Consider the following 234742-nt stretch of genomic DNA (forward strand, 5'->3'; position numbering starts at 1 on the left):
TAGGGGAAACAAACCCCCACCCCAAACCCTCGCACAGGGAAGGCTCTTTGGAACGCAGCTGGGGCTAATTTTAACCACTCACAAAAGGTAGATGTTTGTTTGTTTTTTTTCCCGCCCCTCCTGTGCAATGAGGGAGAGTGTATTTAAACGTGGACCTGGCCGCTGGTACGCTGCAAACTTGCATTGGTGTGTGTCTGATTGGGGTTATTAGTGCTGTTTTTCCACCCCCACGCGGGGCATGCGGTGTCCAGCTATCTCGCAGGCTGAGTCGGCAGGGCTGGATTTGAACAATAACCTGAAGGGCTGTGTGGCCTCATGGTTTTAAGAGGCATGTTTTGTCATCGAGTAATTTGGGCCATGTACAGCTCCGGAAAAGAACCAGTAAAAGGGACCCGCTTCTTTGCAGGTGGGAAGGCAATAAAGGCATGTGTAAAGCCCCACACCTGATGTGTATGTTACATGATGCAGGCTAAGTGCTCCTGGATCCACAACCCAGAAATTCTGTTGCTCTGCTGGACAGAATTTTTTGTACAGCTGTTTTTGTTTTAATTTTGTTTTTAGGAAAGTATAATCTACTTGCCATGAAATCATATAAGGCATCTAAAGATCTGTGCTTCTGTATACCCTGAATGTATTAGCATGACTGGGCAATTTCCTTTTGTTGTCACAAAACTCATTCACCAAAATTCTTTACAGGGTTGATGTAAATAATACAATTGCAGGATTACATCACAGATGACAGTCAGAGAGACTCAAAGGCTTGGGCAAGGGGGGAAATGGTTTGCATCGGAGTTTGGAAAAGAAACAGAGAACATGAGATGGAGAGAGGCTGTTCCAATCAGAGTGGGTTGCAGAGGAGAAGGCTCTTGCACCAACAGTGGAAGTGGTGTGCAAAGGCAGAGAGGAAGTTGGTGTAGCAGGAGTGGGGATGGGAGGGGACAGAGAGAAATCTTGAAAAGTCCATGTGTGGGTTTGGGGGCCGGATCCAAAGTCCACTGAAATTAGTGGGGGGTCTTTCCATTAACTCCAGTGTGCCTTGGATAAGGACAATCGTGAACAGGATCCTGAAATGAAGGAGGGGGGGCAGAGGGGCTGCCTGACAATGGGGCGATGTGGGATAGATTTCTTAGCATTCAGAAGGGTTCCAGTGGGTGGCAGTTAATGTATCTCTTGCATTGCAATAGCTTCAAGCCACCAAGATAGGGGCAAGATTCTTCTCTCCCATCTGCATGACAGATCCTGATCCCAGTGATTCGCTCTCTCTACACGTGGCCACCTCTCACTGAAGTTCTGCAAATGCACTAAGCGCAGAATAGCAAATACAGACCATAGGACCTGGGGGAAGAATCTAGCCCACGGCTCAAACCCAGAATTACTGACTGCTGAGCCCCCACCTTTGGTTGGGAGGGGACCTTTTTCTCCCTTCAGATACTGTCTGAACCTATAGTCGGTGTCCTGTCCTCCCAGGGCGCTGCAGCCTCCCTCTGGGCTTGTTCAAGCCCTGTTGTTCTGTGGGCCCAAAACTGTGACCACTCACCTGAGTAGTCTTTGCTACAGGCTATAGGACTGCTTCCCTGGCAACCGGTTTGCACAACTGGGCCCTGTAGGCTCTGAGCTCCCTGGGGCCTGATTCTTCCTTGCCCACCGCTCGTGTCCTCATTGACACCGGGGCAGATCATTGTCATTTGGATCCAACAGCTGAAGGGCCCCCTGCCCGGCAAGAATCCAAAAGTTTGGGCTGGTCCCAGGGGTTTCCTCCCCATCCAGATCCAGACAATTTCCTTCTGCCCCCATCTCCCTGCCGAGCCAGGATTGGACACAGAGTTAGCACCTCCATTTCCAAGCCTGGAGGACTGAGGCCCAGCAGGTCCCAAGAAATGACTGTTCATGATCCCCTCTTCCCAGTCTTGGTGCACTGGCCAAAATGCAGGTGACCACTGCATGGTTGTAATGTGACTGGTGGGGCAGAGGGTGCTTGGGGGCGGGTGGTTCTCAGGGCATGGGGAATCTATTCTGATTTCACCCCCTTTGCCTGAGAAATGCAACAGGAGAAGCTGGGCCAGACCCAGAGACCCAGGTGCGGCAGGGACAAGCCAGAGGCCTTTTCATATCCGACCTTTATTGTTGGCAACTCCCTGGGCCATTTCATCGCAAGGGATTTCCCCAGGGTTTAGTTCAAAGCGAATTTGAAGCTAGTGTGGGTTTTGCTGCATTGGATGCAACCTGTGGAACTTCCGGGCTACCTGGCAGACCTTTCACTAACCTTTGTGGGCCCAGTCCAGCGCCCACTGCTGTAAACTGGCAGCCTTGGGCAATGGGCACGGCTCAGTCTCCGGTTCCTTCCCACCTTAGGTACATTGGCTCCAACAACACGGGCCTGCTTCTTATTTGATACAACCCCCCTCCCACCCCCAAACTGGGTTAGATGCTTTATGGCCACCTGCGAGGACAGCTCCCTGCCCCGCAGAATTTACAGTCTGGACGGCAGACCCAGAGCTGCCCACCCAGCAGCCTTTGCCAAATGGGACTTGTGCCTGAGTGAGGACTGCAGGAGTCGGACAGGCACAAACCAGTTTCACATCGGATGTATTGTGGCAAAGGATCCCTCGGTGGCGCGCGGTTCTGGCTCTAAAACCGATCTGATCTCTGCCATCTGCCAGCCCAGGAGCCCGGCGAGGGTGCCGGGGGACTGCGGGCTTGTTACCCCCGGTTCGAGCAGGAGAAACCCAGGGGAGAAGTGCTGCTCCTGCTCGACCTCGTTGTCTTGTTATTAGTGACCCGGTTCAGCACGTTTCTGTCCCAGCTTCTCCCTACACGTTCCCTGACGGGGGCTCAATACAGTCCTGAAGCCAGGGCGAGTCCCCCTCCGCCGCCAAATGACTTTTTCTGTTGTCTTCTGCTGGGGGGAGGATTAGCCAGGAGCAGATTCGATTCAGTTAAACACCGCAGCGCAGAACGAACGGGCAGAGAAATGGAGCGATTTCCAAAGCGAGCGGCGCCGGCTCCGCTCTCTCTCATTCACCGCCAGCGTCTCCCTTTGGCCGACACTTGTTTGCAAACTTTCCTTAGGACCGGCGGAGACTGACGAGCCCCGAGCGCTCCGAATCTCTGCCGGCCGCTCCTCGTTGCCTTTAGCCCAACCTGTGACATCCCCGCTGAAAGAAAAGTCCCTTTCGGTTCTCCTCGGGGGTCCCCTCCAACGTGGAAATCGAAGCGTAGAAAGTATAAATCTAAGGACTGGCCAGAGGAAAGCGATAGGTGAGCGGATACCTGGCCCCTTTCCCCGGAGTTTAGGCAACAGCTTGGGGGGGGGTAGCTTTAATCGCCCCACAATCAGGAGCCGTATAAACGGCCGTTTACCTTTTACACTCTTTTTGCCTTCTCGCGCTCCGAATTAAAATGTAAAACCCAGCCACAGCGCAAAGCCTCTTCTGCGGTTCTTAATAAGATTTAACGAATTTTCTCGTAGCTTCAAAAGGCTTTTGGGGGGCTGCCTGCAAACAAATCGCTGGAGGTGGGTTTTTTCTCACTGGCTCGAGTCATAGAAGCTTCGGGGGGATTTAGTCGTTTTCCAACGCAAAAAGCTCGTTTCTCGAAGGCGTCGGTGTTTTTAAAGCCCCGAATCCGAACTACTGCGAGTCAAAAATCTCTGCGCCTTCGATCTACACAGAAACGCGGCGTTTAGCAACAAAGCTTTGCAGGGGCTTGCAGCCTTTCCCCCGAAAAGAGGGGAATCGGAAGGGGAACATTTCCCTTGTCCCCTGATATGATCTAAACCCCCCACCCCACCCTTCCAACCAGCCGTTTAAAATCGTCTTTGCAAGGTAATGTTGAAACCACGAGCCTGGATTTAAGCATTCGAGCCCGAGCCGAGGAGACCCTGGCTGAGAAAAGATGCGTTCACCCCCCACCCCCACCCCCGGGTCGTTTTAAAATGCCAGATTCGGGTTTCTTAGGGCGAAATTGCGACTCGAGGGCGAAGCCGGTTTGAACGCACCAGGGGAAGGAGCCGGGGGTCGGTGCGGGGGACCCAGAGCCGCCCAGCCCTGTGGGCGAGCTCAGGTTGTTTTAACGGCGGTCGAGCCCCGGCCAGTCTTGGGGGAACAACCCCCCCAGAGATCGGCAGAGCCCGACCAGCTCCTGCTCAATCGGATCCGTTTCTCCCGCTGACTTCTCCGCCCGGCCCCGAGTGATCCGAGGGCCCCCTGATTGTACCCGGCCAGGCGCGGGAGAGACGGGAGGAGATTTGATTTTTCCAAACCCTCCGGACGGTTTCACCCCGAATAAGTTTCCGCGGCGAGGCTCTGTCCTGCCTGCGGAGCCGCGGGTGCTGGCCAGGCAAGGGGAGGGGGGGTCTCTCACTGCTCGGCCGAGGCAGGGGGGAGAAGTGCTCTGTGGGGTGTGTTGGTGCAAACGCGAACCGGAGTGAAACCCGTTGGCCCGCTCTCCCCCCGGCCAGGGCGCAAAGCGCCCGTCTTTTAATCCAGACGAATTCACTTGAAAGCCAGGAGCCCAATGCACCTTTGCCCCCCCCCCGATTAGCTGAATGCCCCTATTTCTGCAGCACCGCCGCTGCCCCTCTGCCAGCCCGCAATAAGGGGGTTATTAATTATTATTATTTTATTTAGTTCGTTTCCTTCTCCCCTTCCCTCCCCCCGGCCGGCTGGGAAGGGCTGGATGTTGCTAGAGCAGGTGTCCAGAAGAGACGCTTTCTCGCTCTCTCTCCACTGATGGGCTATTGGTGGGATGTGCGAGGCTGCCTCTCTCTGTCTGTCTCTCCCTCTGTCTCCCCCCCTTTCCCCCCCAGGGGGAAGGAGGGGGGGTCTCTGAAGGTTTGGCTCAGTCTGGTGGAACAAGTCTATCTTACAACGTCGGGGGGTCATTAATAACCAATTAGGAGGGTCACTGCCGCTCATATATAGCCGGCTGGGAGCGTTTGCCAAGAGGAATCTGTCAAGAGCCCCTCGCCCCAGGCTGAGCAGCGCTCTGCGCCTGGCTCCCCCGGCCGCCCTCTGCGCCCGGCTGCCCGGTGACCCCCCGGCCCGTCTCCCTCGCTCGCTCTCCCCGCCGCCGGGTTTCTATGATGGGCTCCGTGCTCCCCGCGGAAGCGCTGGTTCTCAAGACGGGGCTGAAGCAGCAGGGGCTGTCCCTGGCCGAGGTGATCACGTCGGACATCCTCCACAGCTTCCTCTACGGCCGCTGGAGGAACGTGCTGGGCGAGCAGCTCTTCGAGGAGAAGAGCGGCCACAGTAACCCCAAAACGGCCTTCACGGCGGAGGTGCTGGCGCAGTCCTTCTCGGGGGGTGAGTAGCTCCGTCTCCTGGCTGCTTCGGGGGCCAGGCCCTAAAAACTGCCCCCCCCCCAGCTGGTCCTGGGGGAAGGAAGAAGGCGCTGGCCCGGGACTGGCACCGCATCCAGTCTGGGTAGAGCCGCCCTCCAGGGCGCGGGGTACCCCGCCAGCCGGCTTGTCGGCTGCCTCTCGGCCTCGCTCCCCTCGGCTGAAACCCCCCTGTGCCCGGGGGCTCGGGAGAACAACCCTCCCCTGGCCTGCAAAGGAGAAGGCCAGGCCATGGCTCCGTGGAGCCCGGGGGCTGCCACCTCCGAGGGGCTTCGCATGTTCAATTCTCTTTCCCAAGCCCCCCCCCCCCCCGTGTTGACTTTCCCACTCCTGCCTCCCATCATTTCCCCACTTGGCTCAGCGTTTCTCCTCAGCCCATTGAAGCTTTAAGCCCCTGGCATTTAAGGTCTTATTAGGCGTGTAATAGCAGTTGACTGCGAAAGAAGAGGGGGTTTAATTCATTTAGTTAACTTGGGCTTGACCTGAGAAAGTTCCCACTTAAACCAAGACCTTAAAAAGGGAGCCGGGGCGGGGCAGGGGGGGACGTTTCTTTTCTTTCCGATGTCTCAAGTTCTTATTCCTCATTCATCAACCCGGGGACAATCTACTTTCTCTCGCTTTGGCATCTATGGGGCGCCCCGGCTCCCTTTTTCCCCCTCTAGGGTTTCTGTTCCTCTCTTAATTTACCGTGAAGCCTAATTCCCTTTTCATTCACGTTATTTCAAGCAGCGAATCGCCCCGTTTTGTCCGAGGAATTCCTGGGCCCTTTTAAACAAGCCCCCGCGCCATTCAGGCGCGATGGATCGCTACAGCATTCTTAAAGGGCTAATGAATTTAGAATTAGCAATTGCTTTCTAGTTGGGTTTCATGAATGCGGCTCACTTTAACCGCGTGACAAATTGCTGGATGGGCTGGAAGGGACACCATTTAACCCCCTTTCTCAGCCCCGGCGCGCTCCCAGCGCTGGGGTTTTTTCCCAGGTACCTTCTCAGTGCCGTAGAGGGGAAGCTCGTGGGACCTTGTAGGGTGCGAATGGGGCATTTCTTAGCGCGGGTTTGCTGGGGGGGGGGGGGCGGGTGAGGCTGCGGAGTTTGGTTAGAATTTGCAAAGCAGCACATCGGAGGTGCCCAGAGGCGGGGGGGCGAATTCCTCTGCCCTACAAACCTCCCCCCATCGCCGCCCAGGGGAGACCATCTCGCATCCCAACTTCGCCGAAGTTTGGTGCCTTTTCTCCCCGGGAAGGAACGCGGCGCTAGGATTCGGTCCCTGGTGTCCGGGCGCCGCTTACGGGGACGGGGACTGGGCAAAGGCGAGCCCCGATTCTTCCCCTCCTCCAACCCCCTCTCCTCTCTTCCCTCCCGCAGAGGTGCAGAAGTTATCCAGCCTGGTCCTGCCCTCGGAAGTGATCATCGCCCAGAGCTCCATCCCCGGGGAAGGCCTGGGCATCTTCTCCAAGACCTGGATCAAAGCCGGCACCGAGATGGGCCCTTTCACCGGCAGGGTCATCTCGCCGGAGCACGTGGATCTGTGCAAGAACAACAATCTCATGTGGGAGGTAAAGAGGGGGGGGGCGCACGAGCTCAGGGATGGGCCGCCTGACTCCTCCTGTGCACGGAGCAAAGCCCCGCCACACGTGGGAGAGCCCCTGTCATCAACTAACCCCCGTCCTGCCCGCGCAACTTGCGCCTATGCGCGCAACTTGCGGGAACACGCAGATCTCGCTTCACAGAGCAGTTAACGACCGACTTTGCGGTCCAGAACACGGGGCAGGGAATGAGGACTCCATGGTCCCGTCCTTTGCTCGTTGCGACCTGTGGCGAGTCACCCCCCCCCCCGCAACCTCCACGTGCCTCAGTTTCCCCACGGTATAACCGGGGATGACGATAATATGGTGGGGGCTAATTAAAGGGCTTTGGGATCGCCCCATTAAAGGAGCTAGACATGCCACTGAATGTACATGATTTATCCCCAACGGGTGGGTGTGTGTGTGTTAATTTCGCAGGATTTCCGTAGGAGAAAAGAATCTTTGATAAAATAAATAAATTCCCTCCCCGTCCTGCTCGGAGTTAGTCCCTGGCCCAGCGGGGAGAAGGATTTCCTTCGCTTTACGCGACTTTTCGCTCCCCAAGCCAGGCAGAGAGACCAGAACCTGCCCCACACGGTGCCATCAGCAACCCCATCCCAACAGCTGCTGGCCCTGCGGTAAAATGCACCCGATTCCCGATTGCTGCGTTTCATCCGCAGCGTCGTTATTGCCTCGCCCAGGGACAGCGGGTGTGTGCTCGAGGCCAGCTGGAGGGAATGAACTGGGGCCTGCCCGGAATGGACGCAAGGTTTCCAGCCTTTCGGGACAGACGTTTGGGGACCCTGGGGTTTAGCTCCAGCCTAATTTAACAAAACTCTGGGGCAAGGGCGCGACAGAAAACAGCTTAACTAACCCCCGTGAGAACAGCAAGGACCTCGGTGCTCAGCCCGGGCCACAGTTCTGTAGGTACAAGTCAGCTGATGGAAAACAGCAGGGGGTTGGGGCTGTAGCTAGGAGAATTACGGTAAGGGGCGAGGGCGAGGCCTTTTCATTCCCTAGCCCCTCATCTGGAAGGGCCTGATCCGACTCAGTGACGCGGATGGAGTTTTTCCCATCAGCTTCCTTGGGAGCTGGGTTAGGCTCCAAAAACTCCTCCTGGCCTGGCACCAAACCTCCTCTGGTGGCTTCTTTCTGTGCCCTGCAGAGAAAGGGAAGGCCAAGGCCCCACTAGACAGCGGGGAGGATCCTGTCCCTGTTCCCAGATAATCAGTGGGGCTCACTAAGGAGTTTGCCCATCTCCAGTGTAACCAGGAACAAAGCCCTTTCGATCTGTGTGTTGCTCACGCAGGTTTGCTGCTGCTGTTACACCCTTGGGTGTCCTAGGAGTGTGGGGCAGCCGTGGGTGTTGCAGGACCCAAGAACAATAGAAAAGAAGCTGACATATAATGTCGTCCCCTGGCAATGCCCCCACGCATCCTCCCATCCTAAGGGGCTGGTTCTGCAAACTTCAGGCCTTGCGGCTCTCTGGGCTACTCGTGGCGGCGGGACCGAGCCCAGAAGCTGCTGCAGCAGAAATCTGGACTCATTCCTTTGAACAGACCTGGGGGCCTGGTGCAAATGAGCCTGGTGTAAATCAGGAGTGACTCCATCGAGGTCAGCGGGATTGCACTGGTGTAAAACCAGTGTGAGCGGGATCAGAATCGGGTCCCTTTATCCAGGCAGACAACACCCCAGGCTGTGATTTGGTGCGTTTTAACTATTTGTTGCCTGGGGACTTGCTGCTTTTAAACAGGTCTGTCCCTTTATTCAGATCTTCACTTACAGATCTTCCCCCGGGTAGCCATACGCTGCAAGCGAGTGCCTTAGCTTAGATCCTCTTAATGTCGGTCCTGGTCTTGGGTCCATTGACATGGAAGGCAAAGCTCCCGCTGGCCTCAGTGATTCAGGGTGGGCCTCCCGCTTTGCTAGGTTGGTTTCCCCTCGGACTTAGGAGGGAAACCAAAGAAATCCAAATGTGACAAGAGTCCCCTGATTGTGCTTCTCAAGCCCTGGCTGAGAGGGGTCCCTAGAACAGGGGGAAGGAACCACACGTCTCGAAGTGGGGCCAAGATGGCAGGTGACATTCTTGGCTGGGCGAGAGCCTGTGGACGATGGAACCGCAGGCAAGGACGGTGCCAGGGCAGGCTCGCTCTGCCAGTTCAGGGAAGTGACAGGGCCTTCGACAGCACCCAATGCCAGGCCCACTGCCTATGCTCTCCCCTGCCTATGGACTGATTCCTGGCCCCCTGCACTGAACTGCACCCAAGAGGAACGTGGGATTTGCCACGTCAGATCAGACTCTTTATTCAAGGAACAGCCATAGGCACCTGCCAGCCCTGTGCCAGGCCCTTCCTGTCCATGCCCATGGCTTACCCTTCCTACGGCCCTCCAAAGTCCTCTCCAGCGGGAAAAATGAGCTACACACTCCGAACACCCTCTCCTATGTGTGGTCCCCACCCTCTAGCTGATTAAACCCTTCTGACCCCTACCTCCCATCATGACAAATAATACACGCTCCAGCTGCTACAGACCTGCCACATAGCCCCAGGGATGAGCATCTCTGACCTACTGAGGCTCTGTGTGTGTGTGTGGGGGGGGCGGTTACAGGCCACTGACTTCTCACAGCGTCCCACAAGACTCTGGGCCATCCCTGGGGGTGTAGGGTGGAAAGGATTGGGCAGCGCATTCAACCACAAGGCTATTAATGTATCACCCCCTTGCTCCTCACCCTAGGTCTTCAACGAAGATGGCACTGTCCGCTACTTCATCGATGCCAGCCAAGAAGACCACCGTAGCTGGATGACCTACATCAAGTGTGCCAGGAACGAGCAGGAGCAGAACTTGGAAGTGATCCAGATAGGAAACAGCATATTCTACAAGGCCATTGAAGTAAGTGGGGCTGGGAAGAAGTGTGTGTGTGTGTGGTGGGGGAGGCGGAGCAGGGAACTGGCATTTCCCGTATCACGCATCCCTCCTTGTTCATCAGGACTTTGTCATCAGGGGCCTAATTCAGGCAGCAGTGAAAAGGCTAGCGGTTTGCGGAGGCCGAAATGTTGGCACTGAGACCCTCTCGAGAGCAGCAGGGGTCGATGTGGCGGTGCTGGAGAATGACACGCGCACACATGAGAATGGAGCTTGGTGGGCGTCTCGGTGCAATCGCCATTGCCTGGGCTTGCAAGGGGGGGCCTGGAAAAATGAGTGTGTGTGTGTGTGAGAGAGAGAGAGAGAGAGAGACAGAGAGAGAGAGAGAAACGGGGGAGAGAGAGAAAAGAAATAAGACTTGGGCTTTCTTCCTGCTGTGGAGCTGTGCAGATGACTGAGATGTTAACCTTAGGGGTCTGCTCCTTCTCCCATTGAAGTCAGTGCGACTTTTGACACTGCCTCTAATTGGAGAAGGATTCTGCCATTGCCTCTAATGGACCCCGCTTCAAGGTCTATGCCTGGGACAAATGAGAATCAGGTAGGTTCAACATAAAACATACAGGTTACGTTATTGTTAAAATTAAAGTTTTCTGGGGATTCAAGTTAAATACCCCGATCCCTGATCCTGCAAGTCTTGATCCAGCCAAAAGATTCATTGAATTCCACGGACTGGGTGCTGCTCCTGGTAATAATGACATAAATCAGGAGTGACTCCAGTGAGCTCTGTGTAAAACCAGCGTGAGAGAGAGGAGAATCAGGCCCATTGACTTCAATTGGCATGATAAAGATGTGCAGGATCAGGCTTCCAGAGCAGCAAATTATGGAACTGGCCAAGCCCACGTCTCTGGTTAGTGGAGTTCAGTCACAAGACTTTTGAGGCAAGGATCATGTTTTCATCAGTGCTAGTGCAGCACCCAGCACAAGGGGCCCTGATCCTGCTTCTAGGAACTACCACAATATATATGTTTCATAGAATATCAGGGGTGAAAGGGGCCTCAGGAGGTCACCTAGTACAACCCCCTGCTCAAAGCAGGACCAATCCCCAGATCCCTAAGTGGCCCCCTCAAGGATTGAACTCACAATCCTAGCAGGCCAATGCTCAAACCACTGAGCTATCCCTCCCCGCCAGCTGTGGCTCTGGGGCCACAGATCTCTCCAGCTGGGGTACTGGCTCCCGGCTGCACGGCAGAGCTTGGGCTATTCATCTTTCATCACAAAACTTTTCCCCATGAGAGGTCAGGACTGAAATGGGACAGCTCCTCACCAGCAGCACACAACCAGACTGCCCGAGCGATAGAGCCAGACAGTGCTAATGGGAGGGAACCATCTCCAAGAGGCACCTACAGGCCTCTGAGCACCTAACAATATCAGAGCTGAAGGCAACATGAGTCACACGCCCGATATTAAAAAAATCCTCTGTAAGCCATACCCCAAACTCCCTGCAGAGAGAGACAAACTAAATAGGACCCCGCAGGTACTGAGCCTCCTATGGAAAGTCTCCAGGAAGGGGGGCATATAGGGAGCATCCCACACAGAGGGGAAGGTCCCACCTCAAACCCCGCTGGGATGATACCTTGGGTCAGTCAGTGGGCCCTGTCTGCCGAGCAGGAAGCAGCTGTAGTTCAAGGCAGCCGCATTTCGGATGAAAGGGATGTTGGATGCAGAGCCCGATGTGGGTCTCGGCAGTATTACAATTCGGCTGCCTGGGTGAGGGCAGGGGTGGGAATGTCCCTCACTGAATCCAGCCTCCCATCACGACGGGATTGGCTCTGGCACGACTCCAGCAGTGAGTCTAGAATAACAAACGCCCCAGGAATAGGATTGGATTCACGTGGCTCTGGAGACTCTCTTAGCCAGGAGAGGAATATGAGCACACGCTCGCTGAGTCGCCACGTGTGTCCAACAGAGCCAGCGCCAGGGACCCAGGATAGAACAATTGCACCCTGAACACACTAGCAGAAGGGAACGTGCAAGGGGCTGCCTGCATGGTGCTGAGCGTCTTGGTCCCCAACCAGCAGAGCGCTTAAGTGAGTGTGCTTAGCTGTAAGCATGTGTCTAGTCCCACTGACATTTTTAGGGCCCTGCATAAACTTCAAGATGAGCCACATGCTTTGTTGGATGGTGACCGAGGTCCACAGCACCTTGCAGATCACCCCCGATGTGAGATTTAAAAGAAAAATCATTGGGTCCCAATTCTGTACCCCATAGGCAGATCAACTCCCACTGACTTCAGATAGGAGTTCTGCCGGCATAGGGACAGCGCATTCGGACCCACCGTTTACCCTGGAGATAAATGAAACAGTCAAGTCAAATAGGTTGGTGCAGAAAGAGCGAAAACTGTTCCTTTTCTGTGGCAGGCAACTTGGGCATTTGTAACCAGCTTTCTGCAGCGTAAGGTACTGCCCAAAGCTAGAAACCATCCCCAGCTAACCTGTGTAAATCCAGGACAGAGGAGTGTGAAGTGTTGTTATAATGTAACGTTCCTCATGGGTGGGGTTTCTTTGCCTTATGGAAAAATAACAGCTCAGATTTTTATTTATAGCTGATCCTAAACTCCGTATTCCTGTGGACGAGCTGCAGGAAAGGGAGTTGAACTGCTTTTTATCTTTGTTTTTTTATACTATATGATGAAATAGAATAATAGCATTATACTGACATAATTCTTAAAAATATAGATCTATTGCATTTATATGAGCGCTAGTATACCTGTGTGTATGAATGACGATAGATACATATATATGTGCGTATATAATACCTAATACAGACATTCAGTAATACGCAGTTTGTACTGCTCATATGTCTGAATCCATGATTCTACAAACACCAGAACACTATTTTTCAGTTCGTCTAGATCACAAAAAAATCCCTAAGTTACAAGAGTTTGTGACTCCAATTGACAAAGGAAATAAATGTCACAGTTCAACCTACTAGCCCACCACGCTGTAGTACATGCCGGTATCCAGACAGCTACTGGTATGTTAAGCAGTAGTTGTACCTGGGTCTGCTCCTGCAGCCAGTGCATTAAATAACACAGGACCACTCAACAGTGTCAGATGGAGATGGGGTTAATTATGAATTTTGTTCTGAAAGAGAGAGTGAGAGAAATCATACGTGGCCTGGAAGTGTATGAGATTAGATTTTAATAGCTCGGTCTAGGTCCTGATTCTGCATTCCTTCCTCGCCCCAGAGTCCCATACCCAGTCACACAATGCACATGCCCACTGCCACAGGTACTCACGCTTTGAAGCTGGCTCCTATTACTCTGTTTGAAATCATTAGGAGTTGGGGGGTGGGCGTGGGCACAAAGAATGATGGCTCAGCCTGCATTGGGGTGAATATTTATTGAGGTGTCTATTTGTGGGAGGGGGGATTAGAAGTGGATTTTCCCCCAGTGGGCCACATCCACTCTGATCTGCTTGGATACATCATTAGAATCCCTTTGATGAACCCGCCAGAGGAGGGTGGATCCACCATATCTTTGACAGCAGTTGTATCCATTCTGCCCTCATACCAAAGCTCATTTAAGAAATGTAGGTTGTTTATTGCAAACATCTCTGTCCATGCATAGGAGCTGAATGACCCTTGGTATCTTGACTGCTTTCCCCCCCTTGAAATACCAAATGAAGGTGCCACTCACTCACCAAACGTAATATATATATACACCCTTTAAATCAAAGCTATTGCTGAGTTACAGGAGCACAAATAAAGTGTCTCAAAACAGTGAGCTATCCTCCAACCACTATTCACCCCCTTGAAACTTCACAAAAGCCAAACGTGGGTTTAAAAGAAAAATGAATTCCAGGACTGAGGTGCTGGGTGGTTAATTTCAGAACAGAGTGACTCTCTGGAGATGGTAGTAAGAGTGCAATCCCGCAGATTTGACCCTCATGAATAGACCCCCGGGCTAATCTCATAAAGGCAGCAGGATCGGGCCCATAATCCCCAAAGACCAAGTTTCTGAGCTGTAGCTGTGGATCTAATCTTTGCAATAGTGGCATGGAGAGCAATGTTTTCATAGAGGATTACATGTCATTAAAAAAAGACATCAGTTTCTTGGGAATCCAGCAGAGGTAGGATGCAATGCTAGAAAAAGAACCGATATACTGAAAAATCCAGTTTGTTACAGAGAGACACACTCCATCTTTCTCATCTGCATGTCGCACGCAGTCTCTCTTCTCTCTCCCCACCCTTGCACTCTCTCTGCAGGTGTACACACACTTTGACACACTTTCTGTCTCCTTTTCCCAGCACACAGATGTTGTCGTGCAATCTGTCTATGTTTTCATGACAACGCCATTGCTGTAGTGTCTGAACATCGCCCACACAGTTAAACCAGCTCCACAAATGACCCAAGGCGTCTTTGTCCTTCCTCCTCCCCCCGAGGCAGGTTGATTGGGGGCATTTTTGTAATTCATTGCTTTTATTTGCTTGTTGGATTTTTGTTTCCCTCTTCTCCTGCTGCTCTTTCTTCCCACTTTCTCCTCCTTCTTCGTCTTCTTCCTCGGCTGTGTCTAGCTGCAGCTGTGCGGGGGGGGGTGAAGTTGAGGCAGTGAGTTTCAACCTTCAGTCTGAAAGCCGTGAGATTTGTGGGGGTGATTCAGATTGCCTGGGTGCATGTGTGCACACACCTTTCTGTGCACACGCACACTTCTGCCCTCATCCACACGCACGCACACTGGTGCGTACGCGCAATCCAGCGCGCGCACACGGAATTTCATCCCTTCTCTTCTCTTTATTCTCTTCTATTAAAAGGGACAAGTTTTCAATGAGATGGTTAAATGAGTGCATGCGTGCCAGAAAGTGAGACCTACAATCTATTTCCAAGTTCATATTATTCAACCCTTATATAGGCCACTATTCATCATTAACCAAGTGGCTAATTTAAGGTCAGTTCCCATTGTTTGTGGTATGATTCCTCATATGCTTAAAGTTAGGCACATATTTAAGTGCTTTGCTGAATCTGGGCCATTATGAACAGGACCCTGTGTATTCGGTGATTCTATGGCTGCAAAACTGTGCTCCAGAATCTGGGCTTTTATTATTATAATTATTTTAATTAAATCTCTAACGCATGATTTGCATAGAAAATCATAAAAACACGAAGTAGGTGTGATTTAGCGTAGCAGTGTCTGACCGCCTGAAATAGTAGCTCTGACTGGTGAGAATTGCCTTGTTCTTCTCAGTTGGGTGTTGATTCTGAAACCTAATGATGCCACTCTACATGCCAGCCAGCTATTTCTTGATGGGTCATTTCAGCAGTAGCTAGTTTGCCCACCCTCCATTTTCAAACTATTTCCCAGGTGCCAAAAGCCCCAGCAATCCCCTGATCTCTACAATGCAGGTATGCACTGTCCTCCCCCAAACCTGAGACACTGAAAAAGTGAAGGGCAAAGGAAAATAAATGGATTTCAGCACCACAATAAATAATGCAAGAGAGATGCTTTCAAACCTTGCTTCTGAAATGTCCTTATGGCTGCTGCAGAATACTCCGCCCGCCCGCTGCACTGAAGTGCTGCGGGAATCAAAGCCCTTGCTGTGGTGTTGTTTATTATTATTACTGTAGTGGCACGGCTCAGGACCCCACTGTATTAGGTGCTGTGCAAACACCGCACAAGAAGCCTGTCCCTGCCCCAAAGAGCTTAGACTCTAAGTGGAATTTAGACCAGTGGTTCTCGATCTATTTACCATTGTGCATTGCATGTGTGTTCTGTGAGCTGCATCCAGTACTACCTGTATGGCCCTGAGGATGTCACATGGGCCGCAGCTCCATGCTGATTGGGCCGCAGATTGGGAACCACTGATTTAGACCCATCTTCCCACCAAACCACTGCCCCTTACCAGGAGGTGTACAAGCCTTTTAACTGTCAGGCTCTTCTCTAACCGTGCCCTGGGCAACCCAAGCCCTTAGCTATTGTATCTGCGCTTCCTGTCTGAACCACATCTTTGCTTAAAAAGCACCAGGAAATGTGTGTCCCCTCCCTCCCCCTGCCAACGGGCTCCTTTGGTGGGAGTAGGAGGCTTGCTGGGGGCAGAGAAGAGTTGCGCTCTGCCAAATCTCAGCTGGTGTAAGATAGAGCAGCCCCTCGGCTCAGCACAGCACAGAGCCATACCTGGCTCCCACACAGATCCCCTCCCCTCCTCTCCCACAGGAGCAGATCTCAGCACAGGACAGAATTTGGGCTGAAATGTTTCGGGGCACCACTGGATCGGATTAACACTTCCTCTCTCTCTGCCTCGGTTTCCCCTCTCACCCTTTGCCTTTCTTGTCTATATAGACTGTAAGCTGTTTGGGGCAGAGACTGTCTCTTATTCTATGTAAATATAGCACCTAGCACAAAGTGGCTCTGATCACAGTTGAGGCCTCTAAGATAATGCCACTGTTGTCCTGTCGCTGAAGCCAGAGGGAGCTGTCAGGTCTATTTGTCATGATCAATCTCTGACTGTTTTCCAGTCTCTGCAGCACTGTCCTGGATAGTCCAGTCTATGAGCTGTGTGTCTGCCTAGTCTAGGCCTTTTAGTGTGCCCAGGCCCAGCGTGGTTTGGGATATTGGAACTAGGGAAATGGCGAGTGTCTGGATGCCATGTGCAGTTCTAATCATGTGTCATAATTCCTGTCTTTTACCTCTCAGTTCCAGGGTCCCGCTTGGGATCACTCCAGATTCCAGCTGCCAGATTATCTCTGCTGTAACCCCTGAGTTACACCAGAGATGAATTTTGCCCCATGAGACTCTGGCTCCAGATATCATGGAGGCAACAAGCAGAAAAATCTATTCACCCCCCACCCACCCTGTTTGTTTTTTCTTTCCCTGTAGATGATTCCCCCAGACCAAGAGCTGCTGGTCTGGTACGGGAACTCCCACAACACCTTCCTGGGGATCCCGGGCGTGCCGGGCTTGGAGGAGGAGCAGAAGAAGAACAAGCATGGTACGTAGCGCTAGGTAGGACAGTAACTGTCGCAAATGCACGGCTGCGTTCATCCCCCTGCCCGCACTCTATGCACATAAGCCCTGCTGGCTGTCCCCTGGCTGTCCCTGGACAGTGAAGGGGGGGAGGGTTTCACTAGCACCTGGATCCTGTCATTGCTCACCCGGCAGGGACTGACTGGTGTCCCATGACTCAGTGCTGACAGACCTCGACGAAGAGGGGCCAGGAATAAAGCCTTGCGAGTGTTCTCTGCCAGGTGTGCTGCTGGGCGGAGCCCAGCCCTCGGCTCTGAGCTGTTCCAACCACTGCTCCCCTGCAGCTCGAGACACCTGCCGCAGGGCCTGACCTGGCTGGCCTTGGAAATCCTGGGCCCGTTTCTCCGCAGCTGTTTGCACAGCCTGGACCAGCTCCCCAGTTGGTGGGAATCGGCTTCGCTCCACTGGGAGACTTGCACTGATTTCCTCCTGCGCTCAGCAGACGACCAGTAATAAGTTGATGTTGCCTGAGCCCTTTGTAATGCCAGTAAGGGTGAGGGTCTGAGCGCGCTGGGTCTCTGTTACGCTGCTGTTCTCCCCAGGGTTGCCTTTTAGCTGCCGCAATAGAAAATTGCTGGGGGCTCTGGTGGAGCTGACACCACTGGGGTCCCAAAAGCTGCCCGAGGGGACAGGGTAGGTGCTGTACTTTTCTCCTTGGGATCCCTCTGAGCCCCACTGTGGAACGAAGGCGGCTTAGCTCGTAAGGATCAAGGCCAAGGGGCTCCCCCCGAAATTCTGCCAGAGACATCAGTGAGTCCTAGTATTGCCTCCCCATGCTGACTTGCCCAGGGCTGTGCCAGCTTTGCCTGCAGGGTCCCTAAGGGCAATCATCCCGAATAGCCTGTGGCCCAAATCCAGTAGTGAGAGAGCCCTTCATTCATCACTCCCACACGGAGGAGGCTTCCTGTATGGTGAGTGGGGCAGAGAAAGTGCTGACTCAGTGCTCCACACTAGCAGAGGCTAAGTGTCGAGTCACTGATTTCCCTGAGCTGTATGGGGGCCACTGCATTAACCCCATACAAACCCCTCTTCTCCCAAGATCCCATAGCAGGGGACTCTTAACTCCTCTGGGATTCCTTGTCTACTTGTTCTGCCATTTCCCATTGGGATAGACAGAGAAGGGGACCCGAGCAAATGAGCCAGCAACAGGGGATTTTAGATCTCCGGGTCCAATAGGCTGCAGAATGCAAAGGGGGTGGGGAGGCTGAAACAGTTCATAGAACATAATACTGTAGTAAGGAAAGGAGAGAGAGAGCCTCATGCAGCCTGCTCCGTGCGGCTGCCTCAGCGTGACCTTAAAGAGGGTGCTCCTGCCTGCACTGCAGTACAGATCCCAGGGCCTGAGCAGAAGAGGTGGGGTTTGCCCCACTCACACCCACCCGCCCGGCCTCTTTGTCTCTGCAGAGGTGGCTGCTTTTCCCACAGTCTGTATGTGCCTGGGCTCGGGGTTGCAGAAGAGCTCAGGGCCTGATTGCCAATAGCGCTCAGCCCCCATCGTGACCCAGCCAGATTTTCGAAAGAGCTCGGCCCCAGCATGCTATTATGACTCCACAGCATGACTCCAGCATGAGCTGTTCTGGAAAGGACAGAAAACAGCAGAAACCCCCCACCCCATGAAGAAAAGCTGGTGATTCAGGCATAGGGCACCCGGCTCTTATCCCCAACTCACTCCAACCTTGAGTGAGTCACTGAGAAGCACTGTGCTCAGTTTCCTGGGCTAGAAAACGGAAATAGTGATACCTACCTCCCAGGGAGCTGGGAGGTTTCATTGGTCAATGCCTGCAAAGTGCTTGGAGATCCTTAGCTGGCAGATGCAGCAGAGTTGCACAGAACTTATAGAAATGATGCTTATTTGTTATTGATTCATTATGTGCTGCAGGGGCATTGCTACTGAGCTTGTCCTGACTGGTCACCACGCACCAATGTGCCTCTGTCTTTATTGAAGGTGTCGTAACCTTGAGATGCCTAGTGCCATGAAGTCACCTGACAGGCACAAGGAAGGGAATGAATTGCTCAGGCCCTGAGATCCTGTTTCCGCTGCAGAGCAGAGGGCAGTGGCTGACTTCTTGTGTTGTTCTATATTACAGAGGACTTCCACACGGTGGAGACGGGCGCCAGCACGGCCGGCCGCATGCGGTGTGTGATCTGCCACCGCGGCTTCAACTCCCGCAGCAACCTGCGCTCTCACATGCGCATCCACACCCTGGACAAGCCCTTCGTCTGCCGCTTCTGCAACCGCCGCTTCAGCCAGTCCTCCACACTCCGCAACCACGTGCGCCTGCACACCGGGGAGCGCCCCTACAAGTGCCAGGTCTGCCAAAGTGCCTACTCCCAGCTCGCTGGACTCCGGGCCCACCAGAAGAGCGCAAGGCACCGACCTCCCAATGCCTCCCTGCAGTCTCACTCCCCAGCCTTGCCCGGGCCCCACCCTGCCTCCCTGGCACATCACATACCGACAATGGTGCTGTGAGCCACTGTCGAGATGCCGGGTTCCGGGCAGCCACTTCCAGCTGTCGCAGACTGGCATTGATCACGCTGATGAATTTGTTGGCATCAACCCTTCAGGGAGGGGTGGGGGGGCTGGAGGCAGAGAGGACGGGGCAGGGCCTATTTCTTAATTAAACAGTTTGCTGACAAAGTGGCACCTCTGTTAAAGCATTGCCATTCCCTTGGGGCTTAGGGTGTTATCTTACCAGTGCAAGACATGAGCCCAGCCCTGTGATCCATTCAGTGCATCTTCTCCTTGCTGATCAGTCTGGGGCAGGGAGTGTCAGGGCTCCAACCATAGAGGAGGCTGTGTGATAAGCTGCATTGTCCCGGGTGTTTGGCATCAGGCAGTGAGTGGCTTAAAGGCATTTGGGAGCGTAAATACACTGAGAATGAAAAATAACATGAACCCTAATGTGAAGACACCGGTATATGGAGTAGTGGAGGGTGGGGAAGAGCCAAAATGCTGATTTGTGAAACACTTTCCAAGGGCTTTCGTGTTTAATTCGGTTGGAGGAAGAGATGAGAAATTGCTTTCCCCTCTATTGAGGTTAGCGCAGTTGGCAGGCCGGATTCACCATCGGTGGGAGCGGGCACCAGTCTGTTGAAGTCAATGCAGCTGTGCCTGTTTACACCAGTGGTAATTTTGGCCCCAAAGCTGTGTCTGCACTGGGGATATTTACAAAACCCTGTTCTGATGTTAGTGCTGGTGGGAGCAAAGTACAGACAAAAATCATGGGGCCAGGCCCCATTTTTGCGACCATGTCCGTTAGGCTTGGAGTCCATGCTAGACCCCCAGCTGGTCCCCATGCCAGTTCAGCTGGTCCACCACATCCCACGCCTGGCTGGTCTGCCGTGCCAGAGCTAGCACCGGTGGGAAGGAGCTTTTGTAAGTTTCCAGTCTCAAGTGTATTAGTTCAAAAACCACACCCCTGGTTTTTCCATGTCTAAACTGTGCACGTTAAGACCTCTGAAATTGCACACAGATCTGAGCTTCTGCCCAGGCAGACAGGGGACATGCAAAGTGGCAACCGAGCAACAGGCTGTTGATGAAAATTTGCCCCATCATGCGCTCAGGAAATGGAGAATCAGGCAAGTCGCCTGGTGTCACCAACAGCGTTTTTCCAGGATGTGTGTAAGCTGGGGTAGTTAGAAGTGCCCCCTCACACACTCAGCTCACCTTGCCAAGGCCACCTCCCACCTTGCCAAGGTGTTCCTCCTCCAGCTCTAAAGTAGGGCTAGTGGTCCTTCAGCAGATCCAGATCTCTAGGGTCTATTTAAAGTCTTACCTCTACTGCCCTCTGGAGACCAGAGAGAAATAATTCCTTTCCCCAAACCACACCCAGAATGCAGTCCGGAGCGCCCCCTTGAGTCCTGCCACAGTTATGAACCCAATAAGAAGGGTTTTGTGAAATAAAATAAAATAAAAAAAACTATTATAATATTATTAATTATAAGTATACGATGTATAGAGTTTTCGCAAACTGTGTTTTACTTCCAGAAAACAATTGTCACTTTACCTTTGTAAATATTTATGTAAAACATTATTTACAAAACTTTGATATTATATATTATTTGATGGTATATGTACACAGCTGTAAATACATTTGTACCTCTCTCTCTTGTATTCTAAATAAAAATTACTTGGAACATTTATCATTTAGAAGGTGAGTTGTTTGGGAATTTTCTTTCTCTCTCTGTTCTAGGAAAGCATAATGTTGGTCTTGGAAAGGGGATAGTGGAGCTTCTCCTAGAGGGTATCATTGAAATTTGCTTCTTTTCACTTCCTTAGTGTCTTCAGGATCCTAGCTTATGTTTGAATTAAATTAACAAAAGATCCAACCACTGTATTATCAACCATTGGAACAGTGTCCCATGGGAAGTGGTACATTCTCCATCGCTTGGAGTCTTTAAATCAAGATTGGATGCCTTTTTAAAAGATATGCTCCAGTTCAACCAAAGTTATGGGCTTGAAGCAGGAATCACCAGGTGAAATTCTGTGGCCTGTGTTATGCAGGAGGTCATATGATAATAGTCCCTCCCTGCCTTAAAATCTAGAATCTATTTCACACATTTTGGACAGAGCATAATTTACTGCTCACTCCTCATGGATTATGTTCAAGAACCATACTTGCATCTTGAAAGACGATGGTTTTAAAAGTGGAGAAAAGCAATTTGCGCACAGGAGCACACACAGAGCCAGAGACACATGGTGTTCATATGTATGTAAGCACAAGGTGTTGAACCCCAATTTTCATTCATTACAAATAACTCCTGCAGTACTTAACACAGAGGTACACAGGACTATCCCCACCTCCTTCTGGAATCCCCCGGCCTTTAAAGACAAACACGCATCCATATATCATAGATCAAGATGTAATCCTAAATAGGGCCTGTTTGTACCATACCATGTTCTAGGCAGCACAAATGTCCTGGGGCAGACCTGCTTTTGATACCCCAATAGCCACTATCCTAATCAATTCCTGTCCAGCACGGTCATGTCGCTAGCAAGAAGATTGCTTAGGATACACACAGATATCACTGGTGGATCTCGTAGCAGGATCATGTCTAATACAAGACAGCACTGCAGCTCTCTTTAGCTTCACTTTGCAATGAGTGAACTTGATGCTTTCTCGCTAACACCAGGGCTGTCAGGAGTAACAACACTGTAGGGTGAGAGGAGAATCACGCTGTGGGATTCAGCACAGCAGCTGAACGGCAGAGAGGATTATGATGATTTGATTCTTATGAACATGTACCTGCTTCTTCTGCTATGTGTGTATACAGCGCCTGGCTCTGTGGCGACCCTCTCCTGATTGGCCCCTTGGGGTGCTATCACAGTGCAAATATTTAATAATAATAACAGCTGTTCTCTGATATAACCATCCACTTGAGTGGAGAAGATAATTTAGCTTACCAGATGGAAGCCTGTGCTGCATTTAGGCTTAATGCAATGGGAAGCATTGGCTGATGACCTTGGTATGATCTTTCTCCTAAATCCCTGCGTGACAGTATGACTAGGTAAATGACAAGAGCTGATTTTTCTTAGTTGTAAAAAATTAGTTTCTTAATATTACATTTCTTTTCCTTTCTACATGTAGATAATAAATTCTTGCCATTTCAGTCAGACCAGTCGTGTGCAACCCATGGGCTGCTTGCGGCCTAATCAGCACACAGCTGCAACCCCCTGTGACCTCCTCAGGGCCATACTGGTAGTATATATATAGAGTGGATGCGGCCCACATAACACATGGAGAGCTGCATGCGCGGCACACAATGATAAATAGGTTGAGAACCACTGAGTCAGATACTCATTTAGCAAGGCTGTGAGCTGTTAAATAGCTGCTGTGTTCCAGAGGAGACTGTATTTCAGGGATAGCTGAAATGGAGCCTGTGCATGAACGAGTTGTTGAGTGCTTTGGGAGCTGGTATGTAGGAGCTGGGACTTTAAGGAAAACAATAATTATCATGAGACTCATGACGAAATCACGAGAGTTAATAACACTGCTGCAGCAGCATCGTTTAGCAGGGATTTGCTGCTTCCCACAGTTCTGCAGGGGGCGTGGCTGCCTACTGTGCCAGTGCTGGTCATGCATATAGGGCTCGTGGGCCCCAAGAGGATGTGGGGGGCGAATACGCCGAACGCCCATGGTTACTATGGCCAGTGTGCAGCATTCACGATGAAATACTGTCTCTGGGCATTACCAACATGTGGCTGGTCTTGGGGCGGGGGGGCATATTCCTGTAGCCTTAAACCCCACATCCAGCACTGGAGGGCACCAGAGCCCCAGGCAGCTTGCCAGCACTAAGCATGGCCCAACACTTATCCCTTCCTTTGAACCCAACGCAGTGAAGGCCATTCCCCCTCTCTGCCAGGATCCAATATGGCCTCCCGCAGCCTTGTCACTGCTGAGGTTCGCCAGGCCCTCATCCAAGATGGCGGCGCCCCAAGCCAATATGGCAGCTCCCGCGCACGCGGTTGCCAGTAACTGACGTGGCGGAGAGAACGTGTAGTTCAGAGGGGCACTGAAGCCTACGAAGGAAACTGCCAGGACGTAAGATGGCGGCAATAGAGATCCGGCTGCCGGTGGCCCGCAAGCTGGTGGGCCAGAGCCTGGCGCAGGGGAGCGACAAGCACTTGGTGGCTCCGGGGGACACGATCACCACAGACACGGGCTACATGAGGTGAGGGGCCTCCCCCAGATTTCTCTTCCCCCCCATCTCAGAGCCTGAGGCTGTGGGGCAGGGTCCCTTATCCCCCCAGGCATGGGGCTGTGGGGCAGTCTCCCCCGTCCCCCCAGCGCATGGGCTATGGGGTCCCTTATCCCACCAAACATGAGGCTATGGCGCTGCCACACGCCCCAGGGTTCCTTATCCCTCCAGACATGTGGCTAGGGTGCAGCCCAGCCCCGCTCCTCAGGGCGTGGGTTATGGGGCGGGGTCCTTTTGCCCCCCTGCATCCCAGTGGCAGCCCTCCCTTTCCCCCCATCCCAGCAGCTACGGCTATGGGGCAGGCTCCCTTATACTGCACATAATGGGGCTATGCTGCAGCTTCCCTGCCCCCGTTCCGAGGGTTTGGGGGCAGGGTCTCTTCCCCCACACCATCCCAGTGGCAAGGGTTGCTGGGAATTAACAGCGGAGTTCTCCTTTAATCCCTGGTTTTTTGGGGGGCTGCTCATTCCTCCCTGCCCCTGCTTCTTGAGTTGCAGAAAACAGCTTCTCCTGGGGGCTGGGGCTGCAAGCAAGAGTCATTGTAGTTACTCGGGTGACCCCTGAACAGTTGCTTGCCCTGCTTTGGTCCCCGTCCCTCCCCCCAGCTCACCTTGCTGGTGAGGAGTCTGGTGGGTCTTTTTTATCTGGCTGTAAATTTCTCAGTGCCCCCACTCTGTTGCTCGTCTCATGCTTAGAGCTGGTCCTAAGTCACTCTCCCTATCTGCAGTCTTGGGAAGGGGCTTATCAGTCTCACTTATAGCTGGACCACCAGTGCACATGAGGATGGAGGCTGAGCTGTGTCACCACCTGCAGGTATCTTTATTTCACAGACTCTTCGCTGGGAACCGGATAGAGAGAGAGACAGACCTCAGCCTTAGAGTGGTGGGGAAATAGCCCCCTTTCACTTTCCTGTTTTAATTCTAGGGAGCTTGGGGACTCTTTTCCTAATAATTCTGTGACTGCTCTAAGCCTGGGGTGCAAAAACCTGGGTTGGCCAGCCCCAGGGTGGTCGGGATGGCAGATGGATGTGTGGATGTTTGATGTGTTCTTTTTCGGCAGGGGCCATGGCACGTATATGGGAGAGGAGAAACTTGTAGCATCGGTAGCAGGTGCTGTGGAGAGAGTGAACAAACTGATCTGTGTCAAAGCTCTGAAAACCAGGTGAGAACAGGCTTTGGGGCAGAAGCCATTTTCTGAACCTATTTAGAAATCAGATGCTCCTTCTGTGTAACTCCTAGTGCCGCGTATCCCACTTAACGACTTTAGAGAGGGTGGGCATAAACCAACAGATGGTCTCAGTGTGTCCCCAACAGTGGGAGATGTTTGGAAATGAGTTGGGGTGAATGTAGAAATTGTCAGACTTTATCAGATCAATGCTTCCATCTACACCAGACTGGTGGATTTCATAACCATATTATTCATGGATTATTAGACCAGAAAGGACCATTAGATCATTTAATCTGACCTGTGTAACACAGGCCAGAGAATTACTTCTGTATTGAGCCCAATTATAAATTCCTGGAAATAAACGTTAGTACTGGAAACACTAATGCTACAGTTTGCACAGACTCCAGTGCTGTGACTCGGCCCTGCTTTCTTTTAATGCTATGTTTTTAATTAGTGTCATGCTGATACATATACTTGAGTCGAGTGATGTATCTGAGCCAGTACGGGAAGAGGTTTGTATGAACAGAATTTCCCTTTTTGTCTTGCTCCTAGGTATAATGGCGAAGTTGGTGACATTGTGGTTGGGAGAGTCACAGAGGTAAGGCGAAGGAGATCCCGGCCGCTGTTTCCTGCCAATGACTTCCTGACAACATACTAAAACCAGAATTATGCTTGTCCTATATTTAAAATGTAAGAGTGTTAATGAGTACGGTTTAGTAGTGACAACATAGGACTGTCATTGGTGCGTCTGTGTCTGATGGATGACATTTCTAGTGCGCCCAGCACCTTAGCATCCAGGCTTTTTAGAGCCTGCCACTGGGCACTGAGGGAATTCAGCATCCTAACTGTATCGGGCCTTTCCTTTGTTAAGATCCTTAATTCTATTCCAGGCTGTGCTGCTGTGTGATGTTAAGGAAGTCATTGCCCATCTGTAGAATGGAGATGATATCAGCCTTCTGGATTAAAGGGACACAGTTAATGTAATATTTGGTTGGAGTCTTAAAAATTGAGTTAAAAGTCGTTTTGTGTGCTACAGCTGTGCCTGAGACCCCCTGTTAATGTTCTGAGTGGATGTATGTACCAGGTGGGGTATGTTCACATACACGGAGAACAGGACAAATCTCGTCACTTACTCCTCTTCATTTGTCTGTATGAAGTTCTTTGGTTGGTGTGGATTGCTGGGGACTGTGGTTCTACTGGCCATTGAAAGTCCTGCTCCACTGGTAAGCACATGTTTGATGTTTCAGAATAACAGAGGAATTTCTCTTACCTCCCCCTCAGGTTCAGCAGAAACGATGGAAGGTGGAGACCAATGCCAGGCTGGATTCAGTCTTGCTTCTCTCATCCATGAACCTACCAGGAGGGGAGCTGGTGAGTGAAATCCCAAATAGCGTGTTGCCAGATTACTTTCTTGCTGCTCAACGGCAGCAGATGTGAGGAGCTAGGCGCTGAGATGAACTGCGAGGCTGGGTGTCTCTTTCCTCAGTTGCTGCTGCAAGTGCAGCATTGGTGGCCAGCTAATTCATCTGTGCGTGCAAGTCTGCAGGTTAATCGGCTGTACCCCTTTCCAGGACCTTCTGCACAAAGGCAGCTCATCCTATCAAGTGTCATTCCTTCTACATAACTGATACCCTCAGTGGGTAGGACTACACTTGAAGCTGGAGATGGAATGCGCAGCTGGGGGGAGACATACCCACGTTCGCCCTGATCAAGCTAGCATGCTAAAAATAGTGTGTAGCTGCAGCAGCCTTGAGTGCGTGCCCGCCAGAGGCACTAGGTATGTACTTGGCCAGCTGGCCCCTCCTGTTGCTCGTGCTGCATTTTAGCATGCTGGCTCAATCAGCGCTAACACAGGTATGTCTGCTCAAACTCAGAATCCCATTCCCAGCTTGAAGTGTAGACGTGCGTCTGTTCATGTACCGGTAGCTGTTGCACGTTTTATTCTTCTGGGTAATGGAATTGTGGCACTCTGAGACAGAAGAGACGTATTGGGTCCCATCCAATCAGCTACCCTCATCCTGGCCAGGCAGGATTGTTCCTACAGTATATTTTCCAGTGCCTTACCCTACTGCTGGAAGCATTTTGATTGGGTATCCCTTGATCTATAGAAAGAGGCAGGTGGTAGGATTAGAACTGAAGGACAGGTGCTCTACCTGCTGATCTAAGGAGGTTTTGCCCTCTAGCTTGTGGTGGCAGAGCTTTGTGAGGGGGGCAGAATTAAAATGGACGGGGATCAGTTACTTTTTCACATAACTTTTCCTCCCTTTGTGCTTTTCAGAGAAGGAGATCAGCGGAGGATGAGCTTGCAATGAGGGACTATCTACAGGAAGGGGATCTTATCAGCGTATCCTTCCTTCATTTGTATTTAGGCAGGAGACCTCTGTGGGTCTTTGGTGCATAGCCAAATGCCGGCAGATTAACTCTCTCTGCTAATCAGAACGTGAGCCTTCCTTCTTCCTGTGTGTGACCTGAGCCAAGAGTTCTCTCCTCCACCACTGACTGAAATAGGTGGGTCAGGAGAGTATGTTATACTCACCTTTGTTTCCAAATGACATTTTTCTGCCTCCCCAGTTCTGTCTGGCTTTAGGTCCCATTTTTGCCTAAACAGTAGGTGTATCATGGTCAGGAGCACTGGACAGCATCTCCACGAGGCTCTAATCCTGTTCTGGGATGCTTGCTTGAAGGAAGCATCTGTCCTAGGATGGCTGTCGGAGGGAAACAACATGCACACACCATCCCTGAAGGCAGAGATCATCTGCTGATCATTGTGGGAGACACTCAATCTTAGACTCTATAATCTGTCTTATCTGGCAGTCTCCCAGGCTTATCAGGCTGGTCTGACTCCCAGTTTTGATGCTGGTCCCTAAATCCTTCACCTTCCGTTTGCTTCTTCTGCACGTTTGCCCTCCCTCCCCACTTCCCAAGGACTAATTGGTGGTGTGCTAGCCGGGGGGATGGACCTGGGCTTGTGGCCCTGTGTTGTCTTGGGGGCAGATATGTCACTTTGTCACTTCGTAGCCTGTATTGCACAGTCCTGTGTGAGGCTACCAGGCTGAGAAAAAAGACTGAGCTTTGAGCCTCTAGGCTGGCCTGAAATGACAAGGAAGGTACCATCAGACAGCAGTGCTGGGGATTGGTGAAGAACTATGGGATAAAGGGAAACTCCACCTGACTATTTCATTTGTGGGTTGCCCAGTGGGAGGGATGGGAGGTGGGGGAATGAAGGCTTGTGGGGCCGGTTGGAGGCAGACTTCTCTTTTCCTTAAGCAGCACTGCCAGGCAGAAGTCCAGGCAGTATTTTCTGATGGGGCTGTATCACTGCACACGCGGAGTCTGAAATACGGGAAGGTGAGGTACCGAGCAGGCTGCTACTTTTCCTTGTCACTGGAATTTGTATGGCTGTACACCAGCATAACTGAGAGCAGAGTTGGCTCCCGTGAGGGTCCTTCGGCATGAAGGGATCTAGATAAGAACAAGATATGGTTACTAACCTATATCTTCAGGCTGGGAAGATGAAAGGACCGGGGCCCAAAGTGAAATAAAATGCAAAATCCCCCCAGTGTGAAATGAATCTTGTCCATTTGCCCTTTAACCCTCCCTATCAGCAATTACAGATTGTGAACCCCTGCTGGGTATCAGAACCCTGGGGAGAAATCGCCCTTGGCTGAAACTTCCTGATAGCTCTTCCTGCCCAGAACCGCCTGTGACTTTTCCTTCTCTTTCTTGCCCCAGACTCAGGGGCTTTATGTGCTTGGCATTTATCTCTGGTCTTGTGTGTTGAAATAAGCCAATGGGCCATTTGTACCTAGGCTGCAGTTCAGGGTTATCAGACCCGGGATATTAGCACTTCAAAGCTGAATGCGGAGCGGGATTACTGTACAAAGGGTGAAGGAAGGCGACTGGATCAAATGTGCTGCTAAATGGAGCCTCTCTCATTTTTTGCCTTTTAGGAAGGCTGGATGGCGTGTTGGTGCAATCACAATATTAGTATTTCTCTCACTGAACACTTCCGTAGCACTGTGTCTTCAAAGCGCTGCCTGGGCATTAGTTAATCCTCCCAGCACGCTGGAGGCAGGCAGGGTTGATATCCCCATTTCCCAGACGGGGACAGCAAAGCACTGAGTTGAAGTTGGTTGGCTCCCAGACCACCAGTGGAGTTGGTGTCAGTGGTCAGGCCACACCCCTCTCACGTTAAGTGTCACTCTCCCCTTCAGCTTGGCCAGGGTGTGCTTGTTCAGGTCTCTCCCTCCCTCGTGAAACGCCAAAAGACTCACTTCCATGATCTGCCCTGTGGTGCCTCCGTGATCCTTGGCAACAACGGCTTCATCTGGATCTACCCAACGCCCGAGCAGAAGGATGAAGAAGCAGGGGGCTTTGTCACCAATCTGGAGGTGAGGAAACAGTGCTTCAGCGGTGGTTGGGTTGGTTAGTTTCTCGTCAAAAGGCCTTTTTATCAAGCTGTATTTCAAGAGCCTGGTATCTGTGGTAAAGGGAAGCTATGTCCAGGGAAAGTGCTAACCTAAGGGCTCTCACACATTTCATAGCATGGTCCATGCTTGAATAAAGAGATTGTCACCGCAGCATCTCCCCTTCTGTTCACAATCACGGAATGTCCCGGGGGACACAACAGCAGTTGCTTTTATGTGGAACACAATAAGGAAATATTTATATCTGTAGCTGTCTGCTAGTGTGAATTAGCAGCTGGAAACAAGGAAGGGAGCCACCACCATGGGAGCAGACAGGTCTCCAGGAACCGCCACACCTGGCTCAGTTTGCACCCCCGTGATTTGTTCACATACCTAATGCACAGTGAACTGCTAGCCGAATTCTTAGCTCTTTACTATTGACCAGCAAACCGCAGGAATTCTAGCTGAAACACTGGACTGTTCCATTAGTACTGCCTGTGTTGTGAGTTGGCTTGTGTGGGGAGATTGCCAGGGACTTTTCCTTGCACAGACAGCTGCGTAGCTTCATGGTCATAGTCTGCTGCCCTGTGGGACACCCAGGTTTAGTACTCAGTCCCGATCTCTCTTGTCCCTCTGGTGTGTGCTGCAGGCATGGCGCACTCAGCCAATTTAAGGAACAGCATCAGTGGGCTACAGAAAGCTGCAGTTCCGCTTTTGGATGGCAAAACATTGCCCGAGACGTGGAATTTTAGTGGGGAAGTGGAGGGGAGGTACAGATGGGGAATTAGGGGAATTTTCAGACAAAGAGTTGCCTGCCTGAACATCCAGGCTTCTTTTATAGTGGAGTTTATCGTGGGCAGTGAGTAGCTGTTGACCAGAACTGATAGACCACATTCCTTACCTGGCAGCGTGGAAAGAACCCAAGATTCCTGGCTCCCAGTCCTTACTTTAATCAGTAGTTCCCCTGCCTCCTTAGACATTTGAATTCGCTTTCAGGGAGCGAAGCTGTATTACGTAAATGATGCAAGTAACTGGATGTGGTTTTAGGTTTGGAGTGACACTTGCATTGTCCTAGACCTCCAGTACTTCCTTGCAGATTCATCCCTTTCTCACATTCCGTGTCTTTTCCCTTTTATCCTTGCTTCCCTTTCAGCCAGTCTCCTTACATGACCGGGAGGTAATCTCACGACTCCGGAACTGCATCCTGGCTCTGGTTGCTCAGAAGCTGATGCTCTACGACACCAGCATTGTGTACTGCTACGAGGCCTCCCTTCCCCATCAGGTATTGAGTCCAGTTGCTGCTTTCTTCACTCCCTGCTGCACAGGCCATACCACTATACCCCAAAGCTTTCATTTCCTGGGATCCACCCAGAAGATCCTTGTCGTAAGCAGCAATATGATGTCCTCTGTCATAGCGTGAAGCAGATACCTGTGGAAAGGTTGGGATGGGGATGGGTTGAAAATCCCTACATCTGGTAAGGTTCAACTTGGGCTCTATAGAAACAACTATCTCCTTCACTAGCAATGGCAAGTTTTCTTCCCTGGGTGAAAGAACAGCCCCTTCCTCTCTGATCCCTGTCAAACGTGTTGGGTTTGGAATTGCACCAGGGTAGGGTGAGGTGAGGAGGAGGTGTCTCACATTACAATGGAAGGTCAGAGTTTTGTCTTCTCTCTTCCATATGCACATCCCCTGCCAATGCTGGAAGGTTCCTGGTGCTAGACTTTCTGTAGCTGGATATGGTGCAGTCAACACCCCTTTGCCCCGTGATTTGTTAATGATTTTAATGCCATATGCTATCACGTAGATCCCATCAACAAGCCTTCGTTGTTCTCCTGTCCTCACTAAACAGACAGAGATTTAAACGGTCTCCTGCTTTCATGTCCGGTGTCAGCCTCCCAGGCACGAGGGGACATGCAGTCAAGCTCCACCTCCAATATAATGCTCCCTCTTAAGTACCGAAGCATATGATTTAGGAAGGGCTGTGGTATCTCTGTGCCCTCAACTCCTCAGTAGGTATAGAAATGTAGGACTGGAAGGGACCTTGAGAGGTCTTCTAGTCCAGTCCCCTGCACTTGTGGCAGGACTAAATATTATCTAGACCATCCCTGACAGACTAGGCAAGACTCACTTAGTTCCCTTCTCATGGGTAAGTTTGCTGTCAGGACTTGGGGCATCTGTCATGATTGTTGCCAGTAGAGAGAGTCTGCGTGGGCCATAGCCCCCGGTGTTTCCATATGCTGCATTAACACCTGCCTGCAGTTCATTGCCCTGTGCACCTGACAGGCCCTCGTCCACTTCATGTGTGGGGGTCACAACTGCAAACGTTGCTCTTCTCCTTTTCACTGCAGATCAAGGACATTCTCAAACCAGAGGTGATGCAGGAAATTGTGCTGGAGACCCGGCAGAGGTTGTTGGGACTGGAGGGATGAGGGAAGCAGACATGGCAGCTTGGAGTTCCGCCAAAGCAGCATTGACTCCCCAACTTCCTGCATTGCTCCAACCCCCTAAATGTCTTTCCAGAGCTCAGAAAATACCTGTCTCTCCCTGTCTCATTTCTGGGATTCCTTCTGGTTTGTAGGGCAATGTAAACCCCTCAACCTGCAGACTGGACGTATGCTTTGTGAAGAGCAGCTGCCACTGGGACGTAGCTCGCTAGACTAGTGCCATGGTGGGCAATGTGCTTCTAAACTGCCCCTAACGTGGTCCACATTGTTAGAGGACATAGGAAAAAAGGTATTTTTTTTTGCCTTATGGTTCTCCCCCCACCCCCCCCGTTTCCCCCCCCCCCCCCCCGATCACGTTAGCAGTCCTAGCAGTGGTTGATCTTGACAGCGATAGGAGCTCTACCAATGTGTCCTTTATTCAAGGGACACATTTTACCCCTCAAGACCCACATTGCAGCTACCCATCTCCACAGGACAGGACTCGTCGCCGAGCCTGTGAATGGTTATGTCAGCGTGCTGTGCGGATCTCTCTGCCCCCTTCCAAACACACACTGGATTTGGATGTTCAGTTTTTGCATTTTCTGTGCTTACAATATAGCGCACAGAATGGTACAAAAACCCGCTGGTGCCGGGTGGCCATCTCACTGCGTATTGAGTGCCCATAGGTAGTAGGCAGGCAAGGTGCTTTGATCCTCCAGAGCAAAAGGCGTCTTCCTCCCATGCGCGGAAGCGATGATCCCAAGTGTTTTATTTTGTAAGTCTGATACTGTGAGCTCCTCTGGTCGTGAAGGGTTTAGCTGTTGTTTCCTACTAGAGGGTTGGTTTTTTTGTTTTGTTTTTTTTAAATCTTCAATAAAGAATGTTTTTTGAGAGAGAATCTGTGAGTCGTTTGTTTGGATGCGCCTGTGTCCCACCATGATGAACTGGGGCTCACTAAGGAACCACTCTTAGGTCAAGTCCTTCCTGTACAAGGACGTCAGTGGCTGCACTAAATCCTGCTGGGTCCCATCTCTACATCCTGCCTGCACAGAAGTGTCCGACGCATCCCTTGCTAAGGTGTTGCTGGCTGCCTTTCCCTCTCCTCCGCACCCACTCTCCATCAAGACTTTGCCCACCTCCCTCCATGGGGCATCTTGCCCCGCATGGTGCGCCTGTGTGTTGTCCGTGTGCTCAGCCTGGCCTTGCTTGCAGTGGCTCCTACACAATAGTTGCTTCCCTGAAAGATCCTGGGGGAATTAGGTCAGGACCATCCATGCCATCCTAAGGGAGGTGGGAGGACTCCTCATCCCTTAAAATGTGGGTCCTCCCTGGGATCCTCAGGAGGGTGTGAGGTTAGTGAGTAGAGCAGGGTACGTTGAGTCAAGCCTTGTGTTCAGGTTCCTGTTCGGCCACTGTCTGCCATTTCTCTGTGCCTCAGTTTTCTCTGTCTGTAAAGTGGGGATGATGCCAGTTTCATAAGGGGGGGTCAGAGACTGAATTAATTGGCTTGTAAAGTGCTTGGATATTCTGGCGGCAGTGGGCCCATTGCAAAGTGAAAAGCCATTGATAGAACTAAGAAACTTGTCCTGTTTGTCATTTAATCTCATACGGATATTGAAAATCCTCCGCTCAGCCCTTTCCTGTGGGAGCCTTTGCTCCAAGACTTTCCTTGGGAAGCAGAAATATGCCTCAATTTGCCTTCCATCTCCTTCGCGTTTCCCCCTGCAGTTGCCTTTGACTAAGCACTAGGTGGCAGTTTCCACTCAAGTTTGCAGAATTTCAGCCTGCTGCACTAAGCTTTCTATTGCATCGTCAGGCTCACAGCTGTTAAATGAGTATGTTGCATGTTCCATGTAATGCACTCTGTGCGGCAAGGCCCAGGAACCTTGAGCGACCAGAGCTACTATCTGCATCTGAGATTTGAGAACATTTCCTACTACACACTGCGACAAACACATCGTCAAACTGGGAGGAAAAGTCTGGATTACCTCCTTAAAAGCTGCAGCCTGTGAACAATGCAGGCACCTCTGCCATTCAAGTATTCATGGAGAAAAACAACCCAAGAAGACTTAACCACAGGGGTGTCCTTACACTGTTACCCTGCACATGTTAAAATTGGTTAGCAGCATTTATTTTCCTTGTATGATAGCACATTATATTTTTTTACCCAAGTCACTGAGTCAAGATTTTGTTTGTTGCCAGAGGGAGGGAATTGGGGGATTTTTTTGCCCAGTGTTAGTACGTAGCTTTCAAATGCTATTGAGTGTGGAGCAATATAAGTAGCAAGACTGTATTCAGCAATGGTTCCTGCTTTCCAAGGGGATTGCCTCAAGTAAAAGGAGGGCAGGTGAATTACCCACATTCTACCCAGTATCCTTATCTATTCTCTGCTTTTAAACCATGTTCAGCACCTTAATCTGGTTTAAAAGTGGGCTGAGGGATGAAATTACTGCTCTTCGCTGCCTCCCAGGAGTGTTGTCAGCTGACATCCAGAAATGGCTTGATTGGAAATTGCTATGTGAATGTAAAATATTGCCATATTTCTGGCAACCTCACACGAAACCCTGTAATGGTTCTTGGAGGGAGGGGGAGTGCAGATGGGCTTAAGCCTTTCTTGAAAGTGGTTTAGCTAATATGGTTGAAGGATGTGAGAGAAACCAATTTCCAAAGGAGATTAGTGCCAGTGGAGACCGAGTTGCTTGGCTTGGATTTAGAGCTCAGGACTATCTTTCCTCCCAGCTCTCTGCTGTAACCACGGGACCTCCTCTTGTCACCACCAAGCTCAGGTTCAGGAATGGAGGAAGCAAAGAGCATGTGATGCCTCTTCTTGATTGGCTCTCTAATCAAAATGGCCCGTGTTCAGGCTCAATTTTCAGAGGAAGAACAAGGAAGGGCATTTATCTAACAGAAAATGTACAATGTCTTTGCCTGCATGTTATGAGACCGCCTTCCATGCTCCAGTTTGTCTTTCACCAGCCCCATCTCCCTCTCACATGCCTATGTGGGTCACACAGGTTGATATGCATGGATCTGCAGCCAGAGATGGGTGAGAAGTTAGTTAAAAATCCAGCCCATCTGTTTCAAATCTGAGCTTTTTGTTTCCTTTTGGTTTTAGCAGAGGAAGTTTCCAGTGGTGAAGGTGTGTGAACATATCAATTACTGTGAAGCCAAGTAACTAACCCACTGGTCCTGTTGGGCAAGGGGTCTGAACAGAAGCATGAGCACAGGTAACGGGCTATTTCCTTTCATGTGTTCTAAGAAATATAACCTGATATTTTTCTAAATGGCCGCTAGAGGTCTCCAGTGGTCTATTCAAATCCTGCTAGTGCACCAAACCCACAACTAAACCCTGAAGGCTATTTGCAAAGGGCATTTCTGGGGTTCACTTAGTCTCTTTATTCAATTCCTGAACCGACATGTTCCCTTATCTGAGTAGGTCACTTTTGATTCCTGCCCTTCCCCATCACTTGCACTGAGAGGGAGATGAACCTAGGCTGGCATTTTCAAGAGAGTCTGAGGCTGTTACGTGCCCAACTCCCATTAAAATGGGGTACCTAACTCCCTTACGCACAATTGAAAATCCCAGCCTTTGTGAGAAGAGGATCCATCACTGTCTTCTCATGAAGGACCATAAGCCTGCCCTGACAGTTACCCTGGGGGATGGGCAAAGAGTTTAAAATTTGGAGCTGATTGTTTCAGAGACTTGGCAATCTTTAAGGACTGTTGCTGTGCTTGTCCCTCTCTGAAACAGAGATGGAGCAGTCCCTGCCCCAAGGAGTTGACAGTCTAAATGACTGAAATAGCTAACAACAGGATTTATAGACTCTGCAAACAGCACTGAAAAACAGATTGGATCAGGGGGATCAGCTAGATGGCTGCATTCAGAGAATGCTGCCAGGTTCCTGAACTTGTGCTTTTGGAAAAGAAACATCAAGCTTGCAGCCCATCCTCTGGGAAGAGCAAATAAGCAGCAGTGAGATAAGAGAAATAATCCCATGCAGTGCTTCATTGACATCTCTAAATCAAGGGAGGAAAGCTCATGTTGCCAGATGCCCAAGACAGAATTACAGGGAACAATGGGTAGAATGCGGTGGGATACGGTGGAATTTGTTGGTACATGGTAGACAACATAAATGGGGTTAGTCATTTTACAGAGTCAATTGTAACCTAATGGGAGAAGGTGACGTTTATGGCTTGTCTACAGAGGGAAGTTGTCCTGGAATAAAGTAGAGGGTGAATTTAAAGCATGATAGCTATTCTGCAGTAACTCCCTGTATGGGTGTTCTTTTTCCTTGAAATATAAGTGTGTCTTTTCCTGGTTTAGCTTAATCCACTTCCAAAATGGACTATGCTAAATCAGAAGAAGGCAGTCTTTTTCCAGCATAACAGCGTTCACAGGGGGAGTTCTTCTGGAATAGTTTATTCTGCAATAGTTATTCTGGTCTATTTCCCCCTGTAGACAAGTCCTTTGAGAGAGTAGTGAGCCAGTGAGTATGGTGGGTCAGGTGAGAGATTCAACCTGGGGAGTAGTCTGAGCGAGTTGCCAGGAGTGGAGTTGCATGGAGTTGCCTGAAGGAGTAGACAGGAACAGCACTGAGTGAGTAGACATGGAGAACAGTGGGTGCCATTGAAAACAAATGATCATTACTGCTTATGTAATTAGGTTTATTGTGGGAATTCCCACTAGGTGGGCCTGATCCTGTGCAGTGCCAAGTACTCTCTGAGAGCAACATCAACAACTGCTCGGTGTACTGCGCGCCTGGCAGGATCAGGCCACAAGACTTGGAAATGCTGCAGAAATCTCAGTGGCCACATACCCTAATGTGGTAAATGACTCTCTTCCACGGCACCCACCCGGGTAATTATAATGTCAGAGGGGAAGGCTCAGAGTAGGTCTGTAAGGAGCTGTCTGGCAAGCAGGAGCCCACCGGTGTGCTGGGCGCTGTGTGAGCACATAGCAAAAGTCCTTGCCCCACGCATCTTACAATCTAATCCCGCCAGCCGAAGGGGGAAAGGGAGGCAGTGGTGGTATCCCCATTCTACAGGTGGGGAAACAGAGGCACGGGATAGTTTGACTTGCAGGTGCTCAGGGTCACATAGGAATGGTAAAGTGGTAGGGGGGGTTCACTCCCACTAGAGACCCCCTCCCCAAACTGAGGTGGGTTTGTCAGCCAATTGGGTACAATTCCTCCCTGTCGCCTCTGATCCTCCCCTCCCGCCTTTTCTCACCCCTCCGCCCCTTCCTTCGCCCCGCCCCCTCCCCTGCCCCGCCCCCGCCCGCTGCGTGCCCCGCCCCCCCCAGCCACGCACGGGCGCCACCAGGTTCCCGTCATGGCCGCCGTGTGCCGGGGCTCCTCTCTCCTGACCGAGCCGGCCGGGGCGGACCGCCCCGCCCGGTGCCGGTGAGAGCCCCGCGGCGGCGGGCCGGGGATGTGACTGGCCGGGGGGAGCCGGGAACTCGCAGCCGCCCCGGGGGGGGCCCCCGGCCCCTTAGCCCGCCTCACCCGTCAGTGCCCCCGCTCCCCCCTGCCCCCACCCCTCTGGGGTCCCCTCCCTGCCCTCCACCCCAAGGGGCTTCCCCCCTCCTCAGACTAGGCCTTGACTCCCCCGCTTTGAGTCCTCTCTACCCGCCCCCCCAGGTGTGTGAGCGCCCCTCTCCCACCCCCAGCGCTGGGCAGCCCCCTCTTGGTTTCCTCCCCCCACCCCAGACTGGGGTTTGACACCCTCTCCCCGAGGTTCTGCCCCTTGTCCTATTGGAGTTTCTGGCCCCCGGGACCATTCAGGGCATGTGAGGATTAGGGTTCTTGGCCTCTCTAATTCCCTTGTCAAGCTTTGGGATGAGCAGAAGCCATAGCCTTGCTATAACTCACCAAGCAGGCCTTTCAAAGCGTTAAGCTCCCCAATTGGGATGAAGCCAGCCCGGTCACCCCAGCTTGACCTTTTTTGGCTGCTGTGCAGAAACCTTCCTCCTGGAGAGCATCACTGGACTAACGCCTCTTTCCTGCCACCAGCATTGAATGGCCAGAGTAGAGTGGCATCTATATCCTTCATGAACAATAAGGAACAAGCCAGGGTTGGCTTCTCTGCCTTATAAGCAGCAAGCTGGTGCAGATGGGTAATTCGTTACCCATGTTATCGTGATGATTGTTATTGCTTCTGCTCCAAAATGATCCTGAAGTGCCAAATCACCTGCTTCACTTTACCCAGCGCATCGGAGAGGTAGCAGTGGTAAGAGTGGCAGAAAACCTGTTATCGGAGAAGGCAGATCTGTTGGGCTTGGATGACTGCAAGTTCCACTGAAACACCCCCCTCACTCAAAAATCATTATGGATCCTCAAAGACTTTGAACTGTCTGCACCTTGTTTGTTTGGAAATCTAAAATGACTCTAACACACTTGACTCTCTCTGACTTTAGTAATACTTGAAGCCAAATCACTGGCTTTTTGGCCTTTATTAACTAAGTGCTATGCAAAAGAAAAGGAAAAAAAGAAACCTTGACACTGATTGCAATGGGAATGACTATTTCCTGCCTGGGTGACCCTATATGTGGTTTTCTTATTGGTAAGATGAACTAGTTCCCACTTACTCAGTGGAAGACTTATTACAGACAAGAACTTGAAACTTTGGTAACACTTGTTGTAGCTACTAAGTAAATGGAACATCTTATAACTCACAGCTTTGCATAAAGCCACCTGAAGAGTCTTGTTGCAGTTTTTAAAGTGTGGAAAGAATCTGTGCACCTGACTGAACTCTCTGCTTAAAGTGAGCAGTTTGCTGATGCAGTAAACGCATCAAACACACACATCTAAAATATTATTTTACTTCCAAATTCTCTGCCAACCTGGAAGATCAGGGATCTCCGTCTCCACACCCTTCTTGTCCGGGGAAAGATTGCCTATCGTTACTTTATGGGTCAGCAGCCTGGAAAAGTTCTTGGGGACCAGAGGAGGCCAAGTCTGCCTGCCCTGCACTTTATCAAAGGAGCAGTGAAGAAAGAATCATCTAGGCATGGAGGCCCACATTGCAATGTCTTTGTGGAACATGGTAGGTGTTTTGATTGGTGCCCCATTTGATTTGTAGTTAGCCTGCAAATTAGTGTTTTGTTAAATTGTATGAAATGGTTTTAAAAAGAAGTGTATTAGCTGTTGTCTTCCCTCTTCTGCTCCCTAAGGTTTCTGGTGACCCCTCTGTATGATCAGCTGGTAAGATAATATTTTTTTCATGGTTAGATTGCTGTTTCCGAGTTTTGTGAAACCCCAGTGGGCATTCTTATATAACTAACTGCAGGGAAAGCAACTTCTTCATAATGTTATCCAGGGCAGACGTTTTAGAAACATTTTTTTGTTTTTTTTTTTTAATCCTTTGAATTTTGTATGTAAAAGATTTGGACAAATTGACTCTAGTGAGGATGCTATGCTTAATGTCACGACTAACTTTTTTTGCATCTATTTAAAGGGCAACTGAAATATCACACTTGTATTTACTATAGTAGTAACACCCAAGACAAAGAGAACTGCTTTGTTTGTTTTTTACTTTGTGTGTTTGACAACTTTTGTGGATGCTCAGTTTCATTGTGTTCCTAGGTAGCCAGGGAGGCCTGTATTATGATGCTCATGGAAGCAGAGGTGTTAGTCTGTGTGAAGCACCTTGCAGGACTGGGAGCTTAGTGTCACCTTGTGTTTTATGTGGGCCTTGCACCCAGTAACGGGGGACAGAAATGTGATTTTTAAAGTGTTCCCCCCCCCCCCCAAAAAAAAAAAGTGGGGGTGGCAGTGGGATTCAGGGCCTTACTTATTTTGTAAGGAGACTTAATTTGTGAAACTATTCTTCATCCTGAATTTCCCAGAGGGTCTAGGAAATTCAATAGCATTCTTAGTATTATTTGCAGATGGATGCTGTAGAAGTTTTGAGTGTGTTAAAATATTAAAATAATCAATGATTAAAAATGATTTGTATTTCTCCCCTCTTCCCACACAATGTGTCCGTGCAGTGATTGTTTAAAAAGTGAAGCTAATCCTTGGGAAGCTGGATTATAAGCCTATGACAGCTGTGGTATCAGTGGCACGTTCCCACTGCTGAAACACTCCAAACCAAGTATTTTATTATTTTTTGAATCAAATATACATATCTGCCCCATCTCTGTTGCCTCTGTGCTTCTCTATACAGAGCTTCAAGCTTAGATGGGTTGGAGTGAGAAACAGAGTTCTAAGCTGCAAGTAACACAATATTCCAACCAAGTTTGGTGTTTTGATCTGGGAGACAAGGCAGAAATCCTGCTTTTTGATCATTTAACAGGAATAGACAGAAGGTAACTTTTTGTCAAGATGACATGAGGTCAGAAGAACCCAGCATGTTTACAAGAAAAAATATTGTCTATAATGGCAATACTTCATATGTCCACAAGAGACCTCAGTGTCTTGATTAAAAAAAGAATACAACTTGAAAGGGAACCTCAAGACCAGGGTGGCAAGCGAGCTGATTTTTAATGGCAGGCTGAGGTCCTGGCCGCTGGCCCCGCTCAGGGAACCCCAGGCCGGTAGCGGGCTGAGTGGAGCTGGTGACTGAGACCCCGGCTGGCAGGAGCCGGCGGCCGGAACCCCAGACTGGCAGTGGGCTGAGCGGGGCCCCAGCCCTGCTCAGCCCCCTGCCAGCCCAGAGTCCCGGCTGCCGGTCCCGCTCAGCCTGCTGCTGGCCTGGATGGACAGAACCCCGGGCTGGCAGTGCGCTGAGCGGGGCCAGCGGCTGGAACCCCAGCTGGCAGATGGAACTCTAGACCGGCAGCGGGCTCTGGGGTCCTGGCCGCCGGACCCGCTCAGCCCACTGCTGCTCTGGGGTTCTGGACGCCGGCCCCTTGCCAGCCTGGGGACCCCGCCGGAACATAGAAGTGAAAGTAAGGCGGCGCGTGCACGCTTGGAGCCGGCCGATGCTGGGGCACTCTGCTGCGGCTGGAGACACGGCGCGTGGCGTGCTCCCAGCTGGGGTCCTGCTGGCTGCCGGAACTCTCCGCCAGGCTGGTGCTGGTGGCTCCGTGCACTGGACTAAGCAGCAGGCAGTCAGGCAAGTGAAAGGGGCTGGCGGGAGGCGCGGTGGAGGTGTCTGTGTCCGAGCCTGTCCTGCTGCCCTTCTCTCGCCACTGTGGCTGGATACCAGGGCACTACAGGCACGTGCCGTCCCTGCGGCGTGCACAGCTGCGGCCCCTCAGGGGGAAGAGGAGTGGTAGGCCAGGGGGTCTTTTGCCACCGCCCCCCATTTGCCTGCAGATGCAGTGCCCCCACATAGCTGGCCCACAGCTCCCTTGGCAGGAACAGCATGGGGCAGGGACCCATCCAGGTAACCCGGCTGCAACCGGGACTGTCCAAGGCCAGCTCCAAGCCCCCTCCCCCTCCAGGACTTTCCCCTACACACACACCCCAGCCCTGAGCCCCTCATGCCACCCAACCCTGACTCCTGCACCCCCCATGCTCCCAGCCCTGATTCCTGCATCATCCACATCCCCACCCCCTGCCCTGAGCTCCCTAATCCCCTGCCCTGAGTGCTCCCCCCACACCCACACATCCCCAGCCCCTGAGCTCCTCCCCCCACGAGGGGGGTTGCAATATGACAGTACCTGTAAGAAAATTAAGTTACTTTCACCCTTGCTGGAACCCCAGACCAGCAGTGGACTGAGTGGAGCCAGCGGTGGGCTGAGCGGCTCATCCTGCTGCTGGTCTGGGGTTCCGGCCCCGCTCAGCCCACTGCCAGCCTGGGGTACCGGCAGCCAGCCCAGGGCTCTGCTCCTGGCCTCGACCCAGTGCTCTTCAGTCACCCCCTGCTGTAGCCCACACTGGAAAACTCAGCAAGGAGAAGGGAGGGCAAGGATCACACTAAACTGATAATATCTGCATTTTAATTTTATTTTAAATGAAGCTTCTTAAATATTTTAAAAACCTTATTTACTTTAAATACAACAATAGTTTTAATATAATATAGATTTATAGAGAGAGACCTTCTAAAAACGTTAAAATGTATTACCGGCACGCAAAACCTTTAATTACAGTGAACTTGGCACACCACTTCTGAAAGGTTGCCTTCTCCTGCTCACGACTATTACATCTGTTAAGGGGACTGCAAAAGTTCAGTCTCACTTATCCACATGATTAAAAGCTTCTTCTCTTATAATACCTCTGAGTATATGAAGTGGCTCTCAGTAGCACAGAGGCAACAGAGATGGGGCAGATATGTTTTGGGCTTGGCATAAAAACATAGCTCCTGGCTGAAACCTTGCCTAGAAAATCTTATCTTGGGAATGAATTATATGTAATTTTTAAAAAACAGTCTGGCTGTTTAGGTTGTAGAGAGGAAAAAATAGCTTCAGGTGCTCCCCATCTCTCTAAAATTGCATATCAGTAGTGTTTTTGCCATGTAAAGAAAATAGTCCTTAATCTGTCTTTACAGCCTCTTTGGTATATGGACAGAGAATATTCATATTTCATATCCTATTCATAAAGCTGCTGTGGATCATATTGTATAAAAACAAATTGGGATTCTTTTCAGGATTTTAAAATCTAATTGTTTTATGTAATTTCTCTTTAGTATTTTCATTACATGGTTTCCTGTAAGATCTAAATCAGTGTGTGTGTGTTCTCTGCCATAGTGTGTGCACCAGCTTGTCCCGCAGAAAGTCAGGTGTCTTGTTTTCTGTCAAATCTAATGCGTATTTAAAGAAAAACTGAAGGCTGGGCTACCCAAGGTAAGGTCTCAAAGAAGGCACCTATGTCAGGAGATAGTTGAGAGAGGAGCAACTGGAGTGGCTTGTCGCCCTCAGCATTGTCTGTTTAAAATAACATTATATTTGGCCTTGGCACAAAGGTGATCTATTGAATTTTTAATATTCTTTTTATAAATCTCTTAGCAAAGTCCATGTCAGTCTGTGTCTTTTAAAAATGATTCTGTCAGTCTTAAAGTTCCAAGGAAGGAGAGTTTATAAAAAATAATTAATGGCAAAAATGCATTGATAGGTTTAACTCTACTATACATAGAATGTCCCCAGGAGAGAGCAGAATCCCATTGAGTGGACATTATGTATGGGACATCTGTCAACCTTACATCAAGTAGTGCCTTATTTAATAAGCTGTCCCATTGATTTCAGTGGAACCACTTTCAGAGCTAAGTTCTATTTAATATAAGATTGACAGAATCACACCCATATGAATCTTTAAAAAAAATCTCAAATGCCTGAGTGTTCTGCAATGTTAGTTGGTTAGCAACGTGATTAAAGTGTAAGTAATTTTGGATATCCACAATGTACATCAAAACAGCCTTCATGAGAGTAACTCCATTTTTTAGCTGTTGTTAATTATATAGTGCCAATAATGTCCTACGTGCTCTCGACATGTAAAAAGACAAATCATCAGATGCTTGGCCTCACTAATGTCCATCTGTTCTACTGGACTGGTGCAAAGGGGCCTTGAATCTCCCCTACATGGGCAGTTGAAGCTTTCCCCGCCATGGGGGAATCCTCCGCTGGTGTACAGCCACCAGAGATTCTGACCCTTCCCTCTTCCCTCCCTGCCCTGATATCAGAGCTGTTCTGTGGGCTGGAGTTCATTGTGATTCTCACCAGGATAATGGCTTCTAGGGAGGGCAGTTCCAAGCCAGTTACAGCATCCTTTAGAGCAGTGGTTTTCAAAGCTGGTCCGCCGCTTGTTCAGGGAAAGCCCCTGGCGGGCTGGGCCAGTTTGTTTACCTGCCGTGTCCACGGGTTCAGCTGATCGCAGCTCCCACTGGCCGCGGTTTGCCACACAAGGCCAATGGGGGCTGCAGGAAGGGTGGCCAGCACATCCCTTGGCCCACACCGCTTCCTGCAGCCCCCATTGGCCTAGAGCGGCAAACCGCGGCCAGTGGGAGCTGCGATCAGCTGAACCTGCGGACGCGGCAGGTAAACAAACCATCCCGGCCCACCAGGGGCTTTCCCTGAACAAGCAGCGGACTGTCTTTGAGAACCACTGCCTTAGAGTACTTTAACTTGCACCATGGGCTACTTCAGTTCCTGGCCGGCCTAGCATTAGGGGAAGTGGAAAGGCCACCTGTACCTCTCCTCCTCATATGCTGAGCTCATGCTTCTTTCAACTGAGTATTGAGCCCAGGGTCACTCCCCTGAAGAGTGTACAATCCATGTCTGCTCTCTCTATTAAGAAAAGCTCATTCCTCTGAGGCATGCAGTATTTTGTACAAAATGGAATGATATATGGCTTATTTAGCATTGTAAGACAGTTATACATAATCATACAACCATATTATATTAAATACAAATGACAGTTAATGGAATGCTAAAGCACTCATGTCAAAAAATGCAAAATTGAAGTTCTCATAATAACCTTAACCTGCCCTTTTTGCACTCATGAAGCCTTCATTTACCCTTGGTCTACAGTTGCTCAGCTCCTTTCCAAATGAACTGAAGTGTGAGTGCATATCTGAGGGCAGAACTACGCCCACAGAATATTAAAATATACATTTGGGTTAGTAATAAAAAAATTTCATATGTATAATGAGTGGAACTTAACCTTATTATGAGACCTTTAACCATTGCATTGTTTTACTTGAGTGTAATGTAAGGTTATTAATAATTTTAATTAGTATATATTTTTGGATTTAATTCCCTTGTTTTTTTCCGAAGGCTAACACTTTTTATTGATAAATGCTAGGATACAAAGAGATACTTCATTTTTGTTAGTATCTTTACACCTTGCTCAGAAACTTACATTGAACAAGTGCTTATGGGACTCCATGTTTTCCTGTTCATGCAGGTAGAAGACTTCCATGCACTTTTGTAGCTTAAAGTCTACTTAACAGCAGTTTGAAACCTACTAGACTTGTGAGATAGTAGTTAATTTCCAACTGCTATTGGGAAAGTCCTACAGTGCAGTGACCATGCATGGTTGTGCTGCATGAGCCTCCTTTGCTGCAAGGCTCATTTGGAAGCATTTGAAACCAAAGGGGGGGGAGAAGGGGGGAGAGGCGATGGTGGGGAACTTCCCAAAGGAGCCCTGAATCTGAGACTTTCTCTTCTATCCTTCACCTCATTTTAAGTGTATAAAGAAGAGCTCCCTGGTAGACAAGAATTAAACCTGAGCTCATGATATTTTCATTACATTTCATGTTACAAATCTGTGATTTATTCTCTACCTCTGACGTGTCCTGTAGTTAATGCAAGCATGTTATAAAACTGAGCCTGCCTGTTTAAACCCCTGGTCAGTGTTGAGGGAGAGGGTTTTATCTGAAAGGGAGGTAGGAGGGAAGAAATGTTTTAGTCAGTATTGCTTTATTGTGCTAAAAGGGCATTTCACCTCATTTCATCTGTGAGCTTTCTTTCAAATATCTGTTGAATATACTTGGGAAACTGAATATGAAATAAGCTCATACAAGAATTAAGTGTTTCACATCCTCTGGTAGTGGCAAAATATGCTGTCCTCTTTTTGAAGACTGGACAATGAAAATGTGGGAAGGTAATCTACAAGAATTCTTACTAAATAAGGAGATAAGCTGGTGGAACCTGTAGTTTTCTTTATTTGCTGAGATTGTGGAAAAGACATGTGGGAAAGCAGTGTGTTACAGAATCTTTGCTGCTGGGTCTGGGCTCTTGTTACAAGAGAGCACAGAGAGTGTTTCTTGGTATTTTAATCAGGAAACCAACCACCCTACTAGCTGGACCTATAGCACACATTCATAGAAGGCATCCAGGGAGAGATCTGTCTTGGAAAATTCCCATAAAAATTCATAAAAACACTCTTTCAAAAAGATTATATCAATTTAAACAAATTTTTTCTGTTACTGATAACATTGCTTGTATTTTTAATAGTCTTTCAGCTTTAGTAATCTGACTTTTTTACACCACTTACGCTGTTTACATTTTATATTTCACTCGGTGGTGGGCCATGAAAATGAGCTAGTTCCTCCTTCAGTGTTTGGTGGGTTGACTCAGCATAGTACTAGCTGCTGTGCTACATTTAGAGTCTGCATTGGTTATGTTCTGATTTTATAGGTGATATATTGACCTCTTTTTCTGCCATATAGAAAAAAATGCATGATTTTGAGGTGTACAATTATTATCATTTTATTGTCATAAAACTCATTAAAGTTAATATTGAGGCTATTGTAGAGAGTGAGTGAACTTTTGGAGGCCAGGTGGTCCAGATCAGGCAGTGATCAAACAATTATATAAGCCCTTGGTGGTATGTTCTAGGCAGTACATCCTTCATCCTAATAATTCATTGGGCTGTAATGGAATGGCTAATCCTTTTCCTGAGCAAAAGCTATTCTGTTTTGCAGACTAACTAATCTCCAAGAAGTTGCCATGTTTAAGCAGTTTGTCTCTATCATGATGAATAGGTAGTAGTTGCCAGCATGCTAGACTTTCATTAATAGTTTGTGCTGGTTCTGCATTCTTTTTATGTATCTTTTGTCATAAAAATCTTGTGGGAGAAGATCAGTATGGGATGGCAGGGCAGAGGCTGCGAGATCGAGAGAAATGGAATGTAATAGTGTATTGATCATCATTTACCCACTGCATTTCAGAAAACAAAAAACAAACTTTTAGTATTTTAAATGGCAAAGTTAAAGCTTAAGCTTTTACATTAGGGAGGCAGCATGATCCAGTGGATAGAGCATTGGACAGGAAGCCACCAGACCTGTGCTCTGTTCCTGGCTTTGCAACTGACATACTTTGTTACTTTGGCAAATCACTTTCACCTGTTTCCCTTGCACCTTCTGTCTGTTTTGTCTGTTTAAACAGCCAGCTTGTCAGGGCAAAGAGTCTCTCTCTCTAAGATGAACAGAGCTTTTTGCCAGAAGCTGAGAATGGGCGACATCGGATGGATCACGTGATGATTACCTGTTCTGCTCATTCCCTGTGAGGGACCTGACATTGGCCACTGTTGGAAGACAGGATACTGAGTTAGATGGACCTTTGGTCTGACCCAGTACGGCTGTTGTTATGTTCTTACAGTGCCTAGAAAAATGCGTCCTCTATGTAGTATTGCTATTGTAATACATATAATAAAATACACATATGCCTGAATATACTACTACTGCTACCTCAACTACTGTATAATCATGTTAAACTTATCATTTGGAATGTAAACATAACTTCTTTTTAGCTGACTTCGGATAATCTAAATGTGTATCTGGAACAATAACACTTCAGTTTAATCAGCAGAACAGTGAGTATTGAATAATTAGTGGTGAATTGAATGATTGAAAAATCTGAAAATTTGAATTATCTACAACTGTTTTTTTAATTTTTAAAAGTATTTTGTTGATAATGTCAAATGTGTTGCATTATATAGTTAAAGTATATAGGTGTAATTGATTTTAGTTATTTTATGTGTGATGATTTTTCTGTCCTGTGTTGTGTGTCCTGTCTTGTTCTTGTGTTTGTTTTTGGTTTGCTTCTGTTTTTTTGTTGTATTTTTGTTTCCAAAGCCAAAAGCCTTTCAAAAATTTTTAATTTTTTTTTTTTTTAAATTTTTCTTAATTATATACTCATTTTTTTATTATATTTTTTTCCATATTTTATGTACTATACCTATTGGTATATGAGATAAAGAGTCTGTTTGTTGTCTAGTATGTTGTGTTTGTGTTCGTTGTTGCTGCTGTTGCTTTCTTGATCTTCTATGTGTGCATGCCAAAAAAATAAAAATGTGATGTGATCAGTATTGAGGTAGAAATATAAAACAAAAAAATTTAAATTTAAGCAAGTGGAAATCTTGTTTTATATTATAAATTCTGTTTTTGTATGTTTACTGATTTCACTTTAAACTTTAACTGTAGGAGTCAGTCTGCTTATCAGTGCTGCAAGTTCTATAAAGGAGAAAAAGAAGGATTAAAAATTGGGACATAATATTTTTATGAGAGATCTTTTTTTTTCAAAAAAAACTTCCTAAAACCAAATTATGATGGTTCTTTCCTACTCTAGTTCAATTATTCCTCTTTAGCTACTGTATTTGGCCCTGGTTCTGTTCTTGTGTGCCCAGTTGCTGTGCTGTGTTGTGTGCTGCAGTTGGAGAACATAGGGGCAACATTTGCATTTGTTGTCCAAGCATTTTTTATTTTAATATTATTTTTTTTCTTATGAAGATTCCTATATCCATGCTTAGTTTATCTTAGTCTAATGACATTTCAGTGCCATGTGTTACTGGTGTTTTTAGTCTGGTTCTTTCCTTGAGCTTGCTTTTGAAAGTTAGCCTTCAGTGCTGCCTAGTTTCTTTTGTGTTGCAGTCATTTTTCTGGTCTCTGTTATTTTTTTTCTTTCTTAGTCTGTATGGTTAGTTTCTGTGTGGAAAGGATGATTATGTTCTTAGATTCTTTTTAGTTTAGTTTTTGCTGTGCTAATTTAATTAAGAGTAGGTAGGTTCAGAGTCAGAAGGCTAGGGAGTCTAAAGGCTAGCTGATCAGTATTGTAACATATCTCTGCTCTGTCATTTTTACTGAGTGATGGATTTTATATGTAGATTATTTTTATTGTTAATTATATTAATGTTGCATAACTGCAGTTAAATGCATATAACTGTTTTGATTTGTGCATTTATGCTGGTGTGCTGATGCACTGCAGTGCATCTTGTTTCTGGTCTAATTTTTCTTTTTCTCTATCCTTATATCTCTGCCATGTCAATTGCATTATTCTCCATATGTATGTTTTATAGTCAGGACTTGAGTATGTCTCTCCTGTTCTGAATAAACTAAGATGCTTTCTCAGGTCAAGTAGGCTGCTGTCTGTTATTCTGTTATTTACATAGGGGACAAAATAATGTGAGCATTACGTATGATTCAGGCGGTGCTGAATTTCATGTGACCACTTCCCTTTAATAGTACATGCAACATTTTTTGACGGGGGGATACTGAAGTTTGTTAAAACACAGGAATTCCCCCTTCCCTGCCATATATTTCCTGTGTGTGTCAGATTTTTATCACAATTGGGAGTGTGAAGGGAACCGCTGTGCATGCTCCCTGTATTTCCTGTCATATAAATGCTGTACAGGGAGAAGCTTTATTTACTGTACCCATCCACCATCTAAAGTGCTGAAGGCAAAAACCATCTATTAACTTAGCACTGTCAACTTGTTGCAGTACAGTATAACCACTAGTCTGATCAGCTCCTGATTTGCAAAGAAAGATAGAAATTGGCACAGCCGTTGTAGAAATTGCTAAAACTTTTAATCACTGGTAATTCCTTGTCTATATCAAGAACAAGTACTGCTATTTTTCAAGCATTTGGGAGTGTCAGTGGTAGATGGATGAAGATGTAAAACTAACTTGGAAGTCATTCAGGTTTCCTGAAAATATTTCTTTTTGTTTGTTGAAACTTCATGTTTTCAAAAGGCCATCTCTACTGACTGCTAGATATGATAATGACCCACTAAGATGCTGTGTGTTATGTTCTTGATCTCATCAGTTTCTCTTATAAATGCGGCAATTGTCAGTGAGGATACGCTGTAGAAAGCTCAACTACATATGTTACTTTTTTATTTAATCTTTTGTGATATTTTTTTAAATGAACCTTGAGAAATTTTAAAACCTAGCCACTAGATGTCTTTTCTGGATCTTGTATAGTACTGTAGTTGGAATAATTTCTGTTCTGATAAAATGGTCTGTAGCCCTTTAATGAGAGGTATATGCCAAAGGTAGTATCAAAAACTAATGGTAAGATCTGGGGGCAGAAGTGACAACCCTGAATTAGAAGATGGTGAGCAATCAGGTCTTTTAAATTAAACACTATTATTAAAAAGTTGCTAAAAGACTATTGTAGCACTATTGAGCTTAAAATCTTATACAATAATTACTTTTAAAGCCGATAATCCTGACTGGTTTGAGGCCTTCTTTCTGATGATGCATCTCTCTTTGACATCCCTTGCACTAAGGGATTGAACTGTTGCATTTTAGGTTGTAAGGTGATGGTGCTTTTTCACTTATCAGGATTTTGGGGCAGGAGCATGGGAGCACAGCATTCATTTCATTCTACACTTCCTTGCTTTAAACAGTAGAAACACAATTTTGAAAATAGTTTTTCAGCACCGTCTTCAGTTTCAGCTATTGCTACCTCCTGCCTAGCGTTTCGTCTCCCCATCCTATTCAGTTGAGCCTCATTATTTGACTTTTAAAATATTGTGCCTGTTTCAGTATTGTTTCATGTTATTTGTATTGTACTTTAGATTGTTTTTAACTCCTTTGAGGAAGTTAAAAACAACTCCTTTGAGGAAAGCGGCTTTGTAAATATTTTTGTAATAATTTGTATGTTTAAAAACTTCAACAATTCTGAAGACTTAACCCCACTTACAGACAAAAGTTTATCTGGAAAGCACAATTCAACCCATTGTTTTAATATTGTCTTAAAGTCAGAAGTCTGATCATAGGTAGGTAAAGGGACAGTGAAGACATTGTGGGGTTTTACTCTTATTAGTGTTTTATGGATTTAGGAAAATTAAACTCTGTAGTCTGGTAATATCCCCATTTTAGTGAAGTTTTTTTGGAGAGATAATAGTTATGAAAAAGATTAACGCATCTAGCAATGTAGTTTGGGCTACAAATATGCACACTCAAATGTGTTTGTGTGTGTTTTTTCTAACTGTAAGCTTTCTGCATATCCTCTGTAAATCTGCCCAGGTATAAAGTGGTTTTAAAACTACATTTCAGGTTAGCGAGAATGATTGCAATGGCTGTTAAAGAAAGAGATGTTGTATTACAGTGGTCCCCAACCTTTTCCGTGGGGCGGGCGCCGGACAACTAGCTGCCAAGACCGTGGCCGCTGGACAAGCAGCCGCCGAAATGCCGCCATGAAGTGGCAACATCAAGAGGTGTTGCTGCCGAAATTTGGCAGGATTTTGGTGGTAGCGCTTCTTGACGTTGCCGCTTCTCAGCGGCATTTCGGCGGCTGCTTGTCCGGTGGCCAGTAGGCGGGCGCACATGGATGCCCTGGCTGGCGCCATGGCGCCTGTGAGCACTGCATTGGGGACCCCTGTTGTGTTATATCTGGGTATGCTTAATGTTTGCAAACAGCTTTGGAATGCTCCAGTGAAAAGTACTAAATTAAATATGAAACTATTATTTCTGTTAAGATATAGACAATTTGACAGAGGCCAGTGAGTAAACTCAAGGTTCTCTCCATTCTAATCTTTATGTAATGATGACTCTTGGTGGATCCTACTAAATGCAATTTCTATGTACCTTTTATGGTATTACTGACTACAATTATTTGTAGGGAGTGAGAAAAGCTCTTTGGGCAAGGATCATCTCTGTTATGTGTTTGAACAATACGTAGCACAAGGGGGATGCAGCCTCTAGGTATTAGCATAATTCAAATAATCATTACCCCTGCAATATGAAAGGCATGATCATATATGTCACTTGAGATGTTGCTTACACTTGTATATTCCACATCTGTGAGGAAAAATGCATATTGGTAGCGCCATAGTGCTTCATTTTTGACTCCGACCTCTTTCCAGGTCCTCACATCCAGGCTATATCAATACCTTGCCAATTCTTTCTGTGTAACATGTCTAAGATATGGCTCTCATCCTGCATCTTGTTGACTGCTGCATCCTTCTCTCTAGCCTTGACAAATGCAATCTTGCTCCCCTCATATTCTTTCAGAATGCTATTGCAGTGATAATTTTCCTAACCCATCGCTTTGATCCTGTTACCCTCTCTTTAAATCCCTCCACTGGCTCTCCTTTCTCTGTCACATCAAACATAAGCTGTTTGTATTAATTTTCAAGGCCTTTCACAGTGAATTCCCACCCTACCCATCGTCTCTCATTCACTATACAGTTGATTCTCCCCTCTGATCCAGGGATGCCAACCTCCACTCTCCATTTGTTTCCATCAAATACCTTCATGCTTTTTTCCCATGCTGTCCAACATGCTTGGGCATGCTCCATACGTATTTGCAAAGCTACCTCATTGTCTGTCTTCAGAGTCCAGAGACCAATGGGTATCATGCTGACCAGTATTGTCTCATTGTTTACTTATACTTCCCCATCTGTCTGTCTGTGAGACAAGGTGGATTAGGTAATACACTTCTGCCCCGATATAGAACGCTGTCCTCGGGAGCCAAAAAATCTTACCGCATTATAGGTGAAACCGTGCTATATCGAACTTGCTTTGATCCGCCAGAGTGCCCAGCCCTGCCCCCCTGGAGCGCTGCTTTACCGCGTTATATCCGAATTTTGTGTTATATCGGGTTGCGTTATATCGAGGTAGAGGTGTATCTTTTATTGGACCAGCTTCTGTTGGTAAAAGAGAGAAACTGTTGAGCTACATCTGTTGTCTCTTGTCTTATAGTTAGATTGTTAGCCCCTGAGGGCAGGGACAGTCTTTCTCGTCTCTGTTTGTACAGCACCTAGCACAATCTGGTTCACGAGTAGGCCTCCTAGATGGTACGGTAATACTACTACTGCTGATCATAATGAAAACCGCTGTGGAATTTGTTGACCAGCATAGTTAGTCTTTTTCTCTAATGACCTATCTCATTTTGCCCTGCTTTGTCTCTGGATCAGAGCTGAAGCAGCAAGGTATTCTTCGAGGATTGGGGTGATGTAGTAGTTCCTTTGTTCTCCCTGTGGCTTTCTGCATTAGAATTCACAAATTTAATCTGTGGATTCTGTCTGAACCTGCAACAGAAATAGGTCTGGAGGAGGCCACAGAGTGCTAAAGCCTATTGGACTGGTTAGCAAAATATACAGTGTTAATAACATTTCTTATTTAAGTAGGTAATCTTCTGAGCCATGCAGAGGGCAGATTAGAATAATAATGGTTGGATTTTTGGAGGCAACTGCAAGCTTTAAACACTTTAATCATTTTGGTTGCTGTAATTAGCAATTGCTTCTGCAAAGCACAGGCATCATGCATTTCCGCTGAATAACTGCTGTGGTGGTGATAAGCAGGCATCACTTGATGGTACTTGGGAACTTCAAAGAGCAGGATAAACGCCTTGCCTAGCTCTGGGTAAGAACACGGAACTTGAACATTAAATAAAAGTGAACTCAACACTGTTTAATGTCAGGTAAGGACTCCAAGAAGCTAAAGATACTATATTCAGTTTAATATAGTAAATAATGTAAGTAAAGTGAGAACCATTAACAGAGTGTTTAGTTCTGTTTTCTTCCCAGTAGATCAGTGTTAAAACATTTTGGTCAAGGTCACGTTATTTAGCCTTACCCAATAACAAAGGCATTAAGAATGCACAGATGAAGGTAAAGCCTGCTGTTGCTCTCTGGCTCAGACAGCCCTGTAATGTTCAGCATTTCCAAATTAGGAAGTGGTGGGCCTTAGCAGGACCTTCCAACCTGATGATCTGAAGGCCCTGGAATGATGCACATATCGTGGATGCTAGTTGGGTTTGAATCATCCTGTAGTAAGGATGCCTCATCATCCTAGTCTTAGTGAGTCATGGAAGAGATGGTGGAACATTGTCTGCCTATTGATAAAGGGCAGATTTTGTGGCTGAAATGTTGAAACTATGAGTGAACTGCAGTTGTAATAACTGTATCATGGATTATTTGGAGTGTATGGGATTGATTGACCATTATAATCATTCTTCTATTAAGCCGCTTTAGATGATTCCCTGGGATGTCACCATTTTTAAACTCAGGCAGTAAAAGACAGCATTTGTATGGCTATGGTGCTTTCATCCACTGAAGTTGTTTCTAAAAATTGATGCAGGTTGTGAAATGCTCCCCCTAGGCAAATGGAGCCCTTTGGGGAGAGAGACTAAGGACTATAGCAAATCAGACAGGCGTTTTAGGTTTCAATTATTAACACGGTACATTTTTATGACTCTGAAATTGAAATTGCTAGCAGCTGAATTTTAAAAATGCACTACTTTGAAAAATTTTAGAGGCAAAATTGACCTGTTTAAAGTAAAGGAGCACCTGGCCACCTTGGAGACATTTTGCTGCAATCTTACAGAGTGATTGTGTGGTTTGAGTTCACCTTCCATTTACTTTGGTATGTACGATGGTTCCATCCTGCACCCCAGCAACAATCCGAATACACCAAGGTTATTCTTACATAACAAGTGGTGCTGCAAAAGTATTGGAGTGTCCTGCTCAGCAGTGTGCTGGCAGAGCTATAGCAAGAAAATAACTTTAGGTGAATTGAATTCCTTGATGCTTAAATCAAGAAGAACAAACAACAGGATTTAATAACTTTTTACAGAATGATGTTGAATGGGTCGTTATAAAAATCTGCCTCTTTGGACAAAAAAAAATTGGAGGAGAGGACTCCATGTTTATTTAAAAATCCTTCCAACCCACCTGTATGAATTTGATGCTTTATAAGTGAAGTACTGTTAGGCATGGTGAGAAGGCTTTGAGCAAGCATTTTCTACCCAACTCTCTGAGTGCACCTAATTCCTGACATGTTGTTCCCCTGTTGTTCTAGTCTTGGGTTTGATTTTGCAGTGAGATCACGAGTTCAGATTTCTGCCTGAGCACATGTCCCATTAAAGTCATTGAGTCTCTGCTTGGGTATGGGTTCTGCATGCATTTCATTGCAGAACTAGGACGCTGGACCTCTCTTGAATGGAGACTGTCACTAGGGTGAAGCCAAATGCGACCCCTGATTCGAGAGGCTAATGCATTTGATCCAGTTCACATCAAAGCTTCTCTATGGAGAGAATTATTATTTTAAATCATAGTCCTGTCTGAGTTATTTAAATAAGTTTAGTTTAGGAGCTTGACCCCTGATAGTACTTTGCATAGAGCTGTAATGTTCAGGACTTTTCTGCAGAGCTGGTCTCCTGTTTCCTGCTGTGTGGGTGGTTATGAGCCATCCTGGATGATGGAGTTCCCAGTTATTTTGTTATGTTGTGTTCCACAGATAAAAACAATGACAAGGTCCTTGATTTCTCCTTTCCCCTATTCCACCTACGCTTTCCCTCCCACATCTGATTCTTGCACACACTGGAAATGGAAATTCCTGCTTTGGGAAAAAAATCACTTCCACATTCAACTGTTCCTTTCTTCCCTGGTTCTGCTTTTGAAACTGTTACTGCTCTTTTCAGCCTCTATCTTCTCCCCACTCCTTCAAAAAAATATTGTCCTTGAATAATAGGTAAAATGTGCATATTGATATTGAGAAGTTACAGTATTTTTGTAATGCAAGGAACTCAACAGTGCTCAGTTGTTTCTGAAGTGAGTAAGATTCCATGTCCCTGCTTGTGGTGGTAAGAAACAGCAATATGCACCCCAGAAAGTTGTTAAATGGCCGTGACACAGGACTAAATATTGATTTTTAAAAAGTAGAAAAAATCCTTTTCTTTGCAATCTCTCCTTAAAATGACTACTTCTACAAACCCTGCAATTCTGACCCTCCGAACCATTATATAAAAGGTGAAAACTAGTATGGCGGAGTTGGGGGGAAGTACAGTATTCCATGTTGAATTCTCTGTTCCTCCCGGTGCACTTTGTGTTGTGTATTTAGATTGGAAGCTTTGTGGGATATGTCGTATGTCTTTTATGAAACTGAGCATGTCAACACATAATAAATAGTAACATGGAAGGAAGTCATGGGCAGGTCTGTTGCTTTGATTTTCGCAAAGAAAGCTCCAGCTTTGCCAGCCTGTAATGCTCTCAGTAGGTGCCCCCCAATCTCCAACTATCCTTTTACATAATGCATCCCATAATGCTTCACACTTGTCTTGCAGTTCCCTACCCCAAGGTATCGTTGTGCTAAAACTTTCTCTAGTCTCCGTTTCCCAAACTGCTGCTCCTGGAGCTACTTCTTCCCATCCTCCAATTTGGCTGCTCTTTCTAGGTTGACCAGTTACTTTCCTATTTTGTTCCTCCAGGCTAGTAACATAGGAGTGGTGAAGGAACTGAAACCCTATCTAGAAAAAAAAAATCTTAATTTTTTACTGTCTGCTAATGATAATACTGATCTGCACTTACAGGGGACCTGCAAAGCATTTAAAAGACAAATTGGCTGTGTGCTTTTTTGTGCTGTTTTAAGTTGCAAGAAGGCAGGCCTGAAAGGTGTTTCAGTTGTGTTCCCTTCCCTCTGCCCTCCCTGCTTATATTTTACTTTAAAAGTATCAGAAAGGTGAACTCTGGTCTTCCCTATTTTTTTCTGGAGGCCTATATGTCCCAAGATGTATAGTGTTAGATCTGACATCTTCGTTAAAGGGATCGAGGGCACTGAATCGTTAATAGGCCTCGTTTCTCCAGAATATTAGTAACTGGACTTAAACAGATGTAAAGAAAAACTGATTTTAAATAGACTTGTCTAAAAATCCCTTCCCCCGCTCAGTTGGTCAGCTTTCATTGTCTTGACTCTTGTATTGTATTATCATCATTCCACAGTTTTCCAATTACTGCAGTGTTTTTCAGGCTAGACAGGACCTGAATTTCCAATGTAAAAATGCTTTTTTTTCTTCTCTTTTCAGAAAAACCAACTATAAAGCTTTTCATACATCAAAAAGCCCCCCACCCCACCCCTCTCAAAAAAGGAGGGAGGGTGGCCAAATTTTTTCCCTTTGCAGGTAACCTTTAAAGTTCCTGGGTGGATTTACTGAGTGCTGATTATAGGGTAGCTCCCCACCCCACTTCATTTGTTCTACCTTTGTTGTGACAAGGGAGCAAATGACTTGCCTACCTAGTCTGCTACTTCGCTGACATCTTCCTCTAGTTCCTTTTAGCCATTTCCTCCCCACTGCATTTTGGAAAGGCTGTGCAGGATTGCAAAAAGACTCGTCATCTTATTGCGAAGTCGTATATGAGATCTGGGTTGACTTTAGACAATTCTACATACGTTTCTCCTGTTGGTGTACATCTTTCTGACTATTGCACTGTGCAGGATGAAGTGGTTGTACTCTCGACTCGCTGCTTCCTTAATTAACTCCAACAGGTTCCTTGTTTTTGGCCATCAGCTGAGTTCTTAGTGTGTATTTGTTACAATATGCAAAGTGTCACTTTTTATTTACAGGAAGTAAATTCTAAAGTGTACGTATGAAGCTAGCCTTCTGGTTCAGAGGTATTGATCAAAGTTTTCTTACCTTGACTCATGTGTATGGTTGGATTATATTGTCTGGGTAAAGTTCAGAGTGAGTTAGATGGACTGAAAAATGTTGTGCTTCATAATCAAAAGCATAGTTTTGAAAACCTGTATTTTTCTTTCAGATTGCAATTACACTGGATGAGTCTTTGATTTCCACTTTGTTCTTGCCAGTTGTTGAGACTTGACCTAGAGTTCACTCGAAGGATGACGGTGTGATTGCAGCATTTTAATGTAGAACAAACACTTAGAGTTCCAGGACAGATACTACTTTTCTATTCAGTCTATTGATTTTTACCAACAATAACAGAAATTGAAGAAATGGTAGTACACACATCCAGCCCTCACTTACTTCCTCTTCTTCACCTGCTCAAACCAAAACAGTGGAGAACGGAGCAGGTGGTGGTGGTGGTGATGGGCAAGCACTGAATTGTAACTAATAAAATGTTAGGTGGCGACTTCAGAATGTGATCCTGAATATCATGGCTGTGCTTATATGATCCAAAAATGCACTCTGGATGTCCTTGGACCTGTCCATCTTATCGCTAGTATATAAATCACATTGTCATAAAATGCCATCTGAGTTAATGCTATCCATTCTTCCTTCCTAGGTGAATGTTTATCCTTCCAGTGTCAGAAAATAATCCTTTCAGATGAGATCAAGTTTATCAGCCAGAATCCATGTTCAAAGGAAATGTCTTAAACATCAAAAAATGTACTAGGAGGCCATCTTGTTCCTCTGGGCTTTGAGATTTTGGTTCATAGCAGTTGGTGTTTTTGTACCTCATGTCTAGGGACTTTTTATCTTCCTCCTCCTTCCTGTTCCAAGTAATTACCATTTATTTTTTATCTTCAAGCAGCAGCCTGTGGCAATAAATTTTAGGAAATTCCTTCCCACCCTTTATTAAGCTCTACATAATAGCTTCCGCTACTCACTCATACATTCATTAAGAAGAATTAAATGAGTGCTGGCGGCCATTAGGAGAGCTAATAACCTCTCCAAGGGAAGGTGCAGCAGATTGGAATAAATGAACAGGAGCAAAAACAAATGAAATAACTTTGTAGAATTATGCTAAACTAATTTTCTCCTTTTAAAAATGACTTATTTACGTGAATGTAGTGCTCATGAAAGGATCTAGATTGACAGTCCTCACAGACCAGAGTCCTCTCTTCAGTAAATGGTCATGCAACCAGGTGGCTGCAGCAGCACTCGTTTACCCATGATGCCCTGTGCATAAACATCACACATCCCCTGAAGCGACCATCTTTTGGGGTTAGAGGGCATTTTGGTCTGTTCCTACTCATTTGCCTCACTGCCAGCTGTCTCAGCAAGGGTGATGGTTGTGCTGGTGTATTTTGATGAAGACAGCTGTCTTGTTAGGAACTGGACCATAATCATCAATTTATTTCACATCTGCTACAGACCAGACTTCAGATGATAGTGACATTTGATCTCTTCCCACCTGGGCTAGGTTCCAACTGATGAAGTAGAGATGAAAGACAGTGTATTCTGTTATCAACCCATTCCCTCCACACACACACACACACCCTTTTTTTTTGGTTCTAAAGCAAACTTGCTGTGAGCTTGGCTTACAAGGGATATAAATACTTGCATTAAACCTTTTCTCTTTTAATTTAGTTTGTTATGAGCATTTAAAAAAACCAAAGATGATATTGGAAAACAAGTTGTATAATGTATTTCTAAACTGGCAAAGCGTCTAAACCAGGCCTACTATCACTACTGATGTTTACTTATTCAAATATTGAAATATTTGAATATGGTACCCTCTGAACACATTCTGAGGCCTGGTCTTCCAGTCTGGTCCAGGCGGGTGCTCTGGACACAGAGTCATTGGGGCTCTGTGTGGATACAAAGGTCCATCCTCTTGGATCTCATTACAGGATTGGAACCCAAATGTGCATCAAATAAATGCAAAAAAAAAAAAAATAATAATTAGCCTTTAATACAGCATTAAGAGTGAAAAGTAAAACAATCAAAAGTTAGGAAATTCCCAAAGTTAAATTTCTACGGCAACGTCAATTTAATCATGTTTGCTCATAAAGGTAAAGACTAAACAATGTATTACTGATGGTTGTGGTTAACAGACAGATTAGGACTAGTAAATACAACCTGATGATGATGGAGTCTGATGTCGATTTCAACCTACAAGAATTCAGCAAACAGTGTTGCATTCTGAATCAGCTGGACTGTGACTGGATTATAGTGTGAAAGGTGTGTGCGGTTCCAGTCCCACTCTCTCCTCCAGGCAAGTCACTTGCTATACTGGTGCAGAAATGCAACGTATTGTGTGTACAATGCAATTTAAGTTAACATTGTGGCAAAAATCTTAACTTTCGGAATTACCTGATTTTTGAGTGCTCGTTTTTTCAGATTTGACAATACATAACCATTAATTCACTTAGTGTATATTAGTAATATTAAACACTGATCTTACACTAGTGTGCACCAGCCCCAATCAGGTTTGAGTCTCCATTATTCTCGATGCCGTGATTTACAGAAGTAAAGAGACGGTGCCTGCATTGGAGAGCTTTGTTTCTGCATTGCTAAATTCCAGTGCACCTATAAGAGATACATTCTTTCATTGAGGCTGCAAAGAGGAATAGAAAAATGAAGGTGCTGACTTTAAATTCTTACTTTAACTACTGAAATTAATTTTTTTAAACTTCTTCAATTGTTTGCCTCAGTGAGGGGCTACAAAATTAGATTCAGACATTTGTATGTGATGAAGGTGCAAACCTTTCTCCTGGGACCTGGGAGTAAAAGTGTGTATTTGGCACTCCTAGCCACAAAATGAATGTTTTTTTTTAAAAAAGTCACTTATGAACTGGGACAAAGCATGAGTAATTTCATATTAAAAATAATCTGCCTAGGTCTATTATGGATTACCAGGAAAGGAGGTTAGAATAAAGATGGAAATCTTTTTGTTCATTGTATTTTGCAGGCATAGGGAAGGAGATTAGTTGCTGACCTGCTACTTCAGTGTTTCATATGTTGTGTGGGTTTTTTTTTGTTTTGCTGTTAAGGATAGTGGGCCCAACTTCTTTAAAGGAGCCAAGCTTCTTCATCTTGAATTGATTTCACGTGGAGTTATGGGTGCTCTTCTTTAAATGTCTTAGCCAGATCTTATTAAAATCAGTGGGAAATTTTTCCTTTGACTTCATTGAGCTTTGTATCAAGTTATTTTTAGTTATTTGTGTGAGTGTGTAGAGCTTGGGGGATGCATTTTGTTTTGGCTTGTCCTGAAATAAATAAACTCAATCTTAAGAGTGGATGCTACCGATGACTATTTTACATTAATACAGCTGGAATCAGTCATTTATGGCAGGCACTGAAGTTTAATCTGTAAATATGATGGGCGTGGTAGTTCAAAGGACCACGTGTTGTACAAGTATTGGATTTTTCTTAGAGCAATATTGATTTCATTTCGCATTTGTTCAGGAGTCATTTGGTGCATGAGGACCTAACCCTGCCATATTGTTTCAGTAAAATAATTCATAACTTTTTTTACTAGCCCTTATTTTAAAAATAAAGTCTAGTAAATAGAAAAATGCTAAAACTTTCCAAATGGTGTTTTTTATTACTGTTGTTTTATAATGGAAAAGCTGACAGCCTTAATTCCATTTCATTGTTTCCTGGTTTTAGGGGTATAAATATCTTGATTCAGAAGTAATTCAGGAACCAAAGATGAGATTTTGTTGTTGTTGAGGTTTTGTGTTTTCCGCTATAGTCATTTCTGATCTCATTTGAAGAACTCAGCAAGTTGAGAACAATGACACAGTAATTGCTGCTATTGAGGGAGAGATGCAGTTTGAGGTTTCTACCTGGATCGCTACATTTGATTGATATTTTAATTTGTTTTTTTGGCAGATGAAAGATAATGAAAATCATCTTGTAGTTGGAGCAGTTGCAGCGGAGAATACTTAATTTTTTGTTCCCTTCCCCCCACTTCCTAGTACATACAGTTTCCCTGCCTTAAATGGCCTCATATAGCATTTCAATAATATGTAGGACATTAGTGTAGTTAACTCGTACAAGTAATTTTACTCTTCAATGCATTGTTAATATTTTTAAAGGTAGCTTACTCAGATCTCTGTGCCAAACGTATCTACAGATTTTCAGATCTGTTATAAATTGAATTGGAGAGATGGAGGTATGGAAACTTAAATTTAATGTATAAACGTGCTCATTAGCTAGATCGTTTGTATCTCTTAAGTGACCTGATGACTTTTAATTGAGGAAGAGGGTGACTGGGGTTGAGGGATGGTTTCAGCTTTGAATGTTCTTTTTGTGTGTTGCCATATTAATATCACTTGCACAGAGTAGCCTCTAACCCTTACATTAAAGAAATCAGTATGTTACTTAGCAGAGGAGTAGGCACAAATGTTGGTGACAAACTGATGAATTCAGACCTGGTGACTTCTCGGTTTAGCAGACGGCAGCTTTGCTAATTCTTGTGAGCTTTGCAATCTTGGCTGGTGGTCAAGCCCTAGCACCTGAATTTGAGAGAATATTTCAGTTTTCATTAAAAACAAAACATTCTGCCCCTCGTTGTTGTGGAGAAAAGCTTGAAAACCTGAACCCTAAAGGCTCAGAAACCAGAAAGCAGGCAAAAAAAAGCCTAGCTGCTGCTGCTTTCTTTTGTTGATGTCTTTTTTTGTTGTTAATGCTTCAAGTTGGAAATACTCTGCCCCTTCTGATTTTTGCCAGAAGCTTTTGTCCCAGGTCTGAGAAGTTTAAGGGAGGAGGAGAATAGGGACTGGTTGTCTTCACACTTGTAAAAGCTAAAAATTGTAATACTATCTTATCAGTTGGAACCAATTCCCTGGTCCTCTCACCCTGCTCATGTAATATAACCCACTCTGCTCTCTGACATTTGATCTAGTGGCAGGGGTGGAAGCAAGCACAGCTTGCTAATGGATTTCCCATTGTTCTCATGGTTCATTCTCATATTGAGAAATGGTGCAGTGTCTGCTCCTACAGTCTGGGGAGTTGATAAAAACACTTTGCCATCATCATTACATTTTCTCAGGAGAGGAAAGGAGCAAGTTCTGTGTGCCGTCCAAGTATCTTGTTCTGAGACTAGCACAAGGGCTAATATTCAGTCTCCCTCATCTGGCCAGGGGAATCTCTCCCTTGAACAGAGAGATTTTGAAAAGGCTTTCTTAGTTTGTCTCACTTTTGTGAGGAGCAGTAACTCAAAAGCAATAATTTCAGATAACTGGCTGTTGTAGTGTCCTTCACGGTAGAGAGTAGGTGGACTTTGGGCAGTTCTTTGACTGCTAGATACCTAGTGCTCACCTAGTTCTGCCAGACTCTCTGGGTACATCTACACTGGGATAAAATAACCTGCAGCACAGAGTCTCAGAGCCTGAGTCAGTGTTGATGCTCGGACCAGAGCCGGGCTTTGAGACACTCCTCCCGCAAGGGTCTCAGAACCTGTGCTCTAGTCTGAGCTTGAACATCTACACTGCAATTTTATAGCCCTGCAGCGCGAGCCCAAGTCTGCAACCCTGGGGCAGCCACGGCTGTGCCACAGATCTTCTATCACAGCGTGGATGTACCCTCTAGCTCCCAGCCTGTGCTGCTTAGTGTCACTACACAGGGTCTCCTGAAGTTCTAACTTGGACAAAGCTGTCATGGAAGGGGCCGCTGACTGTGCTACAACTAATAATTTATTTGTTTACACTTCTACAAACTGTGCTGTAGACTTAGGTGCATACTTTGATCTCAGTTTGAATTCAGTGGTTAAAGATCTACATAAAACATGACTTTTTAAAATTAAATAACAAGCTAACAAAAATAACCCATGGATCTTAAAATGGGGGTGGGGGGAGGAGAAACCCTCACAACCTTTCCCACCCCAGGCAGCATTGTCCAGCCCAGTCTGTCCAACCCTCTTAAGCAATCAGTTCCCTTCCCCCCCAGGAAGAATTGGTAGAGTGAATTCCGTACTCAGCAATATTTAAAACCTTGGTTTATTTCTGATTTGCCAACATGATTGTGAAAGAGGCCGTGCTTTATGGCTCCTTCCTTTCACCACAGCGCTCTTGTACATGCAGGCATTTCAGAGTACTTGAAACTTATCTTTACTGATATGAGTAAGTGGTACCGGTATGCAAACCTTAGACTGCTGGAATAAAGCCACATTGTGAACCAGTGGGATTCCCTTAAGGCTGCACTTGTGTTTTTTTGTTTTCTGCAAAATTCCCATTTCATTTAGACATCGGCACTGAACTTGTAGAAAATATCTAGTGATAGACTGCTGTTTAGCAGACAGACATAACTATTAATGATAGCATACTCTGATGCATTTTACTCCCATGCTGTTTGAGAAATAGCTGTTGAGTTAGAATTGCTTTCTAAAATGTGATCTTTATGATTTTTCCACAGGCTTCCTTAGCAGCTTTTTCTAAATATTTGGCTTGGTGTGGTACTGTTGGCTTTGAACTCAGATTATATTTTCTATTCATGCACACACCATTTTATTATAATCAAGGGCTATCTACATTCACTTTTTTCAAATGAATAGTATTGGTATATAATGTAAACTCGTCGCTGAAAGCCTGTGCTATTGCACGGGTGTAAATAGTAAAATCATGTGTGTAAAAAAGCCAAAAGTGAGAGTCCGGTTCAGGGTTATTGTGTGTGCGGGGTGTGGTGTGTGTGTAGGTTGTGTTGTGGTGTTCTGAGAGAGTTGTGTGGATTTGTGCAGGTGGCAGATATAAGGCATGTGTACTGCAGTGCAGGGCTATGTGTATTTGTTTGGGGTTGTTGTGCATGCTTGTTGTGTTATGTGGGTAGTTGTGTTGTTGTTTGGTCTCATCTCTCCCTCTGGTTGGAAGCGGCGCAGGCCGTGGGATGTACTGGCTGCTGCTTCCAGCAGCTCCCATTGGCCTGGAGCAGCAAACCACGGCCAGTGGGAGCCGCAGTCGGCCGGACCTGCGGGCGGGGCAGGTAAACAAACCGGCCCAGCCCGACAGGGGTTTTCCCTACACAAGCAGCGTTCCAAGTTTGGGAAACACTGGTCTGCAGGAAAGAGAAATTGTAACTTGGTTAAATCAAACTCTGCTGCCAGCTGTCCCCATGACAGAGTGAATGTACAGTGCAGAAGTACAAAATAGTGTATGCTATGTTCTGTGTTTTATCAGGAGCAGTATTTATGGTGAGACACATCCTTGTGGTATGAATACTGTTCAGTCAGCGCCTGGTATCTTCTGTTGAGCAGTTTAAATGATGCTTCTTTTAAAGTTTTCCAAGTGAGAGAGCTCCTAGAATAAACTGGCCTTCAGTTTACTCCTTTCTTGCTAGGTTAGACGTTCATTGTGACTGGCATTCTTGACGTTGATTTTTTTCTCCTCTTCTCATGATCTTCCTGCCACTTCGTTGTCGCCTCCAATAACTACAAAAAGTGCAAGTGAGTGTGATTTCCTGCACATCAGCTTCAGTTGTTAGTGTGATTCAGAGCCACTGTTTGAATGTGGACTCACTGAGCTCTCTCACCACAGGAGAGCTAATGTTCATGAGCAGTAAGTCGATTAAGCCACATTGCCTAATTCAGTACGTACTTGCTGGGAAGCTAGGCTAGAATTCTTCATTCTGTTCTCTCCTGTTTTACTTTTTTGATAGTGACAAGTTGACTGTCAACTTCTGACCGTTCCATTACAATCCTGAGGATAGGCTAACCGTAGAGCTCTGTACTAGCTTAAGTCTCTCTGCATTTGTGGTGCCAGAATTTTTTGGGAATGTGGTTCTGTTTTCTGTGGCTGCCCAGCACTTAGTTTTGGTTTAGTAACTTTACTTGGGTCATGTTCACTGTTTGGATCCCTGCTGTTTGGTGATGGTTAGGTTCTGTTTTGAAAGGACGCCAGCAAAGTGCATATTCAGATGTTTCCAAACTTTCCCTATTAATTGTCCTAAGGAAAATAAACTGCTGTGTCAGAACCACCAGGAATCTCTCTCATCATCCAGCCTTTTTCTTTGGTTACAGTTTAGCCGAAGGAGTGTATTTTACTTTACGCAAATGCTCCACTTTACTTTTCCCAGAATGAAATGTCATTTTATATTAGATTTCAGCAATCAGTTTATCCCCGTGTGCGTTGGGATAGGTGGGACACAGCAGATCATCTCTTTCCTTTGCTTCCTACTAAACTATTAAGAAATCATATATATAAATTTGTTTCTGAGCCCCCTAGGGAAATTCTAGCATATTCCTTGCCCTGGAGGCAAAGGCAATAAGACTTTCGAATATGTCAGGAGGAATGTCTCTTCATCCGTGTTAGTACAGTGCTCTGCATAACGAGGTTCCAGTACTGGTCCCTTGGGTGTTACCTTAATATAAATGAATATCAATAAACTTGCCTCTTCAACATCAGAAACTAGGTAATGGGCAGCGTTGCCAGGCATCTAAGTGTTAGATCCCTGGCTAAGAGCAGCAAAGGGGCTGACAAACTAGGACAGTATTTAGGTGCGCTGCCTAATTTTCATGAGAAGCATCTTTAGTACTTTAATAAAATGCATTTATTGCAATTGCAGGTAATTTACTGCCCATCGCAAGCAATTGGGTTGTACCATTACTCAACAGATGGCTAGGTTGTGGTTATGGGATTAGTGTTCAGGTTTATTGCTTGCATAATAGCTTGGTCTTCAACTGTTTAATCTGTTTAGTAGTAATTTAAAAAGGGAAACGCCCAACGTGAGGACCTTACTGCAAATCTGAAATGACTCTGCAGAAAGGTGGAGACCTTAATGACTGCAATGCATTAGCACACCAACATTATGTGTGCAAGGCTAAAAAACCCTTCTCATTGTATGGTAATTCATTCTCACTTTGATTCAAGACAAGTGTAAAGTATAATGTTTTGCATGAGGCTGGAGCAATGGACGGAATTACATAACATCAGCAGAATTATTGAGAAAAATATCACTGCGGAATCCCACGGTAGGCTTCATGCCAGTCAGTCATGTCACAAGCTGTTTTCTGAAGGAAAGCGGGCACAGCAAAAAATGGACTTAATTCATCCCATTGTATTTGGGATATGCTAAGCATAATGAAGATAAAGTGGGTGCAGGTCATCGCCTACTGTGAGTTTCCCAGGATTTCAGAGAAACCTCCATCCATGAGTTGCAGAATGCTGAGGGGCTGGAACGTGTGGCATGTGCTGGTACCAGTTCTGGAATGTGACCCCTGCTGCATTCCACGGGCTAATTCCAGGCATAACTTGGCCTTTTTCTCCCCACCCCCTTTCCCTAGCTTGTTCATGGTCATGCTTGAGAACCATGGTAACCCAGCATGGCTGCTACATGATAAAGCCTGTTGCAAGATAGACAAGTTAACTGTTTGCATGAAGACTAGAGATCATTTTCTTATCTGAGTATTCATAATAGTGCTGTAGAAATACTGCTCTAGGGTGGGCCCTATCATTATATATGAAAATCTATTGCAAGGGTGGCCGAACTGTGGCTTGCAAGCCGCATGTGGCTCTTTTAGTTAAATTGTGGCTTGCAGAGCATCCCCACGCCCCTCCATTCTCCACCTACCAGACCGGGGGTGGGGGAGAGCTTGGGGCTTCTGCCCTGCGGTGGAGTGGTGGGGCTAGGGGCTTCTGCCAGAGACAGCCGGTGCCTGCTGAGAGTGGGGAGGCAAAATTTAAAGGTTCGGCCGCCCCAACAGCTTGAGTCACATTCCCCCCAGGCAGCCCCACCCTGCAGCTTTCAGGTGTTAGTGCCTTGTGGAGAGGCAGTGACAAACAGCTGGGAGCTGCAAGGAGAGGCCACTGCTTTATCTTCATGGGGAGAGGTAGCGGCAGCTCTCCCTGCAGCTCACCGCTGTTTGTCACTGCCTCTCCCCAGGGCCGGCGGCACCATGCGACCAAGGGGGGCTACTGTGTCACCTCTGGCTTCTGCCCAGCTGGGAGGGGCCCCCTATGGGGCTGAAGCCTTCACCCCTGGCAGGCGCACCCTGGCTCTTGGACTTCTGAAGATTGTTGTATGCGACTCAGAGGGTCAATAAGCCCAATGGGGAAAGTAGAGTTGTAGGTGGTGAGGAGCCAGACAGGAGTGATACTAATGAAAACGGGTTGGTGATCAGAAAGAGGGAATTCATGAGATGGAGAGGTTGGTAAGGGAGTAGGGGTTGTATTGTATTGGTGTGTGCGAGAACTGGAATGTCCGTATGCAGGTTGGAATCCCCTTCTGATGAGGGTGGTGACCTGACCTGAAGTTGGAGAGGAACTGTGAAGAGAAGGAGTGAGGGCATGCATATGACAGCAGTGTGTGGGGAGAGGTGACATAAGAGTTGATAGGGTGACATGAGGAGGAGGAGTGGTAGGGTAGTTTTGTTGAAGGACATTCTGTAGTTCTCAGAGGATGTATATTAGCCCTCATGCACTAATTGAAGGGGAGTAAGTGTTGAATCTTTAACAAGGTCTTTTTTCCCAACTGTCACTCATGTTGCATTAATGTCATAGTTAAGTTAAATGGGAGTTAACAAAAATAAGTTTTAAACAGTCTCACTAAAATCTCTTCACCTGTCAGCTGCTCAATCTTTGCTCTTGTGAGGTCATTATTTCTCTTGGGTCTTGTCTATGTTAGGGATTTTTGTACTAGTGTAGCCACAACAAAGTTGCTACACAAGAGCAGCCCTGCAAGCAGATGTATAGCACTGTTAAGCAGGGTTTGCACATCACTTTTTGCAAGCATCTACACTCATGGCTTGAACTGGTGCAGCTACATCGGTGCAGAAATACTCCGGCTAAACAATCTCTTAGTCTCATATGGGGAAACTGAGGCACTGAGCGGTGAAGTGACTTGCCTAAGGAAGTCAGTGTTACCTGAAATATTTCGGGTAACAGTCAGTGTCAGAAACGTCCATGGACCTGTGGAATCCCCAGCTCTGTCTCAATTGTATTGGATCTCCTAGGATGTATAGCCCAACAGAATCTAGCCAAAATAAAAATAGTTCCTTTAGATAAAATATTTAGGCAGAATATATGTAAAACATCCCCTGGAGTTTCCTTTCCTTTAAATCATATGCTGAAACATGTTTGAAAATTCTGTTGCTGAAAGTTGAAAATGTAGTGGTCATCTTGCATGTTATCAGTCTTCGTAGAATTTCCTGATTATGAGCAGCTGTATTTTTGCCTTCAGAGTTTTCATCAGAACTTTTGTCAAAGCTGCTTCATGCTTTTTGGAAGAGAAGTCCCTTGTTCTAAGAACCTTATCAGAGCTGAAATGAGAACAGATTGAGTATCATTTGAAGAGAAGGTTAGATTCTGTAGCCTAGTGCAGAGGCTCTCAACCTTTCCACACTATTGTACCCCTTCAGGAATCTGATTTGTCTTGGAGATATGCAGGTTTCGCTTAAAAACTACTTGTTTACAAAATCAGACATAAAAATACCAAAGTGTCACAGCACACTGTTACTGAACAATGCTTACGTTCTCATTTTTATCATATAATTATAAAATAAATTAATTGGAATATAAATATTGTACTTACATTTCAATGTGTAGTACATAGAGCAGTATAAACAAGTCATTGTCTGTATGAAATTTGTTTGTACTGACTTTGCTAGTGCTTTTTATGTCGCCTGTTGTAAAAGTAGGCAACTATCTAGATGAGTTGATGTACCACCTGGAAGACCTCTGAGTACCCCCAGGAGTACGTGTCCCCTTGGTTGAGAACCACTGGCCTAGAGCATAGAACAAAATCCTGGGAGATGTAAGAACCCAGAGCTGTAACGCTCGTTTGAGCCTCTAACTTTCCTCAGTCTGACCTCAGGCAAGTCCCCAGACCGTTTTGCCTATTCATCAACGTAGCTGGAAAACTCAGGGCTTGTCTACATGGTGTGTTAGTCTGCCGCAGAGTGGTGTAAATGCTAGTGCACACTACCATATGTTACACAAGCTGGCCTATGTGGATCCTGCTGGCATGCTCTAAAAGTTCCTTAGTGCACATTAACATAGTACAGTTTGAAACGGGACTACATTAATGTGCACTAGGGAACTTTTAGTGTGTGCCAGCAGGGTCCACATGGCCAGTCAGTGCACAACACACTACTGCACACTAGCATTTACACTGCTCTTGTGTGGACTAACACTGTGTAGACAAGCTCTCAGTAGACAGCAGGAACCTTGCTGGAAACCAGAAGCCTCTGTCTGAGTTACTCTATGGAAATAAGAAAAGCAGAACTAATCATTCTGCATTAGGAATAGATGAAGAACATACTCATCAGATTGGACATAATTAAAAAGGAGTTTGTTCAGAAACTCTACTGCTAGAACAGGGCCTCATCCTCCCTGATTGAACTAACCTCGTTATCTCTAGCTTGCTTCTTGCTTGCATATATAAACCTGCCCCTGGAAATTTCCACTGCTTGCATCCGAAGAAGTGGGTATTCACCCACGAAAGCTCATGCTGCAAAACGTCTGTTAGTCTATAAGGTGCCACAGGATTCTTTGCTGCTTCTACAAAACCAGACTAACACGGCTACCCCTCTGATATTTGTTCAGAAACTATCCCGAACCCCTTTAATAGGATTTGGTTTGAAGTAGTAAAGCCAGAGCGATTGCTCAGTTGTATTCTAGAGCAAAGAGAAATCTTTATCTGTGCTTGCAGTTTTTTTTCTTTTATCCAAGTTTTTATTTACAGTGTCTGTAGAACCCTAGTTAATCAATATTTCTGTTAGAGGCACATTTGGACCGCATGTCACACACAATCATTTTCAGACTCTTCAATCTTGTATCATTTATGGAGAACATATTGTCAGAAATGTTGGGACTCTAAATATTTTATTTTGCTGTGGGTGCTTTTTCCAAAGGCCTGGATGTAATATTACATTGTGCCCTGAGGAGCTCTCAGGCCTCCAGATCTGTTTGCTTTGGCTAAGGGATTTTCTTTCTTTTTTTTTTTTAAATCACATAAAAGGTTGGATGGTTCAAATAACTGGTTATTGCTTCTAGGTTGCTAATTCTAATTCAGACCAGGTCAGTTAATGTGTGGAAATCATTGCTCTCTGATGTTTCATGGTCTATGTGGAATGAATGGGTATCTCAGTGCAGATCTTTGGCCTTGTCAGCAATGATGTTTTCAGTCACCTGTGTAGCTGCCTCAGTGCAGACCTCTAACATAGTTTATAACAGTGCAGTGAGTCTATGCCTTGCTCCAGTGTGACTTACCCTCATTTGAAAATCATGGTTTACATAGTGCAGTGTGTCTATACTACGAGTCTCCAGTAGTATGGTAGAAGGAAGGCATAACAGCAGGAAATAACTTCTTGATTACAGCATATTATATACAGTACATTGCATTTTGACTGGCAGTGTGGGTTAGAGTGGAAAACTGTTACTTTGCAGATTGATAATGAGAACTGACACTTGCCCTCTCAAATGTTCCTCATTTCCGTTCCAAAGTTACCTACGTTTCATACAAACAAGGTGTCTCTCACTTTAACTGTGGAAAACCATTTACGTCGGAAGAATTATGAAACTGAGGTTACAAGAGTTTTTTACTCTAAGAGAATGAATCTCACAGGATGTTTCCTGCATGAATAATTGTTTTGCATTGCTCATTTTGTTTTTTGTCACATATTGTGACACACATCTGGGACTTGGCAGGTTGAGAGGTATATGTCCCAAGATTCAGACTTGTGTTAGTGCATATAACATGTTGAGATGTTGAGTATTTTGATCTTTATGCTCCCATTGGTGCTACGTGGGGTGGAGTATTTATGCCTCTTTTGTTTCAAAGGTGTAGAATGCTCAGATGAAATTTTGTATTGCTCATTTTATATTGGCAGTTCATGATTTCTACCACTTGGTGGCATCCTTCAAAAATAAAAATATCACTACTTGAAAAGACATTTTGAACAATGCAATATTGACTAGTGACAGCATAAGCCTTGAGATGGTACCTTCTTCCTAAACAAATCAAATCCACAATATTTGGGCCTAGAAAGGGAGCAAGGGAGGAAAATTAAGTGTTGTCATGTTTTTATATCATGTAAAATATGTCAACAACACCTTAGTCCTTGCACAGTTCTGTTGCCATTGCTGGCTCTGTTTGAAAAGCTCATAACCGATAAGTTACAGCCACAGGAAATTTTTAGCTAAACTTATCTTTTTTTAATTAAAATGGTAATGGAACCTTGTGTAGAGCAATACAGATGAGTCTAGTGGTATGTTTCCGTTGGGATATTGCTTACAGGAATCCCCACTTATGGTGAGGAATACAAGCTCAGAACTTCTGAATAGCAGTGTGTATTGAAGCTGCACATGCACCCTGTCTAGGCCCTTGCATTCCCACTCAGACATACATAAATGAATCAATCCTCAGCTGCCACTGAGTTCCTTGTGACTACTATAGATAGTGAGCTCCGTCCTGTCAGTCACTTTCCCATTGGTCCTCTTTTTCACTTAAGGAAAATAGAGACTTTTTTGTACTTATAGTTCTAATAGGCACTGGTCGTACTCGCGATGCTGCTCCGGCTCACAGAGATTCGAATCGGGTTACGGCTGGTACAGATTGGACTCCCGGTACTGGTAAGAGCAGCACTCGACCCAGAGCCAGTCCCGACGCTGATCTCACCATAGGTCACCATCAAGATCCAGATCAGGCTCCTGGTACCGATACAACTGCAGACACCGATCCCTTTCTGCCTCATGGCACCGGTCCCCGGCACCATGGCACCATACAGCACCGGAGTACTCGGCGCCAGTGCGTATGCACCGCCTTGGCCATCTCGCTCTGCCTCTGCGTCATCGTGCTAGCAAGGTGGCTACCACGCCCAGTACCAAGGCGAGGGTGATACAGGCCAGTGACTAGAAGAAGGCCAGGACCTAGGCCACGAACTCCCCACAGTGGTCCTTTTGGCATACCATCAGGCCCAGGGGGCTGCTTTGGGGGTTTCCCGTTCCACCCCTTCAGAGCCCCGAGTACCGAAGGCTGCTGTGTCTCACCTCGGGAGGCTCTGAGGCGACTGCTCCAGTGCCAACGCAGGCCCACGCTCCTAGTGTGATGGACCTTGAGCAACAAGATCCTCCACAAGAGGACCTCGTGCAGGATCCCTTAGTCCCAGGGGTATCTTCCTCGTCCTCGCCCCATGAGGCAGTGGCGGGGACTACGGTTTCGAGCCCTCCTCCTAGGGACCTCTGCACCCACCAGGAACTGCTCCTCAGAGTGGTGCACATTATGAACCTCCAGGTAGAGGAGGTGGTGGAGGTAGAGGACCCTGAGGTAGACATTCTGTCCACAGAGGCACCATCCAGAGTTGCCCTCCCCATCATACGAACCATACAGGCCAATGCCAAGACAATCTGGCAATTGCCAGCTTCTATTCCACCCACGGCCAAGGGGGTGGAAAGGAAGTACTTTGTCCCTTCGAAGGACTACGAGTACCTCTACATGCACCCCCAACCATGCTCCCTTGTCGTGGCTTTGGTCAACGAGAAGGAGCGGCATGGTCAGCAGGCCCCAGCACCTAAATCAAAGGACGCTAGATGCCTAGACTTGTTTGGGTGCAAGGTGTACTCGGCCGGACACTTGCAGCTCAGCGTGGCCAACCAGCAGGCACTCCTGAGCTGATATGACTATAATTCCTGGCACTCTATGGAGAAATTGAAGGAGTTGGTTCCACAGAAGTCCAGAGAGGAATGTGAGGCTATAGTAGAGGAGGGCAAGAAGGTGGCCAGAACCTCCCTGTGAGTCTCTCTGGACGTGGCAGACTCAGCAACTAGGACCCTGGCCTCGGGCATCTCGTGGCTGCAGGTCTCTGGCGCTACCACCAGAGTTACAGCAGACCCTCCAGGACCTATCCTTTGATGGCCAGGGCCTATTCTCCGAGAAGACAGACTCAAGGCTGCAGAGTCTGAAAGACTCAAGAATTATCATGCACTCTCTGGGAATGCATACCCCAGTAACACAGAGAAGGCCCTTCAGACCACAGCCAGCCTTAGAGGTCTCTCTTCTCTCTCCGAGACAGGATTTTCTTTAGAGAAGACGCGAGGTGGTAAAAAAAAACAACACAAAGCCACAGCCAAGGCTAGGGCAAGCCCAAGCCATCGGGCCGGCAGCAGCAGAAGAACTTTTGAAGGTGTGTGAGATGGAGATGGAGGATCCCAGTCCTTCCCCCCCTTTCCAAATTTTTCCATTCCTCCCCGTGTGTGGTCCTATGGTCCATCAGACATGGGCCCCTGTGCAGTGGAAAGGGGGAGATACTCCTCCCTTCCCCCCCCTCCTCTCCCTTCTTCTCCCTTTCTCCTTCACCTCCTTCTACTTCTTCCCCAATCCTCTGGCTTTGGGAGTGGAGGGAGAGTTTGGGAGGAGCAAGGGGCAAGGGCTTTTATTCCTGCTACTTCCTAATCCCTAAGGCCAAGGGTGGGCTTCGGTCCATCCTGGACCTACGCGGACTCAACAAATTTATGGTAAAGTTGAAGTTCCGCATGGTCTCACTAGGGACCATTATTCCTTCCCTAGATCCTGGAGACTGGTACGCCGCCCACGACATGAAGGGCGCGTACTTCCACATTGCAATCTACCCAGCACACAGACGCTTCCTTCGCTTTGTGGTCCATCAACAGCACTTTCAATTCACCGTCCTTCCTTTCAGCCTATCCACGGCCCCTAGGGTGTTTACCAAATGCATGGCTGTGGTGGCTGCCTCCCTTCATCGACAACGGGTCCAACTGTTCCCATATCTCAATGACTGGTTTATTCGGGGTCGCTCCAGGGATCAGTTGCAGTCTCATGTTCAGCTCACCATGAACATGTTCAGTCGGCTGGGCCTCCTGCTCAATGTCGCGAAATCCACACTGGTACCAACCCAGAGGATAGAATTCATAGGAGTAGTATTAGACTCAGGCCTAGCCCGGGTAATTCTGCCGGAAGCACGCTTCCAATCCCTGGTGAACATCGTCCACAGCCCGCAAAGCTTCCCGACCTCAACCGTGAAAACATGCCTATGCCTCCTGGGACACATGGCCTCTTGTACATTTGTGACCAGGCACGCCAGGCTGCGACTATGTCCACTTGAAGCCTGGCTATCAACAGTATACTGCCCAGGTCGGGACAGCTTGAGCATGGTGGTTATCATCCCGCCAGGGGTATTAGCCTCTCCAGGCTGGTGGCTGGACCCCAAATCAGTGTGCGAAGGGGTGCCATTTCACGCCCTGCAGCCCTCCGTGTCCTTAGTCACAGATGCGTCATTCCTGGGATGGAGAGCCCACCTCTGGAACCTCCGTACACAGGGGCTATGGTCGGGAGGAGAGTTATCCCTGCACATCAACGTACAGGAACTCAGAGCAGTGCGCCTGGCGTGTCAAGCATTCTGAGATTACATTCAAGGCCATTGTGTTGCAGTCCTCATAGACAATGCTATAGCCATGTTTTACATCAACAAGCAAGGGGGAGCCCGGTCGTCCCCCCTCTGTCAGGAGGCCATTCGTGTGTGGGAATTCTGCATAGCCCACTTGATCCATCTGGTGGTGTCATTTCTCCCATGGGTCCAGACCACCTCAGCACATCATTCCAGGCTCACGAGTGGTTGGTTCGCCCGGACGTCATCCACTCTGTCTTCCCGAAGTGGGGCTTTCCCCTGATAGACCTATTCGCCTCTCGTGAGGATTGGAAATGCCAGGTGTTCTGCTCTCTCTAAGGGTGCTCTCTGGGTTCCCTGTTGGACGCCTTCCTAATTCAGTGGAAGGATCACGTGTGCTATGCCTTTCCTCCATTCCAGCTAGTCCACAGGGTCCTCATCAAGCTGCGCAGGGACAGCTGGTCACTCCGGCATGGCCCAGACAGCCCTGCTATACCACTCTCCTAGAGCTGTTGGTGGACACACCAATTCCACTCCCGCTGTGGCCAGACCTGATCACTCAGGATCAGGGTCGACTCTGTCATCCCGACCTGCAGTCTCTCCACCTCACAGCGTGGATGCTGCATGGCTAAATCAGTCTGAGCTGTGCAGTTCTCACTCGGTCCAGCAGATCCATTTGGGTAGCAGGAAGCCCTCCACCAGGTCCACATACTTAGTCAAGTGGAAGCGTTTTTCCTGCTGATGCGCCCGGAATCATATGACCCCCCCCTACAGGCATCAGTACCTATCATCTTGGACTACTTCCTGTCCTTAAAGCAGCAGGGCTTGGCAATATCTTCCATCAGGGTGCACCTGGCAGCTATTTCGGCTTTCTACCCGGGCGAAAACGGGCGCTCGGTCTTCTCCAATCCCATGGTCAGCAGATTTCTCAAGGGGTTGGAGTGCCTGTTCCCATGAATTTGACAACCGGTCCCTACGTGGGATCTTAACCTGGTCCTTTCCAGACTCATGGGTGCCCCATTCAAGCCGATGCCACCTGCTCACTCCTATACCTTTTCTGAAAGACAGCCTTCCTCGTAGCTATCACCTCGGCGAGGCATGTGTCTGAGCTCAGGGCACTCACATCGGAACCACCGTATACGGTGTTAAACAAGGACAAGGTACAGCTGCGACCCCATCCAGCCTTCCTCCCTAAGGTGGTGTCTGCCTTCCATGTCAGTCAGGACATATTCCTCCCTGTCTTCTACCCGAGGCCACACGCCTCTTGATGGGAGCAACAGCTGCACTCCCTAGACATTCGCAGGGCCCTGGCCTTCTACATCGAGCGAACGAAACCCTTCAGGAAAACATCACAGCTGTTTGTTGTTGTGGCAGACCGGATGAAGGGCCTTCCGGTCTCCTCCCAGCGCATCTCGTCCTGGATCACATCGTGCACCTCTGTGTGCCATGACTTGGTTGGTGCTCCATCTACGTACCTTGCCGCCCACTCCACGTGGGCTCAGGCTTCGGGCTCAGGCTTCATCCTCTGCTTTCCATTCAGAAGACATGTAGGGCAGTGACTTGGTCATCCGTGCATACCTTCACCGCCCACTATGCGATAGTGCAGCAGTCCAGGGGTGATGTTGCATTTGGTTCAGCGGTCCTTCACTCCGCGACATCTCACTGCGACCCCACCGCCTAGGTAAGGCTTGGGAGTCACCTAAGTGGAATCGATATGAGCAAGCACTCTAAGAAGAAAAGACGGTTACTCACCTTTGTTGCTCATATCCATTCCAAACCCGCTCTCCTTCCCCTCTGTCGGAATAGCCGGTAAGAAGGAACTGAGGGAGCGCTGGGTCAGCTGGGGCATATATCCGGCGCCATAAATGCGCCACTCCAAGGGGCGCCTCAGCTGACCCACCGAGTGTTGCTAGGGTAAAAATCTTCCGATGATCGTGCACGCGGCTCGTGCATACCTAATTGGAATGGATATGAGCAACGCATCTCGAAGAACAACAGTTACAAAGGTGAGTAACTGTCTTTTTAGGCACCTAAATAAGTATCCTGATTTTCAAAGGAGGGAGCTGCTGGTGGTGGAACAAGTCACTCACCTGGGATTTGAAAACTTCTGTTCAAATCCTGATCCAGGCTTTCTTGTCATCTTTTAGCTTTCAGGCTCCCTCATTCAGCGCCCAAGAATAGAGAATCAAAGGGAATGGGTTTTTGGTGGGGAAAAGTCATAATATGTTAGCTACTATCTAGTCTAGTATGACTTTCATGTATTGGACATCATGTGTCGTTACTCACATAAAGAATCATTTTCTCTCTGAGCGGGAGAATGCTGTCCCATTCTGTAATATTTTTTTTTCTATATCCTCCAATTTGATTAGGACGAACTAGCAAGCATATGTTTAACTGGACAATTCCAAGCAAATGAGAGGTGCATTCTGCAGGGTTGCCATCACCTCTGGGACTTTAATTTTTGTGCAGAGGGCGATTAGCCTGCTCGTTACATTTTTCTTGAGAGAGAATTTCTTTTTAGCTGCCACTGCTGTTACTATATCACTTCATCTTCTACACCCTTCTGTTTATCTTCTGTTCAGTCCTTCTCCCCTGCCATTTTGTTTTTCATCTCGCTTCATTCTGCTCTCCCAATATAGTTTGTCTCTCTCTCCCAGGTCATCCCAACAGTGGAAGAAAACCAGCATTAGCAGTTCATTGATGCCCGTGCTTCTGTACCGGAGCACTTTGCTGGCTGTCTCAGCATTTATGAAACTATCTTGGATGGTGCTATTCTCATTAATTTCATGCTGTTGGTGCCAGGAGAGCCCTACTAGCAAATACAATCCTGGAGCAAATCTGCAATCTCAGGAATTTAGGATCAAATTACTTGAGATCCTACAATCTTGTGTGCTTAAGAATGGTTACCATGCCAGAAGACTGGTGTTATGTCAATTACAGTGCAATATCCTTCAGCATGTCAGTAAAATCAGAAAACTGCAGAGCTTTCTGAAATTATATATGCCTCACATGACTCTAGATGGCAAGAATAATTGTCTAAATAGTAAGGGCTAAGTCTCAGCTGGTGTAAATCAGTGTAATCCAATTGAAATCCATGGAGGGACACTGATTTACATTAGCTGAGGATCTTGGCCCTAAGATTTTTATTTATATATGAAAAGTTCTCAATTTTTTTTTTTTTTTTTAATTTCCCAAACTCCCAGGACTGGTGCCATTACGTTTCTGGAACGTCAGTGTAACTGGGATTCCAGTTTTTGGAATCCCAAGATCCGATTCTCTTACGCTGGATGATTTAGAAGCACAGATACAAGCGTACCGATGGCCAGTTCAGCAGGGTTTTCTCACTTAGGTAGGGTCCAGATTGCAGGAGGGCAGAAAAAACCTGGGATTCCTGTGACCCTGCAAGAGCAGTTTTCTTAAGTTTCCATTCTATTTGACTCCAGACAGAAATTCGTCCCCATTAAAACTACAGGAATTTTCTTTTTGCAGCCTAAGATCCACACAAGCCTACCGATGATGTCCAGAGCCTGTCCTCTGATAATAGAGGATAGCTATCTTTAACCTGCCCCTCTGTCTCTAACATCACTATATTCTCTGTCTCTGCAAAGGCTACTGTCTGCAGCATCTCTTTTTTCAGCTGCTGTTTTCCGACAGCATCAATTCTTTGCTCCTGACTTAATGTTATGGAAAGAACAAAAGAAGATGGGTGGACGGAGAAGTCCTGTAACTGCAGTGGCACCTGATTGAAGTGTGCCAGACTTACTCCTCCTGGTTGGGACTTACTTCATCTTTGCGGAGTTTCTAGCTTAGAGAATGTTACTTAGAAAATGGATCTTATCTGTATGGTTGCAGAAGGTTCTGGGATTGTCTCTGTTTTCCCACAGTGTCCAATGAGGTAAAGTTTCTCTGAACCCTGTATTCCCCAGCAGCATCAGGTTCACCAGTCTGAAATGCCCATTTCATGAGGTTTATTCTCAATTGCCAGGTAGTGTCTCGCCCCTCTCTGACTACTTGAAATGTGTAGTTTTAGGTATGTTGTTGCTAGAATAGGGCAGTATACTATCCCTGCAATAGAGTGAGGTGATTTATAATTAGGAGAGAATTGTATTTTAGTTCTGCTCATCCCATTTGTCTCAGGTAGGCAGATAAATAGCCCTTCAGTTTAAGACCAGTGCTGCTCCAATGGGCTGAAAGCACAGACAATCATGCCATTGCCTTATCGTTACAGCCCAAGTAATACATGTCCACAGGATGCCTGAATTTTCCCTTCTCTTTTTTGCACTCTGTTACTGAGCTGATCCCTTGAAGTATTAACAAGTCATCCAGATTTGAAATCAAAATCAGTTACTAATCACTGATGTCAATGAAACAGTTCCCCGTCACTGGGACATGATGACTTTCTTTGGCCTGCAAGGCTGCCAGGTGAGTGAAAGTCGATCTGGAGTTGTGGAGTGAGTGGAAATAGCGTGGCCGGAGACATGTGTATGCAATTTGTTCAGATGATTCAAGTGGCAGCCATGGCAACTGAGATAAACAGAGGAAAAGATACTGGAAAAGCAGCAGCAGCTTCATTTTAATAGCATAGCCATTATTCCAAACTGTTCAGATGTTTACTAGGAGAGCTCAGCCTTCCTGCAAGGTCTCCTCCTCCCTCCAGCTTGCTTATGCTTTAAAGTCCTGGGATTAGATTGCTTCTCGAGTAAAGTGCTCTGGGCCAAATTCCTCAGTTCCTCTTTAAGCAAAAACACCCCTTGACTTCAGATGATGATTTTCTTGAGTCAGGCTTGCAGAATATGGCTCTCTGTTTCCACCTCTGGGATCTAAATGTTCTTTATAAAATTTTCTTCTTCTCAAAGTCCACTTTTCTAAACTATCATATGTAATTTGGCAGTTTGTTGTCCCTGCTTGGGTGAGACTTGAGACCATACTGTTAATGGAGATGAACCCACCTCCTAAGTGTGGAGTGTTTGCTATCTAAATGTCATTCCTGATGTGAAACTGAATGACGTAAACCACACCACAACTGTACTTGGTGTTTGAATTTAGAAGGGACTTCAGTTTCCATTAGTGGCAGCCCCTGGGCCATCACAATCATATCTGTTAACCCGGTTAATTTAAATGAATGTTCTGATCAGAATGGATCTGGAAGGATTTAAAAAAAAAAATCCTTTAAATCATTACAGGACTACTAGTGTCCTCCATAGTTTATGAAAGGAATTTCCTTTAGCTTAAGATATAAGCAGTAGATGAAGAATAAAAAAATGTGTTGACTTAAACTTGATCCTAAGTGACATAATCATTAGTATATACCAAGGTTTATGGGACTTGTTTAGTATTGAAGTACCAAACTGCAGCCACAACTGGGGTTTTATACTGTGTGTAGTCTGCACCTAATACATTTGAATAACTGTGTTGATGATGACACAGGTGACAGGCCTGAAACTTCACCAATGCCGATTTGTTGTTTTTAAATGGTGCTAGTAATCCTTCTAGCCTCGAGCTGAGTGGATTCACAGAGCTATCAAAGTTACCTTACAGCACTGATGCTCCTCTTCCTTAGCCCTTGACTTTGAGGAAGAAGTTGTTCCACCTTGTCAGGTTGCTCCCAGAGAAACTTTATATTACCCAATCCCTTCATGTTTCTCTCTTGCCTTTGGACCTTCTCTTGGAATACTTGAGTGCTTCAGTCACTCCAGTTTAATCGTTTGTATTACAGTAAACCCTAGAGGCCCAACCGAGATTGATAGCTCTTTGGTATTTAGGTGCTGTACAAACTCATAGCAAGAGACAGTAAATGTCCTGAGGATTGCATGATCAAATAGACAAGGTGGACAAAAAGTAGGAAGGGAAATGAAGACCCAGATTAAGTGACTGCCCTTAGGTAACAGCAGGTTGGTGGCAGAGCTGGAAATAGAGCCCAGGTCTTTCGACTTTCGTTCCAGTGCCCTATACGCTAGACCACACTGTGTCCATATAAATGACCCTCAAGCCTGCTCTGATTGTTTGGAGTTGCATCATTTTATAAGGCTATGGTTGTGGTGTATACTCATACTAAATTCCTCCCAAGGGTGGTGGTGGTGGTGATCCACCTCCATGAATCACGCTTTCCAATATTTTTCTCATCACTGTCCTCTGTTAGCCTTGCTTTACAAACTAGATCTGAAAATGTCCCTTGAGTTTTGACTGGAAAAGACGTAAGCCTTTAAGTATTGAGAAAATCCATTCAATTTTTGTTGTTTGACACCACCATGCTGTGCTCATGTCAGAGAGTGGCACGTGTATTTCTAACTGCATTTCTCCTCTGTGTTGCTTTAAAGGTGGGCGAGAAGACTCCAGATTGAGTTAACTACAGAAATACATAAGTATCCCAGTAATCAGGATGTGGGGAGGAGGATGCCAAGCATATAGGTTTAAAACTTGACTTAGAAGTATATACGTTTACATCTAATAAGGCTGCTACTTAGTTTTGAGTTGGTTGCCCCAGAATGTATCATTCTGGGTTACTGCAGATTCTGAGAAAATGAGTGGTTGCATGACGGTGTGAGGCTCTTGTAGGTGAATAGTTTGCATTTTTCAGTTTCTTACAAAGAAGTTTCTAACTTTAGAATGCCAGATGCTGGTGAGAGTGCTGCATTTTGGGGCACCGAACTCAGAACAAAGCAGCAGGTCTAATGGAAGATTAAGAAGAATTTTTAAAAAGCCACGGTCATTTTAAATGTATTTATTCTAAAAATCCTTCCTTTCTTCATTGCTCGGTGTTCAACTTCTTGACACTTTTGATGTTGTTGTTTGCTAGTTATCCAGTCACCACAGAGTCTTCCTGAGTAGACAAGACCTGAAGTTCTCATGTAAGAAACAAGCAGAATCTAAAACTTGTCAGTCCACCTTTATATATAGTAAAGCAGCAAACAAAAAGCAAAAGCCCAGTATTTTTCTCCCTTTGCTGTTCACCACAGGCAAGAATTCTTACACCTGAGATGTAGTGAGTAGAGGAGAGGAGCATGAAAAATTCAATAAAGGGAAAGTACATAGGATTTAATCTCTCTCCACTGAAGATTCCACCTCCCTCCCACTGAATTCACTTCCTGAGGACTTGACAGGACTTCTAGAGAACCCACCCATCAATACGTCTCCCCAGTCTACCAGAAAGGTGACTATTGAGGGATACAAGGCACAGTGCTTCCTCAATGCACAGGACCACCTGCTTCCTCTCCCTGCTTCAGTGATGAGTAGAGTGAGATGAAACCAGGCCTCACTCTGACACATCAATGCAGAGAACTCAGGACAGGCCCAGTAAGTTTACGGAAGGATTTGAAGAGCAGGCACGAGTTGGTGAGAGGGTACTATGGGCATGGGAGAAGTGCAATTGGAATGGCAACCTACTCAGCCCCTCTAAGAGAAGCTAGGGTGAGAGGATGAATATGAGGTCACTGGGTGGATGGCCAAGATGGTTAGGTGTTTCAGGACCTGTAGGGCCATTTTTTAACAGGATTTAGGATTCAAAATGAAAACCTGAACATTCCTTGTAGTGTTTCCCAGGAGTAAAAGTGCCACTGATCAATAAGTTTCCTGTAAAGGAAGGAACTTGACTGCTCCCTGCCTGATGGGGACAATGCCTGCTCAACAAGATCACCCGGATTATCTGGCTCTTCAGCGGCCAACTTTTGACTGGAAACGTTTGCAGCCTGTTTTGAAGTTGTGCAGAAAAGCACACTTGCGTCATCCAGAAAATGCAATGAGTCAGTGCAGTCCCAAGGGAGCTGTAACAGCCCCAAACAGAAACTTGGAAAAGGAAACAGGGATGGATTTAAAGATACAGTATTTTTGATTACTGTTTTGTTTAGGGGTGTTATGCTGAATTCACAAAAATGTGTTGGTGACAAAGAAGTTTAATAGGGCCTTTACCATTCTAAACATAAATGAAGCTTTACAACATGGAGATCCCCCAGGGGCAGGGTGTGGAGCTGGAAGAGGGTGTTGAACTTGTTATACTTGCTAATATACTCAGCATTTTGGTATTCAGGAAATCTCTGTAATTCGTCTTAATCATTTCTCTGCCATTGCAGGGGCCTCTGTCCCTCCTGTTCTCTGCCTGTGGCACATAATAGTCTAGTCCCCTGCGGGCTGTACTACTTTGTTCTAATTTCGGTTGTTGGGTTTAGTGTGTGGTTACTGGGTGCTATTGGTGGCAGTCAGACTGGATGATCTGATGGTCGCTTCTGGCAGCTACACTTTATAATAGGCATATTTTGGTATGTAAATGAATGACGGGAGGCAGGGTGCAAGGGAGGAAGAAGGACAAATGGGCAGTCCTCTGGGTGTACCATTTTCTCCTCCATCCCTCCTAAACTCTCTTTCCATCTACCTTCAAATGTGGAACTATTTTTGCAATGAACGTAACGAGGCTGAGGCACTATGGGGCTAAGCTATGTTTCACCATGTTACAGAGCCATAGTACAGCTCTGTAAAGACGTACAGAATTCCGTACCATGGTTACAGCAGCAGATGAAGCTGTTGCTTGAGGCACCACTGTTTATGGTGTCCCCAACACAAGAACATTTGCTGTTTGCATGGGCTCCTGCTCCTCTTTACATCCTTCCTCTGTCTAGCCAAAGGGGTTAGATGCCACTTTCTTCAGATGCAGTTGCAAATGTTGGCTCATGAGAGCTCATTTAAGGCATTTGACCTTCAAGGGTTGAACGGACTGCTACTTAAGCACTCCCAGTCCCTGCAGCTAGAGAGGGTGAGGGACCCATGATTTTATCCCTCTGATGGCATTCTCAGTGCATTATTTATTATATTTCATTTTATTTACAGGCTTTCTTATGATGCTCATCACTGTAGTGTCTGAGTACTGCACAGACATAAGCGAATTTATCCTTGCAACACCTCTGATGTAGGCAAGTATGAGCCTCATATTACAGATGGGGAAACTAAAGCATGGAGAGGTTCAGTGAGTTGCTTGAGGTCTAAGGTAGGCAGGAAGATTGGCAGAGCAAGGAATTGAACTCAGGTCTCTAGAGTCCCAGTCAAGTGGCCTAGCCACAAGATCATCCTGCCTCTAATTATGCTGCCACCTAGCATGTATTAGCAAGCCTTTCCTAACTCACACTGACTGGGAGACCTATTGCAAGTTAGCAAGTAAATAAAGAAATGCTATAAAAATAATTTTGACAAGCATAATTTAGTTTAATTTCTGATTAAGATAGGTTGGTTGCTGTAGCAAAAAAACAGGAGAGTCATAATTTTAGTTTTAAAAAGTCAGTGTTTGTCATGGAAAATCATTAGAAAAGACAAATTCTTTAATAAAACAAACAGTTCTTTAAAGCCATTTAATAATTTTAAATGCTTTTTTTTTTAAAGCCCACTCCAGTGGACACTTGAGACAAATTTGTAATAATTCATGGTGTAGTTGTTCTTCATATCTGGCTTGTTGAGAAGACAAAGACCATGATTTTATTATGAACACCAAAAAAAAGTGTGACTTTTAGAGGTTAGGGAAGTTGTTGTCATGGCAAATACATAGCCACAGTGATAAATACTTTATATAATTGTATACTAGTAAATGTGCTCTAGCATATTTTGTAAATGTAATGAAGTTCTAATAATATAAGACCTCCATTGGAGCACTGTTGCTGCTGCTAAATCTTTGATGATATGTGGGGAGAGCCTGCAGTCTTTCCAGGTGCAAATTATGGTATTTATTGTTTAGCAAAGTGTGGATCTGTGAGGTCCTCTTATGATAGGAAGGGCAAACAGTTTGTAAATTGCCAGAATTCTGACCTCACCACTGACCTTGGACATCAGGTCACAGATTATTAAAAGCCTCATGTGGAGATTGTGGCTGGGGCAACACGCAAGTTGCCCTCCACTTAAACAACAAAAGCAGACATATCACATGTTGCTCCACAAATCCCACTGGCTCCCTATTAATTTAAAATCCAAATTCAGAGCCCTTTTCCTAATTTACAAGGCCCATATTGAGTCCACCTCATTATCCACAGCCCACTGAGACTGTTCCACCCCATGAAGATGATGGAAAACTTCAAGTGTGTTGCTTCCCAGGAGTATGTAGGGGTGTGAGGCACCTTGCTACCACCTGTGTTTAGCATGAGGAAGTGTTGTCTCTGTTTGCTGTGGATCAGCTCCCTGAAACCACCAGCCTCTGGCAACACAAGCACTACCTTTCAGCCCTCCAGAGGCCTCATTGTTGTGAACAGGTTAGTGATAGGGATTTACCAATCCCATAGTCCTCTGAGAATTCCTTTGAAGTGCTCAACCACTGTTGCACTGAACGCTCACAGAACTCTGATTTGCTGCTCCCAAGGGAATACTATACCCTAGCTTGCAAGATTCAACTTAGGATCCCCACTCAACTTAACACAGCATATATATATAGAGAGAGAAAGAGGGAGAAAAAAACAAAATAAATTTATTATCAAAGCACAGATATTTAAGTGATAGGAGGTTAAGAATATTGGGCACACACACGACAGAATCACAGTATGCTTTCTAGACCCTAAACTTAACTAGCAAGGTATTCTATCTTCTACCAGATGCTTACATCATGTCCAGTGTTTTCAACCAGTTTGGCTGAGATCCCTTCTCATTTAAGATCAAGCCTCCTGGCAGCTTGTCCTCACAGATTGAAGGAATAACTGGGATTTCATCTGCACCCCCTAAACAGGATAACCCCTACTGTTCGTGTTTGTTCCTTCAGCTCCAGCAATCTACTGATTAGCATTTTGTTAAGATTATAAATGGGCATCCATTGTGAAACATACAATACTTAATATCCACATGACCTGCTAGAGTGGGATGAGCATCTCTTCCCACCTGCCTGACTGGATGTGTGGATCACCTTTCAGTCACTTGCCTTAACTCACCAACCTAAAGAACATAATTTTTAGTCTGTATACATCTCTTCGCATATTTTCTGTACATACATCTCGCAGTGATTATGATGATGAGTGTGACACAGGCTTTCGTTAGAGATCTTACTTGCCATTTTTCAGTGGACTAGAAGGTAGATGCCAGATCCCGGGGATTTCTGTATCCCATATGTATCCTTGTGCCATCTGTCAATTAGCATCAAGAGGTTCTTGGGTCACGTCAAGACTAAGGCTCTTTCACTGTTGGGGAAGACTATTCTTGGTACAATTTAATCAGTTGAAATTGAGAGTGAGATCAAGTCTGACTGTTCAGATCAAAATGTAAGGCATTGTTGGCAAAGCCTTCCTCCAGAATAGAATAACTTCCTTCCAAAACACAAAACCCCCAACTCTCTGAGGAGCAGAGAGAGAACTTAGTGGAAGCTTTGGTCCTTGTTAAATAAGACTTAGAACTTCAGGGAGCTTAAGGGAGTTAACCATGGTATTTGGGCTCCAAACTCCCTTAGGCACCCTTGAAAATCCCATGTAAGTGGTAGACCCTTAATACTTAGATATGAAGGTGATGTGCATTTCATAGGAGTTTCACATAGACAGATATTTCCCCTCTGCCCCTTAAATTCATCAGCATATTTTCCGGCTCACTCCCCATACCTATCTAAAACTAGACTAGACTTATTTCTAAACCACGTGGTTTGCCATAGTCCCTCTGCCCTTAACTCATTTCAAATCCCACCTCCTTTGAATACCTGGCACGTGACCCCTAACTCTCTCTCTCTCTCTAATAAAACAATCTAAATTTCTACTTGCTGGGCTTTATAGTTTTTCTGTTGTCATTAATTCTCTGAATCTTTGTCCATTTCAAATGTTTATCCCGGTCCTATCAAATGTACAGATACTCCCTTTTGGATATACCAGTCTCTGTACTTATACTGTGTAATCAACATTACAAAAACCATTATGCTATCAGTTTTGTGATTGTACTTTCATATTGAAATGTGTGTACATCAGAGATTGGGTTTGACTGTCATGCTGAATTCATATAATCATACAACCTTAATTGCTCATTTTGACTGAGGAGTGATCTGGAGTGCAGGAGTGTATATGCAGCGCTATATGACTTCTTTATATTTTTGGAGCAGAAATTAAAAATGTATAAATTGAGATTTATATAAGTAATTGAAATATACTTTTGCACCTTCTGCGAAAGGTTTTTCTTACACCTAAAGCCAAATGTCAAATCTGACCTCATGTTAATCAAAGCTGTTTCATTACATCATAGCTGTGCCATTTGACTTTGATGGTTGATGCTTGGATTTATGTTGGATCCATTAAATATATCTCTGCTTAAAAATCTTCTGGCCTTAAAACATGTTGGCATGTAAATGTAAAAATATGGGTATTCTCCTGGCCTCCCCTTTGCAGGAGGTTTTGGTGAAAACAAATGAATCACAGCTTTCATTTCCGTCGTCATCCTTACTTGGTTTCCCGAGTGAAATGATTAATGGTTCTCTCTTCACAGCTGCAGTGCTTGATTACAGTCTGACTGCATTGGTGAGCCATACAGAAATACTTTTCAAGTTAATTGGACATTATCTGCTCCAGATCACAGTACTCGGGGTATGTACAGATGCAGTTGCCAATAGGAAGCCCTACTGTAATAGGAAAGATCTTGGAGAATTCCCTATGGATAGTAACTTTGCCACTCTTTGGTCAGTGGTACTTGGGTCACCATTAGTATTGTGCAGGTAAATATTTGGATAGCTTAAGGTGTATATAACGCCATCAATACCACACTGAGTAATAGAGACCGCAGACCAGGGAAATAACCCTCTTCCTACCCTGACGAACCAAGGGATGCACCCCACCCATGTACTGATTTGCTACACTGATACTGACTTGGACTCTTAATACCCGAGCCCACTTATCCACTGATGCTCAAAAAAACTCCCACACCCAATCTGGGTCTATGCTGGTTATGTGATGTGTATGTATCTCTTCATCCTTGTAACAGATACCTGTAATCCCTCATAACTCAAGCCTGACCCCAGATGTACAGTACCTTCCCTCTTAACTTATGTATATTTAACTTTAAGCATTAACTTTAATAATTTTTTTATATCTTTAAAATGCTACTGTGGCTCAGTTCCTGCTCCGCAGCTGCACCACTGTAGCCCTACAGTGTAGACACTCACAACAGCAACAGGAGGGGTTCTCCCATTGCTGTAGTTAATCCATCTCCCTGAGAGGCAGTAGCTAGGTCGACGGAAGAATTCTTCCGTCGACCTTGCACTCTCTGTGCTCAGGGTTAGGTTGGATTTTTCACACCTCTAAGGGGCATAGCTACGCTGATGTACGTTGTCAGTGTAGACCAGCCCTTAATATCTGAGGCTTGACGACGTCCATTGTGAAGAGATTCTATAGAGTAATAAACGTAGGGATTGTTATAGTGGATCAGAGCAGTGGTGTATCTTGTCTCTGACAGCAGCCAATGCCAGCTGCTGCAGAGGAACGTGGCAAGAAATCCTATGGTAAGGCGTTATGGGATACCCGGCAGTGTACCACCATACAGCTATTACTCATGTTAAAAGCAAGGGATAATTATCCAAATGTTGTAATCCAGCTAGTTTTCAGCATCCAGTCTCAGATGGCATTGACCCTTAATACAGCTGGTTTCACTTAATACATTTTGTTTAAACAAACCCTGTTCCTGGAAGTGGGTTCAGAATAGGCTGTTCCTCATAGCTGTTCTAGCTTCTTATAATATCATAAGAAAAAGCAAACATGAAGAGAGCAGACTCTGAAAAGGGCATTGTGAAATCAATATTGACAAGCATTTGTGGAAGCCTTTGTATTTTCCAATTAACTGGTTGCCATTTAATTGACTTCCTAAAATCTTCAAGAATGAAGTGGGCTAGAGCAGTTGTCATTACAGTACAAAGTCCACCAAATTTCTTTTTAGTCCTCAGCGTGTGTTTATCAAATTCAGACCTTGGGGAGCCCAATACATTTATATAGAACAGCTTGCTGTCTGAAGTTTAATATATCCGCTTTCCACTTTTTCCCATGACATTGTTTCCTAGGGGTTCTTACATATGAAAATCTTCCCTCCCTCTTTTAGATACGAAAGAAGCATTTTCATAAGAGAGAAATAGGCAGTTATCCTTGGATTTCAGATCCTCTGATTGTTGCAATTTATAAATCTGTAGGCTTTTTGAAGCGTATGCAGTGTTTGTTTCAACATAATTCATTTAAGCTCTTGTTCTTTATATCCTGTTGTGTCATAGTCACGTAGCCGTAGCAAGAAGTATGTTAACTTTTTAAAAATAAAAATTCCATTTGAGAAGTAGATAGCAGAAAGTTTTCTTTCAGCTGGAACCTGGCATGTAGTGCAATACTTAATATTTATAATGCTTCACGAGCCTGTAACGCCTTGCCTCCATGGATTTCAAAGCACTTTAACAGTTGTTAGTGAAACGGAGAGGGCAATTGATTTGCTTAAAGGCACGCAGGAAGTCTGTGGCAGAGCTGGGAATGGAACCCAGGTCACTTGGCTCCTAGTGTTATGCTTATTTCATAAATCTATTTTTCTTAAAACCATGTCCTGTTTGGGGATTGACAATCTAGGCAACAAAGAGCCAAACTCTCCAACTCGTTACAAACAACCTAGCTAATCTTCACAACAGTCCTGTGAAGGTGCCAGCTGACTACGTAAGGATTCAGTGCAGGTGTGATTTTTTAAAAAATGATATATCCCTTAAATCTGCAAACATTTCCCTTTTTTGTTAGATCAGGTTAAAAACATAAATGGTATGTTACAAGATTTAAATGCTTTTTACTTCAGATCTCCAACAGTTTTCATCAGCCCACACTAGGCAAAGTGCTGGCTTCATCCCTCCTTGACTCCAGAGCTCCAGGAGTTTTCTAGTAAATTTCTGTTCTCCATCCTCTCCTATTCCTTAGGCGGAATGTTTTTGAAATGGCATCACCTGGCACCCTTAATAAATCTCCCTTAAGATGTACTGGATGTCACTCTATATGAAAAGCCTCTGGACATCTTCCAGGTGTACAGTCTTATAAAGGATCTGAGCTGAACCACCAAAGCAAGGAAATCCAGACCTGAGGCTTAACAGAGCAGTTGTCCTTAATTCTGGATTTCCTCACTTTTGTTGGTTTAACTCAGAACCTTTATTTCTTCATAACGTTGCATTTTTTTTCTTTTCCCAGGAGTACCTTGAGACAATGTGCCAATTGGGCTTTGCACATAGTGGAACTGAAGTACAGTGAATCATTATATGACCCAATGTGAAATCTGTATTGTAACGTTGGGCTTTAAATGCCATATAAGACATGCAAACCATCCATACTAGACAGATTGTGTGGCACTGGAAAGAAGGGGCCTGTAAACTCAGGCGCGAGATTCAAAATAAGCAATTGTATTTGCAGTAAAGCCACACCATTAAAGCCGAAATAGTAAAAGTTGATGTGTAATTAGAAACTGCTTTGTAGCCCCACATTGCACTGGTTACGCTGCTCTCTGTCATTTCTTCAGACACTCAGGAAAAGCATGATAAATATCCATCCTTTTGTAGCGTGTTGGCAGGGAGATGAATACACTCAGCTTCACAATGCATTGAACATGTATTTTTGAGAACATTTTAAAGACCATTCTTAATGGAAGAAATGAAAGGTGAGAGAAAATTATAAAGAATCAGTTTTCCTGATAGAAGTCAGTGTTTCTCTCTGCTTGTCATGGTTAAATTGAACACATGCAATCTACTGCTATCCAGTGGCATTAACTTGATCGAACATTGTTCTGAGCACTCCAGATGTTTGGCTTTGGAAGAGAACTTAAGACAAGTGTGTGTTTTGGGTGGGGGGATCCGACGCACCCAGCCAAGAGTGAGCTACAGTCAAGAGTGTGTATTGCAGCTTGGGGGTGGAAGCTGTGCAAAGGAGGCCTTAAGCCACCTTTGTGTGCTGTCCTTCCGATGGTAAGCTGTGCTGGGTTAGTTCCCAGAGCCTCTGTTTCAGTAGCTGTAGATTGCGGGAATATAGGGACACTCTTGGTTCTCCCCCTTCCAACAGCCTTTCCACTTCACCAACTACAGACAGGGTGGTGTAAGAGCCATTATGGCAGCTCTGTCATAGAAGGATTCCCTTACGCAGAGGGAGTTGTCCAGGGGACAAAGACACCGTTAGTGCAATATTGAATATACAGTGCTTCACAAAGCTACCCCAGTGCTGCTGAGGACCTGACCCATTGTGTGCTATGCTAATTTTTAATCATGTTCAGAACTAAATTAACTGTTTAAAAAGCCAAATGCCTGATGCACGTCTGATGCACGTCTGTCCCACTCCCACCAGTAGTTAAAATCTGTAGGCTGATTTGTCCATATACCTGGATTTGTGATAGCCTTTTAAGGATGTGTAATATAGGTGATGCATGTTAAGAACAGCAAGAAAGCATTAATGAAAGCATACTCTAGTGGTTTACAGCCTTTCCAGAAATAAGTTTCTGCAGTTTACCAGAGCTTCATGTCACTGGCATTAAAAACTAGAATAAATATGCATTGTATTTTGATCAGAGATGGAAAAAAGCCGTGCATTTATTTATAGAATTATGTTATATATGAAACTTTTAGACCAGGGATAGGCGACCTGTGGCATGTGTGCCGAATGTGGCACGTGAGCTGATTTTCAGTGGCACTCACTGCCCAGGTCCTGGCCACCGGTCCGGGGGGCTCTGCATTTTAATTTAATTTTAAATTAAGTTTCTTTAAACATTTTAAAAACCTTATTTATTTTACATACAACAATAGTTTGGTTATATATTACAGACTTTTAGAAAGATACCGTCTAAAAATGTTTAAATGTATTACTGGCACGCGAAACCTGAAATTAGAGTGAATAAATGAAGACTCGGCACACCGCTTCTGAAAGGTTGCCGACCCCTGTTTTAGACAATATCTGCAGGGATAGTTGCAGGTGGCACTCCTCGTTTGAAAACCGGTCTCTCCATATGTAAGTACTTCCAAAGAGGTTTTAATAAATAGCAGCCCTCTCACAGATCTGGATTTCAGTCACACAGCTCTAGAAATTCAAGCAATTTCCTTCACCATACTTGGATTGGAGCAATGTAAGTCACTCGATTCTAGCTGAACTTTGGATGTAGCTTCTTGAGATTCAGATGGAAGTAGGTCTGTAAACACCACAAATGTTTTATCCCCTTGAAATTCTCTGAACGGTTGATCAAATGAATCTTAATCCTTCTTGGTCCGTTCATATAGCAATGACTATCAGTCTCATGTTTCTGTAGGATTTGTGGGCAAATCTACAAGCAGGATGCTGGCAGCTGCATTCAAAGGTCCATGCTTCCTTGCCTCCTTCAGCTGCAGCAGGTAAAGGTTCCCTACTTTGAAGTTTAATATTTTTAAATATTGGAAAATAATATTTTCTCGGCTGTTTGAAAGCCAGGAAGTGGCTTCAGACTGGCAGAGCGGGGGAGTCCTACAGAGCGGTGATCATTGCTGGGTTTCAGAACAGCTTCTCTATCTGCCTGCTGCAGCAATCCCTAAGTGTGCTAGACAGGCTGAACAAAATCAGGAAGTCTCATATATTTCGTACCTACTCTCTCCGTTGTGGGTTGTATACTGTAGAACTAATGGGCCTTTTCCATCTCTAATTTTCGGGATATCCAGCCATTCTGGATAAGCACAGTAGCTGGGAATTTCTGCTAAAATGATCAGCAGCAACGTAGTTAATACCGTTTGCATATAATTGGTTGTTAAAAATCAACTCCTCATCATTGAGGGGAATGGATTTAGGTCACCTATGTAAACACCTTGGTTTGAAGATGGCTGCCCACAAATTCAGGAAGAGAGCATTGCGCTCGTGTATTCGAAGGTTAGCTTCACTAGGCTATTTTTTAAAAGAATGAATTATTAAATGTCACCAAAAATAAGTGCACCACAGCTGTACATTTTACGTTTTAGTCTCAATTGAGTCACTTGATGGTTTCTAAAAAAGCAGATTTTTGAAATCTTACACAAGTAATTAGAAACAAACTAGTCAGGTAAAATGCCTAGATGCATTGTTCTGAATACTTGATTACTATAAATCTATGAATCAGGTATCCAGAACAGTGCATCTATGAATCAGGTATTCAGAACAATGATTTAGGCATTTTACTTGACTAGTTTAATTACTTGTGTAAGATTTAAAAAATCTGCTTCTCTTGGAAACCATCAAGTCACTCCATTGAGTCTAAAATGTAAGACTTGGCAACGATTATTAGGCCAGCATGGGAGCAGAGTCAGATAACCTCTGGGGTACCTGATGTTGCTATTCAGTTATACTTCTATACTTCGCTTTATTTTCTGTGTACAATGTGGACCGGAAGAATCTACTATCTTTATTCATACCAACTGCTGTAAACCTCTGACCACATGTAACAGATCTGCTCTGTGAATGGGTCTAATTAATGGTGGACAGGTAGGGAAAAGAAAGACAGTGAAAGGAAAGAATCTCATATTCCTCGTGAGCTGGAATACAGAGTTCTGACTCTCCAGAGATCAGGAATGTTAATTCCCGCCCCCTCCCCCCCGTCTGTCCTTGCCTTTCTTATTCTTTCTTTCTCTGCCTTATTTTCTGTATAGTTAAGATGTTAAGTGGACATACTGCTTGCCCTTGTGCAATTTTTCTACATCTAAAATCAAAAGCGTACCCACTCCCAGCAAAGAGACTCATCCTGGAAAGAGATTAATTAAAGAACTTTTCCCAGTTATGTCTATATTGGACCTGTTTCATTTTTAACAGTGCATCACACAGAAAACAGTGCTAGACAGAATGAGTTTACTTTTGCAAAAGACTGCAATTTAGAACCTGTATTTTTCTCCAGTGAGGCTTTGTTTAGAGATTTAAAGTGTATTCTCTTGATTTTTATTTTCGTTGGTTCATTTTTCTACGTTTGAACTGCATCCCTTGTGCCAATTCACTAAATAATAAGGGAGCATGATGGACTATTGTTCTTCTGCACCAGTGCCCCAATTTGCATGTGAACAAGAGTTGTCCATTTTTGCTATTTGCCTTTGACAATAAAGTAGCTGCTATTTTTCTCAAATTTCCCCCATTTAGCTACAGTCTCAGTAACATTACCAGTCAAAGTGAAATACTAGTCCTGCCCCTACTGCACATTCCCGGCATGAATCCTACAACATTTGTATTGTCTCCAGCCAACAAAATAAAATATTGAAATATTTGAAGGAGAGCATAGCCACAGGCAAGTCTATTTAACTGGAATCTTTTTCCTCTAGGGGTATTTATTCATTTTCTCAAACTGGAAATAATGAGTAATTAATTCTTCAGGTGAACTGGGATTTTATAAGTAAATCTGTGGGAGTCTGAGACAAAATATATACTGTGGTTTTAAAAAATAGTCACTGTAGAAAAAATCTTGAAATCAGGATGGTTGTAAACTCACCTCCGTTTTCTCATAGAATGTACGCACACCTCAATTAAAGGCTTATCAGCCTTGAGTTTCTGGTTGGAAAGCACTGACTTGTAAAGGAAGCCATTTTGCAATCCTCATAAAATGTTGGAAAATATATAGTCCCTGGTCTGAAAGGTTTCTGTCCAGAGATAATGTTACTCCATGTGGGAGTAACTGTATACCCAGGTGTAAGGCTTTGGAGGATTGGGTCCCAAGAGAATAATGGTCCTCGTGATTTACTTTTTACCGTCAAGTCTCCAGATACTGATGAACTATGAACAGATTGTCTGTTTGTGGGATTTTTAAAGATAGAAGCGAAATTGAAATTTGCTAAAATTAGCAAAATTAGAACCTGTGCTTGGAAGTTGCTGTTAGCTACTTGTAACCCATGCTTTTGCTGTCATGAAATATAGATGAAAATGCTCATACTGTACTTGGAGGTATAAAGTTGTCTATTCCTATGCGACTTAATTTACCTCGAGAATCTTCAAGGCCAAAGAATTGAACCAACACTAGAAATGGTTATTTGCTCGGGGAAGGTGGTAATATATAGACAATTTTTATGTTTTCTGTATGTTAGGAATTTAGGCAATGAGGTCTCAGAGCAGCTGGTGATGAAGAAAGTGCAACAGAAATGTTCAGACTGAAACTATGCCCCTAATGGCTTATCATTGGGGTCACAGTCTTCTCAAACCTCATAGCTGTTTATGCAGTGCGTTTCTTTGCAAGCAACTGGCCACTGACCAGGTTATTTCCTCCTGAGGTGGCCAAAGGTTTAAATCAGGGGTTCTCAAACTGTGGGTCAGGGCCCCATTTTAATGGGGTCGCCAAGGCTGGTGTTGGCCCTGGGCCTCAGCAAGGCTGAAGCCCAAGCCCCACTGCCCAGGACTCAGGTTACATGCTCCCACCCAGGGCAGAAGCCCTTGGGCTTGAACTTTGGCCCCCACCTGCTGGGGCGGCAGGGCTCAGGTGGACTTGGCCTTCGCTCCCCATCCTGAGGTCATGTAGTAATTTTTGTTGTCGGAAGGGGGTCACGGTGCAATGAAGTTTGAGAACCGCTTGTTTTAAATTAATGAGAAGGTTCCTAATGCTTCTCCAGTGTTGACCAAGGGCTTGGTATGCACCATTGATGATTAGGTCTGGATGCGTTATCAATATGTACGTCCTCTTGATCACTCAGGCTACCCTTCAAATGCTATTGCTTTTCTAAACTTGCCTTTCTTGTGTGTGTACATGGTAATAGTGCTATTGAGCAAACTAATAGCAGAGCACTCTGCTGGTTTCATTTCCTCCAGTGTTTGTTTTTTTAACCTTGAGGACAAAATGAATAGCAATTAAATGGGTGGGGGTGGGGGATCGAGATCCTCAACCACTCAAACCATTTTTAAAAAGTAATTTTTGTACAATAGTTGTCAGTGCTGGCTACAGCCGGTGGTTCCTATCTATCTGAAAATATTTTAATAACAACAACAGCATATATGTTTACAGTCCATTTCAACTGCGCTGGAGATAGCTTGGATAAATATTGGCTCCTCCATGTTCCTCTAATCCCTGCTGGGTCTAATACTGTGCAGAGGTTCAGAATACTTGTTTTCTTTTCTTATTCTCCCCTTCCACCCCCTCCTCAGATGTAATTTGATCTTTCAGGCCTGGTCTTCTGCTTTGGCAGATTTTTCAGCCCTTGAATAGAAGAAATTAACTACTTCCTTACCATCAAGAATCAACCATAGTTTTACAGTCATGCTGCTTGTTGTGTGTGCTGTTGTACTAAAAATCATGCAAGGTTAAACAATGATCCTCACGTGAACCCATCTGTTTTGAACAATGCTATTTTGGTTTAACGCCCTTTGGTGTTTCGTTTAACCCTTCCTTTCCCTTCTCATTTTCTTAAATTACCAAAGAGTCAGTACTTGGTGGAAAAGCTTACATTTCATTTTCTGAATTTTTCCAGGTATGTATCTATTTTGATTATGTCCTTGTTGCCTTAAAATATGTTCCATGTTCTCTGATCTGACAGCAAATATTATCGTACACACTTAAATAAAATCCCCAAACTAGCAACAACTCTCCACATTGCTCTCAAACTCCCAATTTCCACTCCCTTCTTAACAATTTATTTGATAGGGTGACCAGATAAGAAAGCAAAGGCAATACAACAAAGATGTGGTTTTGTGATTTATGCCTTTCAGAACTACTTCCATCTTGATGCTAGAAATTCCCAAAATCCTGTCCTTTCTTTGTTTACAAATGTTTCAAAATCTTTCAATGGAAGATGCTAAAAGGCCGTTCGTGAACATTAAAAGCCTTGTCTGATTTGGGTTTTAAAACCATAAAGGGCTCAAATGCGGATACTGAATGTTTCTTACTGACACCCTGAAGTTAGAAAGGAGAATATCGATAAGTGGTGACTTCAAGAGCTTCCACTTCAGACATAGCCCCTTTACCACCACCTTGAAGACAAGGATTCTGGCATGTTACTTGAAAGGAATTTCAGATAGTTTAACAGCCCATGTCTCTAATCCCACCATTTGTCAATTGACTCCTTCAGTTGTGAGAATTGCAAATAACAAACATCTGTTAGATGAAGGAGGTAAAAGCAACAAATACACATGATGTGTTGCAAAATGTTTTTGATTTTCAGTTGAACTGCTTGATGTGCTTTATTTTCATTATTATTAGCCCAGAATTCTTTTCTGGGCCTCATCTATTTTATCATAGATATCCCAAGAGCCACTAACTTCCAAAATTGCTAACATTTCATTATGCTTGTGTGTGCTTTTATTTATTTTATGTCTTTCCAGAAGTACCCACAATACAGTTTCCAACAGTAAACAACACATTGTTTTGCCCCATGGAGCTCACAAACTAAAGTCAGACAGACACGGGGAAGCGGTGCAGCACCTATGTAGAGTGGTCAGAGTAGAAGTAAGCGGTTATGCTCACTATAGACTATATGAAGTATTCAGTGTTACTCCTCACACTTCTGTTAGTCATCTATTTTTTTAGGGGTTGCAGCCAAAGTGAGTCTATGAAGGGTCTTAATGCAGAGGTTCAATGGCCCGTGGATAGGCTTAGGAAAGGTGTTTCATGCATGTAATTGCATACAAAGCATAGAGATGTCTGAATGAGAGGCTGAAGAAAGGCAGACAACACTGGCATTAGGCAGAATGGGCAAAGCTGATATGAAACAAGACAAGGATTCAGGGGTGCTGGAACAGGAGGAGCCAGGGGGCCACACACCCCCCTTTTTACTGGCCATAAGGGTGAGCAGCAGGGGGCAGAGAGGAGCGAACAGAGCGTGGGGACTTAGGGGGAAGGGGCTGTACTGGGGCTCAGGGAGAAGGGATGGGACCTGGGGATGGGTGGGTGGGCTGTGTGGTACGGCAGGGGGTGGGGCCACTGTTCAGGTACCTGTGGTCCCTAGGGTTGCCAGTTCTGGTTGGAGGTATTCCTGGAGGTTTCATCATGTGACATAATCTCTAAAAATCAATCTGTGATTCCTAGAGACTCCAGGGCAATCCTGGAGGATTGGCAATCCTAGTGCCCTTCCCCCTGCCCCCCCCCACACACACACTTCCAGGGTGCTTCCGCCGCTCCTGCAAGGATGGAGAAGTAGGGAGAGGTAGAGTTATGTAGTACTTTGAAGATGGTGGCAAGAAGCTTCAGTTGAGCAGGTTTTCAAGACATGTTGGTAAAAATACCTGTGCCCTATCTATGCTAGTGCATACACCCTCGCTACCAGTGGTTTTCAGCTGCCCTGTTGGAGAAATGATACTAAACTTTCTATTATAGACAAGGCCAATGTGGACAGAACTTAAGTACAGCAATGAGAGAGTCCCATATTTACCATTATGGGGAGAGACTGAAAAGAAGGATTCTGCCATGTTGTTCGCAAGGAATTTTTCAGGTAGGTTAACAGGCCTATAGTCCATCTGCAATCTCCTGCTGCTGACCCCTAGGGTAAAACATCTATCATATGAGTATTCTTGTTTTGGTTCATTTGTGGTAGCATGGGGATGTGAATTCTAGAAAAAGAAGTGGCATGTATGGAGAGTGTGATGTTTCCTAGTGATGATTCCTCTGCTCAGCTGTATTAGATTATGGGCCTGAACCAGCGAGGCGATGAGTTTGTATCTCCAGCTGAAGTCAGTGGACGCTGAGAGTGCTCAGCGCCTTGGTGGATTGGGGCCCTATTCTTGGGCTTGCTCCATGCTACGTAGTTAAGTTGACGTAAGGCAGTTTGTCAGCCTAATTAGGCTGTAGTGTGTACACTGACATTTCCCCCACCGATGTAAGTGCCCTACTACATCGACATCATAACTCCACTTCCATCAGAGGCATAGGGCTTATGTTGGTGTAGTTAGGGCAACTTATATCGGCTGTTGGTTGTCATTCTTGTCAGTTTCACTGCTCCAGCATGAAGCCTGGCTGGCTCCCTGGCTCCCCACTCCCAGCCAGGCCACATGCTCCCCGTTCTGAGCCAGGCTGCTCCCTTCACTCCCAGGTCCCAGCTTCCCCAACCTGGCTGCTGCCCGGGCTCCTGACTCCCAGGTCCGAGCCAGGCTGCACCTGCCCGGAGGCTCCCAGCTCCCCATGGGGAGCCCGGGAGCTGCACTAAGGCTCCTGGCTCCATGCTGGGAGCCATCCAGACTACAGGTGCAGTACTCCCTGATGGGCTCCCAGCTGCAGCGAGGAGCTGGGAGCCGAGAGCCTGGGGAATGGGCAGCCCAGTCTATGGAAGCACTCCTGGTGAGGATGCACACCACTGACAGAAGGAGGGTAGTGTGGACATGGGTTGTAAGTCGACCTAAGATAGGTTGACTTAACTTTCTAGTGTAGACATGCCCTAGCTCTGTGAACAAACCCAAAAGGTTTGGTGGGCTAATACATGCTTAGAATGTTAGAATGCTGAGAGAGCCTTTTTTCACAAACTACACCTCTACCTGTGCTCGGGAACCAAAAAATCTTACCGTGTTATAGGTGAAACCGCGTTTTATCGAACTTGCTGCGATCCACTGGAGTACGCAAGGCCCCCCAGCCCCCCGGAGCGCTGCTTTACCGCATTATATCCAATTTTGTGTTATATCGGGTTGTGTTATATCGGGGTAGAGATGTACCTGTGCTAGGTATAAAAAATAAAACATTGTCTCCAGACATAATTGCCTTTTAGTATAGTACAGCAATTGTTAGGGAAGCAGTAAGCAAGGAATGTCTGAATATGCATTAAAACAATAGTCTTATAGGTTTTGCGTGTTAACAAGGTGTCACTGAGTAATGACAGGACTAGAAAGCAGTTGAGTCAAGAGAGATTGTTTAAAACTGAGATTATTTTTAAGGCCTTGTCTATACTACCAAGTTTTGTCACCAAAAAGTGGTTTTTGTTGATTAAATAGTGCGTGCGTACATACTGCAATGCAACTTTTGTCTGGAAAAATGCCCCGTTTTGGCAACTAAATACATCCACCACAATGAGAGACTTGCATCTTTTTCCTCTACGTTTTTCTCAACAAAGTGCCAGTGTAGACGCCATGCTTGATCTCATCACTTTAATTGACCTCCAGGAGGTGTCCCACAATGCCCATTCTGACCACTCTGGTCAGCGGTTTGAACCATCCGCCCCTCCCCCTTAGAAGTCCTGGGAATTTTTGAAATTCTGTTTCCTGCTGTCTCAGCGTGGAGAGGTCTCATCGCATCGTCCCGGGTGACCATAGCAGGTTATTGCACCAAACGCTCTCCCGCTTGGACCGCTGCGGAGCTGTTGGATCTGATCAGTATATGGGGAGAGGAGGCTGTGCAGTCCCAGCTGTGCTTGAGCCACAAGAATTGGGATACCTACTGGCACATTTCTCGAGGTTTGTGCAAAGAGAGCTATGATTGGGACGTGCTGTAGTGCAGAGCAAAGAGAAAGGAGCCGAGGCAGGCAAACCATGAGGCAAGGGTGGCAAACCATCGCTCCAGTGTTTCACCTAAGACCTGCTGATTCTATAAGGAGCTGGACGCTATCCTCGGTGGTAGCTCGACTGCCAAGAGCCTCGTGGATACTTCGGAGGGAACGGAGATGGCAGAAAGAGGACCTAACCCGGAGGACAAAGTTATTGATGAAGAAGTGGAGTTAAACGAGCATGTGCAGCTCCTGGCGGGGTCGCCTGGTGGGGCAGGCAGCCAGGAACTGTTCTCTACTCCAGAGGTGTCTAGCCAGTCTCAGCAGTCGCTCTCCAGGGAGCAAGAACCAGGAGATGAGATACCTGATAAGTGGCTGTGGCTTGTGTAGCGTGGAGATGGGTTCAGGAGATAGAAATGTGGGAGGCTGGCAGTGTTTCTATGGGGTGGACATTTCCCTGTGTAGCTAATGGGTACGGCAGAATGGTGTTTATACACACAGAGATCTCACAAGAATCCTCCAGCGAGATCTCCAGGAAAGTTTCCTGGAGGTACTTGGTAATCCTCCGCTGAAGGTTCCCTGGCAGAGCAGCTTTGTTCCTTGCCCCATTGTAGGAAACTTTCTTGCACCATTTGGCAATCACTTGTGCAGGGACCAAAGTGGCACATAGGTGAGAAGCATAGGGAGCAGGGCAGAAGCCACAAGCATGGAGCAGACGTATCCTCGTTTCCCTGCGTACCCGTAGCAGTCTGCTAGAATGACTCCCGCCTGTGGAAGAATTTAAACGAGAATTTTAGAATTTTTTCCATAGAATGCTGCACCATGACGCTTGCAGAGAGTGCGTTCTTTTCCCCATACAGAGCAACCTCCCCTCCTCGGTCCCTCCCACTCCCTCGCCAACACTCACTATGCTTCGGCTGTTCACGGAGATGTGTGCCTGGCTAGGGTCAGTGAGAAAGTGAGTGCAGTGTTTCACAGGGTATATTTTACTGAAACGTTTCGGTGCTGTGCGTGAATTTAACAATCCCGCTTCTGTGCATTGTCCCCTGTGCTTCACCAGCTGTGGCCTTCAGGAACACCCCACGCACCCCTGCAGAGTGTCTCTGCCAGATAAGAAAGTGCCCAACACGCAGCAAAGAAGACATGTTCTGGGAGGTATTGCAGTGCTTCAATGCAGAAAAGAGGGAATGTAAGGAGTGCTGGGAAGCTGAACGGCAGGACAGAATAGAGAATCAAGCATTTGTTAAAGATGCAGCTGAGAGGATGATTACTGTAATGTAGGAGCAAACGCAGATGCTGCAGCCCTTAATAGGGCAGCAGATCTGTCTTGCCCTCCCCTGCAGCACATTCAGATCACTTTTCCATGACCACCCCCAAACTCCACCCACACATTCCTTTCCACTTTCTGGGAGTTCTTGGTTTCCCCTCCACTCCACTCCCTCGAACAACTTTCACAATGATAGCTGGAGCTACACACAGTTGTGAAAGTCTGTCCTTCCGTGGTTCCTCCTTTCCCATCAGGCATCTGTGTGTTTGTGTGCTGTTTCTTGTTCAATAAAAGCAAAATTCTCTAATGGTGAATCACCTTTATTTTTTTTCTACAAATTGAGATTGCAGGCACTACCACCAATACATGCACAGACATTGTCATCCTTGTCTTACAGGAATATAAGGCCCAAAATGACAGCATTGTATCCTAGGAAAATGAGCACCTCTGACAGAGATATACATTACTGGTGCTTATTGTCGAAGTGCTGCCTTAAAGCCTTCCTGATTCAAATTGCTCCCCTCTGGACTCCTCTGACAGCCCTGGTATCTGGCCGCTGAAAATCAGCGGCCAAGCGGTCTGCCTCAGCACTCCACCCCCAAGCAAACCTTGCACCCGTATCTTCATAGATGTTATTCAATGTACAGCACACAGCTATGACCATGGGAATATTATCCTCATTAAAGTTTAGCCTACCATAAAGGCATCGCCAACTCACCTTTAATCTGCCAAAGGCACATTCAACTGTCATCTGGCACCTACTCAGCCTGTAGTTGCTGTCCAGGTGTCCCGTGGCTCATGAGCCAGAGCTGTAAGGGATATGCTGGGTCTCCCAGGATCGCTATGGGCATTTCAACATCCTCTGCTGTAATCTTCTGGTTTGGAAAGAAAGTCCCCGCTTGTAATTTTCTGTACCGCACGGTGTTCCTGAAGATGCGGGCGTTATGCACTTTCCCGGACCACCCTGTGTTGATGTCAGTAAAACGGCTGTTGGTGATCCACAAGTGCCTGAAACACCATGGAGAAGTACTCCTTCCTATTGATGTACTCTGTCGCAAGATGGTCTGGTGCCAAAATTGGAATGTGTGTGCCATCCATCGCTCCCCACACACAGTTAGGGAACCCCACTTCCACAGTGGGGGCCATGGCTGGTGATGGGGCCAGGTGTGGGGGCAGGAGCTGGGGGCAAGGCTGGAGCAAAACTGGGGGCGGGGCTGAGTGGTGCTCCCTCCTCACCATCTGTGGGGGCTGGCCTGGGCCCATCACGCCCCCCCCGAACGTTCCTCTGCACCCTTCTAGGGAGGTGCGCCCCACAGTTTGGGGACCTCTGGGCTAAGGGCTTCTGCCCCGTGTGGAGGGGAGGTCGGTACTTCAGCCCTGAGGGGTGCACCTGCTGCGGCTCAGTGCTTCAGCCCCATGGGGTGTGCTCTGCTCTCAAACTTCTGAAGATTATTGTATGCCGCTCGGAGGGTCAGTAAGTTTGGCCACCCCATATTATCTGTGCTAGCTTTAACTTTACTGATCATGGTGAGTCCAGTCTAAGATTTTTCCATGTTTTCCTTGGCATATAAAAGTGAAGTTCTTGTTACCTAATTATGCATAGTGCATAGTTCACCGCAAGCTGGTTTAAAATTTGGTCTGCATCAGACAAAGAATTCTGTGCTGCATGGGACTGACAACATTGGAAGTCAGAGTTAACCCCACCAGAGCTCCTCAGTTGCCAGTCCCCGATATCAGAGACCTTGGTAGCTGGCAAAAAAAAAATTGACAAGTGGAGACCACCACAGCAGTTTGAGGACCCCGGTTGAGCCTTACAGTTAAATCAGTGTCTAGAAGAAGGCCGGACTAGCCCATGGAGGGGAGGAAACTCTCCATTTGCACTGGGATCAAAATTGTACTGGCTACAATTGTATTTTAAAACATAGTGGTTGCTCATAAGATCTAGCATGTTTTCCATGATCAGTGTGGACAGTGACTTTTTTGTGGGGGGGGGAGGTGCTAGGGATGGTGTTAAACTGTTATAAATCCCATTTTCTAGGGTCCACCTGCACTGTGAAACTTTCCATGTCAGAGCAGAGCAGTCTAAAACGGTAATTCTTTGACTGTGCTATAATGCAATTTGGTCTTGCTTGTGTGGATCATAGGCCAGGAGCAGTGACATATTCAGATGTGTATTATTAATAAAGCCTTTCTAGTTCTGTTGCCCTATCCTTCCAAGGATCACAAAGTGCTCTCCAATCAATGAATTAACACTCCCTACCACTTCCTGTGAAGTGATAAGCCCCATTTACAGATGGGGTAACTGAGGCACAGAGTTTAAATGACACCAATCAAGTTTGCACCAAAGTTGGGTACAGAGTGTCTGTTTTCTCATTCAGTCCCTTTCTTTATCTTCTAGCTTATGCTGCATGTCTTTCAACTGACTTTTTCCATCCTTGTGCATTTAACACCTGTCTTCAAAAAACAAACAAACAAACTGCTACTACTCTGGGGGCTCAAAAGCCGCTGCCTTTTTTTAATCACAGATGCAAATTTTAAAATAAAGTTCAGCTGCACTTGAAAATTGGTGAAAAGGACTGTCTGCTTTTAATGTGATCATAGCAAAATTTACGCCATCTCCTCTTTACGGTGACATCATCCCAGAATTCACGTTCTGCTTATGGAGTCTGATCCGCCCATTGCAACCATCATGCACGTTAGTGGTGTTTAACTTGCATGGTCTTCTGGAAGAATTGGTACCCAGACCTCCGAAGGTAATTTTAAAAAGTAAGAAATAAAAAAAAAAATTGCATATTACAAAAGCTCATACAAGACTTGCATAAATGTTTTTTCCTCTTATGTCCTAGAACAACTGACTTTAAGGTTGAATCAGTCACTATAATCCTGAAATCAGCACACTTCTGTTGACCAGGATTTGTGTGTGTGTGGGGGGGGTGTTTAAAAGGGGTCAATTGGTTTATCATTTAGAATATCATTGTGCATGTAATGGCACCACTGTGGTTTTTGTTTCTGATACCCATTATTTTTACAGCACAGTATAAAGAGAGACTAAGGTCCTTGCCCCCAATGCTTACAGTCTAGTTTGTCCTGATCCAAGTGAGAGTAACACACAGTATGGAGAATGAGGAGGGAATGGATGAAGTTGACAGTAATGGGATCACAAAGGGCTTGTCTATGTGGGAAGTTCAGCCAACTTAACTATTGGAGTGAATTGAACGTGCATGAGTTAAAGCACATTAAACCCTTGAGTGGGCACTCTCATTCAGAAATAAAGTTGCCTTAGGCCAGATGAACACTACAGATCTATATCAGTATAACTATGTTGCTCGGGTGAAAAATCCACACCCCTGAGCGACAGTTAGGGCCCTACCAAATTCACGGTTCATTTTGGTCAATTTCACAGTCAGAGGATTTTAAACATCGTAAATTTCATGATTTCATCTTTTTAAATCTGAAATTTCATGGTGTTGTAATTGTAGGGGTCCTGACCCAAAAAGGAGTTGGGAGGGGGTGTTGCGGTACTGCCATCCTTACGTCTGCACTGCTGCTGGCGGCGGCGCTGCCTTCAGAGCTGGTCAACTGGAGAGCGCCAGAGCCCAACTCTGAAGGCAGAGCTGCTGCCAGCATCAGCGTAGAAGTAAGAATGGCATGGTATGCTATTACCACCCTTACTTCTGTGCTGCTGCCTGCAGAGCTGGGCCCTCAATCAGTAGCCACCGTTCTCCGGCCACCCAGCTCTGAAGGCAGCAGCGCAGAAGTAAGGATGGCATGGTATGCTATTGCCACCCATACTTCTGCGCTGCTGCTGGCGGGGTGCTGCCTTCAGAGCTAGGTGCCCGGCTAACAGCCGCCGCTCTCCAGCCATCCATCTCTGAAGGCAGTGCAATAGTAAGGGGGGCAATACCATGCCCCTCCATAACCTTTTGACCCCCCCTGCAACTCTCTTTTGGGTCACAACCCTCAATTTGAGAAATGCTGGTCTCCCCTGTGAAATATCTATAGTATAGAGTAAAAGCACACAGAAGACCAGATTTCACGGGGGGGCGGATCAGATTTTGCAGTCTGTGACGCGTTTTTCATGGCTGTGAATTTGGTAGGGCCCCAGACATAGTTATACTAAACCCCGTGTAGACAGTGCTGTGTTGACAAGAGAGCTTCACCTGTCAACATAGCTACTGCCTCTCAAGGCTTTGGATTAGCTACACCTCCAGGAGAAATTCTTGCGTCGACATAGTAGTGTCGTCAGTAAAGTCCAGCTATTGGGTACTCAGGCCTTATGTATACAGCAGTGTTACATCAGCGTCATTGTAGTCAGCTCACCTCAAAGTGCCTCGTGTCTGCACACAATCTGTTTTTAAACCAAAATATGTCGTAGCTAAGTCCACTTCATGATGAGTGTGTTCATTCCTAACTGTATCACTTCTGGCAGTCCTTCAGTTACTATTCCCCACTGCATTGCTTCACACCTGGATTGACCTGTCTGTGTACCTCTGTGCCCCACCATTGCTTTGGGATCATCTTGACCTGATGTCATCTCTTCATTGAAATGGTGGCAGGCAGCCATGAGTAATCCTTTCTGATGCCAGGTAGTAATGAATTTACATACTCGATATAGCTACTATGGCCCCCTGTGCCTTTCGCGTAGACTCCTTCAGAAGTCCTGGACTTAATTGCCCTCTTTGGAGAGCAGCATATTTAATCCAATCTGGAGAAGAGTCACCAGAATGCAGATATCTACAAGACACTGTCAGAGCAAATGAAGACAAGGGAGCACTCCTGGTGCTGGTCCCGTTGCCAATTTAACTATATTTGTATGGAAGCACTTCAGATCACTTTGTTTTGCCAGTGTACTTTCCTTGTTAACCAAATGCACATGCGTCATCTTGTTTGTACTAATTACTGCCATGATCACGGCACTCTGCAGTGGGTCTACGCTACCTGATAGAAGTTCAAAAATGGCAGTGGCAAAATTAATGGAAGCCAGGATATGAATCATGGGAATTTTAGTTTGACTCTGCCCCCATCAGTCCCAGAATTCCTCTAGATTCCAGTAGCCATCCCACAATGCCCTGTGAGAAAAGTCACAGAGCTGAGCTGAGGAACATTGCACCGTGGAATATCTGCCCAGAATGCTGAGCAGTAAAGTAGAACAGGGGCAGAGCTGTGTGTATTCAATGATTAACAAGGGGAAAGTACCTTAAACCAACATAACAAAGAGGTTTCGATGCACTTCAATTTAATATAGTTAAATCACTGCATGGAGAGCAAACAAACTAGATAGATGTAATATCATTGTGTCAATATGGTCTCAATCTTTGTATGTTAAATGCATAGTAACAATGAAAAGGAAAAGCAACTTAAACATTAGTTGACAGACTATCCATGCACATACTCCACTCAACCACTAAAAGGACTGTACTAGATGGAAGTGTCCTGTAATCTTGACAAGGAAATTTAAGAAACTACTCAGAAATCTTGAATATACCCACCCATTTTAAATGTTCAGATTTAGTAATAGGGAATTGAATGTGCTCTCTTCAGAAGTATGTTTAGGTGTTGATATAGCTATTGCCTGTATCTAAGGAAGGGAATAAAGAGAATTTGAAACCTGGCTTAAAAGCATTGAGCACGAATCACTTCACATAATAAATGTAATCCTTATTCATTCCATTGGCATTGCTTGTATTACCTTATAATGAGGCTGTTGAGTGTTAATGGAGGCGGTCTTGGTAATTCCACTGGAATTCTGCATTCCTGCAGCTGCAGTCGAAAGGATAGGATGTTAGCGAAGATTCATGACATGGAAAAGTAGAATAGGTCAGTGTAAGTAAGCATGAGATTCAGAGCCATTATTTGTTGCTACTCCATTGCAGTTCCCTAAACATGATACTCCTAGCATCAGCACGTGATGACTGGGTCACTTGTGTGTCTTGCATAACCCTCCTCACAATATTGTTGTTTAATCCTTCTTTTCACAATTCAATGGCTTAAATCTTTCAAAGTGTAAACTTGGTACATACAATATCTATTTGGAAAATAAATGGTCTCTGAGTGAGTAGATAGCCCTCAGTTGTTCTTGGATCTTTGCTAAGTTCATTTACCTCCAGAGCACAGCTCAAGCAATACTCTTTTCCTTTTTAAGGGAGGTAGCACTATGCAGGGCACCATACTTGATGTGAAGAGATCAGAGTTTTGTCCTTGTCTCTACCACTGACTGTGAACTTGAGGAGTTACTTAAATTGAGTCACAGGGATAGGGATAATAGTGCTCACCCATCTATTTTGAGATGTGTGGATAAAACCAGAAACGGGGGTGCAAAGTGATTTATGCTATAGAAATAATGCATCTGGTGGTGTGATCAGTTACAGTGTTTCTTACAGTTTTAAAAAATGGCATGGGTTGAGGGACTGGTGATTTCTTTCCAAGCTGTGCTGTTAGGAGAATACACCTACATAGACCAGAACTCTGAAGCAAAACAGTGCTCTAAAATAACGTACACCTCTACCTCGATATAACGCTGTCCTCAGTAGCCGAAAAATCTTACCGCGTTATAGGTGAAACCGTGTTATATCGAACTTGCTTTGATCCGCCAGAGTGCACAGCCCTGCCCCCCTGTAGCGCTGCTGTACTGCGTTATATCCAAATTCGTGTTGGATTGCGAGTTATTGAGGTAGAGGTGTATGTGGAGAATCTGGACTGTGTGTTTGCTGTGTTAGATACATGCTTCTCAGATGCTGGAGACATGCAGAGTTTCCCTTGAAATATTAAATATTTGAAAACGTTAGAGGGAAGAGAGAAGTGCAATAGTTTATTTTGGCGCGATTACTTATTAAAACAAATATGGAGAGAAGCTTTCAGGGCGGGGAACACATGGAGGGAAAATATGAAGTCATGCTGGGGTCACTCCTCTTTGTGGATCCCAAGAGCTCTAGTCATGTTTGCAGCAATGGTGTTCCACACATTGTGATGGTGTGTACCTATGTGATCTGCTGAAGTGTTTTTTGTTTGTTTTTGTTTTTTTAAGAATTAGAAGAATACATATTACATACATTCTGTTTTATTTCTACTGTGTAGAGCAGGGATTTTCAACCTGTGGTCCGCGGACCTGTGGAGATCCACAGACTCTGTCTAAGGGGTCCACAAAAGGTGGTTGTTACCATAGAACAGTGTTTTCAAGCTGTGGTCTGGAGACCCCTGGGGGTCTGCAGATTGTCTAAGATTTCCAAAGGGGTCCACACCTCCATTCAAAATTTTTTAGGGGTCCGCAAATGAAAAAAGGTTGAAAACCATTGTTGTAGAACAATGTAAAAGCATGTATGTATTTAAACAAAGGGAGGTACATCAATGTAGACAACCGAGGAGCCGAGCCACATGTGGGTTGGACATACCACAAATACAAAATTGGGGAGAGCAGCAAGCAAGACCATACCCTTCACAAACCTGCAAAGCAGTGTTAAGGGTGGGAGAGGCCATTGGGGTTCTCAAAAGTATTGCCCCTCTATGTAATAATTATTAAAAAAGTATAATTACTTCAGTTCTATGTATGTGAGTCTATACAACAGTAAATATCACAGTGGTGTCAGAATTGTACGTCCTGGGGAATAATGCATATTCCTCTCCTGCATTCTACTTAGTGTGGTGAATGGGAATGGCTGCCAGTGTTGCTTCTCTGCACAGGAGTAAAGTTCAAAATATTAGTGTAAAGTGCTGTTGCTCTTTGGCGTTAGGACATTGTCTCTCCTTTGCCAGTCTGTGCATTCTTACTGCTGTAAATTCCCATATACACCTATGGGGTTATATAAATAATAATAATTAGCCCCTACATTGTTTTGCGTTTCTTTGACTCTGAGGAAATGCCTCAAATGACGCTGTTGTTGCTCCCAGGGCAAGGAAGACGGGTTGATTTGTTCTCTGGAAATGACTGATGAAATATGTTAGTAGAATCCTGCTGTTGACCTAAATCGTAGGCAAGTTGGAACAATGAGGGGTTAAGTATGCTATGGGCGTTACTAGCCTATCTGATGTCATGAAGTCAGACAGCCAAAGCCTGAAGGGGGCCCTTTGTTGGCAGTTTAACGTAAGCAGCTCTGCCTGCACGAAGTGCCTAACGGAGTGAGAGTATGAGGGAAAGAATGGCAGAGTTTTGGAGCTGCCGCAAGAAGTAACTGCTTCCAACTTAGTAGGATTTTTTTTCTCTCCCGACAAAAGAGTTAACAAAAGGGGAGCAAAACTTGAGTTAAGTTTCTGGGACTGGTACTATGGGCCCTGTGGATTATCTGTCTCTCTGGCTTATTCTTTTCATGGTTTTAAGAGTGCTGGATTTTTAGATCTCTTAACGGGAAACTCTTTTTTGTGTATGTGAAACCTAAGGGGGAGGGGAGAGAAACACACAAGCCGAAGCCAAACTAACAAATGAAAATGTTGGAGATTTGCTTGAAATTGGTGGGTTGCAAATCGAAAAAAGGACTTTCCTCTTCCTCCAGCTGCTATTTGGAAGGTAAGTTCAAAACTGTGGCTCTTTGAAGTGGATTCTGGGGGAAGTCTTGGCAACTTGAGGCCTAACAGCTGGATTCCTAAAGTCTGGAATCCCTTTGCTTAGGCCTCTGGTATATTGTGTGACTCTGCGTTGTGAGAAGAGCAGCCAGATTGTGTGGTCGTGGACCTTAACAGAGAAGTCCTTCCTGCACTTTTGAGTTGGAGCTGGAACGGAGAGACTTCTTATTTTCAAAGTTAGCCTAAGCTCATTAGTTTATTCTCACTTATGGGGATGAGGAGAATTTTCATGGTATATGTGGCTCCATGTGTTTTCAAAACCAGGTGATTTTCATTAACTACAGTATACAAAGCGAACATGGCCCTACCATTTATGGTTGTAAAATTTCAAGGGATCTTACTGATGATAAAATAAACAAAGCCATATCTGCAGGCCTTGAATTTAGTTTTGCCTGCAGAAGGGTCTCCCTTTTTGGGGGGAAAAGGGGGCAGGGAGAGAAGCCTCTCTTGAAGTTAGGAATGAAATCTAAAGAAGCCTAGATGCTTGAAAAGCATCTTACATTTAATTTAGATCACCAGAGCTGGTTGAATACTGCAAAATATTTTCTGCCAATATTCAGTTGTATTGTTTTAATTCATTTTGATCAGACCTTTCGTGTTTGCTTTCCTCAAGAGTTCATGCAACTGAGTTTCACTTCCATGAATGCTCATGGAAAGCGAATTTCCAAGTCACATGTATAAGTATTTGTGGAAACTGAATTTTAAATTTGTATGCATGATTAGATAGAGAGGATTGGCCTTGTGGTTAAGGCACCGGACTGGGAATTGAGAGAGATGGTTTCCTGGCTCTGCCACAGATTTCCTGTGTGACCTTAAGCAAATTACTTAATTCCATCTGTAAAATAGGGATAACATTGCTTTTCTCCGATCTTTGTCTGATTTATTTCCCTTATAAACTCTTCAGGACAGGGACTGTCTTTCGCTAGGTGTTTGTACAGACACCAGTGCAGTGGGTCCCTGATCTTCTTTGGGGCCTGTAAGTGCTACTGAAGTTCAAATAATATGCATTCCAGAAGTATGTTGTTCACTCATCAAATCAGGGACCAGAAACCAAACCTTGTGACTTAACTTGACCAATCATGGCTAACTGTTGCTCGAGAGTCAAATATTAATCAGAGAAATGTTCCCAATTAATTTATAGATGAAAAAATCACAAAAGACATGAATAATTTCTAATAAATCAAATTGAAGAAATTGTGATTTGCTTGTAGCTAGCTAAATAATAGTCTGAATTTGTAAAATATGTTTGCTGGTTCTGAATTACTCGTTCAGCTCTAATATCAACAAGAACAAGTGGCAAAAGCTTACTTTCCCCTGCTTCTTTCTTTTTCCATCCCTTGTAAGATTTTTTTCCCCCCTGTGTTAATTAAAAACTATCATGTTGGGAGATCCAGTAGTGGCCAGACTTGGATATAAAATAGTTCTATTTTGCCTGAGTAGACAGGGCCGAACCAGTCTACAGAACTACTAATTCTATGCATTCCAGGTCTGTGCCCCTCTTCTTTAATACTGTTTTCATTCATAGACATAGATTTCAAGGCCAGAAGGGACCACAGTGATCATCTAGTCTGATCTCCTGTATAACACTGGCCATAGAACTTCTCCAAAACAATTCTGAGAACATATTATTTTAGAAAAAAATCAATATTGATTTTAAAATGGTCAGTGACGGAGAATCTACCACAGTCCATGGTAAATTGTTCCAATAGTTAATTACCCCTGCTGTCAAAATATATGCCTTATTTCCAGTCTGAATCTCAGCTTCTAGCCAGTGGATCATGTTACACCTTTCACTGCTAAATTGAAGAACCCATTATTAAATATTTGTTTCCCATGTAGGTACTTACAGACTGTCATCAAGTCACCCCGGACCTTCTCTTTAAGTTAAATACATGGAGCTTCTTGAGTCTATCACCATAATACATGTTTTCTAATCCTTTAATCACTCTCGTGGCTCTTCTCTGAACTCTCTCCAATATATCAACATCCTTCTTGAATTATGGGTATAAGCACTGGACACAGTATTCCTGGAGTGGTCACACTGGTGCCAAATACTGAGGAAAAATAATTCTCTATTCCTACTCAAGATTACCCTGTTAATGCAGTCCTGGGGTGCATGATCTCTTTTGGCCACAGCATCACACTGGAAGCTCGTGTTCAGCTGATTATCCACCAAGACCCCAAATCTTTTTCAGACTCACTGCTTCCTGGGATAGAGTCCCCATCCTGTAAGTATGGCCTACATTCTTTGTTCCTAGATGTATAGATTTAGCTGTATTAAAACGCACATTGTTTGCTTGTGCCCAGTTTACCCAGAAATCCAGATCCTTCTGAATCAGTGACCTGTCCTCTTAATTATTTACCACTTTCCCAATGTTTATGTCCTATGCAAACTTTATAAGAGATGGTTTTGTTTTCTTCCAGGTTATGGATAAAAATATTAAACAGTGTAGGACCAAGAACTGATTTCCTGCAGCACCTAACTGGCAACATACCCTCTTGATGACAATTCCTGGTTTACAGTTACATTTTGAGATCTGTCAGTTAGCCAGTTTTTAATCCATTTAATGTATGCTATGTTAATTTTATATTTGAGTTTTATAATCAAAATGTTGTGTGGTACCAAGTCAAAGTATGTTATATCAACACTATTACCTTTACCAACCAAACTTGTAATCTCACCAGAAAAAATCAAGTGAGTTTGACAAGATTTATTTTCCATAAATCCATGTTGATTTGCATTAATTATATTACTTTCATTTAATCTTTATTAAGTCCCATATCAGCTGCTTCATTATCTTGCCTGGTATTGATGTCAGGCTTACAGACCTATAGTTTCCCAGGCCATCCCATTTTACAACTTTTTTTTTTTTTAAATTGGCACAACATTAGCTTTCTTCCAGTCTTCTGGACCTTCCCCAGTGTTCCAAGACTTACAGAAAATCAACATTAATGGTCCAGCAAGTGCCTCAGCTAGCTCTTTTAAAACTCTTGAATGGAGGTTATTTCGGCCTGCTGATTTAAAAGTTTTAAACCTTAGTAGTTTCTGTTTAACATCCTCCAGAGATGGGATGGAAAAAGAGATAATATCATCATATAATGAGACTATATAATCTTTTTTCCCCAAATACAGAACAGAAACATTTATTGAACACATCTGCCTTTTCTGCATTATTATTTGATAATTCTACCATATCCATCTAGTAATGGACCAATACCACTGGAGGGATTCTTTTTGTTCCATATATTTTATTTATTCATTCATTCAGTTATATAAAATAAAACATCGTATGGTCCTTAACAGTGCTGGCCATAGATGTTGTCTTGTGTCCCTTTGCTTCCCTTATCAATTTTCTACAATTCCCAACTTCTGATTTATATTAATTACTAAGAGTTTCCCGTTCCTTCCATTTTGTTTTATTTATATATAAAATTTATTTTTATAAAACTTCCCCTCTAAACCAGGTCAGTTTTTAAACCAGCCTGGCTGCCTTCCTCAGTTGTGACTTTTTGGGCATCTAGTAAGGTATCCTTAAATGATTCCTAATTATCATACACATTTTTCTGATTAAATTCTTCTTCCCAGCTCAGTTCACTCATAATTGTTTTCAGTTTTGTGAAACTGGCTGTATTAAAGCACTGTGTGTGTCTGTGTCTGTGTGTGTGTAAAAATTGGTTGTACTTTATTCTGCTTGGACATTTATAAATATGATCAAGGTTAATTTTTAGTTCTGTGTTTTAGTTTCTCTTTCTGTTAGGACATGGTCTAATAAAGAGTTGCTTGTTTTGGCTGGAACACTTTTTGAGTTAGGAAATTGTCATCTATACTGTTTAAAAAAATCCAAGGATGTTTTAGTACTGGCAGCATGAGACCTCCAGTATGTGTCACTGAAATTGAAGTCCCCATGATCACACAGGTTTTTTTCCCTACAGATGGGTGCATAAGGAGATGGTCATCTTGTTCCCTATTTTGATTTGGTGGTCTGTAGCAGACACTAATACTCCTATTTTTATGGGAAGACTTGAACCACGTTGGGCCACCACTGTATTGCAGCTGGGTCCTTCATACAGTTTTTAGGGCCTTATGTGTTACATACACTATAATCTTCCCAGCAAAAGTTACCATTGAGGGATGGTGTTACAGCATGGTATTGCTCTAATTATGCTGCTGTACAACGTGGTCTCACGTGTGGATACAATCAAACCATGTTAAAAAGATGATGTTGAAATGTACTGCAGCCTTTGTCTTTACAGTTCCAAAATGGGGTTATAACACAGTTTGACTTAATGTGCACCGGCAAGACCAAATTGCTATGAGGTGGTCCCCTGATACTATAAATTGTCTTTGCTTCAGTTTCTCTAAAGCTGCATCTATATGCTCATTTCCTATAGTGGACTGGGAAATGAGTTTGGAAGCAACATTTAAACACTCTTCCAGCAAACTGATATCCAGACAAATTTATTTCCCAGCCCAGGATAAAGCTGAAGTCAGCATCCGAAGATGATGATGTAAACGAACAAGCATTGCAATTGTAGTTTTAATAATCTTTACTCTCCTACTGGGACTGAAGAGTCAGGGAATATAGATAGCATCATAATCCTGATCAGTTCTGCATCTCTCTTGGGAAGGGGATTGAAGAGTGGAAATATAACAGCATCATAGGGAAAAAAATAGGATTTGTGCCATCCCTTTCTGAAGCTTAAAGCCTGATCAAGTATTTTAGATACTTTTCAATTCTATTGTAATTTTAAGAAGAAAACTACAGTATCTGTTTCTATGCTGTTCCATTTCTCTCTGACGGACACACTTGAGCACCAGGTGGGCTGCTCCAAACCACAAATTCCAGAGGAACAGGTGCAAAGCATTTGCTTATATTATTCAGAGAATGAGGACATCTGTTCCACATGAGGACGTGATCATTTTGATGGAAGCAACAGGTCCTCACCTGAGCCTATGGTCTAGTACAGGGGTAGGCAACCTATGGCACGGGTGCCGAAGGCGGCACATGAGCTGATTTTCAGTGGCACTCACACTGCCCGGGTCCTGGCCACCATCCAGGGGGCTCTGCCTTTTAATGTAATTTTAAATGAAGCTTCTTAAATATTTTAAAAACCTTATTTACTTTACATACAACACTAGTTTAGTTCTATATTATAGACTTATAGAAAGAGACCTTCTAAAAACGTTAAATGTCTGACTGGCACGCGAAATCTTAGATTAGAGTGAATAAATGAAGACTTGGCACAGCACTTCTGAAAGGTTGCCAAACCCTGGTCTAGTAAGACCATCTTTGTAAAGAGCACCAGGAGATAAATATTCCTCAAGGGCCATAAATAATGGACTGTTGCTCTTGAATCCTTACAAGCTGTGTGCCATCTTCTATTCCTCCCCAATTACATTGCGACACAGTGCCACAAGACACCCCCTCTTCCCCCCTCCGGGATCTTACTGTGCTTTCCCTGTCTTAGCAACATGTGGAGTTATAGGAGAGAAAAAAGAGGAAGCAGGTGGCAGTCTTATGCTTTCATGACTAACATAGACTATAAAGCAGGGGTGGGCAAACTACGGCCCGCGGGACCATCCTGCCCGAACTCCTGGCTTGATTGGAAGAGTGGCTTGATTGGATCACATAGGGATCCTTGCTGAGGGCTGTGGAACCTTGCTGGAAAAATTGTGATAGTGCCCATACTAGCAGCCCCATTTTGTTGTGCTCTCTAACATTACCGGATGCTCAGCAAGGAAGAGAATCCGTGTAATTGTTTTATGCTTGTGTTATAGGTGGTGTGACTCTGAAACTACTGTTTTTAAACTAATGAAGGTTAGCTTAAATGTCACATTTCCCCTAAAATCTTCGTCGTGTGAATCATAGTCGAACAAAGCTGTTTGTTTTTGTTTTGTAAAGGGATTCTGGTTGAAAACCATATCTAAAGTGAAGGAAGGGGGTAATTACTTATCTGTGTTGCTAAGAATACCTGGAAAAATCTGACAAACTGAATTGACTTTTCAGCACTGATGCTGTTTACTGTCTGCATTTCTCTCAGCTTGGGTAATGAAAATAGACCAATCAGTTAACTTTAATTTGCAGTTAGTTTGATTTAACTTTATAGTCCTCATGCATTAGCACAGTGCTGCAGTGTGTGGCTTGCAAGCACTACCGGGGAATATAACGGAATAAACCTGTATTCATTCCAATTATTAATAAATTCATGAACATATTTTATAAAACATAATAGTTGTAATTTTTTCTGTAAAAACAAGACCTAAATCTTGGACATACTACCATCAGGAAGTTTACTACACTAAGTTGGAACCACTCACTGTTACTTCAGTTGTGCTCTGTGAATGCATCCACTCATGTGTTACTACTAAACAGTCAGACATGTTGTGTCACAATGGTCTTGTCCTACAAGAATTGAAGTTGTAAGAGACTTCTGTTATATTTATCATTTAGTTTCTAGGAATGAAGATCATTGAGAGTCTTTTTTGCATGTTTGTGGGTAGGTGGAAGGGGTTGAGTATTGCTTCAAAGTGCTTTGCTCAGTAGGGATGGGCTTAAGCGTGTGCTGTAAGTAAGCATGTGCATAAATGTATTGCTGAATTGGGACCTCTCAGGTTTTTCCTTGTTTGATTAACTAAGTAGTTCTTAAATTAAGCTGGACTTTTTTTCTCTCACACATTCTTCCCACTGGGAAGACAAGGAGACTCTATCAGGGAATGTGTCTTCACAGCAAGCAGGATCCTGTGGCCACTAGACTCAGAACCTGCGTCTACAGACTCAAGTTTGCGGAGCTCATGCTACTTGGTTAAAAATTGCTGTGGAGATGCTCGGTCTGGAAGTCCAGCTCTGAAGCCTAGTCAGAACAGCTACACAGCTATTTTTAACTCTGTAGCATGAGCCTGTAGACCCAGCTTCTGAGACGCACTGCTGCAGGATCCTGCTTGCTATGTAGATATACCCTGCGGGGCCAGCCAGTACCAAAGGTACAGATTTTCAAGTATCTAGATTCAATAGTATAGGATAATGGTGAACTCAGAAATGAACTTGCATGTAGAACTGGAAAGGCATGGACTAAATGGAGAGAAATGAGTGGAGTGATTTGAGATAGAAGGATGCCTATTAAACTGAAAAGGTCAGATATACAAGACAGTAATTAGGTCTGCACTTTTGTATGGCTCTGAATGCTGGCACTGAGGAAGAGACAGGAACAGATCTTGAACACCGTGGAAATTAAAATGTTAACATGCATGGATCATGTTCAGAGCAAACGAATTAAGGGAAGTGTAAAAGTGGTACTAATTATAGAAAAGATGAGGAATCCAGGCTTAGATAGTTTGGACATGTATAAAAAAGATCTGAAGAATGTATAGGAAGCAGGATGTTAAATTTAAGAAGTGGAGGGTAAGAGAAGGTTTGGAAACCCAGCTGTGGAGATTCTGAAGAACTGTTTCAAGACAGACTGTAATGGAGGAGAACTCAAAGAGCTGACCCCATATGAATGGGACTAAGGCTAGAAGAAGATATTATTCCCACTAGGAAATATTTTAAAGTGGGAGGAGAAGAAACGTTTGTCATCTGCTCCACCTCTCCCCCTCACTCGTCCTTATCTTTACCAGTTTGCAGAGGCATAGTGAGTACGTGTGCCAATCTGATCTGAAAAATGGAGCGAGTCCCAAATTGGGGCTGAAATATTCTTGCTTCCTTTTTTGGAAGGCTGCTGGTTATAATGCTATAAAGCAGAAGCCTTACTTAAACCTGTAAACATTCTCTATAATGTGGAAAACTATTTTGTGCATGCTGGTAAAATCCTTTGTTTTCTAAAGTAACCGAAGACGTAATTTCTAAACTTCTAGCCATCAGATTACGTGGATATTCTTTTTTGGTAGAATGTCTTTTTACAGTTACATTAGATCAGCCTAGGGTTTGGAGCAGCCAGTAGTCATTGTCCTGTTCTTGGAGAGAGCTTCTCTTCATGCACTTCAGAGGTACCAGGCCAGATTCTGATCCCAGTAACACTGACTAAAATCAGTGGATTTACTTTAGGCTTACACTGGTGTAACTGAGATCAAAATCTGGCTTTGTGGTGAATAAATTTGGAACAAATAAAGTGTATTAAGTGGCCATTGCTGCTCAGGGAAGTTCTTTCATTTTGTTTTACCCAATCAAATAATTTTGGTTGCAGACCAATACAGCACGTGCGTTCAATCTGTCTCCTCCTTTCCCATCCTATCCCCTGGCCTCTCTTCTCCTGCTGACAGTATGGTTCTTTGCATCACTGTATGTTTCTGGTTTTGTTATGACCTATTAGTTATCCACTAACTCCAGTTGTTCCTGCCGTGTCACATCTTTGTTACAGACCTGGATGCTGCCTGCTACCCTTCCACATTGGGCTGGGATGAGGAAGGTGGTATAATTTCATGGGAAGAGTTGTATTTGATTTCAAATATAAAACTGATCATCCAGGGACTGGTCACGCATATCCATACTTTCTAGGAAGTATGTTAAGTGCTTGGCTCTTGCATAGTGCTCTCCTTCTCCATAGCTCAGATGTGGGTGAGCATCATTGCTCTTCATCTTCGAGAGGAGGAAATTAAAACAGATTAAAATGTTCAGAATTGCCCAAGTCCCATTGACTTTCACTGAGAGTGAGGCATATCTGAAATGTTTACCCTAAGTGATTTATCCAAGATCACATGACAAGATGGTGCCAGAGCCAAGAATGGAATCTAGGTCTCCCTTGCTGTGTCTTACGTCCTAGCCTCTGTGCCATGCAGCCTGTCTAAAACTAGTTAATGCCAAGAGTCAAGAATTCTTTGCCATGGTATCAAGGGTCTATAAGCAGAATTAATGTGATAAATTTAAAAAGGGGAAAATGCCAGGAAAAAAACCACCCTGATGATGAAGCCTATTAAAAACGATAGAATTGTCTCCCAGAGGAAGTGGTGGAAGCCATAGCACTGGGAAGACTCTTAGGCTTGGCTGGAAAGACTACTAGAAAGTACACTGTGTGGCTCATGCCTGCATTGTTGAGAGAGGGAGGGGATGGAGTGGAGTAGAAAGCCTAATAGGATTTGTTTGTCAGAGTGGGAATGCTTTCACATTTCTCAGAACATGACCGTAGTTAAATCCATCTATAGATTTGGGGCTGTGGCTTTTTTTTTTCTTCTGGAACTTATTCCAGCTGTCACCCACTTGGTTAATAGGGCTTGCTGTGTGTTATAAAGTACTTATTCAAATGTATAAATTGTGTGTGTTCTGTGGAAGCTCATTTTTAATCTCTGGAGTGTCCAAGCCTTTTTTCTGACTGTGCCAATCAGTGCAGGCTGAGTCTGACCTTCCCCTTGTGAAAAAAGGGAATGACTTTTAAAAAATGTATCTCCCAGCCAGTGGAATTATAATGGAGCAAATATGGAAGAGTGTGACCAAATGTAAATAAAATAGTTTAGGTTGAGAGAGTTTGGATCTATGCTGCTATTCATTTAGAATTAGGTGACACCTCATGTGAACATTTGTTGTCCCACTGACTATATTAGACTAGTCTAACGAAATGTTAACTAGCAGCGCAAGTTATGGTAAAAGCCTTTGTTGCAGAAGGTTATATGAGACTGCTATAAACTGGTTGACAGAACAGGCTGAGCATGAACTCGCTGAGTGGGACGGGTTATGAAATAAAACCTGGAATCTCCCTTCTCTTTGGAAGGATCTGTTTTACAGATTTTTTTAAATACAGATTCCATGAGGCATAGAAAATCTGTGAGTGGCCACTAAGGAAATAGTGGGGATAAAGAGGCAGCTATTCCAACAGTCGTCAAGTATGTACAAAACTCAGGAGTATTTAATCTTATTCTGTTTGTGTATCTATTCTGGCTCTTAGTAGAAGTTTTTGGGGAGTCGGGGAGAGGGGGAACCCTTCAGATTGATTGACAGTGTGACATGAAGAGATTAATAATCTATTCTGTGTCCTCCAGCTACTCCTTCACTCACATGACCATGTGAAAAAGTGCCGGCAGAGTTTGGAAGTCCATGGGATGTTTGTTTTGTTGGAAGATGTGAGGTCTCTTCCTCCCCAAGGAACTGCCCAGCCGTCAGCCTGCTTCCTCTTTTGTTTTCCAGTCCTGTGCTTTAATTATGAAGGCAATCTGGTCACTTTGGTCTAGACCGGAATTCTTTGCATCCAAGAACTTTTTTTTATATATGGTCTCTAAAAGTGACTCACTACCTGAAGTAAGCAGTAATTAGCGAGACTGCTAGGCCTACTAGATCTTTTAGTGTATTAACATGAATGAATGCTATGTGAGAGAGAGGCTTCTTTTAGAAGAGATGAGGAAAGTGTTTCACCAAATACCTGACTCTCAAGAACTGCAGCAACTCTTAAAATTTAGTCTGTATGTGGGCATCTATCCCGGTACAAGGGTGCTATGAAGAAGCAAGTAGTCGTGTTGTTGGTCACAGTGGAGATTTGTACAACAGTAGAACCTAGGGGCCCCGGGCAAGTATCAGGCATCACCATGCAGGACACTGTACAGATAGGTAACAACAAAAGAGCGCTCCTACCCCAGAGAATTTGTCATGTAGGCCCATGACAGGACACCATTGATGAATGAAATAAAAAAATGGGAGAGCTTGGCGCACCAGGGCACCACAAGGTAGTAATAAAGCGAGTTCTTGCAGAAGAAGCAGTAGTCTCCACTCACCACCTTCCTTGTTGTTGGCAGCTGACAGCATTCAGTCAGCATCACGGCAGAGGTAAGTTACGGAGGGATCTGGCTGGCTGAATGGCTCGGTAATGCGTTATTAAAATCTTTCACCTCCCATCATTGCTTCTGGACCAGAATGTTTGTGACTGAAAAGAGGGCTCAGTGCTTTACAAATACAGTGAGGTGTAGTCAGTGCCCCAAGATGTTATCTCATTTGGAGAGGTACAGTGTGGATATTTAAGGGATTTTGATGTACAGTTGGAAATGGAAACCAAGGTAAAAAGAAGGTGATTGTTCCAAGTGTAGGGAGCAGCAAGCAAGACAGGATAAAGGCCACAGCCAACAGAGGAGCAGAGACAGTAAAAGAAATTTTTAAGGAAAAGGGAGAGTGGTGCTGATAGGACTTTTACTTCTGCTGTACGCCCTAGTAGAAGCAGAAGTCTGAGTGACTGTGACAGAGAACTTTTTAAAATTGATTTTAAGCCCCAATAGGAGAGAATGTTGAATATGTTGTGCTTCACTGGGTATCAGAACATAACTGTATCTTGCAGAGAGAGTTTTTAGACATTCAGGAGTCCAGACAGAATATGTCTATCTCTGTGTCAGGTATGGATAGTCGAAGCCTGTCAGCTTTGTCTTACATTTCTTTCAGTTATTCCTTAGTAAGTTAGCCCCAGTGTTCTTGAATTGGAGTTTAATTTGTTTGTGTGCTCTGTGCATCTCCCATTGTAAAGTTCTGATAGCTAATGAGTCAAGAAGATGCCAAGGGAGTGGGGTGGTGGTCATCTCATGTGTATAGCATGTACTGTGTGATCTGTGCTGGTGTAAGCCATAATTGTATGGTCAGGGAAACTCTTTGAAGTTTCCTATTATAATAATCTCCCAGTTTAAAAGAAAAGAAGAAAAAAGCCCAGCCAACAGTTTAGATTGTTCAGTAATCCCATTCTCACCAATCTCCAGGCTTGTGGAATGTTATCCGTGACGGTTTGAGGCATACCCCACAGAATAACTTGCAAAAATGTATTATCAAAAAAACTAGACTTCTAGACTTTAGCACTGTAAATTGCAGTTGCTTTTAATGTTTTGATAGTGTCATCTGATGGTCTGAAAATAAACAAGTAACTTGGTATCTATACATAAAGAATCAGTTTTGACATCACTGTGGACTGGGGGTGAGAGGACTTTTGTGGGCTACTGTAGCCTCACTCCAGTATCCTGATTCATGGACAGGCCCAAGCACATCCCCTGCTAGGCCTCAGTCACATTCTAACTGGAGGTGAGACTACCTTGGATTTCCTGCCTTCCTGTTGAACAGTCCCCAGTGGGAGGCCTTTTCCTTCCTATCTGAGGTTATGGTACATCCCTCAGCATAAATTGCACTGCTTGCACCGTATTTGGGGGGAGCAGATCTTTCATGATAAACCACTTCTTACTGATGCTGTGTATCAGTCACCTCCAGCTGTTTGCTGTCTGTTTATTCCAGGTGTTTACCAGTCTGATGATGTAACTCACTTTGGAGTAACTCCAATCAGTGCAGCACCCTGAGTTTGATAAGGGGAACTTAATGGGCTTGACAAGATCAAAGTATTTTCATGGTAAAATTATTATAGCTTAATTTTCTCTATCTTCCTTTTATTGTCCCTATTAAAGCAGGCCTGGAGCATTAAAATATGTATCAGCATTTCACAAAAAGGAAGTATTGGGGTAGCCGTGTTAGTCTGTACCCACAAAAACAACAAGGAGTCCGATGGCTTCAGATATGCCTTTTCTAAATCTCTCAAGTTGTTTTTTGACCTTTCAGCATTTTATATTTTTTCGTTTGTGAAGCAATATGATGTGACTTCTTGATCTGCTACATGAATATACTTCCCAATAGCAAGTATTTGGCTAAGAAAGTAGGCTTAATTATGTGTATATATACCTTTGAATTTAACCAGTCCAAATAATTGTAGTAAATTCTGATAATACTACAGACTCTGAGCATGTATGTATCTATCTTGATGACTTGCACCAACATGGTTAGGTTACTGAATTTTTGTCAGTTGTTGAATAATAACTGTTTTTTACCACCACATACCCTAAAGCAAGCAGACCTAACTTGATGAAGTCTGGGTTTTAGCCATTCTCCGATGTAATAACAGTCACTACACATTCACTCCACTTGTATGTAGTATCCCCTCTACACAGAGTTTGAAACCTCCTTTCCACTAGTGTTGGTTTGCTTTGTAAATAGCTCCCAGCTTGTTTCAAAATCATGTTTCTAAAAGTTTGGAGTGATTCCCAAATTACTATTCCCCACTTGCATCTGAGAAACTCCAGCTGGCTGTAGTAGTAATGGTCAATCCATGATCATTACTGAGCAGGAGAGGGGACCTGAACAAAAGATTTCTTGGAGCTTCCTGCATCACAAAAGGGAGCCAGGGAGGATGTGAGAACTGGTATTTTCTTGGAAATGTAGAACAGTTTTTTCTTCAGATCAAGGGCATTACACTCCCCCTCCTTGTCTTGGGCATCACACAGCTGGAGCTCGACTCCAAGGCCTGGTCTACCCTAGAAAGGGTTTGCCAGTATAGTTCATACTAGTTCCTCAACCAAAATAAGCAATACTGTCAGAAGGACTTTTTTTGCTATATAACTGCATCTATACTAGGGCTTTTTGCTGGTATAAAAATGTAATGAAGAATCACACCACTTACTGACATTATTGTACTGGCAAAATTTTGTGGTACAGTAACTCCTCGCTTAACGTTGTAGTTATGTTCCTGAAAAATGCGACTTTAAGTGAAACGATGTTAAGCGAATCCAATTTCCCCATAAGAATTAATGTAAATGGGGAGGGAGGGGGGTAGGTTCCAGGGAAATTTTTTCCACCAGATAAAAAACTATATATTATATACATATACACACAGTATACATTTTAAACAAACAATTTAATACTGTTCACAGCTATGATAATTGTGAAGCTTGGTTGAGGTGGTTAGATGGTGAAAGAGGGAGGGATATTTGCCAGGGAATGCCTTGCTGGTAAATGATGAACTAGCACTCGGCTGAGCCCTCAAGGGTTAACACATTGTTAATGTAGCCTCTCACACAAGGCAGCAAGAACAGGAGGGAGGGGAGACAGCATAGCAGACAGAGACAGACATTGTGTGTGGGAGAGAGAGAGAGAAAGATACACACTGCCCCTTTAAATAAGCTGACCCACTCTTAAGTGCACTGTCTTTTTAAGTGGATCAGGAAGTTGAGACAGCAGCTGCTGCCCCAAGCTTTCTCTCCATTCGTGTCCCCTCCCTGCTATATATGGAGAAGGGGTAAACGGGATGCAGGAACAGGGGGGAGGGGGACACCCTGACATTAGCCCCCCCCCCTTTTTCCCCTGCACAGCAAGCTGAGGTCTCTGGGAGCAGCTCCAAGGCAGAGGGCAGGAGCCGCACATGGCAGTGCGGGGAGGGACAGCTGAATTGCCTTGATAGCCTGTTGGGCGGCTGCAGCACATGGAATTTAGGGGAGCGGGAAGTTGATAAGGGGAGCTGATGGGGGGATGCCGGTCGACCCTGGTTACAAGCCCCCACCAGCTAGCTGCAACAGGCTGCTTTTCCTGCAAGCAATGGACAAAGCAGGCGGCTGCCAAACAACGTTAGAAGGGAGCATTGCATGTTCCCTAATTGATCAGCAATGAAACAATGTTAACCAGGATGACTTTAAGTGAGGAGCTACTGTATACTCCTGGCCTGAGATGCCCCCCTCCAAGCTGCTGCCATGTGAACCCCAAAAGAAAGGCTTAGAACTTATTTGTGGCAGCAGAAGTGGGGTTGGGTGTATGCCGAACTAATCCATTCTACAATAGTTAGGAGAAATTTGCAGCAGCAGCAGCTTGAAGGTTCTCTGCTGTGCTTGGACTAGCTTGAAATTTTGGGTGGCTTTTTCTATTGAATAGTTTATAATTTTTAAAGTAGAAGTATTTGTAGTAGTAACCTCTGTATATTGTGCACCATAATCATTGTCCTGTGTGTCTTATAATGATTTGGGATTTTTGATGTTTTTTATTTATTAGAAAAAAATAGCAGATTTACCTTTGTTCTTAATAAATAAATAAATAAATCTGACATCCAGTAGGTATTTGAGCCAAGACAAACACCTGTCAGGGATGGTCTAGATAATAATTTGTCCTGCCATGAGTGCAGGGGACTGGACTAGATGACCTCTTAAGATCCCTTTCAGTCCTAAGAGTCTATGACTTGCAAAGCAGCAGACAGGCTACGTGAATAGAAATTTATTGAGAGGGAGAAAAGATGTCCTCTCTTCACCAAGGCAGGGAAAATACATGTTACAGAAAAGAATGTGGGGACCCTATTGCACAAAGCTGTGGAGTGAGAGTGCTCCATATGCTCCGTACGATTTGTATTAAGGTAATGACCAATTTTTGCCCTCTGCCCATGTACATGAGGACCACAGATGTCAAGAAATGAAATAAACGAGAAACTCATAATGGGTGCAAAAAAACAGATGGCTTTTATCAGTAAGATTGAGCCTATTTTTTTCTTTTTTCTCTTCTCCTCCAGAAGCCCTTCAGAGGCCAGTAGTATCCGATTTTGAGCCTCAGGGTCTGAGTGAAGCAGCCCGTTGGAACTCCAAGGAAAACCTCCTGTCTGGTCCTAGTGAAAATGACCCCAATCTTTTTGTTGCACTATATGATTTTGTGGCGAGTGGGGACAACACTCTCAGCATAACTAAAGGTAAGAGAGCTCCAGGGGGTGCTTTAGAGCATCTGCGACAAGGAACAAGAAAATGAAGGCAGTCAGGAATATTTGAGTTCATAATCCCTGTGAAACACATCAGTGTAATCATTGTAGGGGATATTGTCCTAAAACAAATTAAGACACAAGGAAAGAGCCTTTGAAATGGGATAGTCTGCTTAAAGTGTGCACTGGGGGAAGAAAATTGTATACTAAAATTAAGCCCTTCAGTGGAAGCAAGGATTTAAAACTGGATTAAACCTTAACTGTACTTTTAAAGTACTTTTTCGGGGATGGTCTGTAGCTTTATAACTGTTTCATTAAAATGCAGCTCTTCTCTGAAAAGTGACTATATAAAAATATCCCCTCCTTACTCCGAGGTTCTATGCCATATGTGTACTTGAAACCACATCTGCTTGCCTTGCTAATCAATAAGTTTTTTTACTCCTTTTTCTCCCATTTGTTAGCCCTGCAGAGCCAATGTAGCTCAGATAGAGTTTGCTGGATTCTATTCTGGTTCACGCATTAGCGAGAGAGTTGTTAACTTTAGGCCTTTAAGTCTACCAAGGCATTTAAGCACGTATGTAACTTTAAACATGTGAGTAGTCCTATTGGCTTTGACGGATATACTTGTGTTTAAAGGCACGCACATGCTTAAGTTCTCTGCTGAATCAGTGCATATATTCTGATTGCAGAACTTTGGATGGTGATGTGTGAGCCAGAAGGAACGTAGCTTTTCTCTCAGATCCCAGGTTTGCCATGTCTAATTATATTTTGTTTTTATGTGAAGGTGAAAAGCTCCGTGTCTTGGGCTACAATCATAACGGGGAATGGTGTGAGGCCCAAACAAAGAATGGGCAGGGCTGGGTACCAAGTAACTACATCACCCCAGTGAATAGTTTGGAGAAACATTCCTGGTACCATGGACCAGTGTCACGTAATGCCGCCGAGTACCTGCTGAGCAGCGGAATCAATGGCAGCTTTCTGGTGCGGGAGAGTGAGAGCAGCCCAGGACAGAGGTCTATATCACTGAGATACGAGGGAAGGGTGTACCACTACAGGATTAACACTGCATCTGATGGAAAGGTAGGCGTTAAACCTTGCAAACTGCAAAGGAAAAACCATTCTGGTCCACTTCAACTGCTTGCTGTAGCAAGGGCCCAGTACAGCTCCCCCTGAAGTCAACTGAGGGTTTGCCATTGACTTCAGCAGGAGTAGAATCAGGTCCTACATATTGACCTACAACATCTAAACAAAGAGCACTTCAGATATTATTATAACCATGTGTCAGCAGAACTTTGGGAGAATGTCTCCTTTTAACAAGCCCCTAATAGGTATTAGTATGTCTCAATTGTGAAAACCTTGGGCCAGATTAATCCTGATGAAACTCCATTAATGTCTTTAGTGGAGTTATAACAGGAATGAATTTTGCACCATAGGTTCAAGTGGCATAATATGGACTTAAAAGGACACTGTCAAGTTAAAAGTCATGGTCTTTTAAAAATAGTCTCTGTATCTATGTTCCTAACAACACTTCAGGTTATTGGAACCAAAATAATTGAAAAGCTATCATGTTCTATCATTACAGAAACAAGGTGAGGGAGGCAATATCTTTTATTGGACCGTCTTCTGTTGGTGAGAGAGACAAGATTTCACACTTACCCAGAGCTCTTCTTTGGGTCTGGAAATCCCAGTTAAATGACACTTTTAAACAAACTGGGAATCCCAGACCTGAAGAGAAGCTCTTTGTAAGTTCGAAAGCTTGTCTCTCTCACCAACAAAATTTGTTCTGATAATCCACCATGTCTTTCTAATATTCTGGGTTCAATACAGCTACAACAACAGTTGATGTGCTATCGTTTTTTATTGCTTTTTGCCTTCTGTTCTTCATGTCATCTTGGATAATGAAAGAAAGGTTTAGCACTGTAGTTTCACTTGTTGTATATGGACAGTTTCTCATCTCATTCACTTTCGGGTTCTTGTGCACTAGCAAATGCTACTGTAATCAGCTTGTGAATGCTGCAGAGAAATGTTTGTTTTAAAGTGTTATTTTCCTTAGGGTTTTGTTTGAATTTCATCAAAAGATTTCTACTGGCACTGGGTTTTGGGGAAAATATTGTTTTTAATTAATCTAAATTTTAGGCCCTGTTGGCTCATGCAGTGTTTCTTTAAATCCAGTCTACATAGGATGTTGCAGTGTGGCTCGGGGGGCATGGCTATTGGTGTTCTCCATGAGGCCCCTTCTGCCAATATCTAGTAGTTTAAAGATCCTGTGCCATTTAAGAATACATACATTTAAAAAAATCAGCAACAAGGGCTTCCATGGTCCTGGTCCAGGCCAGCTTTCCTTTGCCCAGTAAGGGCCTGTTCCCGTTGACTTCAGTGGCAAAACTCTCTTTTATTCCACAGGTGCAGGGTCAGGTCAGTAAAACAAACTCTAGTTTCTGCAGTGCTGAGTACTTAATGGCTTCTCTATTTGTCTAACTCATCACTGTGTAAAACCATTTTAAGACACTTTAAGTATGAAAGAAGCTTATAGAAAAGCAAATGTTCTGTAATGAAAATGCTTCTCTGCTGCTTTAATGAAAAGCTTTGTAATTAGGGTAATGTTGTAAGGTTTGTCAAGGCAGTGTATAGGTATTGTGGTCTTTTCCCTTTTCCCCTGCTCTTCTCTCATTCAGGATGCAGCCAAGCTCCGCATGGTTGAAATTAGCAAAGTGAAATGGTCTGTGCTATGTACTTAGAGTTTATCTATATAACCTTTAGTTTGTGGCAAGCTGGGGTTTCAGTCTATCTCAGACTAGCCTGCCGCCCACTGTGTCCATGTGGACCCTTGCTGCCACGTACTAAAAGTTCTGTAGCACTCTTTGATCTACCACGCTTTGAAATGGGAGTAGATTAAAGCGTACTAGGGAACTTTTAATGCACGGCAGGCTCATGCCAGGTAGATTATGTCCAGGCTTGCCATGGGGGTGTCTACACTGCATTGTAAACCTGGGTCTGTGGAACCTGGGCTTATAAACTCAGTGTTTCCAAGCCCGCACTTGAGCGTCCATACTGCAATGTAAACCTGGGTTACAGTTGTTGGACCTGGGTGTCTCAGCCCTGCTAATGTGTCCATACTGCACTTCTCAGACCTTCTGACTCAGGTCTGCGGCTTGACTTGTGTCCACACTGCAAAATGACGGGGCTTGGACCAGAATCACAGAGGGACTCGGGCTCTGCCCTCTTCTCCCCTTTCCGTAGTGTCCTAGAATCTGGGTCCTTCGTGCTCGTGTTTGGACAGAAGTGGGGGGGGGGCCCCCCCTGAGTGAGAGAGCCTGTAGCTAGGCAGTATATAGATAGTACCTATAAGTGTATATACTAGACAAGCCCTCTTAAAAATATTAATATTATCCTTTCTCTGTGTCTAGAAGTTTGATGTTGCTTCTTTCTTTCTGGGGATGATGTGTGTGTGCTTGTTGTGATGTGCTGCCAGATCCAGATATATATGTTGACCAGTTCACTGCAAGATGTCGTGCCACGTGATCCCCATAGTAGCATTTGAAGGGTTTGGTACTTGGAAGCTTGCATCTTGGCAGTGCTGTTTATCCCAGGAAACAGTCAAGCAGAGCTCATGTAATCAGCTCAGATCTATACTAAGCAGGTTAATGGTTTGTTTTCCCCAGAGTTGTTCTAATCGACATTGTTGAGAATAGGCACAGACAAGCAGAATTCATTAAAACAAACCTGTAGCTGACAGTCACATGCAATCCAAAAGCTATGGCGGGGGAGGGGAAGAAGGTAATGTGGTCTCTACCAGGGACAGAGCTAATGTCCAAGTCCTTGCCAGGTGAACTGGCCAGGCCGGACGCTTGCATTCTGAACTGCTGGGTATCAAATTGTATTAACCACTCTGCAGTAAATCATCTCTCTCCAAAAGGAAAAGCAAATGGCAAAGCCCTTCCCCATAGCTCTCTGGGCATCTGGGGCCTTCTCAGCTTGCTGTATCATTAGTCAGCCCATCTGAGGAATTTAATACTGCAAGCACTACAGTTAGGATGAATGGTGGTGGTGGGATCATATCCTGTGACTGAGTGAACGCAGTGTCAGGAGAAGGAGGTATTACAAAAATGTGTGGAACAACTGCTGCTTGGCATAAAAATGTGCCTTGCATAGCACAGCTTTTATTCAGCTTTTTTCCAAAGGAAAATTGAAGGGTATAGGAAAGGCCAGAGAGAGATGACTACTTTTTAATTTTAGCACCATTTAAATCAAACCCACGGGGGTTCAACAGCTTAGAAAATAAGATCTTCACTGGCTCATCTTCACCCAGACCACATCTGCCTTACTTTAAGGAAGGTATTAAAAATGTTCCTTCTTGGCTGGTTGGCATAGGGCAGCCAGGTTCAGGGTAAGCCACTTCCGTGCTCCAGAGAGTTTGATTTTCCTGAGTTTGGTTGCACTTGAGGCCAAGTCCTCCTATTGAGTAACCAAATCAAACAGCATTGTCGAGCTGGCTTTAAAATCTTGTCATTCTCAGCATATAGGGTCACAGGACTGTGCATCTTATATGGTTCTCTCTGTTTCCTCTTGGACTTCCAGTAAGTGACCATGATGGAAACCCATCACTGAAACCCTGATGCTTTTTCATGGCTACCTGTGCACTTTTTGTTTTGTGGTGATGTTCATATATTTTAATTTTGTTTTTGCAGTTGTGGATGATGAAATCTGTTGAGGTTACATATGCATCAGAAGGCAGGGTGGGTCAGCCCTGGAATCCAATGAGACTTTCCTGGGAGTGGGTGAATGTTAAAAAGCCATAGCAGAGAAGGGAATGCAGCTTGGTGAGCAGCTAATCTGTGCAGGCAGAACAGACAGGAGACCCTCGAAGCAGGGCCAGCATCATGGTTTTTCTGAGGATATACAAGAATTGCCTGGGCAGCGTATCAGCAGTGCAGCCAGTAAACAATTTATATGAACATTCCATGTGACCCCATGCATTGCAGAAGCCTAAAATCCATTATGTCTATACAAGGTCTGCTGTCAGCAGCAACAGAGGGTCCCTGGTGCAATTTCTTTGACAAACAGGTCGGGTGAATATTTGGGGAAAGAGAGAGGTAGCACTGAATATTTGGTCACAATGTTTATGTGGCTTATTGCGTAGCATAACCATTCATAGCTGCTGTTTGTTTCATTTTCTTCTGATGCATGCCACAAATTCCAGATGTAGATTTGAACACATCAGCATAATTCTGGTTTCCATTAGTGCTGATGGGGAAGTAAAGCGTTCAGGATTGAATTTAGGATTTGAGCATCAAGAGGATAGAAAAGCCCTGTCTACAGAAAAGTTGTACAGTGAAGTTTTTATTTTTGGATCCATTCATGAATAGTAAATTTTGTGCATGCAAAAATGTGAGGAAGTGTAGTCTTGGGATCTGAGCTGAGGACAGAGGAATCCAAAGATCTATTTCCTGCTTTGCTGTGGACTCTGTGTGTGACCTTTGGGAAGTCATTTTAACTTCCGTGTCTCACTTTCATCATCTGAATTTAAAGAAACACTGTACCATCCAATTTGGCCTAAAATTTAGATTAAAAACAATATTTTCCAAAACCCAATGCCAGTAGAAATGTAAAATGGGCATATATTTTGCCACACAGGAATATTGTGAAGTTCAATTCCAATATATAAAGTGCTTCGAGATTGTAAAATGAAACCAACATTATAAGACCAAGAACACAGTTTTTTAATGCAAAGGACTGTCAGCACACCGTGTGCCAGAGGGATCTTGAACTATAATCTAATTACATTCTTTGTTGCACCCATCAATGTGGTGTCTGAACGGTTAGTATCAGAGAAGTTGCTTTCATACAGATACTGTCTGCTTAAAACATTGGTTGTAGTAGCTTGGAATAGTTGATAAAGGAGTCCTAGTCCCGCTAGGCTGCTCCACTAATAGGTGGCTGTTTCTTGCTGTGCTGCATTGTATCATTTATGTTGGTTCATTTTTCTATGTGTGTGCTAAAAGTGCTTTCACCTCTTCTATTATGAAGGTTTTTTTGCACTGTACTGAAGAATGTTGTCTTGACTTTTGTAGGGGGTTAGAAAGCATTCCCTTTTGAGCCAACTCTACCTTCTATATAGATACAGACTTCCTGCATGAGCCTTACCAATGGCGAAGGCAGCTAAAGAAAAGGAAGAAGGGACTGTAGATCTCCACAGTTCATTGTGCAAAACTCCCCAGCTCAGAATGTCTGTGTGTCCATTAGTCATTGTGTTATCCCCTGAACGGTTAATTTTGTGGCTTCTATTCAAGTGGTTTTATAGAAAGACTAGCAGTTGGGCATGCACGTATGCCTCTCTTCCAATAGCTCAAAGGATATTTTCCTCAGAGGAAATGCCATTTTAGACCAGGATTATGGCCCCATATCAGTGGAGGAGGGTGTCCCTACAGCACAATTATCTTCTAGGCACCAAATTTTGCATAGATGTTACGTTTCCCAGAAACTTTACAGAGGACAAGACTCCTGTAATTCTTGTTTAGCCTGAAAGATAATAGACACAAAGGGCTGCAACAGCATAACGTATTTGTGACTCATGCTGCGGTACAGAGACTGACAGAGAACATGGGGCCATCACTGCAGATTACACATTTCAGTTTTGCCCTCTGGGTTATGCTGTGTCTGGTTGAGCTTTTACCTTTTTTGCATTGTTTCAGATAAGTCCCTGGAGCACTGGAAGCTTCTGCCCATTGTGACTAACCTTAAGGGTTACTATATGTATTTAACCATTTGGCTGACCTGTTTGTGTGTTTCATGAGATTTGGGGGGATGCTGGGAGAAAACTTTTCTTGCACCATAAAGCTTCCTCATTTTAAGGCTTGCTGTCTGGTTTCCTTTCTCCTTATTCCCAATCTCTTCCCTCTCACCTTCTCTGACTCATTCAGAGAGACATTCTGTCATCTCCAGTCCCCAGCCCTCCCCTGCGTGGGTGCACTGAACCAAACACAAATCCAGAAAGCCAGTGGGATTAGCAGGGTTTAAGGTAGAGACTATGCTAGGCCTCACTTTCCCCTCTGATTCCCGTCAGCTTCCCTGTTGCAGATGCATCTCCCTTGTCTGATAGGCACACTACTGCTCCACCTCCTGCTAGGCTGGTGATGTTCTTCTTTGAATTGGCTCCATGACAAGGCTCCATCCTCCAGTTGAAAAGAGGAACTCTGCCACTTTCCGCGTGCTGCTTCCAGCGCAGACCAATATGCTGGTGGAGTGAAACATTCCCCTTCTCTAGTTTAGGGATTATCGGCATCCTTTCCCCATATTACCAGCTTCCATGAGCCCAAGGAGTAGAGAGTTGGGTTGGAATTTGAACACTGGGAATGCAGTGTGTTACTCTGGAGTCACTTGTCCAGCATTTTTAAGGGATTTTTAGTTTCAAAATGCATCAAGCTTGCTAAATGTGTAAGAGACCTAGAGAGAAGCATGTGCAGTATACTGTTAGGGTGTTCCACAGGAGGCTCACGTTCAATGGCAATGGTCTTACATCTGTATAGCATCTCTCATCCAGAGTGTGTTGTTGCTCTGCAGCCATCACTGAATTGGAACAGCCCAGCTGTTTAATGCCACACAGCAGCACTACACAATCTTGTAGCACAAGAGTGAAGAGGAATATGGTGTTCTACTGAAACTTCAAAGGGAATTTAGGAAGGTAGAAATTTGGTCAGGACATTAGGGTTAACAATCCCACTTTTCAGAAAAGTGAATGGGATCTTAAATGCCCACAAGTGGCCAGGGCCTCCTTTGAAAGAGAGCACTTCCAACAGCAGCAGGGTGATCCAGAACGCTATTCGAGGCCACTGGATCCATATTGACTCAGAGGAAAGATTATTGCCTGCTCAGTCATCTACACCAGAGGTTTTCCCATCCGAGTTTTTGGTCATTCTCAACTCTGCTTAGCTTGTGAGATCTAACCAGATGGCAGCTTGAGGTGGTAAGCAACAGTAAAACAAAAACAAAATATAATATCAGGAAAGCAAAATATAATGTGTTTGCATGTTAAAGCAATTTTATCAATACCCTGTTTGTGTTGTGTGAATGAACACACTCTCTCTCGTGGTTGCTTTTCAGCTGTATGTCTCCTCAGAGAGCCGCTTCAACACTTTGGCAGAGTTGGTCCATCACCATTCGACTGTAGCAGATGGGCTCATCACCACTCTACACTACCCAGCACCCAAGCGCAACAAGCCCACTATCTACGGAGTGTCTCCAAACTATGACAAGTGGGAGATTGAGAGAACCGACATCACCATGAAGCACAAACTTGGAGGGGGCCAGTATGGAGAGGTGTATGAAGGAGTGTGGAAGAAATATAACCTTACAGTGGCTGTGAAGACCTTAAAGGTAGGAACTAAAGCTTCTATTCATAGCCTTCCACTTGGAATGCAAGTTTTATGCTACCCCTTCTGAAGCCTGGTATTGGGTAGCGGTCTCTGTCTGTCTTCCTCAGGCAGGGTCAGATGATTCAAATTGTTGAATCCTTCCTTTGCTTACATCTGGTCTAGAACATCTGTGGCTGTTACTTAACTGTATTTTTCAGCCTCTTCTAATTATTTTTTGTTTGAAAGAGTTGGACCATTTGTACTGTTAGAGCCCTACAGAACTGTGGATATCTACTTTATATCCACAGACCAAATTTTGTATCTGCACAGGGCTTTGTGTATTGTTTTCCAAGGCTCCATCTACACAACAGTTACAACCAAGTCAGGGAAGCTGCTTACAATGTTGTTCCGACTTGTAATATAGGCAGGACCTTATTGTGTCCAATAACCAGGCTAAAGCCTTGGACATGTGTGTTTCTCACATTTTGGGGAAGGAGAGCTGCAAAGGTGAGCTGCCACATAACTGACACACATTGGTAAAGATTACTGTGGGATGTGAAACAGGCAACGTAATTAGAGATCATGCTTCACTGGTACTTCGGATACCTTAATTGTTCTAGTCACATCATGTGCCTTCCCCAAAAGACGAACTCCTTGTGCACCTAGAAAATAGGCATTTCAGTAGCTGTTCACTGTTAAAAGATTGAGGATGAGGGGAAGGAACTTTCTGGATTAATTATCCACAACCAAAATAGATTAGACTCTTAGGCCTGGTCTACCTTGGGGGCGGGGGCGGGGGCGGGAACGATCTAAGTTACGCAACTTCAGCTACGTGAATAGCGTAGCTGAAGTCGATGTACTTAGATCGACTTACCGTGGTGTCTTCGCTACTGTGAGTCGACTGCTGCTGCTCCCCCGTCGACTCTGCCTGCGCCACTCACCGAGCTGGAGTACAGGAGTCGACGGGAGAGCACTTGGGGATCAAGTCTAGACACGATAAATCGATCCCTGCCTGCCGATCTGGCCGGTAGTGAAGACATACCCTTGTGGCTTGGACTGAAAGTCAGAGAATCAGGTTCTGTTCCTGCCTCTGCGACTTAGTCTCTATGCCTTGGTTTCCCATCTGTGAAATGGGGATAATACTTACCTAGCGCACAGAGGTATTGAGGTTTGATTTTTATAAACCAAAAAAAAAGCACATTGAGATCCCATAGTGCCTTCCATCCACATAGCATAAACTCTTACTATTAGGAATTCAAATGCGAGCTTCAGACTATGCCATCATTGCTGGAGTTGCAGTGTGGTGTGGTGGGGCGGAAACAATAACAAATGAAAGCTTTCATGTTGGAAATCATTAAATGGAGAGGAATGTATATATGCTTTATGTCTGTGAATAAAAATGTGTCCTGGACCTGGGGAAAGGGATTTTTTTTTTGTTTTTGTTTTTTAACCCCTTGAATTCTGGCTACCAGAGTGTTGCTGGGTGGTTGTGGTTTCAGAAGGTGATTATTTGGGCAATTAGTTGGTTTTGAAGGTTCCTGTTATAAGTTACTGTTCCCCACTTGGTTTCATCCAAAGAAAAATAACACTTCAAGTCCCCTTTCCTCTTTATATATGGAGAGAGTGACACCTAGTGTTAAAGTGTGATTCTATCTCATTTGCACAGGAGAATGCTGGGAAGAATTCAGCCTTGAACCCCATAGTGTTGCTAGAAAAGGGATTTGACAAGCAAAACGAAATATCTAGGTAGAGGAATAATGAGAGACCAGTTATTGTCCTGAAACACTGAGTTTATTGTAGCCATCTCCAATTTTGCTGATGTTGTGGTATTTGAGGGTTAAGGGGTGTTTCAAAGATGCTTTTTCCCCCGCCTTACCTCAAATAATTTTGCATTCCTTTCTTGTTTGCTTTGATGAAAACCTCTAGCAGCAAAGGCACAGTGTTATCCCGTAAAATCTCCGTGTTTGTGCGTCAGAAAAAGCTACCTTGATAAGGACCGTGACTGTTTCAAATATGCCAAGTAAATATTTTATGACTGAAAATGGTTCATAATGTAATCCAGAGCAGCATCCTCCCCTGGGAAATGTTCGAACACCCTAAAAGAGACTGAAGAAGCGCTGTAATCTGAAATTATGCACACTAAACCATACTTAAAAGCAAATTCATAAGCCACCTTCCTTAAATCCATCAGTCTACTGTCTGATAGATGGGATTATGACTATCTTCAAAGTTTCAGGGAATATTTGAATACCTCACATTTATATTCCAACTCTAGCAGGAATAGCCAAGTGTTCAGTTGCTTCTTTAGGGAAACCCAAAGCACTCATTTTATTGTCCGTTAAGAGAATATTTTCCAAAGCTCTCTTGCCTTTCCTTGTCTCCCTCCATGCCCCAGATCTGTATATTAGAAATAATAATGAAAGGAAAAACTAGGGGGGAAACATCCTTGGTTCTTCTGATATCCTTAGTGCTTGATGAATTATTTCCCTTGCATCTCACTGCAGCCTGTTTGTTACCCAGTCTTCTTTAAGCTGGTTAGAAGTAGCTCAGAGCCTGCTGAACCAAAGTCGTTTATACAGAGAGAAAACAAGGGCCCAAAGTGACACATTCTGTGCTTCCATCACATTTAATTGCATGGTGCTAGAGAATCTGTTAGTGCTTGTGCATTTTCCACCAGCATATTCCACTGGAAAATCAAGATATCCTTGCCAGAATGTCAGGTGTTTTTAAGTATTTTAAGACCCCAAAAGAACAGAAGCCGGTGTTGTTTGGGGTTGAAAGAATACTCACTAGTGAGCTGGCTATTCCAGTTTGGAATCAGTTTTAAAGCAATGAGAGGAATGTTGTATCCTTTCGCTAAACCTTCCTCAGTTTAGTTCTTACAGAGCAGCCTCTCAGGCAGTAACTGGACTGATGGTGAGCATTGCTATTGATTAAAAAGGGTTCCGTTTATAATATATGGTTATAGTTAGCATGTGGCATCAAAACTAAAACAAGAAAATTCAGTGTTAAGGCTGAGGCACCTTCTTTATTTCATGTACTTGGGTATAGTAATGTCACACACAGATCTGAGATAACAAAAACACAATGTTATTGGTCGAGGATAGCTCGGGGAATGGATTGGCAATTGGAGACAAAGCTTTCTAACCTCTAGGTCATTAGTTTGAATCCAACCTGCTGCTGATCGTGACCAAAAATTATTGCCATGTGAAGGCACTTTCATGTCCCATTGTAAAATGAGCTGATCATCTCAGTCCTTTTCATAGTGCAGAGATATCTAGTTTACATCTGTCATGACAGACATGATGAAATCCTTGTTCTTTTTCTTAGCAGAGAGGCCGGTGATGTGAACTGGTCATGCAGCTTTAGCTGATACCCCTGGAGGTGGTCTCTTCAGGTCAAGGTTGAGATATATGACTGTGCTGTGCTAAGGAAGCACGTCATGCTGCTGACACTGCTGTAGCTGATCTGTGATGTGATATAATTGGAAATTGAAATTGGATACATCTGGTACTTTTCTTGAGCACTAGATTATCAAACTAATTGTTACAGTAATTCTCTGTTTGGTTCCTTTCTGCTACCTTTTTCTTTGAAGGATAAGAGCAATCTTCTGTACAGAATGAGCCTGGTGGTGTTTACATATCAAACATGAGATAGGCAAGTATTTAGGATCATTCTGAAACTCTGATTATTAACCCAATGTCCTTTGCTTAAGGAAATGGTTTAAATTTCTGTTCCCAAGAACCTCATAGTGGTATAGTATTGACAGTGTCAGGAAACTACAGCTGCCAATCAAACAGTACCAATTCGTAAAGGAACAGTAAATGATGGAGTGAAACTGTTTGAATAGAACTATCGGTGCTAACAACGAAATAGAGTACCAGCTAGGTCTACAGCAGCAGCCATACCCGTGTTATCAGCCTTACCAGCAGCAGCAAATCCCTTGCAATCCCTCCTTAAAACACTTCTTCTCTGAAGCCTATCAGCATTAATCCACTAGTGAAAGAAACATTGATATAGAAAGAATAGTTGTATTTAAAAACATATTTTTGAACCACTTTGAAATGACCTTTTGGCCTTCCAGTGCACATTTGTTTTGAAATATTTATTCTTTCAAATAAAGACAGTATCTTCCTTTGTTTTGTATAATTGCGAGCAACTTAATGACACCCAACAAATAATACGCAGCAACATCTAGCCAGAACATTTACTTCACAGATTAGACTCTTAAAAGCCAGGAACAAATTCATAAGCCATAAAACGTGCACTCTTCAGTTGTGAAGCAACCACCATCAGTTGTCACAGACCCAATCAACAGGACTCTGAGTCGTTGAAATGGTGGTCCATCATGGATGCAGGTAGCCTCAGGCATCTGCATGTGTAGCATTTTGCCTTTTGTTCTCATCTGTCATCTTGCCTCATTCACCTCTTGTCACCCTAGTACTATTTCTTGTGGCATGAGCAAGTGCCGTCAGTCTTTTTCCAAAGATGTGAACTCTAAATGGGCTTCTCTAAGCAGATAATCTCCCTGCAGGAGAGGGCCTGCCACAAAAGGGGGAATAGTTTTTTTGTGTGCCAAAAGAGGTGGTGTAAGAATGACAGTAGACCAGTTAAACAGAGGATCGAGCCCCACCCAGCAGCATGATGCAGCTGGAGTAAGGAGCAGTAGTTTTGGGACAGTCACAGCTTACCCCTTCAGTTTGCAGTGATTCTTCAGTCCACATGCTACAATCTGTTTCCACCTTGTGCATATTATCCTCGCTAAAGCTTTTCTTTTTCTATTCAGGAGGACACCATGGAGGTAGAAGAGTTCTTAAAAGAAGCTGCAGTCATGAAAGAGATCAAGCATCCTAACTTGGTGCAGTTATTAGGTAAGTGATAGAAATGCCAAGCAAAGGGATTTGAATTAAACCCTTGTGCAGTGATATGGATGTTAAGGAGCAGATAAGCTGCTTACTGTACCAAGGCTGCAAATACAGATACTTATTCTCTTGCAAAATTCACAATTTGTAAAAGTAGTACTTGATTTTAATTATTTTTTGTTCCTTGCATTTAAGATGCAAGAGCCTAAAGCAGGAAATATAAAACAAACTGCTAACCAGTTTTTAGGAAACTCTCCTTCACCTCTCCCCCTCCCTCCCATACACACACTTTTAAATTGCCCAAAGAGCAGAATCTGCAGACATCAGCATTCTAGAAGAAACTCTGTATTCAAAAATGTGTTCCACAGGGGTATGTACACGGGAACCTCCGTTCTACATCATCACAGAGTTCATGACGTATGGGAATCTGTTGGATTATCTGCGCGAGTGTAACCGGCAGGAGGTGAATGCTGTGGTGCTACTGTACATGGCGACTCAGATCTCCTCAGCCATGGAGTACCTGGAGAAGAAAAACTTCATTCACAGGTAAGAATGACACTGAGGGCTCGCCCACTTCTCAAGCTCCAGAAAGCCCTTGAATTTCAGAGTCTAGCAATATGGGATCTAAGTGCATCACATCTTATAACTTACACTAACACCTTGATGTGTTGCATTCTGATATGGGACACTGCACTGTAGAAAACCCTCTACAAGAGACAGACTCAAGACTGCCATTCTGCCATGGTGGTCGTTCTTACCCACACATACTGTGAAGGTATCACCATGTAAGGTGAGGTAGTTAAATTGGCCCATCTCTCATTTAAAGGTACAGAGATTCCTAAAAATCATGGCTCTTTGTGAAATAGATCATTTCTCATTCCTATTAAGCTAATGGTCAGCAGAATGACCTCTTTCCCAGAACTGTGGGCATCTCTATACTCATACTGGGGTTCCCAGCAAACCTACCTTGCTGCCTTTTCATAGTGCTTTGATTTGTCCCTCTCCTTGTTTTCATCTGCTTTGGCGATTCTTTTCCAGTATTGCATGAATTGCGTGTATTAAGCATCTTTGCAGTCTTAAAGTCTGGAGATTTTGACCTTTAAGTGCAATTATGGTTAGTGCTTTGCATTCTTTGCCTGAAGAAATGACCTCCTAGCAATGTAATGAGACAGCCTGGATGGAGGCTTGAGAGTCTTTGCTGTTTTATTTAATACAAGATCTTCTCCATGGCACAGGTGTGACCTTTCCCACCCAATTAGCTAGAATATGAAATCCGTACATATGACTTCATAGAGATGAATATGAGGATCATGTGTGAAATGCTAAAGGTTCCTTGTAAGACACACATTTCCTATGTTGCATCAAAGTTGGGTTCACATGCTCCTGTCAATCAAAGTTAACACCTATTTGCAGCATCAGAGTTTCGAGCTTTTTGCGCTGTTGTAAGATTGTAGTCCCCTCAACATGTAGCAAGTGAACTTTACAAAATGTTTTCAGAATCCCATTTGTTTGCATGCTCTTGCACTTCATTTCCCATTATTGCTGATGACCCAGATATCTTCAGAAAATAGAAGTTTTCTTCCTTACAATCTGCCACCCCCGCATCCTCCTGCCCAGTTATTTCAGAGGTGTTGTCACAGTCCACACCCTTGGATTCAGATGCTGGGCTGACACTTCATTGAATGAATCAGGCAGGAGTAGGAATGGGGTTATAAAGAGGAGTTTTTATTTAGACAAACATGGTAGAAATCAGCACTGATATGGGGATATTCAGACCACTGCCTGACAGCTTAATGGACCTTTGGTAAAATGTACTATTTTTTTTATTTATTTATTTTTTAAGTTCTGCAAGCAACTTTTTAAAGAGTAAGTATCAGAGAGGCAGATCTTGCTTAGATCTGAAGTAGACTCTTACTTTAGCTTTGTGGTGAAATCAGTTTCTAATATAATGTGACAAAATCTGGTAGGTTTTTACAAAATTTATTACTAGCAGAAATGCTTTCATGTACTTTCACCATTTTAAACATGGTGTATAAATAGAAGGAAGATTTCAGTCAATTGTTGCCCACTGTTCTGCAAATCAGAATCCTGCGTATGAGGCATGGGGAATTGTTCCATAATCAGATTTCCCTAGATTATGATTGTCCATGTTGACCACCTTTGACTGTCCAGGTCATCAGGATACACTTTTTGTAGTCAGTGTCAAAGCCCCTGCCTGCCATCTAGGTGGTGATAGAATTGATGTACCTAGTGAGCATATTTTCAGAATAAAGGAGAGTGTTGAATCCTGAGGAGTGTACTAGCTGTTTCGCCAACTTCATTCCAGGAAATACTATTACACCATGACACACAACTAACCTGTGGAACTCATTGCCACAAGATATTGAGGCCAAAAGCTTAACAGAATTAAAAGAAGACTTAAGGGGTAATAAAAGCATACAGGTTTATTATAGTAAAATTTTTAAAAGAGATTTGAAAGGTTGAAGGCTTGAACCAGTTGCTAACTTTTTTAAGATGAAATTTTCCCTGTGGGCCAGTTATTCCTTAACTATTTATGCAGAGATTCTCGCGCCTTTCTCTGAAGCAGCTAGTGCTGGCCACTGTCGGAGACCAGTACTGGACTGGATGGACCCACTGGTCTGATCCACTGTGGCAGTTCCTATGTGTGTCCATTCACATCAGAAAGAGAGATGCTGTATTTCCAGTTGCTTGCATTTTGTACAGATATTTTTTCTGTTTTTTACAAATGGTATTGTATACTTATGGTAAAATAAAACTTCTTTAGTACAGTATGAGAAAGCACTGCATTGTGTTGTATATTATGTGAGTTGGTATGTTTGGAAAAAATAGTTTGTGCGGTTGAGATTTAAACATGGTAAGCCTGGGAACTGTAGTGAAATTGATTAGCGATAGCCCTGAAACTGATTAGTATATTTTCATTATCTAAGCTGAGTGATATATGTAAATAATAAACAGCAAAACTGGTGAGGTTCTTAAACATCCTTTGTTTCAGTAATCTAAGATAATTGTAAAATGAGCACTGACACTTGTCTTTATTTTTAAATGATTTTTATCCTGACAGTGGCAGCTTTTAATTTTTCTAAAAAGTTTGTATTCTAATTTAAACAATTTTTTTTGACGACAGCCTTATAAAGTGGAGAGAACAAATAATCTCCTGCTTTCTACATATCTAATACAGAAAAACACATACAAAGACTTGGGTTTCTTCAATAATAAGCCATGTCCTCTCCGCTGCTAAAGGTGTGATATTGTGAAGACCTTTCATGGCCTATTTTTTTCTTGTGTGCTTTCTTAGGGATCTTGCTGCCAGAAACTGCCTTGTAGGGGAGAACCACTTGGTGAAGGTGGCAGATTTTGGTCTGAGCAGGCTGATGACAGGTGATACGTACACTGCCCATGCTGGAGCCAAGTTCCCAATCAAGTGGACTGCTCCGGAAAGTCTGGCTTACAACAAATTCTCCATTAAGTCTGACGTCTGGGGTAAGAACTTACTTACATGCACATGAGACGACAGCCTTTTTATTTCCTGGTTATAAAATCAAGACATTAAAAACTGTTTGTTCAAGTATATCCCAAAGAGAGAGAGGATGATTGGTGGCTGAACCACTTTGGTCTGTGACCTTGTCACAGCTAATCAGGTGTGGGCTGGTTCAGTGTTTGAATGAGAGACCTAAAAGGAAAACCCAGGAGCTGCACATGTTTAGTCGGTCAGGACTTCTCCTTCTGAGGTTGCAATCCTGCAGATAGTTAAATACATGCTTAACTTCACAGAGGAGAGAGTAGTCCTCACATGTAAAAATTAAGCAGATGCGTGTTTGCAGGATAGGTGCCTAAGCCAGCTGTGAATCAATGCCATAGCACAGTACTTTGGGGCATTATGCTGTTGAAGGTTACTTGCTCTGTAAGCTACTTTTAGGATGAGGGTGAGAGTCTGAGATATTGAAACATGATCTCTATGTGCCTAGTGATAGCTCTGAGCTCCTTTTTTGTACATTTTTAAAAGAATCCTTTGAATGAGATGAGAAGCAGAGAAAGAACTTGAAGACACGTTGATACTCCTGAAGAGCCTGGAATACTTCTGATAAGAACAGGATAGATAGGCTATATCAGACAGGCTAAGTCCATCCATTCTGACTCCCTAAAATCCCAGTGCACTTTCAGTCTGTCTATCTCGAGGTTTGATGCTGCTGCTGATCACCACAGTATCTGAGGGGCACATTTTCAAAAGTGGCTAAGTGACTTAGGAGTCTAAGACCCATTCGTGTAAGTGATCTTAGGCATTTAAGATTCAGTGGCATGTAAGAATTTCTGAAGATTTGACCCCAAGTGTCTTCCACATAAAATCAACTTGGCAGTAGTGAAGTGTCTAGTGGACTTCCGGCTGTTCTCTCTTTTCATCTTATAGAAAGTTCTGCTTGGAGTGGAGTTTTATTCTTAGGATGTTGGAAAGGGATTGTTGATGCTATGAATGTTCTGGTGATGGCGGCAAAGCTCTGGGTACTGTATTATTGGTTAAGGTATTGATTTTTCTTTTTGCTGTCCTAAACCTGTGTGTGGCATTGCTGTGAACTGCTGAACAGCTGCCATGATCCATCAAAGATACTGCTGTACTTCAGTGGTGGTTGGGGTGATTCCTGTGTACATTGAAATGATAAAGCGCTTTGGGAGAAAAGGTATTCTAAAAATGTGAGGTTATTTTTAATTAATATTGGGCAAAATCGTGATCAGTTGGAGTTAGGGCCATGGTCCTTGGGATCTGACTCAAAATAAAGTGAGCCCTTTCCCAGTCACTCACTACAACTGCAGTTGGTGCACGATTTTACAAACTTTCATTCCGCTGCCTGAGGACAGAATTCAAACAGAGATGCTCATGGAAGTGTCTGGTTTAAATTGCCCTTGGTTGTTTATCATGTAATATGATGTGATTTCCGTACTTATGCAGGATTGTAATTGCCTTCTCTTCAGGCTAAAAACAGAATACAATGACTGAACTAATTACATGCAGGTTGTTGAACTGGTGTTGGGTCTATCCTTTGTACTCTGAATCCCAGTTTAGTTGTCTAACCATGGGACTCTCACATCCTCACCACAGTTCAATACAGAAAGGCATCCCGATCATTAAAGTTATTTTTATTTGACTGTGGTGCCTTCTGTTAAACTTCCCTTGTAACCAAACTGTCTCACTTAGTTCTCGCCTAGTTGGCAGTTATCACTGTGAATTCCGTCACAATGGAGGGACTGCAGCTTTCTCCTCTGTATATCTTGATACTCCTAGAATGGGGGCAGCCCATAAACAGTGAACCAATTGGACATGGGAATCCTAAAGCGAAAAAGGGGAAATAGAGATGAGAAGAGCTGTCAGATTTACAGCGAGACTGCAGTGCAGCAGAGAAGCAGTTTCAATTAATCCACAATGGCGTCTCTTAATTGTGCCTTTAATAGGACTTGAAGGATATCAAAACATTCAGGTTTGAGACAGCTGATACCTTAAAAATTAGTCTAATTCTATCTTGTCGTATTGCAGGAGACTTGTCTGTGTTGATGAAAAAGCTCATTACATTACTTTAGTTTCTGAGCTGCTGCTGAGCGTGGAATTTGAGCCACCCAGAACAGGGAGCTTGTTTAAGTGCCAGGGAATGTTTGTTTCGTGCATCCACTGAAAACAAACTTGCAAGATTATTGGTTTGGTTTTGGTTTTCTTTTTTTAAAAAACAACCCTAAAGCCTTTTGATTTCTCTATTGCAGCCTTTGGTGTCCTGCTATGGGAAATTGCAACATACGGCATGTCCCCTTACCCTGGAATTGACCTGTCTCAGGTGTACGAGCTGTTGGAGAAAGACTACCGCATGGAGCGGCCTGAAGGTTGCCCTGAGAAAGTCTATGAGCTCATGAGAGCATGTGAGTCTTCTGAAAGCATATGGAGACAAATGTCAAAGATGATTGAGCTCTGCAAAGATGTAGTTGTACTATACAAGGGTATGGTTAAAACACTATGGCACAAGGAGCCTTTGTTAGTCTTCCATTAAAGTTGCAGCTCTTAGTTACAGTCTTAAACTCCGCTGTCCCAGGAAGATGTAAATGATCTGAAGTTACCCATGTTTGGCTTGGGGGCATCCTTCTCCACTAGGAGTGGGAATTGTCCAGGTCTTGGGGAAGGTGTGTTGTTTAACTCAAGTTTCTTTGTCTCCTCTTTCCTGGGAATCTAAATAAAGGATTGTGCATCCACCTTTGTCTAGGATGGGGAAGGACGCCTTGTTAATTGTCTTGGGAACAACTTTTCTTAGTCCCTTGGCCATTAGTATGTCATTTATGGTTGATTTTTTTTTTTGAGGCGTTGAGTAGGCATAGCTCTCACTGGTGTCAGTGGGAGCTGAGGGTGCCCAGTGTCCTTAAAATCAGGTTGCTAACATCTAAATCTCAGCTTCCCTGTCTGTAAAAGGGAGCTGTTGATATTGAACTAGTTTCACGGTGATAGTGTGAGGCTTAATGAATATTTGTAAGGCTTGTTAGAAGTCCTGAATAGTAGTATTCTTTCAGGCTGGCAGTGGAGCCCTTCTGATAGGCCCTCGTTTGCTGAAATCCACCAAGCATTTGAAACGATGTTTCAAGAATCCAGCATATCCGACGGTAAGTCCACTTGCACCATTCATCACACTGTTTCTAGGAATGGGGGCGATGGCATAAGTGCACTGTAACTTAGTTTATTGCTTTATCTGAACATCCCCGCAAAGTTGCTTTGCAGTGAAGCTTTGTTTGTAAGTTGTACCTCCCAGTATAAAAAACATGGAGCAGGCAGATGCTTGTATTATTTTTGTTACCAACAGGCCTTCCCTCTGGCTGAGCCCCCTTCCCCTGGGTGCTGTCAGCGTGTCGTTTTTCCCCTGCTCTCCGTTGATAGCTTAGTATTTTTACCTTTTATCTCTACCCCACTGCCACCCCCTGCTTTCCTTGTGATCATTCTTTTCCTTGCCTTCCAGAGGTGGAGAAAGAGTTGGGGAAAAAAGGCATGAGAAGTGTAGTGAGTAACTTCCTGCAGGCTCCAGAACTACCGACCAAAACAAGATCATCCAGGAGAGCTGCTGAAAGCAAAGATGCCAGTGAGAACACGGAGATGGCGCATCCTAAAGGACAAGGGGAATGTGGTATGTTCTAGCTATAGCCATTATTCCCCTCCTGGGAGACGGACTGAAATTAAATGGAGGCCCAAATCCAGAGAGAACATGGGGAAAGTGCCTAATGATAGGTACCTGCTCTCTGGATGTGTCCTCTGTCATTAGGCACTTCTTCTCTTCCTAGGTTCACTGTGGGTTTGGGTCTCTATTCCGGTAGCTCCTGGCACTTCTTGTAGATGGCTAGCACTCAGTATTACTCTTGGGGATTCTGAGCTGCAGCAGCCATGCAGCCCAGGAAGGGGGGATATCGCCTCTGTGTGTTATCTGTCTACCTCCTGAATTCCTAGTTGGTTCAGCCCCTACTGAAAGTTAGAGCATCCCTGAGGGCTGTTTTAGCCTACAGCTGCTGCCCATGGCACCCAGTGGAGCAGTGCCAGAGCACAGAATACTCTGAGCACACCATCTCCCTCACCCTGATATATACCTGTGCCAGGAGTTATCAAAGGGATAGGGTAGGACTGGAGCTGCTCCAGTGCTGGGGGAATTCCCAGCAGAGAGGAATCTGCCTGGCTGCCAGCCCCTTTACATCACCAGAGTGGTCTAAAGAGGCTGGATCACTGCTCAGGATCAGAGCTCTGGCATATGCAGTACAGACTTTTATGTGGGAGGTATTTCTCCACCCCTATATCATACCAAGTGTCTGTTTTGAAACACTGAAGAGTATTACTTTTGGCAGATATCAAATATAGTTTCAGCAAGGGACGCTGAGGTATTTACAAAATCTACCATGAAATTAAACAACCTTTCAATCAGTTTCTCAAAGCGTGTAGTTTCCATTTTGAGGCAGTTGAAACAATGAGAAAACATTGAGCATAGGCAGTTAATTTGTATCCAGAGCATTTTAAAATGCAAAGTTTAAAAAATAAAGAACTCAATAAAAAATTGATCTCTCGGTTCTTGCCAACTCCTGTTAAATGTGCCTGCTCAGCTGTCCCATCAGGAGTAAGCAGTATGTTCTGTGGACTTGGGATCTCAGAGATCTTTAGTACACCTCTAAGAGAAATGGCACGCGTGTGCATATGCATGCGTGCATAAGAAAGAGAGAAGGTCACCACTGAAACTCCTCTTGGGGTGGCTTTTTATTTAATACAGATACTTGATGGTTCTTCTGGAGAAGGTGTGTCTTGGTGCCATATCTGAGCCTGGAAGCTGTATTTACTGTGCGTCAGCTTCACAATAGGTACCTATAGAAGGTCCTGTGTCCCTTCCCATTTCCAGTTGCTTACAGGTGCCCAAGACCTGTGAGCATCACTTCCCATCAGTAGCAAGCACTCCGTGAGAAATTTTGAGTTTAGGTCTTGATAACTGAGATGTTGGTCCCTGGGAAGGGATGTTAGGGACCTGAGTCATTGTTTTCTTGAAAAATCAGTGTTGAGAAGAAACATCTTTCATGTTCGTTCCTAAATGAGCAGAGAGGCTCACATACCCGTATCTGCTCTCAGAAATGGGTGTCCCCTTCCAAATTTTTTTAAAAGCCCTTTTTGCTTATGCCCCTCCAGATTTGTTCGGGTGCATGTGAATGGTTTTAATTACACAATGTCCAATAAAGTGTGATTTTTGCAATCCCGAAATTTACCCTTTTTTTCAAGAATTCCTCTCCTTCCTCTCAACCAGGATCCATTTTCCAGTATATGACTAGGTAGCATCCTCTTTTCCCTATTTAACCCTGCTCCATCTCCCCCTCTTGCTGCCTCCTCAAGCTGTAAATGTATACAATACTCTGAAGACATCTCTTCTGAATTGGGGTGCTGTCTGAGCACTCCTATTCTAATGCCTGACCTGTGAACGAGAGACCCTGTTGTTCAAATATTGGGACCTTCAGAACTCCTGACAAATGTATTATAAGCCGCTATTCATTTTTGAAGTATTTCTCATGTAAGTGGAAAAAGGGTCACCCCACTCTCCTTCCAGAGCAGCTCCACTGGAGCAGGCTGTTATCTCTGGGTTCCTCCACTGTGCAAGGCTGCCTGTCTTCACAATGACATGGTTAGGGGTATTTAGCTGCTGGAATTACCTTAGGTAATAAGGTAATAATTGGAGATATACCAATCTCCTAGAACTGGAAGGGACCTTGAAAGGTCATCGAGTCCAGCCCCCTGCCTTCACTAGCAGGACCAATTTTTGCCCCAGATCCCTAAGTGGCCTCCTCAAGGATTGAACTCACAACCCTGGGTTTAGCAGGCCAATGCTCAAACCACTGAGCTATCCCTCCCCCATTGATGTCTGCTTGTGCCATACACTCCACCAGAGGATGCTGTCAGATGGGGATTATGGACACCTTAGAGTAACCAAACAGGGAGATGAGTATGTGGATACAGACAGACTTTTGAAAAATGAACCTTCAGTCACATGGGAGAAAACAACAAAGGGACCAAAAAAAAAGCTGACCTTAGTGTTCACTTACCTCTACAAGGCAGCAGGGCTAGAGAAAACTCCAGATGTGATGTCAGGAACTCTGGGATAACGAGGGTTAATTTGTGTTTGTCTGAATTTCAAATGTAAATTCCTGTCTGACTGACTTAGTCAGAGGCCTGCTTGAGAAAACAAAGGGTGAGGTATTCTGGCAGGGCATCCTATAAACACTCCCCCACCCCCAAGAATTAATGTGTCCAAAGATTCTGGACCAAATCCAACCTTGGCTTCGGTGGAGCAGCGCCTGCTTGCACCAGGTCTGAACTCAGCCCTGTTTACAGAGCCTGCACCTGTTGGGAGGTGCTGCAGAGCGATCCCAAAGGAAAGCAGACTGGTATTTCTTTAAACGAAGCTCAGTAGAATCTTTTGTTCCTTGCAGACCCTCTGGAGCATGAACCTGCTGTTTCTCCCTTGCTCCCGCGGAAGGAAAGAGTTGCCCTGGAGAGCAGTTTAAATGAAGATGAGCGGTTGCTTCCAAAAGACAAAAAGACCAACCTCTTCAGTGCCCTTATCAAGAAGAAGAAGAAGACTGCCCCTGCCCCTCCGAAACGCAGCAGCTCCTTCCGGGAGATGGACGGCCACCCGGACCGCAAGGGTGGGGGGGAGGATGAAAGCAGGGACGCCAGCAATGGGGCTTTCATCATGCCCCCTGCAGATGCCATGGATGCCTCAAAGTGCCAGGGACCGAGCAATGGGGCTGGAGTCACTAACGGAGCCGTCACTGGGAACTCGGGCTTTTTATCCCCTCACCTGTGGAAAAAAACCAGCGCCATGACTAGCAGCCGGCCGACAACTGGCGAAGAAGAGTGTAGTTCTAATGCCAGCAAGCGCTTCCTGAGGTCCTGCTCAGCATCGTGCGTACCCCATGGAGCCAAGGACACGGAGTGGAGATCCGTGACGCTGCCCAGGGATTTGCAGTCCACAGTGAGGCAATTTGATTCCTCCACCTTCGGCGGGCACAAGAGCGAAAAGCCAGCCCTGCCTCGGAAGCGGGCGAATGAGAACAAGACGGATCTTGGCGTCAGGGGGACGGTGACGCCCCCTCCCCGGCTGCTGAAGAAAAATGAGGAGACGACTGACGATGTGTTCAAAGACACAGAGTCCAGCCCTGGCTCCAGCCCACCCTCTCTGACACCAAAACTTGTACGCAGGCAACCTATAATCGCTTCTTCCTCCAGCCTGTCCCACAAGGATGATGGCATCAAATCCAGTGCCTTAGGTACCACTGGGATGGCAGACCAAGGTCCTACCGTCAAACCCAACTCTGCTGGGGTTGTGGTTGCCAGCAAGGCTTCCACGGAGGAGCCAAGGATGAGGAGGCTCAAGCAGACTTCCGAGTCGTCAGGAAAGGACAAGGTGAAGTTATCAAAGCTTAAACCGGCTCCTCCGCCTCCGCTCTCCTCAGCTTCCATTGGGAAGCCTGGAAAATCATCCCACGGCCCCAGCCAGGAAGCAGCAGATACAGGGTCTGGTACTAAATCTAAACAGTTGACTCAGGTTGCAGACAGTATAAGCAGTGATGTCGCCAAGCCAAACCAGTTAGGGGAGGGTGTAAAAAAGCCTGGGCTCCCCTCTGTACCAAAGCCACAGTCCTCCACAAAGCTGCTGCTGACCACAGCGGCCCCAGCCCCCTTGTCCTCATCTGCCCCATCTGCCCCGAGCGGAGACCAGCCATCGTCAACAGCCTTCATCCCTCTCATATCCACCAGAGTCTCCTTGCGCAAAACGCGCCAGCCTCCAGAGAGGATAGCCAGCGGCACCATCACCAAGGGAGTGGTATTGGAAAGCACTGAGGCCCTGCGCGTTGCCATTAACAAAAACTCCGAACAAATGGCGAGCCACAGCGCCGTCTTGGAGGCCGGCAAAAACCTCTACACGTTCTGCGTGAGCTATGTGGACTCCATCCAGCAGATGAGGAACAAATTTGCCTTCCGCGAGGCCATCAACAAGCTGGAGAATAACCTTCGGGAGCTCCAGATCTGTCCGGCCACCGCTAGCAGCGGCCCTGCAGCCACGCAGGACTTTAGCAAACTTCTCAGCTCGGTGAAAGAAATCAGCGATATTGTTCAGAGGTAGCAGAAGCCAGGTAACACCTTTTTTTAAAATTTTTTTTATTTTTATTTTTTTATAACAGGCCAAAGCCAACTGCAGAGAGAACCACAGCATATGCACAATGGTAGACTGACAAAGAACCCAGGGGCCTTCATTATAGGGATGTGCAAAAGGCACAGACTGGGGAACAGCCCTACTGCCTAAAGTAGGGTGTTCATCAAGATGCACTTTTCTCCCTTTCACCGAGGTGCCCCATATCCCTCGTACTCAAAATCCTCTGGTCTGTGGAGTTCTTGCCTTGTGGACTACAGGTCTAAATGCTGAGGTCACACCAGGCCTTTTTATAATATTTTGTTGTTTTGGACAGAGCTTTAAGATGGAACCCGAACTGACGGACACTGATACTCTGCCCTCCTCCTGGAGGATTTCCTACAGCAATTTGATTTCCTCCCCCTGCCTCTGTTGTAAATGAGGATGAGTGTTTGAATAGCAATATACACCCTGCTTTCCTGGGGTCACAGTGTCCCCTTCCCCGCAGACGCATACAATGCACTTTTGGAGGTGGCGGGGGAGTTATTAATGAAACTTAGTCATGAAACAGAACACTACGAAATACGTGTACGAAACTCCTCCCTGTGGTTCTGTCGGTGACCCTTAGCTGCCGATCAAGGAATCCGTGTTTCCTCGTGTCCAGGAGCCCCTGACGATTGGGTTCGGAATGGCGCGGATGGACGCTGTGAATGCAGCGGTACAGGAGTCCATTTGGTAACGATAAAGGAGTGAAGTTATAGAGGAAGAGCACAGCCGTGCTTTGTAGATGCACAACTCTAGCCAGGCTCAGGCTTGGGGGAATGGCAGATCCTTTGTGAGAGCAGTGAGCTGACTGCATCACTGAATGAGGAAGAGAAGGGTGGCAACAGGGGGAGGTGGATTAGGATGAGTTTAAAGATACCACTGTGCCTCCAGTAGTGGTTCTGGTTGAGTCTGTGCATCCCAAATGTGCCTCAGCGGAGCTGTTTGTCTAGTTAAATTTCCAGCCACGTCAATTACGTGGGAGTAATGAGCTCAGATAAGGGCTACATCAGACCTGGACGGGGCTTGCTCATACAGTCCCTGTTGGAAGAGGAAAGCAGCTCGTGGCGAGCCCTTCCTTTCAGTGTCTGTACAAAATACCACTGAACAGTTTAAAATCTATACATAGGGGTTTGGAGTAGTTTATTTAATTCCAGTGGAAACATTGATCACCCTAATGATTGGGTGGTTCTGTCCAGGATTAAGCAGGGATCGGAGAAGCCTGCGGACACCTTTTGCCCTGGGTGCACCTCTCAAAGGAGCAGTCTAAGGATGCCACAAACTTCTGAAACCATGACTCCTGGGCAGCCTTTCCCAGTTCACTTGGACCTTCCCAATTAATCCAGTGGATTTGGGGACTAACTGTGACTCTTTGTGTTATTGAAAGGACAAGACTTTAAGACAATTAACAGTGCAATTTAACTCCTTTCAACTCTGGCCAAGAGAAGAAAGCAATCTCCCCACCCCATTCCCTCAGTATCTCCTGTGAAACCCCACCATGTGTATCTTAAACACTAATTGCTTTCCATGAGATTTTATTTTTCCTCTTTACAAACTGCTTGTTTTGTAGATTTCTGATTGTTCTTCTCTATGCTCACACCATTCTCACCCCCACAGATCACCTTGGCTTAACTCGTGACAGTAAAATAAAAAAAAACAAAACACCATAGGCTGCCTTTACAAAATACAAACATACATGCAACAAAAAACCCACAAGCAAAAAAATAAAAATAAAAACAACCCACCCCACCAAAAAAACACCCCTTGGACTATCTCTTTTCTGAGGTACTGTTTTAACGTTGTTGATAACATATTGTGCCACTATATTATACATTTGTATCTCAGTATTACACACTTTTGTAGACTTGTCTTTTTTACAATGTGTAAATAGCTCTGTCCTTCGTTTCTGTAATACCAAAGGGGCTGTTTCCCCTTTATTTTGGTCCAATACAGATTGTTTCTGTACGTGGCTCTCGCTCTGATTTTTATTTTTTGGGGGGGTTATTTTTTATTCTGCGCTCTCTTGCATAGTATATTTAAAAATAAATCTGTGTCGAAGAAAACCAGGAGTGCATTGGTCTACTGACAAGGCTGCTTCAGCTTAGATGACCTCTGTCTGGTGTATGGTGCAAGCATTTCACAAAGGCCTTTCTGATCACCATGCTGATCAGAACCAGAGGGCAGCGAGTTACCAGAGTCTTTAGAAGTAGCTCTGAACATCATACCGGGGGGAAAAAGGTACAGAATAAAGATCTGAATGTGGCCCCTTTTTGAAGTCAGGGTTTTGCCACTGACTCCAGTGAGAGCAGGACTTGACCCTAGACTTTTCTTCTTCTGCCGTGTGTTTGCATTCAAGACCTAGTCTCTATTCTCTCTTCCCCTTTGATGTGGAGTGGCCAGTGTCTCCATTCTTCTAAAACAATTTCTGGCTACTCCATAGTTGGTTTCAATGTATGTGCTCATTGTGAGGCAGGCATGGTTTGGTGGCCTGAACCCAAAATTGGAAACAAAGATCTTCTGCCTCCTAATCCCAGTTTTAACACGGACTCACTGTGATACCTTGTTGTCTGTGCCACAGCTTTTCTCTCTGAAACTTGGCGATGATACTGCTCCAGAGAGAGCAGCTGCCAGGATTCTCCCTCTCAGATTCTTAGCGCAAGATTGGCAGAAATTCCCAAGCTCCTAAAGAAGAGACAAGCTAAGACCTCTGTTGACCATCGTGTGCTGCCCCCTGAGCTAAACCACTGCTGATGGAACAGTCCAGAGGATTCCTTCTTGACGAGTCAGCAAATCTCAGATTTGTCATATCTTTATACCCATTCTACTAGGTGGCATGGAGACAGATAGTCCCTGCCCTAGCTAGCTTATACTCTAGACAGACCAGATCAAGGGTGAGAAAGCAAACAAAGGCAAAGAGAGGTGATGAAGTGACTTGCCCAGCCTCACGTAACAGGTCAGTAACAGAGCTCAGTAAAGGACCAGAATCCTGACCACTAGAGAGATCTAGCTTGCGTGATAAAGGGAGTGGAAACCTTTATATGGGGCACAGGGGTTCATCAGAACGTTTGTCCAGCTGCAGTCGCTGATACGCAGGTGAGATTGGACCATTACATTCTTTAATGAGCAGAAAGTTGTTTTAAAAAAAATAAAAACAGGGATGTGCAATAGGTAAGAATAAATTTTATTAGTGAAAAAGTTGGTGCCACTCTTAGCAAGTCCTGGAGGAATTCTTTACTAGACTGGTGTCAGCCAACAAAAAATGCGCACACAAGTACAGGAAGTTCACACTTACTTTATGACAATGGCTCTTGGAGAGATCAACACCTAGAATGTTTGAGATTTACATCTCTGACACAACGCCATGGATACAGTTAACAGCTGCCCGCTGTGGGTCGATGCTGCGCTGGCTTTGGATTGGGGTAGGAAGGATTGTAGAGCAAGGGTGGTGGGGCTTCACGCCAAATGAAGTCATTCCTGAACATCCTTATCTGCCCGGATGTGGACCATAATCCTTGGGAGAGGGGAGATCAGTCGTCTGGGTGGGGAAAGCACCAGGAAATACAGGATTGGAAGGGGGAGAAGGAGGTAAAACACTAGAAAATTGGGTCAGCCTAACTACATCACTTGCGTGTGAAAAATCCACACCCCTGAGCAGTGTCTAGGTCGATGGAAGAATCCTTCTGTTGCCCAAGTTACTGCCTCTTGGGGAGGTGGTTTACCTATGCTGATGGGAGAATCCCTCCTGTCGGCGTTGGGAGTGTCTACACTGAAGCGCTATAGCTGCGCCACGATGCTGCCGTAGCATTTTAAGTGTAGACAAGCCCTAAATTTAGCCAGCTACAGTGGGAATTGATTTAACAGATTGATGCATTTAACAGGTTGATTGCTCCAATTTTCAAGGTTATTGAACCTGAAAGTGTGTGAATGCGCTGGGGAGAAAATACTTTTGTTGTGTTTGAAATGGTAATGGTCCCTGTCAGGTTTTCCTCAAATGCATCTTGCCATTTTAGGGGCAGCTTTGCTGAGGAAATCACTCGTCGCAGGATTCAAAACATGGTCAATGTTCATTTACAAAAAATAAATAAAAGTCCCTCTACCCGCACGAAGCCTCCTATCCTGCAAAGATGCTGCTAGACAAGCACCTCTCCCAATGGGGGAAAATGTTGCCAGCTACAGGGAAATCTTGCTATGGACTTGTGCTGCCAATGCTTCTCTGGCAGTATCCCAAGTTGTTTGGCATGAATTCTCTGCTGATCAGAAAGTGTTCCTGAGCCTCTGTCTATTAGCACCTTTCCAGCAGGGGTTCTAGCCGGGGGGGGGAGCTTTTCTGAGAGCCAGGCTATTCCCAGCTAGTGCACCACTTAGGACGGATTTTAATAACACAGTTCTCAGATAACAGCGCAAAGAGACGACGTTTATACCTGCCACTGTATCTTCCACTCCATGCTTCTGATGAAGTGGGTTTTAGTCCTCGAAAGCCTATGCCCAAATAAATGTGTTGGTCTCTAAGGTGCCACAAGGACTCCTCGTTGTTTTTGCTGATACAGACTAACATGGCTACTGCTCTGAAAGTTATAACATGGTAGCTCTGCCCTTCCCCCACAACACGACTGAAATGCTGTTGGGGCTTGCTATGCGGCTGGACCCATGTGGGATCCCAAACTCTGCCACCACCTTGGACTTTGCAGGGCTTCAGCTCTGCTCAAACATGGTTGGTTAGCTCCAGCTTACCCTGCAAGAACAAATCCGGGGGGGTGGGGGGCTGTGACTAGGTCTCCCAGCAGTGTAAAAGGGACTGTGGGTTAGCACTGTGTGTAAACCAGCGTTCACGAGGTCTGATGTCTGGCTAGTTGCAGAAGAGGCTAGGAAAGTGAATGATCAAGAAGGGGAGCAGGGTCTGAGATGAATTTGAAAGGCCCCAGGCAAGGTTAGCCAGGGTGCCCCGGCTCGAACGGAAGGGCTGGGATTTGCAACAGAGCTCTGCTGGGCCGCACTCTGCCCCTTGAAAAGTCTTCCCGCGGCGTGAGGTCAGCCAGTCCCCGTTCAGAGCAAGCTCCTGACGCTTGAAAAGGCCCTGGCAAAGGTGAAAACTAGCCTCTGCCTTGCATTGTCCATCGTTTTTATGGGTAAGGGATTTCTTTAAAGAAAAGGGCCCTTCCCTGGCGCTGGGGCTTGGCATTGGTGCTCTCGCTGCCTTGGCGTAATGGTCAGAGGCGCTTGGTGCTTCTGAGCAACACATCACCCACCACCACCAGCTCTGTGCCCCTGAGCTCTAGTGCCATCTGGTGGGCTCTACTTGGAGCAAAGTCCTCCGTTCCCATCAGTAGTAAGGAGCCGGCATAAGGAAGTGGGAGAACTGGTGTCCCCAGAGTGGGTAGGCCTGGGACGAGAACCTGAAGCCCGAAGTGGAGTGACCTTTCAGGATGAGGGGAAGTGGAGGGGGGCCCTTCCACCGTCCTTGGAATTGGCCGCGGGGAGAGGAATAAAATGTTCCAAGCAAATACAAAACTGCTTCAAGGAGTTATTTTCCATTCCGCTGCCCCCCGCCCCCACCACACACTTCCCCCCAGCTGGCCCCTCCATCAGTATCTAGTGCAAACTAACCGGAAGCAAGAATGACCTGCCTGGAGCATCCCTTTGAACCCCAGCCAGCGAAACACTTGCCTATCTCCCCTCCAAGGAAGCACTGCCTAACCAGCAGATCTTGGCCAGCGTGTGGCACATCACAGCCATGCAGGTGGCTCTTTCCTTCCTGCTGAAGATGACAATGCACCTGTTGCCCCCGCAGGATGCCTGAAACCAAGCTCGGACACACTTAGGTCTGCTCCACTCACCAGGTCAGCGAGATGAAAGCCTCTGGCTTGTAAGAAGTTGCCCTAATGGCAGGTAGTTTTGTCCCTTTATAATAATCTCGTTGTACAAACATTTGCATACAGTCCCCTGTTCAAGCCACTAGACCCTGCTTCCCTCCCAGAGCTGGGAAGACCCTCGGAGTCCCTGCTCTAATCACTCCACTCCGCTTCCTCTCCCAGAGCAGGCAAAACCGCTCTTCCCTGCCAAGTGTCACTGCTGCAGAGTGATGGGTTTTCACTGATGAAACGCAAGGTTCTAAGGGTGGAATATTTAGTGCTACCAACTCTCGCTGAGCCGTGTGTAAAAACGCAGCTGTCCCCCGGCAGCTCTGCGTAAAATTGACGAGTGGATATTTATTGAGGATTTGAACATTCACAAAGGAAAAAGAGAGTGGGGTTGCCATGGTAACATCGATAACAGCTCCCCAGCTCCGCTGTTCAATCAGACTGGTGCATGTGTGTTCTCTGAACTCGGGGCCTGTCGTGGGATGGGATTAGAGAAAGACCAAAAGTGCATTTCTAAATGTATCTGGCTCCTTTCCCCCGGTTGAGTCCGTTTTGGCTTGGACACGCTGAATGCTGCTTGCAGTGAGAGCTCAGTTACAGCGCTGGAAGGTGGGGAAAGGAAAAATGCCCTGCCTCGCCTCTCCCCCAAATAGCAGCCGCCGTCCAAGTTAATCCTGAGGGTGAGCTGGGTGTGGGTAATGTGCATGCTGTACTGGGCGAGGGGGATGGGTTCTGCTCTCACATCACTGTAAATACAAAATAACTCCCTTGCAAACCCAGTTTTACATCAGTGTAATTGAAATTGGAATCGGGGCCACTTGTCTAGCCAGAGCAACCTGCACTGAGCCACCTCCCGTAGCCATACCCAGGTCTCTGGTAACCCACCGGACATATTCTCCTGCCATTTCTCCACTAGGCGAGCAATTTGTGCTGGCCTCTGCGGGAGGCACTGGTTTTGAGAGCATTGCCTGCATGATGTGCGTTACAGTGCCCCTTTTGGAGCCTGGCTTTTCAGCCAAGTCTTGATGTGCTCTCTGCTTTCGCGGGTGCAGTTCAGCACCTGCAAATAATTCCTGCTACTTTTTGTGTGCCTGTGGTGAAATATTAGCAGCCTTTAGTCTCTTAGCACCTGCAAGCCAGGTAGTCAGACCTCTAATTATCCATATTTGTGCCCACCGTTGGTGGCAGGCACAGAAAACCATGCACAGTAGGTTGCAGTTACAAAACTCCGTCTGCAAAAAGCAGAGGCCAGCGCTGAGAATCAGGCTCACTCTGCAGGGCCCTGCCGACACTATTTTATTATTTGCTAAACCCTCCCAGTGGTGAAGCTTCGCTAGTGGTAGAGTTGGCAGCAATGCCAGTGTGCACCAGCCACTGGCATCTCCGCCACAGTGTCCCGGGGGTAGATGACGCTGTGCTTAAATGTTTACCAGCAAGCAAGCTGCACTGGGGGCTCCCCGCACTTGGCCAGCACTGGGAGCGTTGAACCCCATGTCGGCAAGGCCCAAGTGGTTAAAGCAGGAACAATTCAGCAGCAAGGCCAAGATCTGGATTTGCTCTGCAACGCGATGGTCTGTCAGCTGGTCCTGCATCAGTGTGCTAGCAGTTAACAAAGGCTCCCCTGGTTGGATCTGGGAAACGGCGATGCTCGGGATCCAGCTGCTGCAGGACAGGAGCAGTTCTGGCCCCTAGCCGATGGCTGGCACGGCCTACTCGCTCGCTGGGATTTTGAAGGCTGACAGTTGATTTGGCCATTTTGCCTGCTCCTGGTTTGCACGCAGGAGCAATCCTGTTGTAAATGGCATCTTGACGCTGCACAGAATTTGCTGCCGGAGGGAGTCTGTGTTCATGAGAGAGAGAGAGCAGGAACTTTTAGAGCTGTGCACCGTGCCCAGTGGGACCTATTCCTCATTCACAGCCATATTCTGGATGTCAGCTCCAGGCAGTCCCTATGGAGACTGTCAACACTTTGATTATCCCCCTATAATCATTCAGTCTATCTACTTTAACTTACAAGCATGGCAGCGCCGGGTCTGCCGATTCTTATTCATAGCAGCGCACGCCTCTCAATGCACCGACAGCGGAGCCGGCGACTGCTCAGAACAATGGGGGACAACGTGAACGCTGCTCGGCCCACGGTCGCTTTTAGTGAGCTCCAGCAAAGGCAGCACAGTGTGCTGGGGTTTTAAGTCCATCTTTTATAAACACCCGCCCTCCTTTTCTCCCCCAGCCCACACACCCCGATCAAGCCTAGCAGGGACATGGACAGTGAGGTGGGGATGTGAAATCTGGGACAGAGTTGAAAGTGATGGAGAAAGCGTGGTACCAAAAAATAGCAACCTCCCCCAGCCCTCTTCTCCAAGGGAAACTAGCTGGCAGGGTCGAAAAGGATGGGACCTGGAGCACTTCTTTGGCTGGAGAGGGCAGGAGTTGGGAAGGGCAGAGTAAAGGGTAAGATCCCCCTGGGGTGACTCAGTCAAGTCCAGTCCTTCATCTTCTGCCAAAGCGGAAGCTGAATCCCCCTTTCTTCCTGTTGTAGCCATTGAGCTCCTCCGCCAGGTTCTCCAGGGTGCCGCTGCGCTTCTCGCCGTCCCCCCGCAGGAAACCGACCCCTTCGCCTTCCTCTTCCCGGCTCTCCTGCCTCCCGAACCTGAACCTGAAGCCTGCCCTCTCCTTGCCAAAGCCCTGGAGCTCCTTGGCCACACTGAAAAGGGAGCTGAGGTCTTCGAATCTCCTCCGCCGCAGCACTTCCCTCCACAGGCCGCTCTGAGAGGCGTCGTCTGCCGTTCCCTGCCAGCTTGTCTCAAACCAGACCCCGTCCCCTGGCTCTCCCGTCTCCTTTCTGTCGTCGGGAGGGAAGCAGGTTCCCAAGCTCAAGAGGAGGAGACAGGACAAGGAGTAAGGAGCCTTCATCTGAGTGGTGGGAATGGAAAAGAACAAGGGAGGCATGTGCCGGTAAGTGAACCTCTCCCCAGATATCAGCACCTCCTCTGAAAGCAGCCCCAGCTTAATGAGGCGCCCAGTGCAGAACCACCCCCCATCCCCAGCCAGCCACTCCCTGCGCAGGGTGGGAGAGAAGCAGCACCCGAGAGTCCAGCAGGGAGGTTCTCCAAAGCAGCTGGGACTGGTCTGTCTGAGCTGAGACGCCTGCCTGTCTATTGTGGCACCCAGCAGAGCAGGAGCTGGCACAACAGTCCCTAGGGGCCTATTTGAAATCTTTCCTAGCATCCAATGGCTCGTGCTGGAAGTTCCTCGCTGAGCCCTGCTTCCAAGAGCCACTCAATGGGGTCTGGGGTCGGATCTCTTTTAATGAGCTGATTGCCCCACTGGCCTGGTGCCCTTCTCTGCTACACTCGCATTGTCTCTAGGGGCTTTGGTCTCTCTGGGTATCGACTACGCTGCGGCCGAGAGCGAGGGAGATAGAGCAGAGCCCGAGCGGCAGGGTCCACACTGCTGTTTAGAGCACCCTCGCTCGAGCCCTGCTAGGGCGGGTCTGTGTTCCCAGGAGACTCTCACCCAGCTGCAGTGTAGACGTATAAATTCAAATCCTGCTGCACTCGCCTGGTCTGCAGCGTGGGAAGAGCACAGCTCTGCCTGGGCGAGGGTTGGCTGAACGAAGGCCATTACCCTGTCATTAGAATGATGGGATCTCAAGTTGTATGCTCCTCCCGGGGCACTGCAAGGAAAGCTTAGGTGCACTCACCTGAGCAATCCTCTGCTTTCTCCTAAACAGCAGAGCACCTGCTAATGGCATTCAGTAAAGATGCTCGATGTCTCTTTTGATGAGGCCCCGAAGCCCCCTGCTGACATGGAGGCAGCATGTTCTAGTGATCAAAGCAGGGAACTGTGCCGAACGTACGGGAGAGAGCAGGAGACTGAGGTGGCATTCTTACATCTACCACTGTGTGACTTTGGGCAAGTCACATGATCGCTCTGTGCCTCAGTTTCCCTCTCTGTAAAGGGGAGGGGGAGGGTTGGTCTAAGGGGGGAGATGTCTTCCCAGGAAATCCTGTCAGTTAAAGTCCCTGCACCCAGAGCCAGGTGAGGAAACTGCGGCTGTCTAGGGCTCTGTCGCATGGGCGGGTGGCCCATCTCCTTTACAGGGGGGCATCCGTGCCGCAGAACCCAGGCTCTGCTGGGCCATGGAGGCTGAACTCCCGTGTCTGCCTCTGTGCTGCTTCCCCCAGGACTGTCAGGCGGCAGGGGCAGGGGGGTGAGGAACAGCCCTGGGCTGTGGCAAACCCAGCCGGCACCCAGCCCTCTCCTCGCTGGGTGTTGCAACTTCAGAACACTTCAAATCAAACCCCAAAGACCTGGAAATAACTGTGCCCAGGAGCTGCTGCGGGGAGACGGGCGGAGGAGGGCTCCGGGGCACAATGCTTTCCCAGCTCCTCATTCAGGCCCTGGGCTCTGGCCCTCAGGTACCCTCAGCCACTTGCAAAGGAGCTCACCAGGCTGCCAGGTGTTGATGTAAAGGCTGGACTGTCTTGGAAACCTCCCCCCTCCTTCTTAGCGACTCCACAGCCGGCCTAATAGCACCTCGGCCGAGGGCCCTGAGGAGCTCTGCTTAGAGGGAACATGGAGCTCTCTGCTTCTTAGCCAGCCCAGTGCCACAGACGAGGGCCCCTCTGGCCTGGTCCTGGGAGCGTGCAGCTCCCTCACTGGCTCCAGCGAGAGTGGAAGCTGCTCAGAGCCCCCGGGGCCTGCGGCGGGAAGAGCATCTCATGGAGCAAGTCATTTCCCCAGTGGCGGATCCCTGCTTACCTTGCTCTCTCTGCTTGGCGGCCAGTCTGCGTGGAGCTGCACTGGAGACCAGGCTGCTGGGCTTTGCCTCCTTTAAATAAGCTGCAGCATTAATGACCAAGTTCCGCCGGCTCGCCGGGTTTATGGCTGCACATTCCAGAGGCTGGGATCCCATTGGGAAGCCGGGTGGAGATGGAGAGCGGGACCGCTGACTGATTGGGCCTGTCTGAGCAGCCACAATGGGAGCAGTGAGCTGGCTCTCATTAGGGTCCTTGACGCACTCTTTTGAGTTGCCACCTCATTTGGAGAGAGCAGCCCTCGGAGCCGCGGCGTTAACTAGTTCTGAGTCACCCTCGGTGACAGCAAAGGCAACAGGCAGCCCTGGCCGGCGGAGTTCCTGGCCTGTGCTCAGGGATCCGCGAGTTACTCCTGGATTGTGCCTGCCTGCTTGACAGGTTCTTGTCGCCATCTCTCCGAAGGGGCTGCTGCAGGCTCCAGGTGTGCATGAACCGTGCGATGCACCCATGGGACCTGAAACTACATCCACAAATGGCGAGAGAGATCCCTTCAACTGCTGTCCAGCTGGGACGCCCACTGGCCACCCATCTGGAAAAGCCCCCATGGCTAGTAGGACCTCCTGTGCCCAGATGGCAAACCAACTCTGCTAGGCCAAGGAAGAGAGGATTCCAGTTCAAGGGACAGTCCATTCCTACGTCATGGCTGGGCTAGAGCATGGGCAGTGAAGCATCTCTCCAAGGCACGCAGCACCCATACCATGAAGGGATTCATGGGTTCAAATCACCATAAGGTATTGCACCTGGAGAGCCTTCTGGAGCACAGGGTGATGTGTGTCCAGCCTCAAGCCGCCGCGAGACGAGCAAGCCAGCTGGGTTCTGCACCAGTTGATGTTTCCAAGTGGCCTTCAGTGGTGGCCTCATGGAGAGCATCAGTGAGGGAGGGGCCTTGCCAAGTGGAGATGGACAAAAGGGCTCATGGTCACTGCTGGTCTCTGGACACCCCGAAGCAGCAGGGGGTCTAAGAAGGGCCCCTGGGATTGCACACTCCTGCAGTGCTGGGACTGGAGGTGCTGGGTGGCATCGGTTGTTGAGACCCTCTGCCTGGCCCCCCAGTCCACCCCTGCTCCATGAGCACAAACTTTTCTCATTGACGTTCCTCCCTGGCCAACTTTTCTGGGAATCATCCCTGCCAGGAGCCCAAAGAATTGTCCGAGTCCCTCCCTTCACCCATCTCCCCTTCCCGCCACTCTATCCAGTGTCAGATGCAGGACACTCAGCCGCAGCACCCACTCCAGCTGGGAAGGGCTGCAGGGGATGATGCTATTCTGCATTGGCTCCAAAGCTGCGCTGAAGGGGAAGGCCTGGCCCATGGCTGCTGGGCATGATTTGTGCCCACCCGGCCTCTCTGCTAGCCTGGCAAGGCTGCTGTTGAATGGGCATTGCCCCTCAGTGTGCGATGTCTCCCCCAACCTTGGCCCACAGCTCCAGGGGGGCGGGGGGTTAGCAGGAGCAGGGAGGTGGCTGCGCTCTTTGGCAGCATGGGGTGTTTCCTGCATGCCACACCTGCCTCAGCCAAGAAAGCCTGGGCCGGGTTTGTATTTCTGGCACTGATTTTACCTTCCCCCAAGCCCATGGTGCAGGCTGGGGTTTACCAACCCCTCCTCTGGCCCTTTGTCTTCTGGCAGCATGGCCTAGTGGAACGAATGTAGGCCTGGGAGCCAGGAACCCCTGAGCTTTGTTCCTACTTCTGCCACTGACTCTCTGCACAGCTTTGGCAGGTCACTTACTCTCTGTGCCTCGGTTTCCCCATCTGTAGAACAGGGATGTTAACACTGACCTGTGACACGGAGGGGCTGAGAGACCCAACTCGTTCTTGTGAAGGGCTTGGAAATCCACCCGGATGAGGGTTAAGCATAAGAGCCATATCGAATTTGGAGCCAGACCCTCAGTTACAGTAAATCAGCAAAGCTCCATTGACTTCCTCAGCGCTCTGCTGCTGTACACTGGGCGAGGAGCTGTCCCTTTAAGACCCTACATGTAGAAACGATCTGGGCTTTTATATTTAGAAAAGCAAATATGCTCATTTAACCTCTGAGGTGAAGCTGCTCCTCTCAGAGCGGCTGCCAAGGTGCAGCAAGTTCAATGGCAGGAAAGGCTGCTGTCTATCAAAGCGCTGCCTGGATGCCAGTAATTAGTCCTCGTTTTCTTAAAGTGAAGCCACCTCCTCCTGCCAGCGTGGTGAATTCCGACGGAGGCTGGCACCGGTGCCGAGAGCCGGGTGGCGAGAGCACACGGGAAAGGAGCACGCAAGGGCCGTGTGGGGAAAACCCTTCCAGGGGCATTAGCTGGGGTAATTCTAAGTTGTTGGCAGTGGAGAGGTACCTGGGCCCGTCCTTCTCTGGGGTTGGCATGAAAGGGAGGCAGGCAAGCAGGCAGCAGTGCCGCAGAACCATTTCTCTTTAAAGCCAGCAGCGCTCCCTGCCCGGAACTGCTCTGGGCATGTGAGAGGCTCCCAGCGCTGACAGCCCCACGGAACTGACCGAGGCCGGGCAGGGAGGTGCGATTGCAGGTGGATGGAGACCCAGACGCAGGCCATACAGAGTGACGAATGAGTTCCTTTTATTAAGGAGTTTTAGAAAGTCCACATGTACAGCGTTGGACACCAATCACACACGAGCTAGACTTCATTGTACTGCTAAACACCACGACCTGTCCGCTAGCTCAGACCTGAACAGACATCGCTGTGGCCCGAGCTCTGCCATGGGGGCAAGGGGCTGGCTGTGTGAAGTCCAGCTCAGGAAACTGCTTTGAGCCCCCCCCACCCCCGCCCCGATCCTCGAAGGGCAGGCACGGGTGGGGCACCCGCCTAGAAACACGTCCTTGTCCTCTGGCGGCCCAGGCCGGTGAAGTTAGGCCGGCACCCTGCAGCGTGGAAAACCCGTCCAAAGGCCGTGGGCTGGCGAGAGGGGCTGCCAGCTGCCCCAGCCCTGCGTGACTCTGATGGGCCAGGAGCCAAAGGCAGCAATCCAACAAGCGTCGGTTAAAGGGGCTCCCATCTAACCTGAGCCCTGTTACCGGCCCTTTGGTCAGCGTGGGCCATGCACTGCTCCAGACCAGCCTTCCTACGCTGCAGGGCTGGAGGCTGCACGGTTGGGGGCCAGACCCTTAGGAAGCTCCTTGGAGGGGCATTGTATGCACGGCAGTGCCCACCATCTGCCGCCTCCTCTCAGCACCTGGCATCTGGCTGCAATTGTCCTGCCCTTCCCAGCCCCCACCCCCTTCCTGCTGCTCTCCAGGGCAGGTGTCATCGTAGACAGGTTTTAGTCTGATGCCAGGCTGCAGCTTGATCCATGCACTCTTAGAGCTAATCCCTGGAAATCCTGGGGCCTCTGATTGTATTAAATACCTCTCATGCAATTCAAAACAAACTCATTAAGGAGTCCTGGGCGACACAGGGCCAGTTACACAAAGTGCCCAGTGCCTGACAGCACACAACTGTCACCCTCCCCGACCCCCAGGAACAATGGCCCCAGGAGGAAACCCGGGAAACCAACACACCTCTTTTCCCCACTGAGCAAAGTTCCTTGAGTGCGGCCACGTTCCCAGGCTGGCGGCTGGCTGGGCAGCCTGGGTCTGTAGCCAAGAGTTCCCATCTGTCCTGAAGGCAAAGACTATAAAACTATTTACAGTTTGTTCCAGTGAACTAAAAAACAAATCAACTGAGAAACGTTCACAGGATTCCCCTCCACCAGGACAGCTCTGCTCCCTGGCAATGCTTGGCCTCCCCTCTCCAGCAGGTAGTTGTCAAGGTGGAAGCGTACATAACCCTTAGGTAGGTAGCTTAGGTCTAAAAGCCGGCATCAGGTCTGAACTGATGTTATATTGCTTAATGCATCTAACCCAGCCAGTGTGCAGCAAGTATATAGCTAGGTTTGGAAGGATTAGCTTGTGTATCTGTAAATGCCAATTTCACTGTACCCCGAGGAGAAACTGTTTCCAGTGGTGATCATTGAAATTTACAGATACACAAAGTAGAACTTCTTAGGGTTGAAGGATCTTTGTGTATTTTGATGTGTGATGTTGACAGCATGTGTTTTAATGGTGGTGAAGTTTTAACTGTTTGAATCTCAACATCTGTCATTCAATAATGGTCTAACACTCCCCTCCAGATAATTTCCCATAACTGTGGACATTTCAATTGATCATCTAAAACAGATCTTAAAAATAACCCTTGATCTTAGCCGTCAACGTTCTAAAGCAATGAAAATCGAATTCTGCCAAGCCTCTGGCCAGTGCAGTCTGGGTGGAAGGAAAAGACGTATTTTAAAGCTGGTGGGTTTCACAGCAACAGAAGTGCTACTGAATTGAGGCAGCCTGACCCAGACAGGCCTCAGATGTACAGTATGGAAACTTGGACTCCACCAGAGGGAAAACCACAATAATCCCAAATGTATAATGCACCGCGCCCCCGCCAACACACACCACTCAAGAAAGTCACCTCACTGTGAAAAAACTTTCCCCAAATGCTCCCTGTTCGTTCACAGACAGATTTACAAAGAACTTTTCTTTTAGTGTGGAGAGAAGCGTAAATCTCTAATCCACCACTGCTACTTGTATGGCTGCAGGATCCTACAGCCCGAAACACACTTAGTCACTCTGCCTCAGCTCCTCATCTGTACAGTGGGCATAGACTGAGCTTTCCTTCCCCTCACCCACTGTCTGTCTGGTCTACGCTATGAGCTCATCAGGACAGAGACACTTACTATGTGTCAGCGCAGCACCTGGTGCAGTGTGGCCTCAATCGACTGCAGGAGACACAGTGAACAATAACGTAGTGAATTTCATTATCCTTCCAATTATGTTCCTTTCCTCCCACTCCCCACAAGTCCAGCACAAAGGGCTCTGAGCCTGGGCTGTGTATCCTTTGAATCCTTTTGTCCAGCAACCAACCAGAGTAATTTGCAGAGGGGTTGGGTGAAGAGGGTCTATGGGCATTTTTTTCTCAAGGACTATTTAAAAAACAAACCTCCCTCCCTTGTGGCTGGCACCTGGTGTCTTTCAAAGGCCAAAAGCCTTTGCCCTTCTGAAATCTCTCTCTGCCCCAAGGATGGGGGGAAGACAGCCCTAGCAGAGGTAACAAAATGTCCCATGCTTTAGCAAGCTTAAGAAGAACTCTGATTTGGATGCCTGCTTTACATCCCTAATCCCCCTTTAAATCAAGCTGTTTTCTTGCCTGCAGAAGTGTCCTACAAAGAAGAGTCAGCTTCCCTTGGGCTAGTCGTCTTAGACGGCACCAGATCCCACGCCTGGTTCTGTTTAAATCCGTCAGATCGCTGCTCAGGTAACTGCTGGCCAGTGGCAGAAGAGGAGTAAAAAGAACACAGCCAGGAAATGTCAATGCCAGAGAATCAGCCTGGCCCTGTGCTGGGAGGGAAACGCAAAGGCGTGTGAAGTCAGAACCCCAACGCACAAACCACCTTCGCACTGCTCTTGTACATGATGCTGCCAAGTGCCACCAGCAGGGGGCGTGGGCACCACTGAGTTGCAGGGATGGTGGCTCCAGATACTGATGCCACACAAACTGGAAGGCTTTGAGCATTTTTTGTGTGGTTTGGCATTAAACAAAATCCAAATGAGTTCCTGACTGAGACACCTGCCTCTAGCGTGCCCGGGTCTGGCACTAAGGGGGTTGGGGTGGGGGGCTTCCTTCTCACACACCCTTCAACCCTTTTACACCCCAGCGTTCAGCGGCACGTCCTACCATTAGAGAGTCCAGCACAGACAGAACATAGCCCAGTTGTCTCCCGTTTCCTGCAGAGCAGATGGGGATGGAGCTTCTCCTGTGCTGGCAGGGCTCTGCTCCATCCTCAGCATCTCAGTCAGGCGCAGGCGTGTTCCCATTCCCCCCCCCCCTTCACTGTAAGCAGCTGGATGTCTTCCTGCACCGTGGCTTCTGCAGAGTGCTACCAAGAAAGCAAAGCCCTGAGCGCTGGGGGATTGGGCCCGGAGAAACCTGGGCAAGGATTCTGCTGCTGACCATCTGGCTTGACGCTGAACAGCTTGGGCTGTGAAGTGCCTCCTTGACAAGGGAGCGGGAGAACTGGCTGTGACTTATGCGCTCTGCCCAATGGCTGCTCTCAATCCTCTTTGCTCTTCCCTGTTCTCCGTGATGTCCCAGAGGATGAGGATTCTTGGAGTCCCGCTGTCGCACGGCCCGCTGCCTGGTCTGGTCAGCCTGAAGCCCCAGCCGCCGTGATGGGGCCATGACACAGTTAGCCACGCCTCACAGGTATTATGCCTGACTCAGGGTTTGGGAGGGGGGGTGCAGGGGGGGTTGCAAAACCTTCATGGGGTTTGAAGAAATGAAAGGCTTGAATATCTGCAGGTGCATAAGCCAGAGCAAGGTTCCTGTGGGCTGGAAATGAAGGCCAGCTCCCTGTCCTCTGCACCGAGGGGACAGGGGCAGGGATTCCCCTGTGGAGAACCAGCTGTTCTTTCCTGCAGCCAGCCTCCGAAGGAGCTGGGGGAAGGTCACAGCTACCATAGAGCTAAGGTCACGTTTCCACAAACGGGGTCTGGGTTTGCCCCCTTCCGAGTGGGTTTGGTTGGCAAAAAGACTCCATGAAACGTATCCCCTAAGGGTCGCCTGGGAGCTTCAGCTGGCTACCTGCTTGGAGCCCTCCCGTCTCCAAAGCTGCAGCCGTGAGCTTTGCCCCACCACCCTGGCCAACACAGCTGACATGGGGCAGTGCCAATCATCCCTTCGGAGGGGTCCAGCCAATCCTCTCTGGGTGTCTAAACCCTCGGGCTGTGTGGTGCGCAATGCCAAGCGTGCCCACGTGGCGTGTAGTGATACAGCGAGCCCCATAGGGCAGCGATGGGGCTGGGAGAGCTGGTGGACTGTTTGGGGTCACCTCCATCTCAGTTCCGAGGTTGAATTACTGTGTCCCAACCCCCCGTGCCTGGAGGGCAGACTGCGGGAGGGTGGTAGAGTCGTTGCTGGGCGTGGGAACGTCACAGGGTGAGAGGCTGCAGCTGGTGAGCGGCAGCAGAAACTGGATTTGGGATGCGGGGCTGTTTTGAATGGGAGGGGGAATTGCTCATAAATCCAGAGGCACACCTGGGCTAAACCCCAGCAGGAAGCAGGGCCAGGTGTTGTATCATCCCCTGCCCCGGACAGATACAACCCTCCTCCCTGCTGGAGACCTGGCACCCCGTCACCAGTGGAGCCTTGGAACCAGACAGCGAGTGGCTGGTGGGGAGGAGGCAGCTCCAGTGACCCAGGGTGGGTACGAAGAACTGTGCAGGATCTGCACTGTCCCCTTTCTGCGGCCTTCGTGTGCCATCTGCTGAGCCCCCTGGGGCTGCATTTTGTATGTGACACCCTTCCGGCTGGGGCACCTGCCAGCCCAGCCCTCTGGATGTGCTCGGAGCCCAGCTCAGTGCAGGGAATCAACATGGGGTGGTGTTTCCTATGGGGCCAGCGGGTATTGCGTGCAGGGGCTGGGAGTCGGGCCTCCTGGGTTCTGTCCTCACCATGGCTTCCCCCTTCTCGGTGCCTGCTGTACCCCTTGGCAAAGCCCATCAAGAACTACAGGCCAGCTGCTGCCTCCTGGGACTGTCACTAACGTCTCAGTGGCCTCGCGGCGGGTTGATTCTCTCCACTCCCTGCGGGGGCTTTACCAAGGGATTTTCACCTGCCACCTCGCGGAGCTGCCCTGTAATAAGAAGCCAAGGCCCAGCAGGCTCATGCTGCTCCCCACCCCTACACACACCTGAGCCCAGGGCTTGCTGGAAAGGGAGAGGCCAAACGCAGGTGGGCCGACTCCACCGCCGGGGGGCACGTGTCCTTGGAGGCGCTCAGAGCAAGGAGGCGGCAGCGACCACCTCTCCCCTGAGACGCACCCTCGGGGGACGAGCCGCCCCTCCCCTGTCCTGGTGCTGAGCGGTGCATTATCAGAGGGGCTTTTCACCCTGGCTGCCCCCTGACTCACGGACAAGACAACACTGAGCTGTGGGGGAGGGGGAAGAAGAGGGGCAGGGGAGTGGTTGCGCCGTTAGGCTAATTCTCCTCTCTGATGGGCCGGGTCTTCATCTCGGTGAATTTGAGGGAGTACTGCCAGCCGGTCCAGGAGGACCACTCGACGCCATCGGCGTAGGAGCTGTGGTGCCCCTTGAGGTACTGCCCGTTGAGGTTGGAGGTGTGGCAGTTGCGGTACCACCAGGCCCCGTGGTAGAAGGCGGCGCAGTTGTTCTCCGAATGGTCGTTGTCCAGGTCTTTGGTGGTGAACTTCATGCCGTTGTGCTTCAGGAAGGAGTCTCCTGCCCGGGGAGGGGAGAGCGTCCGTCAGCAAAGTGCCTGCAGTCGCTGCTGGGCCCCGCTCGCCCCCCGGGGCCTGCTTTTCAGCCTCCTGCATCCCCTAGATTCAGCCTCAAGCCAGCTTCCCTTGTTTAACGGCTACGCAGGTGAGCGGGCGCAGGGCAGGCCTCAGCTTTGATTTCAGCTGCCTGTCTAGAGGCCCCAGGCAAAGCCGTAGTTTGCACCAGCGCAGTGAGTGGCTCTGGTGCAAACAGCGGCTTGGAGCGGCTTTGCCTCTCTGCCCTCTGGGTCTGCCCTGGAGACAGAGACCTTGGAGGTCAGGGACGCGCGAGAGAGAGAGACGGGCTGAGCAGATCCAGGAGCAACAAGCTGTGCAAACTCCCCTTATTGCTCCAGTCCTGCACACGCACCTCAGGCCCCACCAGTTGCTCCCCCTGCTAGTCCACTTTTAGGCTCCCAAATGCTTTGCTGATGTACCTCACTCCTGACCCACAGCTTCCCTCCACCCCCACCCCACGCGCTATCCCAGGCCTCCCTATGGCTGGTTTTCCTCCCTGTAGCAATATGGAATGAATGGCAACGGTGGGGGGTCATCGAAGGCACAAGGCTCAACCCAGCGACAGCAGGGATGGGTCTGGCTGAGCCGGCTCTGACACAGCCCCACAGAAACGAGGCCTCCTCTCCCCTTCCCACCCCGTTTTCCCCGGGCGATCTGCTCTGGGCGGGGTGAGGCCCGGGGAGTGACCCTTGAGCAGCACAGCCCGACCTGCTGTTCCGGAGTAGTCGGCGATGGTGACTGGGTAGCCGTCCTCCTCCGGGTCCACGGAGAACAGCCCCACGCCGAAGGTGCCGTACTGGGCGAAGGCCGTGCCGTTGTCGAAGTCCTCCAGGTCGATGCGCAGCTCGTAGCTGGCCTGCGTGGTCAGGGCGTGGAGCCGCGCCAGCCCTGTGGTGGCAAAGCAGGAGAGTCAGTCGTGGGCACAGGCACCTGGCTCACCACAGAGCTGAGGTGAGTAATGAATGCTGGGCAGACAGCAGAACGGGGGGACCCTCCTGAAAGGGGAGATGGGGAGGAGGACTGGGGGGAAGAGGGAGCAAACGGGGCTCCCCCAAACAGGCCGCTCCTCATCTCCAGAGACGAGACGTCCTTCATCCAGCTGAGTTCAACCTGTCAGGTTAGCGATCCACCACAGCTAACAGTCCCTATCGGGGTGGAGAAGGACGGGGCTTTTGCTGCACATCTGTCCCGGCTTGGGGAGCAGATCCTCTCTCCCGGACACGCAGGCACATGTGGGGAGCTCTGCAGCCCGTTTGCTCACCGACTAACGAAGAGGGTATTTAATTCAGTGTCTCAGGAGCGGTCAGTGGCAATAAGTGACACTTCCCAAAGTGAGTCCGGGTCTCTCTCAATTCTCTCCCTTCCCCTCCCCTGCCTGTTTCCCAGGATTCGAGGCCGTGCTCACCCTGTGGAGCAGAGTGCGCCCTGCGGAGGGTCTAGTAGCACCTGGTGAGTTCAACCACCCACGCCCTGGGGTGGGGAGAGGGGCCCCCACACCGCACCTCCTGGCGCCAGCCCCTGAGCCAGGGCTTGTCCCGGAGGGAGCGCTCGGCATGGATTGCAGCAGGGGGCTGTGCCCGCAGGAGCTGGGGGAGGCAGGCACTCCTCAGGGGTCGCCCTGACATGTCACTGAGCAATGATCCTTTGGACATTTCACTCCTAGGAGTGGGGGAGGAGGGGAAGGGTCTTTAAAGACAACCCGGAGCTGCGTTAGCAGGAGCTGGTTTTAAAAGATCAAACAACTGCAGTTGTCTTGGGAGACTTGACATCTTCCTGTCAGCCAATGGCGACTCTGCCTCCTCACCTTCTCCCCACCCCCAGCCTTGCTCTGCTGTTCAGAAAAGGAGGCCAAGCGCCTCCTTTCCACAGCCCAAGTGTGGCCCTTGGCTTGTTTGCTGCTGATTCCCTCCCGCCTGAACCTCCTCTGCCTGCCCCTTCTCTCCTGAATGAGCAGCCCTGCCCCAGCCCTTCACTGATCAGCTGCTATTAACCCCCCAGCAGGGCTGGCTCCAGGCACCAGCAAAACAAGCAGGTGCTTGGGACAGCACATTTCTAGGGGCGGCATTCTGGCGCTGGCCATCAGAGGTGCCGACTCCGGGGCATGGGGAAAAAGTGCCCCTGCCGCCCCAGCTCGCCTCCGCTCTGCCTCCACCTGCTCCCCTGCCACCGCTCTGCTTCTCCCCCCTCCCTCCCAGGCTTGCTGTGCGCAAAACAGCTGTTACTCCCCCCCATTACTTCCTACACCCCACCACCCTAGCTCACCTCCACTCCGCCTGCTCCCCATAACGCGCCGCTTCTCCGCCGTCCCTCTCCCCCCAACATGCCAAGGAGAATTTAAAAGGACCGTAGGCCGCTGGTTTTGCTAGCCCCTGTGCAGTGGGCTGGAGCGGCATACCTAGCCAGTGCTCTCCCGTCAGCTTCCCGAATCCATCCCGGTATGCTTCCCAGCCGCGGAAAAAATTCACCGAGCCATCCTCCCGCCGCTGGAAAACCTGGGGAAACAAAAGGCACAGATGGGGCTGGATTTAGGGGCAGGGGACAGCCTGGGGTGCTGGGCTTGGGGGGCACCAGGCTCGGGGAGCTGTTAGGCATTTAAAAGTGTAACAAATGGAAGGGAGGGTGCCAAAGACGCTCTTCGCTTGGGGTGCCATTGGGTCTAGGGCCGGCCCTGGGCGCAGCAGCTGGGATGGGAGAGTTCTGAGCCCATCCCCACTGCCAGCAATTCCCGTGAGGAGCCAGGTGTCCCGCTGCCTTTTCCATGGCGTGGCTCTCGGCAGAACAGTCTCACTCCAGGAGTGTTTTATCAGACCTGGGCGCAAATCAAACCCTGGAGACTCGCTAATTACATGGGAACTATGGGGTGTAGTGGGACGTGCCATGTCATTGTCACCTGTCTCCTAGGGATGGGAATCAGCTCAGAGCAACGAACTCACTTGCTCTCTTGCCCAGAAGACCAACTTTTATTGGTGTCTGAAACCCCCTGGGTTAACGTCCATAAAAACGGGTCCTTCTGCCTGTACAATGATGCCACAGAGGGGAGGACACAGAAGCATCAGTTTGCAATACCACAGCCAGTGCCCGTTGCTGAGTGACTGCATGATCAGTGGCTGGGCTATTACTTGTGTCATGTAGAGCCAGCCAAGATCAGGGTCCCCTGTGCTAGACACACACACAGAGTAAGAGACTGTCCTCGCCCCGAAAAACATACATGCTAAGTAGACGTGACAGCCAAAGGCGGAGGGAAGGGCAAATGTCGTTATTCTCATATTACAGGTGGGGAACTGGGGCACTGAGAGATCAAGTGAGTTGCCCAAGGTCACATAGCAAGTCTGTGGCACAGCCAGGAATTGAAACCATGTCTCCTGAGCGTCAAGAGCCCTAGCCCTGAACTACACGCTGGTCAGGCAAGTCCTGCTGAGCTGCTTTATTTTGCTCCCGTAAATGGATCCGGAGTTAAGTGACCGGGGAAATCCAGCTCTTAAGCATTCAGCACCAGCAGGGTCTCTGCTCTGTTTGGTAGCTGCCTAGTGATCAGGATGTAACTCCCGGAGCCTGGCTAAAGTATTGATTCCAAAGACACCAACCCAGGAATTTTGCCCTGCTGTGTGTCTACCAAGCTGGATTTCTGCCGATTGCTGATTTGTAACTCTCCACCGGACAATGTAGATGAACAATTCTCAGTCTGTGGGTTTTTCCTCTCTAGCTAGCTACTTATCCCTCCTCCCCGTGATATTTGAATGCATTGGCTTATCAGTTTGCAGACACATTCGGTCTATCTAAGATCCTTATAGGAATTCTGTTACCACAGTGTCTGAGCCTTTCACAAACTCTAATATATTTATCCCCGCAACCCCTCTGTGAGGTGCAAAAGTGCTTTTATCCCTGTTTTATGAGTGGGGAAACTGAGGCACAAAGCAACTATTGGCTGGAAGTCTGTGGCAGAGCAGGGAATGGAACTTGGGTCTCCCAAGGGCCAGGCTAAAGCCCTAATCACTAATCCATCCTTCCTCTCTTGCCAAATGAGCTGCAGCCATGCAGTGACTCCTCTTCTTTGCATGTGAATGTGGGGATCTGGCTGAGGAGCAGCCGTTCCCCCAGCCTCCCGGCAGGCAAGGGCCTGTCTGCGTGAACATTCGTCAGTGAGAAGGGGCACGCTGACCATGGTCTGGCCAAAGAGCCATACTTGACTCAAAGCGATGCTCCCCGGCAACGCCTTAGTGCTGAGAACCAGCAACAGAAGCAACCCAACCCAGCAGCAGCTCCCGGTCTGGTCACCCTCTCAGAGCCGGGACTGGGAGCTGGAGTGGACTCTCCTGATACGGCCCCCTCATAACTGGGGTCAGATGGAGCTAAGATGCCCTTATATAAAAGCTGCTTCCCCCAGCAGCTGGCTTGGGTGCCTGTGATCTAGGGCTGATGAACCGTCGGTCTCTCAAGTGTTAATCAATATATTGTCCCCTTGTATTTTTTTCCCTTTCTATTGTATCGTTGGGCTAAAGTTCAGCATTAAAAAAAAAATCCAAATGAGTTCTGATTGAGACACCCGTCTCTAGCGTGCTCGGGTCTGGCACTAAGGAGGTTGGGGTGGGGGGCGGCTTCCTTCTCATGCACCATTTAACCCTTTTACACCACAGTGTCCCAGTTCTCTATCGGTGTGTCAAGGAGTGGAGTGCAGGAATGGAGCAGGGAGGGACAAAGGGGGTTTCAAGTCACCCCACAGCCTGGGGATGGCATGGTCCCATGAGATCAGTTAGAACAGCCCTGGGGTTGCTTTAACTTAAGCTTTGCTTCATGTGACTCCCTGTACCAGTGCGCTCTGGCAGTGCCTCCCGCTCCCTCCCCAAGGCCTGTGCCGTCCCGGATGCTGGGTGCAGGGCTAGGACAGAGTTTGCTCCAGTTGTCAGACACCAGTGAGCCAAAACCCTTTATGCAGGTGGGGGGTTCCCATCAACGTGGCATAAAGGGGCCTTGGCACAATGGTGAGCTGTCTCCTACTCTCTAAATACATTACAGGGTAATGCCAGGGAGGGGGGGAGTTATTTAAGTGCCAGTGTGGACACGAACAAGTGGATATAAACTGGCCATCAACAAGTTTAGGCTTGAAATTAGGCAAAGGTTTCTAACCATCAGAGAAGTGAAGTTCTGGAACAGCCTTTCATGGGTAGCAATGGGGGCAAAAAACCGAACTGGCTTCAAGACTGAGCTTGATACGTTTCTGGACGGGATGGTGTAATTAGACTGCTTGCAATGGCATGTAGCCGATCTGCGACTGCTAGCAGCGAGCATCTCCAACAGCCCGTGATGGGCACTAGCTGGGGAGGGCTCTGAATTACTAGAGAGAATTCTTTCCTGGTGTCTGGCTGGTGAGCCTTGCCCACATGCTCAGGGTCTAACCGATCACTATATCTGGGGTTGGGAAGGAATTTTCCCCTGGGTCAGATTGGCAGAGACATGGGAGGGTTTTCATCTTCCTCTGCAGCAAGGGACACGGGTCACTTGTAGGTTTAAACTAGTGTAAATGGTGGATTCTCTGTAACTTGAACTTTAAACCATGATTTGAGTAACTCAGCCAGAGGTTAGGGGTCTGTTACAGGAGTGGGTGGGTGAAGTTCTGTGGCCTGCGATACGCAGGGGTCAGATTAGCTGATCATGCTGGTCCCTTCTGGCCCTGAAGTCTGTGAGTTTAGAGCTTCCACATAGAATACCAGGGTTGGAAGGGACCTCAGGAGGTATCTAGTCCACCCCCCTGCTCAAAGCAGGACCAATTCCCAGATTTTTGCCCCAGATCCCTAAGTGGCCCCCTCAAGGATTGAGCTCACAACCCTGGGTATAGCAGGCCAATGCTCACACCACTGAGCTATCCCTCCCCCACATCTGTTGAATGGGAATGTAGTTGCCCTTTTTTATGGGGTGGGTTGAGCTGCGAGATCAGATTGTACCCTTGCATGCCCTGGTGTAAATCCAGAGTCACTCCGGATGGCCATCGGGGTCGCTTGGTAGGGAGTCTGGCCCTCAGACGAAGGGTGCCCCAGCAGTGCCTGCTGGTTGAGTTAATGCTGGGCATTTCGGCCATTAGCTGCACACCCAGCTCCTGTCACGCCCTGCAGGGCTCACCCTGAGCAGACGGGTAACTTCATGCCAGCTGATCTGGCCGTGTTTCTGGCAGCATTGATGCAACACCACTGACATGCCTCACCCCCTGCACAGGCTTCTCCAGCAAGACCCTGTAAGCTAGCGTTCGGCGGAGGGCTGCAGGCCCGACTTAAGGGTGGCGTGTGGCGGGCCTGGGGGTGGGGGAAGCTGCCTGGAAGAGCTGGCCAGCTCTCCCTCTGATCCATGCTGTACTTACCTTCTAGAATTAGAGCCTTAATTTTTATCCTTGCATTGAGCACTTGAGAAGCTGCAGTTAAGCCCTTTTAAAAGGGTTTTTGTCGGACTCAGCTGATGGGAGGAGGCCGCTTGGCTGGAAAGGGGCCCAAAGCTGATTTCCAGGAGGGATGTCAGCTCCGATTGGCTGCCATGATCCTGTGCGGGGAGGGAGGGAGCAGGGCAGGGGCAGAGGCAGCCATGAAGCTCCCCTTTAATCTGCTTTGACCTTAAGTTGTAACTAGGCCAATTGCCTCTGCGCTGCTCAGAGCAGCATGAGGGGCCCGTCTTCACCAGCTCAGGGCCCCAGGAGGGCTTGGCGATTAGAGAGATGCTTTGGCAGCTTAGCGACATGCATAGCTCTCTCGAGAAACACTACGGGGAGGGGGGGGATCAACGAACCTTCCTGATCCTCCAGAGTCCTGAGCAGGATTCATCGCCGCTGTGGGGACAGCTGGTGCTGGAGCCTAGTGGCCAGAGCAAGGGACTAGAAGCAGGAACCCCTGGGTTCTATTGTGGATCAGAGCAGGAGTCGCTGCTGGTTGGAGCAGGGGCCTGGGAGGCAGGAGTCTGGATTCTGTTTCAGATCCAGGAGAGAGTTTCTAATGGTTGGAGTAGGGGAAAGGGAATCCTGCTTCGGCCATTGGCCCTGTCCCCACTCAGTGCCTCGGTTTCCCCCTCACTTTGAGATCCTTAGATGACATTGGTTACTTGAGTGCAGAGTATTAGTCCATGGCCCTGCTTGCGGTTGGGTCCATGCTGGTCTCTGCCGTGCGAGCACAGATCACAGCGAGCCTTCTCGGGTGAGGTGCTGCCATGGGTGGGGCACAGAGGGGCAGCATGTGGCTGGCTCCTGTACCCAGAACTGAGGATTCAGGGGCTGAGACGGCCGCTCCTAGCTTAGCGAGGACAGGGTCCGACTCCTCTGCAGCTGAAGCCAGAGCAGGGGGCTGAGGAGAGTGGTGGAAATCTGGAGAGGGGAGACGGCAGGCTGAGGTGTGTGGGAGAGATGGGGCAGGTGTGTGTGGGGGATGCTGCTGCTCTAGGTTTCTCCAGCCTGAGGCAGGCAGGCAGCAAACAAGCTGGGGAGGGGGGGGCGGTATTTGCTGTAGTTTCAGCAGCTCCGTGGCTGCTCTTCTCCATCTCATAAAATATGGATCTCCCCCTCTTAAGCAAAAAGGATTTGTTCCCCCTTCCCGCTAAAGTCAGAACTGAAATATTTATCTTTCCTGCTTACTGTCACCCTCTCTGCCTGGAGTCGCTCGCCTTTCGATTGTCACTGCAGAGTTACTGGTGCGCAAAGCACCATCTCCGGGGGCTGGAGCGGGGCCCGGGCAAAGGACAGCGAGATAAATAAATCACCATGCCCCAAACCACTGGCAGCACGGCAACGCCCAGCATCCCTGGAGGGGGGCTCCCTCTCCATCCAAACCGGATCCCCTTCCTCATCGCTTGAATCTGGGGAGGGGTTGATTAATTTTGGTCTGTGCCCAGAGCTCTCCGGGTCAGGTGGGTGGGAGTGACAGTGTGCTAGAAATGGATCTGCTGGAGTCCCAGACCACACGCTGCCGCTCCGGGCCCTTCCCTGGTGCACCGCGTGTGACCGAGTCTCTGACACCAGCCTGCCCCCGAGGTGCAGGCTCTCCTCTGTAGCCCTTGCCCTAAAGGAGACCTGGTGCTGAGCAGCTCCCAGAGAATTTGCAAAGGCTTCCAAGGCAGGAGGTAAGTAGCAGTCCAGTTTTCTGAAGGCCTGCTTGGGTACCCTTCTTAGTCATAGGATTGCTACTCCACTAAATGACAGGTGTTAATCAAAGGTGTGGTGGGGGGTGTCACCTGCCCAGGCAGCAGGATTTGGGTCAGCCCAAGAGGTACTTCCTGCCAGGAGCCTGGTGCAGTTGCTAAATGCAGTTGAGTGCAATGCTACCTTGCAGGGAGCATGAAAAGGATTAAGCCCCATGCTCAGATAAAAAATCTCACATTCCAGTTCCAAGCCGCACCAATGAGCGAGGAGAGCTCTGGGCCCGGGACACCCAAAGAGGTTGTGGAGGGAAGGTAATGGCTGATGGGCACATGTAAAGAGAGAACAACATGGGGTCCATCTGAATCTGGGATTCGTAAATACCTGGCTCCTACTGCAGCCAGGAGAAGTTTGGGCCGCTCCCCTCCAGCAGATGTCCTTTTGGAATGTTACAATCCTCATTATTAACTCCGTTATTACAGTAGCACCCAGATGCCCCAGCAGAGGTTGGGACCCCACTGTGCTAGGGGATGGACACACCTGGCCTGCAGAGAGTATAAACTAAACAGGGAGGATGAAGGAGAAACTGAGGCACAGGGAGGGGACATGACTTGCTGAAGGTCACCCAGCAGGTCAGTAGCAGAGCCAGGAACAGAACCCAGGTCCCCTGAATCCCAGTGCAGTGCTGTACCCACTAGGCCACGCACTCCCTTTTCATGGTGTAAATCTGACCCACTCTGCTGCAGGTTGCGAGTTATTTGACCTCCACACCCTTAACATCTGACCAGACACATGGCAGAAGGCAGCAGGGGAGCCTCGTTCTCCAGTCAGACACCAGGTCAGCCCCAGCCCTGACTGGGCTGTAGCAGGTAAGGAGCCCAGGGGCCACTGGAAGGCAGCGATAACGGTGTGAAAGCCCCCGGCCTGGACTAGTGGGCTGGGATTGGTTCCCCCTCTAGTGTCCTTGAGATGTGCTGACTAGCATGCCTGGGCTAGGGCCTTGGAGGAACCCAGTTTCTTTGCCGGCCTGGTCTTTGTTGTCTCTGAGCCTTGCATACGACCCAGGGCTTAGCTCAACAGGTCTCCAGTGAAATTGGTTCAGCCACTGCCAGCACGTCCACCCACCCGCATGCAAATATCCCCACATGTCAAAAGGAATAGCTGAAAAAAATCATTCCCAGGCTGCACAACTCCAAGTGATGCCTGTGACTTTACTGCAGCCTCCGTGACTCAACACCCCAAGGACCCAACGCCCCCACACAACGCCCCCCTGCTGCCAGCTGAGCCTGACACCTTTCATCCCTGAGTCACTGACACCAGCAGTGTGCAAAGTTCAGTAACCTTCAATAGCCAAGTAGGGATAGTCCCAGATGGGGAAACTGAGGCACGGAGAGGGGAAGGGCCTTGGCCAAGGCCACCCAACATGTCAATGGCAGAGTGAACCCCGGAGTCCTGGTTACCAGTCCCTTGCTCTAACCACTAGACAAAACTTCCTCCCAGGGGATGGTGAATGCTGGTCTCCTCTCTCTCCACTGGCATAGACCACGGCGGCGTTCAGTGCCAGGGTAGGTCCCGATCCTGCCAGCCAGGAGGTTCTTTGAAGTACTCAGCACAGGTGCAGAAGCTCTGATGCAGCCTGATGCTAAATCATTTTCTTTAGCTCCCTCGGCACTGAGTATCCAGCTCAGCCCCGGCCCCACTGACTGGGACGGCTTTGGAGACGGTGTTTGGCTAATCCTCTCATTCCACCCAGTAGGCGGCTGCTCCCACAGGAGCCAGGGCTGGCAGCCGGATTCTGGGGGCCTCACGCACAGTTCTCCTCAGGGAATCCCCCTCAATCTCTTCACCCCCTTCCCAAGCTGCCTCTCTCCATGGCGAGGCCGAGGAATTTCCCTTTTCCCACCCAGCGCCCCAGCAGGCAGACGCACTAACATCTCGTGTTTAATGGAACAGTCCTGCCTCAGCCACGGACCCTGCCAAACCCTGGCACTGCCTGTCTCTGGCTCCCAGCGGAGCACTGCGGGCATGGCAGGGCCTGGCTGACAGGAACGCGGCTCTCAGGCAGGGATCCTCAGCAGAGCTCAGCACACAGGGTGCAGGTTGGGTACTGAGCTCTTCTTGAAAAGCTGGCCCCCCTGCTACCTTTTGAGAAGCCTCCGGGATCCACCCCGGCCATGTGGTTGGGGGTTATATTACCAGGCAGTGTGGTTCAGTTAATTGACGATGAGTGCAGTGGTCAGGACTCCTGGGTTCTCTTCCCGGCTGTGTGAGGTTGGGTAAGCCCCTTGGCCTGATCCTCACAGGTGCAGAGAACTTGCAGCTCCCCCTGACTTTAAGTGGGGTTCTGTGTTCTCAGCATCTCTGAAAGTCAGGCCTGCCTGCTCGGTGCCTCAGTTTCACCATCTGTACCAACGGCACGATGGTAGTGGCTCTCCGCTGTGATCTGCACTAAGAGCCGAGGCTGATGGCCCCGTAGGCTTGGGCTCCTCAGAGGATCCAGGCACTTGCCGTGCACGCTGCAAACCACATTGGTCTCCTCACAGCAGAGCAGCTAAGCTCCTTTCCCTCCCTCACTGCTGAAAGCTGCTTACAGGCATCAGATCGTGGGGTTTATTTCCTCCGGCACCCAGCTGGAGGGGCATTTCACAGCCCGGCGCCAAGGGGCTGGCTCGCCAGCCGAGCGGGACCTAACCGGGACACGGCCAGTTCTCCCACCACCCAGGGCACCGCCCCCACCAGTCCAACCCGAGGTGCTCCCAAGTGCAGCGTCCCCCGCAGCCCGTCTCTGGGACAGATCTCCTGGCCTCGGCCTGCCTCTCCTGGGTTGCCTTAAGCTTGCCCTGAGTAATGCGCCTTCTTGGGCAGGTGCCACTTCACACCTGGGGAAGCCCTGTCTGTCCTCGCAGCCTGGGTGAGGAGGCGCTCGGGGAAGGCCAGGCCAGGCCAGGATTTTCAGGCCCTCCAGGGCAGTCTCAGCCTGGGGACTGTGTTGTGGTGTCTCCCCTAGTGGCCTCCTTCCTCACCTCACAGCCAGGGGTGAGGGCAGCCTTGCCTCACCTGACCCCCGGCTGAGTCTCACTGCTCTCCCTTCGTCTCTCCCTACTGACTCCTTAGCTGGCCAGCTCCGTGTCATTGGCAGCTGCACGCTGTTGGGATTAGGTGGCCTTCGGGTCACACTCCATAAAGACAATAAGACAGCGTATGGGGTGAGGAGAGTCTTCAGCAGTTAGTGCAGGGCCAGCTGAGCCGGGGGGTGGCCAGGAGCCTGCGTCAGCCAGTAACGCTGCCTCCAGGGGGCTGGCTTCCCCACACTGGCTCTGAGTGAAATCTTGCCCTGTCTGTGAGCCAGGCAGGCCCCGCAGTGTCCCCCTATTGACAGCGTGTGGGGGACGGGTGAACCAGGAATCCTTGGCCCTGTATCCCAGCACGTCTCCAGGGGAAATGTATTGGCATTATACCGGTTCATGTACATAATCTGACCAGTGGAGTGACAGTAAACGTCACTGTGTAGACAAGCCCTTAGTGTGCTCCGGTCGGCGGAGGGTAGCATCTGCTCTGGGCAGTGGGGCTGGCCCCCTCAAGGTGATGTGGAATGTGGGGACCGCTCTGGGCAGTGTCACAGGTCCCTCGGGATGTCAGGGAAGGCAGGGCTAAGTATCGGGGGGCTGCAGAGCCATGTCAGGGAAGGTGGCGCCATCTCTGGGCATCACGCCTGGGCCCCTCAGCATGCCAGAGAAAGCTGGACCAGCTCCGGGCCGTGGCGACCCTGTGAAGGGTGAGTTTCGAAGGCCAGGCTAGTGGAGCTAGGAGTGATGAGAACGGATGGGTCCTAGGGCCAGACTTTCTTCATGCTTCTTTTCCAGAGAAGGGGAAAAAAGCCCAGGAGTGAGTCTCCCACCAGTTCCCATTGGCAGGTCTCTAATCTCAAGTGGTGTCGGGATGGCGCTGAGGCAGATTGGATCTGATGGAGGGAGAGCAGCCGTTAACGTTCAGCCGTCACGGGCTCTTGCAACAGGCACCGTTGCAAATTTCTCCTGATGCTTTATGGAATCGAGGCCTCGGCTCCATCGATCCGCAGGAAAGAGCCGCGTCCAATCAGGATTCCTCGCTGATCCTTTTGCCCGAGGCTGCCAGCTCTTGGCTGCACCTCCCATTTTCTCCCCCAAGCCTGTCTGCATCCCTTCTCCCCTGGCCATGCTCCGTTCCACACCCAATCGCTGCCACCCAGACCCTCTTCTCCTGCCCGTGCTCTCTCGGAAAGCCGTGGAGCCCTAAAAGTGAGGGGGTTCTGGATCCCCCACCACCACCCGCAAGCTACACATACAGCAAGAGCGCTCAGACGTGCTTGTTAAGCGAAAACATCCCTTCTGTCTCTCCTCACCTCGGCTTTCCCTCTTCCATCCCTCCTGATCAATCATTTCACCTCATCCTACGCTTGCTTTGCCAGCCTCTCCTGCCTCCTCGGTCCCGCCACGGGAGTGCGCTCGCTGCACCGCCCAACCCTCCTCTGTCGGCTGGCAGAGTCCTGGCCCTGCCACGCCGGGGGCTGAGGAGAAGGACCGTTCGAGACTCTTTAGTGTGTCTCAGCTGATCCTACTTTGCGCCCCGCATCTGAAAGTGGCAAAGCACTTTCCCGCGAGGCAGGCGAACCGTCATGGCCACGTTACAGCTGGGCAAACGAGGCACAGAGATGGGAAGGTGCTCGCCCACGCTCAGCCAGCCTGGCAGTGGCAGAGCTGGGAATGGAACCAGGAGTCGTGACTCCGTCGCCTGGTCTGGCCACTTAACACCCGGTCTTCTCCTGCTGCCCTTTGTGTTTATGCAGATACGGGGCAGAATATAACCCCCAATCTGTACAATGGCAGCAGTGTCCAGCTGCTCCCTCTCTTTCCCTCCCTCCTCCAAGTGCTGCATTGCAGCTGATTACTCACTCTGGATTACACTCGCCCCATCGGAGATCAGGACTCCACTTTGCTTGGGGCTGTACACCCAGTAAGGGTACGTCTACACCGCAGTTAAAAACCCGTAGCTGGCCCATGGGGTAGGGTCAGGCTAAAGGGCTGTTTAATTGAAGTGTACACTGCTCTCGGACCCTTTGAGGTGGGAGGGTCCCAGAGCCGGAACATCTACACTACATTGTGAGCCCGAATCAACTGGCACGGGCCGGCCCTGGGTGTCTAACTGCAGTGTAGACATACCCTAGGAGCTAGCCCCTGCCCCGAAGAGCTTCCCTCCTACAAAGGTAAGGCAGACGCAGGCTGGCAGGAAGGAAATGTGACCCTCCTTTCGCTGACAGGGAAGCTAAGGTACAGAGGGATGCAGTGACTTTCCCAAGTCCCAGAAGCAGTCGGGTACAGAGCTGGGATTTGAACCCAGCTCTCATGAGTTAGAACAGCAGGGCAGAGTTTGGTTTAGGATTGTCTTTGGCCCGACCGAGGGCAGGAGGAGACCAGGAGGGGTGCCTGGGTTGTTCTGCTGAGATGTCCAGCCCCACTGGTCCATGCGATGGAGCTGGATATGGATGGGCTGCCCAACTGCACAGAGCCCTACACTCCCACCATGGGAACTGAGTAATGCAGAGTGACTTCTAAACCCAGGCAAGATGACAGGGCCTTTGGTGTACAGCTGAACCTCATGGAGCCCCGCCACCGATCAGCACCATCTGTCTACCTTCAGCACTGTGCCCCCCATGTACCAGCAGCACGTGTCCAGCTGAAGCACAGGGAACCACCTTCTCCCTTCCCCTCTGGGCACAGCCCTTGGGATCTGTTCTGTGCCATCGCTCCTGCCCCACCATACAAAGGAGGTCATGGGCCCTTGGCAGGGTATCTCGTAGGCTGGCAGAGCTGTGCCTTAACAAGTGCTGTTCCCCATATCAGAGCGATTCAACAATGCAGGCAACTGACTTACCGTCCACCCCCCTCCGTCCGTGGTCATGTCGCAGTAGACCTGGAAGCCTGAGGGATAATGAGTGGGGAAGATGGAGTAAATGCCGTCCTCTTGTTGTCCGCTCACGTAGATGTCAAAGCAGTCCCGGGGCCGCGAGCCTGGAGCGTGGCACAGGAGGGAAGGGAAAGCAACGCAAGGCTAATTAATTGTTTAAATTAGAGCCTCCCTTTTGGTTTCCGGCTTTCACCCCCGCTGCCTGATCTAATTGGCTGCTCACGGCCCACTCAGCCCCCTCTCATCTCATTTCTCTTTCCTCCTAGGCTCCAGGCAAGCAGCGTCCTCGCTGAGGTCTCAGTGACTTCTAGAGACCATCCGTGGCAGTAATAAAGCACTGAGAGGGAGCCTGCTGGCCTCCCTGCTGGAAAGCCATGGCCAACCCACCACATGCACTCACCCCTCTCCCAGCACCATGTCACCGAGGCCTCCCTGCCAGGCAGATGAGTGCAATAGAAGGGTCTGCTTGCTCTCACAGCTAGTGAGGGCATGTGTATTGCATTGGCAAGACAGTGCCCGCAGGGAGTGCAGTGTAGCTAGATGCGGGGCGGGGAGGTGTGTGTGTATGCACAATGTATATGTATAGCGCACACTATTTGTGTGTTTATGTTGGCACAGATGCAATTATAATATAAAATTAAAGTCGAAATTTAAATTGAAACATTTCGATAAACCCACATTGAATTTTTTGGGAAGGGGGAATTTTCCTTTGAGGATTTCAGAGTTTTCAGTGTGATTCGGAACAAAGCCAAAGTTCAAATTCTCGAAATGCTTCGAAATCTCGAAACAGAACTGCTGGCCTTTGCACGGCCCTGGATACCATACGCCAAACGCTCGGCGAAAAGAACACGAGTAAGACAGCAAAGTCAAGTGCTCCAGCATCAGGAAACCCCAGAATTAAAGTGTCCTTACTGTGACCCCTTTGTGCATACTCAGTTTGATACGGTCTTTAATTACATGAGCACATATTTTTTTCCATAGGACCTTGCTGCCTCATTACGTGCCCAGGACGGATGGCACTCACGTAATGAGAAGCTATTCAATATTTCCTTTTGTTGTTCAGCATATGGCCCAGGCCTCATTTATCGCACGCTATTCACCCTGCTGTGAAAGCAGAATAAACTTCCTCCTGGGCTTTTCTGGGGTGCTCATCACCATAGTATCCACGTGCTTCACAAACATTCGCTGACTTTCACAACATCCCTGTGAGGCAAGCGGGTGGTATTATCCCCATTTTATAGACGGGGAGCTGAGGCACAGAGTATGCACTGATTTTGGGTGCCCAATGTCAGACATTGCACAGGCAACCTTAACTGTGGGATTTCCTAAGGTCTGAATGCTTCATTTTGCAACCTTAATAATGGTCTTTTATTTGAGTTATGTTGGGAAATTTCCTAGGTGTGTGGTTTGTTTGTTTGTTTGTTTGTTTTGTTTTAAAGCAAACTGAAAAGACAAATCCCATCATGTGGCATCATATTGACACTCACATGGTTCATCAGCAGGGTTAGAACCTTTAGATCTGCTGCATAGATCTGCCACTTGAGCTAACTGAGTCACTGATAGTAGTAGTAGTAGGTTGTTGTCCTTTGGGTGGACCAGCACTAAAGCAGCAATTGAAAGGAAATTGCATTATGGAGCATTCTCAGTGTGAACAGACTCGTTGGAGAATCTAGCTCCTAAAATCTAAGCAGTCTCGACTGAGCATATGCAAACTTATTTGTCAAAGGTTTATAACCTGGCCAAATTGTGGCAGCTTTTCATGGGGCTAGCAAAAGGCACATGCCTGACACAAAGACCCAACCCCTGCCAAATTCCATGTATCCGCTGCAAAGCAGGAGGATGCCAGAGCTTTTCAAAGAGAAGGTCAACAGGATTTTGTTAAACATGGGCAGCACAGTGTACCTTTTCTGTAGACTCATTCTCAAAAACATCTGCACTGTTTAAGTTGAAATTTTCCAAAACAATTCAGCCTGAGGCCGACACCTGGCGTGGAAAATTTTGGCCCAAAAGGTTGAAGTTTGGCAAAGTTCTAAGCAACTGAAAATCGGATCTTATCGGGGAAGCGTCAGACAACCTGAATAATAGGCCACGCCTACGATACAGGTGCATGTGTGATGGGATGTGCAGCCCCACTGGGGCACGCATCTCAGTGTCCCCAGTAAAGGGACGTGGCCTGGGCCTTTACAGCAAGAGAGAAGGGCTTCAGGGGTAGCTAGGATCCAGGAATATTTTTCCACTGCAGGCAGTAGAGAGGAGACACCTGGGTCTCTCTGGTGCTTGAGTTGCTAAAGGTGATTACACTTCCCTATCAGCAAGGAGGCCTGCACCCAGCAGCAAGAGGGTGCGAGTGGGGAGGGGTCGGGGAGCTGCCTTCCATTGCCCTGGGGGGGGGAGGGAGGGGCTTGGGTAATTTCTGGACAATGATGTGACCGTGTTTGTGGAGCCGGCCCAGAGGCCTGGGGGATTTGAAGTTAGGTCTTTGGTTTTATCGTCTCTGAGGAGGAGCCCGTCAGAGGAGCTCCGGACGGTCTTGGGGCCAGGGTGACCATATTTCTGTAAAGGGAAAACAGGACACCGCGTGGGCCTAGCCTGAGGCACCTCCCCCTCTCCCCCCCCCCCCACGGGGCTGGCCCAAGCCGCTCAACCAAGCCCTGCCCCCTCCTCCCCGGGCAGGGCTGGTGTCGCTGCTCGCCCATGCCGGGCGAGGCTGGGGCTGGCATTCCTGCTCTCCTGAGCCCTGCCTCCCCCGGTAATTTGTCCCGTTTGCTCTTGCTAACTGATCAAGTTGGCAAGAGCAAACAGGACTAATGCCCACTTGTGCCAAAAGAGTCGGGATGGCTGGGACAGGGCTTAAAAAAGGGGCTATCCTGGCCAACACGGGATGTATGGTCACCCTGTCTTGGGGGTGTGTGTGTGTGAGAGAGAGAGAGAGAGTGTGAGAGAGAGAGAAATAGTAGAATCAGATTGTGTGTGGGCATCCCCCCCCCCCGCCCACACACTCTCTGCAGGATCTGGCAGCTAGAGCAGACACAGCAAAGAAACTCCCCTGTGCTCTGCTGGGTTGAGTGCCCCATGTGGGAGCTGTAGGTGGGATAGTCTCTGCCTGGGTGACTGAGGACAGGAGAGATCCAGGCCCATCCAGCTCACCAGTGCTGCAGTGTCCAGCAATGACAGGCTGACTGGGCCATGGCTCTGTGGTTGGAACATTGATCGTGGGCTCGCTCCCTGCACTGTGTCCCCGAGTGCCTCCACTGCACAGCAGAACAGGGTCACGGAGCCCGAGTAGCCTTCTGGGAAATGCCAGGCTTTGCTGGACCACTACAAAGTGGGGTGAGTCTCTGCACTGCCCTGACCACACTGTGGGTTCCCAGCTGGCATGGTCTGTGAGGAAGCCCATAATAATGTCCCTTCTCTTCCCCTCTGCCTAGGGTTAGCGGCCTGAAGTGCAGGAAAGGAGAGGAGGAGGCTGTCTCACCATTAGAACATCCCCGAGGCCGGGCTCCCCGGGCTGGAGGTCTCTGCAGGTCGGCTTTGAGCCGAGGCCTGGCCATGCCTCGATCCTTCTGCAGCGTGTCCAGGACGTCGCTGACCGAGCTCACCAGCCGGGCCATGTTGGTCTGGCTCTCCGAGAGCAGCTGGGAGGGGAGAAGATAAACGATCTGAGTGAGTCACCCTTTCCGACACAGCGAGCAGCAGCGTTGAATGCATCCTTCAAAGGCAGGTGCTGAGCCTGGCTGGGTCCAGCGGGCTGATCCCTTCACGTAGTGCAACGTGCTTCCCCCCAGAGCAATCACTTCACTTACTGTACCCCTGAGATTCTGCTGCCAATAAGGGGCGGGCCTCCTAGGAACAGGGACACAGACCACATCTGGGAGCCATTCTTCCTACTGCCAAGAGGGAGAGTCCTCACCCCAAATGCCAGGCTGAAAGGAGTGGGGCCGCAAACACGGAGTGTAGAATGACATTCACCAAACCTTCCATTTCCATCCTCTGGACTTTGGCGTCTCAGCCCAGATGATATTTCCTATACATAGTGACAGTGGTCTGGTGGTTAGTCAGGACTTCTTCGTTCTACATTTAGCTCAGACTCGCTGTGTGAGCTAGAGATACGTTACTTAGCGCTCTGTGCCTCAGTTTCCCCATCTGTAAAATGGGGATAATGAACCACTCCCCTGCCTCTCACAAGGGGTTGGGAGGCTTCATTGAACAATATTTGGATAGTGCTTTGAACGTGTAAAGGACTTGTCTGTGCTGCGACTCCTGGATGAAAAGGGCTGCAGAAGGGTCAGTGATGCGCTCGTATTACATCAGTGCAAAATCTGTTTGACGGTGAATTCGGCTGGCGCAGAATCCAGACTTTGCCTTAAAATGCATCTAGCACAGAGCCAGGCCCTGGCTGAGACCCGGGATCCAAACCCCAGCAAACTTTGGGAAAGCTCCCATTGAAGCTCATGGCAAAACTTCTGTTGGGAGCAGGATCAGGGCACTAATGTCACTTAAAAATAATCCTGAGGCTCTCAAATGGAGTTACTCTGTGGTTACCCAGTGGGGCCTGGCCTCTGCCGAATGACGAGGGCAAATCCCAGACAAGCCCACAGCACATCTGAAAGATTAACTCTGACCTGCTGTAGCTCCTGACCCCGTGTCTACCATTTGGGGGATAAAAGGCATCTTTAGAGAAGGGAAAAAAAGAGAGAGAGAGAGAGAGGATTCCCGGTCGGTTTAAAAATATCTGTGCCCTGCTGCAGCCAGATTGCAGAATGTTTGGCCTTCCCTGAAATGACCCAAGCATCACAAGACATTCAGCCTCTGGCTCAGAAGTGTGTGTGTGTGTGTGTGTGTGTGTGTGTGTGTGTGTGTGTGTGTGTGTGTGTGTGTGGAGTCGCACTGCTGGGGGACGGGGACCACAGGTTGGAAACCACTGTGTTAAACTGAAGGGTGCAATCCTCAGGTAACTACCAGGCTGGAGGGGGCTCTGTCGCTTTGGAGGCAGCCAACTTCATAACTTCTGTGAGTGTCCAGCAAGAGGGACTGGACACTGCAGGAAAGATCGTCTGGGAGAGCCTCGGGCCTGTTGATGTCACCCTGCAAGGAGTAACCAGGCTGGTGGAAGCCAGGGTGAGGCCATTATATTGTGAGCAGGCTGCTGGTGCCAGGGCCCTGAGCCAAAGCTGCAAAGCACAGAGGGCCCCGGGTTACTGGGCAGGCAGTGACACAACCCCTTACTGGCCTGGGTGAACCTCCAAAGCGTCACAGTCACCCCGCAGGCCAGCGGCAGAGCCGAGATTAGAACCCAGCTCTCCGGAGTCCCACGCCGCCGGGACGAAAAGTAGCAACTGGCTGCGTAACTGTGCAAAGTGGGGAGGTGACCGAGAGGAGAGGGTTGGGGTGTTTCTGGGAGTCAGCGAGGATGGAAGAGGAAGTGAAGGGCTGCAGTTGGAGAAAAGTTATGGCCAGCTCATCATGTGGCGCCGCCGTCCGTCTAGGAGGAAGGCGATAGGGATAGTGGAAGGCGATAGGGATAGTGGCCCCTCCTGATACAATGAGTCTTTGAATCATCCAGTTGCACTGCTTTCTCCCTCCCTCCCTGGCCCCCCCAATGCCTCCCTGCCCCAGCCAGCAGCACGCGGCATTAGCCTTACAACGATCGGGTGGATGGCTGCCTTCTCTGCAGCTGGTCTCTAGTGGGTGAGAGTGGTACCAGGGCCCAGCCTCGCATTTCCCACCTGCAATCTGTGCCCCTTGGCAGGAGGATGGCGAACCCGGAGGTTGTAGGACACTAGAGCCCTGTGTGCAGCCCAGGGAGGGGTTCTGACTTCCCCACGCCTTCTCCAGCCCAGAGTCTCCAGCTAACATTATTTAGGCTGGACAATCCTGCAAACTGAGCTGTCACGCTCCCTCTCCAGAGCCAGTCTCTGGCTCCGTGCTGCAGTCAGGCAGTCTGCCGGCCTGGGCAATGCCTGGAGGCCTTAGCCGGTGACCGCCCACACTGGCAGGTGCCACTTACCTGTATCAGCCGCCCCTGCTCGTTCTGCAGGGCATTGAGCTCCTGCCCCATAGCGTTGTGCCCCTTCTTCAGGCTGTCACAGTCGGCTCTCAGCTGAGTGGCGTGGGTCAGGAGCTTGGCCACCTCATCCGCCACAGTGACCAGCAGGGCCCGCTCCTGCCCCTTGGATGACTTCATCTCAGTGTCATGGTCTGTCACGGCCCGCAGCACGGAGGACTGGAAGCCCTCCAGGCGGGTGAAGCTGCCGGCTTGGTCCGGACAGTTGGGGTCAATGAAGATGTTGATGCGGGAACTGTCCACCTTCTCGATGGTGACCAGAGCATTGGCCTCCTCGGGGTTGGTACTGATGATGGGCGGGGACTCCGTGACAGGGGTGTGATAGTGGTTCATGAAGAGGATGGCGCCGGTGACGGTAACGGCCAGGAGGACAGCCACAGACAGGAGGACCGTGCACAGGATGTAGCCACAGCTCATTCTCTGGGGACACAGAGAGTGTTAGTGGAACTCTCTGGCCCAAGTGGCAGATTTAGAAGGGTTTAAGCTTCACGTATAGCAGATCACAGACACCCCTCCCTTCCATTACCCCATCCCACTGTGTCCCCATTCAGATATCTTCCTCGCCCTCGTAGGTTTAATGAAATCCCTAACCAAACCCTTCCCTGCAATCTGCTGGGGAGATGAATGGGATGGTTCACCCTTCCTTCTGGCCCAAATGCTCTTTCCCCCACCAGGAGCAAAGCCTGCACTACTGGTCCTTGCACCAAGGAGCTAAGATGGCTGGAGAGCTCAGAAATTTGCCCATGTTCCTTCTGCCCCCTGGCAGTTTGTGCAGCCCACAGGCGAAGGACTGCTCCCTCCCAGCCAGCGTCTCTCTCCTCCTGAGCTGTCTCTTCCCCTGTGTCAGTTCTACCCACGATACCTGTTGGATTCACCCGCAAGACTCTTGGTCCTTGCAAACTGCTCCGGGAGGGAGGCAGGGAGGTTTTATCTATCACCAGGCACACAGATCTGATCCCCATTAGCACCAGCTCCCTTCTGCCCTGCCGTCAGTTGGCTGCCACGTCGTGAGTGCATTAGCTCCCCATTTTCCTGCTGGCTGCCTCCCCCTTTCATTACACCTGCAGGACTGAGGCTATGATTTTCCTCTGACCCCAGCTGCAGCTGTCACAAGGAATTGAGGGCTGGGAAAGTGTTGCATATTCAAAGAGACAAAGAACGACTTTCTCCAGGAACGAGACAAAAATTGCTGCATCTGCAAAGATTTCCGCGCACTGTCCCCTCCTGCATGTCTATCTGGAGTGACACCTTCGTTCAACCACCCTTCATTCAGGGTCCTGCATCCATTTGCATTAAGGTGACTCAAGCTGCGGGTTGGATGAGTACATGGAAGACTGAGCGGAGGCCTCCCAGTACCTCCAGCCAAAAATAACTCCTTCCTTCTCAGAGACTCGCAACAGAATTCAGGATGGATTTATCCACCCAAAGAAGAGCAAAGCAGCAGACATGAAACACACCAGCACTCGGCTGTGTGGGAAGCCAGTCTGCAGGGACCACCTTAAAGAGGCAGCCACGTGCTCGTCACAGACTCCAGCTTTCTGTGCATTAAAAAGAAATATGTCAAAGACAATAAGGCAGGCTTTCAGTGAGAAAACAGGTTACCACGTTTGCTCTGCGTTTGTAACATATTAAGCCAGACCTGCACCTCGGGCAGAGGTCTGTTGCTTCAAGGAGGACAGTTCAGGTTAGTTTGGCAAATCAAGGCATAGCTTGGGCTGTGTGAGATTTGGGTGCATTAGGAGATGGATTTGGGGTCATTTTCCATTGCTTAGAGTTGGAGGAACTTTGGATCAGACCCTTGAGAATCTGACCCATTATGTCTATGAGTTAGCTCTTTGGACATGGGGTTCCACAGAGAAATGGAGGTCCAATCTGGAAAATATGGAGTCCAGATTACAAACCCTCCCTCCTCCTCCCCCAGTATTTAATGGTGTTTGAATCGGGGGGGTTAGTTCAACCCATCCTGAAATCACTACCCAAGTCCTCCGAAGATCTTAACAAGATCTGCCAGCAGAAAGGAAGGAAGCGAAGGCCTGATATTTCCAATGTGAAAACCAAAGAGGAAAAACTGGAGGCCATTTTTACACATCTTAAAAGACGGTGCCTGACTTTGCTGCGTGGTTCACTTTTAGTTATCCAATTAAATGCAAAGCAGAATTTTAACTTCTTCCCCTTGGTAGAAGATCGTTTAACCTCTCAGTGCCCCAGGTCAAATGCAAGAGCAACGACAGACACACTGGAATGGACTCAATTATCACCATTCAGTTTGGACTAACAAGCACCTCTTGCAAACGGGCAAGGCAGATGCCTTATGAACTAATGCCTCTCACAAGGCCTGTTTTCAAGCAGCAGTAGGCTGCGTGAGCTGTGCTGCTGTGAAACAGGAGACACTCTCTCCCCTTTTCTAGCTCTCCCTCCGAGAAGGATCGGAGTGTTGCTTTGACTGACAGATCACATTCTGGGAAGGAAAGAAGCTGTGAGAAGAAAGCCTCTCTTGCCACTCTGGGACTGAGCACTGCAGAAAGAAGAAGCTGTTTCAACAAAGGGGAAAACAGACGAGGTTTTGATACAAGTGCCTCGTCTCATCCTTCCCGAGGACGTAAAAGCAAAAGGACGAAACAAGTGTTCACTCAAGGCAAATCTCTGGTAGGTTTTGATCTGAAGGGCTAGCAGACAGCATGCATGTCATCCACAGAGCTGCTGGAGAGGTGACCTGCCTAGGACATATTTAGATCATTGTGACTATAAAGGGATCTTACTGGCATGGAAGACGAGGAAGAGAACGCAATTCCATGCCTCCTCCTATCCCCCAGCAAATCCTAATTGCTTTCACATCATCCTCCCCAGCCCTAATTCACTCCATGCTCATACCAAACTATCAACCAAGTTGGCAATGGCGGAGAGACTGGACCATACACCTGGCAGTTCCTATAAAGTGGAACCCGAGTACCAACCAGCCTAGTTTGCCTTTGGGCAAACCCAAGTACTCCTGCATCGGCAAAACCAGATACTCCAGCTTTGCCCAACATGATTCCTATTTCCAGCCTCCTCAAGGGGCACACTGAGACCACACACCAGCTTCTCCCCCTGCCCTGCATGGAGGGGAAGAAGAAATCCTCCTTCACAGACGAGGCCGTGCACATCTGGAGACTACACAAAGGCCAGATCTGAGTTTATGACCGTTTTCAAAGTTCAACAGAATTTGCCTCACATTGGTACTGTTACCTAGCAACGTGATCTTAGATTCAGGGGGAAAAAATCCAAGCTGATGCTAAGAAATCTCTTAAATTGGCAAATTTTTATGTAGGCCTACAAACCCCAGTGTGCAGTGCTCCCCGTGCTGGCTGGACAGCAGCTATGTGCTTAAGCTTACGCACCAACACAGAGCAGACTCTGCAACAGCCGGTACAGCTGCCATGAATGTTACTGTGTCACGAGCCCTTTCATTTCATTCCATCCCTCCTGATGCCAGTGGTTACTGCTGCCCCTGTCTTTGTGTCACCATGTTGTTGGCACATCCCGTGGAACTGAGCAGGGGGAGCTCTACGGATGCAGTCAGGCACCTGGTCTGCCAGGCAATTCCAACGGGTTAAAGACTTCATTTAAATGGTTCCTAGTAAGTGGTACAGATGCTTCCCATGAGAGCTGCCAAGACAACAGCCTTATTCTAGCACAATACAAATGACTCTGACGCAGCACACCCTGAAATATCGACAGCAATACTGAAAAGCCATCACTTCTGTTTCTTTGACGCTGCCAAATAAGACATTAAGTTTGAGATCTAGAAAATATGCTGGCTGCTCCGAATCTACCCCGGCACCCCTGCTCCTGAGCTCAGGATCGTACTGAAAGAGAGCCCCTGAATACAGGATCAGACTCGGATGGCTGCCACCTCCATCTACTGACCTTCTCCTGGTTGTTTCCTGGCTAGCAATGGCTGCTGGGAATCGCCTCGCAATCAGGTGACCTGCGATCTAGCTTCCCTGAGTTGTTAAGTCTCCTTGTCTGCATCCATTTCTCCCAAGTCATCTGTCTTCCTTCAACAACCCACGGGCCCTTCTCTTCTTCAACCACAGACCTGTGCCGTGTCTGATTTACACCAAGGCTGACGTCTGCAAAGCAGCCTAAGGGATTTAGAAGCCCAATCTCCATTACTTTTGTAATGGGGCGGAGTGTCCAAATCCCTTGGGCTGAGGTTTTCAATGTTGCCTAAGTTCTTCATAGCAGGGGGTGAGCCTTAGCTCTGTCCTGTTGATGCCGTGTCTATTTATGGCACTACAGGAATATTTCGGCACACTGCCGCTCCGTCCCAGAATGTCATTGCCATGTGACCTTGGTTTCTTCCGAGCATTTTGCCCTTTTTTCTCTCTATAAAAGCCAAGGTCTGCTTGTGACTATTTGTTATTAGCAAATACACTCACGGAATTATTGTGAATGGACTTTGGCCTATGGATTGGGGTTCCTTTAAAGATCTGAGCTGCGCAACTGGTTGCCTACATCACACAATGCCGTTTTTGCCCCAGACTGGATGACACACCTCTGTAAACTAACTTCTGCCCAGTCAGTTGCAGAACACATTTAGAGGTAACGAAACTCTGGGCCTAAAATTTACTTTCTGTAAACAGAACTTCACTTGCGTGACTGTTCTGTGAACCTACCTTACTCTAAAGCAGCTGGAGCTGGCCACTGGCTGAAACAAAATACCAGACCAGGAGTAGCGCAGATCTAAACTGCTGTGGCAATTGCTTGGGTCAAGCAAAGACAAAAGCAGCAAAATTCAACATAGAAGTCACTGTGACACGTGCAAGTAAGTTCTCTTCCCTTCCCTCCCCTCCTCCCCAGCTACAGCTGCCACTCCTGTGCACTGCACAACCATAGAAACGAGCAAAGAAAGTCAGATAAATGTCAAACTCCAACCATCACCATTTGCCCAATGGAGGAATTGCACAACTGGTGGAATGAGGCGACAGCAAGTGAAGAGGCTGGCTTCTGAGTTAATGAGCAGGGCTCCCAAGCTACAGCAGGGGCCTGGCCCAGCACACAACCCCTCTAACTGCACGGCAGCTGGAGCTGCAGATTGGCTGTCTTATGGTGGGAGCTGGGTCACCAAAGCAGGCGTGTGTGTGATCCTCTGCATTCTCTCACGCTCTGCCTCGTAAGCCGCTGCTGGTGAATACACGATAGAGACAAGACAGTGGGATTGTCCCCTTCCGAAGAGCAGGCGTCCGCCTGGGAAGTAAAGGAGACAGTGCAGGAGCTCAGCTGGCAGAGGCAGCCAGTAGACCCTGGGTGTGGTGTGTGAATGCCGGCCAGTGTTCAGCCAGCACGTGAGGGCAGAAGGGGTTTCCCTGCCTTCAGGGTCTCCCCCCAAACCCCCTCAGATCCTGCTGTGTCTGACTCTTATCCTTGGTCAAAGATGATTCTGAAGAGGAAACCTTCTGAAAAGGCCAGATGGCGCCAAAGGGCCTAGATTAGCCAAAGAGGGTGGCTCCCAGGAACCGATCCCAGGACCCCTCTACAGGGCCTGTCTCTGCAAAGGGCTGTACTCCAGCAATTCAGTAAAGGCTAGTGCAGTGCCTGTATGTACTGCCTATTCCCCCCAACCCCATTGCCCATGAGCCGTGCAACCGTTCTGCTCATGCTGAGCAAGAGAGAATTAGGGGCTCACAGACCCGCAGGACACTAGTCAGATCACAGCTGGCCGAGACACACGCCCAGCAGCAGGATGGAAGCTGCACTTGGGAGCACAGAGAGTCCTCCAGCCCTGCACAACAGCATAGGCCCCTGCTCCCCTCGGCCGGGGTGCCATGTGAGCGAGTGCCAGAAGAGGGTAGCAGCGCCACACGGAATGCATGCTGCCTCACACACGCATGCTGCCTCACACACGCATGCAGCTGTTCCGTAGCTGCCTGTCAGGGGAAGGAAGACGCCTGTCCCGAGGGGTACCCAGAGCAGAGGCACTCACTGGCTGTACTTGGTGGCTGGGAGGCTGCAGCTGCTCTTCTCTGACCGCAGCAGCAAGTGTATCTGCCACCTCTGGGAGCGACAATGGAGAGTGGCTGGAATCAGGCAGGGGGGACGAGGAAGATGCTCAGAAGTTTCCTTAGAGGTCAGATCCTCTGATGGGGGGCCAGTGACGCTGGCTCTGGGGGATCGTCCTTCTTGACTGTTTAATTTATCAGTCACCAGAGCGATGGGACACTGCCCAACTTAAGGCAGTCCTTGCCATGCGCGCACACACCGATCACAGCAGCATCATGCAGCATGAAAACCATGCTCCATACACAGCCAAATGCACTGAGCTCTGCCCCTCCTCGCCTCCCTGATTCCCCTTCCCATCACACCCTCCCATCTCTCATCCGCACTCCTGTGCCTTGTCCCAGGCAACCCCCCACTCCTGGGTTCTCCTCCCTGCTCCTGTGCACCCCACAGCCTCCTACTCCTGCTTCACATGTCCCCTTCGTGCCACGACAGAGCAGTGCTCAGGGTCAGAGCCATCGTCCAGTCTTCACCTACAGGGGCCTGGCTATGACAAGCCCCTCTCCCCCGCACCTCCACAACCTTATTCTGGGCATCTGGATGTCCTTTCTTCCCATGTCCTAACCAGATCCCCCAGAGGGCAAGCAGATCAGCACAGACTGTGGCTTTACTCTCTTGGAGGCAGATTCATTCTGCGGTTAGTTCAGCCCCCAGCCTAGCTAACTGGCACCCCTGAGTAGCTAGGCTATGGGTCTGTCCTGCCCAGGCCCACCCCCAAATGCCCCCTGAACCCAGGGCGGCCACAGAGCTGACTTTGCACCTTGGCAGCTCTGTCCCCTGCAAGTATCGGTCCTTCTCCTTCCCCCCGCATCTCCTTTAGGTCAGTCTAGCAGCCGGTGACTATGAATAGGGCCCTTTGGGTGTATTCGGTGTTTGCCCTTCTGGTGCTATATGCCAACGCTCTTGTGTTCAGCCAAACAGAGTGGCCTGGGATCTGGGCAACGTGCACCGCCTGTGATCAGCCCGGAGTCACGTCCCCGGGCTCATACGGTCGGGGCCAACAAGCGTGACCCCATCAACCCCCTTTCCTTCTGCAACCAACCTCTCTGTATGACCTGGTTGCCTACACAGGTTTCACATGCAAGTCTTGTTTGACGCTGGATCGACAACAGAGGTTTGCAGTGGTGCAGCTACATCTATTATTCCCCCCCCACCCCCGCCAGGCTGACACCACCCCCATCTCAAATTTCATCTTGAACTGGATCTTCATTTCAACACCCCTTGGGGACTGGGTGAGTAATTTAGCCACCTGATCTCTTTACACGGCTCTCCTCCATAATCCAGTATAAGCCCGTGCCTGCCTGGTAGTGCTTATACACCGTAAAGCTCTTTCGGGAGTTGGGGAGATGCTGCAGATGGTAGGAGACCGGCTCTATAGAACAGTCTGCTTGGGTTTAGATGAATAAGAGCCAGGCTGTGGCTTCCAAAGGAATCTCAGGCAGCTAAAACCCAACTCCCCTTGAATCTCAGTGTGAGCTGGACACACGGCTCCCCCAGGCTTCTTTGAAAAGCCCAGTTTTAATTCATACTCCACTGATTGTTCTGTTACACAATGAACACCCGGGGGGAGGGGGGGGGGGACTGGGCCAGTTCTCTGTATTACTCACATGTGCTGAGCATTCAACCTGACCTAGGGGAAACTTCATTTACTGCCAGCGGAGAAAGCCCTAGCCCAGACCATAATGCTTCTGGCTACCTTGCAAGGAGCGTGCTGGGATGTGGGGCACAACTGGATGGGAGCTGTGGACAGAATTTCTCCCCCTCGTGGTCCCAGGGCCGGTAGGCTTCTCCCTGTGGCATTCACCCTAGCCAGGGCATGAAAGGAAAGTTGGTGCAGTGAACTCCTGATGGGGTGAGAAGCCCTCAGGTCTGGCAGAGCTGCTGAAGTGGGGGTGGCATCTGGGATAATTGGGGCCTGGACATTTAAATGTAGAAGGTGAAGAAGAACAAAGCAGCCATCCCTAGGGAACCCGGACCACCACCCCCCTCCTCAAACAGCCCATGGTCACATCCGTTCCTACCACTCCCGCCAAATCACACATGGCTGGGTGGCCAATGGCAGACAGGACCAAGGGGAAGCAATCATGTCAAGATGGCTGAGGACTCGGCTCCCTTGGTACATTTGGGAAGCTCAGGTCCCAGCTGCCAGGGCTTCTCACGTGGCTCTGAGTTCCGTGGTTCCTTATTGTGATTCCTCACCACCCAGCCTGCTGGCCGCTGGAAATGCTTTAGGGACATCGGTCTCTTACCCCTCCATCTCAGCCTCCCCAGCTCTTCCTCGTTGCTTCTTTCCCTTCCCTAGGAAGGATCAGCTGGAGGTTTGTTTCTTGCTGTGTTCTAGCTCTTTGCAGGTACACGCAGCACATGATGCAGACTCCCCTCAGCAGTACAAGTACAGGCAGATGCACACGTTCACACACAGTCTCGCATGCATGTTCCTGCCCATTCACCCTGGGATATGTGGCAGAACATGCATGGAAATTCACTTGTGCGCACACACATTCAGGCTGTGTTCCTGACTTGCACGTGGATTCTCCTGTGTGTACACACACACTGGCTTGGACATGCACAAGGCTATCTCATACTGCTGCAGGGAGGTGCAGGCAGGCTCCGGCACACACTCCCACATCTGTGCAAGGCACTAAGTGCTGTATGAACCCCCTTCACCACAGTCACCTCCCCCCAAGCCCCTCCTCGCCCTCAGCCACGCAGGGTCCAGCGCCTATTCCAGTAGGGGACGGTGGGGGGAGAGTCTGTACACTACCAGGGCCAGATCTGCCCCCAGCATAGACCCGACATGCAAACATCCTCTCTTAGAAAGTGAGTGAAGTGCTTTAAATGTGCAGCAGTTCGCTAAGGGGAGGAGGCTGGGGCAGCCGGGCGCAGTTACCTGCTGCCTGTCTGACCCGCGGTTGCTTTCCTAGAGCATGATGTGCCACTCACTGGAAATAAATAACCTAAATAATTCAGGGAGAATTTGCCACCCGCCAGGGACACCGGTTCCTGCCTGTTCTCCAAGGAGCGAACATGCAGCCTGCCTGCCACCCAAACTCAGCCTGAGCAGCCCTGCCGGGAGCTGCTTTCTCCAGCAGGCACCCCGGCACCCCCACCCCCTTCGCGGCTGGGGGGGGCAGGGTAACCCGGGGTGCTTCGCTATGCAAAGAGGGGGCCCCCACAGCGTGTTAGGAAGTTTTGGGGGCGCTGTCTGGCCCCGGGGAGAGGGGGAGGGGAACCCAGTCTCCCCTCGGTTCTCTCTCCTGGCTCGCCCGTCCGCTCCCGCGCCCTACCTGGGATTTCTCCTGCTGCCCGTCCTCGAGTGGAGACGCTCTCCCCATGTCTTTCCATCGATCGTTGACCATCTTCTGCGCCAGGGAGGGGGGACGGGAGCGAGTCCGGTTCAAAAGGGGGGCGGGGGGAAGAAGCCGCGCCCCGGCCCGGGAACCGAGAGAGTCCCGGGAGCCGGCCGGGCCGCCCCGCGGAGCCCCTGAGCTCGCTCCGCGCAGCGTCGGGCAAAGTTTGCGGCGCGTTCGGGGCTGGATCCGCACCAGCCCAGCGCCCGGCTCTCCCCGCCGGCCCAGCCAGCCGCTCCCGTCGGACTCGGGCTGGCGGCGCGCCGCCCTCCTGCGCCTCCCCTGCCGGAGCCTGGGGGGGGGGGGGGACTGCGCCACCCACCCGCTGATCTGCCCAGAGCAGCCCCCAGCTGGCCGAGACACCGCCCCGCCGCCCAGACTAGAAACCCGAGCAGCGGGGGGAGGGGGGGGCTGGACCGATCCCCTCCCCTCCCTGCCCTAAATCTGCCGGACTAGCCCCACTCTGCCCCTTCTCCGGGCCCTGCGCCCTCCCTCCTCTCTCTGCCCTTCTTTCCCCCTTCCCTGCCTTCCACACCTCTGCCTGCTTTCCCCCCCACACCCGGCTTCTACCCCTCTGCCCTGCCCCCTCTGCCTGTCTCCCCCCCCCCCGCGGCTTCTACCCCTCTGCCTGCTCCCCCCACCCGGCTTCTACCCCTCTGCCCTGCCCCCTCTGCCTGACCTCCCCCCCCCGGCTTCTACCCCTCTGCCTGCTTCCCCACCCGGCTTCTACCCCTCTGCCTGACCTCCCCCCTCGCTTCTACCCCTCTGCCTGTTCCCCGCGGCTTCTACCCCTCTGCCCTGCCCCTCTGCCTGCTTCCCCGCGGCTTCTACCCCTCTGCCTGTTCTTCCCCCTTCTACCTCTCTGCCCTGTCCCCTTTGCCTGACCTCCCCACCCCGGCTTCTACCCCTCTGCCTATTCCCCCGGCTCCTACCCCTCTGCCCCCGCTTCTCCCCGCTTCTCCCAGGGCAGGCAGCGCACGCAGTAACCCCGTTGCCCCTGGGCAGGAGCCGCGGCTGCAGCAGGGAGCGCGGAGCGGCCCCGGTCCCTGCCTTGGCCCGGCCCAGCGCGGGTGCCGCCGGCTGGGAGATGCCTGGGGCCGGCCAGGCGGCGCAGAGCTCGGGCGGATTAGCAGCCGGCGAGCCCCGCGGAGCAGGGAGCTGTCAATCAATCCTCCCTCCCCCTCCCGCCAGACCCCCAGCCCCAGCCTGTCACCTGCCCTCAGCCCTGGCAGCTCTTGGTGCCCCCCGGCCAGGGGGCAGCGCGGCCGGCGCCCGCCGCTCGCATCCCCCGAGCTGCCGCGGGAGCGACGCGGTGCGCGGGGAAGCTGCTGCCATTGCAAGGACCAGCCCCAGCGCGGAGCCGGGGCACCCCCTCACCGCAGCCCCCCGCGAAGCACAGCCTGCCCCGCGGCTCAGCGGCCAGCCCCGGTCCCTAGGGGGGCTGGAGCAGGCAGTGCCTCCCTCCCAGCTCCCCAGAGGTGGCTGCATGTCAGGCCGGGCAGCGGGTGCCAGGATTCCTGTCCCTAGGGGCTGCCCCCCAGCAAGAAGGCGCCAGAGCTGCAGGCCAGGGGCAGAGGTGCCCAGAAGGGGTGAGGCAGTGGGGCTAGGGGGCGCTGCACTGCAGGGAGGAGTGGGATTGACTCAGCACTGCCGCCCCCTAGTATCCCTGCACAGTGCTGTGGGGGCAGGGGGTGACTCTGCAGGTGCACCCCCCCACCATCTGATGGATAGGGTGGAGGCATCAGCAGAGACCAGGGACAGCTGAAGCTTTCACGCTTACTGGGGTCGCTGCATCTGTGCAGTTCACCTGCCTTTTCCTTCCAGCTGTTCTGTTTGAATGCTACAGAGCCCCCCAACCCCGCCCGGGGGTGCTTTCCATTCCCCCAGCTCCAGGCTGGCTCCCACTAGCTCCTTGGCTGGTGCCGGGCATGGTTCTCAGTGGCAGGCCTGTTGGAAGGTGTGACTCCGACGCCCTCTAATGGCTGCAGCGCAGAGCGTTTACAAGCCCTGCTATCACCGCAGCGGATGGGGATTCTGCTCCAGGTCCAGTACTGGGGCGTGGGACAGGCTGTGTCCCAGCCTCTCTGTGAACCATGCACAATAGCTGATGAGCCTGAGATGCGGGCGCGTGCGGCCACGGGGTTGTGGTGAATGCAAGGCGCTGCCACAAGCAGAGATGGGCCCATGCTGTAAAATTTCTGTCTGGAGCCAGTCAACTACGGTTCAGAGGTGTTGGGAAGCGATGCCACACTCGCCCAAACGACCGCGGAGCAGCTGCGCTGTCATGCGTAGAGCACGGTGCTGCCTTGAAGCTTGCACGGTGTGCAGGATGGAGAGGCCTAGGGTTAGCATCCAAAGCAGCAGCACCTTCTACTTCTCACCGAGCCGGCAGGACAGAGCCAGGTAATCTCCTGGGTATGATTTTATTTGCCATTTCCCATTTGTGTGCTTCTCACAGTGCATCACCGCACAGAATAACAATCATGTTTTGCCCTTCTAGAGCCCTTCCCCCCCCCCCTCAGCCCCTGCATCTCAGTGGGCTTCATACATGTTATTTAAGCCTCCTGAGCTCCTGCGAAGTAGATAAATATTATCCTTACAGATGGGGAAGCGGACGGGCAGAGAGTTGCCAGAGTCACAGAACAAGTTGGTGGCCAGGGTGAGACGCAAACCCTGGTGTTCTGGAACCCAGGCCTGTGTTTTAAGCTCTAAGCCACATTTCCAAAGTGAGTGGGACAGGGATAGGGAAATACAGCTCTCCAGTGCATTGCAGCGTGTAAACCCACGGGCACTGATTCTGATCTCACTCCAGTTCCACACCAGGCTAATGTCACTGGCCTCAGGGATGCAACACCTTATTTACACTAGCATAAGTGAGCTCAGAAGCAGGCCCGTGATTTTCAACCAGACTGTAAGAGTGGGGACTGGAGGAGGGTAAAGGGTGGGGTGTTGAAATATAACAAAGAAATCACTTGGGTCTTATCCACCAAGTGTTTAACTTGAATGTAAGCACAGAAAGCAGATTCCAGGGGGGGTTACAGAGAGAAGAAAGCAAGTTGACCAGCTGTTCTACTCTCTCCTCAGCAGTTCTCAATCTGCTTTGCTGCACACTCCATGTTAATCAGTTACACACATGTGCAGACTAGAACATTAGTTGCAACAATGTCATATTTTGCCTGGATCTAGACAACAGAAACAAGGCTGGCAGGTGGAGGTCTAATTAACTCACTTCCAATAAACACATCAATGACAAAGCATCTAGCCATGGGCTTATATGGCCCTCATTAGTACAGAATATCAGGGTCTCCATTAATGCTTTTGTTACTGAAGCAACACGCTGTGTAGAATAGCATTTCTAACAAATATGTACTGAGACCACCAGCTACAGTACAAGGTGTGTAATGAAGAGGGTTGGTGTCTCTCCCTCTGCTTCGAGAAGCCTTGTCTAGGAGACCGGTCTCCAGCATGGTTCCACGCTATGCAAGAGGTGGCATTAGGAACCTAGGCAAGGCCCCCCAGAGAGCCTCTCTGGATCATCATAAGAACGGCCATACTGGGTCAGACCAAAGACAGGCCATCTAGCCCAGTGGCCTGTCTTCCAGCAGTGGCCAATGCCAGGTGCCCCAGAGGGAATGAACAGGTAATTATCAATTGGCAAGGCTGTACCATCAAAGCCCCCACACCTTAGCATGAGATGTGTATGGACTATTTGTAGTGCTGGGGCACGTGGAGGGGAGGCGGAACCACTAAGCCCAATCCACCATGGATTTGTGGGGACAAAAAACCAGGAGTGGGAGCGATGTTAAAGATAAAAAATCAGGGATCAAGGGGGACACCGAGCAGAGCCCCCCCCCGGCTGCACCCACTGCTCCTCAAAGGTGTCTAGGGGCCAGTGGACGCTGCCCAGAGGAATTCTGCTCCCGGGACAGGACTGAACAAGGGAATGGAAATAGAGCCACAGTCGCAGAGCACCATCCCATCCAGCTTCCTCCTCCTGGAGATGAGAGCTGTGGGGAGGGGATCCCAACTGGGAAACCTCAGCCCTAGATACAAAAAGGACTTTCCCCCTAGGGTCGAACAGACAGAAACCATCGCTAGCTCAGCTTGACCAAAGGCTGTTATACACTAGCAAGTCCACCATACTCCAGTAGAGGGCAGTAGTGCGCGCACGCACGCACGCACACACACATATATATGCTGGTAGTACAGCTGTGCTTTCAGGTGCTTGGGGAGCTAGAATGTCCTTTATGGACTATTTTTTTGGCTGCGTTGAGTCTCGATGGGGCCAGAATGATTCACGAGCTGGTGTTTTCATTGTACGCTAGGATCCTAATTATCCAGTCCACTTGGGGGGCCGCAGAGGTTTTTAAGAACAAATTTAGCAAACACCTGTCAGGGATGGTCTAATACTTGGTCTTGCCTCAGTGCCGGGGGCTGGACCACCTTTTGAGGTCCCTTCCAGCCCTATATTTCTATGGTCACTGAACTCAGCAAATAGGAGTCGGGCAGGGCAGGGAGAAAAATGGCAATTCATCCCAGAGGGTCACAGAACAAAAGGCAGGACCAAGCAACTAAAATCCCTGGAATTTCAGGCGTGTCCCTGCAAACTTTCCCCTGGGCAGCTTCCTGCAGTGAACCTGCTGCCCTTCCGTGTTTTGCCCAGTGAGTTCCAAGCTGGCTTCTGTGGCTCGATAAATTCCATCCTCTCTTGCTGTCAGTTTAATTCAAGGCCCGATCCTGCAAGGTGCTGAGCGTCCTGGATTCTAACTGATGTCAAATGGAGGTGGAGGGCGTTCAATTCCTTGCAGGATTAGGACCTCAAATGACAGCGGTCGGTGATCGCTCCTGCCTTTCGAATGTCTCTTCTAGCACCACCTTGTCCAGCCACTGCGGAAATGTAGTCGTGCGGCCATTTGTCTGGCTGTCAGTAATGTGGGCGTGTTCCTCAGACAAGCTGCTGCAGGTGTTCGGCCAGGTGACAAAGCAGAGGGAGGGAAAGTCACTGATAACTCTTCTTGCTCCCCTCCATCTGCGTCCACCCTGTGGCCCAGCACTGGTGAATGGCAAATTGTACCATGGTCAATGACCAGTTGGGCTCTTCTCCTGTTTATGTAACTCATGCTAGGAAAATGCAGGGCTTTGTCTCCCTCTAGTGGCTAGTTCACATCAGAGGTTTAAGAGTCTGCTATCAGCATGGTGGCAGGGGACCAGAATCTTAAAAAAGCTCAACCTCGCTTACAGCTGAGGTCAGGATTTCAGCCGTGCTCAGCACCCAGCAGCTCCCATGCTGACACTTCCAGCCGGAGCCCAGCAATGTGCTGAAAAGCTGGTGACTTCATAGAATCATAGTCTTTAAGGTCAGAAGGGACCATTATGATCATCTAGTCTGACCTCCTGCACAACGCAGGCCACAGAATCTCACCCACCCACTCCTGTATCAAACCTGTGTCTGAGCCATTGAAGTCCTCAAATCATGGTTTAAAGACTTCAAGGTGCAGAGAATCTTCCAGCAAGTGACCCGCGCCCCACGCTGCAGAGGAACTTGTTTCAATGCCTGAATGGCAGCTGAGAGCTCTTGAAAATTGTGGCCTTGAGTCCTTTGGAGCTTGTGGTAAAAGTTCCTGCTTTTTAATGTCCCACGTTCCAGTCCTGCTGGTAGCCCCGCTTACATACTATTCGCGGTGGCCCTAAATTCAGTTGAGGCCATCTGAATGATTTCACCAGTGGCTCACCCCTCACCCCCCGAGGCCGGCAGCTCTGACCCTGCGGCTTATCAGCCTCTGGAAGCAGCCAGCCTGTGCACGTAAAGGCTGTGTCAACTTAACTCTGACAATAAAATTTATCATTAAAAATAAATTTATCTTGGCTTCCTGTGGCCTGGAAATCTACTGAGGAATGATTCAATGGGCTTGTCATACCTCAGCGTTAGGCACGCTGAGCTGAACAACTGGATATTCTCCAAGTCCAGCAACTCATTTGCTGTAGCCGGAGCCAGGAATGTACAGTGGCTCTGACATTTAATTTAGAATCCAACATACCTTGACATAAACCCATAATACAATAGCAGGGGTGGGGGGCTATTGTGGGGGGGCAAGGCCAATTGACAGAATGGATTCTTTTCAGTTGTTCTTTGTCAACAGTTACTGTGTGTGACAGGCTGAAGGCTGCAATGTAAGGGGGATGGGCAAGGGACAATGTGGAGGCGGGGGCATGCACACGCACACAGCTTTGCAGGTGGGTGTGTGGGGCAGCTCGGGGCGTGCATTTGTGCCCTGTGCAGCTTGAGAGCCGTGTCTGTGCTCTGCGTGCCGGCTTGCCCTGTGTGGTTCGTTTGGGGATTGTGCAGTTGTGATCGTGGAGGGGTGGCTGTGACGGGGGAAGTGGGGAGGGGCAGGTGTGAGATTGTGTGTGTTTGCAGAAAAGATTCCCTGAGTCAAGCTGTTTTGTCTGCAAATGACATTTACTGGTGTAAATGGAGGTTATCTGTGCCTTGAGTTGAATGTTTGTGGTTTGTGTTGGGAATATTTTTCTATACATAATCTATGTATGTACAAAATATGTTTGTTTGTGTGTGTGTGTGTGTGTGTATATATATACACACACACACATACACACTCTCTTTTGGCCTATATTTGTATTTTTCTGTGTTTTTTGTTGTGCTGTGTGTCTTGTTTCGTGGTAGTGTGTGTGTTTACGAAAGCGTCCTTATGTCAAGCTGATTTGTTTGTAAGCAATGTTCACTGGTGCAAGGGTCTTGTGTGTCCTATGTGGTGTGTGCCTGGTGCTGTGCTTATGCTGTTATGATGCTTGTGTGCACGGCCTGTCTCCCTCCATCATGTGTTTTTGCACAGGGCCCATGGGTGATTTGGCTCTAACTCTGTTGGAGTGAGTGCAGACATTGCTGTGTACGGCAATGAGGACAGGGCGGTTATGGGGCCCCAAAGCTCATCCCAAACTCAGACCAGATCTTTCCTTGGGCTTCAGAAAGGTCTGGCTGCTCTGACCTGTCCCCCATCACTTTCTTTGTAAATTGCCCTAGGTGCATCGCTGAACTACCCCAAGGCAGGCTTAGTCCAGCACACCAGATATCTCATGTACACACTCTTTAAACAATAGCTTGCAAATCCAGCACAGTCCTCTTTACACCCCAGCTTCTTGTCTCATCCTTCGATTGCAAGGTCTTCCGGGCAGGGACCATCTCATCATTACTTGTTTGTGCAGCGCCTGGCGTCTCAGCTACCTCCTACCACAGCCCCATCCGCCAGCCCACGTGCAAGGAATGGCCCCTCCCAGCCCACACCACAGTGCTAAGCCCCAGCAGGGTTGGGCTGCTAGCAATCTTCTCCTATTCATTTAAACAACCAGCCCCTTTTACTGAGCACTGGTTGAAATGCCTGTTAGTCTTGGCAGCTGCCTTGGTACTGCATTGGGGGGGGCAGATTCCCCCACCCCCTGTCTTCGCAGCGGCCTCTGAACCTCACCGCACTAAGCCGGCTATTAAACAGATTCACGGGGAGGCAGAAGGGTGAGGTTAATTGCCGGAAACCCCGTTGTCATTGGCCGGGCTGCTTGACCCAGCTAATAAACACACAGCTATGGCAGGGTGCTTGCTGTAGGAGATCAACCTGCTGGGACCAAGCTGCGTTATGTTCTTTCAACATAACTGTTTCAATTCCCATTCCCTGGAGTAGCCAGCGAGAAAGCTCGCAACATGCTACAGACATGAGACGGGATCGCCCAGCTTGGCAACAATGCTTAATGGATAATTTATCAATGTGCCCACACTCGCGCCCAGAGTTTTATTCCAGCTGCAGTCTTATTCCCGGCAGGGCAAGGCTGTGTTAAGGGAACCCACTGGTGGAGGAGGGAGTTGGAATCCTTCCCCCAGCTGTCTGCCTCTCCCTCTTATCTTTCCTTGTCAAACGTCATGTAGCTCCGCCAGTGATCCCAGCCTTGCCAGCTTGTTTCTCAGCTTCCCCCGTGCCCTCTGTGCCTCCTGCCATGCTGGGTCCGGCCTCCCTGAGCCCCTCCTTGCACCTCCTGCCCTGGCCGCGTTCAATCCCACTCTGGCATGCTGCTTGCATTGGGTCAGGAATGGTCTAGCTCCTCAGCTGTTTGTCCCTTGATTGGGAGCTCCTCCGGGCCACCCCTGAGTGTCTGGAAAGTGCTTGGCACAGAGCGGGCCCTACCATAAACACATCTGACATAATAACAATCAAAGTCTGGTGCTCCGTGACCAGAGCCCCACAGACCTGCACTTCCCACAGCAAAGTCCCGGCTTGGCGACCCTACATTGGCAGAATCTGGCTCCTCGACTGTTAGCAACAGGACACGCTGCCCTGGGGTAACCCAGAGAGCCCAGCAGTCAGGGCCCCTGCCACTCTGGGGGCAGCTGTGGGTACATGGCCCCTAGCCATACGAAGGGCCGACCCTGCCCTGGCTGCTGACTCTGTTCTTGTCTACTCAGATTCATTAGCAACTCACAGCGAGGCCGGCGTTGCTCTAATGACTGACTCATCCTGGCTGGCTGGGAAGGGAGCTTGTGGCACGTCATGTCACGTTAGACCTCCCAGGCCCAGCCTGCGCAGAGCCACTGGAGTCCGGGTGGGAAATGCGGGCAGCTTGCTTGGCTCCCCGTTAGCTTTGGCAAAGGGCACAGGCCTTTGTGAGGAGAGGCAGGGCGAAGGTGGAAGAAGGAAGGATCCTCAGAGTGGCCAGAGCCTGAGCTGCTTCCTTACCCCCAGAGACTTGGCTGAGAGTTCGGCCAGAGAAAGGACTGGCCGTAGTCTGATTGTTTCAGAGATGCTGAGCGCCCACGAACCCCACTGAAGTCAGCAGGAGCAGCAGGCGCTCAGCTCAGGAGTTAGCCCCAGAAGAGGGACGGGCTTGACTTGCTCAGACTCCGTTCAGATGTGTGTGTGGAAATGTGCGTTGAACAGCTGTCCTGTGGGGCCAGACGCTTGCAGCTGGGAGCTCCAGGCCAGCCAGCTCTGTTGGAATCCTGCTCGCTGCACGAGTCGCCGCCAGAGAGCAGCACGTAGCGCCCCGGCTGCCATGGAGCTGGAAGTAGGCGACTTGGGCTGGGGGAGGTTCACCCAGCCAGCGCTCCTGGCCATTGGGTTATTTCTTTGGGGGCAGCTCTTATGTGTAGGCTGGATCCCGAGCAGGAACGGGCACACAGGACCTTCCCCACTGTCTCCTTGTATTTGATGGGCCAGGCTGAGGTCTCTGGGGCGGGAGGGGCCCTTAGTAAGTGATTCCAAGGGGGCTAGTTGGAGGACTTGGGGGAAAGGGAAGACAATAAACAAATGATCAGGACAAAGGCTGAAGCGGGGGAAGCTTGCCAGCCCGCCCTTCTATGGAGTCAGATTGAGCGTGGGATTCCCCCACCTGCCAATCACTGGCGCAAGGGGGGCAAACAGCCAAGGGGGGCTATTGTGGCCCAGCAGAGGGTGCCAAGGTCTCATAGGGGGTTGCATCCTGTCCCTCCTCCCGCAAAGGAGGGGTGAGACTGGGATTCCAAAGGCCCCAGGGCTGCCCCTGTTCCATCGCTGTCACTCAGGCCTGAGTCCAGCCCCTGCTGGGACTTAGGCCCCGGGGTGGTGGGGAGCGGCTCAGAAGCGATCAGCGAATGTGCCCCGCCAGCTCGCTGTCACAACAGGCACCTACCGCTCTCTCATCTCTGCATTCTCACTGCAGCTCTCTGGATAGAGTCTCATCTCCTCTTAGAAAGCACCCAGAGGCAAAGGCGGCAGCCGGCCCCATTAATATTATTAGACCCTGGGAAAGTCTTGCCAAAGAGAGAGAATTCAGCCCTAGCTGTTTGCCTCTCGGCTGTGCAGAAGCCAGCCCTGAGTCTCGGATTACACTGCCCCACTCAGGGAGCATCGTGGCGAGGGGCTCGTTAGCAGGGCCCAGGCAGGCTGTATGTTGGGGGGACGGTTCCCGTCGCAGGGATTATTTGCACCCCAGCGGCCCAAGGCCTCGCCCAGCATTGGCCATGCGCCCAGGGATTCCTCTTGCCTCCCCATTAGCTTCTCCTCCGCTCTCTGGAAAGAGGGTGGAGGCTGCTTGATTCATTGCTACCGAGCTCGTAGCGCTAGCTCCGTGCTCAGCACTGCAAAGCCGGGGCCTCTATTGTCTCTGCGTTCTGTAATCGTCCGCCAGGGATTCGAGCCTGGAGCCTTTGAGGTAAAAACCCAGCAGAAGGGGTTGATTTTATTTTTTTTATCTCCTGCTCAGTCTGGTCAGCTTTTCCCGGCTCTTCTCCTCTCTCGAGGAAAATCTCAGTGAAGCCACAGGAAAGGTTAGGCAAACAGCCAGCGAAGCCCAGTAAGCAGGGAAGAGTCAGTGGTGCCCAGGCAGGAAGGGGGAATCTGACTCAGGCCCAGCGTGAGGGGGACATCCCGACCCCACTACCAAGTTAGGAGCCCCCCACTCTCAGGATGGCCTCTTCTCCTCGAACCTGCTCTGCTCCTCCACCATGCCAGCTGTGGGAGGGCGGATTCCACACCCCAGGCGGGTGTGTTTGGGGGGACGACTTAGGGATGGAGTGGGGGAACACAAGGGTGGGGTATGTGGAGAGGCATCCTAGTTCCCCACTGGGGGCTGAGGTTTGTGATGAGCCCAGAGCCAGCACGAAACAGCTTGTGGCACTGGAGTGCAGGTAACCCCCAGCTCTGGCACTGCTGGGGAGCAGACCCCATGGCGTCAGGCGCTCCCTTTGGCACAGAGCATGTCATGACACCACATCTCTTGAACCTGGGTCTGCAGGGTTCCCACTCAACTGGTGCCACCCTCAGCCCTGCTCCCACCCAGCAGCTGGTTGCTAATCCCTGAGCAGGAGAGACCTGTGAAACCTGAATTTACATCAGGGCTGGTTTCCTGGGCCTGATTGGAGAAACACCATGAGCTCTGATTGGTCAGGGCTTCCTATTTAAACCCAAAGAGGGGGGCACTTAGTCGGCTGCGTAAGTGGCCCCTACCTGGCTGCTACAGAGGACCCTGGTTTCCTGCATTGTTGCCTGACCCCGACCCTTGCTTGACTCCCAACTGCAACTCCTGCTCCAAGCACTAGACCCAGCTGTCTGAGTCTTGGCTCCAACAATCAGGAGTCTTTGAAGATCTGAGCCAAAGTGCCTAGTTACCTGCCCAGGTGTCTGCTCTAACATGGGCCAAGAGCTTTTCTTTAAGACAATGACTAAACCAGCAAATCGGTGTGTTAAATCAAGGCCTTTCTTTTTAGTTATTGATTTTAGGTCATGATTCAAATCAGTGACGTGGATCGTTTGGATTGAAATGGACCCCTTGCGGCTGGGAGTCAGGTGAGTTTGTTTCTCTACGTGCTGGCAGAGCTTTGTATGGGTGGGGGAGCCCTGCCCAGGGGAGTCAACGAGGCATGAGGAGGTGTGGCTGTTTCAGTCTTTATTGCAGTAAAGTTCTGTTCAGCTTCCTAAGCGCTTACATCTGCCCTGTATGTCCCACCTGTTCAGTTCAATACACTCACAGGCACGGATCAACTCAGGTATCACCCCTTGACATGGGGAGGGGGTTGTCAGTGGAGTGACACCAGTCATGGATTAGGCTCTGATTCCAGTGACTTTAGTGCAGTGAGCTCAGGTCCGGATTTGGCCTGGTCATTTTTCAGCGGAGCGGTTCCCTGCCTCCTCCCTGCGCTCCATGAGGGTTTCTCACTGGCAGGCATCCTCGCACCACAGCGAGTTGCTGATCGAGATGCTAAGTGAGGGTGGGTTGGGGAAGGGGGGGGGAACAATAGAATTGTCTGCACTGGCCCCTTGAGTAGCAGAACACACGTTTCTTGGGAAGCCGCCATTAGAGCTGGCAAGCAGTCGCTGCACACACACACACACCTCATCAGCCATCATAATCATATTCATAATGAAAGGGCAGCGCCTTCAAAGATCTTCGACCCTTCCGCTCCTCAGCTGGCAGGAGTGCAGAATGCAAAGGAGATGCGTGCGCCTCATTCCAAACAGACACTGGGGAAAGCACCAAAGGAACCCCCTTCAATCGGCGGCAGAGCAATTACATGGAGCCAGGGTTTGGGTGTTTTTGACCCCTGCGTCTCTTTCTCTTCCCCGGCCATGAGGGCCTCTCGCGCTGTCCTGGCTGCAGAGAGAGAAAAGAAACGTACCTGGCTCCTCGGGGCAGGAAGAAAAGGCTCCTCGCTCCGCGGCAAGGGGAGGAGAAGGCAGAAAGGAAAGCGGCTCTAAGAGGATCCCCAATCTGTGCCTTGACTGTGGCCTGTCAGCTCCTGTCAGCACAGAGTGACCGGAGAGGCTGTCGCCCTGCTCCTGGGGAAGGGAAGGGACGGGCATAGGCTGCTCTGGTTCTCTTCAAGGTGAAGTCATCCCCATGTGCTCCTGGCCTGCCGGAGGGGGCCGCAGACATGTACTGTGTGACGGCTTGGCCAGTGCCAGAGAGTCAGGGAGGAGAGAGGACCTCAGGGTGTGTGCCTGTTGCTGTCGGGCCATCTCCGGCAGGCGCAGTGGGAGTTGTTCTACAGTGGCTCGTCAGCAGGAGATTCCCCCCAAGCCCCTGCGATGCTCAGCTGGGAGAGCAGCCTCTCCTAGGGCTTCACTGCAAAACTAACTTGGGCTCTTCCTCGCATGGTGGCCTGAGCCTGACTCCTGGCCACACGCAAAACCCTCAAGCCCCAGCGTGGTGCTGTTTGACACCCAGGCAGCTGCCCCTCGGGATGGGCTAAAGCCAGAGAGCTGCCAACACTTCAGCTGCTAACAGGACCACTCAGCACTGTGCTCTCAGGCAAAGCCTCTCAGGTGCTATCGTCCTCCAATGCCTTCCCACCACAATTCCTCCCGGCCAGCATTTCCTTGCCATCTCCCTGCTTCTGCATGGCAAGAGCCTTTCCCACCCTTTTTGTGCGCCCTGAAGGAGCCACGAAGGGCACGAGCCCAGGTTTTGAAAAAACATTCTTTGCAGTGACCAGGACTGGCCACACTTGGAGCTCCCTCCTGGCCCCTGGGAGCAAGGCCGGCAATCAGCGTCAGGTCTCCTCAGCACAGACTGCATCGGCTTTAAATCCTAATGGGGCTTTTCGTACCGAGGGCTTCACGCAGCCCCCCCCGTGGCAGGAGGGCAGGTTCTTCTGAAGGCAGAGAGCTCAGGCGATCATTGTGTGTGTTATCTAGGTCAGGGTCTTTGCTCTGCACAGGAGGAATCCACGGCCAAGGCCACAAAACAAAGACACTTCTGAGGCTGGATCCAAAGCCCAGGGAGGTCAGTGGGCTCTGGATCCGGCCCTACAGCTCAGGTGACAGCAGACAACGTAATGAGGAACCCACATGCCAGAGAGGACTTAGAGTTGATGTGTTCTTGTTCTATCCCTCTGTGGCAATCAGCTCCCAGCTCCCTCACCCTTCGTCCCTCGGTCCCCTCGTCCCACTGGCTTGGGGGTGACAGTAGGAGATTCTCTGGAGAGGGAAAACAAAGGCACTTACCCAGTTATCAAATGGAAACCAAAGCTCTGGTATGGGCGAGGCTGCAGAATACAGCGAGGGCACGGAGGAAAGATGTTCTGGCAAAAGCCGTTGAGATCAGAGGCAGCGTTTCGGCCCTGGAGCCTTCACTGGTCGGGGGAAGGGAAGAGAGGAATAAGCCTCAGGAGATCGCGCCAGCGTTACAGGGACAGAGCAAGAGAGAGGCAAGGGTCAGGGGAGCAGATCATTTGGCTGAGATTCCTGGGTTGGAGGAGAGACCACAGTCAGCCAGAGAGAGGAAGAGACTGGCTGCTACCTGCTCCATGCCCAGAGGAGGAAGAGCCCGGCCTTAGGCCCCTGGAGGGCAGGGTTTGAGTCCTGGCTGGGGGTCCCCAAGTGACCCTCTGCTCTCTCTCTCTTGAATCTGAAATGGGGATGCTGGTGCCCAGCCAGCATCCATCCATCCATGCATGCCCACACCCCCGAGAGGGAGAGAGGAAAAGCACACAACAGTGGCACACCCATCTGTCCCAGCCAGGGCCCCCCCAGGCTGGCCTGCCCCCCTACTCTCTGCAAAAAAAAGATTGGCATGGACATTCTCAGCCTCCTTGTGATGCTCTGCTCTGGGACCTGCCTGCAGGGACACACACTGAGGAAGGGGAGGCAGATTCAGGATCACAACGGTTTTTGACAAGGACGGAAGGAAAACACTCTTTGAAAGCCTTCTCTTCTCTTGACTCCCATTAGGGCTGGTGGGAGGCAGGAACAGGGCTGGGCCTGGGGCCTGCTTCCTGGCTGAGGCTTTTTGGGGGGCTTGGGTAGGCTGGGGGTGCAGGAATGAGCAGGGCTAGAGGGTGAAATAACTGCAGGGAAGGAAATAACTCTGTGACACCTAGGCAGTACTAGGCACCTGAAGCAGCATGAGGACCATGGAGTTTGACATGCCCAAGCATGATGCCATAAACACCCGACCCGACCAAAAATAAGCACCCCCTTTCCTTCACCACAGAGTCAGCCTTTTTCCACCCCCTTTTATTCTTAGCCCTAAGATCACTAAATCCAGGGAAATCCTGGAGTGTAGAACAGGGTGGCTGAGAGGAGAAAACTGAGAGTTGTGGCCCTGTAGCAGTAGATGCAGTGCACTACTGCTTAGGACTGGACACCAGGACAGACAGGGAGAACTGAGATTGATACAGTTAGGAAACAGGGCACATGTAAATTGGATTTTGATTTGATGAAATGCTCAGCCATGATTCAGCAGGCTGATTACAGATGAGGTTGATCCATGTGCATTTTGTACTTATAAATGCTTCAGCGTCAGGGCCAGAGGGCTGGATCTGGAGATCGAAAAACAAATGCAATACAAATGCTGCCCTGGTAAAGGAAGTGGAACTGTGGCTGGCAGCTGGGGGCCAGTTGTCAGCACAACAAGCTGTGCTTTTTTTTCCAGGGAGAGAGAGGGGTTCATCAGCTTTCCGTCTCCTGCTCGGTCTCCAGGCTAGTGGTGATCAGGTGGTGCCAGGGTGTCCCAGGAAGGCATTGCAGGAAGGCATTGCCTTCGTGCACTCCTGCCCCTCCTCTGCCTGTCTGTCAAGTCAGTCAGTCGAGTCCAGAGTCCGGAGGGGAGAGAGAGACCCTGTGAGATCTGGAGCTGATGATGAGGAGCTAGTGAGTGGAGGGGTGGAGGAGGGTGTGTGGTGTGGTGGGCTGGAGTAGAAGGCCATGATGAGGATGATTGGACAGCTGTGGAGCATTGCCATGTGTCCTCCCTCATGGGGAAGATCATTCTCTGGATCTCTAGCAGCTCTCGGCTCTCTCTCTGAGCTCTCCCTCTCTTCTCTTCTCCTCGCTTCTAGGAATTTCACACAGCACAAGAGGTTTAGCACACAGCAATAGAGTCAGGAGAGAGCTGGCCAGGGGCAGGATGATAACTGCTAACCTATCCCCTGTCCTCCTCCCTCCCAGCAAACAGCAAGCATGCTGCACAGCACATGCAGGCACTCTGCTCCGTGTTCCTCTGCTAGCTGAAGCTTCAGCTGAAGCTGCACTTGCTGTGCCTTTGTCCAGGGTAGAGGGGGTGGAGTCCCCCAGAGAGAGGAGAGTGTGTGGATCTGTGAATGTGGTGTAGGGAGAGTCACTGTAAGTCTGGGTCCCTGCATAATGTCTCAAGTTTCTGTGCAATGTGGCCCCTTGCATCTCTCCGTTGTCAGTGCACCATCGCATTGCATGAATCGCAGCATGGGAATAGCTGGATCCTCTATGGAATGGCTTCTAGCTCTGCGGCGTCATGTTTTGGGCTGTCAATATTTCCATTGCCGGGGCATGGTGCTGCGCAGATCGGTCCCCTGAGCTGTTTCGATGAAGTCAATTCCAGTGACTGTCCAGCAGGTGTATTTAGATGCTATCAATAAACTAGGTGCCATGGGGGAGGAATCCGGGATGGGAATCTAGTGCACAGGCGCCCATATGTGCCACAGCAGCTTTATTTCTTTGACTTTTTGGATCCCCTGTTGAAACCTGCCAGAGCTCCTTTGGCTTAGGGCCTCTTCGCTCTCGGTAAAATCCCCTGGCCTGCTTGGCCCTTTGCAAAACTTATGAGTCCTTTGAAGAAACATTCTTAACCCTCCACACCCCCTAGGGAGCCTGATCCCAAGGGATCCCCAGCTCCAGTTGCGTTTAGTGGCAGCTGAGGGCTCTCAGAGCGTCATGTTGCACGTTTGGGCCCTTAGTCTCGTGTCCAGAAATCCCTCAACCTCTTTTCCCCTCACTGAACGCTCCCCCGGCCCTGCCCCGAAAGCTTAAACGCCTCCAGCTTCTTGGTGCTCCGTGCAGGGGCACCCACTCCCGCCCTAACGCCCTGGTGCACCGGCTGGGGTTTCCCTGCCACTGAAGCACTAATTAGTCTGGAGAAATCTTAGTGGTGAAGCCCAGGGTGGGGAGGGGGCGGTTAAATAAATACCTGAGAAAGGACTACATTGAGCGTAGGCCCAGGCTCAGGACCGAGGAGCTCTCCCCGGTATTGCATATGTTCCAAGGAATTCCAATTAGCAAGGGTAGCAATGTGCTCCTGCTTTCTCCAGTGGGAGAAGCTAAGCCATCTGTGGAAGATGGAGAGCCTGCTGCCCACAAACCACAGGGGCATTTGCGTACATTGCTTTCTTTTTATTATTTGCACACAAACAAAAGAAAAAAACAACCTCAACAGTCATGACAAATATTTCCTGTTCTCTCTTCCTCTCACTTTTTTCCATTTCTCCTTCTCTTTTTTTCCTCTGCCTCTCTCTACCGCAGCAGCATATTGATTGAACTGTCTTGTTGTAATCCCTTGTTTCTATGAAAATTCGGCTTTGAGCAGTCCCAGGTGGGAGCAGGAGTATCTGGTGGGGCGGGGGGTGGGAGGGGGCACTGTGGTAGGAAGGTGTGGGGGGGTCACTCTCAAGCTGCTCAGCACTGAGATAATGTTGTTATAACGCTCACCCCCAACTCCTTTGGTGTACAGGGCCCGATCCTGTTCCCATCAAAGCCCATGAGAAAGCTTTCGTCAGCATCCGTGCGAGCAGGATTGAGCATGTGGCGAAGAGAGGGGGTGAAGCAGAGATGCTGGTTCAGAGGAGAACTAATTGCACGCTCATGGCTCAAACCACCTATTTCGGCTACCTTGATATCAGCCCCCCCAGAGCTTGAGGGGCTCTGCGAGAGGATTTTGATTCAGTCCATTATAAAGAGGGGCCTTATTTGCTTTCCACTGGGGTCTGGATTTGGAACCTTCCCACGTTTCGCAGGGGTTTGGAGTTGGATTTTAGTTTGAAAACTGTGGATCCAAGTTCTAATTTTAACCCCTTACCTTCCTCCCTCTTTAATATTCTGGGGTGCTTGGATCCAGGGCTTTAATCCCGGCCCATCTCTAGTTCTGAGTTGATTATTTGGCTACCCAGAGTGCTTTGCAGGATCAATCCAAGCGAGCGGGCTTTAGCCTTTCTTGCTCAGAGCAGAGAGCTAGCGACAAGGCTGCTGGCTGGAAGCTGATTATATGGCTATCCAAAGGGCTTTGCAGGGGGCAGTACCGAAAAGAGCACTTTAGCCACTCTCTAGCTGAGGTGGGAGCAAGGAGGGGAGCAGCTGACCATGGGCTGAAAGGAGCTCATTATCTGGCTACCCAGAAGTCTCTGCAGGACAATGGCACAAAAGAGCAGAGGAGGGCCCACCAGGAACGAGGAGAGAGGATATAAAGTAGGAACCCCTGCTGGAGATGCTCACAGTTAACGAGGATTTTCATTTCCAGCCGTGATCTCCATCTATAGTTAATGATGGCAAATGGGCTATCGTCAAAAAAACACAGGAAAGATTTTAATGTAAGCCATCTACTGCATGGAGAGCAGCCTCCCTAGGCCATTTGGAGGAGCAGATGCAGGTAAATGGCAGGCGAGGGTGCCTCTCCCAGGCTCCACCACTGATAGCTGGAACCTGAGGGTAGGATGGTGGGCGTTTCCACAGGTGGGGAAGTTTTCCAAATGCCTCCATTTAATTGCTACGTTTGCATTAAAAGTCATTAAGAATCCCACTGCCAGTTAGAGTAACAGCCGAGTTTATTGGAAGTTTATCTGAAACTGCAGGTGCAGAGCAAGAAAGAGCCGTCTCCAGGTTGGAGACAGGCAGCCCAGGGCTGCTCCAGAAGGTCCCCAGCTACCTCCTCACCATGCAGGATCGCAGGTCAATACACTCAGTCAATGATGAAACACAAACTGGAACCATGATGTTGCCAGCACACGCTCCCATTGGCTGATCCCATCCTAAGGGGCAGGGCACTGTTACCTAGCAACTTCTGGGAGCTACGGCTTTCACCAATTAACCCTTGCCTGAGTATCTCATACTCCACCTGAAGAAACCAACCATTAAGGAAAACCTCCCTCATCTGGGTAGAAGCCTTTGGTGTGAACCTTTGGGACTGAAGTAGATGACAGGAACATGGACAGCAAGGACTGCGCCCTGTAGCCTCACTGCCTGTGAGTCCAGACTTCAAAGAGAAACTGCTGAGCTTCAGTTTATCTGCAAATTTGACACCATCAGCTCAGGATTAAACAAAGACTGTGAATGGCTAGCCAACTACAAAAGCAATTTCTCCTCCCTTGGTGTTCACACCTCAACTGCTAGAAGAGGGCCTCATCCTCCCTGATTGAACTAACCTCGTTATCTCTAGCCTGATTCTTGCTTGCATATTTATACCTGCCTCTGGAAATTTCCACTACATGCATCCGAAGAAGTGGGTATTCACCCACAAAAGCTCATGCTCCAAAACGTCTGTTAGTCTATAAGGTGCCACAGGACTCTTTGTCGCTTTTTACAGATCCAGACTAACACGGCTACCCCTCTGATACCTGGCAGGAGTGTTACTGTCCGAAACAGGAAGAAGCTGGGGTGTTGGCAGACACAAACTGATGGGCTTCTCTAAACACATGTTCCGTGATTGCAGTGGTAAAGAAGCAGATTGCAGGTAACATGCCCTATGACACATTAGCTGCAACTTACATGAACCCTGGCAGTCAGGGGATAGCTCCCTAGACTGTACTGCCAGATGTTCCCTGCAGCTGCTATGGTGCTTATAGGACAGGCTTCTTGTGTCTGCAATGTGCCAACCTAACGGAACAGTCGTGATTCAGTGACAGGCATGTTCAGGAGCCTAATTTGGCAGGTACCTGGATCCCAGAGGCTGGTGATGGAGGGATATGAACTACCAGCAAGGAAAGAGCATGGGAGAAATGGGACTAGGAGGCTGGGTAGGTTGCCTCTCTCATGTCTTTTCTCCGACAGGGTGGGCTGGTGAAAACCCCAACCTATGCCGAAGGAGTCCTTGGCAGGTGACACAAGAATTTGGACTTGTGCTCAGACTGCCCCGCTTTGGCCCTTGACATGATGAGCCCAGAGGGTGCATTCCTCTCACAGTACACCACCCACCACCTCGATGGCTCCCATCACTTGGCTTGTCCAGTTAGACACCGATGAGCTGGTGATCAGCCGGCCTCCACAAAATCTGAACATTGAAGAAATGACTCTGAATTAACTCTTTGTGCTCAGGAAGACCAACTGGCAGGTATCCGGATGGGAATGCCTGCTTTATTGTGCCTGGCCAAAACTTTCATGCTCCATCCATCAGCTCATTTAGGCATCAGAAGATGTCAAGAAGACCCACTGGGTGAATGAATTATGGAAGGTGTTAGTGAGGGCGGCACTTCCATAGCATTAGCCGTTTACGCTATAATGCAAGAAGTCAATAGTTCATTGGCCGAACGGTTATAAAGTTCACCACCTCCAAGGATCTGGCACAGGCTTGCAGGCCTGTCTTTGCTGCTGGAACCTGCTGGCGGTGTTTGAAACTGGGAAGCCAGAAGCTGTGCTGCAGCAGAGCCATCATCTGACTCATCATGCTGAATTGCTAACTGGTCACTTTCCCTCAACTTTGAAAGCATTTGCTCGGGGGTGTCTTGTGTCCTGTCATTCACACAACAAAAAACAGGGTTATTTGACAAAGAGTCTCTGCTTTGCTGGTAGCTGCTTCCAACCTATAACTTGTGCAGCGGGGAAAGGGAAGAGATTCTGACTGCTGCTGCTATGTGATTTGTAAATACTAAAACAAATACCTGAAGGGGTGTTCATGCTGACACAGTCAGTCTGGGTAATCAAGGCTTGTTGATTATTCAAGGCTTCATGTTTTCTCTGGGGGGAAAGAAAAATCCTCAGGTTTATGTTTCCGTGACAGATGTTTGGTTTCTAACTGTCGCAGTCATTTTGAAGGCTTCATTTTCTATGCAGCCAGCACTTCAGAAGGCAGAACACGCCGTGGTTCCGAATCGACCGGTGTAAAACCACATGTCGTGCATTTGTCATCACATTTCCACGTTTTTTCTTCTTGGCTGTCATTGGAACAACATGCCACTGTCCTTTCCTTAAAATGATCCATCTCTCTGAAAGTCCCATCAGCCTGCACTGAACGACTTGGGATCTGCACTGGCCTGGTCAGATCTGCTTTGATTTCCTTACAATTCATTAGATTTCAACCTAGAAGTGTATTTGGGGAGAACCATTTAGAAGAGCCAAAATCCCCTCCCCCGCATTCTATTTTGAGTTGAGATTTCCATCTAACCTATCTATCTTTAGCTATTTAACTACTGACTTTCCCTCTGATTGGTTCTGTGAGCCCCAATGCACCAATGAAGATCTGCTAATTCCATGCCTCTGCTATAGAAATCAAGCTAGAAAAGACTCACTTAGGCCGCCTAATGGGAGTGCAGGGCTGACTGTTCCCTACAGGGTATTATCGAGTGCTTTATCAAGTCATTGTAATAAATGTCTCAAATTATAGCACTTCCCTCGGGAGACTATTCTGCAGACTAAGAGATCTCACTGTCAGGAGTTTTCACGAGAATCAGTTTCGTTTTTTCTTTTCTTTTTTTAATTTCACCCCATTACATCTGCTTCTGCCCTGTTGCGTCACCCTCAATCATTCACCTCCCACCAGGGTCTTCACACCCATCTTAAATGTGGTTTTCATACTTCTCCACTGGCCACTGTAGGGCCTGGACCTGCTGAAGTCAATAGAAGATTTGCCCTGGTCTGATGGTGTCCCTAGCCTCTGATTGCCAGAAGCTGGGAACGGGCGACAGGGGATGGATCACTTGATGATTCCATGTTCTGTTCATTCCCTCTGGGGCACTGGCATTGGCTACTGTCGGGAGACAGGATACTGGACTAGATGGACCTTTGGTCTGACCCAGTATGGCCGTTCTTATGACCAGCCACTAAATAACCATTGTCAGTGTTCCGCAGAGCACATGCGAGACACAGGGCCTGATCCAGCTCCCACTGATATCAGTGGCGTAACTCCCATTGGCTTAAGGAGGAATTGGATTGGCCACGTAATCTCTGCCCCAATGATCTTACTATCTAAAGAGAAGAGCGATAAAATCCAGCACTGGATTTGTCCCCCAGCTCTCTCTCTTGCGCTTAATAATAAACGAATTACAGCCTTCCTTGGGAGGTGCATTAACAGTGCTAAACTAGCTCCACTCCTAACTTCCTATACAAATAAAAATGTCCTTGAGAGAGAAAAATCAGGGGTGGATAAAGTGTGCCATCCCAACCTTACTGTTTGTATAGCGCTTTGAAGCTGTAAAGCTGCTATGTATTTGTATTACTATTATTATTACATCTTGGATCAGCTATGGTCTCCTGTTTTGTTTAGAGTCTGGGGGAACTAGAAACAGTTTTCTCTCTAAGAGGAGCTGAAAAAAATGATTTTCTTGGTTAAAAATAACATTTGATGTTTGAGTAATCGGAAGTTTTTCTGTTTTGATATTTACAGGCTGAAAATGTATCCAAAGATCAGAGGCAACTAAACAATTTACTTTTAAAAAAAGTTTAATGTGTTGTACTCTAGATAAAATGTACCATAAAATGACTGAATGGAAATTTTAAATGGGGGAAAAATCTCTTCAGGGTTTGCTGCTTCTTATATTTTATTATTGCCAAATAAAATACCAGTATACAATTAAAGAAACATTTTACGGGCCAACTGACACAGATAATATTAGTCTTCTGACTGCACTTTTTGTGTCAGCCAACGAAAATAAATGACACAGGATATCTAGCAACCATCCAGACTTATTGGCTTGAAGGTGGCGTCAGAGCAGCAGGCAGAGAACAAAACAGAGTGATTTTAGTTCTGTTTCAAGTGGAAATCTCAGTGCAGCCTTGACTGTGGATGCATCACCAGTGCCTCCATAATGAAGTTCAGTCTTTATAATGTAAGAGCTCCCCAACGGGATGGATTTGAAGACGGAGACTATTTAAGCAATGATACTTAGCATTTCTATGGCCCCTTTCATCCAAGGATCTCAAAGCCCCTTGCAAACATTATTTAACGAAGACTAACCGCACCTCCAGGAAGCAGATAAACAGTCGCATTATAATACTGATTCAGCAGATGGATAAAACAAGGTGCATGGAGGTTAAAATAGGCCTGAACTGCAGAGCAGCTAAATGGATTGTGTTGGCTCCCACCGTAGCAGCATGGGATATTAGGGACGGTTGTCACCCCCTCACTCTCCCGCCTGATCTTTTCCCTGCATGCCAGTTCAGGGAGATGACTCAAGCCATCTCCACCCACTGAATACTTGTGACCCCCAGCCCAGTCATTTTTGGGGGGAGGAAGATGACAGAGAGAGCCCCCCCCCCCCCCCGTTGGCTGCCCTGAAACTTCTGGTGCTTTCACCTGAGCCCTCATTTGCCATTCTCTGTGTCTGGGGCAGCGCAGCGCGTCCTGGCTGGCTGGTGGCAGGAGGCGGGGTCCTGTCTCTGTGCAGTCAGGCTGGGTTTTCAGCCTGACACTTTACTCGAAGAGTCAGATGTTGGTGGAGGATTCGAGTCTGAAAGGGCTCCTGGCTTGGTCTGAATCTAATGCACCATCCCCCACTCCTCTCACAGACCATCTCACCAGCCCCTGTTACTCTCCCCTCTCCATGACCAGGCCTCAATTAGCTGGGTCCTGGGTGGTGCTACCAAATCTCGGTGTCTGCCTGCCCCCTCCCAGCCCCAGACACCCCGGGAGGGACCAAAGGGGCAGAGCTGCCGTTCTCAGAGCCTGAGCCCAGGCAGCCCACACAGGAGGTTAGAAGGTGATGGCAGTGGGTGCAGGGCAGTGAATGGCGCCTCCTCCAGGGTGCCCATTGCTCAGCACAAAAGCCCCATTCAGTACCCCTTGCACCGGACGAAGTCTCTCTCTCTCTGTCTCACACACACTGCTCTCTCTCTCTCACAAAATCACTCACAAGCAGCTCAGTAGTGTTAATAAAATCCATTCCATTTGCTTCTTACTACATTCGGTTGCACACCAGAAGCAGCTACACCAGTACACTGCCATCATCAGGAGGGTGCCCTCTGCTCATTGGGAAGGAAACTGCAGCCCTGTGCTCATTGGGAAGGACGCTCTGCACACGGCAGCCCAGATCGGCTGGGGTTGGTTAATTTCAGCTGAGCCTCCCTTCCTTCCGCCTGGGTTTGAGCCGACAGGTGAGTGACAGGGAGAGGCCAGAGCCAGGGGGAAGAGGGCATTCACCTGACCTGAGCTCGGCACTGCAGGGAACCAAGAAAGTAGATTTAAAAACAAAAATCCTCTAGTCGGACCCTCTTCCCTCCGCTGCCAGGGTTTGATTTCTGAAAACAGCTGGGCAGGTAACCCCAGGCCAAGCCAGGGGAAGGGGTAAAGGGGAACTGAAATCAAGCTATTTCCACCTTTGATCCTGTAGTAGGGGTTTCATCCCTGGAGGCACAGTGCCCCCCTGCCCCATTTGGGCACATGGTCCTTTCTCCTCCCACCCCACCTTCCATCTGTGCAGCTCTCCTCACTGGCTAACCTGCCTCCCCAGCAATTCCCACTGTATTAGCCAGCTTTCCCTGCATCACAGGCTGTGCTACCTACTATGGAGCAGCGAGAAAGAACATTTGGGTGAAAATACAAGCTCTTGCCTCAGCCACCTTGTCTCTCTCAGTAGACACACCTCCATCTTGGCCCAGAGCCCACAAGGATTCCCTGCAGCTGTTCCTGGCCCCGTCCCTGCCCGGATCCTGTGGTGCAGGCAGGAGCATGGGAGTGCCAGGTGGCTCAGGGAATGTGTGCAGGCGGGGAATGTGTGGCCTCGTGTTTGTCAGCTTTGCTAAGCGCTTTGGGGATCCAGGCAGCAGTGATTTCCCCCTGCAGGCTGGGCAGGACGCTAGCGCCCATGGAGAGGGCTGAGAAGCCCTCCTGCACCCACCCTCCCTCAGCAGGGGAGGCACCCACTGAGTGACCCCCCTCTGCCCCTCAGCTGTGGGCACTGCCTCTGCTGCCCTCTCTTCCCCAGCTGCCTGTGAGGGAGAAGGCAGCGAGAATCGAACCCCATTTCCCTGCGGGGCAGCGCAGGAATTACTGGCCTCTCCCCGCGTGATTACTGTTTCCAGGCCATTGTTTGGATGTGTGGCTCTTTCCTCCCAGCCATGCAGCCTGAGCAGTAGCGAGGGGGAGATGGGGACTCAGGTCACCTATATAGCCCCTGTCTGAGGATGGTAGCAGGGGACAATGTGGTCAGAGACTCCCTGGGCTGCCACTTTCAGTGACCCTGGCCTGACCTGACTGGGATTAGTTCCTCCTCAGGGAGCAAAGGTAATTCAGTCTCTGCGCTTTACTTCTCCGGCCAGGGCCTCTTCCATCCTGCATCGCGACTGCTGACTGAACCAAAATCCCAGTGGTAATTGGATCAGGGGCACTCTTTTCCATGAGAATATTAAATCAGGCTCGCAGCCCAAGTCTGGAGCGACACACGTTGGAATATAAAGGCACGGAAGATCACATTACCAGGGTTATTTCTTTTGCTTCAAACCTGAAGCTATCACAACAGCTTCTTATTTGGTGCAAAGTAAATTGGGTCTGTCTTTATTGGAAAACAGACAAGGGAGGTGATGGAGACCGATATTGCGGACAGGCAGAATCTGAGTTGCCTGAGGTGTTGAGCATTTACAACTCATCACGGCCAATGGGACCCCAGGGGCTTGGCACTTCTGAAAACCAGGCCCTTAAAGAATCTCAGCAGGGAAAAGACCTAGCGACTACATGATGATGAGAAATAATTCTGTGCCCAATCTGGCTGACATGGTGAAACAGCAGCACTGGTGCCTAACTGTCCTGTGTTTCCTCAGCTATTTTCAAGCGAGTAGTCGTGGCTGCTGGGAGGAGAGGGGTACAACGGTGGCGCCTTAAATTCCTGCTTTTATTAAAGGGAGAAGCTCATTTTCAGGAGCTCAGTGTTGTTCAATGGAGTTCGCCCCACAGAGCAGGAATTCACCACTGCAGACGGGCGGAATTTTAAGTTCCTGGGAACGTGACTTGCATTGCAGGTGATGCCTCGTGAAAGGGTTAAAACCCTGCAGGTGACAGCTTCAGCCTCAGGTTGTAATCAGCCAATGAGAGTGTGCTCAGATGATCACATGAGTGACTCTCACTTAAAATCCTGCTGGGGCAGCGCAGACCATTGAGTTTTTGTAGACCTTGATGGAGCAGGTATTGTCTCTGGCCAGCTCAGATACCATGGTGGTGGGCACTGTATAAGGAATAGACTGGGGTAGACAAGAAGAGCTTGCACAGTTTGGCTTAAGCTCAGTTGAATTCATCTCTGATTCTTACTAAGTTCAGTTGTTTTACTCATTTGCCTCTAGAGCCTTCATAACAATCACTCCAACCACACCAGTAACTTAACAGGTGTGTGGGGAGTTATTTAATAGAGGGGAGCAGAGGCTAATTGAATAGAGGTAATGTAACAAATGTCTTGTAATGGGATACAGAGCCTTTCACCTCTAGGTTATTGGCTTAGCTCCTTTTCAGGTTGGCGGTGACCATCTGTTATCATCTGATGGCTGCTTAGCAGCCTATATATGAAATCAATGGGTCCCAGCCCACTGTCTTGTGCCCACATCACTGAGTATCCATGTGCAAGAATTGTGGCTGGCCTCTTTTTGTTGGGAAGAAAGACCAAGGGTTTGAATGGGCCACGGAGTCTGGAATCACTCCTAGAAATGCTCTCTCTGGCTGAGGGGTGTTGGTAGGATCTGCTGCACTCGTGCTGGCCCTAGGCTTCAGGTAAACCGAGATCTTCAATCTCAGGGGCCACCTGTCCTGGGTTCTTGGGTGTGGGAATACTGGGGGAGGGGGAGTCTAATGTAAGCTTGTGTGGGTATTACAGAGAGAGTCCGGAAGAGCTGGTATTAATGGAATAAAACCACCACAGGATAGGAACATAGTGCTCTCTCTTTGCGTGCCTAGTCTGAGATGCAGTTCAGGTCCCTTTAATGTCTTGTGGCTTCAGTCCTCACACACCCTACGTTAAATAAATAACATACACCAATATAAAGAGTCAGGACATCCCATTTCCTGACTGAGCCTATGACCCCGCACTGGGCACATCAGTCACTTCTGGTACATTACATAACAGAAGCTAACCTTATTCCAGTTTATACTGGATGGGCTCCTGCGTGTGGGTTACACGGACAGATGTGGAGCAGGTGAAGGGGTTGGGATCTGAGTTTGAACTAACCAGCCCAGGTGAACTGGAGTAAGGAAAAAAGACAGCCACTCCAAACAAGTGGCAAGATCCTATGCGTGATGAGAGGGACGTTTCTTGGGAGGGACACCACCCTCGCTCTATAGGATGCAGGGATAAGCTCCAGAGACAGAAGGTACTGGGACATGCACAGCCCTCCCCGCTGTAGCAGCCCAGGAGCCAGGCTTGGGCAAAGCAGGTTCCTATCACAGCAATTCTGAGGACAGCTTTGGCCGATCCCTCTTCAGACTGTCTGGATTGAAGAAGAGCCAGATGAGCCTTGTTAACAAATGAGGTAGCCTCAGGTTATGCTAACAAGCCCATTAAGGGGGCTTATAAAGGGAGTATGGCTGGACAACAAGGGGTGAATAAGGAAGAGTGGCAGCTTTGCCCGGGAGGCTGTTATGGAGGTGCAAGGCTAAGCTGCTGGCTAATTAATTAGAAAGGTTTTCTAGTGATGTTACGCTGTTTGGGCCTTGCTTGTGAGCTAATACGATACGGCTGGTGATTGTGGACTCTGAACTTTTTTAGCTTGACTCATTAGGTTGCTGATAAGCCCAAACCCAATGAAAGGGCATTTCTGGCTCTAGCCAAATCCACAAGAAAGGTCTGTTCCGCTCAGCTGATCCCAGCCAATGCCCATCATTGTCAAGTCCCCCATTTTCCTCAGCCACCTGGACATGATCTTAGAAGCGTAAAGACCCCTTTCCTCCTCTCCTGGGTCTGAGCCAAAGCCCACCGAAGTCAATGGAAAGACTTGCACAGACTTCAATGGGCTTTGGCTTAGCCTCTCACCGACGGCGGGAGCTTCGTTCTGGTGTGGGTCTGGCAAACCTTGTGGGTAAGAACTTTCTCAAGACAAGATTTCTTCCTGGTGAATATTTTTGCCCTGCGGAACAGAGAGCGTAACCATGAATGTGGAACTATACGGTGTATCTGCCTGCCAAAAGAAACCAGCCACTTGAGAATGACCGATGGATTTAGACTACACCACGAGAAGAGCTCTGTGATTTACCTAGCCCAATAGTCACTAGGATTTTCCTGATGGCCCTAAGCCATCTTGGGCCCTGAGTCCGTCCGTTCCTCAGTATGGTAGTTCCATGTGTTGTCTTCTTTCCTCCATTGTTAATAGTTTAAATGAAAACTGGAAACAGGGAGGATGTGGGATTTTTGCCCTTTCAATTTTCAGTTCTATACAAGATATTTAGAAAAGGTCGCTCCCCCTACCCCAAAAATGAGTTTCTTGGTTTTCTTTTTCCCTTTCTTTAGGTTACATTAGAACTCTGGTCCCAGCTGCCTTGGAAGATTCTCTGCACAGGATTAGGACATTATGAAACCTGAGTAACTGAGAAGGGAGGGGCACCCTGATTACCCTACAGCTTCCGCCACTGCTACACTTTCAGAGCTGCACCAGAGGTGAATTACATAGCCAATGTTTTCCCACCTGTAAAAGCACCCTGGGTAATGGGGTTTAACCAAGGTGGAATCCTCATCACACAGGTAATTCTGGCCACTGATTCTTTAGGGACAGGTCACCGAGGGCTGGAGCAACAGAGCCACTTCCCCATTGCTCTTCCTAGTACAAGGACCTGGGTTCCATTTCCAGCTCCGCCATAGTCTTCCTGTGTGAGTTTGGGCAAGTCCCATAGTCACTCTGTGCCTCAGTTTCCCATCCGTAAAGTGGGGATAACAGCACATTGGTGTGGTGAGGATAAATACGGTGAGTAGTTCAGGTGCTATGGTAACAGGGGGTATGTAAGTACCCAAGATAAATAGATTCTTCTCTCTGATCCCACCATAAATTTCTCCTGCTATTCGAGCCTACGTTTCCCTTGGCTGAATTTCCTTCCGTTACTCCTGGCTCTCTCCCCTTTTTGCCACACTCCCCGTCCCACCTTGGTGTGGTTCAGCTTGGAATCATTAGAGTTTTATTTATGACAATGTTAATTAAATACCCTCTTCATTCAGCGCTGTGTGCAATTCCCTCTGCCTTAGTAGGGATTAGCCCTAACATGCTATTACCAAGCTAGAATATGATTGTTGTTAACACAGGGAATTCTAATAGCGATTTAGTTATTCCTGGGCCTCACATTTAGCTATTCCCTGACATTTATAAAGTTCAGGTTTAGAAAATAAATCCAGATGAAGAGAGAGAAACTCCAGTCATTATTTACACTTCACTTGCCATTTTCGGTTCGGCTGGCCCTTTGTCCCAAATCTTAAAGGGCCTGTGTATTGTAGTAAGACCTAAAGGATTTTCATTTCAATTTCTTCATAAGTGCATTTAGTCCTGGCGAAAGGCGCTAGAAGGACCTGGCTGGAGATCACAGAGCAGGTTCAGCACGAGCAACAGCAGTGCTGGCGAGTGTCTCTCCCAGGGATGAGAGTCCATTACAGGCCCAGCTAGGAAGCCGTGGCTCTTTAGCTCAAGCTGGTCGTGCTTTTCGCACGGGCAGTCCTTGGTTCAGTCCCCAGGGTTTGGACCAAGACGGGTATCGGTACATAGTCTTCCATTAGTCTGCCTTGGAGAGACCAGCTACATGAGTGAGAGGGGAATTTAGCTTCCATGGCCCATTTGATCCTCATCTGCTGACATGGCCAGCCAGGGGCCAACTCGGCAGTGACAGTTATAAGTGGTGGAACTGGACGGAGATCATGCAACTCGTTTCACACAGGCCTCTGAGTGGCCCACAATGGTAACTTTCCAATACTATTGGCCTGGGCTAGATTTGAACGGGCAACCTAGAAGTGAAAGTTCTGTCCTATGCCCAATCCCCTGCAGGACCCGTTCTGCACACACAGAGAGGCCGTGTGGGGTTGCATTGCTCGCATGGGGCCAGGGCTGGATCTGTGCTGAAAGCTGCGCCCTGGTCTGGTTAGGAACCTATGTGGAGGGTGTCCACTATTGCAGGAAAGACACAGATCTCCAAGGGCACGACTTGGGAGATAGAGTAGGGAAGGGAGAATTGAAGCAGAAGAATGTAGAAAACCTTCCCCCACCCCAGCATTTGAATTAATGTCTAAAATTAAACTGAATGCCAAGGGGCTGAGTGCTCACATCAGGGAGTTTTTACTTCAAGGTCCCAGCTGGGAAGCTAAAGCTTTGTGGGAGAGAGAGGCTCCGTGGGAGGTATTTCCGCCCATGGCTGGAAGTTGTACAACTTGGAAATCTCACCCTGGAGCCTGGGTCTTAGATGCTCAGGATGCTAGTTCTCAGCAGCCTGCTGGGAAGCTGCCCTGAACCAAACCTTGCTCAGGTCAGGGGGAGGTGAGGGAGCTCTGTGTGTGTGTGTGGGGGGGGGGAACTGGGTAGGGGGCCCCTTAAATGGAATTGGGCCGAGCTCTTCAGTTCCAGTCCAAGGGTGTCCTACTTTGGTGTAATAAGGAGGGTGGGGCTGCCCCTGGGTGTTACAGATGAGAGACAGCCCCCAAGTTGAGAGCCCAGCGTGTGTGTGCCGAGTCCAGAGCCTGGAGACCAAAGCTGGCCCGAGAGCTTCAGGGAGGGGATGCCCTGAAGGTGGGAGTGATGCGAGTTCTCTAGCAAGCAGTGGAGCCAGATCACAAGGCAATGCCGGGGGCAGGCAGGTCGTCCACAAACCGCCACGGCCCGCGGAGGCTGAAGGCTGACGCTGATGTCTGGGGACAAGAGCCAGAGCCATATCTGAGAAGGAAACAGGGCAGAGAAGGCCCCCAGCTAGAGGGGCTGGGGTGAGGCATGGTGAGAGATGCTGGGGATTTACCTGAGAACTGGTGCTGGATGGGAGACGCTGAAGCTGTATTTGATGTTGAAGGACTGTTGGGATTCGAAAGATTGTAGTGTTTGGATCCTACTGGGGAATTCTGGGCTGCGGTTATGGGACTTTTGTAATAAATTAACCCCTCAAGGGGCTGTTGATATTTGGAGGGCTTGTCTGGCATTACTGGGGACCTCAGAAGAAAGGGGGAAACCGAGGCAGGTGTGCCTGTTTTGCTGCAGCCTGCTGCTGGAAGGCACTTCGGGCAGGGTCACCCAGGAAAGGATGAGGTACCAAGTGAGACATGATGGCACCCACGTGAAGAGCCAGGGTTCCCCAGAAATTTTAGAGCTGAGCACCCAGGAACAGGTCAAGGTGGGTTTCCCACATTCTTGTTCTCTCTGTGTCTTTCTGTTCTCTCCCTTCCTATTCACCTGTAATGCCTCCCTCACCATTCGACTTTTAAGCCATTGACTCTGTTCCCTTCCGACTGATCGTCATATTCTTGATTTGTGTACATGTCCGGGATGCCCCAAGCACCTTTTTATTGTTGCTGCTTGTGTTTGTGCAGACTGCAGATCACCCTCCTTCCAGGTAACGCAGTCATGGATTCCCTTGCTTCAAGGCACATGCTGCTGCCTCTCTTGGCTGGAAATGTCTGAATGTGACACAGAAGAAAGGGGACTTTTCCCCCTGTCTATTTAAACGCACACGGAGCCTCGTGGTTAGAACCTGCCTCTAGTCCCATCCCATTGGTTGGACCCTCAAAGGGGAAGCTTGGAATTGCAGCTGCAGTCAGGGGAAAAAGAGAGGAGATAGGCTGACCAGAGAGCAGATGTGAAAAATCGGGACAGAGGGTGGGGGGTAATAGGTGCCTATATAAGAAAAAGACCCAAAAATCGGGACTGTCCCTATAAAATCGGGACATCTGGTCACCCTAGAGGAGAAACAAACTCACCAGTGTGAGAGAGAGAGAGAGAGAGAAATTTTACCTCTCGTCCAGAACATGTGGCAGCAAAAGGGTGGGATGTGGTGGAAGGAGATTAGGGCCGATTCTGCCAGGGTTGCTAGATGCTGATGATTAAGAAATAGAATTGGGGGATCCCTCTAGCTGCAGCTAAAACTAAATGGGGGATACAAGCAGACCGTACAATAGAGCAATCTGCTTATATGCTGAATGCCTGGCCCAGGAAGGATGGAGAGTGTTAGCAGAATCCTGTTAGTGCCTGGCAGTCTCTGAATCTCAGCGAGGGCAGAAAAGCCCATTTTAATAAGTAGCTCACGGAGGAAGCCTCCTGATCCATGAATATGAGGTAAAGCACGTATATTGAAATATCATGCCGGGTGCTGGTAATTGTGGGAGGGGAGGGGAGGCGAGAGGCTCCCACTGTCACGGACTGTTGGCCAAGACGACAGTAATGCCAGCAACTGGCAGGTAGGCAGGGCTTTTCAGCCCAGGACCCCAAAGTGCCTTACAAATTACACACGGGGATCGCTGCTCCAGTGACTGAAATACAGCCACCTCTGGGCTGGAACATGGCAGCTGCTTAACACCGCACAACAGTGCTTCCCAGCAATTTAAGGTCCGGATCCTGTTTCCTGTTCCCACTGAAGTCAGTTGCAAAACTCCCGTTGACTTCAATGCTACAAGACGGGGCCGGGTCTGAGGACAGGAACGGAAGGAGAATGCCACATCCAGCTGAACTATAGTAACCCCTTAGCAGCGGAGGGACAGTTCTGTGGGGGATCCAGAAGTCCTGTAGCTGCCTTCAGTTCCCTGGCCCAGCTGTTGCAGCTTCCCCTCCCCTGAAGGCCTTGCCCACCTCCCCTCCACACCCAGCCGTCTCTGCCCCTGCCTGTCAGTCACTAGGTGCGGAGGATGAATGGCACCTGCCAGCACAGGGCCCCTAGAGAACAACTGGAAATTGCTCCGAAGACCTTTGCTGAAGAGCTCTTACCTGCGGCTGCCATGCTGGGAAGAGCAGTCCCTCAGAGCTCTGAAAGCTGCCGGTCCCGGTGCTTGGACTCAGCCAGGCCATCCAGGCAACAGGTCTGGTAGCAGCGTGTGGCGGTGAAAACCATCCCAGCCCTAACCGAAGGCTGGATCTGAGTTTGATCAAAGTTGGGAAATTTTGGGGAGGGCCAGTTTAGTGGCTGGAGGGGGGAAGATTGTCCCAGCTGTGTCCTGGCGGACGGTCGCCACTGAACTAGCACCAAGACTCTCAGCTCCTCCTTTGTAGATAGCTTTGCCTGACTCTGATTTCCTGAGGGCAAGGTGGCACTGGCCCCCCATAGACCAGATTTGTAGCTGCAAGGCCAGAGTCTCCCAGATGCGTGCAGAAATTTAAGCCCACTTCTCCTCCTCCCCAGGGAGTGAATTGAGAGAGGGAGACCTCTTCTCACTAGCTGCTATGGGAAGCGCAGCTTCCAGTAGAGAACTTTATTTACAGGATTTATTTTCTTGCCGTGGTTAAAGGTAGGGAAGGGCCCAACCCGAAACTCTGCTCCCAAGCATCTCAAAGCTGGCCGTGTCTGGCTCCAGCTCCAGACAGTGCCTGGCTCAGGTGTGCCCACCTTTAAGGGCTGTGAATTCCTTCCCCCAGCTACAGATTGCACGCTACCGAAGGGATGGGGCTTGGGGGAAGCAGGCAGAGCTGGAGAAGATAGATGGCTCCTCTGCAATAGAAAAAGTCCGGCTTGAGGAAAGGAGCCTCTAGTTGCCCAGGTGAGTGATCTGCCTTGGAACAGAGTCCGATTCCTCTTATTCCTGTTCACCCTTCTCTGCACCTTGGGGCTCGGGTGTGACTGCGGGAATACAGGAGCTCAGAGTAACTGTCCCCACTCTGAGTCTCAGCACAGCACAGCTCCGGCCTCCCCTGTCCAGACAGAGACCAGAGGGGCAGGTCAGTGGGGTGTTGGTAGCAGACAGGATCCCCCTTCCCCTCAAAACTACGGAGAGCCACACTGCATGCAAAGCGATGCCGCCCCCGCACCTGAGTGCCCCTTCAAAAGCCAGACTAAGCTCCATGCCGGCTGCACTCCTTGCTTTGAACTGGGGGAACGGGGGAGGAAGGGGGATTTTCTGCTCTCGCACACACCTCGCCTCTGCTGGTGCCTGCATTGTCAAGTCTGATCAGAAGGAGGATCAGTCGGCCCTGCTCCCTCTCTCTCCAGATTTAATTAACGAGCCTTTCATCTCTACCCTGAAGGAATCTGCTATCTTCTGTCTTCTTAATTAACGTTCATTAGGCAAATCAGAGGAACGTTTTCTCCCAGCCGCCTGGAAGGTTCTTAACCCTTGTGAGGCACCCGGTTTGGGTCGGCTGGAGCTGGGTGGTGAAATGCTCAGGGAGGTCGCTCTGGGGCCTCGTGGCTGTGTGACCCGACAGTGGCAGCGTATCCATCGTGTGAGAGTCAAACCCATGCAGTCTTCCTCTGTCATGTTTGGAGCAGCTGGACCAGAGCAGATGGGCAAAGGCTCCTTAGCCCGGCCGTGCAGGTACCAGGCTGTGGATCAGTTCCATGCCATTGGCATCTCAATCTGACAGAGGGAACCAGGACAATTCCTGAGCTGCCCTTTGGGTGTCCTCCACCATTCTTGTCCCACCGCTTCCCCTGCCTTGAGAAGGCTGGAGTCCATTGGCTTCTCTCCTGTGGCAGTGGGAATTTCCCATAATTCTTTGAGGTGGCTTGGGGTCTCCCATGGAAGAACACAACTTAGAACGAGAGGGGGGAATCCTGTAACTCTATTCAAGACCCTTCCCCTGAAAGAGGACGTTTTCTTTCCAGGCTCTGGCCACGTGAAATGAAAGGAAGGTTCCTCTGACAATCTTGCTCTCAAAGGAGACGAGATGGAGTGGGGAGGCGGAGCGGGGGCAAGCCCAAAATAATTTTGAATTCAGTCATGAGGCTTATTGACCTGGAAAGATATATTGATTAGAGATGGACTTGGACCAATCCCCCCCTGGCTCAAGCTTATTTCTCCAATCAGCCGAGTCGAAGCTGAAGCCAGCCGTTGTCGTTTGAAGGGGCTGTAAGTGTGATTACTGACTGAAAACAGGACCATGCGCTCCAGGGAGTTTACTCCCAGGCACGATATGAATAGCCCTGAGGAAAGCAGGCAAACAATTTTGCCAGGGTTCATAGAGCGGCCCCTGCTGCAGTAAACCAGCACAGACCTATAACAGGGTTCAGAAAAGAACTAGATAAATTCATGGAGCATCGGTCCATCAATGGCTATTAGGCAGGATGGGCAGGGATGGCGTCCCTAGCCTCTGTTTGCCAAAAGCTGGGAATGGGCGACAGGGGATGGATCACTTGATTATTCCTTGTTCTGTTCATTCCCTCTGGGGCACCTGGCATTGGCCGCTGTTGGAAGACAGGATACTGGGCTAGATGGACCATTGGTCTGACCCAGTCTGGCTGTTCTTATGACTTCTCAGTTGGCATCCAAAGAGGAGTTGCCTGGCAGGAACAGCTCTTGCAGCAGGGCAAACTGCTCTGCTGGTTACCGAGCTGTGTGCCAGCTCCGCTGCTTTACCTGTGACCTATAACTGTAGCAGGATCCTGGCAAAAGGGGTCTCTGGAGATGCTCTTTCTCTCCAAGAGTCTGTCGGATACCTGACAAACGGTGGAGTTCTCTCTGGGACATGTAAAAGAGTCTGCCTCTTGCCAGCATGCCAATCAATCAGCCAGTGCCTGACAAAGCCCATTCTGGGAACATGTTAACAGTTCTCTGCCAGGGTGCCAACTGGAGTGTGTCTGACGAGCCATGAAGCACGTTCCAGGACACTTCCATGGTCCCTTGCCAGGCTGCCAGTCAGCAGTGGCACGATAAATCATCACGCACTTTCAGCCATGTCAAAGTTTTCCTTTCTCTTGGCCAGCTGTGACAGCCCATTGCTGCAAATCGCCCAGACCCGCTGCTGGTAGAACGTCCAGTCACTTCCAGTGTAAATCGAGTCCAGCCACACTTATCATCCAGTAATAGCAGAGTGGGCCTTAATAAAGGGCTTTTTGTTCTGCTCCCTTGGAGCTGTGCAGGTGAACGACACTGCCTTTTGCACTCAGTGCAAGTCCGGCTGTTATGCCATTGGGCAGATGCATCCTTCACCACCGTCATTGTGAACAGCCCTGGCATTTGCCTCTTTGCCTTCCTGCATTGCAATGGTTTCTCATTCAGAGTCTCATCTAGCATCTTACCTGGATAAAGTAAAACCGATCTCAACACACGTGCTGGCCTGACTCACTGGTTCTTTCATCTGTGTATCCCCATAAAACTAAACCAGTAATGTCGTCTTCGCCTGAGTCCACGAACGGCCATCACCACCAGCCACTGCTCCATGGCTAGCAACAACTCTCGCTGCCCAGCTGTTGTACTGGCGGGTAGCACAAAAATGTCCTTCTCCTGCTATTGTATGTATTATGGTAGTACCTAGAGGGCCCAACCAAGGTCCCTGCTTAGACTCTGTACAAATACACAGTAAAAGAGCCCCTGCTCCAAAGAGCTTACGATCAAGTTAGGCACCACAGACGAATGGTGGAAGAGAGGAAGGATTGTCACCTCCAGTTTTCAGCAGGGGAACAGGCGCAGAGACTTGCCCAAGGTTACACAGCAGGTCTGTAGCAGAGCTGGGAATTGAACCCAAATCTCCTGAATCCCAGTCCAGTACCGTCACCAGGAGCTGCTCTTTCGGTCTCCCTAGTGCTTTTGCAGAAGACAAAGTGGGTAAAGGGGTGGATGTTTTGTAAAGGAGGACTGGGCCCACTGATCACAGAAGGTTTGTGCGCACTTCCACCTGGGCCTGAAGCAGCTGCAGGGGCCAGGAAGAGAGCCACTCGACAGCCTGTGCCCAGCACTTCTGGACAGCACTGGACACAGGGCTGGGTGCTCATCTTCAGCAGCTCTGCCTTGTTCCAGCCCAGGGGCAGGTCTCTGGCTGCTACTGCTGCAGCCTCCAGGGGCTCTGGGCAGAGCCATCCTTCTGAAGTGCCCATGGTGTCAGTGACTCCCTGGCAGAGGCCCCTTCTTGCAGCTGCTTGGCTGACAGTTTGCATTTCTCTTCCCGGCTTTTTTTTTTCCATTTTGGGGAGCCTTCCCCATCCCCTCCTGGACCCAGACAGCTCTGTTCAGCAATAACGTGCCAGCCTGAGAGAGCACGGAGCACACTCAGAGGCCCTGACAAACTGCAAAAATTGTTCCCAAATATCCAGAGTCATACAAAACACTGTGAGGAAGAAAGAGAAGTAGTTCTTCCCTGCCCCTCCACTTCATCTCAGATCCCCTTCCCGCAGGGCACCCGGCAGCAATCTATCCACCGCCCCAGGGCTCTTGCAGGGCCCACTCCTAGCTGGCCAGCTTTTATATTTCGTGTCATTTCTCCCAGGTCCTGCCCGGGCTGGGTGGCATTGATAATAAGCAGTGGGTGGGTAAAGTGTCAGATTCTCTTCAACTCAATTCTTACGCTCTGGTTTCCTCGCCATCCTCCCTCCCTGAGCATGGCGGTCCAGCCCGGAGCCTCTCTCCTGCTGTCTGTGTGCAGGCCGGCCTATGCTGCGGAGCTGGGAGGAGTGAGGTGTATAGGGGAGGCAGACGCCCGTGTTGGGGCTTCGTGCACACAGCAGAGAGCGCAGGTTGA

The 234742-nt window shown here is 48.2% G+C and overlaps 5 protein-coding genes across 8 annotated transcripts; 3 read left to right on the forward strand and 2 right to left on the reverse strand.

The window, feature by feature from the left end:
- Positions 1-5055: 5055 nt before the first annotated feature.
- On the forward strand, positions 5056-20688 carry PRDM12 (PR/SET domain 12). The gene is made up of 5 exons (XM_039506797.1): positions 5056-5303; positions 6703-6893; positions 9636-9791; positions 16637-16748; positions 18871-20688. The coding sequence occupies exons 1-5, from the start codon at positions 5081-5083 to the stop codon at positions 19251-19253; spliced, it is 1065 nt and encodes a 354-aa protein (XP_039362731.1). The 5' UTR covers positions 5056-5080; the 3' UTR covers positions 19254-20688.
- A 2530-nt stretch (positions 20689-23218) lies between these two features.
- EXOSC2 (exosome component 2) lies at positions 23219-32377 on the forward strand. Its single transcript, XM_039507035.1, has 9 exons — positions 23219-23455; positions 24542-24643; positions 25202-25247; positions 25931-26020; positions 26928-26993; positions 27929-27997; positions 28864-29040; positions 30209-30337; positions 31405-32377. Exons 1-9 carry the CDS (start codon positions 23331-23333, stop codon positions 31483-31485), a joined length of 885 nt encoding a protein of 294 aa, XP_039362969.1. The 5' UTR covers positions 23219-23330; the 3' UTR covers positions 31486-32377.
- Positions 32378-37102: 4725 nt separating this feature from the next.
- Positions 37103-165238, forward strand: ABL1 (ABL proto-oncogene 1, non-receptor tyrosine kinase). 4 transcript variants are annotated; one of them, XM_039506336.1, is made up of 13 exons: positions 37103-38523; positions 97005-97119; positions 124172-124345; positions 125136-125431; positions 132452-132724; positions 137489-137573; positions 137933-138110; positions 140881-141065; positions 143331-143483; positions 144123-144212; positions 144563-144727; positions 147549-149255; positions 165151-165238. In XM_039506336.1, the coding sequence occupies exons 1-12, from the start codon at positions 38488-38490 to the stop codon at positions 149243-149245; spliced, it is 3447 nt and encodes a 1148-aa protein (XP_039362270.1). In that variant the 5' UTR covers positions 37103-38487; the 3' UTR covers positions 149246-149255; positions 165151-165238. The 4 variants fall into 4 exon arrangements, with proteins under 4 accessions (XP_039362270.1, XP_039362269.1, XP_039362271.1 ...); XM_039506335.1 differs by lacking the exon at positions 165151-165238 and having other exon boundaries at positions 147549-151258; XM_039506337.1 differs by lacking the exons at positions 97005-97119; positions 165151-165238 and having other exon boundaries at positions 147549-151258.
- Positions 157642-158064, reverse strand: LOC120386717 (pyroglutamylated RFamide peptide). Its single transcript, XM_039506340.1, has one exon. The coding sequence runs from the start codon at positions 158062-158064 to the stop codon at positions 157642-157644; it is 423 nt and encodes a 140-aa protein (XP_039362274.1).
- A 226-nt stretch (positions 165239-165464) lies between the features above and the next one.
- FIBCD1 (fibrinogen C domain containing 1) lies at positions 165465-197799 on the reverse strand. The gene is made up of 7 exons (XM_039506339.1): positions 197727-197799; positions 188344-188820; positions 185812-185971; positions 182304-182440; positions 170685-170781; positions 168998-169177; positions 165465-168233 (listed from the first exon to the last, which is right to left on the reverse strand). Exons 1-7 carry the CDS (start codon positions 197796-197798, stop codon positions 167974-167976), a joined length of 1383 nt encoding a protein of 460 aa, XP_039362273.1. The 5' UTR covers position 197799; the 3' UTR covers positions 165465-167973.
- Between the last annotated feature and the right edge of the window lie 36943 nt (positions 197800-234742).

The sequence above is a fragment of the Mauremys reevesii genome, linkage group 19 (assembly GCF_016161935.1).
Source record: "Mauremys reevesii isolate NIE-2019 linkage group 19, ASM1616193v1, whole genome shotgun sequence".
Taxonomy (NCBI): Eukaryota; Metazoa; Chordata; order Testudines; family Geoemydidae; genus Mauremys; species Mauremys reevesii.

Coding starts and splice junctions, on each gene's coding strand:
- LOC120386717 (XM_039506340.1), bottom strand. CDS start 158,064: ATGAAGGCTCCTTACTCCTTGTCCTGTCTCCTCCTCTTGAGCTTGGGA.
- PRDM12 (XM_039506797.1), top strand. CDS start 5,081: ATGATGGGCTCCGTGCTCCCCGCGGAAGCGCTGGTTCTCAAGACGGGG. Junction 5,304..6,702: donor GGCGCAGTCCTTCTCGGGGG/GTGAGTAGCTCC, acceptor TCCCTCCCGCAG/AGGTGCAGAAGTTATCCAGC. Junction 6,894..9,635: donor ACAACAATCTCATGTGGGAG/GTAAAGAGGGGG, acceptor TCCTCACCCTAG/GTCTTCAACGAAGATGGCAC.
- ABL1 (XM_039506336.1), top strand. CDS start 38,488: ATGGAGGCCCACATTGCAATGTCTTTGTGGAACATG. Junction 38,524..97,004: donor CAATGTCTTTGTGGAACATG/GTAGGTGTTTTG, acceptor TTTCTATTATAG/ACAAGGCCAATGTGGACAGA. Junction 125,432..132,451: donor ACACTGCATCTGATGGAAAG/GTAGGCGTTAAA, acceptor GTTGCTTTTCAG/CTGTATGTCTCCTCAGAGAG.
- FIBCD1 (XM_039506339.1), bottom strand. CDS start 197,798: ATGGTCAACGATCGATGGAAAGACATGGGGAGAGCGTCTCCACTCGAG. Junction 188,821..197,726: donor GGCAGCAGGAGAAATCCCAG/GTAGGGCGCGGG, acceptor CTGTGTCCCCAG/AGAATGAGCTGTGGCTACAT. Junction 185,972..188,343: donor AGCAGGGGCGGCTGATACAG/GTAAGTGGCACC, acceptor CTCCCCTCCCAG/CTGCTCTCGGAGAGCCAGAC.
- EXOSC2 (XM_039507035.1), top strand. CDS start 23,331: ATGGCGGCAATAGAGATCCGGCTGCCGGTGGCCCGCAAGCTGGTGGGC. Junction 26,021..26,927: donor ACCTACCAGGAGGGGAGCTG/GTGAGTGAAATC, acceptor TGTGCTTTTCAG/AGAAGGAGATCAGCGGAGGA. Junction 26,994..27,928: donor AGGAAGGGGATCTTATCAGC/GTATCCTTCCTT, acceptor CAGCACTGCCAG/GCAGAAGTCCAGGCAGTATT.